The sequence below is a fragment of the Rhineura floridana genome, chromosome 6 (assembly GCF_030035675.1).
Source record: "Rhineura floridana isolate rRhiFlo1 chromosome 6, rRhiFlo1.hap2, whole genome shotgun sequence".
Classification (NCBI taxonomy): Eukaryota; Metazoa; Chordata; class Lepidosauria; order Squamata; family Rhineuridae; genus Rhineura; species Rhineura floridana.
The window spans coordinates 78,454,036-78,679,116 of NC_084485.1; the positions used below are offsets into that span (position 1 = coordinate 78,454,036).

Genomic DNA, 225,081 nt, shown 5'->3' on the forward strand with positions numbered 1-225,081 from the left:
TTGTCTTTATTTGGTTTGGGTATAACTATTATACGAGATGTTTTCCATGTTTCTGGAATAATTCCACCTGACCAATTATAATTAAATAATTGTGTTAAATGTGGGGTTAATATGTCTTTGAAGATTTTATAAAATGTGCTATTAAAGCCATCTGGTCCAGGTGCCTTATTGTGTTTGAGGTTCATGATTGCCGTAGAAACCTCTTCTGTTGTTATATCTTGGTTTAGAAGTGTTTTTTCAGCATCTGAAGGAGTGGGTGGGGAAAAGTCAAGAAGATAATTTTGAAGTTCCTCTGTTTTGATAGGTGTAGTACTATATAGTTTATTGTAAAAGTCCCTGAAGCATTTATTGATTTCTTTAATATCAGTGGTTATATTCTCTTGATGTGAAATTGTTGTAATTGTACTAGTTGTATATTGTGATTTTAGGGCATGAGCTAGTAATTTAGAATGTTTATTTCCCCATTCATAGTATTTTTGTTTAGTATACCAGAGAGATTTAGCTATTTTCGTAGAATCTAGTGCTGCCAATTCTTTCTTTTTCTGTTGTAGTTCTTCTAATGTGGTGTCTAAATTATTTTGTTTATGTTGAAATTCTAGTTTGTCCACTTCTTTTAATAATTGGGTTTTAATTGGGTCAATGTGATGTTTCTTTTTGGCCATTTCATTTATACAGTGGCCTCTCAAGGTTGCTTTCATTGCATCCCATAAAATATTCAACGTAATATCAGGGGTAGAGTTGAACTCAAAGTATTCTTTTAATTTTTCCTGTAGTGTGTTAGTGACTGATCGATCAGTAGTAAGGGAAGAATCAAATCTCCATATTGAGTTGTATGGAGTGTATTTTAAGATGTTTAGATTTACTCCTACTGCAGCATGATCTGATACTAATCTGGGGTATATTTCTGCTTTGGTGATATTAGTGAGGAGTTTTGAAGATACTAGGATGTAGTCTAATCTTGAGAAAGTTTTAAATCTGGGTGATTGATATGTGTAATCTTTGATATTAGTATTCATGTGGCGCCATGTATCTATTAATCCGTGTTTTTGTAATAGAGACTGCATGGGAGATGTCTTTTTTGCAAGCGTTTTTGGTAGTTGTATGCTTTTGTCTAGTATAGGGTCACTGCTCATGTTTAAATCCCCATCTATAAGAACCTCACCTGAGGCGAATTTCTGAAGTTTTTTGAGTGTTTTGGATAGAAAATTTAGCTGGTTAGTATTAGGAGAGTAAATTGAAGCTAGGGTGTAATTATGATTTTGTAGTAGTCCTGAAAGGAATATATATCTGCCCTCTGGATCTATTTGTTGTTTTTGAACCTGAAAATCTAGTGTTTTAGCGAAGATAATTCCTACTCCTCTTGAGTGATTTCCTCCCATAGCTAAGAATTGCTTACCAAAATATTTGTGTGGAAGAAGATGATAGTTAGGTTTTGGTTTATATATTTCTTGAAGAAATATAATTGAGGGTTGTTGACTTTTGATATAGTCTGAAACTCTCTGTCTTTTGATTACGTCTCCCATGCCCTCACATTTAGAGTTAATATTTTAAGTTCAGCCATTAGAGATAAGTGAAGTGGTTGTTTTGATCACCTGTATATACCAATATCCTTTATCTTTGCACCATTTCCATCTTAACATTTCTGTGTTTAACCATATATTATGACTTATATTGAATATGTAGCTCTGAAAACCCCAAATAAAACATAACTTCTCCCCCAACATGTAACCCCCGTACCTGACTAATGAAAGACAGAGTAAACTTACTCTGCTTACAGGTGTTGTCATCGACAGCCCTGTATTAGTCGGTCAAATTTCTGAGGTTTAATACCTCTGAAAAGAATAAAATAATATAAATTTGAATAGTAGCAATTAGATAAAACTTTTAACTAAATAGCTCTTTATGTTTCTGCCAACCCTGGCCTGTGATAAATTGCACCAACTCAGCCTTTGTGTGTATTAGAAATTTGTGATTTAGTCCTTGAGTAATCTGTTTGTATGCTGATTCCTGTAGTGTTCCATCCGTGAATGTTCATTTTTTTCTTGTAGAAGTGGATCTCAGCGCTCTTTGAGTAGTTATTGAGTTGCTGACTGTGTCCGCTCTTGGATGTCTTCTGCGTCTTGTAGTATGAGGAAAGGATTTCCAGTTGTCACAGTCAAGTAACATGTTGAACAGCTCATCTGATTCTATTTCTTCTTCGTCCCATGGAGAGGTGATGTTGAGTAGTGCCAGCAAAGTTAGCATGTCTTTTTTAGTTGATGCTTTGTGATGAATACCATCAATTTCTGTTATTACCGCAAATGGGAAGCCCCACCGATATTTGATGCCTTCTTTTCTTAGTAGTTCTGTAGCAGGGCGAAATGCTTTACGTTTTTGCAGTGTTGCAGTGCTCAGGTCCTGTAGAAATAGGATGGAGTTGCCTTCGAATTCGATTTGATTTTTTGTACGTGCAATTTTAAGCAGTTCTTTTTTTGCAAAATTATAAAATGCAATTATAATGTCTCTAGGAGGGGCATTATTTTTTGGGCGAGGACCCAAACTTCTGTGTGCGCGTTCTATGTCTGATGCAATAATGCCTGCTTCCAGCATGATTGCTGACCACCAAGATATTAAAACCTGAATAATATTTTTATTATCAGTCCATTCCTTAATCCCACGCACTCTTAAATTCCGGCGACGGCTTCGATTTTCCTGGTCATCAACGCGGGTTAATATTTATTTTTGATTAAGAATAATGTGTTTGATCACCTCTGTGTGTTGAGTGCCCAAATCTAAGGCCTCATCTGCAGTTTTAGCAACGTCGGCCATTTTGGTTGTCAGGGATGAGATTTTTTCATCTAAGATTTTAAAGTTATCGTCCCATTTTTGAAACAGTGAACTTTGTAAGGAGGCAATTTGCGTAGAGAGGAGGTTTGTAGCTGGGTCTTGCTCTGAATTAGGGATTAAGGGCTGTATTAACTCACTGTTTGATGATGTTGATGCTTTCGCCGCCATTTTAAGGTTTTCGGGTTGCTTTGATTCACGAAGTGTCCAGCGAGAGGTTATTCTGTCAAGATAAGGAGTATTGCTGTTGATCTAACTCTGCAGGAGGTATTCCTGGTTCCGTCAGATATTTTTAAGAGGAACTTTGAAGTTTGTGTCAAGGCTTTTTTCGAAGAAAAGGCTGCAGGGTTAGCAGAGCTCATAGCTTACCCTGTTGCTCCGATGGTCGCCCCCTGGTCGTATCTTATTGTTACAAAGTTGAAGTAGTGGTTGTTTGTTGGGGGTTTCTCTGTGTTTTTTGGCTGTGTTTTATTTGTTTTGGGGTGTGTGTAGGTTTTTTACATGTTTGACGGAGAGTGGGAGACAGAGATATCTTATCCTTGACAAATTTTCTTCTGTGAAATGGGTGTTTTGTGGTACCCCATGACAGTTTCTTAGATTTCCAAAATGTGCCCCTGCCTGGATCAAAAAAAGCTGAGGTCCCCTACTTTAAAACAATTTCCATTCAGACTGTATTGGCCATCAACAAAACAAGCAGGCAATGCTTACCCTTTTCACAAAGCCATTGTCCCAGTCTCTTCAGTGCACACTTGACATGCAGATAGCCATCTTCCCTGTTCTTTCTTGCTGCTGACAAACACAGGTTAGGATTTCCTTCACCATTGCCAGCTCCCCACCAAGTACCTCATTTCTTAGCCAGTTTTATAAGATGAACTGTGTTTCACTAACATTGGTAAGGTTAAGATTCTGAGGATTAAAGCTGACTTCTAGAAAGAGAAAACTTTAGAAGTTCAACTAAAGTACTGTCATTAACATTTGCTCTATGTACCACAAGAAACTCAAGCTGGGCTGAATGTCATAAGAGCAAGAAGATCTAGTCCAGCATCTTGTTCTCACACTGGCCAACCAGATGCCTGTGGGAAGTCTGCAAGCAGGACCAGAGTGCAACAGCAACCCTCCCCACTTGTGAGTCCCAGCAACTGGTATTCGGAAGCTATGGAGGCAGAGCATAGCCATGATGCCTAGTAGATTAGATTCTTTGTGTTGTAGTTACTCAATTACAGATTAAATCAATGCACTAGCCAGAAGACAGAGGGTTCTCTTCCTCCCTTGGGAGAATGTCACTGCACTCATACTGGTGGATTAATGTTGCACAGGACTCCCTGATCCAAGGGAATTAGAGTGGTAGTGGTATATCCAACAAGGTGCCATTGAAACAAGGTATGTTTCAAAGCATACATCATCCCCCCTCACAGCTTCAGCACACTGTTTGGGTGTTACTAAGTGTGTGTGTGTATACTATGTGTGTGTATACTCAAAAAGTTTACAGGATATTTCTACCTACATATTAAATTGTATCGATTTCTGCTCCTGCACATGCATATGTGTTCACATAATCTTAAAATGTAATGTGACCCTCGCCACATTCACACTGTACATTTATTCCACTATTATTTCACTTTAAACAGCCATGGTTTCCCCTAAAGAATCCTGGGAAGTCTGTTTAGGGTGCTGAGAGTTGTTAGGAGACCCCTATTCTCCTCAGAGAGCTACAATTCTTTGAGTGGTTTAACACTCAGTCCCTTTTCGCACTGAACTCTGTCATTTTAGCTCTATGAGGTGAATAGGAGTCTCCTAACAACTCTCAGCACCCTTCACAAACTACACTTCCAGGATTCCTTGGGGAAAGCCATGACTGTTTAAAGTGGAATAACAGTGGAATAAATGTATAGTGTGAATGTGGCCCGTTGCCAATTGGAATCAAAGGGCTGATGTAAGAATTCACCTCTAGAAACTTGGATGAAATCTCTCCTTTATTGAATCGTAATGCATGGGTATAACTGGAGTGCACATTTGGAACATAGTGTATTTAGTGCAAAGTTCCTTTTCCATCCCCTGAACTTCATGATGCATCATTCTCTCATTGGCTGTGCTCACCTCTCTTTTGTTTACAAAATGATCAACATGGAGTCACAGGCAGAGGCTTTCAGGAAATAAGTGGCAGAAGAAGCAACCACAACGATGTTGCCTATAATAGGACTTAGTAATTATTACAATTCTGTGAAGCCAATAATTTGTTTCTCACAAACACATTTTTTGAGCAACTGAAAAGATGACTGTACACGTGGACATCACCAAATGGTCAATATAGGAATCAAATTGATTAAATGTTCCATACTTTCTGCAAAAACAAGACCAGGAGCAGACTGCAGTACAGATCATGAACTGGTCGTATCTAAAGAAGAAGAACAAAGCAATCATAATGGCAAAATACCATTTAAGGAACAGATTTGAGGCTTTAAACTTAGTTGAGAGAGAACCAGAAGAACTATGGATTGAAGTCAGAGACATTATCAGGGAAGAATGCAAAAAGACAATACCTCTAGCTAAAAAGAGAGAATCTTAAAATGGTTAAAGAGAGAAGAAAAGCAAAAGCAAAATGAGGTAGAAACACGGTTAGAACCCTAAATGCAACAATACAGTGACTAGTGTGTAGGGACAAAGAGAACTATTACAATGGTGATTGTATAGAAATAGAAGAGGACAACAAAAAGGGTAGAACAAGAACCTTATTCAAAAAGATTAGAGAAATTAAAGAGAAATTTAAACCAAGGGTAGGGATGTTGAATAATCAACAGGGGAACACACTGACTGACCAAGATGAAATAAAAGGAAGATGCAAGCAGTACACTGAAGAACTATATAAAAGAGATGCCAGGATGACAGATTCATTAACAGAGGAATCGTATGATGAAGAACCAGTAATTTTAGAATGCGAGGTGAAAGCTGCTCTTAAAATACTTGGAAGAAACAAATCACCAGGAACAGATGGCATACCAATAGAATTGCTACAAGCTACTGACACTGAATCTGTTCAAATTTTGACAAAGATTTGTCAACAAATATGGAAAACTAAACAATGGCTCACAGACTGGAAGGGTCCAATATACATCCCAATTCCAAAGCAAGGGGATCCCAGGGAATGCAGTAATTATCGAGCTATTGCCTTAATATCCCATGCAAGTAAAGTAATGCTCAAGATTCTACAACAAAGGATCTTACCATATAGGAAGCAAGAAAAGCCAGATGTCCAAGCTGGATTTAGAAAGGGAAGACGTACCAGAGATCATATTGCAAAGATATGTTGGATAATGGAACGAACCAAGGAATTTCAAAAGGAAATCACCCTGTGCTTTATAGATTACAGCAAAGCCTTTGATTGTGTAGATCATGAAAAACTATGGAATGCCTTAAAAAGAAATAGGGGTGCCACAGCATCTGATTGTTCTGATGCGCAACCTATACTCTGGACAAGAGGCTACTGTAAGGACAGAATATGGAGAAACCGATTGGTTCCCAATTGGAAAGGGTGTGAGACAGGGGTGTATTTTGTAACCCTACTTGGACTATAGCTGAATGTCAAGAATATTAAAGTAATGACAACAGAAGATTTATCTAACTTTAAAGTTGACAACAAAGACATCCAACTTGTCAAGGATTATCAATACCTTGGCAGTCATTAACCAAAATGGAGACTATAGTCAAGAAATAAGAATGCTAGGACTGGGGAGGGCAGCTATGAGAGAACTAGAAAAGGTCCTCAAATGCAAAGATGTATCACTGAACAATCAGGATGATTCAGACCATGGTATTCCTGATCTCTATGTATGGATGTGAAAGTTGGACAGTGAAAAAAGTGGATAAGAGAAATATCAACTCATTTGAAATGTGGTGTTGGAAGAGAGCTTTGCGCGTACCATGGACTGTGACAAAGACAAATAATTGGGTGTTACAACTAATTACACCAGAACTGTCACTAGAAGCTAAAATGATGAAACTGAGGTTATCATACTTTGGACATATAATGAGAAGACACAATTCACTAGAAAAGAGAACATTGCTGGGAAAAACAGAAGGGAGTAGAAAAAGAGGAAGGCCAAACAAGAGATGGATTAATTCCATCAAGGAAGCCACAGACCTGAACTTATAAGAACAGGGTGGTTCACGACAGATGCTACTGGAGGTCACTGATTCATAGGGTCACCATAAGTCCTAATCAACTTGAAGGCACATAACAAATTATTCCAGTTTCAGCACATCAGAGTGAGGGTTTGTTATACATATGGGAATGATGAACAGGGTAGATCTTAGTAGTTCAACTAAAGTATGAATAGACAAATGAGTTGTTGTGGCTTCCCAGTTTAAGATAAACAGAAAGATGCATAGTTCATCTTATATTCTGGACATAGAAGCATGTGGTCCAAATTAAGAATACTCCAGCAAGTGATTGGAGCTCAGTCTGAACTGTAGGGACCTGTTCTGCAAATCACATTTGTAGAGAAGAATGCCCATTAGACTATGCTTAGTCAGAGTTCCCAAGATAGAGAAATTCATCAGTTTAGTCTTTTCCCCCATTTGCTGATTGGGACATCTCTCTTTTTTCTTTCCTTTTCCTGCCATCACATCATCAACTCAGCTGATAATGAGTGGGACAGAAACGTTGGTAGCAACTGAATCTACCTCCTCCCTTGGTAACCACCACCAGAACACCCATTGAGTCCTCCCACAATGGAAACAAAAGCCACAAGTAGCCCTTTTCCTATTAGCATAGTTGTAGCAAACGCACACATTACCACTTTAAATGAAAGACAGACACAGCAACCAGTCATAGGGGAGGGGAGGGGGCAACAGTTTTGACAACTGGATGAATGTTGTTCAGTGGAGCTAGGTGATTGGAATTTGAACAGTAGGGTGTGTGAACTCAAGAATTTTGGGCAAATGGATGTTGAATTTATGTGAATTTCCATGTATGCTTCATTTTATTTATTTCTTCCAGCTTTTTTCTTTTTATTTATTTTAATTTTATTATTCTATTCTGATTTTTGTATGATTATGATTGCATTGTTTTATGAATTATAATTTGTTGTTTGAATTTTGAACAATAATTGTTTGAATTCTGTATAGTTTATGCTTAATTATTTGTATATTGTGAACATTTCAGTAAAATTTCTTTTAAAAAAGAAGAATCATGCAGAGGAGTGTGTGGCAGTTCCCAAGGGAGAGCTGTGGATCTTTTTGACCTTTTATAGTACATTCCAGCTTACTTCCAATATTGTGATATTCAATTCCCATATATTATACAGCCACAGGAGTGGCTGTATACTATAGCCAGCATGGGTTTTTCACATTCCGCAATGTTAAATTGAAAATAGCCCCCATGCCATTCTGATCCTTCCCATAAGCTCATTTTAAAAAAAAACCTTACAAAACTTATAGTTCTGAACTCAGAAACGCTTGCTTAACAACCCTCTCAATATTCATGGCGATACACAAAACAGTCAGAGAGAATAGAGAGTTCAAAGTCTAAAAAGAGAGGGAAAAAACTCCAGAGCCCTTTTGGACTTTTTTCTGAGAGGTCTCATAATCTGTTGAAATTCATTAAAAATCAGCCATATTCACAGAGTACGTGTAATCCTAATACTGACCTTGCCCCATACTCTGACCTTCATCTTCTGCGGTTTAAAAGTTTAAAAAATGCCTGGCTGATTTTTAATTAATTTAATAAATTTTGGCTGGCAGCCTATGATAACACAGGGCATGCTCAGTAAGAACCAACTGTCAGTGTTCTAAAAGCCTCACAGCTGCTTGGCTTGGCTAATCAGGCGGCCACACCTACACCAGACTTTGATTTCACTTGAGACAGTCATGGCTTCTCTTAGAGAATTCTGAGAAGTGTAGTTTGTGAAGGGTGCTGAGAGGAGACTCCTGTTCCACTAAGAAAGCTCCAGTGGCCATACTGGTTTAAGTCAGCCACTCCGATTGAAAGTCTGTAAAGGGAACAGGGCATCTCCTAGCAACTCTCAGCACCCTTCACTAACTACACTTCCCAGGATTCTTTGAGAGAAGCCATGACTGTCCAAAGTGAAATAAAGGCCTGGTGTGGATGTGGCCAGGGACAGCTTGGGTTTAAATTTGGGTGGGAGGCTACGTGTGCCTGCTGTAGAATAAAAAGGTGGAGGAAACCCTGAAAAAGAATGATACTGTTCACAATGTTTTCCTTTGGGAATTGAAAGGGGCTTCCCTTCTGCCCAGTGTTCATCCACCCAATCTCCTCCCCCTCTCCTCCCTGCCCCTTCCCTGGGTCAGTGTTGGACTATGACCTGGGAGACCGGGTTCAAATCCCCACACAGCCATAAAGCTGACTGGGTGACCTTGGGCCAGTCACTGCCTCTCAGCCTCAGAGGAAGGCAATGGTGAAACCACTTCTGAATACCGTTTACCATGAAAACCCTATTCAAAGGGTTGCCATAGGTGGGGATCGACTTGAAGGCCGTCCATTTCCATTTTCAAACACGATTGCATAGAAATAAATCCCACTGAACTCAAAAAGTATGCAAATGATCAAATCCTCCCTCCCTTCTCCTCCTTCCTATCCCTTCCCTCTTGCCCCTCCCCTCCCCCTGCCTTTGCCCTCCTCCAATACACTCCTTCCCCTTCCCACTCCCATTTCTCCTACCCCATGGTCAGTTTTTCCTATCCTAACCAAGATTGCATAGGAGTAAATTCCATTGAACTCAATAAGTATGCAAATGATCAGACCTACTTTCTCTCTCCTTCCCCTCTCCTCTCCTCCTCCCATCCCCTCTTCCTTCTTCCTCCTCCCCTGCCTGCTCCAGCCCTCCCCCCCCCATCAGTTTTACCTATCCTAAGCATGACTGCACGGGAGTAAATCACACTGAATTCAATAAACGTGAACATGATCAAACCTGTCCTCCACCCCTCCCCCTCCTGCCTGCTCCCCTCCCAGTCCCCCCCTGCATTTCCTTCCCTCCCTCCTCCTCTGTGGCAAGTTTCACCTATCCTAAGCATGATTGCAGGGGAGTAAATCCCATTGAACTAAATAAGCATGCAAATGATCAATCCATTCTCAGCAAACTTGTACAGGATCCTATTTCTTACCACCCAGATTAAAAAGCAGGGAAATTAATTAATAGGCAAAAAAACCTTGCGGTTTAAGAACGTACCTATAGCCCACAGCTATTTCTATCCAACTTTAAGTCCATTCCACTTCCTGTGTGGCTTGGAAGAATTTGGTAACATGTGCCTCTGAGCGGTGAGTGGTGAGTGGAAGCCGGACCAGGCAACCAAGGGGTCTTCTGTATCTTTAAAAGTTGTGCAGGGGGAAGGGAGAATTCCACCTTGTGGTTTTTCCCATTACAGCATTGCAAGAACACCTGCACTTGGCTGACTTTCTCTTCTCCTAAAGATACAGGATCAGTCTCAGGCCCTGAACCTGGCAACCCTACTCAGGAGCTAGATCTAACCTGAATGGTCCCCTTCCCACTAGTCCACCTTTTCACTTTCCTCCATGTTTCACTCCCATTCTCGTCCTATCATGCACATCAGTTTTCAGCTGTGAGCCTGTGGGTGGGGAATTGTCCTTAAAAATTTATTGAAAAAGCCTGGTAATTTTAGATGCCTTTTAAATTAAAGGTGAAGGCGATTACGAGGATAATGAAGATGAAAAACTCTTTGATCAGCAGCCCGTTTATGCTTTTTTGGTTTATGTTTACTGAGTCAGACCATTAGTCCATCCAGCTCAGTACTATCTACACCAGAGGTTCCCAAAGTGTGGCCCGTGGACCACCAGTGGTCCCTGAGCTTCATTCAGCTGGTTGGCAGCATGTCTGCATTAAATATGCTTATTGATTGTTAATTGTATTTGATTGCTTCTTTTATTTCTTACATTTTTTATTGTATTACCATCTGAGTTCTGTGGAATGCAAATTGTAATACTAAAATACAATACATAAGAAATAAAAGAAGCAAAAAAATACAATACAAAATCATGCAGCATCTAGCACAGTGCATTGCAATTGCTGTAACAGGCAGAAAAGTCATTAAGTGGTCTGCCAAGACCCTCAGCAGTTTTCAAGTGGTGCCTGGGGAAAAACATCTGGGGACCACTGATCTACACTGACTGGCAACAGTTCACCTGAATTTCAGACAGGAGTCTTTCCCAGCCGTACCTGGAGATGCCAGGGATTGAACCTGGGACCTTCTGCAGGCAAAGCAAACACTCTACCTCTGAGCTATGGACCTTTCAGAAGCTTGCTAAATTGTAATACTATTTAAAATTTATGAGCTTAACAGCACTGGGCCTTTAAGATTGGAGAGGGCAGCACTGAGCATTTATAAATCACTCTGGAATGTGCAGGCAGCTGAGTAATTTGAAATGATTGACTCCAGGCCCTTAAAGTGGAAGCAGCCTATGGCAGAGCAGAATGTAAATTCCATCACCTGCCTTGGAAATAATATGTTTTGGGGCTTGCACACTTCATTTGGTGTAGAGATGAATGGAAAATAATTTCTGAGTCTTTAAATGTCCTGAATGGTTAAAAATGTATTATGTTAGCAGTCACTTAAATTGCTGTTTAATAATGTCAGTAAATACTTTTTCTGGGTTTAGAAAATACATTTAAAGGTTTCTGACTGAAATGGGAATTATTTAGATCAACAATTTTATGAGTTTATGCATTACATAATATAAAACCTCTTTTGAATAGAACTGCAAATACTCTTGCTGCCACTTCAAACACAAACACTTGTATGTCCATACAAGTTGTAGTCCATCCTTCCTTGTTCTATCACTATCTTGGTTAAAGACCTTCAGTTGCATAGGAGATGAACAGCACAGCCCTAACCACGTCTGCTCAGAAGTAAGTCCTGCTGAGTTCTGCAAGGCTTACTCCCAGGTATGTAGGGTTAGGATTATAGTGTGTGGAAGAAGTAACATTTAAGTCATTGCCATTTTTTTCTCCTACAAGATGGGCCCAGCTCTTTCCTGCCTTTGCACAGTTGATGACAGAGTTATATTGTATACCAGCAATTCTAATGTTACTTCAGTAATCAATTTTGCCTCTCTCCCCATGTTCAGATAGGCTGTCCAACTTTTTTAAAATGCTGCATATACACTCATTCATTTATATATTTATGTAAAGCTTTGTTTTATTTAAAAAAAACACAATCAATTTAAAAAGAATTGTGAAACCACTCCAAAGATTAGGGGGAGGTGGATTCATCACAGCCACAAAGCAATCAGTCCTGTCCACAGCTACCTTCTGCAGCAAATTGGCAAAAGTGGTTTTTCCCTAATATCAGCTCTGGTTTATTTAAGCAGAATGCGGTGAACACCCTATCAGTCAAATAATGTTACATACAGGGCTGCAATCCTATACCCAGTGATTTCTGAACTTGAACTCGTGGGACTTACTACTATTTGATTTGCACTGTATTTTTGCTGTTATAGCTAGAATTCCAAATTGATTCTGATCTGAATTGGAACTTTATACTGACCTTACCTCCAGACTTCTATAGTTTGGGAAAATCCAAAAGCATATTTTGATGGGGCTTTATACTTTAAGTTCATTAGTTCAATATGATTGTAAAGGTTTTATTGTCATAACAGCAGTAATAATTACCAGTGCAGTTTCCACTTGCATCTGCATACATTATATTTTCTCTAGCAGCCTGATTTTTGTGGGCCTCAAACAATAGTTCTGCAGTGAGGTACCTCATTGTTTCCCTACATTTTGTAAAATTCTGTAAAGTTTCCACATGTATGGAAACACACAATGCAAAACAACACAACACTCCCACCACGTCACCCATGCATTCCATTCACGCTTGTAAGCAGTACATTCATTGCTGAAGCACTCATGCACCACACCAAATTCTCTAAAGCTGAAATTGGATTTTGTGTAGGGGTTTTGCGAATGACAAAACTGAAAAGAAAAATTGTGATAGGAGCATCAATACTAATGGCCACATTAGTATTAAAGTGTTATGGTGTCATCAGGATTAGATGCCTACAAACTGGCAAAGAAAAAAAGAATATTTCATAGCACATCTTGTCATCACTGCACTTCAACAATGGCCTCATTTGCTCCTGCTGCATATAAAATGATGTTGTAGGGAATTGACAATTGCATGTTTGGCTACAATGAAAGTAAGGCTGCAATCCACTACGCACTTACCTGGTAATAAGTCCCATTGAACCCAGTGGGCCTACTTTTGGGTAGACATGCATTGGATTGCAGCCTAAGTTGAAAATACTAATGCTAGCTATCGGCCCATATAGATGTATAAGATAATCTCAACTGGTGGGAAGTGAACCACTAGCAGCTTACTTATCGTTTTGCTTATGCTAATGATTTCACCCAAATGCAGTTGAAATTAATAGTGCCATGTAATATCCATAATAGCCCTCCTCCATCTCATTCTTCCAATATTTACTATACAGGAAATACTTGTGTAACGACTGGAGAGGTGTAGCATGGAAGGGATCAGTGATAAATCCATCTATAAAGAATTGCACATTGGACCTCTTTGTAAAGGTATCAAAATGATTACTGTTTCCTAAATGTGAACAATTGTTCAGTACAGGATAATTTTAGTTTGGTTTAGTTTTTAAAAACTGATAGACAATTGATTATTTATGCATACTAAAATACAGATCCTACTTGGTACATCCACCCTCCACCCTGCAATAAACTTCTGCAAGGAGAATATCTTATACATTAAGAGGATCTTCTTATGGTTGGATACAACATAGTTAAACTGATGTGCTGAAAATCCCCAAGCCCTTTTCCTTCCTTCAGTTTGGCTTTTCATGTGGGGGCCAGCCACCACACACCACTGAGTTTCTATAACATCAGAATAATGGCAGGTGCCCATCTTGGTTTTGGGGTGCTTGTATATCATGTCATAGAACTGCCCTGCAGTTTCTCAGATGGAAACACAACACATTTTTATGTCAACAATACAAGCTGCACTCTTTGTCTCCATTTTGCCTTCAAGGACTCCTGAGAGGGTTGTGCATGCATCTACCATACAAGTAAATGCACAGGGTTTCTGGATTAGAAGATCCTGAGGTATGTGGGCAGGGGGCTCAGTGTGATGTAGGAGTTAGTGTGTCAGACTAGGACCTTGGAGACCAGGGTTCAAATTCCCACTCAGCCATGAAGCTCACTTGGGCCACTCACTGCCTAACCTACTTCAAAGGGTTGTTGTGGGAATTAAATGAGGAGGGGGAGAACCATGTATGCCACCTTGAGCTCTTTGGAGAAAAGGTGGGATAGAAATGTGATAAATAAATAAACAAATAATCAAATGTCTGCTTGGACAGTCCACCAGCAGGTAGTTGATGGCAGACAAACTCAGGAAAGCGACATGGGGTGGGGTCACTTCCACTCCCCAAATTAAAACATGCATGGTTGATTTATATGGCATGTTTTGAAATTTCTGCACATTTTGGTTAGTTTTAACAGTTTGGCCCATGGTTTTAGTGTGCCAAGACTTGCTGCTAGTCCTTTTCTGAATGTTATCATCTTAATTATGTTTACTCACATTACAGCCCTGTACAGTAGGCCACTATTATCCCCATTTTACAGATGAGTAACTAACAGTGCAATCCTATACGTGTCAGTCTTTTGAAATAAATTACATTAAATTCAATGAGACTTACTCCCAGGTAAGTGGGTATAGGACTGCAGCCAGAGTCCAAGAAAGAACTTGCTCAGAGCTACACAAGTGACTCCTTAGACTTAAGTGGGATCTGCAGTACAATCCTATACATCTCTGGTGGGATGTCCTATCCCCGTGAGTTTAATTTATTATTTATTTATTTATTTATTACATTTATATCCCGCCCTTCCTCCCAGAAGGTGCCCACTGTGGCAAACAAAACCACTAAAAAAGAATATTTTAAAAGAATATTCTAAAAAAGAATATTAAAACAAAACATTTAAAATCATCTTTTAAAAAAATCTTAAAAAGCAATTCCAACAGAGACTGGGATAAGGTCTCTACTTAAAAGGCTTGTTGAAAGAGGAGGATCTTCAACAGGCGCTGAAAAGATAACAGAGATGGTGCCTATCTAATACTTAAGGGGAAGAAATGCCAAAGGGTAGGTGCGCCAACACTAAAGGTCCACTTCTTATGTTGTGTGGAACAGGCCTCCTGATAAGATGGATCTGCAGGAGGCCCTCACCTGCAGAGCGCATTATCAACAGGGTGTATAAAAGACTTACTCCTGGTAAGTGGGTATAGTATTGCTGCTACGGAAGTGGTTATAGGACTGCAGCCTTAAGCAGTATAGGGTATAGGATTGCAGCCTGAGGCTTACCTGGAAGGAAGCCCCATTGAACTCAATGGGACTTACTTTTGAGTAGACATGCATAGACTTCAAGAACTGAGTCCAGCTCTGTCGTCCTTGAGCTATGTGAATTGGTAACTGCTGCAACAAGAGGAGCTTTGATGCTTATGTACAAATTCAGGATTAGGGTTAGGAAAGAAATTCCCAGGTGAACGCACGGGGCATGGTGATGATGAGGCCCATCATAAAGAAGGGATTAAGGGGGGTGAGAAAAACCACCTTTAAGCTTTGCGTAGTTCTGCAGCTTCATATTTCAGTGACAAGTCTGGAGAAGGGACTAAAGCAGAGCTGACAAAAATAAATAAAATAAAATAAAGTGGGGGAAGGCCGGCGAGGGAGGGAGCGTGGCGGCGATCCAAGGTGATTTCCCGTAAACCACATGCTCCGGAGGGACCTCTTTATAAGGCCAAGAGCGAGGCAGGCGGCAGTAAGGACGGAGAGTAACAGTAGGTCACAGGCAGCATTTCCTGGGCTTCGCGCAAAGTGAAACAAGTCCCAGCCCCCCTCGCCGGCCGCTGCGCTGCAAACGGGATATTAGCTTGCGAAAAAAAGGCGCGCCCTCTGCTCTCTCGCAAAGCCGGATCTTAAATCAACGGATTTGGCAGTTTTTGGAGTGGGCGTGTGCGGGGCAAAGGTAAGTGCCCCCTGGGGTACTGTAGAGGAGCACGCTCGGAGGGCCCGGCCGATTTCTCGCCCTCCTCCTCCTCCCGCCGTTTTCTGAATCTGAGCCATTCACTTACGCCGATACAATAGCAAGAGTTTTCGTAGCTTGGGTCTCCGGAGCCCTGCAGGGTTTTGCGTCCCTGTTGAGTCCTGGGGTGTTTACTTACGAGTAAGTTGACGCCTGGGATCGCAGCCACGGAGCCCGCTCCTAGGCATATTTACCCTGAGCTTAATTAGGGCTTGCTTCCGACTAAGCGCGCGGAGGTCCGCCCTTGTTGGTGTCAACTTTACCCCCAGGTGGTTTGACTGGAGGGGGGCGGGTTGTCAGTGTATGCGGACGCCGAGTCGTGTATCCGTGCCGCCGCTCTCGGTTTTTAACTTTTTACATCCCAAGTGTGCCGACTTAACTAAGGGCTTGTACTTGGGGGCACCCCCGTCTTTCTTTGTGCCTTAGCCTAGATCCAAGTACTTCGGCTTCTCTTTTGCCTGTCTTCTGGTCCTTCTCTGCCTTTCCACCTCCCCTTTCACGCCCCCTCCCTCTCCGGTCATTCTGCACAGACGCGGCATGGTGTCAAAGGCTTAAGAGACGAGACAGCCGTCTTGGGTGTCTGCCTCTTCAACAGTATTTAGTCCCCAAGTAAGTGTGCATGGGGCTGTAGGCTCGGATAGTTGCAGTGCAAGCCTAACCAAAAACTTCCTAACAAGTAGAGCCATACAACAATGGAACCAATTACCTAGAGAGGTAGTGGGCTCTCCGCCACTGGAGGCATTCAAGAGGCAGCTGGACAGCCATCTGTCGGGAATGCTTTGGTTTTGATTCCGACATTGAGCAGGGGGTTGGACTTGATGGCCTTATAGGCCCCTTCCAACTCTACTATTCTATGGTTCTATGTCTCTTCAGAAGTAAATCCTATTGAATTCAGCTGGTCTTACTCCCAGGTACAAAGGGGTTAGGGACGACAGCTTTAGTTTTCTTTGGTTGTTGCTTGGTATTGGAAATTTTTGCAGCACTATAATTAATTAGGTTGTCTTGTTAGCATCATATGCCGTGAGGCTGTCTAGCATTCACAGTGTAAATATTGGCTGGAGTGGAGCTGCCCACATGATCTTAGAAAAGAAAAGGATTGTTGGATTACCTTTTATTCGGCGACCGTATGCAGGCTTTGAAGCTACACGCCAGTACAAAAGCATTGTGATGCCAATATGGGGGTGTTTTGCTGAGATCTGAGTTTGGACCTGAGATTGCCTGGGCTCTGCCTTGCAACCCAGAAATAAAAGGGATGTCTTTAAGCATATGCAGAGTGCTTTCCCTTGCTAGTGATGAATGGTGATGCATCTATGCCCAGTGTGAAAGGACAAGCTTTCCAGTTCAGAGGGTGAGACTGCCTCTCAGGCTCTACTCTCAACCTACAAAATGCAGTTATCTGTTTTTTATTATTATTATTATTATTATTATTATTATTATTATTATTATTATTAATTAGATTTGTATACCGACCCATAGCCGAAGCTCTCTGGGCGGTTTACAGCAATTAAAAACATTAAAAACAAATATACAAATTTAAAACACTTTTTTAAAAAAAAAAATAAAAACACATGCCTGGGAGAAGAGGAAAGTCTTGACCTGGCGCCAAAAAGATACAGTGTTGGCGCCAGGTGCAGCTCATCAAAAATATCATTCCATAATTTGAGGGCCACCACTGAGAAAGCCCTCTCCCTTGTTGCCATCCTCTGAGCTTCCCTTGTTATATTCCTTGCAGGTTGTTAGGCTGAACCAGCAGGGTCAACCTTACTACTGGATAGAGTAGCAGATGCTGAGGAGTGGGGAAGCAGTGGGGAGGTGTTGGAGGAGAGAACAGGGTGCCTACCATGCAGCCTGCTCTGTGCCCTCTAAAGCTAGCTTGCTACCCTTGGGTGCAGTGGAGGTTACTGTCCTGTTACCAGTGTTGAAGAGTCAGCTGTCAGTTGGATCAGTGTCTATATGTGGACCGTGTGTGTGTGTAGATTGTCCTTCACCTCTAGTAGCAGAATGTCTTGATTCTGGACAAGATAAGGATTAAAAAACTTTTTACAGTGAAATACTGTAGAAGCTCCTAATACTTGAAACTCTGCATGCACTCACCCACCTGTAGTAGGGATAGAAACTTTAATCTTCAAAACTTTCTGTGACTGGGCAAGGTTAAATAAACCAAGCATGGGAGCTTTTTCCAAATCTGAATGCTTAATGTTTTTATTATTCCTTCCCCTTTTTTCTTTATTTCTTTATTTATGGTGCCTATTTTCTGTGCCCAGTGAGTGGATGGAAGGCTAGGTGCATTTGGGGGGATTTCCCAGGACCACAGCATTTTTTGCTGCTGGATGCAATGACATAAAATGAGTGTCACATGAGCTTGATATAAAGTGTCTTGGAATGGAAAATGCCAAGGAACAAGGTGTGTGAACATGCAAGGGCATGTAAGGGAGGGACTCTCTGCTTGAATAGGAAGGATGTAGGAATTAAATGCCTAGGCCAGCCTTTCCTATCCTTGTGCCCTCCAGATGGCTGGGGATCATGAAAGTTGTACTCCAAAACATCTAGAGAACATCAAGTTGTGGAAAGGTGGCCTGGGCTAACAGAGAAGGAAGAGTATGAAAGAATAGACAAAGAGAGTGGGAAGGAATAGTCTCTCACTCTTCTGAGTGGCATCGGAGATTTCATGGCGGTTGCTAGAACATGAAATACATGGTGTGAAGAGTGATGGTGAGGTAATCATAGGGGGGAAAGTCTGGTGTGTGTTATATATTACTGGCCAAAGTGGGGGTGCCTCCATTGTTCTATGGAGATCTTTTCTGCACTGATACCGAGGAGTTAGTTACAGAAAACATATGTTCCTCACAACAGAACTGTAAGACACTTTGAGAATGTTAAAACAAACTGTCCATCCATCCTGCCATTAGCTACCTACCATATTGTTCCTGCGGAGGGAATTCCACAGATAGTTGTCTCTGTCTCCGATCACCACCCACCTTGCCACGGACTATGAGCAGGGCCTCTGAGGCCAACATCAACATCTAGGCTGGTTCATGTGGGAGAAGGCAGTAAGTACTCTGGTTAGGAGGCTGCTGGGTAACATCCAAGTGCCCAGCTTTGCAAGGGAGCACCTGGAGATGAGCCTCTGTTAATATTGGGAAAGTAGCTGGACCGACAGTTTTTCATCTCTGGCAATGGCCAGTGTTGGCTGTCTTGAACAAGGACGTATGACATCTATGTAAAATGATTTCAAGGACGTTGGTGGTTGCCTGAATCTGAGTTAGACTAGAGCCACCACCCCTCCCCCCCCTTAGCATTGCTCAATTGGCTGTTGTATAGTTTTGGTCTCTGTCTGAAACAATTCCTCATCCCTCAAAGAGGGTAGTCACAGTGGTGTCTTGTGGTGCTGCATCCCAGAACTAATGCTCCATGGAAGAAACAAAAGATACATGTTCATTTTTGTTAACCTCTGCGATTTGGATTTGGATGGAATAGCAGAATTGGCAAGAAATGCAAAGGAGGGAAATTCCCAGTTGAAGGCCTCAACTTCTTGCTTCCAGTTGCAGCCTGAGCAATTTCAGGCTGTTTGCTGTTGCTTGGAAAATGGAATTTGGTGCTATGTAAGACACTTCAATAAAAGGAAGATAAAGTGACTTGGAAGAGGAGAGGGATAAGAAAGGAAGGCTGATTAATCATAAGAGAACTTGGATTAAAAAAATTCCTCACTTCCAACACATTGTGTAGCAGTAAGGGTGGTTTTAGTTTCCTCTCTGCATGGGGAAAAAAACAGCGCTGTCACAGGCTGGCAAAGGCATCTTCATCTGAATGTGCAAAATCCAGCTGAGCCCTAAGAATTGGGAAATTCCCAGCTTGGCTGCAGCTGACCTCTCTGTCTCCTAAAAAGAACACGGAAAAGGGGGGGGGGAGGAATGGGAAAGGAATGCTTGGAAGCCAGATTTAACTCTTCAGAACCTGCTTGGGAGGGTCCACTTGTGCTCTAAAATGTTACACATAGCAGAAGCATCAGTCGAGAAGTAGGACACCGCTGGGCTTCCTTATGTCTGCTGTTTAATGCCTGTGTAGTAAATGGTGCAGACTCCATAAATAGATACGCATAGAGCTTTCTGCAGGTCATCATGGGTGGCAGAGAGAAACAGTTATCTTTGGAGCAAAACAGTTATCTTTGGAGTCATGCCCAAAGTGTAGATTTATATATATAATGGCAACTTCCTTGCACAAGAAGGCCTAGTGGGAAAGCATGAAAAGTATAAGTCATGGAAGGAAATAACACAATAGTTAAAATCTTAACTCTCTTTTTAAAAACATGAGCTGCAGTCATATCGACTACATCTCTATCCAGATGAGGTTTAATAATTCTTAGATGTAACCATCATCTCAAATCTCCTTTAGTAAGATGTTATGACTAGATATTTGGGGGTGGTGATGGGGGGAATGTTAATGATTCTCCAGCAGTTGTGGCTTGGAAGGATAATGTGTGGCAAACCACACTGCAAAGGAGAAACTAATGGAGAGTCTTGTAAAAAGAGTTAAGTAAATGTTGTGACATTGTATTGTATTTAAAAATAGCAAAATAGGCGTAATACCAGGTTAGCCAGAATTAAGTGTTTTGGGATGCATTTTTTAATGTAGATTTACATTGAACAGAAACAGAATGAGATTGAGAGAGGAGAAAGTAGATAGAGTTTTTCTCCCTCTCTCATAATCCCAGAAACCGTAGCCATCCAATGAAGCCAAATGTTGAAAGATTCAGGATGGACAAAACCAAGTACTTCGATGGACAAAACCAAGTACTTCTTCATTCAGTGCATGGCTAAATTAAGAATTTGCTCCCACAAGAGACAATGGTGGCCACCAACTTGGATGGCTTTAAAAAGGGTTTCATGGAGGATGAGGCTGGCTAATAGCCATGGTGGCTATCGTCTACCTCCAGTATTGGAGGTGGAGTGCTTCTGAATACCAGTTGCTGGGGAGCACAAGTGGGGAGAGTTGTGGTGCGCTCAGATCCTGCTTGTGGGCTTCCCACAGGCATCTGGTTGGTCATTGTGGGAAACAGGTTGCTGGGCGAGATGGGCTTTTAGCTTGATCCAGCATGGCTGTTTTTATGTTCTTAGGAATATTCTTGGGCGGTTTTTATTTACAGAGGCAGAGGGGTGCATAAGGGGACGGACTACCTCCATATTTAATCCTGACACTTTCTAATTTGTTGTACAGAAAAACATGACCGCCCACGTTGTATTGGCCTTGCTCCTCCTTGCAGCCTGCACTATCCATGGGGCAGAACAGAACCACAGAGGGTGCAATCGGCTCATCACTGATTCTCACCTAAGGAGCCTGTCTGATCTGGTGAGTTCTTTTACAAATAGTACAGCAAGGAGAGCAAGGCAGGAAAGCATGGGTTAGAAATTGAACCACCTGGGCCTTATGCTGGGCAAAGGCAGTGCCTGTCCTGGTGGCACCTTTGCAGTAAAGACCAGTTCAGCAATGCAGCCAGGCTGAGCAATGCTAGCTTTATGGAAGGAGAGTGGCCCCTATTGCCTGGTGTATCAGACTGAATGGTACTGTGGGTTCCCACAAGAGTTGGTCAAGATGAAAAATTTCACAATGAGGCCAAAAGCAGTAGCAATATTTGACACTGGTATTGTGTTTTCAAGTCCTCAAAAGTGCTTAATGCCCATTGGCCTGGTTTGCACATAGCACTAAGCAAAGGCATAGCTGAGCATAAATGTGCAAACACATGGGTACTCGTCCTGCTGCGCTACCTAAAGCTAAGCCATGGTTTGCCTTAGCATTGGGTCTGAACTCTGCCTCATGGGTTTCCCCTCTCCAGACATAACACAAGCTGTAGCCAAGGTTCGTTCTTGGCTTACTGCTTGTGATTTGTCTGAGGGAGGCAAACAAACCACCACAGGTTTGAACCTAATGCGAAGCAAACCAAAACACATACAGTCCTTCTAGGAATGGCATGAAGCTACTAAGTCCTCAGGAGAGTGTTCCTGCTGTTCAATAGTTCAGTCTAGCTGGACAGAACAATAATAAGCCTCTGTATGTGTGTGTATGCAGCCTTGTAGATTGCTGTACTGGCTAGGGATGCTTGAGGATTTTTTTAGGGTTGCATTTTTAAGCAAATACACGCAAAGCTACTAACACTGACAACTTAACAGACTAGTCCATCTATGCCTAGAATGACTGCCTCTTCATTCACATGCCTTTCTTGCCCTAAGGGCAGAAGTGCAGGAAGGGGAACCTAGGCATTGAGAGCAGAACAGAGATCTTGAAAGGACGTTGAATGAATGGTTTTAATGGGAATAAATAGTCATGTTAATTGGGAGAAATGGAGCCAGTGTTGTGAGGAGGGAGTGCTAAGACTGAGTGTGCTACTGAAAGGGAGGCTTAGCTGGACAGAGCCTAGACTGTGCTGTGAGCTTCTGCAGGCTGAAGAGAGTTTTTTGGCGCAGTTCTGCTTTTGTTCCCATTTTACCTCTGCCTCTCTGAAGAGTCCCTAAAATGTGGTTTTTGGGGTGGGGATCACTCTACAGATGTCTGAAAAATGAAATGGACTGCCTTCAAGTCGATTCCGACTTATGGCGACCCTATGAATAGGATTTTCATGGTAAGCGGTATTCAGAGGGGGTTTACCATTGCCTCCCTCTGAGGCTGAGAGGCAGTGACTGGCCCAAGGTCACCCAGTGAGCTTCATGGCTGTGTGGGGATTCGAACCCGGTCTCCCAGGTCGTAGTCCATCACTCTAACCACTACGCCACACTGGCTGTTAGGATGGTAATAATGCATAATTTCAGCTGGGAAGTGCTAAGGCTGTTTTAACCTGTCAAAAGAGAATTCTTATAATGCGGAGAGCCAGTTAGAATGATTCAGAACTGTTTGGGAACAGTTTTCTGGAATTTGTCCCGATCCTGCCTAAATTACTGGGGAACTGCTGGGAAGTCTGTGCTGCAAGAGTCATCCTTGTGATTAATTGGCAAAGATCCTGACTCTGTTCATCCCTGCAAGGAATTCTGTAGGCTTGGATGGAGATCCTTGCAACTGAGAGTGGAGAAGAGATTGTGGCAACAAAGGGCAATAATTAATTAGTTAACAGGACTAGAAGTAACCAAGAAAAAAGTTAGTTTTGTAGGACTGACTGAAGGACTTTGTAATTGGGAAACGTGGCGTCCTGATTTAGGAACTGGCAACTGGAGAGAAGTGTGTGGAGGATCTGATGGATAAGGAAATGGGACTTGCTGGCACTTTACCCTGCAGAAGGGCAGGGAGACCTCAGGCTCTTCCTCCATCCCCTTATCAAAATACTTGCATAAGACTTGTTGCTTACCACCTGTGGGGAATCTGATGATTGGTATAACTACTAAAAGATGCCTGGAGCTGCTTGGGATGAAACCATAAGGTCTTCATACCTGCAGCACCTATGTAGAACTCATGGTCAATATGATAGGGCCCTGCTCGGGTTTCAGGTAGGGCCATTAACACAATGGTAACATCCCCATGGAAACCAGGAGAAGCCAAGAGGCCCTTGAAATAATACAAGACTTCTCACCTCTGTTTACTGGTGTCAGTTCTGGCATCAAGCTCATATAGACGTTAGATGCTAGGATAATAGTCTTGGTTCCAAAGAGGCTGATCTAGAACCAGATAAAGAGTAGGTGGTGGATTTGGCTAATGAGACAAACCTAAGTTCTTCTAGCATGTAAATAGTGGATTGCCACTTCCTACCAACTTTGAAAGAAGTGCCAGGCCAGCTCAACCATAGAGGCAGACTATGTGCCTGCCTAAGAGTGGCGCAGCTCCAAGGGGACCCGCGTTGCCAAAAAAAGCATTGCTTTTGTGCTGTTTCTGTCCTGGTCAGCTCCCCATGCATAAACTGAGTGAACTCTGGAATCTACTCTTCAGTGTTTCTGGGTATACTGCTGGCTCAAGTAGGAGCACTGTTTTCTTCTGCAACCCCCTCTCCCATTCTACATAGGGTGGCACAAAAACTTGAGCTGGTCCAGCATAGTGGTTAAATTAAGGTCCTTTCTCTGCCAACTTGGAAGTCTCTTACCTGCCACCATTTCTTGATTTGTCTTTGAAGGTAGGTGGCAGTAACTTGAGTAAAAAGCACAAGCACTAAACTGCTTCATAATGTTAATAAAAATATTTGTTTGTTGTTTTTAAAAAAAACATTTTCTTGATGTTTATAGAAAAACTAAAAAACTAAATGGAGAGTTAAGACTGGGTCTATAGGAGAGGCTACGTTTATATCCTGAATGTATCGCTAACTGTCCCTATTTCTGGCAAGTCACTGTCCCCATCCTTTTGGCTTTGAGGGATGCCTTCTTAGAAGTTTGTTGATACGAGTTGTTAGCATTGTTATGGGCTTGGGGGTTGAGATAGATTATTTCTATGGGTTCCCTTCCAGCCTCTGATTTGGAACCCTGCACATGGAGGTGGGCTCTGCAGTGGACCATCCCTGCTGGTCAGATGAGCTTCTTTTGTTAATCTAATAGAGTGGCCAGGTAGGTTAATGGGGCTGTCAAGAGCCCATTAACTGGAGAATGGGCCAGGTGGATCCTATTGTTACTGAAACTCTTCAGGAGAGCCCCCTCCCCACCTAAGAGAGGCTTGTGTTTTGAGGAAGGGCTGTCTGTCTGCACCATGGCTGTAGGGTGCTTCCTGTAAGCTTGATGGAAAATGCAGACCTATTGGACTGCTGATGTTTTGAAACCCTCCATCTTAAGCTCAGGTTGGAATGTGTGTAAATAAAGAAACTATATTTCATAAACACACCACAGTCTCTGCTGACCTTCTTTCCAAGGAAACCAAACCCCTGGGTAAGTGCAGGGGCCCCTGGAAATCTCTCACCACTTGGAGATTGGGGTGGTGAGCAACAGTATTGTTACTTTTCAGGGTTCAGCTCTTTTCCCAGGAAAGCTAATTCCTCACTAGTTAGATTGGCATATTCTGTCTCTAGCACACATGTTGACAAATGGTATGGCATCATGCAGTGCACAGCCTGCCATTTAGCACACTTCAGCTGCTGAGGTATATCAAAGGACAACTTTGTAGTTCTAGTACATTCTGTTGGCTAAAGCAAATTGCCCTCTTAGTGTTTCCAAGCCACGAAGGTTGTTAGAGCTATTGCAGAGTAATTGTAGATGGCATCCATCAGGCAGTGAGAAGCCTTTAACAATGTGTAATAGTGAGGAGGTAAGGCTCAGAGTGAGCCTTGATGTGAAATTAGGGATGTTACAGTCATGTCCCAAATTTCACCTTTGAAAATGTTGGAGGATAATGTTATAAAGCCTTAGGATTACCTAAATTACAATGTAGAATCAAGGCCATAATAGGTACTAATTGTCTCCTGTTTGAGAATAACACAACATCCAACTTGTTACAAATAAGCTTCTCTTCACATATTTCTCTTAGCTAAAAGTGATTCCCTATATTTGGCTAATGCTAACATTACACAACCACTCCTCAATAGAGATTCTGTCAGAATAGTAAAAAGTTAGCAGCAATTTAACTCTGCACCCACAACTATAGCTTAGCATTACAGCTACCTCTTGACTAGCAGCCAACTCTTACATTATTTCCTTTTTTTTAAAAAAACTGTGGAAATATATACAGAAGAAGGCATGGCTCAATATCAGAAATTGTCTTCAAAACATTTTGGACTCCTGAACAGTGACACATTCTTAAAATGTATGGAAAATAACTATTAACTGTACTGCAAATTCTAATCTTGCTTTTTTGCAAGCCTTATCCTTCTCACCTTTACTTAGAATAGGCAATTAAACATTTTGGAAGGAGGATTAACACTGGTTTCCTTAAGAGTTAAAAAGATCACTTTCACTTGTTTAGACTGTGGGGTCTGTAGCTTTCTTCCCCCCCCCCCAAAAAAAAATCTCCATTTTTTGCAAAGCAACTTCTTCTCTCAATATGCCTTGCTTACCTTAATGGGTAATAAATCTTAATTAGGAGACTAATGAATGAAGACATAAATATCGTGTAACACATAAGATGAAATGGAAGTAGTCATTCAGATTTTAAAAAGTGATGGGGAGAGAGATTTGTAAAATGTGCATTTTGACTTGCAAAGTGATGGAATTGTATTTTTAAAAAATGGTTGTTCTGCTGCCTCTTTAAGTTTCTTTGCAAGAAGCCAGGGTGCAAATAAAAAATGTTGTGCCGCTTGCCAAGGATTAAGTTGCCATGCTGATGGTTGCTGTGTTGGCATGAGAAATATTATTCTTGGTTCTCCAGAATCTTGTGCTCTCTTAGCCAAATGAAAACTGGATCACATTAGGAGAGGTAAAACCAAAACTGAAAATGAGATGTTGCTGCTTATGTTTTCCCTGTCTGCTAGGACGGTGAATTTAAACTTTGCCGCTGGGCGTTTTGCTTGCCTCTACCTGGGCTTCTCTCTGATGAATAAATGTTGCTAGTGACTACTCTGTCCAGATAATTAAGCAAATGTTTCCACTTCAGCATGCCTTCCTGGCAGTCCCATCTCTTGTCAGCCTGCTTCAGAGGCTGAAAATCATTCCCTGATTACTTCTCTGCTGGCACTAGTCTCAAATCCCTGGAGAAGTTCTTTAAAAATGCTGAGTCAGCACTTGACATGCAAGGCAGAGGATGGCAGAATCATGACTTCTGCCTCTGGGTGAGGAGAGGTGTCTGGTTCCTGTTTGCTTTAGTAAGGATTAACAAAGCTCATAGGTGCCTCAATAGCTATAAGTCAATAATGCCTCTTCACAACACAGACTGCTGCAATAGTTGTTTCCCAGATGCACTGACATGGAACACAGCAGAATACGCTCGTGTGTATGCTGTCTCTGAAGATCTCCAAATCCCACTTCTGCTCAAATGTGCTGTGTGTATTTTCTGACAAATCACAGTTCAGAAACTAGTAATGTGTATATTAAAAGTGTCTTCTGTGAACTAAAATACCTGTGCTCAGCTGAGGTGTGGTGGAGAAGCCCTAACTAAGATGCTTGCAAATTTACCCAGAAATTTTCTGGGCATTGGGGGTGGGTGGGTCCAAAAAGTTTCTGGGTGTATTTGCAGCATCTTGGCGGGTTAAGCAATTCCAGCAAAGTGATGCAATTGGCTAGCAGAGCTGAAACCCGGATTACCAGTCCTGCACAAAACTTTTTAAAAGTGTTCTATGTACCTAAGCAGTCATTTTCTAAGTCTTGTCACACTGTCACTACGTGTCTGCCCCTACGTTTTAGGCTACTTTGGAGCAGGTGGTTGAAATCTCTAGTCTATCTCTTTGCAGTAGGCAGCATTATGTCATATGATACCCCCAGAATCTTTCCATTCCCCACCCCCAAAAGAGAAAAAAAATCCCAGTAGTGTAGCCTGGAGAGGATATACCTTCCAGTAGTCTGGCTTCCTAGATGAAGGAAACTAAAAGCCCTCTAAGGTGGTTGTTGCGACTTGACACTGTGCTGCTTTGTTACAGATTGATAGCCAGATGAAACCCTCCTGCTTGCGGTCCTTTCAGTATGTGGATGAGAGAGAGCTGGTGAGTTGGAAATGTGAAACAAGCATCAGCATTGCTGTTGCCGCTCCTGTGGGATTCGTGTGTTTACCCAAGAGCTCCTAGTGTTTAGAACAGGGGTGCAGAGCTTTTTCAGCCTGAGGTCCACATTCCCTCATGGGCAACCTTCTGGGGGCCACATACCTGGGGTGGGTGTGGCACAAGGGGGTATGGCCAGACATACTACACTCTCCATATTCCATCAAGGCAAGCAAGAGGTGGTATTACAGTTCAAAGACACATTTCCACCAAGTAAAATCACTAGAGCAGGACCAGGGAGGGGTATGCCTTGGGAAGATGTCACGGTCAGGCAATCTTGAGGGCCAGATTGAGAGGCATTCAGCCCCTGGGCCTGAGGTTCTCCACCCCCAGTTTAGAACACTGGTTTTAAACATTGTGCCTTTAAGGGAACCCCTTAACAATGTACTGCCTACAAGTTGATTCCAACTTACGGCGACCTATGAATAGGGTTTTCATGAGGCTGAGAGGCAGTGACTGGCACAAGGTCACCCAGTGAGCTTCATGGCTATGTGGGGATTCAAACCCTGGTCTCCCAGGTCGTAGTCCAACACCTTAACCACTACACCACACTGGCTCTCTACCCCTTAACAATATATGGTGTTTGTATGGGTTTGCATTGTGAGCCCATGCAAGCCTCAGGCTCGTGTACTCCCCCCTCCCTTCTTCTGGCACAGGCACAAATAGAATGGACGTTTTCATCTCTGGGTCCAAACCAACCACTTTTATGTCCAACTGCAGGGAACCCCTGTTTTTTTTTTTTTTTAAGACCCTGGCTTATTCAAACCGTGATGGTTTATGAGCCTAGTCCATTCTCTAACCATTGCTTAATCTAACCTGAGTTTGGACATAAAACAAGGAGCCCTGGTTTGGGATTGGTTGCTTCTAATTTATTCCTTGTGGTCATGCCAGATGAGGAGGAAACGGGCAAGCGCAAGTCTTGCATACATCACACGTTAAACACTAAACCATATTTTTTACTGTTTATTTATTTATTATTTATATCCTGCCCTTCCTCTCAGTAGGAGTTGTGTTTGCACTGAGCTTTTAGCTTAGCTGAGGAACTCTTGTACATATGCCAAAGAGTTGCAGTGCATTGTGGGTTATTCTGGGGCGTATCTGAGAAGGGGCACTCACTTCATATGGGATACTTGCTTGGCCTGTTGGCACTCTACTGCAATAGCATGCTGTAGAGGAAGATTAGTAATGGTAGATGAACTGTCTTTCTAGCAGCTTGTCTGTCACTCCTGATCTTCTTACTGAATCATCCTCAATGAATCTTCTGAGGAACCTCAAGGTTCTCTGGAACATAGGTCAAAATCCACTGATTTAGAGAACGTATGAACTAAAATCTTGCAAGGATAAGATTGTGGTTGAACCACCAGTCTTGGATTTGGCAGGCTGCCTCTTCCTGCCAGTCCCAGCTCCCTACAAGATGTTGTACGAGTCATGGGTCTCTCAAGTTGCCATCTGTATCATGGAATAGTATTCCGTCTGGAATGGATATGGGAGTATTTTCCCTGATGGCTTCAGTTTTTTGGGGGAGTCCTTTTTTTGCAAACTGCCCGGGAGGGGGGATTCCTCAAAACTATTGTTGCCCATTTGCTTGGACTATCCTTCTGGACCCAATCCACATGGTTAGTCAGTGGGAGAAAGTAAATCAAGCAGACACTGAGTCTTTTCACTGCTGCCACTTTTATCCTTGCTGGTACTGCCTGTTGCACTTTCTGTCTCCAAGCAAGTGAAGTGGCAGCTACCTCTGGGTTATGATTATGGTAGCTGCTATACAATGCTGACCTTTGATGCTAGCCCTGAGTCTTTCCATGGCAGACACCTGTCATTATTGTCTTCTAGAACAACACTGAATGCTTTCTCAGAGCGGCACATTCACCACTAAAAAACATTCTTGATGGAATTGAATTCAAGAGCAATACTCCAAATCATAAGAAGCTAGAAGAGGTAAAAGTCTTACACTTGAAAGTTGGAAGCTGCATGGATGAAGATGGACATGATGAAGATGAGAGCAAGGTAACTTCTGCTGATCAGCCTTGCAGTTCTCACAAATGGTAACAGAGCTGTAGTGAGGCTTAGGAGACTAAATGGCAACTGCATCTTGTGTGCTGTGAATGAAGAAGCAAAGCAGAAAACTGATCATGTTTGTATGTTGCATGTCCCTGCACTACTAGGCAGGGGTGGAGAACCCTCTAGACCTCCCAAAGTTGCTGGACTACAATTCCTATCATTCTTGATGGTTGGATATGCTGCCTGGGGCTGATGGAGGATCACATGTTCCTCATCCCTGAGCTAGAGTCTTTCCTTTGAAATTAGCAGTCCGTTAGGACTGATCTAGGCATGACATTATTTGCATCTCTGGTCCTAGGGTGCATGATTTAAATAGATGACACAGGGTTCCCTGAGTCAGATCATGACCATGATGTAAGGGAGAGGGATTTAATGCATGGTGCTTCAACTGCCATCCTAATGCAAATCAAGCAGCCCATGTGCTGGTTATTTGCAATGGGAGGAAAATTCTCATTGATGGATCTAGTGACATCACAAGTGATATCACTTCTTTTCCACACTACTGTGACTTATTATACCCCTTGCTTTGCTGGGTGCTCTCCATATGGGGTTCCCAATCAATTCTTGAGAGTTCAGAGTACAGCACTGATTGCTGGAGATGCAGAAACCTGCTTCTGTAAACAGATGGTCCCTTGCTGAGTCACAGTGACTGCCTCTTGCTGCATAGGCTGCCTTGGATAGTTTTTTAATGATGGAAGTTCTGTTCTGACAGAGTCAGATAGTGGCTCATTGGTATTTCTCTCTCCCCCCCCCGCGCTTTCTGTTTGGTTCTCAAAGCACTGCATCAAGAGGTTCTACCTGACTGCAGAGGAGATGCTGCAGCTGGTGTACAGCTACTTCAGCAAAGCTAAACAATTCTTTTATAAAGCAAATTTCAGCCATGATTGCAGCAGTGTCTTCCAGAAGTGTTCAGACTCTCAAGGAAAGGGGACAACTTCTCCAGGTAAATGGGTAGAGATTTCTGGGATTTGCATCTGTTGACATCTGTCAGGGCAGCATTTGAGGAACAACATGCTTATAAGTTACTTTGGTGTTCCCCAACCTGTCCAGATGTTTTGGGCCACTGCTTCTATTGGCCTAGCCACCAAAACATCCGGAAGGCACCAGGTTTGGGAAGCCAGAGTTAAATGAAGCATCCAGAGCTTCTGCTTGTGTGCATTTGTTTGTGTGCAGCAGGCTTCTCTGTGTATTTACACTTGTAATGTGTGATTACTAACTGCTAAAGTGCGAGGCTTAAGTCAATAGACATTTCATGTTTTCAAACTACACAATACATCTTTGGTTTCAGGCAAGGGTAAAACTGCCTGTGCTTGGGTCCAACAATCATTCAAGGTCCTGAGCATGCTTGACAGGACAAAGTGTGACTTTTAGCATAGAATCTGTTGTGGGGTTCCCCCCTCTCAATGCTATGGAGGTCAGCTTTAGACGCTTCCACCTCCCCCTATCCCCAATAAAATATGTATACTCCTATGGCTTAAGAGAAGCTTTGAAACACGTTGATAAGGGCTGTAAAAAGCCCATGTGAAGGGTTTGTTCTAGCCTTGACGTTTTTTGTCATGCAAGGTACTGTCAAAATGTACTCTGACCTTTTAAAATGGTAACGTTGTCTGTCTACTTGTGGTCAGACACAAGTATGTCAAGAAAATCCCAGAAGTGGCTTGGCATACCATGGCGGTATCTGACCTGCAGAACTGGGATCTTCTGATGGCCACTGTGAAGATTTGTAGATTTCATTCTTGTGGTGGTTGTCAAAACAGGTGGGTGGGGTAGCTGGGCTACGTGGATGGATCGGTTGAGAAGGCATTGCATTCTTGTTCTGGTGTTTACACACACACCCCACACACACACCCCACACACACCCCAACTGACTTTAAGGAAGAATTGTCTTTAAAATATTATAGTCTCCATCTTGAACGGTAGTGGAGATTGCCCTGTCAATAATCGTGCTTAAAAGAGAGTCATTTACCTGAGCCACAGGTATGGGTACTATTGTCCACCTTTAAAAGATGCTCATGTGCTAAGGATTATTGCTGATCTGTATATCCTTGAGTAAATCACTTCCTAGGTTGGTGACCCTGAATATCCATCCCAATGGGCACAAGGACGCTGCCCTTTCTCTGAGTGGTGCTTGGGTGTGCTGGTGTGGAGAATGCAGTCACTGTCTTTCTTTAGGAGCTGTCTTGAGTCTGTATTCTATGTTCTGTCTCTGTGTGCACAGCACCTGTGATACTGGGAAGGAGAGTGAAGTAGGGTTAACATGCTTCCTGCCTTGATTCTTGCTTGGCATGTAGTAACATGTGGCTCCTTCTGCTGCTGCCCATGAATGTGCCTGCTAAATGTAGACGCTGGGGCATTTTCCTCATTTTAACTTTCTATCCAGCTGAATCTTGCTCCAATGCCTTTTCTCCAGAGTTGGTGCTCAGATCTCTTTGGTATCCCTTGTACTCTCTGCAATCCTGGGCTGCTTGACCTGCTCTTGGGGTTGCTGCCCTACCTAATCTTGCAATGTTCCATTCCATCCGTTCATCCAGTTATCCTCTGGAAACCTCCTGGGTGCCTTTCTCCTTCTGCTTTGTTCCAGTTTTTACATGTTTTGTTGCTTTTGGTGCTGATCTGCCCAGGCTGAGGTCTGGTCTTAGCATGGTGGTTTTGAGGGAAGGGACTGATTTGAGCTTGAAGCATCCGTTCTTGCATCTTTTTTTTTTTAAAGGAGGCTGGTTACTCTATGGCCATTCTTTCTCTTTCTCTGGATCTTTCAGGTGTGGTGACTGACCTGGATTGCAAGTGTCCAGCCACAAGCTCTATGAATGGGGGAGGCTCAGTTTCTCTCCTTCCAACCTTTGAGCCATTCTCTTCCATTGCAGACCAGCTGGACAGCAAAGAGGCAGCTGCCAGCACTCTCCATCTATCTAAGTTGCCTGGCACCACGCAGACTCAAGGCGGGTCAGAGGGTAGGACCAGGACCAGGATGCATAGGAGCACCCAAAAGGGCCAAGGAGCTGCAGAGAGCATGGATTTCAGGGTCAACACTGATGCTATCATGTCCTCGCCACCAGAAGAAATAGCATTGGCAGCTGTGTCACAGGGGCTTGACCCTCTGTCCATGGACACTGCATCCCTCCTGGATCCATCCCTAATCCTGCATCTGTGGTCCCCCAGGCTCAGAAACATTCATTCCCATCCCTCTCGTCCTAGTCAGCAACACACTGAATCCATGGGAATGGGGTCTCTTCTCCCTAGCTCTGGAGCTGGTAGCAGCCAGACATGGGCCAGTAAATTATCTTCTTTCCCTCCCCCTTTCTCTGGCTCAGCCAAACCCTCCCTCAGTAATCAGTGGCTTAAGACAACTGAAGTGGATGAGGCCATTCCAGGACTTGCATCTGATTGGGATATGACTGACACCAGCAGTGCATCCAGCCTAACTTTGGCATCTTTTGCCAGTTTGCACTCTGTGGACAGCTCAGGGGTGCCCTCCGGTGGCAGATGGGCAACACTCTTGCCCAGTGACCCAGCACTCTCTCCTGAGCCTGGCTCTGAGAATCCTGTCTCTGCAACACAACAGCTTTCTAGATTGGTGGTCACCACAGACAGTCCGTCATCTGCCAGGCAGGTATCCCCAGAAAGCTACTCCTGGGGGGAGCAGGGGAGCAGAGGTAGAGCCCCAGGAGTACAGCACAGCACCCAACTCCGAGAGAGACGAGCAGAACAAGAAGAGGGCCTGGCCAAGAACAGGGAACCGGAGGATAGCATGTCAGGTCCCAGCTTTGATCCGAACTTGATTCCTCCGAACACAGACAAGCACATCAAGGAGCCAGGAGCCAGAGACACCCAAGGGATGGCTGTGCCTTATGTGGTGGTGCCCAGTGTCCTGGGAATCCTGTTGGCAGTGGGAGGCCTGCTGTTCTACATGCATAAATCCAGGGTAAGGCTGAGTCTGACTTAAACTGCTCTCCCTTTATCCTCTGTTTTGATCACCTGGTTTGCAAATATGTGGGGGCATAGATCTCCCTTAAGAAAAGGCAAATGCTGTCCTAAAAGTGCCCCTCCTTGCATCCCATAATGTTCTAGTCCAAGCTGTCTTCCATTTACTTTTCTTTCCTTGGAATAAGGAAAAGGATTGGCCAGTGAGATCTTCTGGGTGCACACTTCCCATTGTTGCTTTGTCCTGGAATTGAAAGCAATCCAGTGTGTTCTACAGGCACAAGATAGAGCTGTTCTTTATGGGGAAAACTATTATGTGGCACCACACCCCAAAGTTTGAAAAAGTTCTTGGCAGTAAGAGTATAGTGCTAGGAGTGAATGCCACTGTTCTTCTGGGCAATTTTTGCGCAGATGAGTTCTCCTTCCTGTGACATAGTTCTCACATCTGTATAAAGCGACTGTGGTATTTTTCAGCCTAACTGGATTGAAAGTCTTATGTCTGAGAGTTGAAGGGCAATTGTGAAAGTGATGCCTTCCCAGTAGGAACCAAATGCATTTCATCATCATCAGTTGATTTCTGTACTGTTTTTTGGGCAGGGCTGCCAAAGCAGTAAATAGATGAATACAAAAGAAAATTCAACAAAACTACCGTAAATACAAAAGTACAATAAATTGATACAGATAAAATAGCAAATACCCAAGCACACCATGAATCATCCTTCCTACATACATGAGTCGCGTTTGTGCTCTCACTACAACATAGCTGCCATCCACAAAACAATTGCCCACACAATAGGCTTCTCCCTAGGAACAGCTGCAGCTGTGGCAAAGTTCTTACAGTTGCTCTCCAGGATGGGCCTAGCTGGCTCAACCTTCTGGTTCCTCATTGGGCTACAATTCTCCAGGTGCAGGAACAGAAGCAGATGCAGCTAAGAGATGCTGTGGAGGCTAAAGTTGGTGTTCACCTCCCAGCCAGCAGTAGTCATATTACTGCTCCCTGCCACAGCTATGAAGTGGAGGTCGACAGAGGTCTATGTACATGGTCTTGCTGATGGTGTCCACCTCTTCAGGCTCTAGGCAGGGCTTAACTATTCCCGTCCATGTTCATGTCCATTGCAGAAGAATTCTTCTATAGGAAGGGTGAGGAAATTGGAAATACCTCCTGTTTTTTCAAATTGCAATCTGTGTATATATTCAAAAGGTTGACTCTTGCTACCGGTGGAAGAGGGGATGTAGTTTGATTACCTTCTTTTTTTGTATACAAAAATATTTTGGATGCTTTCAGGTAGATAGCTTTTACCCATAGTACTGTAGTAACAGCAGCTTTTTATTAATATTGGATTCATCATTTGCCATCTGTAGTGAAATCCCCATCTGTGTATAGTGGCAGGGAGAGTGAGATCTTAAAAAAAAAAGTCTGTAGCAAGAAATTTGTTGCATGCTGAAGATGGTGAGCATAGAACTTCTAAGGGAAATGTAGATGAAAATGGCAAGGTATTTAAAAAATGGCCTGGGTGGGAATCTGGTGGTAAATCCTGGCCTGTGTCTGTGACATCAGTCCTGTAGATGCTAATGGTACTAGCATAGATTCCTTCCAAGGAAATGCCACTTATGTTTAGGGGTGGATATGGGATGGCCCTTCACCAGCAACTCTGGTTAATGGGGGAAACTGCTGATTTAGCAGGACTCTACTACAAAGAGAATTCACTGGGGCAACATTTGGCTGGTCTAGTCATGGCTGTGTGTCCTGGGACAACCATAGCATTTTGAGAGCCCTGCCAACTCAACAATACTGGGAATGCAATCCCACTCTTCCTTGCTTCATGTCAGCATTCCCTGTTGTAGTAAATGTTTCCTTCCTTCCATGTAGATCCTAGCCAGGAGGCGACTACAGAGAAATGAGAGAAACATGGAAAGGTCAGAAGGAAGGTAAGAAGCTAGAAGACTTGTCTGTACAACTACGGGTCTTAATAGGCCCCTTGCTTTCAGATAGTTGACTCATATAGATCCCTCAGTTTTTGGGGCTACAACTCATTCCAAGCTCCTATGTCTGGAAACGTGGCTTGTTCCTCACACAATGCAGTTTTGGGTCCCTGCTTTGACACTGAGCTGACTAGCAGCTGTTTGGGGAGGGGAAGATACTAGATGGGATTCCTACCACATAGAGAGCAAGGTATTCTAGTGATGCATTGCTGTTCCTCCTTTTGGTCTCAGTGTTGGACTTTTGATCATTGTTTTTCTTTCTTTGTAGGCCACTGAATAGAGGGGAGGAACATATGGAGTTGCAGATACAGGAGGAACTATGAGGTAAGAACATAGGAAAAAGCCTTTGGTCTGATTCAGCAGGGATATCTAGTCCAGCATTTTGTTTCCACAGTGACCAGCCAGATATCTCTAGGAAGCCCACAAACAGAGTGTAGGCATGTTTTCTTCCCTCCCACTGAAGTTCCCCAGCAACTGGTTTTCTGATCCTGGACATAACATATAGCCATTGATAGCCTTATCCTCCATGAATTTGTCATAATGTCCTTCTAAGTTGGTGGCTGTCACTGCATCTTGTTGAAGTGAATTCCATAACTGTAATTACGTTAAGGGCTTCCTTTTGTCTCCCATTGTTCAGTTTCATGGTACGATCCTGAGTTCTCATATTGTAAAAGGAACTCCCTGTTCACTTACACCTCTGTCCTCGGAGTGTGTGTATTTGGAGGGGTTGCGTGTTTCCCACCTTGTGCTAGAGATTGCTGGCAGGGAAAATGCAGCTGGAACTGAGGCACATATTTGTGTGCAAACAAATCTTGGATGGGCATGGAACCTTCAGGTTTGGAAGCAGTTCTCTTATTACAAGCTACAAGAGACAGTCAGGTAGGAGGGCTGATACCTTTTGCCCAACATGGGGATTTCTTGGATATATCTGGCTGGCAACTACTGGGATGGTGGAGTAGCTGGGTCTCTCATCTGATCTAGCAGGACTGTTGTGATTTTTGCATGGGGGCTCAGCAATTAGTTTATCAACCAGCTGAATGCCGTTAGGCACATGCTACCTGCTACCTCCTTTCTGTATAGGTACATGCTTCCCGTAAATGTACCTAAGTGCAATGGAATGTGACTTTGTCCTTGGGGGCAGCAGATAGGGATCTATACAATTTATGGTGCATTCCTAGTTGGGGCTGGGTGGGAAATGACTTAGCAAAACTACCACTTTCTTGTGTGACTGTGCTTTTTTGTAAAGCTGGGGGTCACCATTGCATAAAATCCATGTGAGAGCAGACATTGGACCTCTTGGAACTGCCTGGGTCAAAGCTGGCAATCCTTAAAATCCATCCTGCTTCAAAGGCTAAAGGAGGCTAAAAAGAGCCCTGTTTGAATGTCTGCTGCCACCTCCCACATTCAGTTTAAAGACTCCTTACCAGATGGAGACTCATGGCATTGCCATCAGCCAAATTCTCCTCCCTTTCCCTGTCCCCTGCTTACTTTGTTTTACCATCTAACCTGATGAAGGAGAGTTCTGGAACCTCCAAAGGCTGCAAGGTATTGTCTTAACTTTGGTTGACCTAATAAAGTGTACATTTTCCTAAACTTCTGTGATTTGCGTTCCAGGACTTCATTTAGATCACCCACGCATGATTCTGGGTTGAACTTAGGACTTGTGGGAGGGAGGGCAGGCTGCTTAACCCTCTCCAGCTCAAAAGTGCATCCACACTGGCTATAGCTCGGGGGGGTGGAGCATCTGCTTTGCATGCAGAAGGTCCTAGGTTCGATCCTTGACATCTCCAGGTAGGGCTGAGAGAGAATCATGTCTGAAACCCTGGGGAGCCTCTGCTGATCAGTGTAAAGAATACTCAGCTAGATGGACCAAAGGTCTGGCTTGGTTTAAGAACATAAGAACATAAGAAGAGCCTGCTGGATCAGGCCAGTGGCCCATCTAGTCCAGCATCCTGTTCTCACAGTGGCCAACCAGGTGCCTGGGGGAAGCCCGCAAGCAGGACCCGAGTGCAAGAACACTCTCCCTTCCTGAGGCTTCCGGCAACTGGTTTTCAGAAGCATGCTGCCTCTGACTAGGGTGGCAGAGCACAGCCATCATGGCTAGTAGCCATTGATAGCCCTGTCCTCCATGAATTTGTCTAATCTTCTTTTAAAGCCGTCCAAGCTGGTGGCCATTACTGCATCTTGTGGGAGCAAATTCCATAGTTTAACTATGCGCTGAGTAAAGAAGTACTTCCTTTTGTCTGTCCTGAATCTTCCAACATTCAGCTTCTTTGAATGTCCACGAGTTCTAGTATTATGAGAGAGGGAGAAGAACTTTTCTCTATCCACTTTCTCAATGCCATGCATAATTTTATACACTTCTATCATGTCTCCTCTGACCCGCCTTTTCTCTCAACTAAAAAGCCCCAAATGCTGCAACCTTTCCTCGTAAGGGAGTCGCTCCATCCCCTTGATCATTCTGGTTGCCCTCTTCTGAACCTTTTCCAACTCTATAATATCCTTTTTGAGATGAGGCGACCAGAACTGTACACAGTATTCCAAATGCGGCCGCACCATAGATTTATACAATGGCATTATGATATCGGCTGTTTTATTTTCAATACCTTTCCTAATTATCGCTAGCATGGAATTTGCCTTTTTCACAGCTGCCGCACACTGGGTCGACATTTTCATCGTGCTGTCCACTACAACCCCGAGGTCTCTCTCCTGGTCGGTCACCGCCAGTTCAGACCCCATGAGCGTATATGTGAAATTAAGATTTTTTGCTCCAATATGCATAATTTTACACTTGTTTATATTGAATTGCATTTGCCATTTTTCTGCCCATTCACTCAGTTTGGAGAGGTCTTTTTGGAGCTCTTCGCAATCCCTTTTTGTTTTAACAACCCTGAACAATTTAGTGTCATCAGCAAACTTGGCCACTTCACTGCTCACTCCTAATTCTAGGTCATTAATGAACAAGTTGAAAAGTACAGGTCCCAATACCGATCCTTGAGGGACTCCACTTTCTACAGCCCTCCATTGGGAGAACTGTCCGTTTATTCCTACTCTCTGCTTTCTGCTTCTTAACCAATTTCTTATCCACAAGAGGACCTCTCCTCTTATTCCATGACTGCTAAGCTTCCTCAGAAGCCTTTGGTGAGGTACCTTGTCAAACGCTTTTTGAAAGTCTAAGTACACTATGTCCACTGGATCACCTCTATCTATATGTTTGTTGACACTCTCAAAGAATTCTAATAGGTTACTGAGACAGGACTTTCCCTTGCAGAAGCCATGCTGGCTCTGCTTCAGCAAGGCTTGTTCTTCTATGTGCTTAGTTAATCTAGCTTTAATAATACTTTCTACCAGTTTTCCAGGGACAGAAGTTAAGCTAACTGGCCTGTAATTTCCGGGATCCCCTCTGGATCCCTTTTTGAAGATTGGTGTTACATTCCAGTCCACTTTCCAGTCCTCAGGCATGGAGGAGGACCCAAGGGACAAGTTACATATTTTAGTTAGCAGATCAGCAATTTCACCTTTGAGTTCTTTGAGAACTCTCGGTTGGATGCCATCCGGGCCCGGTGATTTGTCAGTTTTTATATTGTCCATTAAGCTTAGAACTTCCTCTCTCGTTACCACTATTTGTCTCAGTTCCTCAGAATCCCTTCCTGCAAATGTTAGTTCAGGTTCAGGGATCTGCCCTATATCTTCCACTGTGAAGACAGATGCAAAGAATTCATTTAGCTTCTCTGCAATCTCCTTATCGTTCTTTAGTACACCTTTGACTCCCTTATCATCCAAGGGTCCAGTTGTCTCCCTAGATGGTCTTCTGCTTTGAATGTATTTATAGAATTTTTTGTTGTTGGTTTTTATGTTCTTAGCAATGTGCTCCTCAAATTCTTTTTTAGCATCCCTTATTGTCTTCTTGCATTTCTTTTGCCAGAGTTTGTGTTCTTTTTTATTTTCTTCATTTGGACAAGACTTCCATTTTTTGAAGGAAGACTTTTTGCCTCTAAGAGCTTCTTTGACTTTGCTCGTTAACCATGCTGGCATCTTCTTGGCCCTGGCGGTACCTTTTCTGATCTGCGGTATGCACTCCAGTTGAGCTTCTAATATAGTGTTTTTAAACAACTTCCAAGCATTTTCGAGTGATGTGACCCTCTGGACTTTGTTTTTCAGCTTTCTTTTTACCAATCCCCTCATTTTTGTGAAGTTTCCTCTTTTGAAGTCAAATGTGACCATGTTGGATTTTCTTGGCAATTGGCCAGTTACATGTATGTTTAATTTAATAGCACTGTGGTCACTGCTCCCAATCGGTTCAACAACACTTACATCTCGCACCAGGTCCCGGTCCCCACTGAGGATTAAGTCCAGGGTTGCCGTCCCTCTGGTCGGTTCCATGACCAACTGGTCTAGGGAATAGTCATTTAGAATATCTAGAAACTTTGCTTCTTTGTCATGACTGGAACACATATGCAGCCAGTCTATGTCCGGGTAGTTGAAGTCACCCATTACTACCACATTTCCTAGTTTGGATGCTTCCTCAATTTCATATCTCATTTCAAGGTCTCCCTGAGCATTTTGATCAGGGGGACGATAGATCGTTCCCAGTATTAAGTCCCTCCTGGGGCATGGTATCACCACCCACAACGATTCTGTGCAGGAGTCTGCCTCTTTTGGGGTTTCGAGCTTGCTGGATTCAATGCCTTCTTTCACGTATAGAGCGACTCCGCCACCAATACGTCCTTCCCTGTTTAAGACAGCTTTCTGTGTTCTAAGTTACCTTTCCACTTAGGCAGCAGATTCTTTTAGCTTCCCCTATCAAGAGGCAATAGCCAAAATTAAAAATCCCTTTAATTGGCTTCCATTTCAAAGAAGGAAGAAACACTGAGCAATCTCTCCAAACCCAGTTGAGCCTAAAGAGATGACACAAGGCTGTCCGTGGTTGGCTGGAAAATTGGCCAAGTGTCAAAATGTATACCTTGCAATATGACTTTCACATGCCGGGCCAAAAAATGGCTCTTTAACAAAACCAAACAAAACCCACCACCACCTCCTTTTGCTAGTTTGGCTCTGTTAATTATCTTCTATAGTGCTGCTTCTGTTGAGATTGTATCTCTCTTATCTGCAGAGAAGCGATTTATAATATTGCTGCTAATTTTTATTTGTTGTCTTGTATGCATGCACTGTATTCTGTTCATAAGCTGCTCTGATTCCCACTGAAGAGAAAATGGGGTATAAATGATTTTATTAAAAACCTGGCTTGGCGGAGTCCCATGGGGGAGCTTGTAATGCATGATCTTGGCCTGTGCTTAGGCTCCCCACTTTGTGGTTAGATGCTGCATTGTTGTAATGATTGTCTTCTTCTTTCCAGCTGGACCCCTTTCCCTCTGGGATGTGAAGCCACGTGGGGGTTGGACTGTAAGCCCCTCTTTTAAAAGTACAATCCTCTTGTTACTACCAGGAGAAATTAACATAAACTGGACTCTAGGAACTGAAGCAATTGCAGTCCCTTCCCACGAAGAGTGTTCTTTTCCCTCCTTTTTTTGTGATGGACAGGAATTCATTAGGAAATGGACACTATATTTATTCCTGGCATTCGTGGTTGGCTTTTGCACTTAACTGCAAGCTGCCCTTTTTCTGCCAGTCAGCCAACAAGCTGGAGCTTGATGAGAAGGATGGAAATTGTTTGGAAGCTGACTTTGAACTTCAAAAAACCCTCTTCTGATTGTGGGAGAGGGAATTTCTAGGAACCACTGTGCCTTACTGCCTTCGGAAAGGGTGACATCCCTTCCAGAGAAGAAAGGGGTTGAATCTGCAGTTTTGAACAGCTACATCTCTGGGCAAGAACAAACACTTTCAGAGCTTCTAGCTCCTTCCTCTGAATGGAGAAGATTTTAGGATCTTGGGCCTTCTATTTTTTTCTTAGACGTAACTCCATAATGATATGAATTGTGGCAACTTGTGGTTGTTTTAGAGAGGACAGGCACTCTCCTCCCCTCACCACTTCTTTTTAAGTTGTGTGCGTGCATGCGTGCGTTCGTTCTTCCTTGGGCTGCATAATATTCTCCTCCTCTCACCTGCCAAACATTCTCCGTGTTTAACTCGCCAAATAGCCTAGTGCATTAATCTGCTATCCCAGTGGCCTTCCATATCTTCATTCCAGGTGTCCACCTTTTTAGTCTCTCAACATACAAAACAGGACCCACTTTTAACTTTTAAAAATCTTTTTACTAGAACAAGGGGTCACTTAATAAAATTGATTTTAATTGCATTTTAGGGCAAACTAGAAAAATAAAGTACATACAATACAACCATATGGAATTGGCTGCCACAAGATGCAGTTATGACTTCTAGCTTAAGATAGCTTTTTAAAAATAAAAAGGTAAAGGTGTCCCCGCACTTGTAGTGCGAGTCGTTTCTGACTCTTAGGGTGACGTCTTGCGACGTTTACTAGGCAGACCGTATATATGGGGTGGGATTGCCAGTTCCTTCCCTGGCCTTTCTTTACCCCCCAGCATATGCCGGGTACTCATTTTACCGACCACGGATGGATGGAAGGCTGAGTGGACCTCGACCCCTTTTACCGGAGATTCGACTTCCTCCTTCCGTTGGAATCGAACTCCGGCCATGAGCAGAGCTTCGGCTGCATTAGCGCCGCTTACCACTCTGCGCCACGGAGGATCTTTTTTTAAAAAATAGGATTAGATAAATTCATGGAGGAGAACAGGTCTGTGAATTGTTATTAGTTATGATGGCTAAATGGAGACTGCATGTTGAGAAGCAAATGTGGCCCTAAGTACTAGCTGCTGAAGCTGTATCAAAGAACAAAGGGGCATGATCACCTTCAAGCCCTGCTTGCGGGCTTCTTTGGTAGACTCCTGGTCGGCCGCTGTGGGGAAATGAAGAGCTGGACTTGATGGACCTCTGGCCTGCTCTAGCAGAGTTTTATCAACTAATCTCTCTGTCCTTACAGAACAGAAGCAGAGCCCTGCTGGATCAGACCATAAGTCCTACCTTGTGTAGCATGCTGTTGCCACAGTAGCCAACTAGATGCCTGTGGGAAGCCCACAAGGGACATTTGAGCGCATTAGTCCTTTCCCGCTGTTCCCCAGCATCTGGTATTCAGAGGCATAGTGCCTTTGATACTGGAGGTAGTATATAACCATCATAACCTTGTTTCTGCCTGGGGGGAAAAACAGCTTGCACCAGTGATAAAACCATATCAGTTGAAATCCAGTAGATTGCGCAACTCCCATAATATTGTGAGCAAATGGAGATAATACATCTATCCCAGTCTCCCTCATTGTGTCCTGACACAAACAGGGATGTTTAGCAATTCCTTTTAAGCCAGGAGACTAACATGAGCAGATCTAGCTGTGATGTGGCTGCAGCTGTAACTATAGCCATATGAGAGATGTAGCTGTTTTGAGCTGTTGTTAGATTATCCTCTTCCTGGAGCTTGCTGAACAGTGCAAGTTAAGCACTACAGAACTTAAATATATTGGTTCTGTGTAATGGTCCCATGGTGGACTTGGCCCTTGGAACAGCCAGATCCATGTCATTTTATGGGGATTGATTTCTTCTTGCCTTGATCTTTTGCTCTGATGGAAGGAAACTGTCATGGGATGACCTAATCCACCCCTCATCTGTCACAAATTAATTTTGGGCAGAACTAGACACTGGGAATCTGTGTTCCATATGTACATTTGCCAAGATAATGCAGAATGAGGGGGCACTTGTAGGAAAGAACAGGACTACTGGGGTGTGCATAACCCCTCCTACCTTTGCTGATTCTCTCCTCCAAATGCTTCTCCAAGCTATATTTCTATTAGCTGGGGTTACTTTGAGTTTGAGACCTTGGGTGGGGAAAGGTTCTTTTTTTTTTTAATGACATTTGCAGGGAGAATCTAATGGGGGCTGCATGCCTCCCGCCCCCACTATCCCCTGCGAATGCTGCACCCTCAACTTAGTAAAAAGAAAATCTTGGGGCTGAGGACACCCCATGTCTAATGTGTAGCTCTGCTCTTAAGCTTAATATTACAGACACAGGAGCCGGTAGTAGAGGCTTCCTCCAGGGGGACCCACACTTTTCTCACTCTCCTGTGCATCTCTTGCTGCATTGGAGTGGAGAGCTGATTTGCAGAGGGCAAAGCTGTTGCACTTTGTATACTTAAAATGTTTTGCCTCCCATGTACTGGGAACATTCCAACCCCACCTCTAGGAGTGAGTGAGTGTCAGTGGGTGGCCGAGTGTGTGTCTGGTCCAGCCTCTTGCCATTCCATGCTGCTGCTTGGTCTGTCCTCTCCCCACCATCTGTTTGATCTTCTGTTCTCTCTGCTTTCTCCTTCCCTGTTTCTAACAAGACAGGCAATGACCCTGAGCTGGCCTTGGGGTGAAAATGCTACCTTTCCCATTTGAGTTTTAATGTAATGGATAAAATGTTGATAAATTGTTTGTATTGGGGGAAGGTGTGGGTGCAACAAGCCAGGCTCTGAAAGGAGCTGATAGTACCGTGTGTTGCTTTGCTGATGTGAGTAGGCCTCCAGGTTGGCCAAGGATGTTGATAACTCTCCTATGCAATGTGCCAGTGCATCATACTCTGCCTTACAGTGCGGGTACAACATTCTGAGCCGCTGAGGGCATGTGGCCCAAGTTTAGGGCTTACACATTCTAGTTTTGATCTAGCTAATCCAATGATCTTTACAAAAGTGGAAAAGTTGTCCTTTTTGCTTTTGCTTTTGCTTGCATTGAAGGAAAGGACTGTTTTGGCCTTCAGTGAAACATCCTTTGCTTCCCCCCTCTTCTCCCAGTTTAGCTGCAATGCTCATGCACAGCTTGTTCGCACCTCAGAGGCTGGCAAGCTCCCTCTTTGTTTTTGGCAGCAGAGATAAAAGAGGCTAAGACCAAGGATTAGCACCTTTTATCAGTCAACAAGCCATAGCACAGGATTAGCTCTTTACTCAAAGAACAGTCACTGTTTATTTTAGTGCCATGTGGCCGGGTTTGTGGTGATGTTTAGATGGAACGGTCAAGGATGTTCCATCATGAGCCCTTATTTGCTGGCACAGCAAATCTTAGGATCTGGCCTTAATACCTAACAGCCACCCTTCCCTTGTCTCTTTTTATTAATATAGGAAAAACCAGTGGAGAGAAGTTCCTTTTTTTAAAAAAGGGCGTTACAATTCTGGTTCCAACTGTGTTCTTTTTATATCTATATTTTTTCAAACAATGAAATATTTTATATAATTTTTTTTAAAACTGTTAAAATGTTTATTTAAAAATAGAAAAGTTTGTATTTAATAATAAAACACAATTGTGTGTAACACTTTTTAAAGCTCTGTGTGAAGTTTTTTTTTAACAGTTGACATGTCGGGTCTACAAGGAATAAATTGGGATAAATATTAAAGAAAACTTTTGACTACCTCTAATATCCTCAGAAAGCCTGTCATCCAGATCCTCAACATGTCCATATTTGTGCATTACTTAGCTGTTCACCATGTTTTCCAAATTCAAATTAGTCCACACCCACTCCTATTTCCATATGTATATGAGGAGCAGCTTCTGTCTTTGCTTTTGGTAGTCCTTTTTGTGTTTTTCTCTCACTTCTAATTTGTTGATTCTGTTATGCCAGTTAAGTACTGACAGGGCATGCCCACAGATATCTGTGCCCATGCATTTCATTTAAAAAAAAATCCTACCCAAGGCAATTGTAAGATTGCTTGTGCAGTTTTCTGGTTTTATAGAAATCTGTTTTGTTATGTGCCTCCAAGTCAACTGCAACCCTATGAATCAGAGACCTCCAAGAGCATCTGTCACGAACCACTCTGTTCAGAGCTTGTAAGTTCAGGTCTGTGGCTTCCTTTATGGAATCCAATATTCACACCTCCTTCATCTTGGTCCAATCCTGCTTTCCGTATGATATGTTCTGCGTACAGATTAAATAAATAGGGTGATAAAATACACCCCTGTCTCACACCCTTTCCGATGGGGAACCAGTCGGTTTCTCCATATTCTGTCCTTACAGTATCTATGTACATATGTGTGGCTAAGCTTCTGATCATGAAGGAGGTGTGAAAACTGGAGGGAGAAATATTAGTTTAAGATATGAAGACAATACCATACTACTTGCAGAAACCAGTAATGATCTGAAAAGAATGTTGTTGAATGTTAAAGAGGAAAGCAGAAAAGCAGGACTACAGCCGAATGTCAAGAAGACTAAAGTAATGACAACAGAAGATTTATGTAACTAAAGTAGACAGTGAGGACATTGAACTTGTCAAGGATTATCAATACCTCGGCACAGTCATTAAGCAAAATGGAGACAATAGTCAAGAAATCAGAAGAAGGCTAGGACTGGGGAGGGGAGCTGTGAGAGAACTAGAAAAGGTCCTCAAATGTAAAGATGTATCACTGAACACTAAAGTCAGGATCATTCAGACCATGGTATTCCCGATCTCTATGTATGGATGTGAAAGTTGGACAGTGAAAAAAGCAGATAAGAGAAAAATAAACCCATTTGGAATGTGGTATTGGCAGAGAGCTTTGCGCCTACCATGGACTGTGAAAAAGACAAATAATTGAGTATTAGAACAAATTAAGCCAGAACTGTCACTAGAAGCTAAAATGGTGAAACTGAGGTTATCATACTTTGGACACATCATGAGAAGACATGATTCACTAGAAAAGACAATAATGCTGGGAAAAACAGAAGGGAGTAGAAAAAGAGGAAGGCCAAACAAGAGATGGATTGATTCCATCAAGGAAGCCACAGACCTGAACTTACAAGCTCTGAACAGGGTGGTTCATGACAGATGCTCTTGGAGGTCGCTGATTCATAGGGTCGCCATAAGTCATAATCAACTTGAAGGCAGATAACAACAAAAGAAAAGAAATGAAAGCAATTGTAAATTCTCAGCACACACTTTTTAGACTGCTGCCCAATATAGCTGGTTTTCTTGGGCAGTTTTGTGGTTTTGTGCAAATCTGAGGGATCAAAAGGGAAAAATCGTTTAGGAGCACCAGATATAGTTATGAGCACAGCTGGAAAACAAATGAAAATATGGAGGAAATAGTGGGTGTGGAAAGGGGAATAGCAGAAAGTGACAATTGATCCACCCACCCAAAAACACTGAAATAATTGGTCTGAGCACCTGAGTGGATTATCCCCATATCAGATAAACCTGAATTTACAGGGGGGAAGTATCGAGACTTGTGTTGTTTAATGGTAACTTTGTGTGAAATATGCAACAGTGCTCCATGTTCTGCTAACTTCCAGGCTGGATTATTGTAATACACTCTACATTGGGCTGCCCTTGAAGACAACTCAGAAACTTCAACTGGTCCAAAATGCAGCAGCCAGATTACTGGTGGGGTTCCTTTTAGAACTCATAAAACCCTTGCTTTAAATCAGCTGCATTGGTTGCCAGTTCATTTCTGGGCCCAGTTCAAGGTGCTCGCGTCTATGTTTAAAGCCCTAGATGACTGAAGTCCCAAATATCTGAAAGACTGCCTCCTTCCCTGCAGACCCTCTTGGGTGTTGAGAGCAACAGAGGGGGCCCTTTTGGTAGTTTTGCCATTCTCAGAAGCTCAGGGGTGGCAGTGGCTCAGGAAAGGGCATTCTCTGTGGCAGTCCTTAAGCTGTGGAACTCCTCACCGAGGTGCATCTGGCAACTTCATTGTACAACTTTCGGCAAATGCTGAAGACACACCGCTTTACCTTGGCTTTTGACACCTGACATGTGTATGTTATAGGAGCTACCTATTTTCTGTGATGTTCGTTTGTTTTTAACTGTTTTAATTATGTGTTTTAAAGTTGTAGCCTGCCCTGGGACCTCTGGGTGAAGGGTGGGTTGTTGGTAAAAATAAAAATAGGCTCTGACATTTTTTAAACAATGAGGTATATAAATTTTGGTAAATAAATAAAAATGTATCTCATATTTTCTTTCTGGGAGCTGATGGGCTTCACTCTCTCTTTCATCCCCCCATGTTGTCATCAAAACAACCCTGTGAGGCAGCTTAGCTGTGCCTGGCCAAGGTCATAACGTGTGAACTTCATGGCTGAGTGAGGAACTGCTCATACAACAAACATACTGCCTGACACTGGTTCTCCGTACTGATGCTCTAGTACACAATATCAAATGAGAAACAGCCTGCTGTTCTTTCAGAGTAGGTTCTGTTCCTCTCTAACCATTTGATACAAATGCTTCCAATGAACTTTTAAAATTATTACACTTACAGCCCACCTTTTGTCCAAGGAGCTCAAGGTGGCATATATGATTCTTCCACCCTCACAACAGTCCTGTGAGATAGGTTAAACTCAGAGACAATGACAAGCCCAAGGTCACCCAGCAAGCTTTGTACCCAAGTGGGGATTTGAACCCTGGTCTCCCAGGTCCTAGTTCAACACTAACCACTATATAAGCTCCAAGCAGCAAGTAGTTTGCTTGCTGAGAGATAACTCTGCTGTGGTCTTTCCCATTCTTTACCAAATCAAGGGCTCAGAAAAATCTGCAACAACATGGAGATATAATAGGGTATATACTAGTCCTAAGCATGTTTACTTGGAAAGAATTTCACTGTGTGCAAATTGGCCACTTTATGGTAAGTATGCTTAGGACAGCAGTCCTAACTTAAAATGATACTAGTGATGTGGGCAGCCTGCTTCCAGACAGAATTTACTGTCAGTTGCAACAATCCAGGGTGGGGCCTTTAGAACAGATTGTGAGCATTGCAACACTGTTTTCTAGAAAATATCAGAAGGAAACTGACGAGGGTGCTAAATGTTACAAAGCAAGAACTGGAGGCACAGTCAGCCTGCAACTAGAGTGAAAAGCAATCTAACTTAAATGAAGTAGTCCGAGCCAATGTAATGCAGACTATAAATTTTTATGGCCAAATTATTTGGGGGACCTTTTCAACTTAAAAATCCAGAAGCACTAAATTGTACTTTCATATTAAAGCAAGAGGCAGGGTAACCTTGCTGTGAAGGAAAAATCTGTTCACAGTTTTGTTTTTTGAAAGACCTCAAGGGAGATGTGCAGAGTCTCCAGAAAAATGTGCTTTCCCTGCAATTGGGTGTGGTAGATAAGAAAATAAATGTGTATTCCCCACTCCCCCATATGATGACTGAACAACAACTGCAAATATATTTTCACTATAAAAAGTTTGGAAAGATTCTTTTGATTCTCTGGTTGAGTATTACTGGGACATATTGGCAGTGTTTAGTGTGAGGGGGTTGTGCAGGAAGAGGGAAACAAGCACCACAAAGAATCAAAAGAGAAAAAACAGACTCTGGTGGTTACAGGTACAAGACTTTTATTTCAGTTCTATGTATTTCAGAGTGAAATGCCCCTTCTGTGGGAGCTTAAAAAGATTGCAAGTTCTTTAAATTCAGAAGCACTTTGCTCTGAAAATCTGAAGTTAAGAACCACCTTTGAACAAATTGTGAGGCATAAGTGTCTTCTCTCCATGCCTCTGCAGAACCTGAGATTATGGATTCAAACAAACCCTGGTCAATAACAAAACAAGCTAACTTCAAACCATGTTTTATGAAGGTGGTTTTTTTAACTAGACATTACAAGTCAAGATTACTTCAGAGTGAAACAAACACTGGCAAATTTATTTTCCCAGCATTGCTGGAGGAGAAGAGATTGGGTATGGGGGGAAATGTGAGCCTCAGATGTTGCTTGGACTCATTTCATCACGTGCAAATCACACTAAACCATGATTTATTTTACAGAGGCATGGTGTGGTTGATTTCTAATAAAGACATTAAGAAGGGTGGCTGCTGTGGTGAGAAGCACTTGAGATGATAGTTGGAATATGAAAGCCTTTTAAATGGATGGGCTACAATGGCTCTAATACATTAGCTACCATTATAATAAGTCATCCATATTTTAATATATTGAGTATAATGTAAATGTCAAAATTAATTAAAAAAACCTATTTGCATGACCAAGAAATGGAACCCAACCTGGGATTATGCAGATAGTTTTGGACTCAGTTCTCAATGGCTCCTATTGAGTTCTATGGGGCAAAATTTGTGGGTAGGCCTGACTCCAACTCTGACTCCTGTTCCACTGACATATACTTTTGAGAAAAGTTACTGTGTCCCTGCAATATATGGCTCGCCCCTTATTCCCAATAAATAACAAGCAGAACATTTTTTATTTTGCTAATAAATAACAAGTGGAACCTACAACAAATGTTGCAGTATAGGCTTACTCTCTAACAGGAGTGCTCCTGCTCAGCTGGCCATGCCCTTTGCCATTCTTCCACTCCCCTCCAGTTTTCTGTTTTCTTTTCCAGCTGACATTCAACATTCCATGGCTACTGAAAATAATCAGTTCTCATTGGACTGTTTGGGATTTTGCCCCCTTAAGTATTGTTTTTTTAAAAAAGTATTTCTGTGAATCTCAGGTTTCCCCTGAGCATGCAGATATCTCCCTCTTGTTTCTCAGTGCCCTTACTTTGGTTAAAAACAACTGTTGGCACTCACCATCTGGGCTCACTATTAGAAGGAGAGATGTGATTAATGTGATGGTATTGAGATTGTTGGTGTGGTGGATATGCAGTTTTTAATTTCTTATGTATGTAAAAAGTAGGATGTTTAGAACCTAATCTAATAAACAGAAGAGCACTGAGACATTATCCCTTGCCCCACACTTGTGCATTAGCAGTTGAATAACATCATTATTAAATATTAGAGCAGGTCCCAAGCATAATACAGATGTGCCTTGAAGATTACTTAAGAAAGTCTCTTGCTGCCTGTGGGCATGGCTAAGTTAGGGGAATATAATGCAGAAAGTGGTTATTGGACTTTTTAAAACAAGTGGATCAGATTTCTCCAGATGAATTCCTGGAACTCAGAGGAGCTGATGATCTATAGGAAATTATAATGGCTGCACACACCCTCATTCCCTGGAGCACAGCACCTTGTGCATCTGGCAGCAACAGTGAGATGTGGAGATAGATAAGACTCAGTTCAGACTTGGCACATTTTGGGAGTTCTTTAGGTTTGTCCTTGTAAGCTATAAGGAGAACCTCTAGAGCAAATTCTGCCTGATAGGAAATTAAAGGTAATGAAATGTTCATTCCTTCATAAACTACAACAATTAAGGAATTAAATTATATCTTCCAACAGCCTTTATAAAGACACAGTAGACAGGCCTCTTTCTCTGAGGCATATACCTCTTTAGAACAGTTCCCTCTGTAATAAATGTGGCAGTGTTGATTTGATAATTTTAGGCTGTGGGCACACTAGTCGCTTCAAAAGCACGAGAATAGTTTTTCTGGCTGCATTTTGAAGCGACTCTGCCCTTGGCTGGCTACACCTGCCTTCCCCACTGCTGACTTCAGGTCTTTCAGGACCGCCCATAGCAAAGCATGTGGCCAATCACTGTCTTTGCCTAAGCCTGCAGCAAAGTGTTTCCATTGGCCACACCTGGAAGGCAAACAGATCCAACTACCAATAGGGTTGCCGGATGTCCAGTTTTTGCCCAGAGACTCTGGATTTTTAGGGTCCTCTCCTCTCCAGGTGTCCAGGTGAGTCAGCTTAAATCTCTGAACTCTCAAGCTTTCATTTAAAAAATTATTAAGTTTCTAGATGGTCTGGTTCACGAGATATACACCAAAACATCAGCTCCACCCTGCAACTTCTGTGAAATTATCTCTTAGCTGGCTGCTCTAAACCCTCCCTTTCAGGTTTGTAGCCAATAAGTGAAGTCAGGGTTGTGATTGACAAGGGATTTCTGGGCCTCCAGGCAGTACCTAGACTCCATTGCAAAGATAGAAAACTATTGTTTTTTCCCCTTTTTATCTGAAAATATCATAAATTGAGTAAGTATATAGCTTTCAGCAATACCAAAAGTCTTTTTTTCTCTTGTGTTCAGGAGTCAAATAAGTTTACATTTTCCTGGGCTGTTGAAGATGGCAGTGTTTTGAAAACCTTCCCAATATGAAGCTTTAATCCAATACTTGCTTTTCTGGGAGTAAAGTTGAAATGCTAATCCCACATACCTGAAGTAAACCCCACTGAATTCAATAGGACCTACTTTTGAGTAGACATGGTTAGGATTGTGCTGTAGATTAATGGGACTTTTGAGTGAACACAGCAAAGGAATGTGTTTGTGTTGTGAATCTTTCTCTTCCCCTGCAATCCTATTTTTTAAAGCAATTAGGCAGGGCTTACATAGATATCACTACTTTTATTATGTAGGAAACTAATACTGATCTATTTTTTTTAATTCTGCAAGTTCTGCAATGACCAACTCATTTTGACAATAAACTATTATAGGGGTCTATGTATTTTTACATCTCCAGTGTGTGTATATATGGAGTCTTCCCAAAAACCCTGTGAGATAGGTTTGTTGATTGGAAACCAAGGCAGCTCACAACAAGAAATAAATCCCTTTAAAATCCAGTAACCATAAAAAGCACAAACATACATTGGATAATGGAACGGACTAAGGAATTTCAGAAGAAAATTGCCCTGTGCTTTATAGATTACAGCAAAGCCTTTGACTGTGTAGATCATAAAAAAACTATGGAATGCTTTAAAATAAATGGGGGTGCCACAGCATCTGATTGTCCTGATGCACAACCTATACTCTGCACAAGAGGCTAATGTAAGGACAGAATATGGGGAAACTGATTGATTCCCAATCGGAAAGGGTGTGAGATGGGTGTATTTTGTCACTCTATTTGTTTAATCTGTACGCAGAACATATCATATGGAAAGCGGAATACCATACTACTAGCAGAAACCAGTAATGATTTGAAACGAATGCTAATGAAAGTTAAAGGGGAAAGCACAAAAGCAGGACTACAGCTGAACGTCAAACAGACTAAAGTAATGACAACAGAAGATTTATGTAACTTTAAAGTTGACAATGAGGACATTGAACTTGTCAAGGATTATCAATACCTTGGCACAGCCATTAACCATAATGGAGACAATAGTCAAGAAATCAGAAGAAGGCGAGGGCTGGGGAGGGCAGCTATGAGAGACCTAGAAAAGGTCTTCAAATGCAAAGATGTATCACTGAACACCAAAGTCAGGATAATTCAGGCCATGGTATTCCTGATCTCTATGTATGGATGTGAAAGTTGGACACTGAAAAAAGCAGATAAGAGAAAAATAAACTCATTTGAAATGTGTTGGAGGAGAGCTCTGCGGATACCATGGACTGCTAAAAAGACAAATAATTGGGTGTTAGAACAAATTAAACCAGAACTGTCACTAGAAGCTAAAATGATGAAACCAAGGTTATCCTACTTTGGACACATCATGAGATGACAATAATGCTGTGAAAAACAGACGGGATTAGAAAAAGAGGAAGGCCAAACAAAAGATGGATTGATTCCATAAAGGAAGCCACAGACCTGAACTTACAAGATCTGAACAGGATGGTTTATGACAGATGCTCTTGGAGGTTACTGATTCATAGGGTCGCCATAAGTTGTAATCGATTTGAAGGCACATAACAACAAACCATAAAAAGTATCAACAGTTGCAAAAAAGCTCAAAGTGGCATGATTCTTATCACTTGAGGCTGCAGTTCTGTGCACACTTCCCTGTTTGAGTAAGCCCGATTGAATACATTGGGACTTGCATCTGAGTAAACAATCATAGGATTGCACTACAAATATCTTTACAGGTTGTGTAAATAATAAACAACTTTGACAGTCATGCTTATATAAATATTTCTTCATACCAGGTCCCTATAAGTATTTGATTTCACACTATGCTTGTACATTATTACTTCCTCTACATTTTAAGTATGCCCCTCCTTGGGGTTGTCATGGTTCCCCTCTGTTGTTTTCATCTTGAGGACCAGATTAGGCTGGGAGATGGTGAGTAGCCCATGGTCATCCAGTAAACATTATAGCTCATTTCCATTTTAAAATATTCATTACAACAATTAACATGCAGGCAAAGTTTATTGATGTTGAGCCCCAGCTCTCCCAGGGGGATCAGGGTGGGGAGCCGGCCGAGTCCTAGCTTCCTCAGATAGGGCAGGGGGAGGAATCAGAGGTAGATGAGACTTTCGAGGACAATGAGGGAGGGGGAGTAGCTGACAGCCTGCCATTCCCACAGACAGTTCTCCCACCGAAGCAGACTTCTCGCCACCTACAGACGCCCCAACAGAGCCGTTGGGGAATGACTCCACCCCCCCAGGATTCCCCACCTGGCACTTCAAATGCTTTCCCGCCTCCTGAGGCTTCTATCGAGCCTGTACTGTCAGATGAGCCGGCGGAGGCTCGCCCCCGTTTGCCCCACAAGAGACGTCACAAGAAGGTGGGACTTCGAAGGAGGCAGAGATTGTGGGCGAAGACCTTCCCTACTCAAGGCGGTGCCCCCCTGACCCAGTTGCTGAGTCAACTTTCTTCACACGCTGCAGAGTAAGCCTAGGTAGCTTAGTTAGGGAATGTAGTGAGTTAGCACAGCTAAGTCTATGAAACACATTGCCTTTGATGTTACTCTAATAAAACAGGAATTAATTCCAGCCTCGCCTCCGTTTTGTGACTCTCACTCTGGGCAGGACAATTAAGTAGATCCACACAATACATTTAAAGCACATCCACCTCACATTTAAAGTGTATGACTTCCCCTAAAGAATCCTGGGAAGTGTAATTTCCCTCTCAGTTACAGTTCCCACCACCCTTAACCAACTACAACTCCCATGATTTTGTGGTGAGATTCATGTGCTTCAAATGAAGTCCTATGTCCAGGGTCAGTTTCTGAGAATAGCACTGGATGATTATCTCTCAGCTGAGCCACAGAGTGCCATCCGTTCCCCAATAACATCTACATGAAACCTTTGGGAGCGGTCATTAGTAGATTTGGGGTGAGGAGTCATCATTACACTGATGATACCCAGCACTGTTGCTCTGTAACATCTGGATAAGGAGAGGCTGTGAAAGCTTTGGACTAGATGAGGCTAACAAAGTGACTCTTGAATCCTGGCACAACAGAGGAACAGTGGGTGAGTTGTTCCTGTGTCTGGATAATTGGGGTGGAGACACATTCACACTGCTTCACACAGAATTCAGAACTGATTGGCCATCAACCCCATTGCCACTCCAGGTGTGTCCAATGAAAATGCTTTGCTGTAGGCTCAGGCAGACACAGTGATTGGCCCAATGCTTTGCTGTAGCTGGTTATTATTGTTTATTTAATTAATCCGTAGTGGGGAAGGCACTAGGCAGATGTGTCTAGACTCCAGTCATGGACAAAGTTGTTTCCAAATGCAACCAGACAAAATGGTCAGGCTGCTTTTGAAGCAACTAGGGTGTTTGCAGCCACTCTGGAGGTGCTCCTTGATCTATCTCTGCCACTAGAGATCCAGGTGACCTCAGTGGCTAAGGGTGCCTTTTACCAGCTTTGGCTGAAAGACCAAGAATTCAGCTAAAGGTGCCCTAATTTTCATATTCTGCTTCTATTTCACAATAGTATCTCTTTTCAAAATATTGACTGTTATTTTTATAGTATATTATTGTACTGATTCTATTGCTTTTATTGTACACTGTCTTGAGAATCATGCACTAATGGATGGCCGGTATGTTTCTGAAATAAACAATAACTGGATGTTTCTATAAGGTGATCCCCTTGGTTGGACAACACAGAAAGCCATGCAGACACCTGACAAGAAAGTTTGAAACATGATAGCCAGGCCTGCAGGTTTTTGCTGATCCCTGCTCTTCATGACAGCAGTCCCATGATAATGATCATAGCAGATTTCGAGCTGCTATGACAAGAGTTTCCAGGAACATAGCTCTGTGGCTTCCTTTAGAGACTCTCTGTGGCTTTACACTTAGTTATTAGTTATTTGCTGTATAAAGGAAATCAATATAAAGTACCCTCTTAAAATGCTAATAGCTGAGGTGTGAGGCTTGGTTTGTGGTTGGAAGAAAAATATCCAATAGCTCTGCAGCACTCTGTTTGGAAACATCCCTGCATTTGTTTCCATACATGAATGGATTCAACCTCACAGTTCATGTTGAGTGAAATCCCCCTACATTGCAACATCTGAATTCATGCTATGTCATTCTCCCTTTTTTCTTTCCCTTGCTGTTTAATTCTCAAACAGGTTTCTTTTACAGTTTCATTGGAAGCGTAGATAAAGAAATACTTTGCATTCCCCCAAAGGCCACTGTTATCTGGCACAGACACTACTAGTTGAAGATATGTCTGGATGATGAGCTGAAGGTGGCAAATCCTTCCCCCTCCCCTGGCTGTAGAGGGTGTCAGCAAGGTATGTCAAAACCTGATTTATTCTCTGTGAGAATACAAAGCTATGGCTTTTGTGCCTCCCCCAGCAGGATCTGTTGGAACGTTAATGCTGTGAATCTTATGCTCAGCCTGTATATTTGTGGAAATACAGTGCCTTGCAAAAGTAATCAGACCTCTGACCAATGCTCTCATATTATTGAATTACAAATGGTACATTGTAATTTCTTTCTGTATGATATTCTATTATGAAACACTGAAACTCAGAATCAGTTATTGTAAGGTGACATTGGTTTTATGTTGGGAAATGTTTGTAAGAAACATAACCAACTGAAACATATTGCTTGCATAAGTATTCAACCCCCACACATTAATATTTGGTAGAGCCACCTTTCGCTGCAATAACAGCTTTAAGCCTTTTGGGGTAGGTATGTACCAGCTTTGCACACAGTGTTCGAGGGATTTTGGACCATTCTTCTTGGTAGGTTGCTTGGACATCACTTATGGACTGCAATTTTCAAAGAGCGCCACAATTTTCAAAGAGTGCCATCCCTCAATGGGATTGAGATCAGGACTTTTATTGGGCCACTGTAGGACATTCACCTTTTTGTTCTTGAGCCTCTCCAGTGTTGCTTTGGCCTTGTGCTTGGGATCATTGTCCTGCTGAAAAGTGAATTTTATCCCAAGCTTCTGTTTTTTAGTGGACTGAAGCATGTTCTCTTGCAGTATTTCCCTGTATTTTGCTCTGTCCATTCTTCCTTCCATTTTAACAAGACGCCCAGTCCCTGCTGATGAGAAGCATCCCCACATCATGATGCTGCCAGCACCATACTTCACTGTAGGGATGGTGTGTTTTGGGGCATGGGCTGTGTTAGGTTTGCACCACACATAACACTTTGAGTTTTGGTCAAAAAGCTCTTATCTTGGTCTCATCTGACCACAAAACCTTTTCCCACATCACAGTTGGGGCATTCTCATGCCTTCTGGCAAATTCCAGACGTGCTTTCATATGGTACTTTTTGAATAATGGCTTCTTTCTTGCCACCCTCCCATACAGGCTAGTTTTATACAGAGCTCTTGATATGGTTGACTGGTGCACCATTACTCCACTCCCAGCCACTGAACTCTGTAGCTCCTTCAAAGTGATGGTTGGCCTCTCTGTGGCTTCTCTCACAAGTCTCCTTCTTGTTTGAGCACTGAGTTTTGAGGGTTGGCCTTTACTTGGCAGTGCCTGGATGATGTGATGCAGCTTCTACTTCCTGATTATTGATCCAGCTATGCTCCCTGGGATATCCAAACACTTGGATATTATTTTGTATCCTTTTCCTAATCTATGCATTTGTATAACATTACACCCAGAATGTTAACTGGAACACAGCGCAGGGAGCATATTACCCCTGTGCTTTATCAACTTCACTGGCTCCCAATTTGTTTCCAGGCCCAATTCAAAGTGCTGTTTTTGACTTTTAAAGCCCTAAACGGCCTTGGACCAGTGTACCCGAGGGACCGCTTGCGCCCATATGTTCCTGCCCTGGATTTAAGATCATCTGCCTCTTGTCTCCTCAGCGTGCCTGGAGTGAAAGATGTTAGACCGACAGGCACGCGCAAGAGAGCCTTTTCAGTTGTGGCTCCTAGGCTTTAGAATTCCTTGCCTCAAGAAGCCCGTTTGGTTCCCTCCCTGATGGTTTCCCGGAAACTTTTAAAAATGATTTTGTTCCGGAGAGCCTTTGAGAGGGTCTGACGGGTGAGCCTGATACCATCCCTGTGTTCTCTATTTTTAATTTTTATTTTGTTGTTTTTTTATTATCTTTTCCCCATTTATGTAAGCATATATATTCATGTGTGCATGTCTGTTTGTATGTATATATGCATATTCTATTTTATGTATTTTAATAATTGTATTGTATGTATTTTAATAATTGTATTTTATGTATTTTAATTTACTGTTTTGTCCTGTGTTTTTATTCTGTACAATTTTATTATGTATGTATGTGATTTTATTGTAAGCCGCCCTGAGTGCCCCATTGTGAGGTAGAAGGGCGGGACAGAAATATTTTAAATAAATAAATAAATATTATCTCTCACTTCTGCAGAATGCTCTTTGGTCTTCATTTTCCTTCAGATCAACAGCCTGACCAATGATCCTTCAACAGTGGGGGTTTTATCCTGACAATATGACAGCAACTTTAATGGTCCACAGGTGGAGACTGATGGTAAGGTAATTGGGTCCTTGATAGGGCAATTTCTTTCATCTGTGAAAACTGGGAGTTTCCACAGCACAGGGGTTGAATACTTATGTAAACAACATGTTTCAGTTTTTTATGTTTCTTACAAACATTTCCCAACATAAAACCAATGTCACCTTACAATAATTGATTTTGAGTTTCAGTGTTTCAAAATAATAATACAGAATGAAATTACAATGTACCATTTGTAATTCAGTAATGTGAGAGCATTGGTCAGGAGTCTGATTACTTTTGCAAGGCACTGTAAATCTAGTTATCACAAAAAGTGCAATCCATCACCAGTGACCCTAATTTTAAGGAAACCAAATTCATGGTATATGCTAGGACCCTTGATCTCTTACCACTCAAAGTTCGGGGTGCTCATAACATACTTGTCTCAAGTCAGGTTGATCTTGAAAGGGAATGGGAAGGTTTTTATGAGTGATCCTTCCTAGAGACAGAGAGATGTACAGAAAATCTGCACAATTACATCACTTTATGATGAACGTAAGGTCAACCCTGCTTCACTGAAACAAATACAAACACAAATGTGAGCAGGATCAGAAGCACAAATGCTGCCTGGACCTGCATGAGACCATATGCAGAGGCTTCTATCCAGTGGATAAAATCTGAAAAGGGTGCCATCCTACTCACCTTCACTAGGGCCAATTTTTAAAAGCCATAAAGAAGTGAGGAAGCTGTCCAGGATCTCATTCCCCAGATAACGAAGATGGGAAGTTGAGAAAGCAGTCTCCACCCCAACCAAAACCAAATATATATGTGCAAAGTGGAGGACAATTGGAAGATCAGCCAGCCATAGCTACCACTATATAGTGGAGGGCACTGAAGAGTGGGACCATGGCAAGGAGGCGCAGATGACTGCTACATTGCTAAGTCTGTGACTGATGGTTCTCTAGTTCCTGGATGTCTTGTTAGGGGGCCAGGAGGCTTCTGGGAGCATCTGTAGCTTTTAATGGACCAACACAACTGCCTGCATTAAAAAAAAAACGCCAGCATATTAATCATTACATTCTAGGCACATGATAGAAATTGTACAGAGAGGTGCAACATTGCCATCTTAAGGTCAGTGATGTAACGTGCAAGGAGACACTGATTTTTGTATATTTGGATCTGTGGCTGTTGCTGTTTGCCTTTGACTATATTATTATTATTATTATTATTTACTTATTTATTTATTAAATTTCTATACCACCCCATAGCCGAAGCTCTCTGGGCGGTTTACAACATAAAAACAAATGCAATATATAATATACAATTCATATTCAGTACAATTAAAAGGAAAATACATCACGTTTTAAATAAACATAACTAAACAATAAATCTCAACAATGTACATAATATAACAAAATAAATAAACTGAACATAACAGTTATAAAACTATGTAAAACTATTCTCCAATGTCCCATTCTGCTTCTCCCCACCTAACCCCATCTTCTACCAATAGCACTATAAACATTTCTTTCATTGTCTTCTTTCTCCAAGACAACCCCAAGACGACTCCAAGTGTGACGCTAAGTGCGCACTTCACATTGCACTTAGTACAACGCTGAGGCGCTGCCTCAGGCAGCTCTTCCCCTTCATATACCTGGAGCAGAAGACAAAAAATGGAGGCAGAGCAGGCAAGTGGCAACAGCTGCAGCAGCACCCAGAGTCCTTCCAAACACACACTCACACACCCAGCTTCAGGCAGCTCTTCCCCTTCATATCTTTTGTCTTGTTTCTCTTTCTCCTCTCAGGCTCATCTGCTTCCCTGGCACTTTCATCACCATACCTCCTGCCATCAAGGCTGACCCAAGATATTTTGGTGCCTTAGGTTGCAATGCTTACTGTAGAGAAAACCTCCTTGAATGCACATTGGGACTTGTTTCTGAATAAACGTATATAGTGTTGTGCTGTATAAAGGGCAAGCCTCCTTCTATTTAACATGGGGCATAATCTACTAAGAAGTTCTTCTGTACAATCTTCATTGAAATGAATGGGATTTGTGTAAGAGCATTATCACGCTCACAGAAAACTTCCCAATGGGTCTTGTCTGGATAGCCAGCCAGATGGGCGACTAAGAAATTCAATAAATAAATAAATTGTCCTATGGATCAGCTCTCTCTGTCTTCCATCTTGTTACCCTAAATAATTCCCATGATCAGCCACGTGAAGTAGTCATCCCACCTTGCTTCATGGTAGGGCTGCCTTTGTTTCTAGAGAAGCGGGAAACCTTTGGCCTGCTAGGTGTGGTAGGACTCCAACTCCCATCAGCCTCAGCCACCATGGGAAATGGTCAGGGTTGATGGGAATTGTAGTTCAATAACATCTGGGGCCACAGGTTCCCAACCCAAGTGCTACAAAGTCTCCCTATATGTCAAGCCATTCCCCTTCACCTTAGGGTTCTCTGGACTTCATAAAGGCCTTTTCCTGAATCCATACAGCCTCTCCTTCTCCCTTCCTCTTTATTGCCCTCTGTCTCCCATGCCCTATACCAGCAGGATATGCCATGAATATTTTCCTAAGCGACCCAAGTGTTCCAAGGTATGTAATGAATTCTGGGGATCTTTGGAGGTGAACTGGGTTACTGGGTAGGACTTTTATCCGAACTCCTGGCTGGCAGTGATAGGGCTTGATGTGGCCTACTTCTCTTGTCATTATGGGCAGAAGGGGGGATGGGCAGGAAAAAAATGTCCCTTCACTATGCCAGCTCCCAGGAATGGGCCCATTGCCATCATGAGATGGCAGCAGAGTCCACACAGGATCCAACAGATCTTGTGCCAGTGCAGTCTCTCCCCCGAAGACCCCATTTCAGAGGGTTCTGCTACCTCCTATGGCAGCCTTTCCCAACCAGTGTGCCTCCAGATGTTGTTGGACCACAATCCCCATCTTTCCTGACCATTGGCAATGCTGGCTGAGGCTGATGGGAGCTGTGGTCCAACAACATCTGGAGGCACACTGGTTGGGAAAGGCTGTCCTATGGGGATACTACCACTGGTAGCTTCTGCCTACTATTTGGGCATGTACATTGGGGGACTCTCACTGGTAAGATTTCCCCGCCAATGGCAGAGGTCTTCCAGTGGTTGAGGCTGGTGGAGACTAGAAGGGCTGGGTCATATCCAACTCCCCTCCAGTATGACAGATTGGGAACATGGATTCTCTGCCTGATCTTAATTTGGATAAATAAATTTAATTAAATATGGGCTTAGTTTTAGATGATTTGAGTAATGGATGGTGGTAACTGAAGGGATACTGAATTGATCTGGAGCAGGATCTGTTGGGAAATTAATAGGGATTCAGTGAATTAAAAGGAACTGGTTTGGTGTGATCTGGGGTAAGATGCAGATTTATTGTAAACTGTTTTTAATATTTTATCTTTAAATTGCTATAACCTGTCCTGAGACCTTATGCTGAAATGCAGGTAGGGAATTTATCATCACCATTATTTAACTTAAGAATTTTTCTGAGGTAATTTGGATGGGAAATTAACTGAATTGCCTTTTGTAGCATTTAAATTCTAAATTTGCATTTCTTTTTATTAATTAGCATATGCAAATATGCCTATGGACTTGTGTCCTAAATCTTTTAAGTACCTAGTAATGCCTCTCCCCCATCCCCACTACTCTTTTGACAATCCTTTACGTTTTTCTCCATCCTGGCTTGATCATCTAATGTAGTAGGCCTTTTTCATGCAATAAATACCTTGATTAAAAAGAATCCCAAACATCACAAATTCCAGTTTCTTCTTTTTGAGGTTGCACTTCTGTTGCACACATTTCACCTTTCCTAAGCAACAGGCAATCCATTTGTACTTGCCACATGCAGAATGTACGTTACTGAGTCCTTCCAAAAGAATTCCTGATGTTCCTCATGTCTTCGGCAAACAAGCTGTTAAAAGGGATAAAGCGGAATCATGTCCTTTCGAAGGCATCAAGTTGTGCATGACCGTGAAACAGTCTGACATTATGGGTTAATTTCTCCGAAATTCCAAATACGACTGCACCAGCTCCTGAGGGAAAAGTCCGACCAGCTCTTCCAGTCTCTAGAAACAGTCATTCTAGCAGCCACTAGAAGCAGCGTTATTTAATATTTTAATTTTTTTTAGTTGCTTTGAGACTTTTTTGTGGAAAGTGACGAATAAATAAATAATATAATAATACACCGTAGGAGGAAAAATGGCAAACAATAAGTTGAAGTACAAAAGGAAGGAATAGTATAGGATAGCCTGTGACCATTTCGGAGAGCCTTTCACCAGGTGGCGCTGAGATCCCCATACTGTAGTTAGATTCCGCGTGCGTTCCCGGCGGCGCCAGATACTTGCGTGCGGCATCTCGTGCACGGCCTGTGCGTGCTTGTGGGCAGTTTCAAGTGTGCGTGCTGACGCACGTGTTTCTCCTGGCCCCGCCCCTTGCTGAAGCGCGGCGGCTGCAGCCTTGGCGGTTGCAGAGGGAGGTCGTGGAGCCGGTGGAAGGAGCTTGTTTGGCCTCAGCCTCCTGGCTCTCTACGCTTCCCTTCAGGATGTCTTCTGTGCCGGACGCGGCCGCCGGCGACGAGCTAAAGCAGGCGAAGGAGATGGAGGACGCGGAGAAATACTCCTTCATGTCCACGCTCACCAAGGCGCCCAAGAAGGTGCGGGCCGGCTGCCAGAGCAATAAACTCGGGGTCGCTCTTTGGGACGGAGCCTGGGGCGGGGCGGCCCGGGACAGGACTCGGCGGCTCAGGCCTTGTGAGATGAGAGGTGCCGGGTCTGAGCCCCCCCCCCCGACAGTCATGCTGTCTGAATGAGAAAGTCCTTTCTTCCTCTTGACGCCTGGGGAGGGGGGTGAGCTTGGAGAGGCGCTCTGCACATGCCCAAGGGAACTGTTTTCTGTGTTGGTGTTTTGCGTGTCCCAGGACTGAGATCTGATCCTGAAAACAGATTCCGGGGCTTAAGGCATGTAGACTTGATTCTCTGAGGCGGAGCTGGGAGGGGGAGGAGGAGGAAGTAGGAAAGAACTCCAGAAGGAGATGTGGAGGAGTCTGGAGCCGGCCAGGCGACTGAAGGCCGGCTCAACTGGGAAAGCGTTGGGCAGATGTAAGAACTGAAAAGGTCGTTTAGGACCCGGTTTCTCAACATGGCAGGCCCAGGCGGCATTCATGCGAACACTTTCTCTGCAGCTAAAAGGCTCGACTTCCCCTAAGATGTATATCCCCATGTCTCCCTATGGAAAGCATCTCTGTTAGCAATAGCTGAGGGGATTGGATGTGTTCATTCACAGTGCCTGAGCAGTGTGCCTGTGGTACTGGGCTGTGGTGGTTCCCTGCCATCCATGCCACTTGCTAGGAACAATGTGGAGCCCAGTATTCATATGTGATATCAGACAGACCCTGAGAATGAGGCACTTGCCTTTCCCGCTGACACTCAGCCTGTTCTGATTTGGGAGTGTGGGCACCTGCTTTTTGGTTGTGTGCCTGCTATGAACGTTAGGCAAGTTGTCAGTGGACTGCAGCGTTTTGTAGCAATATGTGCTTCACTTCTCTCTTTTATAAGTCTGTATTCTTTTGGAAGTTATCATTATTGACATAGCAGGACAAGATTGATGCAGTCAATCTTGTTTAAGCTGCCACAGAGGTTGTTGCTTGATGTGTGGATACGCCTTCAGAAGACAGAGGCACGGTATCCTGTGTACTGTGAATATGGTCTTGGACAGCTTTTAGCTCATCTTTGAGTATGTCTGTCCAGAGATCATAAAATGCCTTCCTGTGCTTCATTAGTGTTACTTAGTAGGAATTCACTAGTAGGACTGGCTACTTCTGCTTTATTTTCTGCTGCACAGCTTGGGACCAGGATACCTGAACAATTATCTTACCCCTTATATACCCAGTCAATCACTGTGCTCTGCAGGTGAGGGCCTCTTGCTGATACCATCTTAACAGGAAGTCCATTCTGCACAACATAGGAAATAGATCTTTAGTGTAGTGGCATCTACCCTTTGGAATTCCCTCCCCTTAAATTTTAAACAGGCACCATCTAGGCACCTCCCAAAGACCCTCTTTCAACAAGCCTTTTAAGTAGAGACTTTATCCCAGTCTCTCTCTGTGTGGGAATTGCTTATAATATGTTTTAAAAGATGTTTTGTTTAAATATGTTTTAAAGTCTGTTTTTAAGATGTTTTAGTGTTTTTAGTGTTTGCCGCCCCGGGCTCCCTCTGGGAGGAAAGGCAGGATATAAATTTAAGTAATAATCATAATCTGGGTTAGGATTTACAAAAATCATCTTTCTGCAGTCCCAAAAGCAGCTAATGCTGTTAGTGGAGCTATACCTGTGAACTCTATTCAATTATGCATATGTAGGTACCGCCAGAACTCTCAATTTAGATTTCCTGTGGGAAGTATTCCTGGGCTGAACATTGTGTTCTCCCTAAGTCTGTGTTGTGTGGCTCTGAATTCAAACCTGAATGGAATATGGGGCAAAAGCTCTAAAGGCAGCAGAGCTTTTCTTGGATTAATGGGCATTTTCCTTTTGATGGCTGAACTGAAGCAGAACTGAACTTGTGAAGACAGTTTTATTTGAAGTCACATTTGAATCCTTGTGTACATCCTAATCCCTCAATCATTAGTAGAAACATTTTTGTGCTAGTCATGGAGGACTTGTAATATTATTCAGGTTGTAAACTCAAAATGGTTGAAGGGCCAAGCTTCACATCCAGCAGGTGCCCAGGGCCACATCTATAACATCTCAATAAAAAAAGTTTGCTTTGCCTGAATGTGATGTGAAGCCATTCATTTCACCTCAGACAGGAAAATTTGAAAAACTAGAAATTTTATTTCTTTTGGCTTTGGCAAATTCTATTTTTCAACATGACATAATCGTAAGTATTGTAACAAAAATGTCTGTACGTATTTGCTTTGCCCGTGAACCTCAATAACAAGCATTCCTATTCTCCAAAATCAACAATAAAAAAGGGGTATGGGTACCTATCTCAGACACATAGTATCCCTGAAAGTGGTTCTGTAATTTGTGTGGAGTGTGGTAGGGGTACACATTGGAAACCCTTAAAGGGCCTGTTATGAACCCTTCATCCTGTATTTGACAGCTCTAAGCGGATATATCTTGCAGCAAAATAATTCAGGTACTGATTACTCAAAATTTGCTGTTGGAGCAAATTTCTGTTTGTCTTGACATTCTGAGTATTGCATCTCCTGTGGAAAAGCCCTTCTTTTTGTTTGACCCTCATATATACAGAGAAGAAAATGCCTTTTAATGCTAGTGGAATTCCATATTGTCTGTCAGGACTGTTTCTGTGATCTCGCATCTTTGATGCTTGATACTGGACATGGGAGGAGAACTGCATGTATCTGGACACAGGGCTGACCCTACCATTAGGTGGAGTGAGTTGACAATTTCAAGTGGCAGAAACTTGGGGGGGGAGTGGCAGCAGCCCCCCAGGTCTACCTCATAAGCATCCTGTCTGTACCCTTCTGTTGGAGAACACAACTGTGCATATCATATGGCTTGTCCTGTACCCAGTTTTGAAATTAGATTCAGCTGCCGTTCCAGTCAACTCCTGTACATGAAATGGTGGTGGGGATCTATTTCTGCACTTCAAGCAGTAAAGTGTCTTGGAACAGCCATGGCCACACTCTTCCCCTAATCTGAGAACTCAGATTATAGAGTGGGCACATGATCCTATCTCATGAGCATTTCCCCTCCCCATCTCTCTTAAAGAAGATCTGCAAAGGGGATACTTTCAACTTCTCTTGCCCAGTTGTAGTTATTGACATTGGTGTATTATAGTCAGTTTGTTTGTTACTATATCTCATGGTGATATTTAGTTGCATATATGCGGCCTCAGTATCCCATTGAAGCATAATATATTGCGTTGTCTGGGATGGGTTAGAGCACTGTAGAGAGAAAATCTCAACTTTTTAGATGCAAATGTTTGCTCTTTAAAGTTGCCTTAACTTTAAGCCTGTTTCTAACTCCAGTGAACAGCTACGGTACTTATGTGGGTCACAAGAACTACTTGATTGTGATGTTGCTCAGAGAAATATATGGTGTGCAATTAACGTCTGAGATTTCTGAATCTGAAAAGAGAGTTAAATCTGGGGTGATCTGTCCTAATGGACATAAATTAACATTTCACTCTGCTAATTTTCCAAATCCTACACACTACATCATGTAAATAGTGGAGTTGCCTTAACATGCTGGCCTTACCAATGTTTTTAATGCAACTGGAAGAAGGTATAATCAGGCATGTGACATTTGTGATTTTTTTTGTCCTTCTGTGTTGCAAGAACATTACCTGTTCAACCAAGAAGATACATTTAAATGGTGTTTTAAATTTGAGTTTATTTATATGCCACTTTTCCACAATAAACCATGTCCAAAGCAGTCTACAATTAACTTTTATTATACAGTACATAGCATTTGAAAACAGCTTATTAGAAAATATCAATAAAGTTAAAATCAATTAAACATAGGATAATTCAGTATTACAGTGACTTAATTTTGATTTGCCTTGTACCTATGTATTTACAGGCCCCAAATAATAAAACTAAACCACACTACTTGTTCTAGCCGTGCTACTCTCTAAGGGGCCACAGCAGCCTGCTTTAAATACAGTTTAGAGTGGTGGGGGTCTTTTCACCTGACTAAATGTTTCACAGCTAACTCTGTCATCTTTCCTTCAGAGGCGACTGGCAGGCAGCAAAAGGAGGTGTTGGGGGGGTGTCAATGATGGTAAGTCCTCTTCCCCAGCCAAACAGCAAGACTGCTGGTCTTGCTTTGATCCTTGTGACTTCTGGTGTGTTGTTTGATTTGTGTCCATTGGCATCAGGATGGGTTACCAGTCACCCCATATCTATTGTTAGCCTGCCCAGAGGATCACTGGTTACTACAGTAGGATATTGGGGGTGGTACGAGGCACAATTAAGAGGGTTTGCTTAAGGGCTGGTTGTTTGGCGTGTGCGTGGCTCTACAATGGGAAGGAAGTTTATGATTTAATACCTTTGAACTTTGCTTTTATGACTTGAAATGAGTGAAAACTAGTGCTCACAGTATATTTTGTTTTTCATAAAATAAACAAGCCCTTTAAATACTTATGGGTGCATGCCACTTAAACAGCTAGGAGTGTACTTAAGCCACCTTGTTCAGCCCAGTGGGCTAAGGTGCACCTCATATATTATAGCAGTTAGAATGCTAATAATATAGTGCTGCAGGTTTGCCACAGTACAGCCAGAATTTCTATGTGCGCAGTGAGGGAAGAGTGTTTCATGGGAAACTTGGACAAATAGGAGTACCAGGAAGGCAGGCTTTGGCCTTGTATGCAAGATCCAGTTGTATGGCTAAGTTAAATCTATGTGGAGTGTATTAAATTCATTCTCTTGGGTCATCTGCAAAAGCTGCTCTGATGCTCTAGGTAGCTGACCTTGATTCAGCTAAAACTAATTTTTTGCAAGACATAGAGCAGCTCAATCTTTTGTAGTGCAGGTTTGCAGTAGGGTAGAACAACCCCTCCACTAAAACTGTTTCTGGATTGCTATGGATGCTACAAAGCTCCCTCATGCTTGCTTTCTCTCCTGAAGAGAACATCCAGCTATGTTGATGGATCTGAGAGGAATATGACTGCATTTCTTTGTCTTTTCCTACCACCTCTTTGCAACAGCTGTTCAGAGAAAGTAGAAGGCCAGACATATTTTGTTCTTCTGCCCCACACCAAATACAGGATTATTTCTCTTCAGTGTACTCTCATATCCTATCACTTCTATATAGTCTGTTAAAATACTTCAAGCAGTGGCTTAGTCCTTCTCCTGCTAAAACTGTTGTCACAAGCTCTTAACACCATAATGCTGAAATCTCCCCTTAATATATATTGTTTTTCTTCGAGTCCCCTGTTGAGCACATTCATACCATCCACAAATCTTTTTCAGATATTTATAAGTGGCTCATAGATCTCATAGGCCCTTATATACTCAGTTGAGCATTGCACTCTGCAGGTAAGGGCCTCCTACAGTTACCATCTTATCAGGAGGTTTGTTCGGCGCAACGTAGGAAGTGGACCTTTCATGTTGTGGCACCAACACCTTGGAATTCCATCCCCTTAAATGTTAGACAGGCACTATCTGTGTTATCTTTTCAGCGCCTATTGAAGACCTTCCTCTTTCAACAGCCTTTTAAGTAGAGACCTTATCCCAGTCTACGTCTGCTGGAACTGCTTTTTAAGATGTTTTAAAAATTGTTTTTAAAGATGTTTTTATATGTTTTAATATGTTTTTAAAGATGTTTTGTTTTAATATGTTTTAAAGTCTTTTGTTTTTAAGATGTTTTAAATTGCTTTTAGTGTTTTTGCTTGCCACCCTGGGCTCCTTCTGGAAGGAAGGGTGAGATATATAAATGTAATAATAAAATAATACAATAGATGTCCTCCTTACTTGCATCGATACTGGTTGATCCCTGTATGCAGATTTAAGTTACATTATCTGTTTTTAAAAAGCATTCTGCCAATTAGAACACAATTTTAAACAACATAACATTTAAAAGAGAGAGAGAGAGGGTGGGAGTTATGGAAGAGAGATCAGTTTTCAAAAAGAGCTTTAATTTTTAGTCACTTCTTGCATGTCCTTGGATTCCCCCCCCCTCGGATTCCTGCCATTTGTGTAGGTACCAGCCTGAGGCAAGTGAAGTCATGTACTCCCACTCTAGACTCTCTTCCAGTGACAACATATTAACAAGTACACATGAGTTGTACCCTCTCTACCCACTTCTTTTTTTGTGCCTTTCGGCAGTCAGTCTGCTTCCCTTGAGCTTTGTTGCTTATTGTAGCTCTCTCCTGTATATTCTTTATGCTTATATATACTCACTCTGCTGATACTTTTCTTTTTGTAGTTTATTTTGGAAATATTGTATGTTTCCTCTTTCTACAGTGGTGTTCCCCTCCTTACAACTGTTTACTGTCAATTTTGTAAATATACTGTTTGCGCTCTGGACCATAGGCAAAGAATTTTAGATGCAGGGTTGATTTACCCTGAATGGTGCATTTCTAATGCTATGCGTACAGAACAACTGTAACGGAAAACATGAGCTGTTTTTCTTAAAGGAAGTTAAAGTAAAATATACAATAACAAATTAGAAAATGTACTATTTTTGTGCCAAACAGCCAGGAACCAGGAGACAGTGAATATTTATATGTTCCCTGGTCTCTTTCTACATTCCTAGTATCTGTTACATTCTTGTTTTGTCAAAGTCCCAGTTCTGCAGAAATATAGTATTTGGAATAAACTGTACACATTAAGATAATTTTGCTTGAATTTGTAGAGTTCAACCTCTGGACTTCTCCACTTTGCACAGAACATGGAGATATATTGTGTTACTCAGTTCCACTTAACATCAGAATCTCCCTTCTATCTTCCCTTCCCTTTGCTGAATGAATTCAAAAATAATTTTTTCTACCAAATGTACATATGCTATCTTAAAAACAAATAGATTTTTCTTTAACCCCCCTTTCCCAAAGTAGAGTTCATTACCAATGTGTTAGATACATCTTGACTAGAAGCAATATTGTCAGTAAAATGTGTACCAGATGGCTGGGCCAGATATGTCCTTGTATAATGATCATATTTCCCTCCCTGCTCCACTTTGGCCAAACCCAGTATGTTCATGCTTTTCCAAATCCTACATTGCCTTTCAATTATATACCCAAAAGGTAGCTGTGCTAGTGTTGCCCATATGATTGTTGCTCACTTCTGTAGGCACATAATTGATTTCTAACAGTTCATTTCCGTATTTGGCATACATAGCAATCATTGCTCAGAACCCCTTGCAGTGTGGATGGGTCACTGTATTTTCCCTATTTTTCCTTGATCCCTCAGCATAATTTTCTTAGTGTGACTATTAAGTCTTTCAGAATTGGCCAAAAGCAGCTAGATACATGCTACAGACAAAATAATTCATCCCAGAAGGTTGCTAGGCAGCCTTTTGAAGTAGCATCATAGAATACATGGTGCTTGCTTGACATTTAATGGTAAAGACTTCGTAATTCTGCAAAAGGCTGTTAGAAAAGGAGAGCCCTGCTTGTATCCCTTTCAACTTCCTGGTAGCACTCCTTGACTTAGAGAAGCCATTGAGTTCAAAAGGTAGACAAATGTGCAGACTTAAAAAGCATGGGCCTTTAGGGCTAGAAAAAGTCTACATACATACAGTTAAGAATAGCTTTCCAACATCGCTTGCTTTTCAGAAGACAGAAGAGGAGATTGTCCTTCTGCATTTGTTAGTTCAAATTCTTTGGGGCAACTCTGACATGTTTCCCAAGAGTCTCATTATAAGTGTTTCAGTTGTTGATGAAATGATCAGCTGTAGAAATGTTCTGGTTTGTATGTCTCTATCCCTTTGCTGTTCTGTGCTCTGATAGCAACAGTGGAGATGTGATTATTTTTGCCAGTTGTGAAGTCTGGGAAGGACATATTGGGGGACAGTGAAGGGCTGTGGATTTTTAAACTTACAATTATTATTACTATTGTTTGCATTATAGTGTGGGTTTGAATGTTTCCTTTGGACTTTCCAAAGTCATTCCTTGGGGTTCCTCTCTTGATTTGTTCTCAATATTGCTATGGAAAGTCCCCCACAGAATATAGTTTGAACATCAGATTTTCAGAAATACACTGTAACCTACAGTATACGGAAAATCTAGTAAATACTGTAGTTTGTGATCCATTCATTGACTAAGTGTTGCTGTTGTTATGTGCCTTCAAGTCGATTACGACTTATGGCAACCCTATGAATCAGCGACCTCCAGTAGCATCTGTCATGAACCACCCTGTTCAGATCTTGTAAGTTCACGTCTGTGACTTCCTTTATGGAATCAATCCATCTGTTGTTTGGCCTTCCTCTTTTTCTACTCCCGTTTTTCCCAGCATTATTGTCTTTTCTAATTAATCATGTCTTCTCATTATGTGTCCAAAGTATGATAACCTCAGTTTCATCATTTTAGCTTCTAGTGACAGTTCTGGTTTAATTTGTTCTAACACCCAATTCTTTGTCTTTTTCGCGGTCCATGGTATGTACAAAGCTCTCCTCCAACACCACATTTCAAATGAGGCGATTTTTCTCTCATCTGCTTTTTTCACTGTCCAATTTTCACATCCATACACAGAGATTGGGAATACCATGGTCTGAATGATCCTGACTTTGGTGTTCAGTGGTACATCTTTGATACATTGACTAAGTAGAGGGATGATAAAAAATAGACTGTTAAGTGTCCTTGCAATCCAGTGACTCAAAACAATATTGCCTAATTTAGGAGACCCTCTTACACTGACACTACATTATATATGTCCTCATCAGATGGAATATTTTAGGCTATAAAAATGTTGCTTTTCCCCCCATTCCAGGTGAGCTGTGTGCCACAAATGACTAATACAGATGTGTGAGCAGAAGGACTTGTTAAAAAAAATGTTTTGGGTCAGCAATTTTTGTGGAATTATTTCCAAGGCTGCTTTCATCAAATTTTTTTTGAGGAGTTGTATTTGTATTCCTTGATTAAGTTCTTACTGATGGCTCATAATATGGTGAACATATTCTAAAGTCATGTCCTGCCATGTAGGAAAACTATACTAGTTTAAATATTGAAGCAATTAGTTGCTAGGTAATAGCAGCCTTCGGGGCTTACCAGCGTTGAACTTGCTGTCTTTGGCTGGCCTTTCCTTTGTGCTGTTTCATTGTGAAGTTTCCTCAACTAGATGCCAAGCTGTTTTGAATGTTCATGTAGCACAACTTAAAAACCTTTCCCTTAGGGCAGTGGTTCCCAACATTTATAACTATGGGGCCCCCTTTGTAAGCTCAAAACATTTTTGTGCCCCCCCCATGCTAATTGTAATTTTAGTCTCTGTTAATTAAAAAAAATGGTGCGTGGCAAAATCATATCTCCAAATATCCCTTTCCATAAAAAGCTCCCTGCAGACAGGGAGGTGTTGCTTTCTTTTCTTAATGCAAAGATCCAATCAAGTTGGGATCCCTCTCCGTCCGACAGTCTGAAGATGGACTGTCTTGCCTCTCAACACCAGTGGGTTACAGTGTTGGGCTAAAATCCAGGTTCAAATCCCCACCCAGCCATGAAGCTCACTGGGTGACCTTGGGCCAGACACAGTCTCTCAGTCTGACCTATCTCACAGGGTTGGTGTAAGGATAAAATGGAAAGGGGAGGAACCATGTGCACCATTTTGAGTAACTTGGAGGAAAGGTGGAATAGAAATGCAATAATTAAACAAATGCATTTCAGCTGCAGTATGTGGACCCCAGCTTCAGCCAACCTGTTGAACTTTTTAAAAATAATAATAATAAAGAAGCAGCAGCAATGTGATAGTGGTGGGAATGCTGGATTGTAAAGACAAAAGGGTGGCTAGATTGAGGAGGGGAGTTAGTGCTTTTAGGCCCTGGGATGATCATCAGAACTGATGACTTGGTTAGCATGCACTTGTGGGATGAGAGTGGAGCAGAAGACAGATCAGCGCATGCATATACATGAACACACCTGCCCCTCCTGCAAGCATCTGTAGGCATGCATGCATTTGGGCACATGGGAGGGGGGAAGCCCTCAACTGCCGCAGTACCTTGGAGAGAGAGTTTGGGGGTGGTGGAGTGTAGGTGGAAGAAAGGGGGATGCTGGCACACACAGCCTTAGAGATGGGTGGCGAGCAAGTCCTGAGCTTCCTCTCTTTGGCTCTTTCTGGGCCGAAGGTGAGATCTGGGCAGCCTCGCAAATAAGAATAATTTTTAAAAGGAGGTGGCAGCGAAGCAGGAGCCAAGAAAGGCAGGCAGGCTGGCTGCCACAAAGGAAGGGGGAAAGCAGCCTTTCCTTGTGGCTTTGCTTCTTTTTGCTTCTCAAAAAGCCCTCTCCTCTCATTCTCAGTAAGGGCGTCATCAGGAGCGGCAGTGTGAGGAGACGGGAGATGGCAACAGTAATCCCCTCTTCTTCCTAGTAGCTCCACCCTCAGCCTCCTTTGGTGTCTGCCACATGTTTTATAGACAGATGCCTGCCCTCAGTGTGCATGAAAGACTTTGTGGTGCTTCAGCAAATGTCCTCCCCTCTCATTTGTAGCAAGGGAGAGGTGTTGTCTGCAGCGGCAGTGAGGAGCAGACATTATCCAGGGAGTGGAGACTTTTAAAAAAAAGTTAATAAATTCATTTCTTTACTGTTCGCAGTCCCCTCTAGATTATGTTGTGACCCCCTTGGGGGGCACGGCCCCCAGGTTGGGAACCACTGCCTTAGGCAGTGGTAGTTCAGCATGCTAGTCAAAACTGTCCCTGATGGTGGCAACATGGAAGTGATTGTAAAGCAATGACTCTGTAAGGTTAACTTGTGGACATACAACATGCTTAAAATATAAAATAATCCCTTTATAAATTCTAGCAAGCTGCTTTTTCAAAGGAAGATTTCCTTTTGGCCTAGGTTGAGTCTTGGGGCTATGGGAACTGCCCTTTCCCTATCACATTTAGCTACTGAACGATATAATATGTGCTGTGATCAATACTGTGTCCTTGGTAACAGGCTTGCTGCTGCTGCAGAGTCTGTTCACTTCAGACTTGTAGCACACAAAAGCATCTAGCTGGCCAGGAACGTGGTGTTCTAATCAAGTTGGAAGTGTGGTGGATGCTGAGAATCCTTATGGATGAGGGAGGGGCAGAGTGCTCTACTGCTGCATGCAAGTGAATTATCTTGAGTTAAATATCTGGTGCCATTGCTCTCCTGGCACTAGAGGCGGGAGGGATTTAGTTCATAGTTATCAGAACTAGAAAATGGGAGTTTACTGTTAGAAATGGAGGTGGGCAGGATCAGGCATTTTGTTGAAGAGTGAATTAGTGGGAATTTCTTCTCTTGCTTTCCTTTTTTGCAAAACTCTTTATATAATTTGGACCTGTACTCTGTGGAAGCTTTCACCTTCACCTGTTCTTCCCAGACACGCAAGAATCCTGGTCAGAATTTTGTGCATTCTTTTCCAGCCCCACAGGGAGAGGATTAATTTGGATTTGGGCAAGCTCTAAATAAGAGTATATTGCTAATTCTTATTAAAGGTGGATTGAATGACTGTATATATAACAAAACATGACCTTCCTCTGTCACAATAAAGCTAATTCTCCTGTATTCTCATTGCTGCAGCTGTGTGGGCTGAAGACTGCATTCTTCAATTAAGCTTGGTCATGATTAAAAATACCTTGCACCCTGTATGGGACCAACCAAAATGCATTTCAGGGATTGGGCTTTGTAAAAATATTATTCTTCATTAGATTTCTTATACATCCTTCACTATGAGGTTCTAGGGCAGGTTACACTAATTAAAAAACACTTATTTGTAAATACTTAAAATCAGTTAAAACAAATTGCCATTGGGAAAATAGGAATGAGTGCCTCAGAGAAAGTCCAGGTTCTTGTTTCGAACCTGTGGTTGGGATGGGACCATAGCTCAGTAACTGCATTTTGGCAAGTTGGAAAGAGGTGAATCCTAACAAATATTTTAAAAATGTACTATGTGGCATGAAATGTCTTAGGAAAGTTGTCTGAATCCTGCTTACCTGTGTAGAATTAAGTCAACCTTTTGTGCACATGATACGGTTTTGCTCCCTCTTGTAGCGATTAAAGTTGAAGGCATATGCAACTATGAGATGTTATATTGCCACTTTTACTAACCCTCAAATTTCCCCAACAAATGACACAAACCGATGACCCATTTCCCTTTGTCCCCTTCATGCAAGTACTATACATGGAATGCTTGCATTAGACAATGGATGGTAGCCAAGTAACAGCTTGCTATTGTCATGGTCCATTCTGTTACAGGTTCTGAGGTAGGATGTAGCTGTTCATGTAGCCTATTCCAATCTTGCAGGAAGCAACTAGAAATTCCCGACTCTGCTCAGCCTTCTCACAAATGGAGACAGAATAATAGCTGCTGCTAATAAAATGAAGTTTGCTTACATAAGAATATAAGAAGAGTCCTCCTGAATCAGACCAAGGCCTATCTAGTCCAGCGTCCTGTTCTCATATCCTACCCTCACATCTCTCCCAGATATCTATGGGAAGCCTGCAAGCAGGACATGAGTGCAACTCTCCCCACTTGTGATTTTTGTTCTGATTTTAAAGAAGGCATACCTCTTGATCTCCTGTGCTTGAGCCCCCAAACCCTGGTGGCATCCTATAATATATAGACAATGAAATTAGTTGTAATGGTGTTATAGATGCTGCTGCCTCAGTTCATATGTTGTTCAGTTCTGTGAATGTTCTGATATAAGCTCACTCCAGCTTCTTTCACTTTGATTCTGGAGGCCTCCCTTCCAATCTACTGGAACTATCTGACCAAAACAAGCAATGGCAGCTATCTTCATATTGCAGAGCAATATGATTGTTTTACCAGAACAAATAATGTTTTCATATGTTTGGATGCATTCCAACATCAAGATACTCAAGCTGCCTAGAGGCTGTAAACTCTTGTCAGTTTACTTTTTTGAAATAGAGACATTTCTCTTATATGGAAAATTAGCACTTAACAGTCAAAAAAGGATAAACTTGCTATTTACTGTCTAGACAAGCATTTTGCATTTTATTTTATATGTTTTGTATTGCTCAACAAGCATCCAAGGCAATTGATGAAGCTAAACTATAGTCCAAATCTGAAAATGCCGTAACACTAGAATAATTAGCAGTAGCAGCAATATAAAAAAGATCCATTGTATTCTAATGGAATGTGGAAATTGGTAATACAAAATGCAGTTAAAAGTCTGATTAATACTGTTGCATCCTCACATGGAATCTCATCTGGATTCTGAGCCGGGATCACCACAGATGCAACTTCATGCCTAGGCTTTGTGGTCTTTTCAGAACACTTAAAGATTCTCTACTAAATAATATATTTTCCAGGGGGGCTTGTCTAAGGGTGCAGGGGCAACTTACCCTCATCCTGATAAGTTACAAGATTATGCCGAAGATGGACCAAATAACGAAAGCAAACCAATGGAGAGACTTTGAGTCCCTGCCTGATCAGCACCTAATGTCATCCCAGTTCTGTGCTAGCTTGCTGGATATAGTGATGTGGTCCCTACCCCCAGAAACTTTGAATGAGGAATTTTACTGCTGCTCTGAGCCAACTGAGATCTGATTTATCATTTTTATTTTACTTATAATTAATAAACAAAACAAAATATTTTCCAGTAGCAAAAAGTAGTTTAACTGAAATGTTTAATGTAGTGGTAGTGGTGGGATTCAATAAAGTGTCCTTAGTGTCGTTATTGTCCTTAGTATAATGATCAACAAATTCAAAGCTTTGCCTGGAAATTATTTTTATTGGAATATTTGGAAATATTTTAAGATGTGATAACTTCAATAGCATACACTTTCCTTATATTATTTAGATTTTAAGAGGAAAAATGAAGGCACTGAAAACTGTTACTAGCATGCCTAAAGGACAGTGTACATAAATATATGCTACCAGGGATAGTTACAGAAAAAGTTAGTTATAGTTTTTATATTTGACTGGTTTATATTTATTATTATGATTTGTCCTATGGAAAAAATGGAAATGGACTGCCTTCAAGTCGATCCTGACTTATGGCGACCCTACTAATAGGGTTTTCATGGTAAGTGGTATTCGGGGTTTACCATTGCCTCTCTCTGACTGGCCCAAGGTCACCCAGTGAACTTCATGGCTTTGTGGGGATTCAAACCCTGGTCTCCCAGGTCATAGTCCAACACCTTAACCACTACACCACACTGGCTCTCTGATTTGTCCTATATTTATTAGATTATTAATTTTGTGGAAAAAAATGGGAAATTTCCACAGAAAATCAGTGGCTTTAGACTGGCCCTGAATATTTATTCTAAAATCAATACATGATGAATGTAAAGCTGATGCTGTTTGGGGCAAGAACAGGGCAGGTACTTAGGAAATGGACTGCTTTTAAGCTTAAAAATTCTCAAGGTGGCAAACAATTTTACAGCAAACGGCATGAGCGATTAGCATATGTCCTTTTCATTTCCATAATCAAACAGAAAATTTGTCTTGCTTTGGGAAAAAAAATACAATACTATGAATAACTCTTGCTTGTTGCCAAAATTGCCTTGACTGCTTATTCTGGTTTAAACAGCCATGAGCTGTTCATGTGAAGCATAAATGACAGAGAGAGACTATAGTCCTACCTCCTCCCCAACAATGTTGATGGATTTTTTTGCTAGGGAGTGGAGTAGGATGTCTTGTAGGTGTCTCTGTGCTGGTGGAGAGGATCACCATGGGTGGGGGAATGGAATTCACAGTGGGAGTGCTCAAAAAGCACAGTTGTGCTCAAGAAGGTGGTTCTTCTGATATGGTAGCAGGAAAAAAGCCCTGATATAGAGTGCGAGGGGGTACCACTTTGGATCCCCTGAGCCCCAGTCTTTAGGCCTCTCAGTGATACCAACCTGAAGATGGCATATGGAGAAACTAGCCACCCCTCTGTTGCCCTAGTTTGCTGGTGGATGCAGCCATAAATCTGGCACTCCACTCCTCTCAGACCCCACTTAGGATCGCTTTGCCTGTCTGCTGTGGCTATTGCTCTGTTAGTGTACAGTGTCACTGTTGCTCTACAAGAAAAAAGTGATATATTTATACGCAAGGCTGCCATGGAGGGATCTGAATTGAAAGAAGAATTTGGCAGGACAAATTCTACAGACAAAGGCAGGCTTTGATAGAACAAAACTAACCAGTTTTGCCTGAGTAGCTAATATATAGTTAGAAAGGTCTGATTTTAACCTTGTTAGCAAATATATTTGATAGGATTAGGTAGACTATCCAACAGGAAAGTCATGTGGAATGAACAGTTAAAGCATAAAACATATAATGGAGTAGTGGGGGTCTCTCTCTCTGGCCCTGAATACTCCCAAGGCCACACCCACTCTTCCTAGGCTTCATACTTCCCCAGGCCTGCTCCGTGCCCTCCTTGAGTGTTTTTGCCTGGCTGGATTGTGTCCATCAACTGTGATAGTGCCTGTTGCTTGCCAGGACTGGAGAATGGAGAGCTGTATGTGTACACATTGGTCTGTTGTGTGGCTGGAATGTAGCCTACTCCTACAGTTCTAAGGTAAGTGTTTTATTCAACCCTGAGAAGGCCTCCTTGAGCCCAGAAGAACAACTATTGCCCAGTGGCTTATATCCCTTTTTTGGGCAAGGTGCTTGAAAAGATGGTGGTGGTCCAGCTTCAGGCATGCTTGGAGGAGAGTGAATATCTGGATCCGTTTCAGTCTGATTTTGGGCCTGGTCATGGCACCGAAACTGCCTTGGTTGCTCTGATTGATGATATTTGTCAGGAGAGAGATGTGGGGAGTTCTACCCTGCTCGTTCTTCTGGATCTCTTGGCAGCCATGGTGTCCTTCTGGAGCGGCTTAGGGAGGTAACAGTTGGGGGCATTGTACTTGAGTGGTTTTGCTCCAACCTCCAGGGACATTTCCACAAAGTAGTTATGGGAAACTACTGTTTGACACCATGAGAGCTTTCCTGTGGTATCCCACAAAGTTTCATTCTGGCCCCCATGTTATTTAACATTGATATGAAGCTGCTTGGAGCTGTCATCATGAGTTTTGGAGTGAAGTGTCATCAATATGTAGATGACACCCAGCTCTGTCTCTGTGTTCTATCTGATTTGGGACAGGCAGTCCAGGAGATGGAAAGACGGATGGGGTTGTACTTCCCTGGAAGGAGCAGGTTTGTAGCTTGGGAGTACTCCTGCATCCAACATTGTCACTGGAGGCTCAAGTGGTCTTGGTGGCTAGGAATGCCTATTTCCAGCTCCAGTTAGTTTGCTGGCTATGGCCCCTTTTGAACAGAGACAACTTGGCCAAAGTACCCTGGTAACGTTCAGATTGGATAATTGTAATGTGCTCTGTGTGAGGCTGCCCTTGAAGACGACTTGGAAACTTCAACTAGTTGAAAATGCAGTGACCAGATTACTGATTGGGGTTACTTTTAGGGCTCATATACCCCTGCTCTAAAACAGTTGCATTGTTTGCCAGTTTGTTTCTGGGCCCAATTTAAGATGCTTATGCTTGTGAATAAAGCCCTAAACAACGTAGGCCCAAAATACCTGAGAGAATGCCTCCTTCCCTACAGATCTCCTCAGGTGTTAAGAGCGGCAAAGGAGGCCTTCTTGGTAGTTTGACCATCCTCAGAAGTGAGGGAATGGTAGTCTGGAACGGGGCATTCTCTGTGGCAGCCCCTAAGTATGGAATTCCCTCTTCATGGAGGTGTGCCTGGCACCTTCTCTGTACAGTTTTTGGCTACAGATGCACCTTTGGCACTTGAGATGTAGGTTTTCAGGACCCACTATGTTTTTGTTAATGTAATTAGTTTTAATGGCTTTTATTACTGAATTTTAGATTGCTGTAACCCTGAGACCTGCTGGTGAAGGGCGGGTGGTGGTGGTGGTTAATAATAATAATAATAATAATAATAATAAAAAGTTATTTGGCTCCCAATTGTCTCTGGCCATTCCTACCATTGGCAGGCAACCCCTGGAAAGTTGTCTGTAAGAGAATGCAGCCTTGGGCTGAAAAAGGTTTTCTACCCTGATATAAAGTATATAAATATATAAAAATATGTTGGCTAATCCTATGCAGACATATCCTTTCCTGGTCATCTGACATGTATAAATATGACCAACAATAAGTGGTTGCCACATCGGGCAACAGATTGGGTGGCATTCGATTAACTTTTTGCAGTAGCACTAGAGTTAGCGCCAGTGCAATGGGGTCCCCCCCCCCGGTGTGTACCATGCACTATTCCTATATTTGCTCTTGAGAGTTGGGGAAAACCCCAGAAAAAATTTGTGCTGATGGAACAATTGGTTTAGTACTATGGCTTTTCTAAAATCAGTTTTTGATTTGCAAATTTAACAATGAAAGGAAAGGAAAAGAAAACAAAGAAAAAAGTAATAAAATGAGCAAAAATGCTGAAGATACAGATAATAAAAATTAAATTAATTCTTTTTTGTGGAACAAATAGGTTGAGTGTAGGATATATACATTAGATCAGCTGATAGGCTCAGATGGAGAGTTTTTGTCATTTCCTATTTTACAGCTTAAATATCAGTTACTGGCAGAATGGCAATATTTTCAATTACAATATTTGCTAGTATCTATTTATGACCCATCTGCCTGAACAGTGGAAAATAGGTGTAGAATCTATACAAAATATTTCTTTAGACCTGAAATTGAGATTGATTCAGCAAGAGTTAATATTCCAAGCATGTTGGACTCCACAATGTTTGTATCGGAAGATACTGTCTAATATAGGTAGATGTTGGTGCAGTGCTGAGAATGCCTCATTGAGGCGCATGATATGGGCTTGTCCAGTGATACCTTCTTTCTGGTTGTTAAGGTATATTCGCTAATAGGCAAAAAAACCTTGTGGTTTAAGAACATATCTATAGCCCACAGATATTTCTATCAAACTTTAAAAAGCAGGGAAATTAGGCAGCTATAATGAATGCACCAGGGGAGCAGGAGATCTGACCTCTCTGAGATATTGTACTGCCCTACAAATTGGTCAAAATGCAAACACAATTTGGGTTAGTCTTTCACAGTCCAATCCACTTGCTGTGTAGCTTGGAAGAATTTGGTAACATGTCCCTCTGAGCAGGGGAGGGGATTGGGTGGGTGAGCACTGGGCAGAGGGGAAGCCCCTTTCCTTTCCAAAAGGAAAACATTGTGAACAGGATCATTGCTTTTCACCATTTCCCCCACCTTTTTATTCTACATTAGGCAGTTGTAGTCTCCCGCCCAAATTTAAACCAAAGCTTTCTCTGGCCACATCTACACCAGGCCTTTATTTCACTTTGGACAGTCATGGCTTCTCTCAAAGAATACTGGGAAGTGTAGTTAGTGAAGGGTGCTGAGAGTTGCTGGGAGAGGCCCTGTTCCCCTCACAGAGCTTCAATAAGAGCGGCTGACTGTTAAACCGCTTTGGCCACTGGAGCTCTGTCAGGGGAATAGGAGTCTCCTGTCAGCACCCTTCACAAACTACATTTCCCAGGATTCTTTGGGGGAACCCTGATTATCTCAGGTGAAATAAAGGTCTGGTGTGGGTGTGGATCCTGATTAGCCAAGCCAAGCAGCAGTGAGTCTGGCTTTTAGAACACTGACAGTTGGTTCTTACTGAGCATGCCCAACTTTATAATAGACTTGAATGCAAATTTTCTTAAATTAATTAAAAATCAGCCAGGCCTTTTTTTAACTTTTAAACTGCAGAAGATGAAGGTCAGAGTATGGGGCAAGGTCAGTAACTGGATTACAGGTACTCTGTGAACATGGCTGATTTTTAATTATTTTGAACAAATTATGAGAACTCTGACAGAAAAAAGACCAAAAGGGGTCTGGGTTTACCCCCCTCTTTTTACAATTTGAACTCTCGATTCTCTGACTGTTATGTGTATCGTCATGAAAATTTAGAGAGTTTGTTAAGCAAGTATTTCTGAATTCAGGACTATAAGTTTTGTAAGGTTTTGTTTTGAAGTGAGCTTATGGGAAGGATCAGAATGGCATGGGGGTGTATTTTCAATTTAACATTATGGAATGTGAAAAATCCACACTGGCTATAGTATAGTATAGTATAATTAATTTGTACTGGCAAAATCCTTGACATTTGCAGATGTTGATGCACTTTTAAAATATATTCCTGTAGTATATGGAAGTTAACATCTAACAAAAGTGGACTTTGCACACAGTTATGGTTGCGAAGAGACTTCGAACTTGGAAGGGTAAATACCCATAGTCTATTACACAATATGGTGAAGACTTCATTGCTCTGTCTGCATTTGAACATATTTCATAGAGATGTCAGGTTCGAGTGGAAACCATATTTTGACATCTGGAGGGCTTACATTAATTTATATGCTTAAGTCAGGTTGCATGTACTGATGGGTACTGTATCCGTAATGTAAACTGATGGTAGTTTATTGTTAATATTCATATATTTTTTTCTTTAATTGATTTGTTTTTTGTATCTTCAGCCTTAGTGCTATGTTGAATACAACCTATTAAAACCATAACATCTGACATGTTTTGCTCTGTTTCCTTCAATTTCAGCAGACACAGCCTAAAAACTTAGTGCAGGTGTTCAGATTTTCCTTAGGATAGTTATATATCATAGAGCACAAGGCTGAATTGTTTTCCAAAATAGCACTAAGCCAAAATGTGCAAATCTAAATGAAATATTTTTGCTCTGGCTTGGCAGAAGTTGTCTTTCCACCCTTGCTTCCCCTGGCAATCCACCAAAAAGCCTCTCCTGAGGGTTGGGGACCCTCCTGAATGGGTGATCTCTGGTGAAGAAAGGTTGAGAAAGAAGGGGGGGCGCGCTGAAAACTGGTGGTACTGCAATGGTGGAAGTTTGCAAAATGTGCCCCCTCCCTTTCAGTTCTCTCTTACTTTCAAATGTTGTGTTCGCTTTCATTTTTTAGTTGACCACCGCTTCTTGTGTGATCTAAAACCAACAAACCTGTTTGGATCACAAAATATCCTTTGTGCATATATATTTTATTAGTTGTCCATGTGATCCATATCTTTTAGTACTTGGTGAAATTCCACCAAGAATTGTGATCTTTTTAGCAGTACAGGCATACCCCACTTAACGTTGCCCCACTTAATGTTGCCTCGCTATAATGTACATGCTCCATTTGTCCCTATACCCTGCTTAACGTTTGCGCGCTTCGCAATAATGCATACTTTATGGCATGACGCCGCTGCCATCTAGTGGTGATTGTGTGCAGTACAAGTGAAGACAATTGTTTCACTTAAAGGTTATTTTCGCTTAAAGTATACTCTCCGGTCCCATTGCATACGTTAAAGCGGGGTATGCCTGTAAAGCATTTTATTTTATTTTTGCTGCTCACCAAGTTTTTCTTTGACTCTTTTACCCTTCTTTACAACCTGTGGCTGAACGTTAATGTCTTTGGCTGTTTTTTATTTAAGACTCTGTTCAGGCATCAGTACACTTAGTATTAATTTATATTGTGGCCCAAGGGTTGGAAATGCTGGAAAGAAGGGCAGTCTGGATCCCCTGTTGACTCTTCCAGATGCTGCCCTTGAATCATCAATTAGTATGTAGCCTTTATTGTGTCCAAATGTATTTAGTGTTTGGCATAGTATGGCCTGGTTGCTACTGTACCATTAGAACCACTGATCTACCTTCCTACCCACCCTATGGCAAGCAGTGTCTTATCAGTGCCTCATTCTCAAACTCATCCCTGTTTGGTGCTGCCCAATGTTTCAAAATGATGGTGGGCCAAAAAAGAGCAAAATAATGGTGGGTGGGTGGAGGGGAGGAAAATTATTACACTTTTTTTTGGGTAAACCATCAGCTATAGAGAAATGTAACTATTTGTAGACTTTACTTTTTGTTGGGGGGGTTGTCCTTTGGAACTCTAATGACTCAGTAGTTTGAAGAACTGAACATATAATTTCACATTGAAGCTCTGCAGCTGATACATCAAAATAGTTCAGATTTGTTTGTTATTTCAGTTAGCTGAACTAGTGGTGCCATATAAACATCTGTGTGCATTGCATACATACTAAATTAACAACAACCAAAAATTAATTGTCAGGGATGGAGTTCATGCAAAAATCCAACCCTGAATTCTGCAACTTTAATCCGAAGTAATATTTTCTGCTGTTTTTAAACTTTTATATGTAGCCTTTGGCATTAAAAAAAAGTTAATGAGTTGCAGAAATGATTCACCTTTGCCCAGCGGTATTCGTAAGGCCCTAACGTTCAGCTATTAGACATGGGCAAATCTGTTCCTAAGTAGTCCTGTTAAAATTGTTAGCTGAAACTTGTTGGTATCCTAGCCTAATAAGTTGCTGGAGTATTAACACAATAACAGTGTTCAAAGAATAAAGGCAGCAACAGGAATTGCTGCTCCCATAACAACTGTGCTACTCCCCCACTAATCATGACATTATCCTCTATCAACTCACCTAGTAAATGCATATGGAGCATGAGTTTCCATGGAGCAGCACTAAAAATGCATTGCTGCCAATACGTTGCTTTCATCTTCTAGGGTTTAGGCAAGTCAAGGCTATGGGAATAAGGAATAGCCACCTTCCTCTTTGTTGTTTTTGGGCCTGACACTAAGTTTTTGAATAGAAACTTTGCATGAGAAAGGCATGACATTTAACACCTCCGCCCCAACTGAGATCTTTATTCAATATTTCAGTACATGGCACAACTGACATAGATCCTTGTGTTACAATTACTAAGTACTGTTAAGGTATACCCTTGAGGAAAGACTAGAGTAAAGAGGTCAAAGAAAGCATTGACCTGTATAGCTGTGAGGTATTTTCAGTGATGTAGTGGAGCAGGTACAGGCAGTGCTGCCTTTTATTTCACAGCAGAGATGATGATGTACTCTCTTGGGGCACTATTTGCCAATCCTCCGCTTGCCAAATAAATAAATAGTTTGCTAAAATAAACCATAGGCCCTAAGCAGTGGCAAAAGTAGATTACATTAGTTTGCATTTCTAAGGGTTAACTGCCAGGTTTATTTTGAAAAATTCCAAAATTCATTTATTATGACCAACTAAAATGTCACAAAATAGTGAGCAACCTTTTGAATCCACCAGAACTCTTTATCAGTCTGGACATTAAACAAAGCAGGGTGTGTTTGTGTGTGAGGTGTATAAAATTATGCGTGGTGTGGAGATAGTTGATAGGGAAAAGTTTTTCTCCTGTCATAACACTAGAGCTTAAGAACATTCAATGAAGCTGAACGTTGGAAGCTTAGGGACAGACAAAAGAAAGTACTTCTTCATACAGTATAGGGTTAAACTATGGATTCGCTCCCACAGGAGGCAGTGATGGCCACCAACTTGGATGTCTTTAAAAGAGGATTAGACAAATTCATGGAGGAGGAAAAGGCTATCAGTGGCTACTATTTGTTTGTTTGTTTGTTTGTTTAGTTGTTTATTGCACATGTATACCGCCCCATAGCCAAAGCTCTCTGGGCAGTTTACAGCAACCAAAAACATTAAAACAAATACACAATTTAAAACACATATTTTAAAAACAATTTAAAACACAATTTAAAAATATTTGGCTATGCTCTTCCTCCATTAGTGGAGGCAGTATGATTCCAAGTGCCATTTGCTGGAAACTGCAGGAGGGGAGAGTGCTGTTGTACTCGGGTCCTGGCTACGGGCTTCCCACAAGCAATTGTTTGGCCAATGTGAGAACAGGATGCTGGACTAGATGTGTCACTAGCCTGATCCAGCAGGATTCCTTGTAAGTTCTTATGAGGGGAAAAAAGCTTGCTTGCTACTAAAGCTATAATTCACTCATAGGCAAAAAACCTTGCGGTTTAAGAATATACTTATAGCCCACGGATATTTCTATCAAACTTTAAAAAGCAGGGAAATTGGGCAGCTATAGTGAATGCACCAGGGGAGCAGGAGACCTGACCTCCTCTCTGAGATATTGTACTGCCCTACAAATTGGTCAAAATGCAAACACCATTTGGGTTGGTCTTTCACAGTCCGATCCACTTCCGGTGTACCTTGGAAGAATTTGGTAACGTGCCTCTGAGCATATGGTGAGTGGTGGCAACACCTGCCATCTCCAAAGATGGGGGATTATATTTTTGTATGTTTGTTTGTGTTCTTCCCACTTTGCTTCTTTCCTGTGTTACTAATTTTCTACAGAGAATCTAAACCAGAAAAATTTTCCCCTCCTTATTCATCCTAGAAATCTGTGTCAAATGTATTTTTATTAATTTTAAAGCCTTTTTATTAGTCATTGTCATGTGATGATGAAGACAGCCTTTTGTGTTTTATATTGGAGGTTATATTCTATTTCTATTTTGGTTGCATTAACAGTTGAATCTGAAACTGCAGTTTGATGTAAAATCAGACTGATTCCTTTTTTTTTTTTTTTTTTCCAATAATTTTTATTCAGATTTTCATAAAACATACAAGACAAAATCATAAAACATTCAAAGACAAAAAACAAAATCAAAAATAGTTAAACAAAAAGAAAAAAAGAGAAAAAAAAAAACAAAAATAAAAAATAAAGAGTAAAATATTGACTTCCCATTTGTCAAAGATCAAATCAGTTATAAGTCTATAATATATAACAATCCTGTCTCTTAAGTCATATTATAAAATCACTTTCCTCCAGTAGTTATCTTACTTAATCATCAAATCTCATAAACATTACTTTATTCTTTCCACAAAAAGTCAAAGAGAGGTTTCAATTCTTTAAGAAATATATCTATCAATTTTTTTTTCCAGATAAGCATATCGATTAATCCATCTCATTACTAATTATGATAATCTTATTGTCATAACCATAGTCAAAATAAACATTTCAATTAATCCATCACATCAGAATCTGTTAGGTTCAATAATTTCAGTAGCCATTGTTCTATTATCTCTATTAGTTCCATTTTCCATCTTCCATCTTCAGTAGTCTTGTTAAGTCCAGTAATTTCAATATCCAATCTTCCATTATCAGTATTCCATAATAATCTTGCTGTCAAAGCCATAGTCATATAGTAAGAGTCTGATGGGGATTACCTCTATCCCAAATATTTTCTTGCCATCCATTCTGAATAGGTTGCTGAAATACTGCTGTAAAATCATATCTCTGTTCTTTTTTTCAAAATACACTGGGTCATCTCTTAAAAGTTTTTCCATTGTCACATGGCTGCAGTTAATTCCATAGATTTTCTCTATATTGGGCTCCATCACATCATTCCAGTCCAGAAGATTATCCATGCCATTGATAACTTTATCTCTAGAATCTTCATTCATTTCTTCAGAGATAACATTGAGTTCCAAACAATAGATTTTATTTCTAAAGTCCATAGACTCCAAATCTTGTTCCTGTTCCACGTTGGTTCCAATCTCCGGGATCTCCTCTCTCACAGGGACCCCTATTCCAGTCTCCAGGGTCACCTCTCTCACAGGGACCCCTGTTCCAATCTCCGGGGTCTCCTCTCTCACAGGGACCCCTTCCAGGGTCACCTCTCTCACAGGGACCCTTATATCTTTAATCTCCTGCTTCATTTTACTCAATTCAATTTTCATTATCTCAATCTCATCCATTATTTTCTGAAACATAGTTATTTCCAGATTTTCAGCCACTTTCTTAATTGCCATTTTAAAAGAAAAATATAGGAAAACCACTTCTTATTTCAGCAACAATTGGGTTAATACTCCAAACTTGGTGACATCACAGTATAAACAGAGCAGACAGCCTTATCTCTCCAATAGTTAAGTAAACAAAATGCAGTTCCCAGGATCGAAACAATTAATGGCAATCGTCAAGAAACAGATTCGTCAAAATAAAATAGACCAAAAAGAGAGTAGTCTCAAAACAGTATAATATTTTTCAAAATAAAAATCTGGAATAGAAATCCCTCTTCTGTGTATATCTTTAGAATGCAAATCCAGGACAGCTTTTTGCAACAAAAACAGAGATAAGCTATTAATTAGTGCGTAGCAGAGAGAAGTTATGGCTCCCCAGTGAGATGTCAAAAACTGATCAATCTGGCAAATCTCTTTTAAACAGCAACAATTTAAGTCAAGTAAAAGAAAAATATAGAAAGAAGGGTGCTTGCCTGTTAGTGCGTTCTCTCTTAGAAGATAAGGTGAACGTTCGCTTTATCAGATAGAGCTTGCTGTTAAAAATCCGTCCCACCTTCGTCGGCTGGACCTCGTCCCATAAATTAATGAGATCTGGTCGTCCCAACAAAAATAGGCTTTGAGGTTAATCTCTTCGTTTCTCCCTACCCGGGAGAAGTTTAATCAGTCAAAAAAAAAAGAAAAAACTGACTGATATATCTGAATAAGCTTCTTTTGAGGCAGGAGCCCGTCTCAAAAGCAGGCACAGGCTAAGTCACCCTTCCCGGAAGTCTCGTAAAATCAGACTGATTCCAACATGTTGCTACTTCAGCAATGACTCTAGCTGTTGGAAAAAAGAGGATGCATGTTTTCAGCCTGCTATGTTTAAACCATTTTATTTAAAGCAAGGTGTTCACGGTCAATTAAAAACATAGAGCACATCTACCATTTTGCTAGAATATATTTCACCTCCTGCTGTTTTATCATGTGCAAATTGAGACACTCCTGAGGTCCACTGGAGACTATTCTGCAGAAGTCAGTGCCATTATTATGTTTGGAGTTTTTTTAGTGTAAATTTTGAAAAGTGTTGCTGTACTTCACATATTCACAGAAATAGAAACAAAAGAAAATGATTTCCTATAGGAAGCTTCACTAAAATTGCAAAGGAAATCAGACATATTCAAAGTGACCATCTGAACTATATCAGCTGTCTGAATAATGTTGGTTCCTCCCTGCTAAAACAAGATCAGCACGGCACATGTCTTGTTTCTGTTATTTGGGCTAATTGCAGGTGTTGCCACCACTCACCATATGCTCAGAGGCACATGTTACCAAATTCTTCCAAGGTACACAGGAAGTGGATTGGACTGTGAAAGACCAACCCAAATGGTGTTTGCATTTTGACCAATTTGTAGGGCAGTACAATATCTCAGAGAGGAGGTCAGGTCTCCTGCTCCCCTGGTGCATTCACTATAACTGCCCAATTTCCCTGCTTTTTAAAGTTTGATAGAAATATCTGTGGGCTATAGGTACATTCTTAAACCACAAGGTTTTTTGCCTATTAGTGAATTTCCCTGCTTTTTAATCCGGCAGGTAAGAAATGGGATCCTGTCCAAGTTTGCTGAGAATGGATTGATCATTTGCATGCTTATTGAGTTCAATGGGATTTACTCCTATGTGATCTTGGTTAGGATAGGAAAAACTGACCATGGGGGAGGAGGAGTGGGAGTGGGAAGGGGAAGGAACGTATTGGAGGGGGCAAAGGAAGGGGGAGGGGAAGGCAGGTTTGATCATTTGCATGCTTATAGAGTTCAGTGGTATTCACTTCCGTGCAATCATGCTTAAGATAGGTAAAACTGACCATGGGGAGGAGGAAGGGGAGGAGGAAGGGGAAGGGGAGGGGAGGGAGGAGATGGGAGGGTGGGTTTGATCATTTGCATACTTTTTGAGTTCAATGGGATTTATTTCTCTGTAATCATGTTTGAAAATGGAAATGGACTGCCTTCAAGTCAATCCCCACCTGTGGTGATCCTTTGAATAGGGATTTCATGGTAAAAGGTATTCAGAGGTGGTTTCACCATTGCCTTCCTCTGAGGCTGAGAGGCAGTGACCGGCCCAAGGTCACCCAGTCAGCTTCATGGCTGTGTGGGGATTTGAACCCTGCCCTCCCAGGTCATAGTCCAACACTGACCCAGGGAAGAGGCAGGGAGGGGAAGAGGATGGGGAGGGTTTAATCAAAATAGCACTCCACTTATCTGGGAGTAAGACCCACTGAACTCAGTGTGATTTACTTCTGAGTAGACATTTTCCTCCTTCCCTTCAAAATCATTGCAAGCATACAGAAACTCTGCTCCACTTACCTGGGAGTAAGCCCCACTGAACTCAATGGGATTTACTTCTGAGTAGACAATTTTCCTCCTTCCTTCCCTGAAGCTCATTGCTAGCACACACATGCTCCGCTCTACTTACCTGGGAGTAAGCCCCACTGAACTCAGTGAGATTTACTTCTGAGTAGACATTTTACCGCCTTCCTTCCCTCAAGCTCACTGCTAGCACACAGAACCTCCACTCCACTTACCTGGGAGTAAGCACCACTGCACTCAATGGGACTTACTTCCGAGTACACTTTTTAAAAATTGCAGAGTCCTTCAAAGCTCCCCCCCCATTTTTTGGCTCTTTCCTGCTCACCTCCATTCTGCTGCTGCTTTCTCCCTCCATCGGCCATTTTCTCTCTCTCGCATGCTTCCTCACACAGAGCAAGCTCAGCAGAAGGCCAGTGTGAGTCACATGTCTGTTGCCCACCAATCACAGGAGCAGACTTCCCCTGCTTCCTCCAAGTAACTGGAAGGGGAGGGGGAGGGAGAGTGAAATGAAAGAACTCTTCTGCGCATGCGGTACGTTATGATCCACTGTAATGCATTTTTTAATAAATTAATTAAAAATAAACCATGCCATTTTTTTAATTTAAACCTACTACAGATGAAGTACTGTGTTTGGGGCAAGTTCAGGGATTTGATTAGGGATACCTTACAGTCATCTCTGAGTTGTAATCAATGACAACAGATTATAACAATTTCTCAAGAAAAAAGTCCAAACGGCTTCTAGTTTTTTTCTCTCCTGTTTTTCACTTTAACCTGTGGATTCTCCGTGGGGAGGGGTGTGTATCACCAAGAAAACTTCCAGAGTTGTAGAGCAAGCGATTCTGAATCCAACAGTATAAGACTTGTAAGTTTTTGTTTTGAATTGGGACTATACAAAGCACCAGAAAGGGGTGTGTGTGGTATTTTCGTTTAACATGGTAGAATGCGAAAAATCCCTACTGATTATAGTATACAGCCACTCTTGTGGCTGTATAATATTGGCAGTGGTCAAAATCTCATTTTTGTTGTGCAATCTTAAAAGGGCCATGGCTATAGAAATTGTCATGAAGCGTGCCTGCACTTCAGAATTTACCACTACATCACAGGTCTTTTTGGCAGTGTGTGTATGGGGTGTCACAGTGCAGAATTTAGTTCACTGTGCAAGTACAGTATTAAACAGTGGTCCTCCGATTTGGCATCAAATTCAATCACTGGCACTTACTGGTAGGACTGGGTAAAATCTCTGACTAGCAATGGTTTTCTAGGGTTTCAGTGTAGACAGGCAACTTCCTAGAAAAGCTGAATTATATCTGTGCAAAGTGGCTTACATTCAAATCTATCCTGCTTACATAGTGGGGAACAGATTTGGGCTGCAAATCTCATTTTGTGTCCAGTTTACCAGCTTTTTGTAGGAATAAATGATAACTAAAAGGGGAAAGCAGTTTCACTCTGGTATTTGCCACATGCTTTCAAAGAGCTTCTGTGCTGGACATGCTGCTTTTGTGAATCTCTCTAAGATACTTTTTATATATGTTCCAGGCCAAATGTCTCCTCTCCCAGAACCGCTTTGTTTGCAGCTCAGTGTAACTGAGTAGCCAAGAACTTGTAATTATACTAATCAGAAATCCAATATTTTGGAAAAATGTGATGCTTCACTATTTATAGGTTCTAAATGGTACACATGGCTTGTACTCATCCTGCCTTTGGACAGGTTCATGTAACCACTTCTGTACTGGATCCTTGCCTTTCTTGGCTAATAAAAGCTAGCAGGGATAGAACAGCCGGCTGGGCCAGGGAAGTGATTAATGCCTCTCTGTGAGAGGGAGTGGTCCCTGGCCGCCTGAAAGAGGCGGTAGTGAGATCACTCCTGAAGAGACCCTCTCTGGTCCCAGAAAATCTTAATAAATATAGGCTGGTGGCAAATGTTCCATTCCTGGGCGAGGTCCTTGAATGAGCGGTTGCGGGCCAGCTCCAGACACTCTTGGATGAGACTGATTATCTGGATCCATTTCAGTCGGGTTGCAGGCCTGTGATCAGCCATGGCACAAAGGCCCAGCAAGGTTTTGCTGATGCTTCCTGGGGAAGAGGAGAAAGGGCTTGTCTATTTCATGGGCTTTGTTCAGTCCTGGTACTGATGAAGGCTTCTAATTGAGGAGTGGAAGTAGAGAGTTTGTTTTCTGGTCTCATTTTCATGAAATGTTTGCTGCCTTCAGTGGTAAAATGTCATATCATGTCTTTTAATTATTTTTATTTTATGTTTATTTTAAAATTTATATCTTGACTTTCAGTGTAATACACACTCATTTTAATAGCAATTCTGTCTCTTAAACTGCGACATACTGCTTTAAGGGCTGGAGAGTGACCAGCAGCATATCAGGATCCTTTTTATGTCCACCATCTTCTTCTGACAGTTAAATTCAGACTAATGCCATTAGCAAATGAGCATGTTCAAGTCAACTCATATTCTGCTGACACGTAAGATGTTAAGGGGAAAAGATATTTATTTAGTTTTGTAATTGTCGTTATTTAAAATATTTCAGTAACTGAAATAATCCTAACTCCTTACCAGAGTCAGAGATTTTCCAGAATAAGTAAAAACTAGGGATATGCAAATAAACGATTCAAACTTTCTGACAATAGTGTTGTTTCTAGAGTTTACTTTTTGGAGACAGTCTCTTGTTTGCATTGGCTTAGTAATATGAAGGAAATATCTCTGTAGTGGGTTTTATTTGGGAACTGGGGGCGGGAAGCACAATTCTGTGGAACTATAGAGGCTCTGCACAAGGAGGTATTATCATGCCTGAAGATCTCATTTCATTCTAGCTTTATAAAGCTGTTGTGGGAACCAAAACACTCCCTTGCTACCCATGAATGTTTAGATTTCTTCGCTACCCTTGCATATAGTCCTTCAGCCATGCAGTGTTTGTCTGAGTGGCTGATCTTACAAGCCTATCCGTACCTTCTGGTCTTAAATCAGAAGGCAGGCAGGTAACTGGGACTGGCTGTCCCCAGTTTTGATGTTTTCTACTATATAGTAGAGATTGTTAGTTAATTTATTAAATTTAGCAATCGCTTAGCAACAACAAAATATCCTGAAGTAATTTACAAGAATAAAATACAGTGATGTAGTAAAAAAGAACTATGGCACATCAATGGTTTATTTTAAGGAGAAACACTAGCAGTTTGAGCAATCTGCATATCTTTGCCAGATGAGCTGGGCAATAAAGAAGGTCATAGAACTGTTGCAGCAGCAGTTTTAGAGCATGTTATTACCCTGGGGTGGGTAGTATGTTGTGGGAGCAACAGATCATAGTGGTGACTCTCTCTCTGTGTGTGTTTGTGTGTGTTCTTTAGGTGGGTTGTACTTCTTTAGGTGGGGTTGGAGCCAATATTTGTATACCATGAGTAGCAAGATAATAGTCAACTGTGAGCTTGTTCTGTGAGAATAGAATTGGGATAATGGCTGGGGGTGGGGGCAGGAAGAATCCAAGAAATTGCTGTTGAGAAATGTCATGTGCTTATTTTCATAAAGCCAGATGATGTGTCACTTGACTTTGGTGTGTGCAGAAGAAAATGAGCAGGGTTACAGGGGCAGCCATACCCATACCTTGCACATACGCATTATATGGCACTGTTTCCTCCCTGCTTTCCTTCAGATGTTTTTGACTATAACTCCTATCAACATGGCCACTGGTCAGGAATGGTGGGAGCTGTAGCCTAAACATCTGAAGAGCAGATGTGTAAAATTTCTGGAAATTTTGAAGCCATGGGAAAAAAAGATTTCTCCCCCCCCCCCAAGGTTGGTGTTTTTTTTTTTTTTTTTTAAAGCTGAAGTGTTGGGGAAAATATGCAATACTTATTTTTTTTAGCACAGATTGAAAGTAATGTTACTTTAGGAATATAAAATGTATTATGAATAACTGTCATGTTTGATATGTTAAAAGTACAGTTTATTCAGACAACAATAATTTGAAATTCTTTTTTAAATTTTTTGTTACAAACTGAGCTACAAGTTCTTGAACTGTAAGGAACCTAGCATCTCTTTGTTTTTGCCAGTTTTTAGGAGCAGGCAAAAACAATAAAAACAAAAGAAACCATCAACATTATATTTATTTACTTAATTATTTGTTAAATTTATATCCTGCCCTTCCTTCCAGAGGAGCCCAAGGTAGCAAACATGCAAGCAATAAAACATCTAAAAACATATTTTAAAAAGTAAAACAAATGTATTAAAATTATTATGTATCCTCCAGCTCTCCACATTGCCAAGCAGACAAAACACTCAATTCCATAGAAAGAGCTGAGAAAAAGATGAGGCGGAGGAACTAAGGCTCACTGAATGCTACATGAAATTTAATCAGTCTCATTTTCTCAGTCAATTTCTGCTTCTTTATGTTCTACTTTCTCCCACTCCCATTCCTTTGAGGCCTAGTCAAGAGGACAGGAACAGATTCACCAACTATGCCAAGAAGAGGAAGCCCACAAGCAAAGAAAGCACTTCTTTCTCTTGTGTCAGTGGTAGTGTCTCTTAGAGGCAGAAACACATCTTGCTCTTGCGTTTGAGAGTTGTACTCTAACAGAGCAATCCAAGTAATGGGAAGCCGGTGGAGGAGGGGGCGATGGAGGAGGAGCTGGCGGGCAGCTCTGCGGCATCCACTTGCCTTTCAGGAGCTGCTGGGCCAACTGAACGCTGGCTCAGTTGGCAACTGTGCATGGGGACCAGGAGGTAAAAGCCAGCTCCAACAAATACTCCTATCAGGGAGTAAGTGCTCTCCATTGACCGCGATTGTAATTGTTTACCTATGCCAACCTTTTTTTCTGGTGGAAGTTTTGGCTGGATCAGGACGCAAGGTAGTGCTCCAAAGGGGAGTTGGATATAGTGGAAGTTGCTCCCCTCACTTCCACCTCTGCCTGCTTTCAGAACACCCCCTTTTTGGGGCTTCCGCTGACTCTCCATCTGCCTGGCTAGGCTTCCCCAGCGGACCCCCAACTGTGCAGACAAGGTCCCAGTGGCACCACAGCTCAGCCTGGATGAGGGGCTTCTGCTGGCAGAGACCAGCTGCTCAGGGACCTGCTGGCTCAGCTGGGGGTCCACCATATACAACTCCTTCCAGCCCAGGTCAAATACAAATTGGATTGCTTGCTAAGTGTACAACTCAGGACTTGCTTGAGTATAGGAACTGTAATAGTCTGGTACTGTACATGAAAATGGAAATGGACTGCCTTCAAGTCAATTCCAACTTATGGCGACCCTATGAATAGGGTTTTCATGGTAAGCGGTATTCAGAGGTGGTTTACCATTGCCTTCCTCTGAGGCTGAGAGGCAGTGACTGGCCCAAGGTCACCCAGTGAACTTCATCGCTGTGTGGGGATTGAACCCTGGTCTCCCAGGTCATAGTCCAACACCTTAACCACTACTCCATGCTGGATACTGTACATAGTGTTACTTAAAAGTCTTTCTGTTACTTGGCTTTTGAAATCATTTAGGGGGAGTAAATATATTTACATCTTGTCTTAAACATTTAATTCATTCTGGGGAAAATTCATAATCCAATTTTTTGGGAGGGGAAGATTTGGGGGGAAACTGTTTTCTCCTATAATCTTTCTCCCCGTCCCCCTGGGCCTTCACATCCTTGCTGGAGAGTATCAGGTTGAGGAAGGCTGGTGCTGAGAATACAGCTGAGGCTACATCTATGGAATGTCAGCTTTAGCTTTTCTCATCCTCATGCCTCTTCACTTCTGTGTGGTTTCTGCCACTTTCCAGGATCAGGAATTGTGACAACTTCCATCATATGGATTATACCTGTGCAACCTGCCTCCCCCGTGAATTCACTACCACATGGTTCTCTGTTTCACCCCTTCTGTGTGTATGTATTTTTTTTAAAGTAAAGCTTTTCCTTCAGTAAAACCAGCTGCTGTTCATATGACTATACTTTACATAAGGCTGCTCACAAATCTGGATGATAACATGGCTCCAATTTGTGGGTTTTATGGGCTTTTATTTTTCTTCAAGATCTAGTTTATTACAATCTCTGATTCTGAGCAAAGGGGCTGGAAGCTCTAGTTTATTTCATAAGAACCATATGTACTGAACAATAAGTCACAAAAAAGCTACATGCAGAGTTCAGATGTGTTCCATTTTTTCTATAAAAAGCAATTTAATGTGCTGAACTGAGTACAGTAATCTCAGGTATGTAGAGAACTAATTCTGTGCTGAACAGCAGTAATTTACATCCTACACAGCTTTTTCTTCAGTTCATGCTTTTAAAGAATCTGAAGGCCTGTGAATGTTTTATTTCTTTCCTTCAGTTCTCACCCAAGGATTATTTTCAGGAAAAGATCAGGTGTTTAGCCTTGGCCATGTTGTCCACTCAACATGGATAAAAGTGAATGACCAAATTAGGAGATTGTATTATTCTGAGGGTTTAATTTTCTATGCTCAGGAACTATTCTACATTCGAAAAAGAGGATCTCCCACTGTGATTGTTCACTTCTGCCTGAGGTAAGTGGAATGAGGGAAAGGAGTGCATGAACCTGTGCAAGCCTGAGGCATAATTTCTTCCATTTTTGGAAGATAATTCATCCAAAGATTGATGGGAATAATGCCCATGAGAGGCCTGAGATGGCCATGTACAAGTTACCCTTTTTTGTGTAGCAGTGCAGGCCAACAGTAGAAGATTACAAGCTCTAGAATGGAAACTCTTCTTCCCCACTGTTACGGTTATGGATTTTTTTCTTCTGGATAAAGATAATCTTTCTTGTCTGTCATCCGTATACACAGTAGCAGCCTTGGTATTGAGTTGATACTTAATCCCAACATAAGTTAAGTTTCTTTTTAAGTTGTTGTATATGATTTGAAGATTGTGGCTGGTAGATGCTATTGGAGGGCACTGATTCATAGGGTCACCATAAGTCATAATTGACTTGAAGGCACATAACAACTACAATCAGTTATTGGCACAAGCAAATTTAAAGTAACTTGGGCAAGTGAATATTGAGAAATTTGGACTGTGATTCCCCGAACCACTTAAATGGTGTTCTTGGTTCTACTTAAGGTAATATAACTACAGCTTGCTTAAGTATTCTGCTTGAATACATTGTGGATTACAGCCGTAAAACTGTAGCCAGAACTAAAACAAAGTGTCCACCTTGGAAAAAGTCTGTCTGAGAGAAATGGTCATGGTTACAGTTGTGTTTCCTTTGCTGTATTTTTAACACAAGTGTGTTTATAAATGTTGACCTGCCATCTTAACACATTACCACACTGCAACAATGTCAGTAGTGCCAGCAATATGAGATTATCACCTTTTGGACTGAGTAGCACTCAGCATTGTTCCTTCGAATCCATGTCCCTGCCTCACCATAAAGGAGGAACACAGTTTCTTCCTCCTCCCAGAATGTACTAGGGTAAAGGCTGATCCGTTTATTGGTGTCTCATTATACAGCTCTCCTGGGATTGTACCAATTCAGAATGAAGTTGTGGATGAAATGACTGAATGTTTTGGAGAAGCAGATTCAGTGGATAAACACCTTAGGACAAAGATGATAGCTTCAGCAACTGCCATTGCATAGAGTGGCCAACTGCTGACTAATGCTGGAATCCTAACCTAAATTACCTGGGAGTAAGCCCAATTGAATTCAGAAGGACTTACTTCTGAGTAGACATGGTTAGGTTTGTGCTATAAATAATCATGGATTGTTCTCCCTCCTTCCCACACCCCCAAAAGAATTAAAGGCTATACCATGATCAGTGTTAAGTTGTTCATTATAGCCTTCAATTAAAATTACTTTGCAAAATGTGGTATCTGCAATATTTAGCCCTACAAATAAAAATATTTGATTCTTCCTTTCTCTAGGAAAGGACCTATGAACTAGTTAGTTATTAAACAAGTTAGTCAAAATAGCCCCAGGAGTAGATTTTTGGAACACTGCGTACCTGAGACTTAGGCCAGTCAGATACTGCATTTTCTGTATTACATTGGAGCATATAAGGTTTAGCTTTGTTTTTGTTTTTATGTGTGTAGTTTAAGTGAGTATGCTGGTGGAATGTACTTTCACTCTGCAGTCCTGTTTTCAGGATTCAGGCCTTCAAACTACTGAATTTTTTATCAATGTTTTGTACATGACAAAGGCAAGGGGAGTTCAGTAGTGGATCTGGAGTATATGAGGCATGGGAACTAGTCATGTTCACTAAGAATCAGGGCTAGGGGCTACATGAGCAGACAGTTGCTCAATGGGAACTTTGTTCAGCTCTCTTGGCTTCTGAATTGTCACCAGACACCATAGCTGTTCTTGCAAGTGTTTGTTTATTTTAAAAATGATTCTGTGGATATCTCATTCTGTGCCAGGTACAGTTCCTTATTTCTAACACAGTCCTAATCTTTTACAGTTTCAGTCTTATATTATTGGCTGTATTATTGTCTTCTGCATGCTTTCCATTCCCTCTTGTTTGTTTTTAAGTATTTAGCTGGGATGTGTCTGTTCAGTATGTTCAGTTTCCCTGAAGTGAATGGGCGTTTAAATGCATGCACTCTGCTGGTTTGTAGATCAGAACAATAATCTTGTAAAAAGTTCAATGGTCAGGTCTACATGCTATGACTGGCATACATATCTTGGCGTACACATCCCAGAGGTCAGATCAGGATAAGTAGGTACTGATGCCATCGTCTTAAACTAAGGCATTCTAGAAGCCAGAAATATACATTGTGGCTTACTAGCATTTCAAGAAATCACTTTCATTGATGTGGACTTGGTATTATGTAACAAAACTGAGGTATCTCCTCTGAGATTTGAGAGCCAATACTCTTCCAAACATTGACAAATGTATAAAATAATTCAGATCTGACAATAGAAATTCTGTATTGGTCATTTTAATAACAGTTGATAATAATGGGGACAATAAATAGTATGGATTATTATTATTAGTAGTAGTAGTAGTATACCTGTTTTGGTATGACTCTTATAGCTATCTTTGCCTACAAAGTAAGGGTAACACTGACTTAAGTGTATTTGAGCTTCACGGGTTAAAGTTCTAGGCAAGAGCTAAACTATTTTCCCTATATTGTATTGAAGTATTGGGATTAAAAATATTTTCTTTGCTGCTAAATACTGTGCCCCACCCGGTTAGGAAAGCAAATTCCAGCAATGAAACAAGTGTGAGTTCCAATGAAAATATGACATTGTGAAGACTGCCTTTGTCTTTGGAAATATGGAGTCTCTACCCACAGTGAAAAGGAGCAGTTTTCTGCTTTCCTAGTTGAAGCCGAACTAGCAGGCCCTGCATATGGCAAGCTATCTATACCTTCCCAAAAACAAGTACATGGAGGTCCACATTCCACAGCAGTGTGTGCAGGAGACACTCTATACCAGCCAATATTGGGGAGGTGAACTGCTGAGGTACATTTGGGTTCTGTCTCTTTTTCCCAGGGTTGTATTCCAGCTCCTTGTCAGACACTTTTTTGGTTGCAGGCTAAGTTTGAAATTGATTTAGTGCTGGAATAATTCACTTCATTAGTAAGCTGCTTGCAATGTTTGATAATATTTTTAGACAGGACAGATTTTACTAAGCTGCAGAGTTGAGATGAGCTCCCTTAAAGCTGGTTCCGGGGATTATGGTGGCAAATTCAGCAGTTGATTTCATTAGCAAGCAGTTTCCTAGATCCAAATTGTCCTTTTTAGAGCTTAAACGCCAGATCCAAGTGCAACTTATTTGTTCCTGTTGGTATTCTGGGCAAATACTGGTGAATAATTGGGAGCACTGGCAAATTTATAGGAAGAGCATCTTGGCTTTAGAAAAAAAGGGCTTTTCTTGGGAGTAAATGGGAATCCACTGTTTTTCTGGAGCACTGGGAAAAGGTATGCTTAAATTTCCAATGCTTTCTCACATCAAGGGAATTTGTTTCCATATATTTGCAAGCTTCAAAATCCAGTTTTTTCCAATATGATAGACTGTAACCTAGAGTTTTGACAGTTTATTGTATGATATCTTGTGACTTTGTTTTGGAGGTTTGCCATGTGGTGGTCATCCTGAATTTTTGAAAATGTTTGCCTGATTTCTGTTGTTGTTACCGTAATTTTTATGGTTTATGGCAAGGACATATGCCTTGTACTTGGCCAGATCATTAGTCTGTTTAGCTCAGTATCGTCTACAGTGATGGACAGTTTCAGACAGGGGATGTTCCCAAAGGACATTCCCTGGAAATGCTGGGGATTGAATCTGGGACCTTCTGCATGCAAAGCAGATAAACTACCACTAAGCTATGGCCCTACCCTCTGACAAAATTCTGACATTCTAAGCATGCCTGCTTGGACTCTCACAAATACCAAGTGCTTGTTGGTGGAATATTATATGAACAATAAAATTGTTAGTTTTCCCACCGAACTCATTTCCCACCGGCTGGGCTAAGGAAGTGATAAATGCCTCCTTGAGTGAGGGAGTAGTCCCTAGTAGCCTCAAGGAGGCAGTAGTAAGACCTCTTTTAAAGAAACCTTCCTTAGACCCAGATAACTTAAACAACTATAGACCGGTGGCGAATGTCCCCTTTTTGGGCAAGGTTCTGGAGCGGGTGGTTGCCGGTCAGCTCCAGGCGCTCTTGGATGAGACCGATTATCTGGATCTGTTTCAGTCCGGTTTTAGGCCTGGTTTTGGCACTGAAACAGCCTTGGTCGCCCTGTACGATGACCTTTGTCGGGAGAGGGACAGAGGGAGTGTGACTCTGTTGATTCTCCTTGATCTCTCAGCGGCGTATCCTTCTCGCGGAGGCACTGCTTGGCAGTGGTTCCGCTCCTACTTGGCGGATCGTCGCCAGAAGGTAGTACTTGGGGAACATTGCTCGACACCTTGGACTCTCCATTGTGGAGTCCCTCAGGGGTCAGTTTTGTCCCCCATGCTTTTTAACATCTACATGGAGCCTCTGGGTGCCGTCATCAGGAGTTTTGGAGTGCGTTGCCACCAGTACGCTGATGACACGCAGCTCTATTTCTTCTTTTCATCCTCTACAGGTGAGTCTGTGGATGTGCTGAACCACTGCCTGACCGCGATAATGGACTGGATGAGAGCTAATAAACTGAGACTCAATCCAGACAAGACTGAGACACTGTTGGTGAATGCCTTCCCTGTTCAGATGGTGGATGTTTACCCTGTTCTAGATGGGGTTACACTCCCCTTGAAGGAACAGGTTCGTAGTCTGGGGGTGCTTTTCGATCCTTCCTTGTCTCTTGAGGCGCAAGTGGCCTCGGTGGCAAGGAACGCGTTCTACCATCTTCGGTTGGTAGCCCAGCTACGCCCCTATCTTGACAGGGATGACCTCGCCTCAGTTGTTCATGCTCTGGTAACTTCTAGGCTGGATTACTGTAATGCGCTCTACGTAGGGCTGCCCCTGAAGACAGTTCGGAAACTTCAGCTAGTGCAAAATGCAGCAGCCAGACTGCTGACGAGGACCAGCCGGTCAGCACATATAACGCCTGTTCTGGCCCATTTGCACTGGCTACCTATCTGTTTCCGAGCCAGATTCAAGGTGCTGGTTATGACCTATAAAGCCTTACACGGCGTGGGACCGCAATATCTTGTGGAACGGCTCTCCCGCTATGAACCTACCCGGTCACTTCGCTCAGCATCTAAGGCCCTCCTCCGGGTACCAACACATCATGAAGCCCGGAGGACAGTTACTCGATCTAGGGCCTTTTCTGTAGTGGCCCCCGAATTGTGGAATAGCCTCCCCGAAGAAATACGCCTGGCGCCTACGCTTCTATCTTTTTGGCGCCAGGTTAAGACCTGGCTATGCTCCCAGGCATTTTAATGTATTTAACTTTTAGATTTCTGTTGTTCCTTGTTTGTGTTTATTATTGGTTGGCTGATTTTATTATGATATTTTGTATTTTAATCTTTTTGTACACCGCCCAGAGAGCTATTCGCTATGGGCGGTTTAAAAATGAAACAAATAAATAAAAAATAAATAAATAAAATAAATTTTGTTTTCCTTTATGCATTCTTAGGGTTCATAGGTAAATCTCATTGGACATATTACAACATGTATAAATACCTTCATTGTTCAGAAGTTTCTTCTAAGCATAGATTAATATCTTGATTTGTACTTGGCCTTTCAAAAAGCTTTTGACAAGGTACCTCACCAAAGACTCCTGAGTCAGCTTAGCAGACATGGTATAAGAGGACAGGTCCTCTTGTGGCTCAGAAACTGGCTAGGAAACAGAAAGCAGACAGTAGAAATCAATGAACAGTTCTCCAATGGAGGGATGTAGAAAGTGGAGTCCCCCAAGGATCGGTATTGGGACCTGTGCTTTTTAACTTGTTCATAAATGATTTAGAATTAGAGGTGAGCAGGGAGGTGGCCAAATTTGCTGATGATACTAAATTGTCCAGGGTTGTTAAAATCAAAAGGGATTGTGAAGAGCTCCAAAAGGATCTCTCCAAACTTAGTGAAGGGGTGGTATAATGGCAAATGCATTTCAGTGTAAATAAATGTAAGGTTATGCATATTGGAGCAGAAAATCTTAATTTCACATATATGTTCATGAGGTCTGAACTGGAGGTGACTGACCAGGAACAAGACCTTGGGGTTGTAGTGGATAGCTTGATGATGTCGACCTAGTATGCAGTGGCTGTGAAAAAGACAGATTTCATGCTAGGGATCATTAGAAAAGGTAATGAAAATAAAACTGCCGATTATTATTTTATTTATTTATTTATTAAATTTATATACCGCCCGACTATCATAATGCCATTATACAAATCTATGGTGTGGCCACATTTGGAATACTGTATAGAGTTCTGGTTGCCTCACCTCCAAAGGGGAATTTTAGAGCTGGAAAAGGTTCAGGAAAAGGCAACCAAAATGATCAAGGAGATGAAGCGACTTCCTTATGAAATGTTGCAGCATTTGGGGCTTTTTACTTTAGAGAAAAGAATAAGAGGTGACATGATAGAAGTGAATCAAATTATGCATGGCATGGAGAAAGGGGATAGAAAAACATTTCCCCCTCTCTTATAACACTAGAACTCATTGACATCTAATGAAGCTGAATGTTGGAGGATTCAGGACAGACAAAAGAAAGTGCTTCTTCACATAGCACATAGTTAAAACGATGAAATTCACCCTCACAAGAGGCAGTGATGGCCATCAACTTTGAAGGCATTAAAAGAGGATTAGACAAATAGAGGATAAGGCTACTAGCCATGATAGCTATGCTCTGTCTCCATAGTCAGAGGCGGTATGCTTCTGAATAACACTTGCTGGAAACCTCAGGAGAGGAGAATACTGTTGCAGTCAGGCCTGCTTGAGGACTTTCCATGAACAACTGATTGGACACTGTGAGAACAGGATGCTGGAGAAAATGGGCCATTGGCCTGATCCAGCAGGCTCTACGTATGTTCTTGTGGAACAAATGGAAGTCTGGATTTCCAACTTCAAATCTTCTACTGGTCACCAAAAAATCACGAAAACCTGTATCAAACATTGTATTAGTTGTCTAGTCGCTTGAAGATGGCTTTCACTCACGTGTAGGTCAGCTATACTACCAGTTGTATGAATTTGAATTTATTTAATTCGGTCCAAGACCAGCAATCTACCAGTTGTATAGAACACACCCTGCCAGCCTGGGCTCCTACTGGGAGAAAGGGCAGGATATAAATCAAATAAATAAACAAACACACTAGCAGTAGATCTCTTCAGAGCCATGATATATGCAAATAACTTCTTCTTTGGTGCTCAGTATCTTCTACCTTCTAAGCTCAGGGCAATTACAGGGAAAAAAGATTTATTATTAAATTACACTGTTACCCAGTCCTTTCTCAGAGATCTTATGGCAGTGTACCTAGTCTCCCTGCCATTATATCTTGACATCAGCCTTAAGCTGAGAGGCATACTGGCCAAAGGTCACTAATAAGCTTTGTGGCTGAGCAAGGAATTGAATCCAGATCTTGCTGTAACTCCAAACAGTTGAACCACTACACCACACTGGCTCTGTTACTGACCACCCCTCCCCCTCTTGCCCCCTCCCCCCTCCCCCTCTCGCCCCCTCCCCCCTCTCTGTGTGTGTGAGCACCCCTTTTCTGTCAGTTCTCTTGCCCCCAGCTTCTTGAGAGGAGATAGTATTCCCCTCACATACACAAAATCATCAATAAAATGGTTAAAACCATGCAATTAAAAACATAAAACAGCCACTAACTAAAAAGATTAAAACATCAACATCTATGTGTCTGGAAAGTGTTGCCTAAACAGAAAAGTTTTAAGCAGGCACCAAAAAGAATACAGCGAAGGCACCTGTCTGATGTCAATAGGCAGAGAGTTCCAAGAGTAGGTGCTGCCACACTAAAATAATGCGTGTTGTGGCTTCTGTAACAGTGCCTGTTCTGCAGATGGAGCTGCTTGAGTGGGCACATTTGGGGCAAGGCAGTGTTGCAAATAAACTGGTCCCAAGCTGTTAAGGGTTTTATATACTAGTAGTAACTCCTTGCCCCTTCTAGGATGCACACCTTAACATGGTGAGGGGGTTTGAGAGTGTTGAAGAAGCTGAGAGCAATGCTGTCAGGGATCTAGACCTAGAGGCTTGACTCCTAGCAGGGGCACCGAAGGTGGAATTCAAAGCTGAGTCACCAGACTAAGATGCATCCAAACTCAGAGGAAGGCAATGGTAAACCACCTCTGAATACTTCTTACCACAAAATCCTATGAACAGAGTATCCAAAATGCAACACGAGATAGTGCTGGAAGTTGAGACCCCCAGGTCAGAAAGCACTCATCAAGCTACTGGGGAAGAACAAAGGACAAGTACGAGTAGCGCTGTGACTAATGACGCAGCTGGGTCAAAGCCGAGGCTGATGTGCACAGATGCGAAAGGAGAGTTTGGAGTTGTACGACGCACACAATAGGAACATGGAATGTGAGAAGCATGAACCAGGGAAAGTTAGAAATTGTCAAGCAAGAAATGGAATGCATCAACATTACAATACTTGTGTGAGTGAATTAAAATGAACAGGAATGGGACATTTTCAATCAGGAAACTACAAAATATTTTATGTAGGAAATGAGAAATTAAGAAGAAACGGGGATGCTTTAATAGTGAGAAGTGATGTAGCAAAAGCAATTAGGAGCTATAATGCAAGGTCTGAGCGAGTGATATCAATGAGATTAAATGGGAAACCTATCAACATAACCATCATCCAAGTCTATGCTCCAATGGCAAATGCAGAAGAAGAGGAATTGGAGAGATTTTACGCAGAAGTGCAGGAAGAAATTGATCACACACCAAAACAAGATGTTCTGATTATCATGGGGGACTGGAATGCAAAAGTAGGGAACTGAGAAGAGCTAGGAATAGTGGGAAATGGGGCTTAGGAGATAGAAATGAAGCAGGAGAAAGACTTATTGAATTCTGTGAAGCAAATAATTAGTTTCTAGCAAACACATTTTTTGAACAACCGAAAAGATGACTGTACACGTGGACATCACCAAATGGTCAATATAGGAATCAAATTGATTATATAAATGGAAGCAGAAGATGAAGTTCCATGCTTTCTGCGAAAACAACACCAGAAGCAGACTGCGGCACAGATTATGAACTGGTAATATCGAAAATCAGAGTAAAGCTAAAGAAGAACAACAAAGCAATCATAATGCCAAAACACAATTTAAATAACATTCCAGGAGAATATAAAGATCAAATAAGGAACAGATTTGAGGCTTTACACTTAGTTGACAGAGAACCAGAAGAACTATGGACTGAAGTCAGAGATATTATCAGGGAAGAATGCAAAAAGACAATACCTGTAGTTAAAAAGGGAGAAAGACCTCAATGGATGACTGATGAAACTTGTAAAATGGTTAAAGAAAGAAGGAAAGCAAAAGGAAAAGGATATAGAAACACGGTTAGAACCCTAAATGCAACAATACAGCGACTAGTACGTAGGGACAAAGAGAACTATTACAGTAGTTACTGTATAGAAATAGAAGAGGACAACAAAAAGGGTAGAACAAGGGCCTTGTTCCAAAAGATTAGAAAAATGAAAGGGAAATTTAAACCAAGGGTAGGGATGTTGAATAATCAACAGGTGAACACACTGACTGATCGAGATAAAATAAAAGGAAGATGGAAGCAATACACTGAGAACTCTATAAAAGGGATGCAAGGATGACAGATTCATTCATGGAGGAACTGTATGATGAAGAACCAGAAATTTTAGAACGTGAGGTGAAAGCTATGCTTAAAATACTTGGAAGAAACAAATCACCAGGAACAGATGGCATACCAATAGAGTTGCTACAAGCTACTGAGACTGAATCTGTCCAAATTTTGACAAATTTGTCAACAAATATGGAAAACTAAACAATAGCCCACAGACTGGAAGCGTTCAATATACATCCCAATTCCAAAGAAAGGGGATTCCAGGGAATGCAGTAATTTCCCATGCAAGTAAAGTAATGCTCAAGATTCTACAACAAAGACTTTTACTATATATGTAGCGAGAAATGTTAGATGTCCAAGCTGGATTTAGAAAGGGAAGAGGTACCAGAGATCATATCGCAAACATGTTGTTGTTGGTGTTATGTGCCTCCAAGTCGACTACGACTTATGGCGACCCTATGAATCAGTGACCTCCAAGAGCATCTGTCATGAACCACCCTGTTCAGATCTTGTAAGTTCAGGTCTGTGGCTTCCTTTATGGAATCAATCCATCTCTTGTTTGGCCTTCCTCTTTTTCTACTCCCTTCTGTTTTTCCAAGCATCATTATCTTTTCTAATGAATCATGTCTTCTCATTATGTGTCCAATGTATGATAACCTCAGTTTCATCATTTTAACTTCTAGTGATAATTCTGATTTAATTTGTAATAACACCCAATTATTTGTCTTTTTTCCAGTCCATGGTATCCGCAAAGCTCTCCTCCAACACCACATTTCAAATGAGTTGATTTTTCTCTTACCCACTTTTTTCACTGTCCAACGTTCACATCCATACATAGAGATCGGAAATATCATGGTCTGAATGCTCCTGGCTTTAGTGTTCATTGATAAATCTTTGCAGGTCTCCTGCTCCCCTGGTGCATTCACTATAGCTGCCCAATTTCCCTGCTTTTTATAGTTTGATAGAGATATCTGTTGACTATAGGTACGTTCTTAAACCACAAGCTTTTTGCCTATTAGTGCATTTCTCTACTTTTTAATCCAGGAGGTAAGAAATGGGATCCTGTGCAAGTTTGCTGAGAATGGATTGATCATTTGCATGATTACTGAGTTCTGTGGGATTTACTCCCCTGCAATCATGCTTAGGGTAGGTGAAACTGACCAGAGGGGAGGGCTGGAGTGGGCAGGGGAGGAGGAAGAAGGAAGAGGGGAGGGGAGGAGGAAGGCAGAGGAGAAGGGAAGGAAGGGAAAGGCAGGTCTGATCATTTATTTATGTATTTATTACATTTATATACCGCCCCATAGCCGAAGCTCTCTGGGTGGTTTACAGCAATTAAAAACATTAAAAACAAATATACAACTTTCTTTTTTTTTTTACAATAATTTTTATTCAAATTTTCATAAAACATACAAAACAAAATCATAAAACATTCAAAGACAAAAAACAAAACAAAACAAAAATGATTAAACAAAAAAATAAAATGTTGACTTCCCATTTGTCGCAGATCAAATCAGTTATAGGTCTACAATATATAACAATCCTGTCTCTTAAATTATATTATAAAATCACTTTCCTCCAGTAGTTATCTTAATTAATCATCAAATCTCATAAACATTACTTTATTCTTTCCACAAAAAGTCAGAGAGGTTTCAATTCTTTAAGAAATATATCTATCAATTTTTCTCCTAATAAACATGTCGATTAATCCATCTCGTTAATAATAATAATAATCTTATTGTCATAACCATAGTCCAAATAAACATATCGATTAATCCATCTCATCAAAATCTGTTAGGTCCAATAATTTCAATAGCCATTATTCCATTATCCATATTAATTCCATCTTCCATCTTCAATAGTCCTGTTAAGTCCAGTAATTTCAGTGTCCAATCTTCCATTATCAGTATTCCATAATAATCTTGCTGTCATAACCATAGTCATATAATAAGAGTCTGATGGGAATTTCCTCTATCCCAAATATTTTCTTGCCATCAATTCTGAATAAGTTGCTGAAATATTGTTGTAAAGTCATATCTCTGTTCTTCTTTTTTACAAAATGCACTGGCTCATCTCTTGAGAGTTTTTCCATTGTCACATGGCTGCAGTTAATTCCATAGATTTTCTCTATATCAAGCTCCATCACGTCATTCCAGTCCAGAAGATTATCCAAGCCATTGATAACTTTATCTCTAATATCTTCATTAATTTCTTCAGAGATAACGTTAAATTCCAAACAGTAGATTTTATTTCTAATATCCATAAACTCCAGATCTTTTTCCAATTCCACATTTGTTCCAATCTCCAGGGCTTGTGTCTTCCCTTTATTTTTTCTTTTCTCATTTCTGATCTCATTCTCCTCTCTCACAGGATCCCCTATTTCTTTAAGCTCCTGCGTCATTTTGCTCAGTTCAATTTTCAGCTCCTTACTGCCCTGTCGCAGGGTTTGTTTCGTTATCTCAATCTCATCCATGATTTTCTGAAACATAATTACTTCCAGATTCTCAGCCACTTTCTTGAGTGCCATTTTTAAAACCACGAAAACAAAACAAAACAAAAATAAAGAAGAACCACTTCTTATTTCAGCAACAATTGGGTTAATATTCCAGGCTTGATGACGTCACAGTATAAACAGAGCAGCCTGCCTTATCTCTCTATGTTCAAGAATACAAAACAAATGTAGTTCCCAGCATCAAAACAGTTAGTGGCGTCGTGAAGAAGCAGATTCGTCAAAATAAAATAGACCAAAAAGAGAATAGTCCCAGACAATATAATGTTCCTCGGAATAGAAATCCCTCTTCTGTTTATATCTTTAGAATGCACTTCCAGGACAGCTTTTTGCAATAGAAACAGAGATAAGCTGTTAATTTCGTGAATAACAGAGAAGAGTTATAGCTCACCCAGAAGTTCTTTAAAGCTGATTCATTTGACAAATCTCTTTTCGCTGCAACAATTTAAACCAAGTAAAAAAAATAATAGAAAGAAGGGTGCTTGCCTGTTAGTCCGTTTTCTCTTTGAAGAAAAGATAAACGTATCGCATTAATCAGATAGAGCTTGTTTGGAAGTCCGTCCGGCATTGCTGGCTGGACCTTTTCTCATAAATTAATGAAATCCAGTCCTCCCAACAAAAACAGGCTTTTGAGGTTGATCTCTACGTTTCTCCCTGCCCGGGAGAAATTTCATCAGTCAAAAAAAAAAATGTTCTGACTGATTTATATCTGAATAAGCTTTTTTTGAGGCGGGAGCCCGTCTCAAAAGCAGGCACAAGCGAAGTCACCCTTCCCGGAAGTCAAATATACAACTTTCAAAACACAAAAAACAATTTAAAAACACATGCTAAAATGTCTGGGAGAAGAGGAAAGTCTTGACCTGGCACCGAAAAGATAACAGTGTTGGCACCAGGCACACCTCATCAGGGAGATCATTCCATAATTTGCATGCTTATTGAGTTCAATGGGATTTACTCCTATGCAATAATGGTTAGGATAGGTAAAACTGACCATGGGGAGGAGGAGAGGGAGGGGGAAGGAGTGGATTGGAGGGGGGCAAAGGAAGGTGTAGGGGAGGGCAGGTTTGATCATTTGCATGCTTATAGAGTTAAATGGTATTTACTGTCGTGCAATCATGCTTCAGATAGAAGGGGAAGGAGGGAATTGGAAGGGGAAGGAGGGGATAGGGAGGGAGCGGAAAAGGAAGGGGGAGGGAAGGGGCAAGAGGGAGGGGATAGGAGGGAGGAGAAGGGAGGGTGGGTTTTATCATTTGCATATTTTTTGAGTTCAGTGGGATTTATTTCTCTGTAATCATGTTTGAAAATGGAAATGGACTGCCTTGAAGTTGATCCCGACTTATGGCGACCCTATGAATAGGGTTTTTATGGTAAACGGCTTTACCATTGCCTTCCTCTGAGGCTGAGAGGCAGTGACTGGCCCAAGGTGACCCTGTGAGCTTCATGGCTGTGTGGGGATTCAAACCCTGGTCTCCCAGGTCGTAGTCCAACACTGACCTGGGGGAGGGGCAGGGAGGGTAGGAGGAGGGTGAGAGGAGGAGATTGGGTCAGTGGGCACTGGGCAGAGGGGAAGCCCCTTTCCTTTCCAAAAGGAAAACATTGTGAATAGTATCATTGCTTTTCAGTGTTTCCCCCACCTTTTTATTCTACAGCAGGCACATGTAGCATCCCACCCAAACTTAAACCAAAGCCTTCCCTGGCCACATCCATAACAGGCCTTTATTTCACTTTGGACAGTCATGGCTTCTCTGAAAGAATCCGGGGAAGTGTAGTTAGTGAAGAGTGCTGAGAGTTGCTAGGAGACGCCCTGTTTCCTCACAGACCTTCAATCAGAGCAGCTGACTGTTAAACCAGTCTGGCTGCTGGAGCTCTGTCAGGGGAATAGGAGTCTCCTGTCAGCACCCTTCACAAACTACACTTCCCAGGATTCTTTGAGGGAACCATGACTGTCTCAAGTGAAATCAAAGTGTGGTGTGGGTGTGGCCCCCATATTAGCCCAGCCAATCAGCTGTGAGTCTGACTTTTAAAACACTAACAGTTGGTTCTTACTGAGCATGCCCGACACTATCATTCAGTTCAGTGCAAAATTTCTTAAATTAACTAAAAATCAGCCAGACATTTTTTAAATTTTTAAACTGCAGAAGATGAAGGTCAGACTATGGGGCAAGGTCAGTAACCAGATTACAGGTACTCTGTGAACATGGCTGATTTTTAATTATTTTGAACAAATTATGAGAACTCTGACAGAAAAAAGACCAAAAGGGGTCTGGGTTTACCCCCCTCTTTTTACAATTTGAACTCTCGATTCTCTGACTGTTATGTGTATCGTCATGAAAATTTAGAGAGTTTGTTAAGCAAGTATTTCTGAATTCAGGAATATAAGTTTTGTAAGGTTTTGAAGTGAGCTTATGGGAAGGATCAGAATGGCATGGGGGTGAATTTTCAATTTAACATTGCAGAATGTGAAAAATCCACGCTGGCTATAGTATACAGCCATGCTTGTGGCTGTATAATAATCTAAGTTGGACATATAGTACATATGCTCTGTGAACTACATGCCTATCTCCTTAAGGACAATTTGGGCAATTGTGAAAGAAATGAATGTCTGCTTTGCCCTCTGTACACATGCATAAGACAGAACGCTTAAGAAATGTCTAAATGCCAGAAACTTTTCAGAGGCAGGGATTAGTAACTGTTGGGCAGGTTAGTGTTTCTTTGAGGTAAAAAGTAATAGCACAGTTCAGCCAAATGAAACTTTTATTGAGTTTTATGGGAGAGTAAATCATAGACTTAACACTCTCTTTTGAAAGTCACTGGGACTGAAAACTTGACTGTGCTATTTGGTTGACATTCATAAATGTTCACAGTTTGCCACAGTTAACATATAAACTATTGCATAATTCTTCATCTGAGATCAGATCCCAAGCAAACTTTCATTCTTTCTCTGATAGAAATTAATGGATTCCATTTTAAAAGATTGAGTGAAATGGTTGTAAAGGTTGGCTTGTATTATAGTCAGAGCTCATTTTCAAAGACACTAAATAGAAGTGTTTTTTTAAAAGAGTGTAAATAGCAATTTAAATCAAAATCTGATCTAAATTAAATTGATCTTCCTTTTTTTAACTAGTTTGATTTTTATTCATTCTATGAAGCAACAGCAGTGCGGAGCATTGTAGTCTACTGGATTTGACTTTGGTTCTTTGAGATTATAGTTCTCTCGACAGCTGAATTGGCCAAAACATTACACTTTGCTCAAGCTGGAATACTTCTCCCTTCAGAGGCTTCTCATTCAGGGTTTGACTTGGATATCATTTATTGATAAGATCTGAATGCCATGCAGTCTCTGGTGACTCATCAGCTAAGCATGATAAATTGATATTTAAGATTGGTAGTACTTTTGAACCTAGTTATTGGTTGGTCTTATCAGTGAAAGTAACAAAGGTCTATGCTGGGCATGTATTAAATAAGGATTAGACTGAAATAAAGTGAACAGGTTTATAAGGAAGGGACTTCAGCACAAGAAATTGCTTACGTCTTCCTCATAAACATACTGCCTGAAGACATGGTGAACTGCTCTTATAGAATTTAAAATAGCATTTGACACAGTCAGTAGATTTGATTAAACTTCACTTGTTTTTCTTCCAAGACCTGGATGAATTCAAAAGGGCAAGGTTAGAGTAGGTTATTGATGACTCTCTTTCAGTGAAGGAGAGCTTAATTTTTATTTCTATTAGATTAGAGGCAAATAGATTCTCCTCTGTATTTTGAGTTGTCACTTTTTTGCTAATTGACATTACTGAATTGGTTGAGGTATGACATCAAACTGTGATGGGAATTCATTAATTTCTGTCAAACATTAAGTTAAAGCCTACATTTCTATGTAAGGAGGAAATCTGATGTTCTGGATAAAGAAATTTAACTACTTTTTGTGCAGTGTGAAGTTCATAGCTTGGAAAAGCATCACTTAAGAGATAATGGTTGAAAGATAAAAGGCAAGCTTTTTCTGTTATAGCTAAGATTCTGTTTTTCCAATTCTGGTTCTTGACAGTCCCATTGCTATCATGCTATTTTTAAGGTCACACAAACTGCACATGGGGTGATGTATTGAAATAATCAAATTATATGGTGAGAACTATGATGATGTTTGAATTGCTATGCATTGTAGAATTAGGGGTGAGTTCTTTATTTTGAATCAATTGGGGACAAAGATTAAAGTTTAATACTTCCTTCTGTAACTTGTTTTACAGTTTGACTAAATTATAAATGTATAACATGTGCCTTTTTAACAGACAATTGTTAGGGGGCATTTGTTGCTTATTGGTAAAAAGGGATTTTTTAAAAAAAGGGAACTGGAAAAAACAGTGCAAAGAGATTTTTCTTTATGCACTGATTTAATTAGATTTAATATAGTTTATCCGGAGGAGGGAGGGGTTTTTTGGGATCATTATAGCTATATAGCATATTTTAGTTTTCTTTCTCTCAAGGAGTCTTGCCCTTATAATTTGCACACAGATATGTGTTCAAGGTTTAATTGTAGAGCATGTGCCATGAGGCACATGCGCTGGCTGGGTTACAGACCTAAAGTCAGCTTTCTCAGGTTGGATGTTTTGGCATGGTTTTTATGCTTTTGGTCACTATGGGGTTTGTTGAGGGAGGTTGGGAATTGTTGGGAGGGAGGGTTGGGGGGAAGCCCAAAGGCACATACTTCTGTTATTTCAAAATATAAGTTAATTTTCTTCAATTAGGAAGAAAGACAGTGGTAATCTCTTATTTACAATATATTTTTGGGTGAATTAAATAAGTTAAAAATTGTTATCCTTAATATTAAGGGTTTAGGCCATGACTTTAAAAGGAAAAGTATTGAGCTATGTAAAACAAATGCTCCCCTCAGTAATTTTTCTACAAGAAATTCACAATCCCAAACCAAAGGAAGCATTGTTAAAGCATGGATATTTTGGCAAACAATTTTAGGCTGCTGGAACATCAGAAGCATTGGGAGTTGCTATATTTTTAAAACGCAATTTCCCTTTCATGGTTCAAAAGGTTTGGAGAGATCCAGAGGGACGCTTTCTTTTTGTAGCGAGATTGTTTGAGGACAAGGAACAGTTAATCTTTGGTACAGTACATGCCCCAAACAAAGGGCAGATAAAAATGTTTTAAAGGGTGTTTAGAAAACTTTCCAAATTTCAACTTGGTCAGTTAGTTATGGGTGATTTTAATATTAATATGAAGGGAATTGATGCAGACAGTGTGAACCAGAATTCTAAAACTCAATAAAGGCTCCAGGGGAATAGGAAACATTTCACATCCCATGTGGTCAAGAAGCATTTTTTATATATATATTACGTTATCACAATTTAAAAGAAGAGTGGTCAGTAGTTCACCCTAAAGATCACAGCTTCACTTTTTAATCTTTGGTATACCACACGCATTCACGGCTAGATGGGATCCTCTTATCAGATACACTTCTCCATTGCCTTATAGACACCTCAATAGGGTCAGTTAGAATAACAGATCATGTTCCTGTAACAGCAGTAATTAAGGCAAAATTGCGTGTGAATGCACCCCCTAGTTGGCGGTTGCATCCATGACTGCTTACCCCATCACCCTGTAAAGACACATTAAAGGAAGCATTGGTTAATTATTTTCAGGAGAATGACACCCCAGGTATGCCAATAGGTACTCAATGGGAGGCAATGAAAGTGGTAATTAGAGGAGTTTGTATTAAAGAATTGTACAACATTAGACAATATAACACAAAAATGCAAATCTTGGAGACTGAAATAACAAATTTATTAAAAACATATGGAGAGACAGGGTCACCCAGAATTCTTCAAAAGGTAGAATGAAAAGGAAAAGAATTGGATCTTGCCACAAATAAAATTCTGGTTAACATGTTATATACAAAACAAAAATATTTTGAATATGGCAGTAAAGGCTTCAAACTTTTGGCAAATAGACTTAAGCAGAAACATAGAGCAGTCAGGATATCCACAGTGCAGAAGCTGGATGATACTATGGCCTGGACATCAAAAGATATAGGGCACACATTTGAGTCCTTTTTTAAGGACTTATACCTGGAACATCAGGTGCCCAAACACAGGATAATCGAATATTTAAATGGCTTACGTCTTGAACAGTTGGAGGAAGAGAAAGAGGAAATTGTGAGAGAGATCACTTCAGAAGAAATTAAAACAGTTATTAACTCTATGAAAACTAACAAATTTCCTGGCCCACATGGCTTTATTAATGAATTCTATAAACATTTTGAAGATATTTTGATACCCAAATTATTAATTTTGTTTAATGGTATTCTTCATGGAGATCCCCTGCCCCAAACATGGTCCACTTCCAGAATTGCGGTTATCCTAAAACCTTTCAGAAATCCTTTGTTAGTTGATTCATAGAGACCCACAGCATTATTAAATACTGATTATAAAAATTTTAACCTCAGTATTTGCACATAGATTAAAATCAGTTGTAAAGAAATTAATTCACCCGGACCAAACAGGTTTTGTCCCCAGAAGACAAATTGCAGATCCAATTTGACGTATTTTAAACTTAATTCATTACAGTAAAAACAATAAATCTCCGCTAGTATTTTTAAGCTTAGATATCTACAAAGCATTTGATTGTGTTCATTGGCCATTTTTGATCAAAGTGACACACAAAATGAATTTTGGTAACAAATTTATTGAACTTTTACATAAAATATACTCAACTACAGCAACAATATGAGTAAATGGTATGGAATTTACACAATTTAATATTTTCAGAGGTACAAAGCTGGGGTGTCCTCTTCCCCCCCCTCCTTTTTCTCCTGGCCATTGGCCATTTCTTTTCATAGCAACAATAATATAAAAGGGATCAAAATAGATCAAGATCATCACCTTCTGAGTATCTATGCAGACAAGATGGCCCTGTTGGTGATTAACCCCTTAGAGGCTGCTCTGTACATTAAAAAGGAACTTCAGCAATTTGCTGATGTATTGATTAAGAGTGAATTTGAAGAAGACTGAAGCCTTGTGTTTCCACTTACCACCAAACCTACAAAAACAATTTGCAGCTGCCTTGGATATAAGTCTATGTTCAAGACAGGTGTGTTGCTTAGAATCCAGGTGCATAGGAACCTCAACAAATTATTTTTGGCCAACTGTAGCCCAATTTGGTACAAAATCAGGACTGAATTAAATAGATGGAAAAAATTACAATTACCATTATCAGCTAGAATTGCAGCAGTCAAAATGACAGCCTTACCTAAACTTACCTTCTTCTTTCATGCTCTTCCAGTACATGTCCCTGACAAACAGTTAAAGATTTGGCAGAAAGAAATAGAAAAATTTATATTCAATGATAAAAAACCCAGAATCAGAATTTTTTTGTTTTACTGCCCTACCAAAAGGGAGGGATGGGGTATTCTACATTTGAAATATTATTATGATGCTAACCAATTATATCATTTAATCTACATAATGTTAGACTATAAAATAAAAAGATGGGTGGTACTGGAAAATATATCCCAGTGGAGGATCCCTTCGGGAATGACTTTCTTCAGGAACACATCAAAATCCACATGGAAAGAGTGGGGAAAAAATCCATTCGCCAAGACATTGATTCTGAGCAGGCGCTATTGGCGAAAGAAATTATTGTTGAATCCATCAGCATTAGCACCATTATTTTTTTCATAAAAACTTCTTTAATAGAAATAGATACTTACCATGGCAATTATGGAGAGAACGAGGATTTTTCAGACTTTAAGATTTTTATGTCAGCAAAATTATGGTCACACATCAAGCTTTTAATGCAGCTATAGGTGGTCAGGGTATACTCTGGCTACACTGGAGGCAGATTCTAGACTTCTTAGCTTGTCCTGAAACTAAAGCCCAAGCCACTGCAGCTCTCTCCCCATTTGAGCATATCATTTTGGCAGCTAGAAACAGGGACAAAGGAATAACTTCTCAAATATATGGAGTTTTACTATCATTAGGTGGGGACGGCATGAATGGTCTAAAAAAGACATGGGAAGGAGATTGGGGTGGCGAGATTGATGAACAGGAATGGAAGATATTATGGAATATACCACTTGTAAGCACATCTTCTCAGATATGGGAAGCTACGTTAAAAGTGGCCCATGGGTGGTACCTGACACCTGTTCACTTGTCCAGAATTAATGTGGCACATGCTCCCACATTTTGGAGGGGGTGTGCCTCGCTGGGGACTTATCATCACATGTGGTGGGAATGTGCTCGAGTGAGGCCTTGGAGGGGGTGTGCCTTGCTGGGGACTTATCATCACATGTGGTGGGAATGTGCTTGAGTGAGGCCTTTCTGGACCCGAGTCTTTGAGGAAATACAACACATCACGGTTCCAGAGAGGACTCCACAATTCGCATTTCTGAATCTTTTTGTAGGAGTCAATAAAGATCTCAAAAATAGATCTCTCATAGGCTACTTACTAATGGACGCTAGGATTACAATTACTACTTATTGGAAGGATCTAAGTGGAGCCACCTTGGAGCATTGGTATCAAAGTTCTGGTATATGGCTTTCATGGAAAAATTAACAACTAAACTTTGTTTAGGGCAAGTACAACCCAAACAGACAAATGTTTAGATACATGGTGCTCGCTTGTAGCATACATCAACCAAAATGAACACGGGAAAAAGCCTCCCTCATATTACATTCATATTTGGAATGCCTAAAAGTTGTTATGATAATTTGCAGTTGCTTAAAATTTTTATTAATTCACCACTGACATTTGGTTGTTGTCTTCCTCAGTATGTTCTGTAAAAGTTTTGGCTGAGAACCTTTAATATTCACAAATAATAAATACAGAGACAGAATGTTTGTAACATTTATAATCTAGAAAGTGCCAGGATGGGCAAGAGTGGGGTGGAGTACGTTGGGGGGGGAGGGTTAGTTATTTCTTATATTTTATTTATATCTCTCTATATCCAACAGTTGTATTAGTAATAGAAGATGCTTAATTTGAAAATCAATAAAAATTATTTATATAAAAAAAACTAAGGCCATCACACACCTAGTCAAAGCAATAGAAGGAAGCTTTGCAGCAAATATTTTAATTGTCAGTACTGGGGGTCCAAGATAACACTTATCGCCCTTTTATTTCCTTTAATTTTCTAAGCCATTATGGTTCTGTTTTCTCTTACTGTTGAGCCACTTACTCCTGGGAAAACTCATTTTTGTTTTGTTGAGTCTTAGAAGTACTTGAGAATTTTCATAGCAACAAAACCCCTGTTGCATTAAAATTTACATTTCTGAGAGTTCTTCCATGTTCTTCTATTAAGGCAGTTACAATGCTGTTCTAATACTAGATTTCCCCTCGCTACCTCAGTCTCATGCTATAGATTCCCCCCACTCACCCATGATCCATAGGTGTTATACATGTGCTTAATGCATCTAATATGGCATTTGCAAATGCTGCATTCCAAACAGCTATTTTCTCGCCAAAAAAGCAGTTGTATTATAGGAAAGCAAGAACCTGGCTTTTCTGCATTGTCTTGTGCTCTTAGTTGTCAGCTGCAGCTCCCTGAGAAGGGACCCATTCCTTGGGGGATGAACAGCTATCCTCTCGTGCCGAGGATATATCTCCAGGGGGTGGAGGGATCCTTGTAGTGGGTGATTCGATCATTAGGAACATAGACAGTGGGGTGTGTGATGGGCGTGTAGACCGCAAGGTGATTTGCCTGCCTGGTGTGAAGGTTGCGGATATCGCCCATCGTTTAGATAGTTTGGTAGACAGTGCTGGGGAGGAGTCAGTGGTCATGGTGCACATTGGCACCAACGACATGGGGAAATGCAGCCGTGAGGTCCTGGAAGCAAAATTTAGGTTGCTAGGTAGGATGCTGAAAGCCAGGACCTCCAAGGTGGCTTTCTCTGAAATGCTACCGGTTCCACGCGCAGGACCAGCCAGACAGGCACAGCTTAGCAATCTCAATGCGTGGATGAGACGATGGTGTCGGGTGGAAGGGTTTGGATTTGTTAGGCACTGGGGAACATTTTGGGACAAGCCGGGCCTGTACAAAAGGGACGGGCTCCACTTGAACCAGAATGGAACGAGACTGCTGGCACTTAAAATTAAAAAGGTGGCAGAGCAGCTTTTAAACTGACTAAGGGAGGAAACCCGACAGGAGCTGAGAAAGGTCTGGTTCGGAATAAACCTCCCCCCTGGGATAAAGACCAAAGAAATGATGAAATTGTAAAAGGGGTAGGCCTAGAAGTAGGCATTGTGAGAGCAGGGGCACAGGATATAAATTCAGAAGGGCAAAATTACCACAGGCCAAACCACAAGTGCCAAAGACACTTGAAGAGAGACACTGCTTACAAGTGCCTGTACGCCAATGCTAGGAGCCTCCGAACCAAGATGGGAGAACTGGAGTGCTTGGTCTTAGAGGAGAGCATTGATATAGTGAGCATAATGGAGACCTAGTGGAATGGAGGAAACCAGTGGGATACGGTTATCCCTGGATATAAACTATATCGGAAGGACAGGGAAGGACGTATTGGTGGTGGAGTCGCTCTATACGTGAAAGAAGGCATTAAATCCAGCAAGCTGGAAACCCCAAAAGAGGCGGACTCCTCCACAGAATCGTTGTGGGTAGTGATACCATGCCCCAAGAGGGATTTAATTTTGGGAACGATCTATCGTCCCCCTGATCAAAATGCTCAGGGAGACCTTGAGATGAGATATGAAATTGAGGAAGCATCCAAACTAGGAAATGTGGTAGTAATGGGTGACTTCAACTACCCAGACATAGACTGGCCACATATGTGTTCCAGTCATGACAAAGAAGCAAAGTTTCTAGATATTCTAAATGACTATTCCCTAAACCAGTTGGTCATGAAACTACTGACCAGAGGGACGGCAACCCTGGACTTAATCCTCAGTGGGGACCGGGACCTGGTGCGAGATGTAAGTGTTGTTGAACCGATTGGGAGCAGTGACCATAGTGCTATTAAATTAAACATAGATGTAAATGGCCAATTGCCAAGAAAATCCAACATGGTCACTTTTGACTTCAAGAGAGGAAACTTCACAAAAATGAGGGGATTGGTAAAAAGAAAGCTGAAAAACAAAGTCCAGAGTGTCACATCACTCGAAAATGCTTGGAAGTTGTTTAAAAACACTATATAAGAAGCTCAACTGGAGTGCATACCGCAGATCAGAAAAGGTACCGCCAGGGCCAAGAAGATGCCAGCATGGTTAACAAGCAAAGTCAAGGAAGCTCTTAGAGGCAAAAAGTCTTCCTTCAGAAAATGGAAGTCTTTTCCGAATGAAGAAAATAAAAAAGAACACAAACTCTGGCAAAAGAAATGCAAGAAGACAATAAGGGATGCTAAAAAAGAATTTGAGGAGCACATTGCTAAGAACATAAAAACCAACAACAAAAAATTCTATAAATACATTCAAAGCAGGAGACCATCTAGGGAGGCGATTGGACCCTTGGATGATAAGAGAGTCAAAGGCATACCAAAAAACGATAAGGAGATTGCAGAGAAGCTAAATGAATTCTTTGCATCTGTCTTCACAGTGGAAGATATAGGGCAGATCCCTGAACCTGAACTAACATTTGCAGGAAGGGATTCTGAGGAACTGAGACAAGCACATAGAAGAACAAGCCTTGCTGAAGCAGAGCCAGCATGGCTTCTACAACGGAAAGTCATGTCTCAGTAACCTATTAGAATTCTTTGAGAGTGTCAACAAGCATATAGATAGAGGTGATCCAGTGGACATAGTGTACTTAGACTTTCAAAAAGTGTTTGACAAGGTACCTCACCAAAGGCTTCTGAGGAAGCTTAGCAGTCATGGAATAAGAGGAGAGGTCCTCTTGTGGATAAGGAATTGGTTAAGAAGCAGAAAGCAGAGAGTAGGAATAAACGGACAGTTCTCCCAATGGAGGGCTGTAGAAAGTGGAGTCCCTCAAGGATAGGTATTGGGACCTGTACTTTTCAACTTGTTCGTTAATGACCTAGAATTAGGAGTGAGCAGTGAAGTGGCCAAGGGATTGCGAAGAGCTCCAAAAAGACCTCTCCAAACTGAGTGAACGGGCGGAAAAATGGCAAATGCAATTCAATATAAACAAGTGTAAAATTATGCATATTGGAGCAAAAAATCTGAATTTCACATATACACTCATGGGGTCTGAACTGGCGGTGACCAACCAGGAGAGAGACCTTGGGGTTGTAGTGGACAGCACGATGAAAATGTCGACCCAGTGTGCGGCAGCTGTGAAAAAGGCAAATTCCATGCTAGCGATAATTAGGAAAGGTATTGAAAATAAAATAGCCGATATCATAATGCCATTGTATAAATCTATGGTGCGGCTGCATTTGGAATACTGTGTACAGTTCTGGTTGCCTCATCTCAAAAAGGATATTATAGAGTTGGAAAAGGTTCAGAGGAGGGCAACCAGAATGATCAAGGGGATGGAGCGGCTCCCTTACGAGGAAAGGTTGCAGCATTTGGGGCTTTTTAGTTTAGAGAAAAGGCGGGTCAGAGGAGACATGATAGAAGTGTATAAAATTATGCATGGCATTGAGAAAGTGGATAGAGAAAAGTTCTTCTCCCTCTCTCATAATACAAGAACTCGGGGACATTCAAAGAAGCTGACTGTTGGAAGATTCAGGACAGACGAAAGGAAGTACTTCTTTACTCAGCGCATAGTCAAACTATGGAATTTGCTCCCACAAGATGCAGTAATGGCCACCAGCTTGGATGGCTTTAAAAGAAGATTAGACAAATTCATGGAGGACAGGGCTATCAATGGCTACTAGCCGTGATGGCTGTGCTCTGGCACCCTAGTCAGAGGCAGCATGCTTCTGAAAACCAGTTGCCGGAAGCCTCAGGAGGGGAGAGTGTTCTTGCACTCGGGTCCTGCTTGCGGGCTTCCCCCAGGCACCTGGTTGGCCACTGTGAGAACAGGATGCTGGACTAGATGGGCCACTGGCCTGATCCAGCAGGCTCTTCTTATGTTCTTATTTTCTCCTCACTGTATGTCATTGTCAAGATTTCCTAAGCCCATAGCTCTTTCCTGGTTTATCTAAGTTCATCCAGGGATTTTAATGCGGAATAGCAAGTATATTTGGTTTCTCAGTTTTTATTGTGGAAATAAGAAAATGTTTTGGACAGTGTGCTGTCTCAAGAATTTAGAATTTAAAAGAACTATTTCTTCTCACTCTACTTTCCTACAATGAAACCTTCATAAATAAATTATTCATATCAACTTAATAAAATATTCCATCCAGTGTGCTTAAAATCTTTTTTATGTTTGATAATTATTTTAATGTATTGTAATTTTATATATTAATGTATTTCATAAGTGGTTTCAAATATATAGTTAAACAAATTTATTAGCTAAGAATCAACAAAATAGTGCATGTGGAATTTTGTAAGAAATGTGAATATAGGTGAAGTGTGTGGGTTGGTTTTGTAAGTCATGGATTGTTATAGGTGCTGCTGTGGAGGTAGCTGTCTAGATCTTATAATCACATTGTTTTTCATTACCTCCTCGGAATACCTGATTGATTGCCTTTGGTAACGATATCACTGTTAGCTTATGACTTGGCTATACAGAGTGCATCCCATAGTTTTCTGCTTTAAAATGCTTAACTGTTTTTAAACTCCTGATTAATCTTTGGTTTTCTGAAGGGGAAGGAGTACTTGGATTCATGGAGGAAGTAGCATGAATCGGTGTTGTGTCTAATTTGACTTTCTATAGCACAAATATGTGGGGGGAAATCACTTTTTGCACAAAGAAACTGGAATAAAATGGCAAGGTGTGAATTTTAGCAAGCAAAGTTTTACCCTGTATTGCTCACTTCTTTGCCTTTGTGGAATATGTGGAGAAGTGAAGCCTGTTGATAAAGAAGATAAAGCAGTATAATCATGGATGTCATCTTACTTCTTTGGACTTAGCAAATCCAGTTTGCGGATGATATGCAAGAGTTCAGCAAATTCCCAACCAAGACTGGTCGTAGGTCCCTCTCTCGTTCCATTTCGCAGTCTTCCACTGACAGCTACAGCTCTGGTAGGTGTCTTCCTTTTCCTGACTTTATTTCGCTTTTGGTTTATGCATCACTATAAGCATTAGCCCTTATACTAACATAACATTAACCCTTACCTTTGAACTGAAAAGAAAATCCTGTTTATTTTTGACGTCATTCAGTAATTTCAGAAATCTTGCGCAATAATTGGAATTCATGATATTTGGCAGACTTTACAGTTAGGGATGCACCTCCTACCAAAACACCATTCTCTCTCAAGACTTTGGCACATTGAGCTAACAGCTATGAGCTACAGAAGCTGCCACGTCCTGTTCCCTTTCATGGTCTGTTGGAAAGCAAAGCCCCTGTGTGTTCCTCTGATTTTAGTGGTTACAGAAGTCACCTTCTCTCCTCAGTTGTGCATAATGCTTGCAAGAGCCCTGTTGCTTATACATTGTTTTCAAGGTGTTTACAGACTGACTGCTTTATAATCTGCTCCAGAGTTTTTCCAGGGATTGATGTTAGGCTGACTGGTGTGTAGTCCCCCCGTTCCTCCTTTTTGCCCTTTTTGAAGATAGGGACAACATTAGCTCTCCTCCAGTCATCCGGCACTTCACCAGTCCTCCACAGTTTTGCAAAGATAATAGACAGCGGTTCTGAGAGTTCTTAAACCAGTTCCTTCAGTACTCTAGGATGCAGTTTATCGGGCCCTGCCAATTTGAACTCATTCAAAGTGATTAGGTATTCCTTGACCGTTTGTCTATCAATCTCAAGCTTAAATCCTGCCCTTTCCACTTCATGTTTCCTGGGAGAAGACTGAGCCAAAGCAGGAATTGAGCATTTCTGCCTTTCCTTTGTCATCTCTTATCATTTTGCCATTCTCATTGAGTAGCTGTGCCATCATTTCTTTTCTCTGTCTTTTACTGTGGACGTACCTGAAGAAAGCTTTTTTGTTGCTTTTAGCATCTCTTGCCAACCTCAGCTCATTCTCAGCTTCAGCTTCCTGACACCATCCCTGCAATTCCGTGATACCTGCCTGTACTCTTCCTTTGTGACCTAGCCTCTTTTCCACTTCCTGTATGTGTCCTTTTTTGTTTTCAGGTCATCTCTAAGCTTTTTGTGAAGCCACATTGGCTTCTTCAGCTATTTCCCCCCTTTTTTCCTTCTTGGAATTGCTTGCCATTGCGCTTTTAGAATTTCCTTTTTTGGAAACTCCCACCCATCTTGGACTCCTTTTCTCATTAGGGTCGTGTGCCATGGAACCGTACTTACAATTGTTCTGAGTTTATTAAAATCAGCTTTCCTGAAGTCCAGGGTGCACTTATGGCTACTCTCAGCTTTTGCTTTGGTTAAAATCAAGAATTCAAGTATGGTATGGTCACTTTCCCCCAGAGTTCCCATAACTGCCACTTCATCCACCAAACCATCTCTATTGGTTAGAATAAAGTCCAGGATAGCTGATCCTCTCGTTGCTTCCTCCACTTTCTGTAGGAGAAAGTTATCTCCAACACAAGTCAGAAATTTCTTGGAGGGGCCGTGTTTGGCAGAATTTGTCTCCCAACAGATATCGGGATAATTGAAGTCCCCCATTACTACTACGTCATGCCTCTTCGAAACATTGGTAATTTGCTTTTCAAAAGTTACATTCTTGTCTTCTCCTTGATTGGGTGGTTGGTAGTAGACTCCAAGCACCACATTCCTTTTATTACTTGCCCCATTTTAATCTAGATACTCTTGGTGGAGCTACCAGGCTCATCTTCCTATATTTCTGTGCAGGGATATATATTTTTAACATACAGCGTGACTCCACCTCCCTTTTTATTCCTTCTGTTCTTTTTGAACAAATTATATCCTTCAATTGCTGTATTCCAGTCATGGGAGTCATCCCACCAAGTTTCAGCTATGCCTGTCAAGTTGTAATTACCCTTCTGTATTAAGAGTTCAAGTTCGTCCTGCTTGTTTCCCATGCTGTGTGCATTAGCATACAGACATCGAAGACCAAGTGATTTATGGCTTGGCTTCCTTACTACATTTTTCCGAGGACTGTTACTTGGCCCTATTACAGCCGATTTCTGTTCCCGTTACTGTGCACAAACCTTAATGTGTTGTTACCACCAAGTTTACACCTCCCTCCCCCATAGGATTCAGTTTAAAGCCCTCCTGATGAACGTCTCCATGCTGTGACCAAACACATTCTTCCTAGTCCTTGTGAGATGCAACCCATCACTTGCCATCAGTCCATTTTCCAGGAAGCATAGCCTGTGGTCCCAGAATCCAAATCTCTCACGTCGGCACCACCTTCATAGCCATTCATTCACATGGAGTATTTTTTTCCTGTTCTACTCTTAAGTACTGGAAGGATGGATGAAAAAACTATCTGGACCTCAAAGTCCTTGAGTTTCCTTCCCAGAGCTTCAAAGTCTGGTGTGATTTCTTCACAGCTCTGTTTGGCAGCATCATTTGTTCCCACATGGAAGAGGAGAAAGAGATACCTGTCGGTGGGCTTGATGAGTGATGGCAACCCTTCCGTCACATCTCTAATCTGTCCTCCTGGTAGACAGCCTACCTGGCAAGTCCACGGATCTTCTCGGCATATTTAGGTTTCGATCCCACGCAGTAGGGAGTCTCCCACTACTAGTTCTCTTCTTGTTGGGCGTGGTTTCATTGCCCCTGCTTCATTGAGCTTAAGCCTCTTGCTCGTTGTTGCATGGAGTCTCCTATAATTCTTCCACCACAGGCTGTCCTCAGTCTCATCTTCGAGTGGTTGAAAGCGGTTCCATAGTTCCATTGGTGAAGGGTGTCTTCTAGTTCTTCGGCTCCTGTCACCCTTTCCTACGGAGTTTCTTCCACTTCGTTGTTCCTCTCCAAAGCAGTCTCTTCTGCTACCACATGCTGTTGTTTTTCCACCTCCACTTCTCTTTGCTGCTGTTGTTCCAGCATTCTGTCTAAGAACTCTTCATCTTCTCTTATAGTCCTCAGTGTGCCACTCACCATTCCAGGCCTCTCACTTTTTCTTCCAACAGTGCCACAAGCTTGCACTTGTTGCACGTGTACACTATGTTGTTCTCAGGCAAGAAAACGGACATGGCACACACTTTGCAGGTCACAACCACTGGAGTATCCTTCCCATTCATACTCTTCTGCCTTTTGTTTCTTTCTGAACCACTTGTTTTGGAGTGGCCTGTGCTTTCTTTGTCCTGTCCTACTTCAGGGTAAACTTGAGAGTCCCACTGGTATGCAGTGTGCCGTACAAGAATTAGTAATTTTTTTGGGGGGGGGACCTCCCCTTGACCTCCCCTGTCAAACTCCTTTGTCAGACTCCTGTTTGCTCTCCCTGTTAGCTTGCTCTGTTTCCTCGCTCTCTGAAAGCTGGCTTGCTTGTATCTCCTCTCCTGTGGACCAGCTGAGACAGCTCCCTCTGCTCTGTTCAGTTAGGAGTCAGGAAACAGAATGAAAGTCCCAGCACACACAGCTGCTGCTTGTTGCCCTCAGCAGTTCTCAGGCCACACCCCTCTAATCAAGCTGCTATGAAGCCCTTCAGAGCACACGGCTTAGAGCCCCCTTGGCCTTTTTCTTTTCCTCGCTACAGCTCCTTTGTCAAATTCCTGTTTGCTCTCCCTGTTCGCTCTCTCTGTTCACTCTCTCTCTGAAAGCTGGCTTGCTTGTATCTCCTCTCTTGTGGACCAGCTGAGACAGCTCCCTCTGCTCTGCTCAATTAGGAGTCAGGAAACAGAATAATGTTGACCATGATGACCTTATAAGGTGTTTTAAGGACTTGGTATGTTTGAAAGGAAGCTTATTTTTCTTTAAATAAATAAAAATCTGTCTGCCACTGATCTTCCAAGGATGTTGATATCCTGCAGTGTTTGAAACACATATGGTGTCACCTTATGCCAAGAAGTGAAAGATTTGAAACAGGAAGCCAGATTGACCAGGATGCTTTCAGTGTTTAAGATGAATTATCAGAATGAAATTAAAATAGCACAGATGGTAAAATGTCAGCCCTTTGTAAGACATAAGGATCATCTTTGTTTCTTTCATTTATATTCTGTTCTCACAAAACATTTTTGTTTTGTTTTCTAGCGGCATCTTACACAGACAGCTCTGATGATGAAGTTTCCCCTAGAGAAAAGCAGCAAACTAATTCCAAGGGCAGTAGCAATTTCTGCGTTAAAAATATCAAGCAGGCAGAGTTTGGCCGCCGAGAGATAGAGATTGCTGAGCAAGGTAAAGGGCTAGCTGTCGAATCTTCCTTCTCCTTTGGGTACCATAAATTATATCCCATTAATCAGCAAACCCCTTGGTAATAGATTAGCTCTGTTGAATGTCAGCAAATGATGTAAAAGCAAAAACAACCCCTCATGATTGTTCTAACAGGTGTTGCTAATGATGCCAGTTGCAACAATCTATGTACTCAGCCTTATGAACAACAGATGACAGTCAACGTGAACAGTGCACAGTGCTTTTTGGTCTCCATTTGGGGGCAGTTAACCCTTCAGACTGCACACTTCCTGACAACTTTGCAGCCTTTTCAGGCTGCAGTGTCAGGTTGCCACCATCCTTCACTGACATACTATCTGACATTCAAGATGGTTGCCATTACTAATCTTTGCCTTTCTAGAGCTCTTATTCTTCAGCAAGTCTTCACATACATACATTTCTTTGACTTATTCTGGGAACCCAAGATGATGATTGACCAGTGTTTCACAGGTTTCATTGAAACAGGTTTCATTGAATTTTTTTTTTTTTTTTGTAGACATGTCTGCACTGATTTCACTAAGAAAACGAGCCCAGGGGGAAAAGCCTTTGGCTGGAGCTAAAATTGTGGGATGCACGCACATTACAGCACAGACTGCGGTGAGTCCCTGCAACTTGTACACAAGCTGCTTTTCATCTTAATTACTGCCTATGCAAGTCATGTCTGTCCCTTTCAGAATAAAGGAATAAAAGGAAAGGTGTCGCAGTTGTCTAAACGAGAGCATTATTTAGTTTCTAAACCACCCTGGTATATCTGTGCATACAAATGCTCAGGAAAGACATTGGCTGTTATGGCGATGCCAGGATCCAATTTGTCAGTGGCATATGTTGTTTTTGGCTGGTAGCTACAATGCCCTGCATGAACTTAAGTGTGTCTGATTTAATTGATATACAGTCTCTCTTGAGTCTCTGGGGTTGGGTGAGGTATACATTAAATTAAGTTAAATAACCTTTTACTTCTGAGCTGGTATTGGCCAGATTGAGTCAGCCATTATTACTGCTTTTTTGGTTGACTGTTTGCTTTGCCTCTCAGGTCTTGATTGAGACGCTGTGTGCATTAGGAGCTCAGTGCCGTTGGTCTGCTTGTAACATTTATTCCACTCAGAATGAGGTGGCTGCTGCCTTGGCTGAGGCTGGTGAGTACAGGACAGCTGCACAGAGATTCGGTATCAGAATTAGAAATGCAAATTCTGTTTTCTTAGTGCAGTACTTAATAATTCTGTCAAACTATTCAGGACTTAAGAATACATGGTGTACCAAGATATTTGGCTGTGTTGGAAGCTCTGTTATCAGAATTCTATAGCTTATCACTAACTATGCAAGATTCTGAACAATTTATTTAGAACAAAATAAGGCTGATCTTATGTTTGTACCTGAAGCAAGAAGAGCCCTGCTGGATCAGCCCAGAGGCCCATCTCATTCAGCATTCTGTTCTCACAGTGGCCAACCACTTGCCTAAGGGAAGCCCACAAGCAGGACCTGAGTGCAACAGCATTCTTTCCACTTGTGATTCCCAACAACTGATACTCAAAGGCACACTGCCTCCAACACTGGAGGCAGAATATAGCCACCACGGCTAGTAGCCAATGGTTTTAGTTTTAGAAGCATTTGTTTTGAAAGAAGCATTAGATGACTTGATAAGTACAACTTCGGAGTAAAATCTCTTTATGATAGAACGAGTTGAATGTCACTTGAAATAAATTTAGTTGGATGTATTTTTATTTATTTAGGACATTTATATACCACGTAATCATTCACATCTCTAAGCCGTGTATATAAAAAGCAAGTTATGCAGAAAATGAAACAATAAAATAATCATAAAACCAAACACTATCTTTAAAATGTCTGCTGGAACAAGAAAGTTTTAGTCATGCAGCTGAAGTTCAACAAGGAGGGGGCCTGTCTAATCTCATTTGGGAGGGATTTCCACAGGCTTGGGCCCACTACACTGAATGTACAGACTCTAGTTCTTATGAGCTGTCCGTTGAAGCCATGGGGACCACCAAGAAAGACTCCTCCAAAGATCTCAGTGATTTGGGCCAGGATATAAGGGATCAGATGGTTCTTAAGATATCTGGAACCCAAGTTAAGGGCCTTGTAAATGCATGCAAGATCCTTGAACCTTTCCCAGTAACATATGGGCAGTCAGTGGAAGCTTTTAAGCAGTTATGTGCTGGCAGTGGTCTGTCCCCATCAACAGTCTGCCTTGCAGCATTTTGCACCAGCTGGAGCTTCCAGAGCAGGCACAAGGGTAGCCAGCCTCACATAGAGCACATTGCAATAATCAAGTCTTGAAGTTACCAATGTATGAATCATTGCAGCCAGGTTGTCCCTGTCCAAGAATGGCCGTAGTTGGCACACCAGCCATGGCTGATAAAAGGCACTCATAGCCACAGAGGTTACCAGAACCTCAAATGACCAAGATGCATCCAGGAGCTCCTGTTCTTTTAGAGGGAGAGTAACCCCATCCAGAATAGGTAAATGGCCAATCTCCTGGACACTGTAACCACCCATCCGCAGTGTCTCCATCTTCCTATGGTTCAAGCATAGTCTATTAGCCCTCATCTATTTCACAACTGCATCCAGACAATGTTCCAGAAAATGTATCCTGCCTTTGTGTTCATGGTGGCCTTGTGAAAAGACCTTTGGTACTGTTTATAAAATCACAAGTTCATGTTTTTTCTGTGGATCCATGAGTTGGTAGAGAAAATTTGGATGTAGATGTATGGATGTAGCTATTAATGTTATCTGTTGCATTAATTTACAGTTGCTTCATGTTAGAAATTGACACAAAGACTTAATGTAAAACAGTGGTTAAAATATAGAATTTTATACAAATAAAATGGACAAACCTAGTGCAGACAAGATAATGAAGACAAATTACTATTCTTTCAAAAAAGATTTCTAGCATTTTTCTCTAATTGCTGCATATTGTAAAGTTGTATAACTGTAACCCTTGGGTCAGTTGTAAAAACATAGCGGAAAAAAGAAACTGTTCCCAACTTCGCTGTCCTAACATTTCTATAAATTCTCTGCATGCCAGAGCTGTCGGGTATTTTGCAAACTGTCCTCAGAGAAACATTCCACAGCCAGGTAGACTCCCTTAAACTTGTTGAGAGAAACTAGATTATGCTCAGAACATTTGTTTGGCTTTAAGTTATTTATGCTGTTCTGCATGCATCTCTTGTATGCCAAGGAGACAGTAAACTAGGGTTACTGTTGGTGTACCGTCCACCCTGCAGCCCAGCAGCTTCTCTGACTGAGCTGGCGGAGGCCGTCTCGGCTGTGGTATTGGAGGAGCCCAGAACGATAGTCCTGGGTGATTTCAGTGTCCATGTGAGGCTACATCTAGTGTTCCGGCTCAGGACTTCATGGTTTCCATGATGACTGTGGGGCTATCTCAAGTTGTCACTGGTCCGACACATAGGACAGGGCACACCCTCAACTTCGTTTTTGCTCCAGATGAAGGAAGGGGTGGTCTGGAGATGGGGGTGTGTGGATGTCACCCCATGGTTGTGATCAGAGCACTTCCTGGTGAAGTTAAGACTTTTGGCTCCAATCCTTCCTTGCAGAGGTGGTGGACAGATTAGGATGGTCTGCCCAGGAGACTAATGGAATCCACTGGATTCCTGAATGCGCTGGGGGGAGTTCCCAGTAGACAGATGAGGAGACTCTTGAAGCCCTTGTCATACTGTGGAACAATGAGACATGTTGGGCTCTTCACATGGTTGCCCCTGAGTGCCCTCTCCGGCATTGTGAAGCCCAGTTTGCACCTTGGCACACCAGTGAACTAAGGGCTATGAAACAGGCTGGAAATGACTAGAGTGCAGGTGGTGAAAGATGTGCTGTGAGGCTGATCTGGCCCAAGTAAACAACATAACCTTGCCAACTGCGTGGCAGTGAGGGCGGCAAAGATGGCCCATTTCTGTGCCTCCATTGCATCCTCAAGTAGCAGTCCAGTGGAGTTTTTTCATATTGTATGGGGTCTGTTGACATCAACTCCAGGAAATGGAGTTTTAGACCCTTTGGAGGCTCACTCTGAATTGTTGGCAAGGCACTCTGAAGGTAAAGTTGCTCACCTCCATAGTAGTCTTGATGCCCCATCCACATCTGTTGTAGCCCCCAGTGAGATGTCCAGTGCAACATCTGCTGCAGCTTCTTGGGATCAGTTTCAGTTGATGCAACCTGATGATATGGGCAAGGTGCTTGTGATGATGTGACCAACAATGTGCTGTTTCAACCCTTGCCCTTCTTGGCTTATTAAAGCTTGCTGAGGGGGAATGACTGAGAGGATCAATGTGACTTTGCGGAAGGGAATGGTCCCACCCACCCTGAAAGACATGGTGATCCAACTGCTCCTGAAAAAGCCCACCCTGGACCCATTGGTTTGTGAGAACTAATGACTGGTTGCAAATACCCCCTTTTTAGGGAAGGTGATCAAGAGGGTTGTGGCATAGGTATTGCAAGTACTCTTGGATGAAACAGATTATCTTGGCCTATTCCAATCTGGGTTCAGGCCTGGTTATGGGACTGAATCGGCCTTGGTCACCCTAATGGGTGACCTTTATTGGGAGAAGGACAGGGGGAGTGCAACCCTGTTATTCTTACTTGATCTCTCAGCAGCTTTTGATACCATTGACCATGGTATCCTTCTGGGATGATTGTCTTTTGGGCCCCTGGCAGTTGTGCTGTGGGGTGCTGCAGGGTACCATCCTGTCCTCAGTGCTGTTTAACATCTATATGGAGCCCTTGGGAGCGCTCATAAGAAGATTTGGGGTGAGGTGTCAGCAGCATGCTGATGATACCCAGCTCTATTTCTCTGTAATATCTGAATTGGGAGAGGCCATGCAAGCCCTGGACCAGTGCCTGCACTTGGTGGTGGGCTGGATGAGAGCCAATAAACTGAGTTTGAATCCTAGCAAGATGGAGGCGCTGTGGGTTGGTGGCTCCCGAGTTCAGATAATTGGTCAGCTGCCTGCTTTGGATGGGGTTGTACTCCCTCTGAAAGAGCAGGTCCGTAGTCTGGCGGTGCTCCTGGATCCATCTTTGTCACTAGAGGCCCAGGTGATTTCAGTGGCTAGGAGTGTCTTTTACCCACTTTGGTTGGTAAGACAGCTGTGGCTGTTTCTGGATTGGGATAGCCTGACCACTGTTCTCTATGCACTGGTAACCTCCAGGCTGGATTATTGTAATGCGCTCAATGTGGGGCTGCCCTTGAGGGTGAGGAAGCTGTACCTGTTGCAAAATGCAGCAGCATGACTGCTCACTGGGGCAGGGTATCACCAACATGTCATCCTGTTGCTGAAAGAATTGTACTGGCTGCCCATTAACTACTGGGCCAAGTTCTGGTTTTGGTGTACGAAGCCCTATACAGCATGGGACCAGGATACCTGAAATATCTTTTTGCCCCTTATTTACTCAGGTGATTACTGCACTCTGCAGGCGAGGGCCTTCTGCAAATACCATCTTATCAGGAGGTCCATTCTGCTCAACATAGGAAGCAAACCTTTAGTGTAGTGGCACCTACCCTTTGGAATTCCCTCCCCTTAAATATTAGACAGGCGCCACTGTTATCTTTTCCATGCCTGCTGAAGACCTTCCTCTTTCAACAAGCCTTTTAAGTTGAGACCTTATCCTAGTCTGTGTCTGTGTTGGAATTGCTTTTTAATATGTTTTAAAACCTTTTTTTAAACAAAAAGATTTTTTAAAGCTTTTTTAAAAAATGTTTTAAAGATATTTTAATATGTTTTAAAGTCTGTTTTTATGATGTATTAAAGGGTTTTTAGTGCTTTTTAAGATGTTTTTAAAGATGTTTTTAAAGATGTTTTGTTTAAATATGTTTTAAAGTCTGTTTTTAAAATGTTTTAGAGTGTTTTTAGTGTTTTGTTGGCCGCCCTGGGCTCCTTCTGGGAGGAAGGGCAGAATATAAATTTAATAAATAAATAAAAATAAAGCTTATATCACAATACATTTCTTATACTGAAGGTACAGGACTTTGTTTTTGTTATTGCTGTAAACTGCACAGAGAGCTTCGGCTATGGGGCAGTATAAATGTAATAAATAAATAAATATTCTCTGTTCCTGCATATTTTCCTGCAAATCCATTCTGATGTACTGTTAAAAACTGGCATGTTAACATGTACTAGCAGTTGTCTAGTTTCAAGATGCTGTTCCAAAACAGACTGTAAATTGTACAGATGAATAGCTTTAAAGTTGCCCCTTTAATGTAATATAATTCTGAACTATGATGCACTTTTATTTAGTTACATTTCTGTGACTAGAGACTGCTACCAGCGATCAGTTTCCTGTTATTTATGTGTGGTATAAAGATAATGTCTGTTCAAGTAGCCTGGTCATTTAAATATACGAAAGAGATGACCGAAAAAAGAAGCAGGATCAAACAGTGAGGCTGTTTGCTTACTATCAAGCATTCACTCCAGTGGATTTTTTTATTTTTAGTTTGCTGTCTTAACAATATAACTTCTTGCAAATGTACAGTACACAGACTGCTTCAGCTAACGTAAGGGATCAGTAAAATGAGTGGGGGTAAGAGTTGCTATGTACCAACACAAGGCTTATTTTGGGTCTGCTTCAAGCAGCCTTGCTTTAAAAAAATCTAGCAAATTTATTTTCTCTCCCTAGGTGTTGCTGTGTTTGCCTGGAAAGGAGAATCCGAGGATGACTTTTGGTGGTGCATTGATCGCTGTGTTAATGTGGATAGCTGGCAGGCTAACATGGTAATGGAACATTTTCCCAAGTTCCCCTTATTCTCACACGTGTTAACTTCTCCTTTGGAAGTGTATTGATTGAGATCCAAAGAGCTACTTGTACACCAAGGTTTCTGACATGCCTAGTAAAACTTCTGACTTGTTTCCTTTCAATAGCAGACCACCATGCCCTATTTTTCTGTTTCAAAAGAGGTTTGTTGTGTGCACCAAGGAGGTAATGTTTAAGAAACACAATTCTTTGGACATGCAGAACTAGTTCAGTGGTTCTTTGAATCCTGTGTACTGGATCACATTATAGTGTTTAGTGTGTAGCCACATTCAGCACCACTTATGTTTTCCTCTCCTTTTGTCCTGCCCTTTCCTTCTCTCTTCTCTGGTCAGTGGGGTTTAGTTGAAAGAAATGGAAAGTTTATTGTGGTATAACTAGTTAACACCTGTCCATTTTCATCTCAAATTGGAAGGGGGGAGGTGAAATTTACCCCCGCAAACAGAAGGACATTTTTGGTGATATGGAATTGCAGCAAAATTACCCATGGGTCATGGGGAGCTCACTGTTGGCAGTGGTCTTTTTCTTTTTTACTATTATTTTGTTGTTCCCAATCACAGCCGTTCCCCTCTCAGCTCTTCAACTATTTTGTTCCCCCCCAGAATGTTCTGGGCATACTGTGTCTGTGCGTGTTCAGGTGGAGAGATGGTGGCTACTGACAGCTGTATTCTGGGGAGGTGGGGTGGCCAAGCTGCTCGGAGAGGAGCTCAGCTATTGCTCCTCAAAATCAGTCCTGCATAAAAAACAGTCCTGGGAATCAATATGATGAAGGCTGGGCTTTTATAAATAAAATGAAATAAATACGGAAGGAAAAAGCTGATAGAACATTCACATAGTGTTACGTTGGATATAACCTTTAATCTCAACAATGAACCAGTGGAGCAAATGTTGCATTTGGACCAGGGAGATGAAACACACTTGATGGCTTTGGACAAGTCATTGTCTGTCAGTCTAACCTATCTCAGAGGGCTATTGTAAGGATCAGAGATGAACAGAGTTATGTTGGAAGAAGAGCAGAATATCAATGTGACAAGGCAGTTGTTACATTAAACAGACACATAGAAAAGGAGACTTACTGACAGGACGGCGCTACCTGCTGTTCCCAGCACTCAACTCTTAAACTTCCTGCACATTACAAATGTGGAATTATAAAATGTTCTCTAGGTTTAGTTTCAGGCATCTTGCCCTAATGGAAGCTTTTTTCTTTATGTTGATTCTCTGTTAGTTGCCATATAGCTAAATGACATCTGAGTCACTTGAAACCAATTGAATGTTTGCACAATATAGATCTACTCACATTTTAAAAAATCTATTAAGTATTGCTCATGGAAAAATAACTGATGGCTTGTCTGCCTTAAAATAGCTATTTTTCTAAGAATTTAGAATTTGAGAATAGTCTGTCATATATCCTTTGCAACTAGTAGAAGAATTCTTTCCCAGGAAATTAATTGCATGGCTTGTATCCAGTGGTGCCATTCCCCTTGTGCAACAGATGGCCGTTTGTGCAACAGAACCTCCCCTCTCCTCTCCCCTGAAGCCCCCTTGCACACCCTCAGAATCTGCCCTGGGGTTAGGGGACCATCCAGAGCAGACTTTTGAGGTGTGCAAGAAGAGGAAGGGGAAGTCCTGTTAGGCGAGTGGAACTCCACAAGTGCAACATTGGGTGCAACCTCATGTCTTCAAGATTACTATCAGCAGCACCCTTGCCCTTTTGGCCTGGTATGCTAGATACACCAGATATTTGTAAATCCCTACTGTAATACTGAATCCTTATTTAAGAGGAAATTGTGCAGTAGATTTCCTTCCTAAAAAGTGTTAAATTGATCAGATAATACTCCATTAGTATAGGCAATGTCTTCTGTTTCATACGTCTACACTGGTTCATATCTATACATCAGGGGAAAGCGTTTTTGTTAACATTGTGGGCTATGGTATTAGCAAAACACTTGATTATTCCAGTTTTCTAAGATAATTGGCTACAGATAAGCACCTCCTGTATTTTTTCTATAAGATCAGTTATCCAAAGGAAAAGTGATCCTTGCTCTGTGCATACATCTCCACCAGTCTTCTAGCTTCTACTTAAATTTGTGCAATAATAACTATGAGTACTGGTCCTCTGGAAATATACTTTGTAGACTTCAAATACATATATTTATATATTAGAACATTTGGTCAGGTGTGTTGCTTGGACATCTTGCACTGTAATAACTGCATATGAAAAGAAATCAAGAGTTCTGACCCTTAACAGCTATGTGACATTTACAGTTTAATTACATAGAAATAGTCCTTGTTTGTGTCTTAAAGTGAAGTTAGGTATGACATGCTGTGTGAGTAGCAAACGATCTGAGCTAATTTTCCTTCCTTTATTTTTAGATCTTGGATGATGGGGGAGACCTGACCCATTGGGTTTATAAGAAATATCCAAATGTATTTAAGAAGATCAGAGGCATTGTAGAAGAGAGTGTGACTGGTGTGCACAGGTAATAACCACAAAAGGAGTCTGCAAATCCTATGCTTCTTAAATATGAAGGTTTGGAAAGTTGTAGAGCCTTCCCCATATTTATTAAGCAGACATCTAAAAATTAAAGCTCCTTTTAATCATGAACCCCTGGTGGGGATAATAATTAAGGATGGGGAAGAAAAAATGTCATAAAAGAAAAGTATAGCTTAGCTAAGGCAGAATCTAGGGCCTTTTGTATTATTTTAGTTTCCTATCTATTAAACCATGGGACTTTACATTACTTTAAGCTCAAAAGTTGAAGAGTTTTCAATGCCGCAGTCCCGTTTCCCTTTTATGTTTATAAAGAAGGGAACATCTTTTTTAATGTTCCATTGACTATTCCCTTTAGCCAGACTATTCTTCCCAATGCTTCATCTGCTCTTAGAAACAGCTTGAGCTGCTGCTTGGCCTTTTTTCTCCTCCTGCCCTGCCCCCATCACCATTTCTGTACCAAGTGCTTGTTGCAGATACATCCATGACTAAGTTACCAGTGGTAACGATTTTCAGTATGGTTTGACAAACATAAGAAATGATGCCGCTTGGTCACAGCTGAAAGGAAGCCTGGAGGCTGATGCGCACAGATGCAAAAGCAGAGTCCAGAGTTGTACGACGTACACAATAGGAACATGGAATGTGAGAAGCATGAACCAGGGAAAGTTAGAAATTGTTAAGAAAGAAATAGAATGTATCAACATGACAACACTTGGCGTGAGTGAATTAAAATGGACGGGAATGGGACATTTTCAGTCAGGCAACTACAACATATTTTATGCAGGAAATGAGAAATTGAGGTGATGTAGCAAAAGCAATTTGGAGATATAATGCAAGGTCTGAGCGAGTTATATCAATGAGATTTAACAAGAAACTTATCAACATAATCATCCTCCAAGTCTATGCTCCAATGGCAAACGCAGAAGAAGAGGAATTGGAGAGACTTTACGCAGAAATGCAGGAAGAAATTGATCACACACCAAAACAAGATGAGCTGATAATCATGGGGGACTGGAATGCAAAAGTAGGGAACAGAGAAGAGCTAGGAATTGTGGGAAAGTGGGGCTTAGCGGATAGAAATGAAGCAAGAGAAAGACTTATTGAATTCTGTGAAGCCAATAATTTGTTTCTTGCAAATATATATTTTTGAGCAACCAAAAAGACAACTCACCAAATGGTCAATATAGGAATCCAACCGATTATGTAATTGGTAGCAGAAGATGGAGAAGTTCCATACTTTCTGCGAAAACAAGACCAAGAGCAGAGAGTGGTATGGATCATGAACTGGTTATATCGAAAATCAGAGTAAAGCTAAAAAAGAACAAATCAATCATAATGCCAAAATACAATTTAAATAACATCCCAGAAGAATATAAAGATGAAAGAAGGAACAGATTTGAGGCTTTAAACTTAGTTGACAGAGAACCAGAAGAACTATGAAGTGAAGTCAGAGACTGTTGAGCCCCAGCTGTCTCACGAGGCCCCGGGAGGGGGAAGGCATGAGTTTCAGGTTCCCCAGCAGTCCAAAGGCACGGAGGATCCAGTAGTTGTTGAGTCTCCTCAAGACCTTGGGGAAGGGAGTGAGTTTGACTTCGTGCCAGTTCTCACGGATGGTGCTGCCTCCAAAGAGGACAGTGCGCAGCCCCCAGACATGTCAGAAGAGCAGTTGGGCGATGTTTCAGAGCGCGTGTTGACTCCCTCTTTACCAAGCAGCTCTCAGGATGCTTCAAACGCGTCTCTGCCGCCTGACCTCGAGCCTGTTGCTAAGGAGCTGGTTCTTTCGGATGAGCTGTTTGAAGCACGCCCCCCTTCACCTCACTCTCGACGCCGTGAGAAACGGACAGGGCAGAGGCAGGGCTTGTGAAGGAGTCAGATTACGATCCCAGACTTTTCCTACTTAAGACTGCAGCTCTCAGGTTTGGGTGCTGAGTCAACTTACTCCATACGCTGCAGAGCATGTGTAGAGTTTAGTTAGGGAATTGTAGTGAGTTAGCATAGATACTTCTATGAAGCGAACTGCCTTTGATGTATCCATTACTTTAATAAAACAAGAATTGCATTCACCTTCGTCTCCGACTCGTGGCTCTCGCCCTGAGCAGGACCGAGACATTATCAGGGAAGAATGCAAAAAGACAATACCTCTAGTTAAAAAGAGAGAAAGACCTCAGTGGATGACTGAACAAACTCTTAAAATGGTTAGAGAGAGAAGGAAAGGGAAAGCAAAAGGAGATAGAAACATGGTTAGAACCCTAAATGCAACTATACAGCGACAAGTACGTAGGGACAAAGAGAACTGTTACAATAGTTATTGTATAGAGATAGAAGAGGACAACAAAGAGGTTAGAACAAGAGCCCTATTCCAAAAGATTAAAAAAATTAAACGGAAATTTAAACCAAGAGTAGGGATGTTGAATAACCAACAAGGGAGCACACTGACTGACCGAGATGAAATAAAAGGAAGATGGAAGCAATACACTGAAGAGATGCAAGGATGACAGATTCATTCATGGAGGAACTGTATGATGAAGAACCAGAAATTTTAGAATGTGAGGTGGAAGCTGCTTTTAAAATACTTGGAAGAAACAAATCACCAGGAACAGATGGCATACCAATAGAGTTGCTACAAGCTACTGAGACTGAATCTGTCCAAATTTTGACAAAGATTTGTCAAGAAATATGGAAAACAAAACAGTGCCCACAGACTGGAAGCTGTCAGCTCTACACTGCGTCAGCAGTGCCGGTGGGGGGGCTGGAAATTCCTGGGTGGTTGGCAGGGAAGCAAAGTCCTTAGCCGGCAGTCTGGTCATAAATCTGCCAGGTCTAGGAGGAGGGGAGCTGATAAGGGCCAGGCTTGTCCGAAGCGTACTTGCCGAGTCAGGAGTCCAGAAGTGAGGTCAGTAGAGGTCCGGGATCAAGTGCCAAGGGGTCAGTCCGAAAGAGGGTGCCAGGAAACTAGGAACACACAAGCCACGCCTGACGTTGCAGTCAGCAACAAGCTGCAGCCAAGGTGTGCCTTATAAAGAGCAAGGTTGACAGCAGGTGTGAGTCCTCAACGTTTGGGCCTTAAGGAGACAGGCCTGCCTCTCTTCTGCCTGACCTTCTGCTGTCTACGTTCTGCAGGTGAGGGGGGAGTATCCTGTTCACTGTCTGTGTCTGGCTGCAGGGACTCTGCTGTATCTGGGGTGCTCTGCAGCTGAGGGGGAGAAGGAGCTGGATTCTCAGGAGGCTCCTCCGTGTCTCCTGAGTCTGCTGCTCCTAGGTCTGCTGCTGTTACTCCCGAGTCATCCTCATCTGAGGAGTCCTCTGACGGGGCCATGACAGAAGCATTCAGTATACATCCCAATTCCAAAGAAAGGGGATCCCATGGAATGCAGTAATTATTGAACTATTGCCTTTATATCCCATGCAAGTAAAGTAATGCTCAAGATTCTACAACAAAGGCTCTTACCATATATGGAGTGAGAAATGCTAGATAGATGTCCAAGCTTGATTTAGAAAGGGAGGAGGTACCAGAGATCATACCACAAACATACGTTAGATAATGGAATGGACTAAGGAATTTCAGAAGAAAATCACCTTGTGCTTTATATATTACAGCAAAACCTTTGAGTGTGTAGATCATGAAAAACTATGGAATGCTTTAAAAGAAATGGGGGTGCCACAGCATCTGATTGTCTTGATGCGCAACCTATACTCTGCATAAGAGGCTACTGTAAGGACATAATATGGAGAAACCAGTTGGTTCCCCGTCAGAAAGGATGTGAGGCAGGGGTGTATTTTATCACCCTATTTGTTTAATCTGTATGCAGAGCATGTCATATGGAGGGCGGGATTGGACCAAGATGGAGGTGTGACAACTGGAGGGGAAAATATCAGTAGTTTAAGATATGTAGACAATACTATACTTCTAGCAGAAACCAGTAATGATTTGAAACGAGTGCTGTTGAAAGTTAAAGAGGCAAACACAAAAGCAGGACTACAACTGAAAGTCAAAAAGACTAAAGTAATGACAACAGAAGATTTATGTAACTTTAAAGTCAACAATGGGGACATTGAACTTGTCAAGGATTATCAATACCTCGGCACAGTCATTAACCAAAATGGAGACAATAGTCAAGAAAACAGAAGAAGGCTAGGACTGGGGAGGGCAGCTATGAGAGAACTAGAAAAGGTCCTCAAATGCAAAAACATATCACTGAACACCAAAGTCAGGATGATTCAGACCATGGTGTCCGTGATCTCTATGTATGGATGTGAAAGTTGGGCAGTGAAAAAAGTGGATAAGAGAAAAATCAACTCATTTGAAATGTGGTGTTGGAGAAGAGCTTTGCATGGACCGGGAAAAAGACAAATAATTGGGTGCTAGAACAAATTAAACTAGAACTATCACTAGAAGCTAAAATGATGAAACTGAGGTTATCATACTTTGGACACATCATGAGAAGACCTGATTCACTAGAAAAGACAATAATGCTGGGAAAAACAGAAGGGAGTAGAAAAAGAGGAAGACCAAAAAAGAGATGGATTGATTCCATAAAGGAAGTCACAGACGTGAACTTACAAGATCTGAACAGGGTGGTTTATGATAGATGCTATTGGAGGTTGCTGCTTCATAGGGTCGCCATAAGTCTTAATTGACTTGATGGCAGATAACAACAAACCTGGAGATGTCAAGGATTAAACTTGGGAGCTTTTATTTATTTTATTAGATCAATGTATTATTTTGTATGCTTTATCACTGAGCTATAGTTCTCGGTTGAATAAAACACAGGGGAGGAGTTTTTTTCTTCCTGTAGAAATCTAGGGGGTGTAGTAATTAATCATTTTGCCTTACTCAGTGATGTGAAACATTTTTCTCTATATTTACAAACATGATTGGCTGTAGGTACATATTAAGGGTCTGATCAGGCTGCACTGATTATCCTGTTTTCCCCCTATAGTATTTATTTCTGAAATCTTCTCTCTTTCCTTTTCAGGTTATACCAGTTATCAAAGGCTGGGAAACTGTGTGTTCCAGCAATGAATGTAAATGACTCTGTTACCAAACAGAAATTTGATAACCTATACTGTTGCAGGGAGTCCATCTTGGATGGGTGAGTCTGATACCCAGCTTTGGTAGTTGAAAAAGATGCCACTAGCATTCATCTCTTTCTTATTCCAGCTTTACTTTTTTCCTACTCAGCTCTTTGTGCTGTGGAGTTGTGAATTAAATATTGCTGTGACTGTGAAATCCAGTTGCAGCATAGGGTCATACTGTTGTGGAATTAGAACACTGGTCGCATTTGGACATCTCAATAAAGTATGGTTTATTGTGATGTGCATGAGTTGCAATAAGCCTACACGCTCCCCCTCTCCTGCATGGCTGGGAGGAGGACTTCAGAAGCATTTACTGTTGGTTTCAGCTAAATGCAGCTCCTGTTTCATTTAACTAGAATATCATGTTTTACATTAAATTTAGCTGGTTTAAACAAGCCTGTTTCCTAAACTATGGTTTGAAGCTGGCTTGTTTAAAGCAACTGTAGCTAGCATAGACCACAGTCCCCCAGTTCAGAAGAAACAAAGTCGCAGTTAGTTAAAACCAAAAGTAAATGCTTCTGAAGTCCTCCTCTGGGCCTTGCAGAAGAATGAGAGAGGAGGGGGGAGCATGCAAGGTTTGCTGTGGCTTGTGCATGTGATGGTTTATCAAGACATCAAAACACATCTATTCTGTGTTATTTTTTTAAAAAGAATACTTTTATTGCAATTTTATCATACAAAAAGAAATAAGGAAATATGAAAAAGAAAACAATACACAATATACAATATTGTACTCTTAATACAAAAAAATGACATGAGACAGAAACAAAAATTGCAATAAGAATAATCAAACTGAGATGGAGCTTATATACAAATAAACTTTACACTAAAAATCCTTCAAGATATACAGAAGTAACAAAACAATTGCACTCATATGTTACTTCACACAATATGCGGTAACACAAGATCTTATCATGGAATGTCAAGGGAGAAAGGAAAGGGAAGACCAGAAGAGCAAGAGGTGATATGTCAAATCTGCATAGTGTGTAGGATGTTCAGCCTAAGGTGTCTCTCCATAAGGAGGCGTGTGCTGAGTAGGGACTGCCATCCACAGCCATTGTGTTGAGTCAAGCATGTACTCTGCATGCGGTTAACTTTTCAAGAAGTCTCTCTCTCTCTTTCCCACAGCCTAAAACGAACAACTGATGTGATGTTTGGAGGGAAGCAAGTGGTAGTGTGTGGCTATGGTGAGGTGAGTTGTAGGCTGGCTGATTCAGAGTAAAGTTACCTTTGCTTAGTGTTCATTATCTGCATTTTACTACTAGTAATGTGATTAATAAAAGAAGCATTAGGAAGAACTTGTGTTGTAGCAGAAGATTATGTATCTAATTGTAATGGCTCTTACAATTAGATTAGATACAATTAATTGCAAGCTGCTGATACTACCAAGTATTTTCACATCATTAGAAGAGTTTTTGCACTCAGCTGTATTTGTACAGTAACATCTGGAAGAATTTAAAAGATGCACAGACATTATGTTTCAGATTATCTGGAAATGTGCATGGATTGCACTTCTTCAACATGGATATTTCCAGCAACATATGAATGGCACCCATTGAATTCTGTACATTTTAGGGCCAAAATGCATGTGACAGCAGCCGTTCTGTGTTTTAACATGATCAGAGCAGCTCCATATTTTAACAGATTTGGGTTGTGTGTGGGGAAGACTGATTTAATGGCAAAAGGGGTGCTCTAGTGTGAAGTGGAGAACTCTCCCATAGCTCCTATCTTAATAGCTGAATGTTAGTATTCGCATGAACTTACCTAGGAAAATGGTTATTTGTATTAGTAAGTCATGGCTGCTGTCTGTGACCAGAGAAGGCATTTTCCTGAGGATATGGATTTCATGGTCAGATTTCTTTAAAAGAAAAGGAATATCTTGTCTTTTTTCATTTTGTTTAGATCTCATAATTCAGAGTGTTTGTGTGCTTCAAGTATTTGCTGTTTTGCTAAACATGGGAGGGATTTGTTTTTTACTGAGAAACGGTACTATGATGCCTCTGAAGTAGAATGTGTGTATGTAAATGTAAGTATGTACACTTGACCCTTTCCAGTCAGGGTTCAGGCCTGGTTATGGACTGAATTGGCCTTGGTTGCCTTGATGGATGACCTTTATCAGGAGAAGGACAGGGGGAGCGCACCCCTGTTATTCTTACTTGATCTCTTGGAGGCTTTTGATACCATGCATGCACACAAACAGTCGTACACATACATTCACTTATACATACACATAGAGGCAGACAGCACTCTGTTTTTTACACACACACATATACGCACACACATAAAAGCATATATCATTGTCTCTTCACAGCTGGAGGAAATGGTATATTCTGCTCTTTGAAGAGTAAAAGACAGCATTTCCACTCCTCCCTATTCAGCTCTGGTATAGGAGGGAGGGGAAATGCTGCATTTTTACTTTTTTACTCTCTAAGAACAGGCAAGAGAGCCAGTGTGGTGTAGTGGTTAAGGTGCTGGACTACGACCTGGGAGACCGGGGTTCGAATCCCCACACAGCCATGAAGCTCACTGGGTGACCTTGGGCCAGTCACTGCCTCTCAGCCTCAGAGGAAGGCAATGGTAAACCCCCTCTGAATACCGCTTACCATGAAAACCCTGTTCATAGGATCACCATAAGTTGGGATCAACTTGAAGGCAGTCCATTTCCATTTTTTTCAGGAACAGGCAAAAGGTTTTATCTCCCAATCTCACCACTGATGTTCTCAGTGCTGAAACTGGGAGATAGAAATCCTTCTGCCTGCTGTTTAGAGAGTGATTCTAAAGAGTAGGCACTGGAATTTTTTTATTTCCTCATATGACCACAGTGCTGAGATCAGGCGATAAAGAGCTACGTCTTTAGAGATTGCTCTCCAAAGAGCAGGCAGAGCGCTTTGTTTATAAAAATTGTATACTGCTTAATTATAATTAAAAAATCTAAACATTTACATAAAAACAAGAAACACAATCAGTAACATTCCCTAAAAGCTAGATAGACAAAATAAAAACAAAAGTATATATTGGAAATACAACTGAGCATTATGCTAAATATACAATTAAAAATGTAATGAGAGTCAGAGACCAGGAAAGCTTGGGTAAACATAATTTTCAATCTCAACACTGAGATTAGGAGATAAAACTCCAGGGGCTGGTGAGCAACTTCCCATAGCTTGCTGGACCATACCTGCCCATAGCAGCAGAGGGGTAAGCAACTAGGAGTGGTGCAACAGCAAACCTAGAATGCTACAACTACTGTTGGCTGCCTTAGTGTAGTTGAGTGGACATTAGCAAACTTTCCAGCACTTCCTATATGATAAACTGGTCTGTGTTCACCTATCCATCAATGAATCAACTGACTGTATATATATTTGAACCTTTGAATAGAAATGTTATAGGCTGAATTTCATGGTCCTTTGGCCTCAGCTTACAAATGTTTGTGTTCCGTGTGTACACACATACATACACACATCTTTTGCTGTTCAAGGCACTTGTCTTTGTTTTGATTTTGTAGCTGCTGTTGTGTATTGCAGGTTGGAAAGGGATGCTGTGCAGCTCTGAAGGCCCTGGGAGCCATAGTTTACATCACTGAGATTGATCCTATCTGTGCTCTTCAAGCCTGGTAAGAGAGGAGGTGTTACAAATACTGCTATCTCAGAGTATGAGCCTTTTCTTATATTACTTGCTGCTCTTTTTTAGGCCACTTCAAAAGGCTGTAATTCAATCACCCTGTGCGTTGTTGCATGAAACAGCATACATTACGTTGGAGTTAAGTTGAGCAAGAAACTTCTTCAGAGCATTAGATCATGTTAAGAGTCTTTATTAAGACATTACGGCCAAAGGCTTAAGAGTAAATACATGTAGAGTTTCTTCAGTCACCCCCCTTCTGGTACATCTCTCTCCAAAGGTAAACACAGAAGAGAACCTCTCAGTTCAGAGGCAATACACAGAAGACACAGCTTAACACAGATAGCTGCTAGAACTTTTTCCCAGTCTATCGCGATGGTTACCATAGCAACGGCCTTGGCAGTCCGTTCCCAGACTGGGCAAAGACATAACTCCCCCTAGTTACAGTTTTTCAGACTTGAGGGAAAACAGACTCAGTGACAGTGCGGTTCAATGGTCAACAATCCCCCCTTTTTCCCATCATGTCTGTAACTCATTACAACAATAACAACAATACATTTCTCCAATACATCTTGCAATACAGCTTACATTTCAGTACAGTTCAAAACATCTCTGTACATTTAGCTAGAACTTTATTCAATCAAACTTTGGCTCATTCCAAGCCTTGTCACCAGTTTGCCAAATTTCTCCTCACACAAAGGCTTGGTCATTATGTCAGCCACCATGTTTTGTTTCTTGCTGCTCCAGTCAATGCATGACCCGTGCCACATCACAACTATGCCAGAGGTTGACTTACGACTGCTCAGCTCCCCTGCATGATCTGCATCCACAAAACATTCAAGACCTCCTGTCTTTGCTCCTGACAAAACCAGACTCTTTGTCTTTGTGCCTTTCAGATTTATGTCAAGATCTGGTTTAAATGTTTGCGCTTGTGTTTCTGGACACCAAACTCTGAAATATACATTCTCTTGTGCTCTAGGTGCACGTTTGCCACGTCTCTTACCCTGTGGCTTGTAAAATCGGCTGCGATGCACTCTTTCAGGCATCAGCCTGACTGCATTACATGAATACTGTGGCTGTGTGCTTTTAACAGCTGTCTTCTTACAGCTCTGACCATCATTCTCTTTCCGCCCCATTAAACTCAAGGCATCAGCACACTTCACACCCACGGTCATTCTAAACTGCCCCTGTGTCATGAATCCCTGACAGACAACTTTGCCTCTTCTTTGCACAAAACATTTTCCTCTATCAAATGTTACACAGTACCCAGAATTCACCAGTTTTTGAACTGATAAAATATTATGAGCCAATTCTGGAACAAACAAACATTCTGACATTATCCCAAGTTTATTAAATCTCACCAGTCCTCGGGCTTCCACCCTTTTCTGTGATCCATCCGCAAGTTGCACAAAATCCTGCACTTCTTCTGAAGCATAAAACAAACTTCTGTCTTTAATTAATATATGGCTCGCCCCGCTGTCGACAGTCCAGTTAACAGGTCCTAAATCTTGAGACTTCTGTTTACAAACAAAGTTCACACTTCCCTGCTTCAAGCCTCCGTCCCTGGAGTTTCGCTTGACTACACAGTCTTTTCGGAGATGCCCACGAGCCCCACAGGCATAACAAGCCTTTAACAGCTGCTGCTTGTAATCCTGTTTGCTTTTGGCTGCCTCCTCCGGTTCGGCACTTTTCTCCTCCTTGCTTCTGACAGCTTCCATCAGCTCGGCTCTCTGCGCCTTCTGCCTCCGCTGCCATTCCTGGGACAAATCCTGCAACGCGTCCCACATCTGTTTAGCCGACGGCTCATCTCTCACACACATCAGTTGAGAATCCGATAGAGCCAAGATTATAAACGCCTGCGCCCTCTGATCTTTGCGCTTCCAGGCCGCGGTCAACACCGCCGGGGGTGTTCCATCTATAATGTCCCATAAATCCTCTGTTATCAGCAAAGCCCGCATCCTCGGCTTCCAGCTGCCATAATTCTTTTCCGTCAATCTTTCCATTGGCAAGCCTCCCCCAGACAGGTTTACAGCCATGTTGCTCACCTCCGTCTGGTACAATCAATCAAGCTGCCCTCTGGAACTCCGTCTGCCGTTCAGACCAGCAACTTACTCCCGTGTAATGTGCGGTGGATCTGGGCCCATAACCCCTGTTGACGTGTGTGCGTTGTTGCGTGAAACAGCATACATTACGTTGGAGTTAAGTTGAGCAAGAAACTTCTTCAGAGCATTAGATCATGTTAAGAGTCTTTATTAAGACATTACGGCCAAAGGCTTAAGAGTAAATACATGTAGAGTTTCTTCAGTCATCCCCCTTCTGGTACATCTCTCTCCAAAGGTAAACACAGAAGAGAACCTCTCAGTTCAGAGGCAATACACAGAAGACACAGCTTAACACAGATAGCTGCTAGAACTTTTTCCCAGTCTATCGCGATGGTTACCATAGCAACGGCCTTGGCAGTCCGTTCCCAGACTGGGCAAAGACATAACTCCCCCTAGTTACAGTTTTTCAGACTTGATGGAAAACAGACTCAGTGACAGTGCGGTTCAATGGTCAACAGAGCCTTCCTCACAATCCAAGGCTATCTGCACAAGAAGGTGTAAATCTTCAGGGAATCTTCCATTTCCTGGGAATCGGGCATTAGATTCTCATTTGAGGGCTACGTGAATATGCAGCATTGAGTGCATATATAGCTTCATCTGGAAGAGCCTTTTTCCTCATGAGTTTTGAGACTAGCCACCATTAGCAAAGCAATGAATAGTTTGCTGAAATGCATTTGTCGATATAATATTAGATAGGAAGAAGCAATAAACTTATTGTGAATCACCGCTTAAAAGAAGCAGTAGATGCTAAATACAAGACCATCTGATGTATGGTGGAATAAGTGATAAACTCCAATAAGATTTATAGAAGCAGTAACATTTAATTGGATTTGCCATTTGATTACTTTGTAGGGTTTTTAAAAACTAGGATAGACTGTCACTTTACTTTTTGAACTCTGAAAGATATTTAGAGCATGTTGCTTTTAACAGTTCTTGCAGAATATTTTTCTTAACCTCCTGAAGGCTTTGTGCTGTTCTTGGAATATCTAGTTCTCTTCAGACTTTTCCACACAGTCTCCTTGCCCATTTTCAGGATTACCACAAATTTCAGGAAATAAGTGTATATTATTTCTCTTTTCCCTATCTCTTGGGCATAGGAAGAGCTTTAGTGTACTATTAGGCAATCTTATGTAACTTACCCAGAGACCAGCTGTTCTGGGCTAATACAACAGCCTATCCTGTTTCTCTTCATTTCTTCTGTTGCTGCTGTTGTTTCAGGCAGTGTCAGTTTCTTCAATAATACATGTGAAAAGAATTTCTGTATTGGCAGTAGGTAAAAAAAAAGAGGGGGTGAGATGGAAGTGAAGCATTGGTAGGAAATGGTCAAATGTATGAACCTTAAATAAATCATGTGTTTCTTCCTCTGTTTTCCCAAATACAGCCACATGCTAGTCTCCATTTCAACAGTGTCCTGCTTCTAAAGAAGCAGAGATCCAACTTTTAAAGAACTGGTATCTAACAAGTTTTATATTAATATTTTAACTTTAGTTCAGTAAAATGAAAATGACTATTCATGATCGCTCACTTCAAAAACTTTACACATAATAGTTGCTCAAAGCTCAGCTGAAAAATAACTTGGTAAACCTGCAGATATAAAGTTCTTCATGAAAATAGACTGTTGCAGCAATACCTTTTATCCAAATAGCTATTTAGGAACATAGACACATAAGTGTAGCGTGACATTGCTAATGGATTCTCTAAATGTCAATCAAAATTTGGAGACTGGGGTGTGAGGTTTAAAATGTAAATGGTCCAAGCAGTTTGTTTGTTCAGTTTCACATAGCAATGGTTGTAGTCTCTTTACTGTCTTACTTTCTGTTTGGCAGCATGGATGGGTTTCGAGTAGTGAAGCTCAATGAAGTCATTCGCCAAGTGGATGTTGTCATAACTTGCACAGGTACAACAGTCCGGGAAGGACAGTGCATGTGTTTCGTTCATCCTATTTCCCCCCATCCACCACTCACCCTCTGAAATCTTCCTATTCAGTCTTTCTGCTCAATAATCATAATCATCGTAATAGTGGCAGTAGTATTTTATAAGCATTTCCCAATCAAAGTTGTATCACTTGCTATTCTATTGTAAGTAATTATATGAACAGAATGACTTCTACTCATGCAACAGAATTTTTCCTCCCTCTGCTTCAGCTACACCCATCCCAGATTTGCTCTGGGTTTTCCTCCAACCCTCTGAAGATGATACGGGGAGGGAAGGGAGGGGAAGTTCCATTGCACAAGTGGAAATTGTTCAACTTGTGCAACTGCTTAGTTGGATTCTACCCACAGCTTTGTGATTAAAGCTTTAGCCATAGACAAGGGAAAACATGATGGTTCATGTGTCTCCTGCTTGGTTTAACTGCCTCTTTTCACTGCAGGAAACAAGAATGTGGTGACTAGGGAGCACTTGGATCGAATGAAGAATAGCTGCATTGTATGTAATATGGGCCATTCCAACACTGAAATTGATGTGGTGAGCGTCTATTAAATCTTAATTATGCTTCCAGTAATCTCAATATAGCCTAGTAGTTGATCCCTGTATCAATCTCTCCTAGGCTAGTCTTCGTACCCCAGAGCTAACCTGGGAGCGCGTACGTTCTCAAGTGGATCATGTAATCTGGCCTGATGGCAAGCGAGTTGTTCTCCTAGCCGAGGTATGTCTGTGAAGGCCTAATTAGAAGCCTCCATAGAATTGTCTTTTTTCAGGTTCCCTAGGTATTGGAAGACAATAGACTGGGCACCTAGCTATGTACTAGGGAGAAGCTGTTCTGCTGAATGAGAATAAGAAACAGGTGTCCGTTGGGTAGCTCACAGTTGTGGTCTAGCTTGAACTTTATAGCAGAAATCCAAATCTAGCCACACTAGTGGCGATGTAAAGGTCTCAAACATTTTGCTAACAGATTTTCACTTCCCCACTGCTAAATCATGCCTGTCCTTTTGGGGTTTGGCACATCTGAAATGATTATCTTCCTGATTAAAAGTCAACTTCATCTGAAAATATCAGTGGTTATTAGTTCTGGTAAGGCCATACTGCTCCTGATTCAAATTATGTAGGCATATCCCAAGTTTGAAAGTTGAGCATGACATTTAGTGAAGAAAATTGGATCTGAAATTTGTGTTTGTTTGATGGTGCTCTCTGTGCCTGCTATATGGTGGTTTCTCAAAAAAAAATCCTTTCCTTTCATTCTAGGGAAGACTTCTTAATTTGAGCTGTTCAACAGTTCCTACCTTTGTTCTGTCCATTACTGCTACCACTCAGGTACATGATTTAGCCTGCAGGTCTCCTTGCCTTGCTTTATGCCATATTTATAATGTTATGTTTGTGGGGATGGAAGATGTAATATAAACATGAATATCTTGTATTTATTTTTTCAACTCTCTGTGCAAAAGCCTATTTAGAGCATTTATTGGAACTGCACTTTGCCTCTTTAGTTCTTTAAATAGATGCGCAGTATTAGAAATAATTGTACTACGAGGTCTCGTGAATTATGTGCTTAAGATATCTAGGGTGGTATCCAGCTAACCTTTTGCATTAGCACTAGAGCTAGCACAGTGGGTTCCCCCCTCTCCTTCCTCCCGTACCCTGTTCCATCCCCAAATCTGCTCTGGAAGGGTGGGAGAACCCCCAGAGCAGAGTTAGGGAGGCGTGGGGGGAGGAGAGAGGGAACGATTGCTTTAGTGCTACATTGAATATAACCCAGAATGTAGAACATATAAACTTGCAAATTTTGAGCATTCCTGAAAGATTAAATTTAATAACGTGGCTTTTTGGAGCAAAGGCTCAATTAGAAGGGAAGGGCATGGAGAACTGAGCCAGATGGCTAATAGAGCAACTGAGGCAGCAAAGAGATGGTTATGGGAGGAGGCTAGGAAGTTGTGTTAATTGCTGAAGCCCCATCCCTTGACTGCTTAAAGCCCTGGTATGCTCTCCCCTCATTTATGAACTTTTTCTGTCTCATTGCCTGCATATGTTTCAGGTTTTTCCCTGCAAGGAAAGATTGTTTCTCAAGATTGTCAGATCCTGTGTCCTTGCACAGTGAACCTATAGATGAATGAAATACTTAAAATTACTGCCTCTCACTTATTTTACTCATTCTTCAATTTAAAAATCAGCACAACTGTCCACTGTGATTTTGAAAACATAGTTTGCAGTCTTGAGAGGTTAAACATCTAAGGAAGCAGAATAGACAAATTGTTGATTCAGCTGAATAGTGTTACACACATACAGGGGAGATTGGCCATTCCCTTCAGAAAAATGTCTCTATGTACCTTTGTTTAGGCACTAGGGTGCGTCTTAATAACATTTTAGCATGTTTACATTCCTTATTTTTGTTCCTATTGGCCCAGCAAACATTTACCAGTCAACTTCCCTTTCAGTAATTTGGTGTATTCTGTACAAACAAACTCTCACTGCAATAAAAAAAAAAGAATTTAGATCCTCAGAAATGTTTTGTCAATTCTCCTAAAATTATCCTAAAAGATAGAAGACAACCACCACTAAGCTCAATGTCTAAGATATCTGTGCTAGTAGGTTAGCCACCAGGCATGTCCTGTCATTCCGACAGGCTTTTGGGATAGAAGGTGTTTAGGATTGGGCTTTACAAGGCTTGTTTTATTGTTTTATATTATTATTGTTTGTATTATTTTAAATTGTTTTTAGATTTTTAAGTGTCTTTTACGGTTTTGAGGTTGTGCATAGTTTAATTGTATTTTAATTGTATGTTTTTCTATGTTTTTAACTACATGTAGTTCTATTTGTAAGCCGCCCTGAGTTCCAGTTTGGAAAAAGGGCGGGGTAAAAATAAAGTTTTGATTCAATTCAATGTCAAAATTACAATGAAACTTTTCAGAATGTGCTGGAAAGAATTGATAAAGTCTGCAGTTGTTGTTACTTCCAGCATCTCTCTGATCTTCACAGGCTCTGGCTTTGATTGAGCTTTACAATGCTCCTGAGGGACGATACAAACAAGATGTGTACCTTCTGCCTAAAAAGATGGGTGAGCAAACAACGGTAGAATCTTTAGCTGCTGCTTGTTGATCTGTGAGCGGTAGCCTCCTTTCTGAAGACCCTTGGAATACCATGGGTGGTATTCAGTGCTAGTGCTACTCAAAGTAGACCCACTGAAGTTAATACATGACTTAGTTTATTAATTTAAATGGGTCTACTCTGAGTAAGATGACTACAACCCGAAGACAGGATAGCACATCATGTATGGTTCTAATAAACCTAGTTTGTTAATCACGTTTGTGCTGGGCAGCTGTGCTTTGAGAATAGAATGGAAGCTTTCGAGATCTTTGGTATATAAAGTCTTTGTGTGCATTGTCCACCCATTTCATGTCAGGCTTCTGAGTCTTAGACCAGTGGAATTTAGATGTTTTTGAGAACTTCTTCTTTGTCTGAAAGAGCTATGTATGCATTGATCTGTTTTTGCTTGCTGTGATTGTAAACCTGATATATAAGCTGGGGTGTCCCATCTTGGAGCTAATCCTATCAAAAGATGGGCTATAAACCTAAAATATATAAAAAATGCCAAGGGTCTGCCAGTACCAACATATGAAAATCATTAACAGGGCTACATAGAATTCTCCTACATAGTATGGTATTTCTGTCTATACTTTCCAGGGGACATGCTATATACTTGTTGCATATCTTTCTGCTTGTACTTGTTCTACTTGATGGAATATCTTCAGTATGAAAAACCCAAGGCAGAAGCATCTGCTGTGCCCTCTGGCAAAAATTGTAAAATGAAAAACACCTGTTAAATACTGAGCCTAGAGTAGGAGATTCCTTGGTCATTCCACATCTTCGATTATATTCTATCTCATGATTGAATTCAGGGTAGAAAAAAAGACTATTTTTTCCACTATTCATTTCTATATTTTAGAATCATATCATGTGGGACAAAACAAAGCCAAGAACATACTCTTCCTATAAATTGTCCCTCTGCCTCAGTATTCATGTAATCTTTTATATTTGTCTATAGCGGGAAATAATTCTAGATGAGCTCTGCTAGAACTGCTAATTGTTCTTTATATTGAATCTAGCATTGGAGGGGAAAATATTTTCAGGATTAACTTTTAAATAAATCTGGGCACTGTAAACAGGGTTTTAAATTATCTAAACCCTCTTCCTGTGTTCTTTCTAGATGAATATGTCGCCAGCTTGCACCTGCCTTCATTTGATGCCCATCTGACAGAACTAACTGATGATCAAGCAAAATATCTGGGACTTAATAAAAATGGCCCCTTTAAACCAAACTATTATAGGTAACCACCTGCATTAGGGAAAACTAGGAAGCATCTAGGGACTTGCCTGTCATTCAGATATAACATGAGCTGTAGATTTTTGTTGTTTTGTCAGTGATGAGCTAGTGTAATGGGCTTGTTGGATTTCAAAAACTCAACTTCAAAAACTTGCTCAGCAATTATGAAATTTATAAGAACAATGTCTAGCAGCTCTCTGCATCAGCTACTGAGCAAGGTGTTGGGAGGCTTCACTGAGCATCTTGACAGGAATGTTGGGGTTCAAATAGTAAAAAATACAGGCAAAACATAAAACCTAGCTCAAGTGTCTTAAATGAGAATTTAGACATCTAGTGCCAGCTAATGATGGACTTATGCACCAAGCAAGGAAAGACTAGAATTGGACTAGCAGAGCCAACAGTTCTGATAACCTAAGGCAGAAGTGCCTGCACTTGAATAACTGCATCTCAATGGGCACCCAGTACTTGACTTTGGCTTTTTCTCTCCTTTGCTGCAGGTACTAATGGACCATAATGCTGAAGGAACAGACCACGTAATCTATACAAGAGCTTTAGCAAGAATATTTTTAAAGAACATATCTAAAAACTTTTTTATTTTTATTTTATTCATGTGATTTTATCCACCTTTTCTTTTTAATATTTCCTTGTCTCTGTGTCTGACTTTATAGACAACCTGGGATTTCTCTGCTCCGTCACCACAAAAATAGTGCTATTTCAGCTCCTCAGCTCTATACATAGGGAGAGGATTTCCTTTGATGGACATTCCTGTCCTCTGGCGATTTTGTGTTTTAATTTAAAACTTTACAGGGCACCTTAGTTGTAGTTGATCGAACTGCAAAATATTAAGAGCACTTTTCTTTCTGTGTGGAAATATCTACAAATTCTAAATTGCCTTAATGAGCCCCAATTTATTAGCTGCTAGGCCAGTGCTCCTTTTTCTGTACTGGAACAGAATTATATCTTGTGGCCAGTTAGGTGTATATTCAGCAAATGCCTAATCTCTGGTCCTAATTGTGTTGTGAAGAATAAACAAGTGGGAAAATTCAAATCCTATTTATGATCAATTAGGCTATTTTTTTCCTACATGAAATGTATAGCTGCATGCCTGGTTACACTAAGCCTAGGTAGATTTTAACATGCTTTTAAAGTTGCTAGGGTGCTAATCTGAATTAAAATGGAATTGTCTATCCACTGTCTTCACCTCTCCAAAGTTTTTAGATGTTAGGATTTTTTTCTTGCTTTCTTTAATCCAAGATGTACAATAACCATATTTTAAAATGCAATGGGTGAGAATTCCTTCTCCTGCTAATGGAAATGTCAAGTTAGAAGGTTTCAGTTAATACATTGCAGAATAGGTTGGGGCCACCTAAGAACCAAATTGGCCATTCTGAGCTGAGACAGGTATCTCCTGTGCTCCATCCTCTCATTTGCCTAGCACTGGAGATATTTGAATGATGTAGTAGCTTAGCTTCTCAGATCTTATAAAGAATGATTCATTGTGTAAAGCACTTCCCTCCATCTTCAGGCTCCATTTGTAGCAAATGAATATTGAAGGTGGAATCCCTTCCTGTTGGCACTGCTATTTTAAGTGCTCTGCTGTTTTAATTATTTTATTTCCCGAGACTAGCATATTCTGTCTGGTTAACCTCTCCTGTGAAAATACAGGGCAGCAGCCAGATTTCATATTTTAGTACTATGAAAGGGGGAGGTTCATCTTTAGAGAGGCAAACATCAAGTTAGGAAGGTGATTCAGGCAAATGTATCTGATCACGTCAGACTTGTGCTGAAGTCTCAAGGGGCAGTGATGACAAGCCAGAGACTACTGTGAATCATAGTGAATATATATATGTTCAACCTTGAACTTTTCTGGCTTTTTTATATAACCTTTGCAGAAAACTTGATGTAAATACTGAAGATTACATTCCTAATTCCATCTTCATGAAATCTATTCCACTATTGTATGATGTTGGCTATGGTCCTTCCTGATAATCCTTCACTGAGGAGAATAATTTGATGTGGAGCCTGAGCCACCAAACCTTCGCACATCCATAATGCTTGCTCTCTAACTCTCAGAGCCCTAGGTGACCTTTCTCTTGTACGTTTTTGCCCCAGATTGCTGCTTGGTTCCACTTTGGCAGCTGCATGGTAACAACACAGCCTTGCAGAATAGAGCAGGCCATTGACTTTGAATGTGGGAGTTCCCTCTGCATCCAGCTTCTCCAAAATCTGACATTTAAGTTTGATCAGGTCAAACAAACTCTGCTCTTCCTTGTTATTAAAGCCATCCAGAACTGAGCATATGTGCTTCCTCTCAGTTCCTCCATCAAAATCGCTTCTTCTATTTTGTTGATTCCATAGTTTTAGTACTACCAATTCTGATCCCAGCATTGGCTTTGATCCCTCTAATTCAAGCAGCGTGTTCCCAGAAGTCCTCCATGAAGCTCAGGAGGGCCTCTTCATTCTGTTTGTCTGCCTCTGTGTTGCAGCATCAATAGGTACCTTAGCTAAGGGCTCCATCTCTGTATAAGCCATGGAATAAATTCTCATGCCTGGCAACACCTCAGTTCAGTCAGAGGGAGCATGTTACAGCATCAACCCAGGTGGGGATAGGTTTATTTTGTATATGAATGATTTTTAATGAATGCAATATTAATCCTTGCAGATGAGCAATAAATCATTACGCAAAATCTAAATAAAATGATTAGAAAACTACCTCTGCCTTGACTTTTTACATCTAATATAGGGATTTTTGAATAAACAATTGTAGTTCATGCTATCTGAGGAAACAAGTTGCATGCCCAGTTTCAACTCAGTATTTCAATTTTTATTCCATCCTGGTGAATCACTTATATCACCCTGAGCATAGTCGGATGTCTGTAAATTGAGGATATATGCAAATCCCTGACTTTAGACCACAAGGAGGAGCTTACAATCCTTGCTTCTCTTCCTGAAGTAGGCTTTACAGTAGGGGTGACGAAACACTAGCCTGTAGGTCAGATGTGACCTGCAGCTGCTGATCAGTGGGGCTCAGTGGGAAGCAGCTGAGAGGGAAAATGCCATTGTTTCCATGAATATACAAAACACTTGTCACAAATGCACCATATATAAACACAGATAAATCTTAAAATGTTATCAGGCTTTCAAAAGCAGAAGAAAAATGTTTAAGCAAAAAATATAAGAAGAGCGTTCCTTGTAAATATTCAAAAAGTATCCATACATTCTGCAGTTGCACATGCAATTTTCAGGATGCAAATGCATTTTATAAGGCACAGCTTGCAGTTCAGCTTTGCATTAAAATTACTTTCATTTTTCTACTGGGATTACTGAGTTCTTTTTGCCTTTTGCATAGTCAGAGACAGAGTGGTGAAGAGCTTGTTTTTTTTAATATACTGTTTAAAAAAAGGTTATGGAAAAAATGGAATGTGTAACTTATACTTCCAATTGTTTTCATGGGAAATTTCTTTGTGAGTATGTATATTAATTAATTTATTATATATTTCACACCTTTCCTCCCAGAAGGAGCCCAGGGTGGCAAACAAAAACACTAAAAGCACTTTAAAATATCTTGAAAACAAAAGCCTTTAAAACATAAACATATTTAAAAACATACTAACACAAAATATCTTGAAAAAACAACTTTGAAAGCATCTTAAAAAGCAATTCCAACTCAGACTACAGTAGGGCCCCACTCATACAGCGGGTTACGTTCCGGACCCCCGCTGTAAAGCAAAAACCGCTGTAAAGCAGAACACTTTGAATAGAATCGTGTGCGATCCCCAAAAACCACCATAAAAGCGGAAGAAGCGCCGTATGAGTGGGGCTTTAGTCTAATTGAGAGCGCTGTATTAGCGAATCGCTGTAAAGCGAAGCACTGTGAAGCGGGTCCCTACTCTGTAAGGTCTCTACTTAAAAGGCTTGTTGAAAGGAAGGTCTTCAGTAGGTGCTGAAAAGATAACACAGATAACACAGTGCCTGTCTAATAGTGAAGGAGAGAATGCCAAACTGTTGTTGCCACAGCACTAAATATCCACTTCCTGTGTAGTGTGGAACAGACCTCCTGATAAGATAGAGACCCTCACCTGCAGAGTGCAGTGATCGAAGGGGTATATAAGGGGTAAAATGACCTTTCAGGTATCCTGGTCCCAAGCTTCATAAGGCTGTGTACACCAACACTAGAACCTTGAACTTGGTCTGGGGGCTAATGGGCAGCCTGTACAATTCTTTCAGCAGCGGGGTATCATGTTGGTGATATGAGAAGTCATACTGCCATGTCTTGCATCAGCTGCAGCTTCTCAACCAACCTTAAGGGCAGCCCCACAAAGAGTGCATTATAGTAATCCAACCTGGAGGTTACCAGTGCATGGACAACAGTGGTCAGGCTATCCTGGTCCAGAAATGGCTGCAGTTATTTTACCAGTCAAAGTCTGTAAAAGGCACTCCTAGTCAATGAGGTTACCTGGGCCTCTAGCAACAAAGATGGATCCAGGAGCACCCCCAGACTGTGAACCTGCTCTTTTAGAGGGAGTATGACCACATCCAAAGCAGGCACCTGACCAATTATCTGAACTTGGGAACCACCAACCCACAGTGCCTCCATCTTGCTAGGATTCAGATTCAGTTTACTGGCCCTCATCAAGCCCACCACTGAGTCCAGGAACTGGTACAGGGCTTGCATGGCCTCTTCTTGTTCCAATGTTACAGAGAAATAGAGCTGGGCATCATCAGCATATTGCTGACACATTGCCCCAAATCTCCTGATGACATCTCCCAAGGGCTTCATATAGATGTTAAACAGCATGGGGGACAAGATGGTACCCCACAGCACAACTGTTGGGGCCAAAAGACAATCGCCCAATGCTATTCTCCAAAAACAACCCTACAGATAGGATCCGAATCACTGTAAAACAGTGCCTCCAATACCCATCTCACCAAGTCGGCTCAGAAGGATACCATGGTCAATAGTATCAAAAGTCACAGAGATCAAGTAAGAATAAAAGTTTCACACCTTGTCCTTCTCCCAATAAAGGTCATCCATCAGGACGACCAAGGCCGATTCAGTCCCACTATTAGGCCTGAACCCAGATTGGAATGGGTCAGGATAATCTGTTTCATCTAAGAGTACTTGCAATTGCTAGTCCACAACTCCCTCAATTATCTTCCCTAAAAATGGGGTATTTGTGACTGGGTGGTAGTTGTCACAAACCAGTGAGTCCAGGGTAGGCTTTTTCAGGAGTGGTCAGATCACTGCCTCTTTCAGGGTGGCAAGGACCACTCCCTCCGGCAAAGATGTGTTGACCACACCCTGGATCTACTCTGTCATCCTCCCTTGGTGAGGTTTAATAAGCCAAACAGGGCAAGGGTTGAGAGGGAATGTTGCTGGCTCCATAGTCGCAAGCACCCTGTCCATATCGTCAGGCTGCATCGACTGAAACTGATCCCAAGAAGTTACAGCAGACCTCAGTATATGTGGATGGGACAGCAAAATTGCTACAGAGCCGAGCAACTTTACCCTTGAAGTGCCTTGCAAACAATTCAGTGTGCGTTAACAGTTTGTGATTTGTGTGTGGGTCTGGCCCTGCTCACTACTGGAATACAGCCCTTGACAGATTTCCACTCCAGTGATCAAGACCTTAGACTGAAAAGGATTTCCTATCCCTGCCTACAGGAAGAGAGTAACTTTCACTTTGTCATCATTAGAAACTCATTGCAGAGCATTAAAGGAAAATCCTATAGCCAAGCTTCCAGAAGCAAACACTTGTACACAACTGTCCAACAGCACCGGATGCAAAGCAGAATTAAGCTAGCTGCCATTGCTGATAACGTGGTGGTGCTGAGCTTTTTGTGCAAGCGTTGGTTGTTTCTCTGCTTACCTCTGTGATTGTGTTCACACAAACACAACCCATACTGAACTACCTCTTTTTTTAAAATAAGGGGTACAGAATATTATTTCTATCTCCGAAAGTCCACATGCTGTAAAGTATGTATGAGTCTCCCAGACATGTTAGTTCTGTATTCTGTAGTGCAAGAAACCCTCCCCATTGCAGTGGGCAGAGGCAGTTTGTATTGGTCCTTCCTTCCTTAATTCCACTGTATGAACAGAAAGCATTAAGGATCCAAAATGTATATGTTAAACTGTAGTAATTGTGTGAACATGGCCTAAAGCACTCAGCAATTGGCTACAGTCCTGTTCCTCAAAAGGCCATCCTTGATCCCATTGGGCCCACCCAATCTCTGATGTTCCTGTTGCCACACCTTTCTGTCCTGCTTATATTTGGCTACTAATACTCCAGTTCTGGTCATCATGTGCACATTGTAGGTGAGACTTGGGCCACATCCAGACTATACACTGAAAGCACATCGCTTCCCCTAAGGAATTTTGGGGACTGTAGTTTGTTAAGGGTGCTAGAAACTGTAGCTCTGTGAGGGGTAAACTACAGTTGCCAGGATTCTTTGGGAAAGCCACATGCTTTCAATGTATGGTGTAGCTGTGATCTTGGCCAGCAGTAGCCACTAAAGCAGCAGGCAAATGACAGGTAAGCCCATCAAGTACTTTTAATGCTACATGACAGATATGGTAGTGATCCTATCCCAAGTATATATCTCAAGCATTTCATCCTGGTTTTTGCTATGTTTTTAGGACAAAACTGTAAATTGCTTTTATTATGTCCTTTTTGTTGAACATATCTGTAAATGATCAAACAAGCTGTGAATGAAAGTGGTATGTTCAGGTTTTCTTTCTGCACATGAATAAATACTAGCATGAGCTGGACTACATAAGAGTCCAGCTTGCAGTGTCTTAATAACGAACGTCGTCTAGAGTCTCCCTTTTACCTAGTTCAAGATGCTATTAAAAATCTGTAGTAAGCAGACAAATGTTGACAACACGGAAAAGTTTCTTGATCGTCACAATTTAACCACAATGTTTCATTACAGTGTAAAAAGCATTGATAACCTAAGTCTTTATATGTATGGAAATGTTGTAAGGAACTGTTAGATTACACTTGCTACGGAGAGGCATTATTTGGAATTTGTAGCCCCAGTTCTAATGCAGGCCACTTCCTAAATAAATAGAAAAAATGTGCAGATATTTTAAAAATCCTTATTGAACTGCTTCAATAGTTAATTCTACCACTAGCCCTAGTACTGCATTTCACTGCCAACTGATCCATGGCTCACATTTTTTCCATTCACCCTCGTGAATATATTCCTGGAGCCTAAGGCTATCTCATACACTTTTCATCATTAAACTGTTTTCATTAATCATTAAGCTCCCCTCTAGGATGCACACCTTAACGTGGTGAGGGGGTTTGAGAGTGTTGAAGAAGCTAAGAGCAATGCCATCTGGAGTCTAGACCAAGAGACTAGACTCCTAGCAGGGGCATCCAAGGTGGAATGGTCAAAGCTGAAACACCAGACTAAGATGCATCCAAACTCAGAGGAAGGCAATGGTAAACCACCTCTGAATATCTCTTACCACGAAAACCCTATGAACAGAGTATCCAAAATACAACACAAGATAGTGCTGGAAGATGAGACTCCCAGGCTAGAAGGCACTCACTGAGCTACTGGGGAAGAACAAGTACGAGTAGCGCTGTGACTAATAACGCAGCTGGGTCAAAGCCGAAAGGAAGCCCAGAGGCTGATGCGCGCAGATGCAAAAGGAGAGTCCGGAGTTGTACGATGCACACAATAGGAACATGGAATGTGAGAAGCATGAACCAGGGAGTTAGAAATTGTCAAGCAAGAAATGGAACGCATCAGCATTACAATACTTGGTGTGAGCGAACTAAAATGGACGGGAATGGGACATTTTCAATCAGGCAACTACAAAACATTTTATGCAGGAAATGAGAAATTAAGAAGAAATGGGGTCGCTTTAATAGTGAGAAGTGATGTAGCAAGAGCAATTAGGTGCTACAACGCAAGGTCTGAGCGAGTTATATCAATGAGATTAAACAGGAAACCTATCAACAGAACCATCATCCAAGTCTATGCTCCGACGGCAAACGCAGAAGAAGAGGAATTGGAGAGATTTTACGCAGAAGTACAGGGAGAAATTGATCACACACCAAAACAAGATGTGCTGATAATCATGGGGGATTGGAATGCAAAAGGGGGGAACAAAGAAGAGCTACGAATTGTGGGAAAATGGGGCTTAGCAGATAGAAATGAAGCAGGAGAGACTTATTGAATTCTGTGAAACCAATAATTTATTTCTTGCGAACAGTTTTTGAGCAACCGAAAAGACGACTGTACACATGGACATCACCAAATGGTCAATATAGGAATCAAATTCATTATATAATTGGTAGCAGAAGATGGAGAAGTTCTATACTTTATGCGAAAACAAGACCAGGAGCACACTGGTACAGATCATGAACGGGTCGTATCGAAAATCAGAGTAAAGCTAAAGAAGAACAACAAAGCAATCATAAAGCCAAAATACAATTTAAATAACATCCCAGAAGCATATAAAGATCAAATAAGGAACAGGTTTGAGGCTTTAAACTTAGTTGACAGAGAACCAGAAGAACTATGGAATGAAGTCAGAGACGTTATCAGGGAAGAATGCAAAAAGACAATACCTCTAGTTAAAAAGAGAGAAAGACCCCAATGGATGACTGAAGAAACTCTTAAAATGGTTAGAGAGAGAAAGAAATCAAAAGCAAAAGGAGATAGAAACACAGTCAGAACCCTAAATGCAACAATACAGCGACTAGTACATAGGGGCAAAGTGAACTATTACAATACTTACTGTATAGAAATAGAAGACGACAACAAAAAGAGTAGAACAAGAGCTCTGTTCCAAAAGATTAGAGAAATGAAAGGGAAATTTAAACCAAGAGTAGGGATGTTGAATATTCAACAGGGAAACACACTGACTGACCAAGATGAAATAAAAGGAAGATGGAAGCAATACACTGAAGAACTCTTATAAAAGAGATGCCAGGATGACAGATTCATTCATGGAGGAACCGTATGATGAAGAACCAGAAATTTTAGAATGCGAGGTGAAAGCTGCTTTTAAAATACTTGGAAGAAACAAATCACCAGGAACAGATGGCATACCAATAGAGTTGCTACAAGCAACTGAGACTGAATCTGTCCAAATTTTGACAAAAATGTGTCAAGAAATACGGAAAACTAAACAATGGCCCACAGACTGGAAGCATTCCATATACATCCCAATTCCAAAGAAAGGGGATCCCAGGGAATGCAGTAATTATCGAACTATTGCCTTAATATCCCATGCAAGTAAAGTAATGCTCAAGATTTCACAACAAAGGCTTTTACTATATATGGAGCGAGAAATGTCAGACGTCCAAGCTGGATTTAGAAACAGAAGAGGTACCGGAGATAATATCGCAAACATACGTTGGATAATGGAATGGAGCAAGGAATTTCATAAGAAAATCACCCTGTGCTTTATAGATTACAGCAAAGCCTTTGAGTGTATAGATCACGAAAGACTATGGAATGCTTAAAAAGAAATGGGGGTGCCACAGCATCTGATTGTTCTGATTCGCAACCTATACTCTGCACAAGAGTCTACTTTAAGGACTAGGGTTGCCAGATCTCCAGTTTTTTGCCGGACTCTCTGGCAAAAGGGGGCCGTCTCTGGCCTCCAGCCATATTTACGCTAAATAGCTAGATCTCTGGTTTTCAAGCGCCTCCCCCAGCCACGCATGCGTGATTCATGCATGCGTATGCTGCTGAAGGCTCTTCCCGCCCACCCGCCTTTTCCCAGGCAGGCGCAGGCGCAGGAGGAGGAAGCAGCGTCCTCCCGCCTGCCCGCCTTTTCCCACTGACCTAGCAACCGCTCCGGAGACAGCGTCCGAGTGGCCTGGCAGCCTCAGCAGCAGCCATGAAGAGGCGGTGGCAGTGGAGGCCAGGCTGGGCCGGCTCCTTCTTAGCCCTGGAGCCAGTTCCCGTCCTCCGGAAAGGACGCCCGCTTCACCCCTCATGCTGTGGGCGCCGCTGGGCGGGAGTGGCCACGATGGAGCTCAGCAGTGGCGGCGGCAGCCGCAGCGTCTCTGCCTGGGGGGCAGTGAGAGGTGCTGTGGGCTGATTGCCCTCCTCAAACGATGACGTGCTTTGGTCGCCGCTGGCCACCAGCGGCCGCGATGGGGCTCAGCAGTCTCTGGCTGGGGGGGCCCATCGTGGCCGCTGCCGCCCAGCGGCGCCCACAGCATGAAACAGCCAGCCGTCCTTTCCAGCTCCTTCTTAGCCCCGGCCCCGGAGCCAGTTCCACTGCTCTGGAAAGGATGGCCGGCCGCTTCATCCCTCCTGCTGTGGGCGCCGCTGGGCGGGAGTGGCCGCGATGGAGCTTGGCAGTGGCGGCGACGGCCGCAGCGTCTCTGGCTGGGGGGGGCCATCACGGCCGCGGCCACCTAGCAGCGCCCACAGCAGGAGGGGTGAAGCAGCCGGCCGTCCTTTCCGGAGCAGGGGAACCGGCTCCGGGGCTAAGGAGCCGGCCCTGGCCAGCCTCCACTCCTGCTGAGGCTGGCAGGCCGCTCGGATGCCGTCTCCTAGCAACCGCTGCCGAGACGGGGCCCACGCGGCCTGGCAGCCTGAGCAGGGGGCATGAAGAGGCGGTGGCAGTGGAGGCCAGGCTGGGCCGGCTCCTTCTTAGCCCTGGCCCCGGAGCCAGTTCCACTGCTCCGGAAAGGATGGCCGGCCGCTTCATCCCTCCTGCTGTGGGCGCCGCTGGGCGGGAGTGGCCGCAATGAAGCTTGGCAGTGGCGGCGACGGCCGCAGCATCTCTGGCTGGGGGGGGGGATCACGGCTGCGGCCATCTAGTGGCGGCCACAGCAGGAGGGATGAAGTGGCCGGGTGTCCTCGGGGCTAAGAAGGAGCTGGCCCCGTCCGGCGTCCACTGCTGCTGTGGGTGGCAGGCTGGAGAGAGAGAGAGAAAGAGAGAGGCTGGAGAGAGAGAGAGAGAGAGAGAGAGAGGCTGGAGAGAGAGAAAGAGAGGCTGGAGAGAGAGAGGCTAAATAATAAATAAATAATATTCTGCTGTTATGCCCATTTACCCACGAGTAAGCCCCACTGAAACTCCATGCAGATGCATATAGGATTGAACTCTTGGCTGTTTATTTTTATATGGTGCTGGCTCTTGGGATGTCAGATATGATCGTGTTTTCTTGGAATGATATGCTATCCTTTTAAAGTAAATCAGCTTGTGAGGGCTTTGAGCTACAAAGTGGTCTATTGTTATTATTATTATTTATTTGATTTATATCCTACCCTTCCTCCCAGCAGGAAACACCTACCAAAAAAAAAAACAGCCCACCACAGTTCCTGTAAGCAAAGCAGAATGCAATTGTTTGAAACTTGTGACCACAATGTGCAGCCAGGTGGTGAAGAGGGGGCTGTTCTGCAGCAGCAACCCTTCGTATGATATTTGGGGATGTTCCAAGCGTGTTGTTGGTGCAGCATTTTGCAGCTTGATGTCGGAGCAAGAGGGGAAGTTGCACATATCAGCACTCTGTGGTTTGTACCACTGAATGTGCACGACTTGGTTTCAGGCACCTTTATTATTTTCCAGATGCCTCTGCTTGCTTTCTTCCACCTCCTGACCTCCAGCGGCATGAGCAGACTTCGCACAAGTAATGTACTCAACAGGAAAATAAAATTAAACCCTTCCCAAACTCTGGCTGGGCTGTGTTACTTAACATCTCAGACCACAGCGCCTTTCTTCTCCCTCCTAGCATCAGCTTCTGGGCACAGAAGTGACTCAATCCGTACCTGTCCCTTTCTCACAGGCTTGTCGAGGACATAATATGAGTTGCACAACTTCCCAGGCCGCATGGATGAATCTGGGACGCAGAGAAATGGGGTGGCCAGAGGCGCAGGCAGGAAAAAGGCTCCCGGATTTTTAAATGGCTGTGTAGATTATGTCACTCTGGCATGACAGGATGTGCCTGTCCAAAAATTATGCAGAACGTTCTGGCCTAGTGGTGCAAAATGGCGGGGGCTCCTGTACTTTTAATTAATAGCTGTGCGGAAAAGGGAACATCAACAAGTACAGCTTTTCTCACGCTGCAAAGGAAATATCCACAAGTGCCTTCTGCTCTTTCTTAAGGGTATTCTACCTTTTTTTCTTTTTTTGCAGCTCTTTCAGGAAATAGCAAACATTTTATTTTCTGTGGCTTTCTCTTTTGGACAAGTTGCAAAAACATATAAAACAAACAGATAACCTTGAGAAAGAGCTGAAGAAGTTAAAAAATGCATCGGGTCAAGGCCAAATGAGATATGCTGTGGGAGATCTGTGATCACAGTCTCATACTTATATTGTCCAGGTGACAGGAGGAGCCACCCACCTGCCCAATGTCACTACCCTAAACAGCTGTTTAAAAACCTGTGAGTTTTGTACCTTGTTCTGTACCTGTCGTCTTTTGATCACACTATCATTACCCAAACTCAGTCTGTTGTGATTCGTGTTTTGTTACATTTGTATGATCTTGGCTCAGTAAGGCAATTTATGAAAATAATGTTACTGTTTTCAGTTCTCCTGCTGGTGGTAGATGTTTAAAGTCACTGAAAGGCAAAGGAATGCCTGAAAGGCAAACAGTGGCAGAGGGGAGGAGCGGGACAAAACTTTGCCCAAAGAGAATGCGTTTCAGTTAGGTAAGCCTGAAGAATGAAGGCTAAGTGTTAATTTCTAAGGCTGCAATCCAAGACTCACTTTTGTTGTTAGGTGCCTTCAAGTCGATTACAACTTATGGCGACCCTATGAATCAGTGACCTCCAATAGCATCTGTTATAAACCACCCTGTTCAGATCTTGTAAGTTAGGTCTTTGGTTCTTTTGTGGAATCAATCCATCTCTTGTTTGGCCTTCCTCTTTTTCTACTCCCTTCTGTTTTTCCCAGCATTGTTGTCTTTTCTAGTGAATCACGTCTTCTCATGATGTGTCCAAAGTAAGATAACCTCAGTTTCATCATTTTAGCTTCTAGTGATAGTTCTGGTTTAATTTAACATGGCTGCAACCATATCTACTCAGAAGTAACTCCTATTGAGTTCTATGGGGCTTAGTTCCTTAATAAGCATGTTTACAGTTGCTGCCTTCAGGAGCATCCATCTGTGCTCCCATCTAACATCTCTGCAACACTAGGCTCCTTTCTTCCAATAATGGCCTGGCCTGAGGGCACGTAAACCCTTCTTGCCAGAAGCAAGCAAGCGAGATTAAATGTTCCCTAAAGGCATTGAACTGTGACCTGGCAGACCAGGGTTCGAATCCTCACACAGCCATGAAGCTCACCTTGGGCCAGTCACTGCCTCTCAGACTCAGAGGAAGGCAATAGTAAACCACCTCTGTCTGAATACTGCTTACCATGAAGACCCTATCTGGGATCAACTTGAAGGCAGTCCATTTCCATTTTGCATCACCCTAAGCTTGTGAGAAAGAATGACCTTGTCACTTCAGATGGACCTAGGAACACCCTGTTTTACGTAAGATTTCTATTTTAATCTCCAATCAGAGAATTTTTTTTGAATGGTATGCTCCAAGCAACTGTGGTTGATACAATGTATCACATTTAATGACGTCACTAGGGCCCGCCCCGTAATGTCACTAGGGCCCGCCCCCATTTTCTCAGGTTTTTGGATGGTTCCGACCTGGCAACCCTAGTAAGGACGGAATATAGAGAAACCAAATGGTTCCCTGTCGGAAAGGGTGTGAAAATTGGAGGGAGAAATATCAATAATTTAAAATATGCAGATGACACCATACTACTAGAAGAAACCAGTAATGATTTGAAACAAATGCTGATGAAAGTTAAAGAGGAAAGCACAAAAGCAGGACAGAAATCTGTTTTGTTATGTGCCTCCAAGTCAACTGCAACCCTATGAATCAGAGACCTCCAAGAGCATCTGTCACGAACCACTCTGTTCAGAGCTTGTAAGTTCAGGTCTGTGGCTTCCTTTATGGAATCCAATATTCACACCTCCTTCATCTTGGTCCAATCCTGCTTTCCGTATGATATGTTCTGCGTACAGATTAAATAAATAGGGTGATAAAATACACCCCTGTCTCACACCCTTTCCGATGGGGAACCAGTCGGTTTCTCCATATTCTGTCCTTACAGTATCTATGTACATATGTGTGGCTAAGCTTCTGATCATGAAGGAGGTGTGAAAACTGGAGGGAGAAATATTAGTTTAAGATATGAAGACAATACCATACTACTTGCAGAAACCAGTAATGATCTGAAAAGAATGTTGTTGAATGTTAAAGAGGAAAGCAGAAAAGCAGGACTACAGCCGAATGTCAAGAAGACTAAAGTAATGACAACAGAAGATTTATGTAACTTTACAGTTGACAATGAGGACATTGAACTTGTGAAGGATTATCAATACCTTGGCACAGTCATTAACCAAAATGGAGACAATAGTCAAGAAATCAGAAGGAGGCTAGGGCTGGGGAAGGCAGCTGTGGGAGAACTAGGAAAGGTCCTCAAATGCAAAGATGTATAACTGAACCCTAAAGTCAGCAGCATTCAGACCATGATATTTCCAATCTCTTATGTATGGATGTAAAAGTTGGACAGTGAAAAAAGCGGATAAGAGAAAAATCAACGCATTTGAAATGTGTTGGAGAAGAGCTTTGCGGATACCATGGACTGTGAAAAAGACAAATAGTTGGGTGTTAGAACAAATTAAACCAGAACTGTCACCAGAAGCTAAAATGATGAAACTGAGGTTATCATACTTTGGACACATCATGAGAAGACATGATTCATTAGAAAAGATAATAATGCTGGGAAAAACAGAAGGGAGAGTAGAAAAAGAGGAAGGTCAAACAAGAGATGGATTGATTCCATAAAGGAAGCCACAGACGTGAACTTACAAGATCTGAACAGCGTGGTTCATGACAGATGCTCTTGGAGGTTGCTGATTCATAGGGTTGCCATAAGTCGTAGTCGACTTCGAGGCACATAACAAGAACATTAGTGTAGATGTAAATTTAATAGTTAAACATTTCTGCATAAGCACACTTCACTTGCATTGTATGTGGTAGTTTATGTGACAGCTACTGATTAGGGACCTACGCACCAAACGAGCCTTCGTTGCCTTGGGAACCATTTCACAGGCTTTACAAACTGGAGAAACACCAGCTTTAGAAATAATGCGACACAACCAAGATGGCTGCCGCGCGACGTCACGGTAGTCCTCATGTGTCCGCACCTCACTCCAAAACAGTTAATGTCTTTCCAAAAAACCCCATACTTCATCTTAGCAGCGCCCACAATGGCGTGTTTACGGAGCCGCAGTCCATCCGCCACGCTCAAGATGGTGACGTTTCCTGCGAGAATCTAGCGCTTAGCGTCTCAGTTTACGCGAGATTGCCGGCGCGTCGTGATGGAGCCGGGCGGTGGCGGAGGTCCTGGATTGTTAATTGTCAACAACAAACAAAGGAGCGGGGAACTCGGGCTGACGACGCCGGCGACGCCAGGGGGAAAGGTTCGGGAGCCCAACCGCAATCAACGCAAGGACTCGGAGGTCAGGCGGGATTGCGAAGGCCTCGGAGCGGGGAGGGGATGAAGCCTACGCCCACTCGCCTCTTCCTATTTTAAGTCTCTAGTCTAGGACCTGAGAGGGGACGGGGGGTTGGGAGTGGTTCTTGCTGGATGACTTTGGTTTACCTCACCTGTCGGGCCTGGTATGTCATCAGTGGTTTAAAAATAAAAAAGGTGGGAGTGGATCGGCATGTTCCTCTTAGCAGCCCATGTGTTGACAGTGGGCGTGCAATATTTAACTGCCCACCTCTGTCAAACCGGCCTGTGGCCATCTCCACGCGAGCCTTTGCTTCCATTCTGCCCTTGCTCATACGGTGGCTTACCCAGTTAAATAAACCACTACAGAATTCTTTTCGTAGGCCGGTTGAGCCCCCTGACAAATCCCCATCAGAAAGAGGGATCTCCTTTGTTCAAAGTAGATATCTCCGCATTCAAGTATAAGTATTGGAAATAACCCCCTTGCAGAGCAATCTTGTACATCTTTGCTTTTGTACATCTGTGTTAAGTTAGTATGACTCTCTAGAAAGTGTGCCTAGGCTTGTAGCCTTAACTTTTGCAGTCCTGTACATACTTACTTGGGAGTAAGTTACACTGAACTCAGTGAAACTTATTCTGAGTAGATACTGTAAAATTGCACTGTAGTCCATGAATCAGGCTCCAGGCAAGCCTTTACAGTATGAAGTTCCCAAGCAATGTGGCAAAACAGATTTAAGGGAGAGGAAGGTAATGGCAAGCAGTTGCAGACTAATGAGTTACCATAGTAACAAGGAAGCTGTGTGGGGAAAATTGAAAGCTCTTTAATGCTGAAACTGCCCCAGTAGAGGGATTCTGTCTCTGCCACCCTAGTCAGAGGCAGCATGCTTCTGAAGACCAGTTGCCGGAAACCTCAGGGGAGAGTGGAGAGGGGAGCGTGTTCTTGCACTGGGGTCCTGCTTGCAGGCTTGCCCCAGGCACCTGGTTGGCCACTGTGAGAACAGAATGCTGGACTAGATGGGCCACTAGCCTGATCCAGCAGGCTCTTCTTATGTTCTTAAAAGATTTTTAAACTGTCATCTTCATCCAGGGATATTCGGAATCACCAGATTTTGAGTTTGAATATGCGGACACAGACAAGTGGGCTGCTGAGCTATCAGGTAAACTATGAAATGATTTAGTATATTTTAATATATAGCTTTGTTCTGAAACAGTTTCATTTTATTGGGCTATATAATTGATGGTTCCACAACATAAAAATCAAGTACATATGAGAACAAAACTGATTTGTTCAAGTTTCCCAGGGATCGATGTCAGGGTGACTGGTCTGCAGTTCCCAGGTTCCTCCTTTTTGCTCTTTTTGAAGATAGGGACAACATTAGCTCTTCTCCAGTCATCCGGCAGTTCACCCATCCTCCATAATTTCACAAAGTTAATAGACAATGGTTCCAAGAGTTCTTCCGTCGGTACCTTCAATACTCTAGGATTCAGTTCATTGGGCCCTGGAGATTTGAACTTGTTCAAAGTGATCAGGTATTCATTGACCATTTGTCTATCAATCTCAAGCTGCAATCCTTCAACTTCACATTTCCCAGGAGGATCATAGACCTCTCTTTTGGGAGAAAATTTGAGCCAAAGTAGGAATTGAGCACTTCTGCCTTTTCTTTGTCATCTGCTATCATTTTGCCATCCTCATTGAGTCTTTCCTAAAGTCCAGGGTATGCACATGGCTACTCTCAGCTTTTGTTTCCTTTAAAATCAAGAACTCAAGCATAGTGTGGTCACTTTCTTCCCAGTCCTTCTGAGGTGCAACCCATCACTTGCCAGCAGTTCATCTTCCAGGAAGCATAGCCCAGAATCCAAATCTCTCACATCTGCGCCACTTTTGTAGCCAGTCATTTACCCAGAGTATTTTTCTTTCCCTTTCCACTCCTTTTCTAAGTACCGGAAGGATGGACGAGAAAACTATCTGGGCCCCAAAGTCCTTGAGTTTCCTTCCCAGAGCTTCAAAGTCTGACATGAGTTCTTCGTAGCTCATCTTGGCAGTATCATTTGTTCCCATATGGATGAGAAAAAAGGGAAATCTGTCAGTGGGCAATGGCAACCCTTCCATCACATCTCATCCATCCTCCAGGGAGACGGCATACCTGGCAAGTGCATGAATCTTCTCGGCATACTTGGGTTTCAATCCCATGCAGTAGGGAGTCTCTCACTGCTACTACTCTTCTTGTCGTGCAGCATGGTTTTATTGTCTCTGCTTGACTGAGCTTCAGCCTCTTGCTCGCTATTGTGTGGGGTCTCCTGTAACACTTCCTCCGCAGGCTGTCCTCTACTCTCATCCTCGCTTGGAAGCGGTTCCATAGTTCTACCAGTGAAGGGTTTTTTCTAGCTCTTCTGCTTCTGTTACCCTTTTCTGGGAGTTTCCTCTACTTCATTGTGGCTGTCCACAACAGTCTCCTCTTCTGCTTCATTATGCTGCTGTTCTTCCATCTCCTGTACTTTTCTTTGCTATTGTTCCAGCGTTCTATCTAAGAACTCTTCATCTTTTCTTATACTCTTCTATGTAGTCACCCGCCATTCCAGGCCCCTCACTTTTTCTTCCCAAAGCACTATAAGTTTGCACTTGTTGCATGTATATACCAAGTTGTTCTCAGGCAAAAAACAAACACTGCACAGATCTTGCAGGTCACTACCACTGGAGCGTTCTTCCCGTCTGTAGTCTCTACTGCCTTTTGTTTTTTTCTTTCTACTTGTATTGGAATGGCCTGTGCTTTGTCCTGTCCTCCTTCAGGGTAAATAGGAGAGGCCCACTAGTATGGGGTGCACTGTACAAACATTTTTAGGAACCTCTTGGTTCTCCCTGTTTGCTCACTCTCTTGAGAGCTGACTTGCTTGTATATCCTCTGGACCAGCTGATACAACTCCCTCTGCTCTGCTCAGTTAGGAGTCAGGAAACAGAATGAAAACTCCCTGCACCTACAAAGCTGCTCCTAGTTGTGCTCAGCAGCTATCAGGCCATGCCCCTTTAGCCAGCAGCTTCGGGCCACACCCCTTCCAATCAAGCTGCTATGGAGCCCTTAGGAGCACATGGCTTTAGAACCCTCTTCGTCTGTTTCTTCCTTCCTCTGTCAAACTCCTGTTAGCTCTCTCTGTTCACTTGCTGTCTGAGAGCTGGCTCACTTATATATCCTAATTCATTTGTTATGGTAAATAATATTTTAATATATTTTAAAGTCCATTTTTATGATGTTTTAGAGCTGGTATAGCACAGTGGGGAGGAGAGCCTGGCTGGGAGTCCAGAGTCTGTGAGTTCAAATCCCCGCTTGTGTCTCCTGGGTGTCAAGGACCAGCTAAAGATCACCCCCACAGGGAGTGGCTCAGGGGTTACGTGCCCTGCCACCTGTGCAGCCGTGGGCAAGATGCATAGCCCCAAGGAGCCCAGTTGCCCCCCAGCTGGCAGTTGCGGACAAGGAAGGGGCTGGCTTGTGCAGCTGTGGCAAGCTGAGCAGGCCCTAGCCAGCTGGGGAGGACTAGCCTCAGAGGGAGGCAATGGTAAACCCCCTCTGAATACCGCTTACCATGAAAACCCTATTCATAGGGTAGCCATAAGTCGGGATCGACTTGAAGGCCGTCCATTTCTATTTTCAGAGGGTTTTTAGTGTTTTTGTTTGCCGCCCTGGGCTCCTACTGGGAGGAAGGGAGGGATATAAATCTAATAAATAATAATAATAATAATGGCCTCTTGTCAGGTTACTCATAAAGCAAGGCACTGAAATTCTTCAAACCATACTCCAGGTTTGTATAAGATAGAGCTTAGTAATCATAAGATTTTGTGCGCATATTATCTTTTGGCAGAACTGTACAGTTACACAGAAGGTCCAGAATTCCAGCTCAACAGAAAATGCTTTGAGGAGGATTTTAGACTGCATGGTAAGAGTGATGTATTGTCTTTATGCTATGAAAATGTCTTGTAGGGTTAGTTTGTGTGTGTTCTAGAAATTGGTTTGTGTGTGTTCTAAATGTAAGATCTTTCTATTTGGGATGGAAATAAAACACTAGGGGGTTGGTTGCTAAATCAAGTATGTTTTTACTTCTTTTCATGGAACGTTGGTTTTATTTTAACCCAATCTTAATAGGATAGTTAATATTTGTATTTTAAACCCATCATTACTTGCCCTGAGCTTCTGGGAGCAGGGTGAGCTGTTTTAGATAAGCAAGAGGGGCAGATCATACAGCATGGAATGCTTATTTATTAATTTTCTCAGTGTTTTAGTCCATTAAATTGAAGAGTACTGACCTTTTGAACCTGGAGGGTCAATCAGTAGTTTACTCTTTATGGGCAATAAAGGGTGCAGTTCTTGAAATACTTGATGTAGAATAGTAAGTTTATCTGCATTTCAGTTGTGATTTGATGTGAAAACTTGGCAATAATGTGAATGGCAAGTTTATTCATCATTGTGTGGATGTTATTCACAACATTGCTAGTCTAGATTTGCTGAGAGAGATCCAGGTTTAATCTGCCTCATGTTTTGAATGTTATCCTGTTATGGGCTAGATAGTTTTGCAACACACACCCATGGCTTCAGAAAGCAGCCTCATATCAAACTGCTTGGCTTTACAGTGCTGGATAAAAAATGGACGGAGTTGGACACCAATCAGCATCGTACCCACGCTATGCGGCTTCTTGATGGCCTTGAGGTCACTGCTCGGGAGAAAAGACTTAGAGTAGCCCGAGCCATCCTCTATGTTGCACAAGGTATACCTTTATTACTGTCAGAGGAAATGCTCAGTTATGACATGTCTGCTGATTGCTATGTAATGTCTTGATGGAATATTCCTTAACACAATATTCGAGTGGAACAGAATCTTAAATAAATAGTACCTCTTTTCACTGCAACTCAAAGCTGCTGTTATACTTACAGAGCTAAAGCAAATTCATAGATTTTGACCTTTATTGAATGTTTTAGCTATTCAACATGGTAATTAAATGACTGAGTCAGTTTCATTTTTTTAAGTTGTTGTGAGACTAGATTCTAGAGGTATAGTCACTTTTCATAGTAAACCAAAAATGGTGGTCATCCATCTCTGCCTAGATAGAGAAACTGCAAGATTGTTGCTTCAAAGCCTCTCAATAGAGTTATAGCATGTCTAGAAATAAGAATACCAATAATAAATATTGTTATATGTATATTACACCAAATAAAATTATTAGGCAACAGACGCTGTTCAAGGGGAATTATTCTTTGATATGTTGGTGTGATCAAGTGCTATCAAGCCCCTTTGGAACCTGTGTTTTATTGTAAAATCATGTAACATTCTTGTATTGTGGCCTGCAGTACTTTATGACACGTGAGTTCCAGATGCTGAGACAAACTGGCATACTAGCGGGTGGTTTTCATAGTACTGTATTATAATTTCTTTATTATTTGAATGTTGTGAATTCTCTGTCCTTAGGAATGAGAATTAGGCAAAACATATCAGTTATGAGTAAGAACATGTGTTATCTATAAAATAGAGAACGGATTAGAATGGTTTTTGTAAAGTGTAATCTAATATTGACCACCTCTGCTGAAATAAATAGTTTTTGTGGTTTCAGGCACATTTGATGAGTGCAGTTCTGAAGCTGAAGTTCAGTCCTGGATGCGATACAACGTTTTCCTTCTACTTGAAGCTGGCACATTCAATGCTTTGGTGGAGCTTTTGAACATGGAAATTGAGTGAGTTCCATGTTGTTGTAGAGTTGGGCCTCTGTGAGGAATGTAGGCTGTTTAGATAGCCTGGTTATGATCTGCCCCACCAGGATATATATTTTTACAGCTTGTGAAAGATCAGCTGCCAGACTCATTCTGTTATCTGTCCAGTTTGACTCCCTAGAAAGTCCTGGAGTTCAGGACTAAAGTTTTGTCTTAGGCAGTAGGGTGACATTGCAAGTTCCTTTCACTTACATTTCCAGTATCTGATTGAGAAACTTTATCTTTTTGATAACAGGGAGAAAACAAGCAATATAAAATTGATCACTTTTGAGGATGCCTTTGGTGAGCATACAGCTAGAAAGTAAACTTGGATAAATGGAGAGATTAATATCTACTGGCATGGGCTCAGGGCTTAAGGTTGGCAGAGGGGCAATAAAGTAGGAACAGGGACCTAGAACTATGTTTAAGGTCCAGGAGGGAAGGAGGCTCAAGGCAGTCCAGCATTAAAGTAATTAATTAAATTAAATTTAAATTAAAATTACATTCAAAAGAGATCCTAGCTGTACTGAACAGTCACAGACCACAAATATAAAATAGTGGAAGAATTGGAAGCTGTCTGCTAATGGCTTGGCCACTTATATTAGTCTTGGCTTGGCTGTTTACTCCAAAGGCATAGCAAGCAAGATGGTGCAGTCAGTTGTTGGGTCCTGGAAAACAGGCTAGAACGTAAGAAGAGCCTGCTGGAACAGGCCAGTGGCCCATTTAGTCCAGCATCCTGTTCTCACAGTGGCCAACCAAATGTCCATGGGAAGCCCTCAAGCAGTATGTGAGTGCAAGAGCACTCCCCCTTCCTGCAGTTTCCAGCAACTGGTATTCAGAGGCAGTATGGCAGAGCATAGCCATCATGGCTAGTATCCATTAATAGCCTTATCCTCCATGAATTGTCTGGTGGCCATCACTGCCTCTTTTGGAAGCAAATTCCATTGCACTGTGTGAAGGAGTACTTGCTTCTCTCTCTCTCTCTCTCTCTCTGTTATCAGTTAATCTTGACTATAACGGCAGACTTAAGGTTGCATCTAATGAAGGTGTCCTGTTAGCACAAGGACTTCAATCTGCACAATGGGACGTCCTCTCCCTTTCTTTTCTCCCTCCCCCTTATCTTCTGGAGTTGCCCCAGCTCTCTGTGGCAGATGGATGGAGAGTGCAGGAGAGGAAGTACTGTTGCTCAGACAGAAGCCCTTGTGCTAACAGGACTACTTCGCTGGATACAACCCTTTGCCTCTTATCCAAGGGGAGAGGCTTAGCTGCCCTGCCAATTTTCAGGGGAGCTGTAGCCCACTCTGCTCCTTCTCCCTTCTGGAGTCCTGAATAAGAAGCCTGAATGTTGGGATTATTTCATCTCCTGCACCAATAGCACCAGAGTTATTTATATAAAATATGATTTATAAACTGCTTAACATTTAAAAATCTCTGTTGGGCATGGGAAACTGTTAACACTTTTCCTACAGAGATGTCTGTCTAGTCCACCTGTGACAATTGAAGGTTTGAGGTATGCACACAAATAATCAAGGGATGGATATTTATTTTTCCTTTGGAGGTTTACTATTGGCGGTCAGGCCTTCCTTAGAAGTTCTGCTGTTTGAGGGCTTAACTGTAGCAGAAAGGAATGTTCTAGCCTAGGCATATGAATTTACTGTCTCTTCTGTTTATTAGTTTATTTATTAAATGATTTATAAACTACAGGGTACAATTGCCTTGCCAAGGCTTACAAAATTCCAGAAAATATAATATGTAAAACCACCAGATTAATACCACATCCTACCCTCTTAAAAACTGAGCAATAGCAATTTATTTATTGCAGCAATTAATAAAGCACAGAATGAAATAAAATGGTTTTAACATTTTTCTTCAAAATTAACAGACAAGGGCCACATGTATCTTCTGACCAGAGTTAATTCCAAAGATACCAGACCACCCCTAAAAAGGGCCTGTCCCTGGCACCAACATACATGGAAGCAGACTATTCAAGCTACATTTTTTTCATAACCACAGTGGTCTACTGTCTTTTAAACACTAAAAACTAGACCTGAACTGATTTTAAATGTTGTTGACACATTTGTATGTTTGAGAAAGGATCTAAACAAAATGCTAATTTATTTCATAAACCCTAGATTAATGGCAGCTGATCATAATGGGTGCATACTACTTCCAAGATCAGAGTCAACATGCCTCTGAATACTTGTCACTGAGGACAAACATGAGGAGGTTACTATTGCCCTCATGCTGTACTTGTGGGCTTCCCATAGACATCTGGTTGGCCATTGTAGGAACAGAATGTAGGACTAGCTAGGCCTTTGGTTTGAGCCAGCAGGGCTCCTCAACTCTGCTTAGAATTATGTGAAACTGCCCAAGCTGTCTGTTTATTCCTCTTTCTTGTGCAAGGAAGGGAGAAATGGGGGCTGAATCCAGTGTTAATTGCAATGAAAACATCAAACTCTGCATCAACAGAATCAGTTTTATAGAAAGTAACTGGAATGTAGTCTGTAATAATTAATCTTCATAATTCTACCAAAAAATCCTACAGAACGTCTTATACACAAAATATATTTTTGTGTATTTCCACAGACAAATGGGACAATAGTGGGACACTGCTGATGTGGAGTTTGTCTGTTAGTCCAAAAAGAGTTTCTGTTTCTTCTGCCATAAGCATGGCTGGAATTGAAACAAGGATAGCAATGTCTGTAACAAGAAAGGAGATGGAGCCATGATTTGCATCCAGCTCAGTCAGACGCAGGAATAGCTGCTCAGAGTTTTCAGCAGGATCAAACATGTTCCTACTCAATTATCTTTAAAAAATTAACATGAAGTTGTTAGAAGGTTTCAGACAGTTGGGTACTATGGAGCAGAAGCTTCTACTGTAGTTGATTTCAGTCCAGTTGGCAAGCTCTCATGACAACTGTGTTGGGCAGCTGCTGTTGGGTATGTGAGGGAATTAGAGAAGGATGAATTAGAGCATGCACAGAGTGGTGTCCAGCAGTAGAGAAAGGCTACATAATATGCATACTGTACCCATGCTGCTTTATTCTTAATTCTTTAATCTTGATATGTCTCATATTTAAAGTTGGTCCCACATTGCAGGCAACAAGAGCTAAATTCCCTTTTTTCTTTCTAGTAATAGTGCTGCCTGCAGTAGTGCAGTGAGGAAGCCTGCCATCTCCCTGGCTGACAGCACAGATTTGAGGTGAGGAATATTAGAATATAGGCCCTTGATGCTGTGAGAAGGACTCGTCAGTTAGCTGCAGTCTTTGCTCTGTTTGCATGTCCTTTTGTAGGCACTGTATTTTAGAATAATAGCCTTTTAGACCTGGAAGGGACTTTGGAGACCATCTCATCTAACCTTTGACAGTGCAGAAATCTGTAACTATGGCATCTCTGGCAGATGGCTTTCTAGTTGGGGTAGGAGACCTTGTTCAGCCCAAGGGCCACATGCCAGTGGTGGACAGGGCCAGAAGTAACAGTGGGCACATCAACTAATGTGAATTTTACCTTTATACACTTGGGTTGTTTCTTTGCACACACTCTGTCCTTGGCCCAGGCAAGCAAGAAACATCAGGAATTCAAAGACAATTCCAGCCAGGCAAAAACACTCAAGGAGCGTGCCAAGCAGGGCTGATAAGGAATGTGGCTTGGGGAAAGTCCCAAGGACGAGATAGAGAGGCCTGAGGAGCTGCATTTGGCCCCAGGGTCTGAGGTTCCCCATCCCTGTCTTTCAGCATCTGCTTAAATACCTCTTTCCCATTTGCACAAATATCAGACTTCTAGATTTGATGCAGTAAATTGTTGTGCCTTAAGCAGTCTGCAGTGAATGAGTGGACTTGGGGGTGTAAAGACAGGTAACCAAACTGAATGCAGCTCTGAATAGAGTATGTTAAGAATGAACAGTGTATACTACTAGCTTAGTGTGTATGTGAGTGGCTATGCACAGTACTATCTGTAGTGGAACCTCTGTGGTTGGGAAATGGCAAAATGCCTGTGGTTTATGTAAAGATATATCCTCTTCAATGAGTAAATTTTTCTTTGGGAATTACAGGTTGCTAAGCAACAGTCACATTGAAAATATAGAGTGGGAGCAGAAGGAGAATGCTGGCTTTTTATCAGTAAAACCAGTCTTCTTGTTATTCCAAACATATTATGTTGCTGCTTCTGATGAAGCCAATGGGAACATTCATCATGAACACTTTGCTATTCTACCTCTCTCCCCTATCCCTGCAGCTCTGATGGCTAGATTGCTTTACTTACACTTTTGTAGAGTAGTTTTAAATAAGCTGATCCATGTTGTCAGTTTGCCTTCTAACATGTTCAGTCTTTGCAATCCACTTTCAGGGTGCTGCTGAATATTATGTACCTCATTGTAGAGACTGTCCGTCAGGAATGCGAAGGAGATAAGCCAGAGTGGAAGACGATGAGACAGACCTTTAGAGCAGAACTGGGTAGGGGTCCTCTTGTTGCCCATTTATTGTGATAAGGCTATCTAATAAGTCTTTTGATTTTAAGTAAATAAGTTATCAGTAAGCCAGGAAGATGGAGTTATTTTGTTGTAAGAAAAGATTCTCTAGGTATGGGAAGGAAACTTTTTTTCCTTCAAACTACAAGATCTTAGTGAACTTGAGTTTAAAACTTAAAGACAGTGTGCACAGGAACAAAAAAATGTGATGTACGATATACAGTATGGCAGATATTGGGCTCACTAGAGGATTGACTGCAGAGGACGGGGTTGGAATATTTAAAAGTAGAACTGAGGCATCTGCATGTAGCATGGCCATCACCAATATATTGCCTTTCAGGGGCACCTCTGTATAACAGTGAACCATTTTCTGTGATGCTATTTGGGATGGTGACCAAATTCTGCAGCGGCCATGCCCCACACTTCCCTATGAAGAAGGTGTTGTTGTTGCTGTGGAAGACTGTACTGGTAAGAGGTTCCTGTCCTTGAATAAAGTGATGTTTTAACAGATTTCTTCTAGTGATGTAACCACTTTGGAAGGCTACTTTTAACTTCTGGGCTGAACTCAGTACAGAGTCTAACATTCTTAACATTTAAGCTGTAGGATTGATGTGCATAGGTCTGGAGTCTTTTTTGTTACTAAAAATCTATTGTAACTAACCAATAAATGTAAGTCATATGAGAATGTCTGTGTTGTATGATTTATATCCTAGAGTGAAACAAGCACCACTGGTGGAAGATGTCATGGGAAAGTTTCACAATTCATAGTAGTGTGCTTTTGGGGAGAGGGTATTATACTTCTTCTGCCTTTGCAGCAGGCACGAGATCAACCCCTCTTCATGCATTGTGTGGCACCTACCAGATACAAACACTGCTGGGCTGAAGCAGGATCCTGGGCAATGGCTTGGCAAAATGCCTTACTTCTATCCTCAATCATTGTTGAAGAGGAACAGATACATAGGAAAGCTGCTTTGGAGTTCTTCTGTAATTTGTTGGGCTTATTCTGTTCTTTTCACATATACCCTGCGAATGCCATTTGGCACGTCCCTGTAGCAGTGCTGCTGCTTTCTTGTGCTGGCTGCTAGCTGAGTTGGGGTATCCTTTGGACTTTCTGGTTGCTTGAAAACAGCAGATGGTGCTGCCATTGTTACATAGTCACAGTATTAATGTGAAATGAAGCTGTAGGTTAATTTTACTAAAATTAACAATGAATAGATATTTTGAAACTAGGAAGTAAAAGTTAATGAATATTTTCTTGCTAGCTAAAATGTCTTATGAGGAAGTTCAATTTTTGTAAGTATCCTAGGAGTGACAAGCCAGCAAATACCCTTGCTGACAAAAATTTGAAAACCAGCATAGCTGAAGTAGGTAGTCCATAACTTAATTTAATATTGGAAACATTAGCCTACCACACCGCTTCAAAATGTTTTTAATTTTTTCACATATAAATCAATTTTTTTGGATGTTGATTATAAAAGTAGCTCATGTTGGGCACAAAATAGACTTGCAGTGAAGAAATACCCTATTAAAAAAAAAGAGCACAGGAACCAGGAAAGTATTTTAGTTGGCGCCATAAGGAAACTCATCCTACATAAATCTGGCTTTTTTAAAAAACTACCATAATGTATCGTTTTCAGATAGCACTACAATGAGAATGCTATGATGATGTAACCCATCTGTGGATAATTACATTTTTTAACTGTTAAAGACTAAATTATGAAACAAAAAAGTGCAATATTATTGCCAGTTTTCAAAAGAACTACATTAGCAGAAGATGGAGAAGTTTCATACTTTATGCGAAAACAAGACCAGGAGCAGACTGCAGTACAGATCATGAACTGGTAATATAGAAAATCAGAGTAAAGCTAAAGAAGACCAACAAAGCGCTCATAATGCCAAAATACAATTTAAATAACATCCCAGAAGAATATAAAGATCAAAGAAGGAACAGATTTGAGGCTTTAAACTTAGTTGACAGAGAACCAGAAGAACTATGGATTGAAGTCAGAGACATTATCAGGGAAGAATGCAAAAAGACAATACCTCTAGTTAAAAAGAGAGAAAGACCTCAATGAGTGACTGACAAAAAAGCTCATACAGCTCCATGGTATACCGTGGAGCTGAGAGTGATGAAGCAAGAGAAGAGGAGGCTTGAGTGCAGATGGAGACGAACTCCTGACGAATGCAATTATGCTTTGGTAAGTGCCTCTTCTAAGCGGTATATAGTAGCGGTGAGGGCAGCAAAAAAGAGATATTTTGCTGCCACAATTAAGGCATCTCTCTCCCGCCCGGCGGAGCTCTTTAAAATTGTACGAGGGCTTTTACATTCTGGCCCTCGGGATGTTATGGATTCATCTGTAGCCCGCTGTGATGAGTTCGCGAGGCACTTCCAGGATAAGATCGCATGCATTTGCCGGGACTTAGACTCCAATGTTATGGCAGTGAGATCTAATGAAGCATCCAGAACACGGTCTTGTCCTTATTTATTGGATGAGTTTCAGTCTGTACAGCTTGAGGATGTTGACAAGATCCTTGGACTGGTGCAGGCGACCACATCTGTTCTGGACCCTTGCCCCCCTTGGCTGGTGAAAGCTGGCAGGACCGGAACCGCCGGCTGGGCCAAGGAGATAATAAACGCCTCTTTGAGAGAGGGAGTGGTCCCTGACTGCCTAAAAGAGGCGGTAGTGAGACCGCTCCTGAAGAAACCCTCCTTGGACCCAGATAACCTGAACAACTATAGACCTGTGGCGAATGTTCCGTTCTTGGGCAAGGTACTGGAACGGGTGGTTGCCGGCCAGCTCCAGGGGCTCTTGGATGACACTGATTATCTTGATCCATTTCAATCCGGTTTTAGGCCCGGTTTTGGCACCGAAACAGCCTTGGTCGCCCTGTATGATGACCTCTGTCGGGAGAGGGACAGGGGGAGTGTGACCCTGTTGATTCTCCTTGATCTCTCAGCTGCTTTTGATACCATTGACCATGGTATCCTTCTGGGAAGACTCACGGAGTTGGGGGTACTGCTTGGCAGTGGCTCCGCTCCTACTTGGTGGGTCGTCACCAGAAGGTAGTGCTTGGGGAACATTGCCCGATACCCTGGACTCTCCATTGTGGAGTCCCGCAGGGATCGGTACTGTCCCCCATGCTTTTTAACATCTACATGAAGCCGCTGGGTGCGGTCATCAGGAGTTTTGGGCTGCGTTGTCATCAGTACGCTGATGACACGCAGCTCTATTTCTCCTTTTCATCCTCTTCAGGTGAGGCTGTTAACGTGCTAAACCGTTGCCTGGCCGCGATAATGGACTGGATGGGAGCTAACAGACTGAGGCTCAATCCAGACAAGACCGAGACGCTGTTGGTGAGTGCCTTCTCTGCTCAGATGGTGGATGTTCATCCTGTTCTTGATGGGGTTACACTCCCCTTGAAGGAACAGGTTCGTAGCTTGGGAGTTCTTTTCAATCCTTCCTTGTCTCTTGAGGCCCAGGTGGCCTCGGTGGCACGGAATGCTTTCTACCATCTTCAATTGGTAGCCCAGCTACATCCCTATCTGGACAGTGACGACCTCGCCTCAGTTGTTCATGCTCTGGTAACTTCTACATTGGACTACTGCAATGCGCTCTACGTTGGGCTGCCCTTGAAGACTGTTCGGAAACTACAGCTAGTCCAGAATGCAGCGGCCAGATTGTTGACGCGGACCAGAAGGTCCGCTCATATAACACCTGTTCTGGCCCGTCTGCACTGGCTTCCTATTTGTTTCCGGGCTAGATTCAAAGTGCTGGTTTTGACCTATAAAGCCCTACACGGCATGGGACCGCAATACCTGGTGGAACGCCTCTCCCAATATGAACCTACCCGTACACTGCGCTCAACATCTAAGGCCCTCCTCCGAGTACCATCCCATCGAGAAGCTCGGAGGGTGGTGACTAGAGCTAGGGCCTTTTCAGTGGTGGCCCCCGAACTGTGGAACAGTCTCCTCGATGAGGTGCGCCTGGCGCCGACGCTACTATCTGTTCGGCGCCAGGTGAAAACCTTTTTATACTCCCAGGCATTTTAAAGTGTATTTTAACAGCATTTCTGTATTTTGGACGTTGTTTGGTTCTTTTGTTGTTTGTTGTTTTGTTTCTTGATTTATTGTATTTATATATTGTGCTTGTTTTTATCTTTTTGTACACCGCCCAGAGAGCCTTCGGGCTTAGGGCGGTATATAAATTAAACTAACTAACTAACTAACTAAATAAAATGGTTAAAGAGATAAGGAAAGCAAAAGGAGACAGAAACGCAGTCAGAACCCTAAATACAATAATACAGCGTATAGTATGGAGTGACAAAGAACTATTACAACAGTTATTGTATAGAAATAGGATAATAAAAAGGTAGAATAAGAGCCCTATTCCAAAAGATCAGAGAAATGAAAGGGAAATTCAAACCCAAGAGTAAGGATGTTGAATAATCAACAGGGGAACATACTGACTGACCAAGATGAAATAAAAGGAAGATAGAAGCAATACACTGAAGAACTCTATAAAAGAGATGCAAGGATAACAGATTCATTCATGGAGGAAGTGTATGATGAAGAACCAGAAATTTTAGAAATTGAGGTGGAAGCTGCTTTTAAAATACTTGGAAGAAACAAATTACCTGGAACAGATGGCATACCAATAGAGTTGCTACAAGCTACTGAGACTGAATCTGTCCAAATTTTGACAAAAAATTGTCAACAAATATGGAAAACAAAACAGTGGCCCACAGACTGGAAGCATTCCATATACATCCCAATTCCAAAGAAAGGGGATCCCAGGGAATGCAGTAATTTTTGAACTATTGCCTTTATATCCCATGCAAGTAAAGTAACGCGCAAGATTCTACAACAAAGGCTTTTACTATATATGGAGTAAGAAATGCTAGATGTCCAAGCTGGATTTAGAAAGGGAAGAGGTACCAGAGATCATATTGCAAACATACGTTGGATAATGGAATGGACTAAGGAATTTCAGAAGAAAATCACCTTGTGCTTTATATATTACAGCAAAACCTTTGAGTATGTAGATCATGAAAAACTATGGAATGCTTTAAAAGAAATGAGGGTGCCACAGCATCTGATTGTCCTGATGCGCAACCTATACTCTGCATAAGAGGCTACTGTAAGGACATAATATGGAGAAACCAGTTGGTTCCCCGTCAGAAAGGATGTGAGGCAGGGGTGTATTTTATCACCCTATTTGTTTAATCTGTATGCAGAGCATGTCATATGGAGGGCGGGATTGGACCAAGATGAAGGAGGTGTGAAAACTGGAGGGGAAAATATCAGTAGTTTAAGATATGCAGACAATACTATACTTCTAGCAGAAACCAGTAATGATTTGAAACGAGTGCTGTTGAAAGTTAAAGTTAAAGAGGCAAGCACAAAAGTTTCCTTGCATTTTTTACACCTCTAAATGCCAGCCAAAGTCAGGATCATTCAGACCATAGTATTCCCGATCTCTATGTATGGATGTGAAAGTTGGACAGTGAAAAAAAGCTGGTAAGAGAAAAATCAACTCATTTGAAATGTGGTGTTAGAGAAGAGCTTTGCATGTACCATGGACCGGGAAAAAGACAAATAGTTGGGTGTTAGAACAAATTAAACCAGAACTGTCACTAGAAGCTAAAATGATGAAACTGGGGTTATCCTACTTTGGACACATAATGAGAAGACCTGATTCACTAAAAAAGTCAATAATGCTGGGAAAAACAGAAGGGAGTAGAAAAAGAGGAAGGCCAAACAAGAGATGGATTGATTCCATAAAGGAAGCCGCAGATGTGAACTTACAAGATCTGAGCAGGATGTGTTAAGTAAGTGTGTCTGCTAGGAAGTGGCTTCATTTGTTTAGAATGTTAGCTGTGAAGATGTTTCATACGAACACAAGAGACATGCCTTCTGTGCTGTGCCTTCTCAGTTTCACAAATGGTACTCTGAAGAATCATGGGCATGTTTCTGACCACAATAAACCTTCCATTCCTCTGTCTTAGTTTATCAGTAACAAACCAGTTTTTGAACAGTTTGTGAATGACCAAAGAGATAATACAAGTGAATGACCTGCATCTATCCTCTTGTGTAGTGCACCCTTGGAGGATTTGAGGAGCTTCAGGATATGAAAGCAGAGAAACGGGAGATGTTGGGGCTCCCCCCACTTCCTGAGGATAGCATAAAAGTGATCCGGAACATGAGGGCTGCCTCTCCTCCAGCATCTGCTTCTGATTTGATTGAGCAGCAGCAGAAACGGGGGCGTCGAGAGCACAAGGTGAGTTAGGGTACAGTCTGTGAAGGAGTAATCTACCCCTCTTTGGGGAAGATCAGTGTTCATGAGAGGAAGGTAGACCAGCTTGCCTTTCACTGTGTGTTTGTCCTTCCAGGCTCTTATTAAACAGGATAACCTCGATGCCTTTAATGAGCGAGATCCCTACAAAGCTGATGACTCCCGTGAAGAGGAGGAGGAGAATGATGATGACAATAGTCTTGAGGGAGAGACGTTCCCTCTTGAAAGAGATGAAGTGATGCCCCCTCCTGTCCAGCACCCTCCAATTGACCGGCTGACTTGCCCAAAAGGTTTACCTTGGGCGCCCAAGGTCAGGTGAGGACCTAATCCTAGAACTGCAAGGCCCTTGTCTTCAGCTTCAAACAGTGCTTGAATACTGGGTTAATGTGCCTAATAGATTTCTGAAGGTGATAACTTTAATGAAGATGTGCTCTGGCTTCTCATGTTGATGTTGCCTTGATGTTTGGGAGACTTGATGCTGGGCAGGCTGTGAGGATTTCTCTCTTTGAGTCTAGTTAGTGCTAAGCCGTATAGATGGGATGCCTGCAATCAGCAGATTTGTTTTTGTGTTTCCTATCTGTATACAATGGACGCTCGTCTCTCCACGGCATTGTGATGAATGAAATATGTAGTAATCTTGAGGAGCCCTAACGTTTTGACTGGATTTTATTTTTGCCTTTTTTTTTTCCAGAGAGAAAGACATTGAGATGTTTCTGGAATCAAGTCGGAGCAAATTCATTGGCTACACCTTGGGGAGGTGAGTTAAAGCAGCCCCAAATTTGTTGACTCATGGACTCACCTTGATAGTTGGGATCTCTTTTTTGCCACCATGCATTTAATGTTTTGGGACACTGGCAGCATAAACTATTTCTTGAAAAAAGTGAAGACATCAAGCTGTTGGGGCTTTGTTAATTTTTAGGCTTTCATATCATTGGGTGGTATACAGCAAAGTGCTTCTGTTAGTACAAGGACTTCTGGGTGCACAACATAACTTCCCCTCCTGCTCTTTTCCCTGCACACCCCATGTGCACCTCCTAAACCTGTTCTGGGACTTCCCTCAACCCTCTGGAGCAGATTTGGGGTGGGCATGGGTGTGTGCTTTGGGAGAAGAGAGGGAGGGATAGTTGCACTGCACAAGCGAAAATCCTTGCGCTAACAGAAGCACTTTATTGAACATCACCCCTTGTTTCTCATCCTGTGTTGTGCTACAATTATAACACGGTCAACACATCAATGGGTTTTTGTTGTAATACTGCTTATCCTGGCTGCTCCTGAAATCTCATGAGGCCAATGCACACAGTCATACATGCATCTCAAAATGATAAAGGAAGCTATAATATTTTCTGACAGTGGTTCTCAAACTGGTTCCCAAACCAGTGGTCTGCAAGCTTGATGTATCTGATGGATTTGTGATTGAAGACAGGAGATGGCTTCACATTTATCATATTAAATAATTTAATTGCTTCTTTTATTTCTTATATTATACTTTCTTGTATTACAATTTGAATTCTATGGAATACAATAAACAAAAATATATTAGAAATAAAAAACACAAATCCATTTAAAAATCATACAGCATCTAGCACAGCACATTACAAGCATTAAGTGGTCTGCCAAGCCCCTTGGCAATTTTCAGGTGGGGAAAAAAGTTTGGGAACTGCTGTTTTATATCACGATATTTGCTTTTTGCTTTTTTCCCCTCTAGTGACACCAACACAGTAGTGGGGTTGCCCAGACCCATTCACGAGAGTATCAAAACTCTGAAGCTGGTGAGTACTTAATTTGTGGACTTATTAATTTGTGTGTATAGAAGACACAACATCCAATCTGTTGCTATTTCCCTGTGCTAAGTAATATTATCCCAGGCAGGGAAACTGTTTGAATTTACTGTGCTCCAAATATGGTAAGGTTAACTTCCTTTGTTCGGTCTCTTTATAGCACAAGTATACATCTATTGCAGAGATTCAAGTTCAAATGGAAGAGGAGTATTTGCGTTCTCCCTTGTCAGGGGTAAGTATCATAAGGAAAATATCCAATAGAGAGAGGACTCATGATTTTAAAAGTATTTGTATGAAGAAGCTGAAGAGGTATAACAGAACAATCCAAATGCCAAGAAGCCAGCAGGAGGGGGGCCGGTGGAGGAGGAGCCGGGGGGAAACTCTACAAGATCTTCCTCCTGTTCAGGGGCTGTCACCCTGGCTGAACGCCAACTCTGTTGGGATCCACAAACACAAGCTGGCCAGGAAGCGGTAACTCCAACAAATAGGCCTAATTAACAGACATAATTAAAATTATTTTACTGTGCTGGCCTTTTGGCCGGCTGAATTTGTGGGGGGACCAGGACCCGGGGGAGGGCTCTGAACATGAGGAGGATCTTGCGTAAGTACCCCCTGCGGCTCCATCCCTGGAATGCCCTGTTCTCGGGGCTCCTGGCAGCTTCCACCAGCCCTTTGTCCGCCGGACTAACTGCCCCCAGCAGCCTGCTGGTGGTGCCGGCTGGCTCCTGGCAGCGCCATGGCTAAGCCACAGCAGAGAGCTACTGCCGGCACAGCCCAGGCTCCACTGCATTGAACTCACCCCAGACTGCGGAAAAGTGAGTTGGATTGTTCTCCATATCTTTTATTTGGATTTGGATGTTTGATTGATTTTTACTATCTGCATATGCTGTGAATTGGCCCATTTGGTTCCCAGCCTGCACATCAGAGTCTTGACTTTGATCAAGAGTTTCTGTGAGCAGCCCATGGGACATTCCCAGTGGAGGAAGGAAGGGCGACAGATTTTCCCCAATTTATCTCTCCCCAGTAGCCCCCTGTGTTCCCTGAAATCTGCTCCAGAAGGTTAAGGGACCCTGCAGAATAGTGTGGCATAGGAAAAGGGGGAATTGGTGAAAGTTGCCCCCTCGGTGGGCATCTTGCTGAATCTCAGTACCTTCTGCAAATGAAAGGAATCCTCCTGTTTGTGGAATGGGCACTCTGGATCCATCCCCTTTTGTGATCTAATGCTGTGTAGTCTGCCTCTGGAAGGCATTCTACCCCGAAGAGATGTTTTGCTGAGGTTCTAGATGCAATATGTAGTTCAGCTTAGCATGCACTTGAGGTTGGAAGGGATGAATTATCTCCTTTTGTTCATTAAGGGGGAAGAGGAGGTTGAGCAAGTTCCTGCAGAAATCTTATACCAGGGTCTTCTTCCTAGCCTGCCCCAGTACATGGTGAGTTATAATCTCCTCCTTGTATTCATTCCCAAGGCCTTCCCCCCACCCTTCTTCTTTTCCATTTTCTTAAATGTGTTGTACTTTGGCCTTCCTACCATCTTTAAGATGGGAGAAATATCTAGTCTCAGTTGGCATTTAATTCCTGGCTTGTGCAAACTCCTTATTCTCTTTGCTTGCCAGAAAGTAACAAGTTGTGTCCTTTGATGCTTCGTGTTAATTTCTTCCCATTATCTATGTTTCTGAATTCCCCCTTTTCTTTCCTGTACTTGGGCACTTCAGAAGGTCTCCTCTACCTCATAACTTTCACCCACAGATTGCCTTGCTGAAGATTCTGTTGGCTGCAGCACCCACCTCCAAAGCCAAGACTGATTCCATTAACATCCTAGCAGATGTTTTGCCTGAGGAGATGCCGTGAGTCTCGCTGTTAGGGGAAAAGCAGGTGGTGCATATGGTGAATGAAGGGCAGACAATGAATTGGTGTTTACTTGACTTTCTTTGACTTGGTTGAGTGTTGAGAGGGCAGACTGCCATTTGTCTATTTATATAGATGTTTCTTCCCCACTGTTTTTTATAAGAAAAATCCAAATGCTTTTCAGATGATGGAACATTACATTTTCTGAAATCTTGCAAAATTATGTGTGTGGTCTAGAATTAAGAGATCTGGCAGTATGGGAAAGAAGAGAGTCAAGACAGACTGTTCAGACTGGATCAGGAAAGCCATTTGGAATTGGGCGTCCTTAGAAATGACAGATCTCTTAGGTATACAGCGTGGAGTTAGGCCAATGATCAAAAGTCTCTTGAGAAGCTCCAGGACAGTTTCAGTTGTGATGCTTGTGCTTCTTTCCCTGCATTTGAGTCTGTTAATATATGCACCATCCTTCAGGTGAAATCAAAAAGAGTATCTGCCTGGAGCAAGAAAGATTTCATAAGCTTGATGTGGTCCTAACTAGATTCTGCCACACTGCATCCAGTGGGTTCAGTGTAGTACTTTTTTCTTCTTTTAAGCTTTTATTCTGCACAGCAAACCCTGAACTACCTTTGTTGGCAGATGGAGCCACACACAGCTTGTTGAATTCTTCAGTATGTTGACTCATTAAACAGAGTTGGGAATGGCTTGGAGAAAACTGTTGAGGAGTTGTCATCTCTGTCTTGATTACCCATATATAAGCTAGGAGTGATGGTGATTGTGGAGCTTTAAAAGAGAGAGACTGTAAAGCAGTACTTAAATTAGAAGTACACTGACGGTATAAAGAAGTCTTAATGCACTGAGAACTGCCCTACCACAATTACCTTCACATACCACAGAAGCTAATATTACTGCTTTGCCTTCCAGAACAACTGTGCTGCAGAGTATGAAGCTAGGTGTTGATGTTAATAGGCACAAAGAGATCATTGTAAAGGCTATTTCTGCTGTTCTGCTGCTGCTACTCAAACATTTTAAGCTAAATCATGTCTATCAGGTAAGCATGAGTTGGCAGGAAGAGGGGATTGAGATTAATCTGGAATTTGTTTGCTTAATGTTCCCATCACTTTTGTTCCCTGCTCCAGTTCGAATACATGGCCCAGCACCTGGTGTTTGCCAACTGTATTCCACTTATATTGAAATTCTTCAATCAAAACATCATGTCATATATCACTGCCAAGAACAGGTAGGTGTCGACATCACTAGCACACCTTTGTCCTAAAATGCCATGAAAACAAATGTGACACTCTATCTTTGCCATGGGGCATTGGATGGTATCCAGATGTGGGTTGTAAGAACACGTAGTCATCCTCCAGAATTTAACTTGCCAAAAGGAAGTTGATAAAAGCCTGTCTATCACACCAATCCTACTTCTTGTTTATTGAATAGATAGCTTAAAAATGTGAACATATACTGAGTTACATTCACAGAGAGAACCTATGGCCATGAGCGTTGCTGTACCCCACAGACACCATTGGCCTAGTGGGCTAAAGCATTACTGAGTTAGTTGATTTGCTTATTTTTCTTGACAGTAAGTGTCAGGATAGGCAGATATGGAAAGATTACACACATTAAAAGTCTTGATTGTTGCAAGCTGAATCGCAGGGGATGGAAATCATGTCACATTCATCATTTTCCTCATATATTTGAACCAGACAGGGCTAGCCATTTTGGTTGTGGTATATTTGACAAGTTGAGTCATCAATTCTGATCCCTTTTCGGTATTCTTATTTCAGCATCTCTGTTTTGGATTACCCATACTGTGTGGTTCATGAGCTGCCTGAGCTGACTGCAGAGAGTCTGGTGAGCTAAACTGCCTTGACAGGAACACGGAAGGGATGGAGATGGCATTATCAGTAAGGGGCACTTCCTCATGTTGGTTTTCCTTCCCTGGTAATATTTCCTTTGTTTTGCTTCTTCCTACAGGAAGCTGGAGACAACAACCAGTTTTGCTGGCGAAACTTGTTTTCCTGCATTAATCTACTTAGGATATTGAATAAATTAACAAAGTGGAAGCACTCAAGGACCATGGTAAGTAGGAATGCCTTAGGAAGCCTACATTTGGGTATGTATCTGCAGTGTACACTTTTCCTTTATTGAGCATTTACCATCATTTTGGTCTTGAGCAAATGGATGGTGACAGAGGTACAGATGAAACCTTAGCAAACGGAGTGCTACTTTGCCTTCACAGATGTTGGTGGTATTCAAGTCTGCACCCATTCTGAAACGAGCCCTAAAGGTGAAGCAAGCCATGATGCAGCTTTATGTTTTGAAACTTCTCAAGGTGCAGACAAAGTATTTGGGCAGACAGTGGAGGAAGAGCAACATGAAGACCATGTCAGCAATCTACCAAAAAGTGCGGCACCGGCTCAATGATGACTGGGCTTATGGCAATGGTATGTCCTGGATCTGTTTCTCCTCTCTCCACCCATCCCAAATCTTTCATAAACCTTTAGCTGTTATGTCAAGCCATTTCCGTAAAGCATCTGTCTGTGTTAACAGATCTCATCAGTAATTGTTAGGAGTATATGGTGATGGTTCCACTTATCCTAAACAGAGCAAGCTGGTGATATAATTTTTCCTATTTAAATTGCCCTTCCTAAATGGGCATATTTTACTATAACAGTGTGGTGCGGTAGCTAGAGTGCTGGACTTGAACCTCAGAAATCCATGCTCAAATCTTTGCTATGAACTATACTGGGTGGCCTTGGAGAAATCACTGGCTCTCAGCCTTAAACCTATTTTGCTACTAGAATGGCTGTGAGCGACAAAATGGAGTCACTCCATACATGTTCAAAGAAGGCTAGGATACAAATGTGAGATGTTATGGATGAATATGTCTGCTGGGAAGTCCCATGTGTGCTTGTGCATCTCATCTCTAAAAGTTGTATTTCTTAAATGATCTGCCAAGTGGGAGTGATACCATGCTAGAGTGTCTACATGATAGCAGACTAGCAGCTCTTTTACCAGTACCCTGAGTCAAGTGTCGTGCTTCAAACACAAATGTATGTATGTATGCATGCATATCCGACCCTTCCTCCCGGCAGGAGCCCAGGGCTGCAAACAAAAGCACTAAAGACACTTTAAAATATCGTAAAAACAGACTTTAAAATACATTAATACAAAACATCTTTGAAAACATTTTTTTAAAAGCTTTGAAGACATCTTAACAAAGAAAAAAAGGTTAAAAACAATGTTTTTTTAAAAACCTTTAAAAAGCATATTAAAGAGCAATTCCAACACAAACGCAGACTGGGATAAGGTCTCAACTTAAAAGGCTTGTTGAAAGAGGAAGGTCTTCAGTAGGTGCTGAAAAGGTAACAGAGATGGCGCCTGTCTAATATTTAAGGGGAGGGAATTCCACAGGGTAGGTGCTGCCACACTAAACGTCCATTTCTTATGTTGTGCAGAACGGACCTCCTGATAAGATGGTATCTGCAGGAGGCCCTCACCTGCAGAGCGCAGTGATCGACTGGGTATATAAGGGATAAGACAGTCATTCAGGTATCCTGGTCCCAAACTGTATAGAGCTTTGTACAACAAAATTATGGCCTGGTAGCAAATGGGCAGCCAGTGCAGTTCTTTCAGCAGCAGGGTGACATGTTGGTGATACTGGTGCGTGTGTGCGTGTGTAGGTCATACAAGGATGGAATCCAAGAGTCGTATAGAACAGGAATAAGCCAGGCCAGGCAAGTTTCTTGTAAGAGTCTTTACTAGGCAAAGACATTAGACACAGTTCTCTCCACAGACAGTTTCCCCCACACTCTGAGCTTTTCCAAGCTTCCCACCTTATCAGGCTTCCCAGCCAGCTACTGACCTTGGCAAACCTGGCGCTCTGTTCTCACAGCTTAACCCTTCTGCTTCAGGTTTCACTCTCTCTGCTAAAAACCCTGTCTGTGAGTCTCACAGCATGCTTCACTGACCAACAGATACCCTGCCCCAGTGACCAGTCTCGCCACTGCATTTTGCACCAGCTGCAGCTTCCGGACCAACCTCAAGGGCAGCCCCACATAGAATGCATTACAGTAATCCAGCCTGGAGGTTACCAGTGTGTGGACAACAGTGGTCAGGCTATCCTAGTCCAGAAACGACCGCAGGTGTCTTACCAGCCGAAGCTGGTAAAAGGCACTCCTAACCACTGAGGTTGCCTGGGCCTCTAGCGACAAAGATGGATCCAGGAGCACCCCCAGACTACAAACCTGCTCTTTCAGAGGGAGTATGACCCCATCCAAAGCAGCAACTGACCAATTATCTGAACTCGGGAACCACCAACCCACAGCGCCTCCATCTTGCTAGGATTCGGACTCAGTTTATTGGCCCTCATCCAGCCCACCACCGAGTCCAGGCAGCGGTCCAGGGCTCTCACGGCCTCTCCCGATTCAGATGTTATGGAGAAATAGAGCTGGGTATCATCAGCGTACTGCTGACACCTTGCCCCAAATTGCCTGATGACCACTCCCAAGGGCTTCATATAGATGTTAAACAGCATGGGGGACAAGATGGTACCCTGCGGCACCCCACAGTACAACTGCCAGGGCCCAAAAGACAATCCTATTCTCTGAAAAGCCCAATGCTATTCTCTGAAAATGACCTTGGAGATAGGATTGAAATCACTGTAAAACAGTGCCTCCAATACTCATCACACCAAGTTGGCCCAGAAGGATACCATGGTCAGTGGTATCAAAAGCTGCTGAGAGATCAAGTACGAGTACCAGGGTTGCACTCCGCCTGTCCTCCTTCCAATAAAGGTCATCCATCAGGGCGACTTAGGCCAATTCAGTCCCATAACCAGGCCTGAACTCAGACTGGGATAAGTCAGGATAATCTGTTTCATCCAAGAGTACTTGTAATTGCTGCGACACAACCCTCTCAATCACCTTCCCTAAGAAGGGGGTATTTGCGACCGGTCGGTAATTGTCGCAGACCAGTGGGTCCAGGGTGGGCTTTTTCAGGAGCGGTCAGATCACCACCTCTTTCAGGGCGGCTGGAACCACTCCCTCCCACAATGATACGTTGACCACACCCTGGATCCACTCAGTCAAACCCCCTCAGCAAGCTTTAATAAGCCAAGAAGGGCAAGGGTTGAGAGGACATGTTGCTGGCCGCATCAACACAACCACCTTGTCTACGTCATCAAGCCACATCAACTGAAACCGTTCCCAAGAAGTTGCAGCAGATGTTGCACTGGACACCTCATTGGGGACTACAGTAGATGTGGATGAGGCATCAAGACTGCTACGGAGGAGAGCAACTTTACTTCAAAGTGCCTTGCAAACAATTCACAGTGGGCCTCTAAAAGGTCTAAAACTCCATTTCCTGGAGTTGATGTTAACAGACCCCTGACAAATACGGAAAAGCTCCACTGGACTGCTACTTGGGGATGCGATGGAGGCAGAGAAGTGGGCCTTCTTCGCCGGCCTCACCACCACACAGCAGGCATGGTTATGATGCTTTACTTGTGCCTGATCATCCTGACAGCACGTCTTTCACCACTTGTGCTCTAGCCGTTATCCAGCCTGTTTCATTGCCCTTAGCTCACTGGTGTACCAAGGTACAAACCGGACTCAATAATGCCGGAGAGGGCACTTGGGGACAACCATGTCAAGAGCCCGATGTGGCTCACTCTTCCACAGCGTGACAAGGGCTTCAACAGGGTAACCTGCTCTATCTTCTGGGAACTCCCCCAGGGCATTCAGGAATCCAGTGGATTCCATTAGTCTCCAGGGGCAGACTGTTGCATAACAGCTTTTTCTCCCCTCTGTTGTACTACACTGAGTGTTGGACTATATTGTGTATTGACAACTGACCTCCAGGGTAAAAACTCCAAACTGAAAACTCTTAAGGTTCATTCTTGATAGAAATGGACAAGGAGCCTGGAGACATAAGGACATGGACCATGAGGACCAGAGTTAATTAGGAGAGCCATATATATATCTGGCAGAGATAACTTGATTGGTGTTACAACTTTGCTCTATGCAACATGTCAGCAAGATGTATGGGCTTATAGATGCTTTTTTGCTTAGACAGATAAACATGCCTCCTCCCTGTGGAATAGTGTTAATAGTGGAGAACACTAGGAACCACCTGTCCAAGCTTATGCTACAAGGAGCCACACATGTAACCCATGATTAGTTTTTGCATATTCCTTAGGGCATGTTATTAACTGACAAATCTGAGCTCTGAAAAATCACTTAACTGTCTTTCTGTATGTCAAGCCTTTTCAGTATGTCAAGCCTTTTCAGTTATGCCATCTGTGGTATTTATGTAATGTAGCGCTAATCCTGGTCTTCACTCAACACTGAGGACCTCTCCAAAAAGAGAAAGGAGTACTTGCTCTGGCTCTCAGCCTAGTTTCCTTAGCTCTTTGTACAGAGTTGCACTGAGCAAAGCTTCGATGAAAAGGACCAAATAGTATTCTTACAAAGTGGATGAATGTTGTTTCCGGTCAAGTCAAAGTGCATGCTCCCTTGTGGGTACCAATGAATTGCATGTAAGAAATGTTGTTACATACCCACCAAATCTTAATTTATTAAGTAGACACAAACATTGTCCCTATCATGTACCTTAGAAAAACATTTTTGGCAGCCTGATAACTCATGGATGTATATCAGACAGCTGTTTGGGAAACAATGGGGGGTTTTGGTTGATTTCGGAGTAGTTTTCTATCCTACTGTGAAAGATGAAAATCTGAGGCTTCTAGAGTAGGCGTTGGCATGTCTAGCAAAGGATTGTAGTTTTTCATGATGGGGGTGTGACTGGGGTCATTCAGTTGATGGTTTGCTTCATGATTTTTGCAGATCTGGATGCACGTCCATGGGACTTCCAGGCTGAGGAGTGTGCTCTGCGGGCCAGCATAGAGCGTTTCAACTCTAGGCGCTATGACCGAGCTCATAGCAATCCTGATTTTCTACCTGTGGATAACTGTTTGCAGAGTGTTCTGGGCCAGCGTGTGGAGCTTCCTGAAGATTTCCAAATGAATTATGATTTGTGGCTAGAAAGGGAAGTTTTTTCTAGACCCATCTGTTGGGAGGAATTGCTGCAATGACGTTTGATAAGAGGCAAATGGAGCTAGTACTTGTTCCCAAGGACCAGGCTTCTCTTCAGTCAATCAGGCATAGAGAGAAGATAAACTGGTTTTTCATTGGCTTGTAATCTGCAGTTCTTCCCTTCTCCTCCAGGTGGCAGCATGGATTTATACTGCGTTGAAGGACCTGGCAATATGGCTTTCCCACATCTTTTGGGCTGCTTCAGTTACTGAATGGTTCAGAAGGTGCTAAATGGATTCAGAGTAATTCACTTTGAGACCCAGATTAATTGAACAACACTGAGCAAAATATCAATGTCAGCACCAATGGCTGTTCAGTGCTCCTTGTCAGGCTTCTTTCCACTGACGTTGGCTAGCTATTCTCTTCCAAAAGTAAGATGGCATCTTTTTCTGCTATGGCTGCACCGTTATCTCAAAAGGACAGACTGGAACCCTTTTCCTGTTAGCTTCTAGGAAAGACAGCAGCTTGATGGTGGTGTCGATGAAAGGAGAAAAGATAGATTTGTTCCTACTGATACAGGAAAGGGGGAGATCTGGAGTCCCATCTAGTGCATGTATAATTCAGAGAATCAGGAATTGGGAATAGGATGTGTTTATAGCAGTGCCAGCAGTGCTCTCATCTGGTAGAAGCATTATAAATGGTTTGCCCCTGCTTGGGGAAGGCCACTTAATTTATATCAAGGCTGTTGTCCCATTTTGTTCCCCTAGTAGAGTCAAACCGTGTCTAAACAACTGCAAATTATAACACAGTGTAGTTGAATATTATCTATTTCTTTTCATCAAGTAATCTTCTGCTTTAGAAGCTGCACTAGAGGGGGAAGCTCTTAACATTTTTCTGTTTTCACCAATGTGCCATCCTTTCCTCTTTCCTCTGCTAGGGATAACTGAATTTTAACAGTTTGTCAGCACAGATGTGCACACCAGTGCAGTTCCCTTAATCTGACTCCCTGCCAGGCCCCTTATTTGTGCCTGTGCTTCTTGGTTAAGTGTGACATATTCATTCCCAGTCTCCTCAATCTGGATGTTGCTGACCCAGCCAAATAATTCATCCTATGCTCCACTCCAGTCTAGTACTCGTAAACAGAAGATGGTGGCAAGCCTGTATCTGGACTTTCCCAAGGCAAATAGCCCCCACAGCAGTCTGGAATGGTACAGTCCAGACAAAGGTTTGCCACTTCCATTGCTGTTTTGGAAGAACCTAGCTTCTGAGTCTCTGCAAACCATTACATGGAATAAGGTGGAAGGCATTTACTTTAAGTAAATAAGTGGATCTGTTCATAAAGTAGATGCTTTCAATTCCCTAGGAGATCTGCATCTGGGTATAGCCCAGGTGTAGGAAACCTTTGGGCCTCCAGATGTTGCTGAACTACAACTCCCATCAGTGCCAGCAAGCCTGGCTTAATGGCGAGAGATTATGGGAGTTGTAGTTCAGCAACATCTGGAAGGCCAAAGGTTCCCCACAGCTGGTGTAGCTTATTGTATTTATAAACATTGAAGAATAAGCAAGTACAATAGGTCAGCACCAAGTACTGCAGTATGGTGGTATTTTTTTCTGTTTTGTTTTTGCTTTGCTTTGTAGGCTGATTATGTACTTAAGCTACAATTCTAATGTTACTTATTTGAAAGGTCTGGGGTACCATTAAAATGCTACTACAAAACCATAGCAGTAGATGGAACTGCTCCAGCACTTCACACTGAGCCTGGATTACTTAAACCCAAACACTCCTGTATGTTCAGTTTACATCATTGAAGTTGCAGAATGTCTCCCAGGCAGAAAGCAGCAGGGACCAAAGCATACCTGGTCAGTTTAGAATAAGAATCCAGTTTTAGTAAAGCAAATGCAGTTTGAGCAAGCGCTACCAGGCAGACACTCCAATAATTGTGATGGTGCTACAGATGCGGTTCTAAGCTTCTTCAAGGTGTATCATACTGAGGCCATGGGGCTCCCTCCAGTCTCTGCATTTTTAACACAGTGTGATGGTGAGATGATCATGCAACAAAACCATACGGTTGCATAAAAGAATGAACAATCATTAAAAACAACAAAATATCTTTCATCTTACAGTGGCTGCTTATGTGTATGATCCTGAGATTTCTTTCTTGGAAATAAGTCCAGACTGTTCTGCTCAGTGAACGTTGGGGACTTCAAAAGGGAGAATAGAGGATCTCTCCCTTCCTTGGGTGGGACCAGGTTAGTTGGAATATTGGTGCAATCTATTTCTTTTTGCTGTTGGGCTGGAGACTTTCGAAAAATGGTAAGAAACGTTTCCAATAGCTGTCTAGTAGGGAGCTAATGGTAATTGGACTTTCTCCCAGTTATGGAGCAGTGTCTGAACATGCTGAGGGCTACTGTCCCTAATTAGGCCTTTGTATCTGAGGTGCTTTTTCCCCCCTCTGGCCCTGCCTTAGTTGGGTGTGGCCACTCAGATGGGTCTACTAGAGCTAAGTCAGAAGAGCTTCTCTGCTAGAGGTTAAGTGCTCCAGGTGCAATCTATTAGAATGAACGTAGGACCTTATGTATCAACCCCATCAGTTGCAATAGAACAAGTTGCTGCTCTTCAGGAAAGATCAGGCTGCCATTCCTCCTGATGGGGGAAAAGTGAGATCTACCTCCTATGATCCTCACAGATAAGTCATCCAGAGGGGCTAAGTCGTACACTCTCTCTTCTCACTCCTTTGTCACATGCCCTACCTCATGATATCATTTTTATGTCTAAAGTCCTACAGCTATTGCCAGGAAAGAGGTATGCAATACACTGAAGGGTACACCATTCTGGTTTCTCCCTGCTACCCACCATCTTCAGAGAGCCTGGTGGTGAAATGGGTGGATGTATCACTTGACAGGTCCCGCTTACAGATTACCTCCATTTTGCCTCCCTGGGTTCAGTCAATTTCATGCTTGGCTTAGCTTTACCCCTCAGCTAGCTCAATTTCTCTACATTGTTTACAGGGAGATAGAATTGGGGGCAGGAGGCAGAGAAGACCAGGTTAGCCTTCCAGTGTTGAATGGAAGTATTTGGGGGTAGCCTGGTAGTGCCACTAGATGGTGGTTATGCTTGGCTGGCGGGTATTGCAAAATTCCTGTTCTTTGATATGTACAAATTTATTTTCTGATATGAGCAAGCATGTGACCAGCTTTTTCCTTTCAGAGTGGTATACTATTGCTTTTTTAAAATTGCTGTTAAAGTGAAATCCTGATATTAAATTATTCTGTTAGCAGTTGCTGGTCTGTGACACAGCTGATGGGGCCACTTGTATGATGAATACAGACTGCAGCTTAGTCATCTGCTTTCCCCTCTTCCCATGAGTGCACTGATGGCTGTGGATAGAGGAAGGATACTTGCATTTTCCTTAGACATTTTAAGCAATAGGAGTTATTGCTGCAGTATTGAACTAGGAATGCATGCACCTAGGGTCCCTTCCTGCACAGTCACCTTGCAGTAGTAGACTTGTTTACTACTTAAAGTTGCAAAAGAAGACTCTTACCAGATAAAGTAATTGCAAGCTATTTTGTTTACCTCATCCTTCTCATCCCTCAAAAAACCTCAGAATACCTCACAATAGAAATAATTTAATACGGCAATAAACAGTTTAATACATTCTTTGGTGATCTCCCATCTGTCTGAAATGGGATGGGGGGGAGGTCAGTTTTCTAGCAAAATTGCTCTAATAGTATGCAGGCTGAGATTTCTGCTGGGCCACTCAGACTATAATTTTCTTTGCTGAAAAATAAGAGGAATTTCATACGTCTCTAGATAATAAGAAATAGTGCCCCTTTCTGGCAATGAGGCAGTGAGTTTATTTTATTCATTAATTGTGAATACAGCCCACCTTTCTACAAAATATCTAAGGTAGTTTACAACCAGGATACTAATACACTATTAATGCCACAAGAAAGAGAATGGGGCAGTAAAATGGTGAGTGCAATTCAATGTAAGCATGTTGGGGCAAAAAAATCTTAATAGGGACTGAACCGGTGGGGAATATGTATAATGTGGAGAAAGTAGATGGAAGTTTTTGTCCCTCTAAATACTAGAACCCAGAATCATGAATGTAGCTGAAAGTTGTAAAATTCAGGACAGACAAGAGAACTTCACCAACGCATAATTAAACTCCCAGAAGTTGTAGTGATGGCCACCAATTTGGATGGCTTTAACAGAATATTAGATAAATTCATGGAGCATAAGGCTATCAGTGGCTATTAGCCATAGTGGCTATGTTTTCCCTCCACTTCAGAAGTAGTGTGCCTCTGCATACCATTTGCTGGGAAACACAAGTGGGGAGAGTGCTGCTGCACTCCGGTCCTGCTTATAGGCTTCCCATAGGCATCTGGTTAGTTGCTGTGAGACTAGGATGCTGGACTAGATGGGCCTTTGGCCTGACCAAGAAGGGCTGTTACATTCTTAATATCAAATGGCTCCTGCCTCTGTTTTATTGAGGATATTTTATTGTCTACAAAAGCAAAGACCCAGAGTTTGTGTATTGATGACTGGAATACATAAGCAGTTTTTGAGAGAATAATTGATTCTTCTAATAATACTTGGAGTGCAGACAAGGCACACTCAGGCTGCTCAGTTGGCTGAGATGCAACTCTTAGCATCGTGCAGATGAAATGGTCCTGTACTCAAGGTTGCTTAGCCCTGCTGAGTGCATGCATGCTCACCTTTCCTTAACCAAAGTCCATCTCTACAAACCTTTGTTGTCACACACTAGATCTGGGGATAAGATACTCTCTTGTCATTTGCATTCATGGGTAGAAAGAAAATCATGCAGGTAGGCAGAAGCAAGCAGCTCTATCCCTGTTGGTTTGGGCTGAACAACTGGAGCTTCAGAGCAAAGTAATACTGGCAATCTTGCTATGGCCTTTGTTGCAGAAAAAAACACAGTAGGGCTGAAGTGGGGACCCCTTCCAACAGCTGTCAGATAAGAGCATCTTTGCCAATGCCTTCTCACACTCACGGGTGGAAGCAGCACAGGACAAAAGTGATGTGAGCCAAGTATGAACTAGTATTCATAATACTGTAGAAATTACCTTTCCCCCCGCAGCTACAATCTCTGGTAACATTTCTAATCCTTTACCTACCTGCAAATCTAGAGTCCAATATCTAGCCTGTTTGGAGACCTGATTGATTCTCACAACACTTGTCCTGGAGTGGAATGCTCCCATGTGGGGGCTACTTAGAATGTGATGCTAGTGGTCAACCGCTTTCCCGGGCACACTTTGGCTATTGCTTGTAATCTGCACGTGAACAATGGAAGAGATTGTGCAGGAAGCACTGCTCATGTTGCTGCTGCCTTGAAAGAGCTCATCTGCAGGAAGGTACAGTACATAATATGTATCAATGTGCATTACAGTTGAGAAAGAGACCTCCTGAACTCCAGGAGAGTGGAAGCCACAAACCAGGCTCCTTGCAGCAGGAATAAACAAAAAACAAGATAGTGTAAGTAGTGTGAGTGCTGGCTGGAGAAGTCCATATCAGTTTCATCTTTCTTCAGAGACTCTGCCAAAAAAGAATTGTGAACTGACAAAAGACTTCTCTAAACTCAAGTGGAGAATAGTATGGCTCCCCTCCCCAAACAGGGTTGTGGTCATCTGGAGTGTTTTTTTTTGGGGGGGGGTATCTTAGCACCCTTAACTTTTTTGGGAGTAGTGTCTCTATGTCTCTAGCATCCTGTGAGCCAATCAGCATGAAAGGGGAGTTTGTTAGCTACTGAGAAGAGTCTTCTAACATGCTTCCTTGCCCTTTCCTGCTGATTGGAGCCAATCAGAGTGCAAGGTGGTGTGTCAGCCACTTAGTAGCTAACGCACTCCCATTTCATCCTTACTGGCTCCTAGAGATGTCTATGGGAGAAGGCAGTAACAAGCATCTCATTCTCAACTTGGCAGCAAAGAGGGGGGTAACGACCCTGCACTTCTGAATTTGCCACTATGCAACTGGCCCCAATCCCACTTTATTGCAGGTTGAAGGTTTACTATTATTACCCAAGAAAGACATGCAAGAGTATTGGATAAAGGGCTACATGCAGTTGATAGTTGCTTTTTGTGGTGTGTAAAGAGCTTAGCTGCTTGATCCTGTGCAGTGTTGTGCAACCCAAGCTTGTTCATTTCAGTGAGTTTAAATATTTTCTTTACAGGATTTGATCTTCAGAGATCCTTTCTCTAATTTATTTATTTTTATTTATTACTTGAATATATAGGCCACTTTTCCATACAAATATGCTCAAAGCTGCTTACAAAAACGCAAATGATGACATCAATAACAATCAATTCAAAAACATAACAATTGTTTCAAATAATTCATCTGGAGTTAAAAACAACTCTAAAAGGTCTGAAATCAGGAGTAGGGAAGGAAGATGCGTCCAGTCCTGGACAAACACGTTTTAAACCAAAGCCAGTGAAAACAGTCTGGCTGCTTTTGAAGCAGCAGTGTGTCTTCAGCCTGTGTTTATGTCCTCATGGGACATTGAGGAATATGGGTTGTGTTCAATACTAGTCCTATTCACTGAAATAAATGAACCTAAGTTAGTCATGTCTATTAACTTCAATGGGTCTATTTTGATTAGGACCGGCATTGTATACAGTCCTCCATGTATAGCAATGTCTTTAACAAAAGGGCCTCTTATTCCTGCCCACAATCCTGTTTCCTTCTAGTCTTCTACAAGCTCAGGTTTGTAGACATACAAGACACACTTCAGCAGGCAATTTTGGTTTTTAATTACAGCAATCACTGGGTTGATTATATGCTTTGATTCTGTAATTACACTTGCTTACACTCACTATAATTGAGAGGAGCTATTGTGTGGTAAACGTCCCAAAATGCTGTTTTACACCACCAAGTTCCATTGGCCAAACTTCAAAAGAAATTCCCTGGCTGAGTTGTTTGTCTCTAACAGATAAAATGAAACAAGTCAGCACTGGGGTTGTTTTGGCAAGTCTGTTATTACTCCTCGGTCATCCTGAATTCTCTAACTTAGAATGTTGAATGGGAGAGACCAACCTACTTCCAGTGTGCTTAAAACATCCTACTTTGGTGGTATCCCTATCTTCTCTGTTGCTTACATCTCTGCCAAGCACGTAAGAAACACTAAGCTAAATGGGAACAACCATGTCTGCCAACTTAGAATTAACAAAACCAGATAAACCCTAGAGCAGCCTTTCCCAACCAGTGTGCCTCCAGATGTTGGACCACAACTCCCATCTTTCCTGACCATTGGCAATGCTGGCTGAGGCTGATGGGAGTTGTGGTCCAACAACATCTGGAGGCACACTTGTTGGGAAAGGCTGCCCTAGAGCCTTGTTCTTAAAATGGGAGTATTTTCAGCATGTCTTTGTTCAGCATGTCTTCACGATTTGCATTTAAAAGTATAAATGATCTCCTTTGAAAACTGTTTAAAATGGGGAACACAGTGTTTACTTGTTTTCTAATTAGTGATGGTTCATTTATAGATGCAAATGACCCTTTGATGCTGCAATTATTAAGTGGTCAACTTAGTCTAGGGTAGTTAGGCTAAAATCCTATTCTCACTTACCTGGGAGTAAGCCCCCCTGAACTCAGTAAGAGTTACTTCTGAGCAGATATCATCATTATTAATAATAATTCAATGTATATACCCCCTTTATCAAGAGATCCCAGGGTGGTTTACAACATAGAACATAGCAAATATATGTAAATACTTAACATCACATCTATACAATACAAAAAATTAAAGCAATTATTATAATAAGGAATGTATAAAATACATATATAATAGCAACAACCTAAGAAATAATAGGTATAGTATTGCACTGCTAGTCAGTTTAGAGACTTCATATGAGACCTGGTGGAGGAAGTAACCCAGTGACTAACCCACTGTAATCTCACTACAATAATCAGGGTCTGTGAGATCATAGGATTCAATCTAGAGGCCAGGTTCAAACCTCTAACAAAAATGTCTTACAATGCTTTCAAAAGTCTGGGGTAGCCAATGAGCACCGGCATTCTGTGCCTTCATGTCACTCGACTAAATCTTGTGGAGCATGAGCAGGTGGAAGGCAGTATCTTATGTACAGATCACTACGGCAGCCCTTTCTTTTGTTGCAATCCTAACTCTGCTCCTTTGCACTTTTGAATGTGGAACACATCTTTGTCAACACAACAGCCTTTTCTGAAAGAAAAAAAATATAATACAAATTATGCCATTATCTCTCTCTAGATACCTATCCATACCCTTGCCTATTTGCACTACATTTTCATTGTTGGGACTCCTACTAAGAATGTCACAGCTATTGTGGGGTATGCACTTCCTTGATGGCAACTGACTTGAATATAAAATAAGTTTTAGTAATTATTGGGTGCAATCCCAGGGGAACTAGTATTAGGAAAATAATGTTGACAGTTCTGGGATTTGGAATAACTACTGTCCTCCACAGAAATTCTTGGCTAGTTTGCTTTTGCTTGTCAAACCCCACATCTTCCACATGCTCTTACTTGCTGCAAAAGAACTTTGCATCATTGTCTCCAGAGTGAAGTATGGAACACGTGAAACCAATGCAAAGAGGGATCAGTTACGCTGAGAATAATTAACAGTTGCTACATGAGCAGCAGCTAGTTAGCAGAAAAGTAGTTAATTCAAAACTAAATTATCTTTCCCCCTAGATGTTAACTGTCTAGCCGAACAGGTAAAGTTCATCAGTGCAGCAGGGTATATTTCATAAAGACTAGCCCTAGTAGAATTATGACATCAGAGAGAAATCATCCAATCACATCCCTTCTCTTTGACCCTTCCATGGGGCTGTCTGTTCCCTCTTTGAAGCAGGGCTTGGTTTTCTAGCCCACTGAAAAAGGCAATGCTGCTCACAGTGAAGAGGCTGCTTGGGCAGCAGTGCCGCCTTCAGGTATCCGGCGAGGAGAGGATCTCTCTGGTAAAAAGCCTGGTGTCAGAAGAGCTGAATGTCCCTGCGAACCAGCAGACCCTGTTGTACCAGGGCAAAGTACTGGAAGGGGAGCACAGATTATCAGACTATCTCATCGGCCCAGAGTCCATCCTCTATCTGGTCATTAAAAAACCTGAGCGAGCTTATCTTGAGGAGCCCACTAAGCCAAATCCCGCCCAGCTCCACTCAGTTTGGTATCGGCTGTCCCAAGTCCTGGAGAATCACTTCAGAACTTCTGATGCAGTGAGAATTCTCGAGAGAGTGCTGAATGACTACTACAGAGGCCTTGGCCTGCTGAGCCTGGAAAACATTGAAGAGTTAGCAGAGAACATCCTGAACCCTGTGGAAACTGAAGGTGAGCTGGTGACTACAGGTGAGCTCCCACAACAAGAGGGGCACCCCAAGGCTTCAGCGCCTGAAACCAGGAAGGAGCAGGCAACACAGACTGAGCCACAAGAAATGCTGAAAGGAAGGTGGTGCTGGAAGAACTCTGGAGAGACTTGTTAGAGGAGTCTAAGTTAGGATCTTCAAAATAAAAAAGTGAAGGTGTAGGAACTGTAGAAGTGTGTCTTCTGTGCCTAGAAGGAGAGGGGGTTAGTAAATGCAGCCAACATCTTTGTTTTAAAGAACATTATTTGGTATCAAAACTAGTGCTGTGCTACATTTTTCATGGGTGAACAATTCTGGCATGACAAGGTGTCCTTGTGGGAGGCACAGAACAGTCCTTGAAAGTGTACCTTTCCCAAACATTTACCTCTGCTGGCTACCCCTGCTGGCCGCTGCTTGGGTACCAATTGGTGATCCTGTACCTAGTGTGATGTCATGGCACCACGCTTCCAATAGGAGCTAGCTATGTGACAATATTGCTAAGGCCAAATGAACCCCTGTGTTACTGTCACTCTGAATGAAGAAAGGAAGAGAGAATGCACTGACCCATTGGCAAGGTGACTAAGCCAGCGTTCCCGGTATTGCTTTACTGCACCAGCAGTTTAATTGTCTGACAGCTCAGCACAGCAAGGCAGGAGGCATCAGCGCAATTGTCTTGGCAAGAGGTGAATATGTTCCCTCTTCCTCCATGAATGTTTTTGTAAAACCACAACAAAACAGAAACATGAAAAAACACCATAAATGGGGCATTTTGAGGGAGGTGCAAAAATGTTAATGAAAATTGCCTCCCTGTTTCAGATCTGCTCTAGTATAGTGCTAGTAGTCATGAGCAGCTCTGCTAAGATTAATTTCCACCCCACCACACATAGTTTGTATCAAGCTACATGTAACATAGCACATGATGTGCATATGTATGGTCCCTGGTTCCATCCCTGGCATTGCTATTTAAAAGATTAGTATCTTGCAACGAACAGTTGAAGATCTCCAGCAAGACTCTGAATTGGTCAGGCCTGACAACGCTGCATGAGATGGCCCATTGTCATGGTTTGTTCTTGTATGCCGTCTCTCCATATCTTGAATCTAACATTACTTTCTTAAAATAAGCATGTCATATAGGGGCATATGGCAAGCTGGCTTCTGAGTATCACAGGCAGGAACTCAAATAGTGCATGTGGTAGCTTCCCAATTTTGTACTGAAGTTCAAGCAAACATTTAAAGAGCCATTCACAGGATCCATTTTATATATATTTCCTAGCAATTGTATTGCATTCTGTGTTTGGGGTGGTGGCGGACTGTGTGTGGTCCTGAGTCCTACATAGTAATGAATCTACATGAGAGGTTATTATTTCCCTACCTTTAAGTAGAGCTATTCCAGTCCACTAAACTCCCCAAGAGATCAGTCTCCTGATTTTACTTGGTTGCTGTTTCTTTGCATAATTATTTATTATTTGAGTTATATCCTGTCCTTCCTCCTGGCGGGAGCCTAGGGCAGCAAACAAAAGCACTAAAAACTTTAAAACATCATAAAAACAAACTTTAAAACACATTAAAACAAAAACATCTTTAACGTTTCTTAAAAATGCTTTCAAAACATCTTCTAAGATTAAAAACATTTTTTTAAATAAGGTTTAAGAACATATTAAAAAAGCAATTCCAACAGAGACTCAGACTGGAATAGGTCTCAACTTAAAAGGCTTGTTGAAAGAGGCAAGTCTTCAAAAGGCACCGAAAAGATAACAGAGATAGTGCCTGCCTAATATTCAAGGGGAGGGAATTCCACAGGGTAGGTGCCGCCACACTAAAGGTCTGTTTCCTATGTTGTGCAGAATGGAACTCCTGATAAGATGGTATCTGCAGGAGGCCCTCACCTGCAGAGCGCAGTGATCGACTGGGTATATAAGGGATAAGATGGTCTTCCATGTATCCTGGTCCCAAGCTGTATAGGGCTTTGTACACCACAACTAGAACCTTGAACTTTGCCTGGTAGCAAATGGGCAGCCAGTGCAGTTCTTTCAGCAGTGGGGTGACATGTTGGTGATACCCTGCCCCAGTGAGCAGCCTCCCCACTGCATTTCTGGACCAACCTCAAGGGCAGACCCACACAGAACGCATTACAGTAATCCAACCTGGAGGTTACCAGTCCATGGACAACAGTGGTTAGGCTATCCCAGTCCAGAAACGGTCACAGCTGTCTTACCAGCTGCAGCTGGTAAAAGGCACTCCTGGCCACTGAGGTCACCTGGTCCTCTAGTTACAAAGATGGATCCAGGAGCAACCCCAGACTATGAACCTGCTCTTTCAGAGGGAGTACAATCCCATCCAAAGCAGGCAACTGACCAATTATCTGAACTCGGGGACCACCAACCCACAGCACCTCCATCTTGCTAGGATTCAGACTCAGTTTGTTGGCCCTCATCCAGCCCACCACTGAGTCCAGGCAGCAGTGCAGGGCTTGCACGCCCTCTCCCGATTCAGATGTTATGGAGAAATAGAGCTGGGCATTGTCAGCATAGTGCTGACACCTTGCCCAAATCTCCTGATGACCACTCCCAAGGGCTTCATATAGATGTTAAACAGCATGGGGGACAAGATGATACCCTGCAGCACCCCACAGTACAACTGCTAGGGGGCCAAAAGTCACCCAAGAAGTTGCAGCAAATGTTGCACTGGACACCTCATTGGGGACTACAGTAGATATGGAGGGGGCATAAAGACTGCTACTGAGATGAGCAACTTTACCCTCAAAGTGCCTTGCAAACAATTCATAGTGGGCCTCCGAAGGGTCTAAAACTCCATTTCCTGGAGTTGATGTCAACAGACCCCTGACAATACGGAAAAGCTCCACTGGATGGCTACTTGAGGATAAGATGGAGGCAGAGAAGTGGGTCTTCTTCGCCTCCCTCACTGCCACACAGTAGGCACAGTTATGATGTTTTAATCGTGCCCAATCAGCCTCACAACACGTCTTTCGCTACTTGTGCTCTTGCATATGCTAAGCTGATTTCAGTAAGCTGCCTGTGAAATGCTCGTTTTGATATGGTTCCCAATTTGTCACTGTGTTCCTCTGCTGAGTTAACTGTCCAAGAACTCAGTAGAAGTGAAGGTATGTTTTTTAGACTTGAAGATTAAAATGGATGTTTCAGCACAGAGGGAGGGGGCAATTAAATCACCAGACTTATGAACTGTGCCGCACCCCACTGTGGAGATTTAATGGCTGTCTTCAAATATCTACAGTGTTGTAATTCACAAGATGGAGTAGACTTTGTCTGCTCCGGGGGAGAGGACTAGAGCCAATGGGTGGAAATTGCAAGAAAGCAGATTTTGACTACACTTTGGAAGAAACCTCTCAACAGTAAGAAATGTTCAACGGTGGAACAGACTGCCTCAAGTGGTGTGTGGGGGGGATCTGCTTCACTGGAGATATTTAAGCAGAGGCTCTATAGCTACTCTAGTTGCATCCTGCATTGTAGATCTTATATTGAGCAGAGGGTTGGGCTAGATGACCTCTAAGGTATCTTCCAGCTCTTTGATTGACATGTGCAGGGCATGGGATTGGCTCATGGGAGGGGTATCATTTAAATATAAAATACTAGAATAGTTCCTTCATACCACCATATCCTTGGTCAGCCAAAACCAAATTTAAAAAAACTTTTATACTGCTCTTGGACTATGCTTGGAAGGATGCCTGACAATGAAGAGATAGCCACCAAGAATACCTCCATGGGTACCTGCAGTCCTGATTTGGTATATAGATGGTAAATGTAAGAGGGTGCACTTAGTTGATCTTAGAAACTGTGATGCACCTTAAGTAGTGGCACACTCAGGTACATCTGGCCCAGGCCAAAGGCTTTATGTGTTCTTATCAACCCCTAGAATCAGAATAGTAAAGTTGGAAGGGGGTACAAGACCATAAAGTCCAACCCCCTGTTCAATGCAGGAATCCATCTTAAAGCATAAGTTGGAAATTAGACTGAAAGGTAATAGGGAGCCATTGTAGATGCTGAATCAATAGTGTAATATGATACTGCAGACCTACCCAGATCAAATGATCAGCTGCAGTTTATCTGAAGTGATTCAATTCAAGATAAAGTCTGCAGCCCTCATATTTCAGACATGCTGCAAATAACAAGTTTGCCCAAAAGCTGATTGGTGCAGAGTCCATCACAAGATGAATCCCTTTAGAACACTTAATTCCACTAGATGATCATCACTCACTGACTGCATAAGTAATTAATCACTGGAGGAAAGGACCAATCTAATCTCAGAATTATAGCCAACTGTCGACTAAAAATTTGTCTTAGAGCCCTGGGTTATCTTTTTTTCTTTCCGTAAGAAAAAATTAATGTGTGCATTTTGTAATATATAAAGGGTTGCCTGAGTGTTATTTCTGTAACAGATACATGGATGTATGTAATGACAACTGCCTTGCCCTGCATGGATCCACCAGTTCTGTACATTATAAAATGCACACCTTTTCCTATATTGCAAGGGGGAAGGCCTATGGTCCTCCAGATGTTATTATACAAGCCCATAATCCTTGACTGTTGGCCATGCTGGCTTGGACTGATAAGAGCTGGGGTTGATGGAAGGTGAATCTGGAGGATCACAGGTTCCCTACCCATGTTACATTAATATTGATCTCCACACAGGAAAAATAATATAGGAAGCCCCAGATTTCATGTAGCATTAGCTGTTACAGCAAGAGCTCTGTACACTTGAGCCTTCATGGCATCAAAAGGATTGAGCTCAACACCATGCACCGCTGTTCTAATAACAGGGCTGCAGACATTTATAATTCTGTTCTGCCCTCCACAGCTCCCATGAAACCACTGAACGTTTCTTAAGAGTAAAATTAAGTTGGCGGTAACCAAGTATTTAATTAGCATGCAGTAGTAATTCTGTTTGTAAACACCATGGCCACAGGAATGACGTTTTACACAGAAGTGAAAGCTGGAATTGTTTAATGAACCAAAAGCCATAAAAGGGACTGAGGAAGAGAAAATCTGTCAATATTATAATCAACATCTGAGCCAATATGGCTTCCTCTGTATGTTTATTAGGAGTATGCAAAGTGGGATGTCTTGGCGGATCGACCAGTGGTCTGACTTGGTATAAGACAGCTTCCTATTGCTTCCTATTGCTATGCAAGAGCTAAGGTTAAGGAAGTTTAAGGAAGATGCCAGGATGGGGAAGGAGGGGAGCTCATTCATGACTGACAGTTCTAGCTTATAGTCAGAGGGAATGATTTCACCACAAAAGTAAATTCCTTCTAGTTCTCTCCCCAAATCAACTTAAAAAGTGCTTAGCACAGAAGGCCTTGTGTGTATTTGGCAGGGTTTTAAAAAAAATCCAGGCTACCTGTTTCATTTCTGCAGTTTTCAGAACAATTGCCCACAAAATGCAAGAAGAGATTAAGTTATTTCTTTTTCATCTAGCCCAAAACAGTAATGACTGTGCTCTTGCAGGAAAACTACTGCAGCTATTTTTCTGAAATTTTGTAAGATTAATTCCCTCGGAATGATCTTGCCTGCAAATTTCATCATATTCTGGACAAAATTAATTTTGGGAGAAGGGGGAGAATATTATAAATTTGACAGGCTTTACTCACTCAGGAAGACGTGCTGCATCTACAGATTTATCAACAATAACAATAATTCTATTCTGCCCTTCCTCCCAGAAGGAGCCCAGGGCAGCAACAAGGAACAAAACACTAAAAACATATTTTTTAAAAAGCTTTAAAAATATTTAAAAGCAATTCCAACACAAGAAGGGTTTCAGTAGGTTTCTACTTAAAAGGCTTGTTGAAAGAGGAAGGTTTCAGTAGGTGCCAAAAAGATAACAGAGATGGTGCCTGTCTAATATTTAAGTGGAGGGAACTCCACATCTTTCAAAAGGAAAAAAAGTTACTGTAAATTTTTGATTTCCCAGTTGTGAATAGGGACTGGGAGGACAAAGCACACTTGGACCCCCAGTTTGAACCAGACAGCCTCTCTGAATTTATTTAAGCTGAATTAGACAATTTTTGAAGCACTGAATTGGGGTCCAGAGCCCAGACTGAATCTTATGCTCAGTGCACACCTCTAATCTATGTCCTACAACAGCATAATCCAAACTGCAGTATTACACAATTTGAAGAAATCTCAAGGATCACTGGATACAATCTATAGTAGCAGGGTTCCTTTTATTTATTTATTTATTCCCCACCTTTCTTTTCATGATAGAAACCCAAGGCAGCTTACACATGGTTCCCAGGTGGTCTCCCATCCAGGCACTGACTAGACCTGACCTGACCCCTGCTTAGCTTCAGCAGAGTGCTGGCCTCATGTGCCTTCAGCCCATAGCCTGGGACCAGAACTGTGTATGGTAAATGCCCAGTCAGTATGGATTTTTGAAATGCTAAAGTGCTTTAGTTTTTCCAATGACAGTTAGACTCTGTCACAGAAACAGCTGCATATATGGGATTGTGATTTCTTTAAAGAAGTAGCTACAAGAATATCATACCATCATATATATTATTGGGCATAATGTATTGAGTTCTGGGTGTCCTGGCTCAAGAAATGTCTGACATTTTGCTTAGCAAAACGAAGGAAAAGATGGCACGTATACACACACAGAAGCAAACCAGACTGGTAGTTAAAACTTACTGCCAGAGTGGTAACTAACAGGACAGCAACCTCCTATGAGGACGGGAGGCTAGTTTAAGGGACACAGGGCAACCCATTATGGTGGCAAACTCAGCTCTGTCCACAGTATCTAACTGCCTTTCACTCACTATTCTGCCTGGCATCTACCTGCTGCCCACAAGGTAGCAGCAATGTGCACCACAAAAAAACAGCAATGAATGCATGTTTCCTAATGGAGCACATGGCTTGGGCTGGCTGCCTCTCTACCTGCTTACTTGCTTGGTCATGGCCAGGGCCAAAGCCTTCTCCTGTTGTGCTATATAGTGCTAGAGAGCATGCCGTTCTGGAGATGTGAAAGGCATTTCCCCTTACAACCCTCAGGGCAGGCTCCAGGTTTCTGAGGGCCCTTTGGCACAGGCTAGGGATGGAAAGATCTGTCTGTTTCAGTTTTCTCAGTTTCTCATTTTTCCAGCGTTAAATTCGGCTCTCTACATTTCTACAGCAATCTGCAATTTAAAAAAGAATCCTCATGAAAATTCTCCACCATTTTAGTGCGTTCTCCAAATAAACACATTTTTGTACGCAGTTTTGACAAAGGTACACATTTTTGCATGCCAGTTCTCACCATTTCATGCCTTTTTGCATGTTATTTTCACTCATGCATTCATTTTTATGCACACTTTCCCCTAACATACGCATTTTTGTAAATGTTGTTTAGTTGGCGGACTGCATCCCAAAATTCTAATAAATGCAAATTTTGAAGGATGGCTGTGTTTTGATTCTTATATTGTTTCAAAAATTGTGAATTTTATAAATTCTGCTTGAAATGCGAACTGAATTGAAATCGTCACCCATCCCTAGCACAGGCTATATGTGGGCCCCTTGGCCCCTTGCTTTGTTCCTCAAACCACATTCTCCCTCCCTCTTGGCCCTACCCCTTTAAAGTAAAACAAATCTTGACCAATAGGACAACCCTCTATTGTCAAAGAAAACGAATACAATAGTTTGAACTTTTGAAATGATCTAGTGAACGTTTTTTTATCACTAAATGGATACATCACTCCCACACGTCTAAAATTAACCCTTGGGTCTATCTGCTATAATCTCATCACACTTCCTTTTTTGGAGATAAAAACATAACATTTTTGTAGAAGCAAAGTATGTAAATAAAGAATATTTGATATTACGGCAACATCCATAAGCTGGGTTGGCTGGCAGGGTTGGGTTAGGGCAAGTGAAGGCCCCCTCTGAGATGCTGGGTCCTTGGCCAGTGCCCCACCTGACCTACTGCTGGAGTCAGCCCTGATAACCCTAATCTTCCCCTTCTAGGATACTTCCTATAAGCTATCAGGGTATTGAACAGGTCAAGTCCGACTTTTCCTCTGGCCTCCATTTTCCTCCCCCCCTCCAACTTACATGTGAATATTCCATGCTGTAAATTGCTATAGACCATGGATTTGACTGATCGAATATCACAAGCCCTGTTCATGCATTTCTTGTGTGTACAGCATTAAGGGTAAGGAGAGGGAGTGGGCTTATAGCTCTGTCCCCAATGTCGCATCTTCTTCTGCTCCCAACACTGCTTAAGAACACTGCTTAAGAGCTCTCTTGATCAGGTCAAATGCTATCTGGTTCTGCATTCTGTTCTCACAGTGGCCAGCCAGATGTCTTTGGAAAGTCCACAAGCAAGACTTGAGCACAATAGGGCTTTCCCCACTTGTGTGCTCCCCAGCAATGCGTATTCAGAGGCATATTACCTCCGCTGCTGGAGGCAGTACACAACCATTGTGGCTAGTAGCCACTGATAGCTGTATTCTCCATAAATTTGCTGAAACCCTTTTAAAGCTAGCCAAGATGGTGGCCATGATGACTACATTTTGTGGTAGTAAATAGTTTATGCACTGTGCTATGAAGTATATTCACAGTGTTTTGGCATTGTCTGTCCTGAATCTTCCCACATTCAGCTTCATTGGATGACACACACTCTCTTCCCCAGTTCTAGTATTATGGAAAAGAGAGAAACACTTCTCTCTATCTATTTCCTCCACATGATATTTTATACACCTCTATAAAGTTTCCTTTTACTCGTCTGTTTTCTAAACTACAAAGGCCCAAATGTCATAACCTTTTTTCATAGGGGGAGTTGTTCCAGCCCTATAATCATTTTGGTAGCCTTTCCACCAGTTTTCTTGGAACAAATGTTAGGCTAACTGGCATTTAACTTTCTGGATCCTTTATTTAAATTTGGTGTTACTTTAGTCACTTTTCAGTCCTCAGGAATGGAGGATGATCTTAGGGACAACTTACAGCTAGAACCACAAAGTGACTTGAGAAAATGTGTCTAGGTAACTAACCCAGGAATGCTTGGGGAAAATAAAGTCTTTAACACACTCAAAAACATTTCCACAAAATGGATAGTCCACAGAGTAGGTGCCGCAAGGCTATGGGCATGGTTATGTGTGTCACAACAGAGTGGAGCGTGTGGCACCACCAGCAGGGCCTCATAGAACTTGGCAAGCCTTAAGGGAGAAGGTGGTCTTTCAGGTGTCCTGGTCCTAAATTGTTTAAGAATTTACATATTGGCAGCCAGTGCAGTTGTCGTGGCAGCAGGTTGCTCCAGTAAGCAACTTAGGTGCTGCATTCTTCACCATCTACAGGTTCCTGACTATCCTTAAGGGCAGCGCCACATAAAACACATTCTAGGAATCCATTCTTGAGGTTGTCAATGCTCACTGTGTCGGTTATTTCTGTTCAGGGACAGTTGTTGCTGGTGTCCCAGCCATAGCTGATAAAAGACACTTCTAGCTACTTGAGCCTCAGCCAGTGATGATGGATGAAGACTTATCCCCAGGCTAAGTGCCTGCTCCTTGAAAGGGAGTGTGATCCTGACCAGAGCAGTCAACTAATCTATCACCCAGACTCAGGAACTGCTTGCCCACTGAGCCTCCATCTTGCCACCATTCAGTGTCAGTTTATTGTTCTTCCTCATCCATCCCACCACTACATATAGTCAGGCTTTGGTGTAGAGGTTGCCTCACCTGATTCATTTGTTACAGAGGAGGAAACAGAGGAAAATGGGGGAAGACATGTTTTGTTTTTCAAAATACAGATCTTAAGCACCCTTGTCAGCAATGGCTCTTTCAAGTGCTGAGAAAAGCTACCTTTCAGGAAAGCTGAGGGTCCGGATTAGGGTGATTCAGGGGGAAATGATGCTTTCATGGTGACCAAAGGGTGACAGTGAGGAAGAACATAACCTTTCTTCCTCTTCCAGTACTGCAGTTTATTAAGCATTAATTGCCATGTGACAGGGAGAATAAGAGCAAGCTGGACAGTAAGTGTCTAATCCCTGAAAACAAGCAGAACAGGGTCCTGTTGAGATGGAGAAGAGTGTGACATCAAGGAGAGGCTTAAAATATATTCAGGATTGAGGAAAGAAATCACATGATGGTTGTGAAACATGATCTTTGAAGCACAAACTTAGGCAAGGAGGAGGGGGAACAGAAGACTGTAAATTAGCAGATAATCAAGCGTTGTTTCTTTTCTATCCCTTTCTGAAGACTCTGGCAGCATTCAGGAAGCCAGGGATAGAATGGCTTCATTCAGTACAAGGCCCTTCCATACACATGGCTTCCTAACCAGTTCCCCATCTGCTTTGCTTCACTGTGCCAGCAAGTCAGCCAATTAAAAAAGCCGGGAGCAGTTCCTGGAAAGGAATAGTTCATATTTGACTGCCCTCTATTAGCTGCTGCGGCTGGTGAATAAATGGAACTCAGAACTACATCCTTCAGCTTCTTTGCTTATTCACAATTAACTGAGGGCTGTTTGCCTCAGCTTGGCGATTGGCTCGACATTAAATCTTTGCTTTCTTGTTTAATCGAAGGCTCACACATTTTTGTTGATTTTGGCTATAATAGTTAAAATTAGGGCTGTATTGAAAAATTTCCCACATTTCTTCAGTCATTCTTCATGAGGAATTAAATTACATTCAAAAATTACAGGGCAGGGATGAGGGGCGACATTCTCATAGGTAGGGTGCAGGGGTTTTGTTGCACTCACTTTTGAGGTGGCAGAGGGGTGTTTGTCAGTGTCCTTTGTTTTCATTGTCCAAAGTATCTCTGGTGGTCTAGTGTCTGCAGCTTTCCCAAGTGCCTGTACTTACAAGAAAGCCAAGCCAAGACCTCGTGGTTTTGAGGAAGTGAGGGATGGGAAGGTGTCAGGCCATCAAGAGATGATTGCATACTGGAAGAGAACACTCACTCACACACATCTCAGCCATTCATAAGTAAGGTAAGTGCAAACTCTGCTAAAATAAAAAGAACAATTTCTCAAGCATCGTGAGGAAAAAAAGCGTAAGATAAAATAGTCTCTTTCACATGAGGTGAACATTATAAAGCTGAGGGCATGATTTGGCACAGCACTAGTTAAAATGGGACCTTCATAATCAAAATCAGTGTCCCTGTAATTGATGAGGGCAAACTTTGTCATTTGAACAAAAGAGCATAATAAGATCATTGCTGGATCAGGCCAGTGGCCCATCTAGTCCAGCATCCTGTTCTCACAGTGGCCGACCAGATGCCTGTGACAAGCCCAAAAGCAGTATCTGAGTGCAACAGCATTCTCCCCACTTGTGAGTCCCAGCAACTGGTCTTCAGAGGCATACTGCCTCTGACAATGGCGGTAACATGTTTGTCTGGATTTGTGTTTGTTGGAGTGCTGGGCTAGATGGACCTTTGGGTTGATCCAGCAAGGTCAGGGGAGAGGAAACTGTGGCTGGACTACAACACCTATCATTGCTCACTATTGGCCATGCTGGCGTGAGATAATGATATTGTGAGTAAATCACCAACACTTGTAACAAGTAACCTGAACAAGTGGTGGGCAATAAGACAGAAAGACAACCTATTCTTCCCTCGCTGATTCCTTCGTTAGCAGCTACTTGCTGATTTGAAGATTTTTTTTCTCAGGCTTTACTTCCTTCCTCCTTCTTAGTCAGTGTGTGTTAACCTCGTGACTCCATAATAGCCACATGTATGCCTTTACTCAGAATGGCTTTATTTCCCAGGCATAATAAACCTTAAGTTTCTTTATTCTTTCAACCACCAGTCTAACCAGACTATTCATTTTGGCACTCCACTGCTATATATACCACTCTCCAATAGATGGGAGCTAGAGTGTCACAGTATCTCCATCCCTAATCAAGGAAGTGCAATGTTTGTGGACAAGTTGCCACACTAAAAACTGCCCATATATTGAAGGCCTATTCACAGTCACTTTCTATGATATGAAGTAATGTGACTTTTCAGTGAACTTTGGTGAGCTGAATTAGTCCTGTGAATGCTTTGGAACTTGTTGCAGCATCTGCTCACTGCATCTTGAAAAGTCTCATGAAAAGTGAGTTAGACTAGGTTGTGGGGAATTGTGATCTAGATGCATGTTGGAGCATTCACTTGAATCTGCCAAGAAAGTTAACTTGGCTTGACTTCATTGTGTAAGAAATTGTTGTTTGAATGAGCCCCCAGACAAGACCACCAGATGTTCAGGACATTCATAGTTTGGGGCAATTTGCACTTTCATGACAGAGGCTCTATTCTTTAGTCTAGGGAATAGCTCTTCCTGGTTTGTCCATAGGGTAAACCCAACCTTATTGTATTTCTCATTCAGCTAAAGTTAGAACTGAGCGCTGTACTAATTAGTAGAGTAGTCAGTGCAGAGTAACATTACACTATTGCTTTCTGTACCTTTCTGGACATAGTGCTTCTCAAATAAAACTGCACTTACGATTCCTGTAACAGCATCAGGATGACTCATGTTCAGAGTGTAATCCTCAAACTGATTCCCCATTTTGCCTTTATGCAGCACCAAATGCTTTCTCATTTTGTATGTATGCAGATAGATGTAGAAATGCATGCATGTACACTAGTATCACAGTGTATTCACCCTCCCCCTCTAGAAATATGAGATCTGAAACCTGAAGAAAATATCTCTCACTGCCATTTTATAAGGCATCTTCAGCCTCTCTCCAAATGACAAAACAGGGGCAAGGATTTACCAGGAATGGGTATCAGAAAATAGGACAGTAAATAGAAACCAGTAGTGAAATTGCTGAGTTTTATAATTCCTGGTCTGGAAATACACATCTCAGCACATAATATAATACGAAGCAAGCATTATGCCCATATGTGAGGCAAGCATTATGACCCCAAGAGTTCTTTCCTGGCTTGGAAAATGTGGGCCAGAGAGTATGTTAGCTTCTTCCTCCCTGCTGCATTTCACAGAGCTCCTGACACCTGGCTTGCAGCCAAAGCAGAGTGTCAATCAATACTAGAGTGGGAAGGTGCTCTCTCTCCCTTGCTCCCAGTGGAGGCTGGAGGTTCCGATGTCAGCGGGGCAGTGAATCCGCTCTGGGTTTTAGTCTGAACTTTCAAGGAGCAGACCAAGGTTCTGAGCACCCTGGACAGCTCCTTGAAAGTTTTGACTAAAAACCAGAGCAGATTCACTGCCCCACTGACATTAGAGCAGCCTTTCCCAACCGGTGTACCTCCAGATGTTGTTGGACCACAACTCCCATCTTCCTGACCATTGGCAATGCTGGCTGAGGCCGATGGGAGTTGTGGTCCAACAACAACTGGAGGCACACTGGTTGGGAAAGGCTGCATTAGAGACACCAATCTCCACTGCTCCCTCCCTCTGTTCTTCCCTTCCTCACCCAGTGCTGCCACTGGAGCAACAGCAAGCAAAGTAAGGCAGGTGGGTGGGGATCTGGAGGCTCACTGAGGCTGGGGATAGGACTGGGCCCTGCTGTGCTCCTGATAACATCCAATTAGGCTTGTAATTGGATTCGGGATAAATCAAGCAATTTACATGTTTGGGGAGAAAGGGCTCCATTTTCCTAGTCTAACTGCAAGCCTAACTTGGATATGGGGGTTCGCCCCATCACTGATAGCAATAATTGGAGCATATGGGTTTCCATTGGGAGAAGAAATGACTATTAATACAGTTTAAGTCTTGAATGTAGTCTTGAACATTCTGAAAAACGGGTCATCAACTTTTTAGGGCTGGTGGATACATTTGCAAACTGGAGAAACTGCTGTGGGTGCCATGTACACACCTCAACTACATATGAGTGCACACACCACAAATTATATCTGCAGTCACTCTTCCCTCCCCCCTGCCATCATGGAGGCTTGAAAAAAGCCTCGATTGGCTACTACAGAAGGTTTTTCCCAAACCAATTTCAGGGGGGAAGGGGGATGAACCAGTAAAAGCATCTGTGGTGCATGTGCACTCCTGAGTGCTGCACTGGCAACCTCATGCCATAAAATAAGATCCTGGTTGGGCTTACCATGGAACAGTTGCTGTTGCGCAAGGCAATAGATTTCAAAGAGGACACCATTTCCCTGCCCCCGATCTCCTTCTGTAAAAAATGAACTTCACTCCAGGCAGAGTAGGGAAGTGTTTACTTTTGCTCCTCATCACCTTTCTTTGGAATGCACTAGCAGTGTCTGCTGTCTGAAAGGACAGTCATCTAAATGGGTCATTGGCCTGTCAAGGTGGGCTACTTCCTGGCCTTAAAGATGGCTGCAGTTGTCTTAACGGGTGCAATTCAGAGAGATTCCATTTCTGCATTGTAACGACAGAAGTAACACTTGCTGAATGTCTCCATACCACATCCAAGGGTTCTTGAGATCAGGAGTTGCCAGTTTTAGGTCTGATCCAGTCTTACTGCTATTTATACTCTTCCTTTTTCCTGAATGTTAACCTGTTTTCTTAAACAACAGTATACAAAATCCTCTCTCTTCAGCATTCATACTGACCAAGATCAGTCTTTCTATCCTTGTATTTTGACTTTTCCTTCCCCCAAAACTCAAAGGTTGATTTTTCCAAATGATTTTTTCCTCATCCTCCCTTCTCTGTCCCTTTCCCTTCTGTCAGCTTGAAATTGCTATGAATGAATGGCTGGTGGTCATAGGATTCTATCACCATGGAGACAGATGGCAGCTGTAAGATGTAAGAACCAGGATCACAGGAGGGCGGCTGCATAACCAGCAAGTTATTTATAGGCTGCTGTTTGTGAATTTATGGAATTGTGCCTGTATTTGAGCATTGTGTTTCATTTTCACCATGTCTCAGGTGGGATAGGGTGTGGGATTATTCTTTTAGAAGAGTGCATTATACAAATCCCTCTAGTCTTTGAATTAATGCAGAGGAGGAAGAGTTCCCAGTAGCCTATCTCTGATCAAGCTGAGATAAGCCAGGTTTGAAATTCATGTTAATGTTTTCATCTCAAGATGCTCCCACAAACCTACTCAGACTGCTCAAAACTCAGGTCAGTCCACAACTTAGAATATCTGCTACTCACGGCCACTCCATGAACACATGACAGAGAAGCCATGCTGCAACCTGCTCTGTGATGTTTCTGAAGCAGAGAGGTTTATTTTCATTTTTTCCTTGCAAATAGGAAGCAGGAGGTAGAGTCTGTAATGGTGCAAATCTGTTGGCAGCACAAGGCGAGATATGGGATCACCCATCAAAGGGTTGCACTATTAATATTTGTGTCATCTTCCTCCAAAGGTGCATATAATATATTCTGCCTGACCTTAAACATTTTGCTATCCCTCAGGTAAAATATGGGATAACAAAATGTTTAAGGTCGGGCTGAATATATTATATTCACCTTTGGAGGAAGGTGACAAAAATATTTATCTAAAGTGCAGCCCTTTGATGGGTGATCCCATATCTCACCTTGTGCTGCCAACAGATTTGCACCATTACAGACTCTACCTCCTGCTTCATATTTGCATGGAAAAAATGAAATTAAACCTCTCTGCTTCAGAAACATCACAGAGCAGGTTGCAGCCGGTGTGGTGTAGTGGTTTGAGTGTTGGACTACGACCTGGGAGAACAGAGTTCAAATCCCCACACAGCCCTGAAGGTCACTGGGTGACCTTGGGCCAGTCACTGCCTCTCAGCCTCAAAGGAAGGCAATGGTAAACCACCTCTGAATACCACTTACCACGAAAACCCTATTCATAGGGTAGCCATAAGTCAGAATTGACTTGGAGGCAGTCCATTTCCATTTTCAGGTAAACTATGAATAATGTGATCCAGCAGACATAAAGTTGAATCTGGATCTGGAAGACTTATGAGTATCCATAAGCATTCTCCAGCAAGGCACAGAGGTGCTTCAGGGAGACTGTTTACACTGGGAAAATGGTAGATGAGGGTGAGTGGGAATGAGTTAATCTCTGCTTCCCCAGTGCTGTAGTCTTGATCCCACCACCCTCCATGGCTGTTTTAATAATAATAAAAAAGAGAAGCAGAAGATCTCATAATAGATCTACAATATCTTTTGTCTGGCATTTAGAAGTACCCAAAAGTTTTGACACACCAGGTATTATTCTTTGATTTATATCCTGCCGTTCCTCCCAGCAGTAGCCCAGGGCTGTGTGCCAATGCATTCATAAGATTGATTTGGACCTGGAAGATGTGTATTCAATTCCTATCTTAATAACCACCAAACAGGAGTAGAAACCTAATACACAATACCTTACAGTTGATAGGATATCTTATCAACATTTTTCTATCCATAAACGTTTTTATAGTGCGAGCCTATGCCTGACTACAAGGAAATAAGTCTTATTCAGTTCAATGGGACTTTCTTCTAGGTATGCGTTATATAAATTAAGGGCCCATCTATTTATTTTGAGATTGTAGGAGCCATCCTAACTCCCAGCCAGGGAGCTGAAAGAAGCTGTGAAGCCCAAGTCCTGTCATTTGCACTGACTGGGGAAAAAGATGGGCAGCAATTTTTTTCTTAACTTTTACTTTGTCTGTTCCATGCTGGCACAGCAGCAAGGTCCAGACTGGGTTCCTCTTTGACTGCTGGACCAGTTTAGGATACAGTGGATCCTTGGCTGGTCCTGCCTTGTCCCAATTCCCTCAACGGAGGGAAACATGCAGGGGTGCAGTTGTCCAGAGATGTGGGGGCTCATAGGGACCTGGGACAGCCAGGTCACTATGTATGAGCCAAAGCCAATCAGCATGAAAAGGGAGCTTGTCCTTTCATGCTGATTGCAGCAAATCAGAATGTAAGGAGATGAGCCAGCAACTCAGAATATTCTTCTCAATAGCTAACACACAGCCTCCCTTTTCATGCTGATTGGCTCGCGAGACAACAGGGAGAGCAAGGGAGATGAGGGAACGTGGAAAAGGGGGTGTGGCATGACTATCATGAAGGGACTCTGCACTTCTGAATTTGCCACTACGCTACTGGAAACATCTGCTGTGTCCTAACTTGTTTCTGCAGAATAGATCAGGGGTTAGGATTGCTCTGCCCAATAGGAAATGAGAAACAATATAAATATGACCTTTTTCAAAAAAAGAAGAATGTGGTACCTTTTCTTTATTAAATTGTCAATTAACAATAATCATTTTGTTAAACAAACTATGCTCTGCACAATAGATAAAGAAGATGATAGACTGCTGTGATGGATTGTTTTCCTGACCAACAGATTCCCTTTTTGTATAAAAATTCTGTCTTCTAACATGCTTCCAATTTTGCACCCTCCAAATGTTTTTGACTCCTTTCAGCCCAGCTCTGTGAAAAATAAAGAGAATACATTTGATTTATGTTCCCAAAGCCCACTGGACACAGAACTTAACCAAAATCTTGTGAAATATCCTTAGGGCACAAGGGAAATGACCACATAGTTTTAAACACTCAGGGAAGATTCCACTGAGAATTTTTTTTAAAACCCAAGGTAATAAAATATCAAAGTATGAAGAATTTTATTAGGTGAAAAAGGGAAGGCAGCAGCCACAAATACACACAGAGACTTGCTGATCAAACCAGTAATGTAAATTTAATCTAATCAGTTGCATCATGTTATTGCTTGGGCAGAGTCTGTACTCACAGGTGTAGTTTTTAAAAATATCAGTATCTCAAGAAAGGCACCTATATTGAAGTTATGACAATATGTTGCAAGTGTATTTATATTTAACAAATTAATAGGTTACAAAACATATGATTAATCAAATAAAGTTATTTAATTGACCAACAGCCTTAATACTGTTATGTATAGAATAACACTGAGGTTTTGTTTCTTTTGTTTTTTACAAAAAGGATATTACCCAAATCTTTTTGGCTACGTCACCCTCTCTCTATTGTAAAGTGGACCTTGGAAAAGGCACTTGTGTGAGAACTAAATACATCCATTCCTTGCACCCAACTCTTCTGTTTTCTACTTCATATATTAGTGGAGCAGTGTGGGATTAGAAGCACAAAAATGGCATCCCTGCAGCAGCGAAGACAGGTTATGAATCAGCAGGAGTTGGTGTAGTGGGGTAGAGATGTGGAGCTACCCTCCTGACACCAGTATCACTACAGCTTACCTGGACAGGGTTGGTGTGGAGTGGGATGTTGATGACATTGTGGCTGCATGGACACACGAGCAGAGCCAATCAGGCACTCCTACCAGTGCATCAATGCAGCCCAACTTCACCACTGGTCTGTCCCACCCAATCCCTATCCAGGAAAGCTGGAGCAATGCCAGTGTCAGCAGGGCACTTCTATGGCTCTGCCTCATCATACTGGCTGCTACTGGTATGAACCAACCTTTAATCTGTACACATCTACACCATCTCCATGGCCTGGTAAGTTTCTTTGTCTATTTTTTGTCCCACTTCCTTTGTTTCTGCTGCTAGGTCTTCCCTCCCCAGTTCACTCTTGTTAGGCAGACATTAGCTGTGGTACAGCATCAGCAGAGGAATTGAGTGTGTGTGATTTACCTGTAAAGGAGTAGGCTTTTTACCCTGTTTTAAATCGCTGAGACTTCAGACTTGGTTAAAAACAAGAAACCCCACTTTTAAAATATACATAGCTGATAGAAGAACTACACTGCCTTTCCTAACTAAGTTGGAGATGCAATGGCCAGGCTTGGACATTGCTCCCATGCTACAGGAGAGACAAAGGCAAGATGTCTCCTTTCCCTTCTGTGGTTGGAAAAGAAGCAGGAAGAGTTTAGAAGGAGTGGTCAGCTTCCCTGAGACTATCAGACTGTGAGCACACTATTCGCCTACAGCAAAGCGTTTATATTAGCCACACCTGGAGGGGCAATGGGTTGATCTGCCAATCAGCTGTGGAATCTCTTTGAAGCTGATATTTTTTTAAAAAATGCACTTGAGCCGATTCCACCAGGTTTTACAGTGAAAAGGGGTGGGGTTTGACCAGCGTTGTGTGCCCCTATTTTCAGAAGAGAGAGATGAAGACGCATTGGAACCTGCAGAACAATGAGTGTGTTTCTACCCTCTGTCTCTACCCTCAGTTTACAAAAGAAGGAAGACAGATAAATGAACACAGGTCAGATGGATAGTGTAGCCACCATGGAGAACTATCTTTATGTTTCCCCTCTGGCATGCAGACTTCAAACTCCAAATTTCAGTTGCAATCTTCCACACTTCCAACAACTCTCTGATCATTTCATATTCTCTGTTACCCTATTCAAGTGCAAGTGCCACTGCTTATGCAGTCAAAACAACAACACCCACCCACAAAAGGGAGGCAACCTCAAAGTTTGCAGAAATACTAAAAAAGGGAGGGGAGGAACCCTGTTTTTTTGCTACTTGTTTTCCATGAACTATCTATGTTTGTCAATATAAAGGATTTCCTTGGATGAAATGACAAGAGTAACGCTATACAAATACTGAAATGAGCACCAGTAGCATCATTATATGCAAACAATACTTAGGGGGTGAGGCTATACAAGAGTGACCAAGAGGATGGAGATACTAAAAGGGTTTTTAAAATGAAAACAAAACTATTGACACAATTTACACACACCTGCTCAGACTGATTATCTCTTCACTTAAAGATAAGTTATTGGTCATCTGTATCTGACCAATTCCTTCTTCTCTGGAATGTGTCACTTTGGAAAGGAATCAATGTTGATCTAGAAACTGGAGAGCGCCACTTGGAGCCACAATTTTTTTAAATGAAAAAAAAAAGAGACTCTTGTGTATAGCTTATAGACATTGTGGTACTGGCAACCTAGTCTTTTATTTATTTATGCCGCTTTTGTGTAAAATAAGAGTTTGTTTGCCTTTGACCAGGTCAGTTTTGGGGGTTTGTGTTAGAATTTGTGAACTCTAGTAACTCAGAGGTAGATTTGTACTTGGATACACAGATTATCCCAGGCTTGTGGCTCATGGGCTCAGTAGGTAATTGGTTCCACCCTCTGAGACATCATTTTGCACCTCCCCTGGCCCCCACCCTAAGAAACCGCTATTTTGCACCTGGCTCCAATTATTGGACTTTTGGTTTATAGCTAAAAATAAAGTCAAACCCACAAGCTTGAAGTCTGCCCCTATCTGCTCCTGAAACTAGCACCATACAAGCAGTATATTTACCTTTCAGACAAGCTCTTGGTTTCCAGGCATTGTTGTCTCTTGCAGAGCACGTTGGAGATGTCACCGTTTGATTTCAAAAGTGCCATGCTCCTGGTTAGGTCCAGAGCAGAACTAGGGTTGGGCTATGGCACCAAGACAGAATCTAACAGGTTGGGGGAGTGCCAGAATGAGACCTAGTGGCTTACAGGAGACCTTGTGGTTTATGGGTGTGTAATGGCCAAACATGAATGGAGTCTGGCAGAATCTATTGACTGTTGCTAAACTAAACCCTCCCTCTCTGTACTTGGACAGTGAACAGCCCTTCAGTCCAGGGGGTGAGGAGGAAGTAAGCATTGCAACAATGCAACAGAATCAGCCAACTGCCACAATTGCTGCACTTTGTTCTCCCTCACTGCCCTTGGTCAGTGAAGCCCTCCAGTCCTAGGGAGAAGGCCGTAAGAAGCTCACAGGAGATCAACATACCACCAATTGCCAGAAACCAGGGGAGTGAAATGGG

General features: G+C 42.1%; 4 protein-coding genes across 12 annotated transcripts; all 4 read left to right on the top strand.

Moving 5' to 3' along the window:
- Positions 1 to 15,431: 15,431 nt before the first annotated feature.
- Positions 15,432 to 41,544, top strand: CSF1 (colony stimulating factor 1). 6 transcript variants are annotated; one of them, XM_061632596.1, is made up of 9 exons: positions 15,432 to 15,559; positions 21,105 to 21,236; positions 27,352 to 27,414; positions 29,302 to 29,475; positions 30,307 to 30,472; positions 32,289 to 33,451; positions 35,321 to 35,379; positions 35,702 to 35,757; positions 40,790 to 41,544. In XM_061632596.1, the coding sequence occupies exons 2-8, from the start codon at positions 21,111 to 21,113 to the stop codon at positions 35,754 to 35,756; spliced, it is 1,806 nt and encodes a 601-aa protein (XP_061488580.1). In that variant the 5' UTR covers positions 15,432 to 15,559; positions 21,105 to 21,110; the 3' UTR covers position 35,757; positions 40,790 to 41,544. The 6 variants fall into 6 exon arrangements, with proteins under 6 accessions (XP_061488580.1, XP_061488576.1, XP_061488582.1 ...); XM_061632592.1 differs by lacking the exon at positions 15,432 to 15,559 and adding an exon at positions 15,586 to 15,833; XM_061632598.1 differs by lacking the exon at positions 15,432 to 15,559 and adding an exon at positions 15,586 to 15,833 and having other exon boundaries at positions 32,394 to 33,451.
- Positions 41,545 to 62,231: 20,687 nt separating this feature from the next.
- On the top strand, positions 62,232 to 155,267 carry AHCYL1 (adenosylhomocysteinase like 1). Of its 3 annotated transcripts, none has more exons than XM_061632599.1 (17): positions 62,233 to 62,502; positions 121,914 to 122,025; positions 126,065 to 126,208; positions 126,738 to 126,838; positions 127,272 to 127,374; positions 132,881 to 132,975; positions 135,386 to 135,492; positions 140,480 to 140,596; positions 141,708 to 141,771; positions 144,104 to 144,192; positions 148,126 to 148,196; positions 148,671 to 148,765; positions 148,848 to 148,946; positions 149,483 to 149,551; positions 151,211 to 151,289; positions 152,439 to 152,559; positions 153,053 to 155,267. In XM_061632599.1, the coding sequence occupies exons 1-17, from the start codon at positions 62,392 to 62,394 to the stop codon at positions 153,057 to 153,059; spliced, it is 1,584 nt and encodes a 527-aa protein (XP_061488583.1). In that variant the 5' UTR covers positions 62,233 to 62,391; the 3' UTR covers positions 153,060 to 155,267. The 3 variants fall into 3 exon arrangements, with proteins under 3 accessions (XP_061488584.1, XP_061488583.1, XP_061488585.1); XM_061632601.1 differs by lacking the exon at positions 62,233 to 62,502 and adding an exon at positions 97,294 to 97,683; XM_061632600.1 differs by lacking the exon at positions 153,053 to 155,267 and having other exon boundaries at positions 62,232 to 62,502; positions 152,439 to 152,563.
- A 12,539-nt stretch (positions 155,268 to 167,806) lies between these two features.
- On the top strand, positions 167,807 to 201,719 carry STRIP1 (striatin interacting protein 1). Of its 2 annotated transcripts, XR_009763513.1 has the most exons (23): positions 167,807 to 168,058; positions 169,139 to 169,208; positions 171,904 to 171,978; positions 172,670 to 172,804; positions 173,645 to 173,765; positions 176,914 to 176,982; positions 178,125 to 178,231; positions 178,586 to 178,713; positions 184,341 to 184,523; positions 184,636 to 184,853; positions 185,230 to 185,295; positions 186,244 to 186,307; positions 186,477 to 186,548; positions 187,672 to 187,746; positions 188,063 to 188,160; positions 189,083 to 189,209; positions 189,298 to 189,398; positions 189,949 to 190,015; positions 190,139 to 190,243; positions 190,404 to 190,608; positions 195,010 to 197,448; positions 200,353 to 200,577; positions 201,393 to 201,719. XR_009763513.1 is itself a non-coding variant. In XM_061632602.1 (21 exons), the coding sequence occupies exons 1-21, from the start codon at positions 167,918 to 167,920 to the stop codon at positions 195,255 to 195,257; spliced, it is 2,475 nt and encodes an 824-aa protein (XP_061488586.1). In that variant the 5' UTR covers positions 167,807 to 167,917; the 3' UTR covers positions 195,258 to 199,429. The 2 variants fall into 2 exon arrangements, 1 of the variants encoding a protein (XP_061488586.1); XM_061632602.1 differs by lacking the exons at positions 200,353 to 200,577; positions 201,393 to 201,719 and having other exon boundaries at positions 195,010 to 199,429.
- Positions 201,720 to 202,555: 836 nt separating this feature from the next.
- Positions 202,556 to 204,773, top strand: UBL4B (ubiquitin like 4B). Its single transcript, XM_061630414.1, has one exon. The coding sequence runs from the start codon at positions 204,085 to 204,087 to the stop codon at positions 204,676 to 204,678; it is 594 nt and encodes a 197-aa protein (XP_061486398.1). The 5' UTR covers positions 202,556 to 204,084; the 3' UTR covers positions 204,679 to 204,773.
- The last annotated feature ends 20,308 nt before the right edge of the window (positions 204,774 to 225,081 follow it).

What these genes read in the sequence shown, in the direction of transcription:
- CSF1 (XM_061632596.1), top strand. Translation starts at nt 21,111, where the DNA reads ATGACCGCCCACGTTGTATTGGCCTTGCTCCTCCTTGCAGCCTGCACT. An exon ending in TAAGGAGCCTGTCTGATCTG is followed by an intron (nt 21,237 to 27,351) that starts GTGAGTTCTTTT and finishes GCTTTGTTACAG; the next exon opens with ATTGATAGCCAGATGAAACC. An exon ending in ATGATGAAGATGAGAGCAAG is followed by an intron (nt 29,476 to 30,306) that starts GTAACTTCTGCT and finishes TGGTTCTCAAAG; the next exon opens with CACTGCATCAAGAGGTTCTA.
- AHCYL1 (XM_061632599.1), top strand. Translation starts at nt 62,392, where the DNA reads ATGTCTTCTGTGCCGGACGCGGCCGCCGGCGACGAGCTAAAGCAGGCG. An exon ending in ATAGCTGGCAGGCTAACATG is followed by an intron (nt 132,976 to 135,385) that starts GTAATGGAACAT and finishes CTTTATTTTTAG; the next exon opens with ATCTTGGATGATGGGGGAGA. An exon ending in TAGTGTGTGGCTATGGTGAG is followed by an intron (nt 141,772 to 144,103) that starts GTGAGTTGTAGG and finishes TGTGTATTGCAG; the next exon opens with GTTGGAAAGGGATGCTGTGC.
- STRIP1 (XM_061632602.1), top strand. Translation starts at nt 167,918, where the DNA reads ATGGAGCCGGGCGGTGGCGGAGGTCCTGGATTGTTAATTGTCAACAAC. An exon ending in ATCAACGCAAGGACTCGGAG is followed by an intron (nt 168,059 to 169,138) that starts GTCAGGCGGGAT and finishes ATCTTCATCCAG; the next exon opens with GGATATTCGGAATCACCAGA. An exon ending in TATATCACTGCCAAGAACAG is followed by an intron (nt 189,399 to 189,948) that starts GTAGGTGTCGAC and finishes TTCTTATTTCAG; the next exon opens with CATCTCTGTTTTGGATTACC.
- UBL4B (XM_061630414.1), top strand. Translation starts at nt 204,085, where the DNA reads ATGCTGCTCACAGTGAAGAGGCTGCTTGGGCAGCAGTGCCGCCTTCAG.